At 35.3% G+C, this 216,198-nt stretch overlaps 15 protein-coding genes and 2 long non-coding RNA genes across 25 annotated transcripts; 10 read left to right on the top strand and 7 right to left on the bottom strand.

Moving 5' to 3' along the window:
* Positions 1 to 6,192: 6,192 nt before the first annotated feature.
* LOC110714706 (transcription elongation factor SPT6 homolog) lies at positions 6,193 to 19,396 on the top strand. Its single transcript, XM_021893232.1, has 17 exons — positions 6,193 to 6,407; positions 6,541 to 6,648; positions 7,150 to 7,264; positions 7,348 to 7,420; positions 7,533 to 7,686; positions 7,780 to 7,912; positions 8,007 to 8,274; positions 8,428 to 8,610; positions 8,690 to 8,797; positions 10,177 to 10,557; positions 10,639 to 10,749; positions 10,832 to 11,611; positions 14,555 to 14,696; positions 14,782 to 15,950; positions 16,340 to 16,549; positions 17,136 to 17,604; positions 18,556 to 19,396. The coding sequence occupies exons 1-17, from the start codon at positions 6,374 to 6,376 to the stop codon at positions 19,071 to 19,073; spliced, it is 4,956 nt and encodes a 1,651-aa protein (XP_021748924.1). The 5' UTR covers positions 6,193 to 6,373; the 3' UTR covers positions 19,074 to 19,396.
* Positions 19,397 to 20,737: 1,341 nt separating this feature from the next.
* LOC110714713 (probable aspartic protease At2g35615) lies at positions 20,738 to 22,889 on the top strand. The gene has a single exon (XM_021893245.1). The coding sequence runs from the start codon at positions 20,791 to 20,793 to the stop codon at positions 22,147 to 22,149; it is 1,359 nt and encodes a 452-aa protein (XP_021748937.1). The 5' UTR covers positions 20,738 to 20,790; the 3' UTR covers positions 22,150 to 22,889.
* A 118-nt stretch (positions 22,890 to 23,007) lies between these two features.
* LOC110714712 lies at positions 23,008 to 36,270 on the bottom strand. 3 transcript variants are annotated; one of them, XM_021893241.1, is made up of 14 exons: positions 36,121 to 36,270; positions 34,522 to 35,402; positions 34,392 to 34,426; positions 34,216 to 34,294; positions 33,990 to 34,068; positions 32,066 to 32,134; positions 31,513 to 31,682; positions 30,034 to 30,090; positions 29,328 to 29,493; positions 28,309 to 28,528; positions 27,864 to 27,974; positions 26,766 to 26,891; positions 26,487 to 26,538; positions 23,008 to 23,532 (listed from the first exon to the last, which is right to left on the bottom strand). In XM_021893241.1, the coding sequence occupies exons 2-14, from the start codon at positions 35,281 to 35,283 to the stop codon at positions 23,380 to 23,382; spliced, it is 2,079 nt and encodes a 692-aa protein (XP_021748933.1). In that variant the 5' UTR covers positions 35,284 to 35,402; positions 36,121 to 36,270; the 3' UTR covers positions 23,008 to 23,379. The 3 variants fall into 3 exon arrangements, with proteins under 3 accessions (XP_021748933.1, XP_021748934.1, XP_021748936.1); XM_021893242.1 differs by having other exon boundaries at positions 31,513 to 31,673; XM_021893244.1 differs by having other exon boundaries at positions 31,513 to 31,631.
* Positions 36,271 to 44,296: 8,026 nt separating this feature from the next.
* Positions 44,297 to 50,821, bottom strand: LOC110714780 (putative disease resistance RPP13-like protein 1). Of its 2 annotated transcripts, XR_002510157.1 has the most exons (4): positions 49,980 to 50,821; positions 45,872 to 45,938; positions 45,757 to 45,785; positions 44,297 to 45,107 (listed from the first exon to the last, which is right to left on the bottom strand). XR_002510157.1 is itself a non-coding variant. In XM_021893330.1 (2 exons), exon 2 carries the CDS (start codon positions 48,932 to 48,934, stop codon positions 46,853 to 46,855), a length of 2,082 nt encoding a protein of 693 aa, XP_021749022.1. In that variant the 5' UTR covers positions 48,935 to 49,523; positions 49,980 to 50,821; the 3' UTR covers positions 46,211 to 46,852. The 2 variants fall into 2 exon arrangements, 1 of the variants encoding a protein (XP_021749022.1); XM_021893330.1 differs by lacking the exons at positions 44,297 to 45,107; positions 45,757 to 45,785; positions 45,872 to 45,938 and adding an exon at positions 46,211 to 49,523.
* A 3,084-nt stretch (positions 50,822 to 53,905) lies between these two features.
* On the top strand, positions 53,906 to 54,749 carry LOC110714894. The gene is made up of 2 exons (XM_021893445.1): positions 53,906 to 53,974; positions 54,063 to 54,749. Exons 1-2 carry the CDS (start codon positions 53,962 to 53,964, stop codon positions 54,677 to 54,679), a joined length of 630 nt encoding a protein of 209 aa, XP_021749137.1. The 5' UTR covers positions 53,906 to 53,961; the 3' UTR covers positions 54,680 to 54,749.
* Positions 54,750 to 54,853: 104 nt separating this feature from the next.
* On the bottom strand, positions 54,854 to 55,738 carry LOC110714895. The gene is made up of 3 exons (XM_021893446.1): positions 55,618 to 55,738; positions 55,122 to 55,538; positions 54,854 to 55,037 (listed from the first exon to the last, which is right to left on the bottom strand). The coding sequence occupies exons 1-3, from the start codon at positions 55,630 to 55,632 to the stop codon at positions 54,897 to 54,899; spliced, it is 573 nt and encodes a 190-aa protein (XP_021749138.1). The 5' UTR covers positions 55,633 to 55,738; the 3' UTR covers positions 54,854 to 54,896.
* Positions 55,739 to 63,041: 7,303 nt separating this feature from the next.
* On the top strand, positions 63,042 to 71,388 carry LOC110714917 (putative disease resistance RPP13-like protein 1). Its single transcript, XM_021893472.1, has 2 exons — positions 63,042 to 64,975; positions 70,946 to 71,388. Exons 1-2 carry the CDS (start codon positions 63,335 to 63,337, stop codon positions 70,961 to 70,963), a joined length of 1,659 nt encoding a protein of 552 aa, XP_021749164.1. The 5' UTR covers positions 63,042 to 63,334; the 3' UTR covers positions 70,964 to 71,388.
* A 2,445-nt stretch (positions 71,389 to 73,833) lies between these two features.
* LOC110714840 (putative disease resistance protein RGA3) lies at positions 73,834 to 75,841 on the top strand. Its single transcript, XM_021893392.1, has 3 exons — positions 73,834 to 75,487; positions 75,696 to 75,776; positions 75,819 to 75,841. The coding sequence occupies exons 1-3, from the start codon at positions 73,834 to 73,836 to the stop codon at positions 75,839 to 75,841; spliced, it is 1,758 nt and encodes a 585-aa protein (XP_021749084.1).
* Positions 75,842 to 76,460: 619 nt separating this feature from the next.
* LOC110714980 (pentatricopeptide repeat-containing protein At5g04810, chloroplastic-like) lies at positions 76,461 to 95,399 on the bottom strand. The gene is made up of 10 exons (XM_021893535.1): positions 94,315 to 95,399; positions 93,124 to 93,251; positions 92,694 to 92,834; positions 85,818 to 85,904; positions 85,546 to 85,699; positions 80,888 to 80,947; positions 80,310 to 80,738; positions 78,111 to 78,406; positions 77,781 to 77,910; positions 76,461 to 77,410 (listed from the first exon to the last, which is right to left on the bottom strand). Exons 1-10 carry the CDS (start codon positions 95,188 to 95,190, stop codon positions 76,895 to 76,897), a joined length of 2,817 nt encoding a protein of 938 aa, XP_021749227.1. The 5' UTR covers positions 95,191 to 95,399; the 3' UTR covers positions 76,461 to 76,894.
* Positions 95,400 to 99,514: 4,115 nt separating this feature from the next.
* LOC110714839 (putative disease resistance RPP13-like protein 1) lies at positions 99,515 to 101,200 on the bottom strand. The gene is made up of 3 exons (XM_021893391.1): positions 101,161 to 101,200; positions 99,804 to 101,003; positions 99,515 to 99,582 (listed from the first exon to the last, which is right to left on the bottom strand). Exons 1-3 carry the CDS (start codon positions 101,198 to 101,200, stop codon positions 99,515 to 99,517), a joined length of 1,308 nt encoding a protein of 435 aa, XP_021749083.1.
* Positions 101,201 to 106,767: 5,567 nt separating this feature from the next.
* Positions 106,768 to 113,119, top strand: LOC110714707. 2 transcript variants are annotated; one of them, XR_002510148.1, is made up of 6 exons: positions 106,779 to 107,453; positions 108,034 to 108,284; positions 110,810 to 111,276; positions 111,408 to 111,474; positions 111,569 to 111,597; positions 112,679 to 113,119. It is a non-coding gene; the product is annotated as an uncharacterized LOC110714707 (long non-coding RNA). The 2 variants fall into 2 exon arrangements; XR_002510147.1 differs by having other exon boundaries at positions 106,768 to 107,453; positions 108,034 to 111,276.
* A 1,558-nt stretch (positions 113,120 to 114,677) lies between these two features.
* Positions 114,678 to 131,682, top strand: LOC110714708 (putative disease resistance RPP13-like protein 1). Of its 5 annotated transcripts, XM_021893237.1 has the most exons (11): positions 114,678 to 115,388; positions 116,398 to 116,457; positions 116,615 to 116,713; positions 116,827 to 117,039; positions 118,617 to 118,737; positions 119,918 to 120,604; positions 120,674 to 121,705; positions 123,377 to 123,441; positions 124,678 to 125,650; positions 126,949 to 127,015; positions 128,130 to 128,306. In XM_021893237.1, the coding sequence occupies exons 1-9, from the start codon at positions 115,128 to 115,130 to the stop codon at positions 124,681 to 124,683; spliced, it is 2,544 nt and encodes an 847-aa protein (XP_021748929.1). In that variant the 5' UTR covers positions 114,678 to 115,127; the 3' UTR covers positions 124,684 to 125,650; positions 126,949 to 127,015; positions 128,130 to 128,306. The 5 variants fall into 5 exon arrangements, with proteins under 5 accessions (XP_021748929.1, XP_021748927.1, XP_021748928.1 ...); XM_021893235.1 differs by having other exon boundaries at positions 114,679 to 115,388; positions 119,918 to 121,705; XM_021893236.1 differs by lacking the exons at positions 126,949 to 127,015; positions 128,130 to 128,306 and having other exon boundaries at positions 114,679 to 115,388; positions 119,918 to 121,705; positions 124,678 to 125,691.
* A 29,007-nt stretch (positions 131,683 to 160,689) lies between these two features.
* On the top strand, positions 160,690 to 164,727 carry LOC110714838. The gene is made up of 9 exons (XM_021893390.1): positions 160,690 to 160,938; positions 161,023 to 161,094; positions 161,185 to 161,457; positions 161,547 to 161,890; positions 161,990 to 162,137; positions 162,272 to 162,381; positions 162,474 to 162,531; positions 162,616 to 162,714; positions 164,638 to 164,727. Exons 1-9 carry the CDS (start codon positions 160,690 to 160,692, stop codon positions 164,725 to 164,727), a joined length of 1,443 nt encoding a protein of 480 aa, XP_021749082.1.
* Positions 164,728 to 168,569: 3,842 nt separating this feature from the next.
* On the top strand, positions 168,570 to 173,935 carry LOC110714979. The gene is made up of 3 exons (XM_021893534.1): positions 168,570 to 170,496; positions 170,666 to 170,792; positions 171,312 to 173,935. The coding sequence occupies exons 1-3, from the start codon at positions 168,691 to 168,693 to the stop codon at positions 173,189 to 173,191; spliced, it is 3,813 nt and encodes a 1,270-aa protein (XP_021749226.1). The 5' UTR covers positions 168,570 to 168,690; the 3' UTR covers positions 173,192 to 173,935.
* Positions 173,936 to 177,521: 3,586 nt separating this feature from the next.
* On the top strand, positions 177,522 to 180,690 carry LOC110714837 (putative disease resistance protein At3g14460). The gene is made up of 2 exons (XM_021893389.1): positions 177,522 to 180,239; positions 180,619 to 180,690. The coding sequence occupies exons 1-2, from the start codon at positions 177,522 to 177,524 to the stop codon at positions 180,688 to 180,690; spliced, it is 2,790 nt and encodes a 929-aa protein (XP_021749081.1).
* A 2,586-nt stretch (positions 180,691 to 183,276) lies between these two features.
* On the bottom strand, positions 183,277 to 183,881 carry LOC110714983. Its single transcript, XR_002510182.1, has 2 exons — positions 183,588 to 183,881; positions 183,277 to 183,459 (listed from the first exon to the last, which is right to left on the bottom strand). It is a non-coding gene; the product is annotated as an uncharacterized LOC110714983 (long non-coding RNA).
* Positions 183,882 to 200,417: 16,536 nt separating this feature from the next.
* On the bottom strand, positions 200,418 to 201,589 carry LOC110714836 (40S ribosomal protein S23-2). Its single transcript, XM_021893388.1, has 2 exons — positions 201,479 to 201,589; positions 200,418 to 200,593 (listed from the first exon to the last, which is right to left on the bottom strand). Exons 1-2 carry the CDS (start codon positions 201,587 to 201,589, stop codon positions 200,453 to 200,455), a joined length of 252 nt encoding a protein of 83 aa, XP_021749080.1. The 3' UTR covers positions 200,418 to 200,452.
* Positions 201,590 to 216,198: the final 14,609 nt, after the last annotated feature.

The raw sequence follows: 216,198 nt of genomic DNA, 5'->3' as shown, positions 1-216,198 counted from the left end.
CATTGAAAAAAAAAATTAAATTTGATTTCTTTTGTGTTCTTTTCCATTCCTCTTTTTTTTTTAGAGCATTCTTAGTTTGATTTGTATGCTACTTAATATGGAGTAATTGCTTTACCATATGACAATCATAATCGAGGTTTTGTTTCTTGAAATATTTCACCCAATATAAATCGGTTACACCCACCTTTAAGTTTTTTCGCATAACTGACACTAAAACAATTTTATAGAGCTTATTTGATGCATTTAATAGGTAGGTTATCTAGAGTTATTTTCACTTACATCATTTTACGAAAAAGGTTAAGAAAACAAAGTTGAAGATAAGGAATGCAAACAAAAAAAAAAAAACAAAAAAAAAACCTAGATTTTAGAAAAATGACTAATTAGATCAGTTCTAATTCTCCAATTTACTACAACCCATATTCATTACTCATAAATCATATTAACTACCATATGGCCCATTGTTCATTAATCACCTTTCTCAAATCGAGTCATTTATAGGTCCATTTAATTTTCAATTCTAACAACTTGGCATATAGGTTGACTAATTAGAAAATTACTCACTTTACCCGATTCAACACATATAAGAACAATGATTTACAAGCTATACTGTGTTTATTGGAAAATTTTGTGCACATTACAAAGTTGCTCACTATTCATACCAAAATTAATAAAAATTACATATATTTACTATGTAATCGAGCCATACACGTCTTTTATTTAATTTGTGTTTGACTGATTATTTGGTTTGCAAGGACTATGCCCACCATTGCTAACTTTGTCTATGACAAGGCTACGCCCTCCATTGTTAACTTCGATTTATACAATATCTATACTAAAATATTAAAAGACATCTTTAAAAATGTCTATGTGTCACATATACCTCTTTTCAATTCGTTGCGCCGCGTCACCTACGTACGCAACCTTTCATTATGCATTCCACAATCCACACCACCACTCAATCAACCTTAATCACTATGTCATATCATCCAATCAACTAACATTACTCCATGTTTCCATGTAAAAACATGAGGATCGGATAAGGAGATGTGAACATCTAATCTCTTATATGAAAGGTGGTTATTTAACCATCTAAACCAATTATCAACCATGAAAATAAATGTATATAATTGCAAATCACAAGATCTAATTAAAATAATTAAAAATAAAAAGAAAAAACGACACCATAAATATCAAATACAAATAATTACAAATTTTAATAAAAGTAGCAAACTGGTGCAAAACACGGTTTAAACATTAGTTCACAGATTAAATTTGATCATATTTTTTTACTAAAATATTACATAAGAATTGTGTAATATCAAAGTATTATGTTATCAAATTGATCTCAATGTACTACCTCCGTTTTATATTAAAATATTACATAAGAAATGTGTAATATCAAAGTATATACATCACTGTGAGTAATCAATTACTTGCGCGTTTCAAGTTTTAACTAACTTTACTAATCTCTTCATTTCTTTTCTATGGTTACACTTTGACAACAGTTAATTGTTTCTAATGCACATACAAGTATTTGTTCACGTACCTCTACTCAATATAATACTTTGAGTAAAAATTATATTGTTAAAAAAATTCATCTCAAGACGAATCCATACAACTTCTAATTCATTCCCACATTGACATAAATATGTCTTGAATACGCCATATTAAATATAGAATTCACATAATTGCTAAATTTTGTACTACACATTTTTTTCATTAGCACACTTTGTGTGCGACTGACGTTTGTAAAAAAACAAAGTAATTTCTACAACACTGACCAAGTAAAACATGTAACACTAACTAGGGTTGTTCATCGGTCCAAGACCGGACCGGACCGAAAATCGAAAATTAGAATTTTAAGAACCGAAGATCGGACCGATTAAGTTAGGACCAAACCCAGACCGGACCGAAAGAATCGGTTCAAAACCCAGACCGTACCGCTTTGGACCAATTTAAGAATTTTTGTAAAAAGAATACTAAATTTATATAAAGTTTAGGAAAACACAAAAAATGTATCGGAAAAAACTATGTTGTGACGTCATTTTTACGTCTTTTTTTGTATGTTTAGTGCGAAAACGCTTATAAATTTAAAGTTTTCTAAACTATTAAGGATAGTTTTAACCATTATTTAAGGTTTCACACATATTTTTAATAAAAAAAGGTCCTATCCAAAACCGATTTTTATAGGGTTTTAATTTGGACTGGACCGGACCGAAGACCGGAAAAATGAATTTCAAGACCCGAAGACCGGACCGATTAATTCGGTCCAGTCCGGTCCGGGGTGGTTCGGTCCGGACCGATTTATGAACACCCCTAATACTAACCATGCAAGTAACTCCAATAACATAAACCTCTGTCACATTGACCCTATTTATTTCTCCTTAGCTTATTTTTACTAAAATGAAATTATATTTACTGAACTGAAATTAGTTTTTTAGAACTCAAATTATTTTTACTTATTTTTATTAATTCTCTATTACATTTGTTTTTTTTAAGGTTATTGTTCTTTTTTTTTTTACATAATTTTATTGTTTAATTGAAATCTATATATTATAGTAAAAGACAAGCGCCTCAATGTGAGGATGACAAATGTCATTCTCTCATTGGCTTATCTTAAACATAAAATATATATATATAATTACTGTTTACATGTTCAAGCATAGTTATTTTTGTTAAACTTCAAACAATAAAAGCAAGTTTCTATACATGTATAAGATTTTCATAATTTCCTAACATAAATATTGATTTAATTTTTTTTTATAATAAACATATACTTTTCAATACTACAAATAATCCATAAAGTCTTTCCAATCTTTATTTATAGTCAAGTTAAAGAATAATAACTAATTTGAAGCAATATGATTAAAGTGGCATAATTAAGGAACCAAATATTTCGTATTTTGAAAGATTAATATTGTTTTTTTTTTTATGAAAATTAAATTTATAGTCAAGTTAAAGAATAATAACTAATTTGAAGCAATATGATTAAAGTGGCATAATTCAGGAAACAAATATTTCGTATTTTGAAAGGCTAATATTTTTTTTTTGTGAAAATTAAATAAAATCGATAGAACTTAGTTTGACGTCAATTATGAAATCAATACAAACATTTAAAAAAAATCAGATGTACAATAAAATATTGTGCACCTATTATAAAAGCTACCCTGTAGTGAATGAAAGTTACTTATGCTTTATTGATAAAAGTTACCCAAAATAGTCTACAAGTTATCCTAAATTGAATTCAAGTAATCGGTTGAATACAAAAGTTTTTGATAAAGATACAAAATAGTGTAAAAATTACTTTTATCGTTTGTTGTACACCTTGACAAATACTGAATGCTGAGCCGAAATGTTGTCTTGGAATAAAATACATAATCTTGAACAAAAATTTAATTTTAATCGGTCTTTCATTTTCTATTCAATGTCTTATACAATGTCTTTTACAATGACCTTTTGTTTTTCTTGCATTAAAAAAAAAAAAAAAAACTGAACTATTAACCAATCTAGACAAGAAGAATAAAAGTTAAATTGAATTAGACATTTGACGGAAAAAGGATAGATATAAAATGTATTATAACTATTACTCGTGTTTTAAATTGTAATATTCGTATTAACAATGCTATTACTTATGAATTTTTTATAGAAAAACTAACATTTTGATTTAAAAATAGTGCATTGCTCATGTACTATACCAGATATACAACAATCATGTGCAATAATTTATGTTGTTTTATACGTAATAATACTTTTAACTATAATAGTATGTGTATATAATATAATATTTTTTATAATATAAAAAAGTAATATTTTATAACACGTGTCCTCCATACCAAGTGTTTGTTTGTTGGTATAGTGGTGATTGTGACTACACTTGGTAGAGAGGACTTGTGTTTGCTCCCCTGCAACAACAATCGGAAGGGGATTGGAACCTAATAGCCTAGAACAGATCCTCAAATCTGGATTAGCCCAAAGGGTGAAGCGGATAGAACACCCAAAACTCAATGCATATATGACGAGAATTAACTTATCCAAAATCTATCTTATACAAAACTCCAAAGTCTAAATTTTTTTTTCAAAATATAATAATAACATTTGTAAATTTTTGTTAATATGAAAGATATAAAGCTATCAAAATGTATCTATAGTTAAATTGTTTAATAACTTATATCGAATGCGTAGTTTTATTAAAATTATTTGCATGTAATCATTAAATGTGTTGGATGTTGTATAGCTATGCAATGTCCAAAACTTTAGTTGAGTGACTTTGATTTAGTGATTGTACGGTAAAAAGATATTGACTTCGATCTTGAAACCTAATAGTCTAATAAATTCTAAATAGAAAAATTAAAACAAAAGGAAATGAAAATAGTAAATGGCTATAAATATTGAAATAAACATAACCTTTTAAATCAATTTAGCGAATTCAAGAGACAATTTTAAGGCTTTTAAAATTAAATGGGGGAAATTATATGTAAAAAGAACATTTTTAGATATATAAATGTCCATGCACTATTATAAGAGTTTTGTTAACCATTTTATAATTAAGGTAGGGATAAATCTTAGTAATATATACTCTGTATATTTTATTTATATAAAATTATCAGTATCCATACCTATATACGAAGTATTTGTGTTGTATACTATATTTAATCAGCTGTTGGTTATATATATGACTATTATATAATATATAGTTTTTGGCACAATGCTTAACTTAGGAAAATATATGTTCTGGTAGGTCAAATATAAGGTTATTATTGTGTCTATAGATTGAATGAGTGCGACGGGTAAATAAAACATGTATATATTAGATTGATTGTAGTTACTGATGCGAATGGTATGATAAGAAAATTTTAGTTTTTTCTCAACGGGAGATATAAATAAATTAGTCCATTTCTTATATAGCTATGTGGAATATTATTCAATTATTTTTCAATTAATAAAATAACATTATAAAAAATTAAAAGAAATTCAAATAACATAAAATACTATTCAAATAACGTTCCTTTAACTTTTTTTTTATTGACAATTAGTAACCAAATCCTTTAATAGTAAATGAATTACCTTTGTTTTTATTTTTATTTTTCCTACGGGTTTAATAATTTGATTTATAAATCGTGCATCGCACGGGCACTATGCTAGTTATTTTTACTAAATAATACTACGTATTTTTTTTAAAGGTGAACTAAAACGCGCCTAATGAAATACTCCCTCCATATCTTCTTACTTGCTCTACTTTTCTTTTACGACCGTATTTTATTATTTGCTTAATTTGAAAATATTTCGTAATATTTTACTGATTTTTCTCTTTTAATGACCCTAAATTATTACTAATTAAATACTCCGTATTTTCATATACTCTCTTCTTCCAACTATTATACTTTATTTTTCCACTAACTCCACTTTCTTCTTATTTATTAAACCTAATACTCTATAATAACTAGCCACACGATATGACCAGGTATAAAAGTTAGTGTTTTTTCATACCGAGTAACACACAAATGTTTAAAAACATCTGATGTACATATATAACGCTATTGTAAATCAATGAACCAAACAAAGCCAAAATATTGGAGAAGGCTAAGGAGGCACTAATCACTCAAGGAGGAAGCTGTGCACAAAGATGAGGAAACGCGTTTTAGCCATTCCCATGCATGCTCGCTGCTTTTGCCATTTTTTTCCCCTATCTCCAGGTTTCTTCTTAAACCTTCTAAACCCTAGTCTTTCTCAATTCTAATTACTTTTTTCAATTTGAATTCGAACTACAATTACAATTGAATTCCTTTACTGTTGATTCTTCTTCTCTATAATAGCATGGGGGAGACTTGTCGTTTAGGGAGGCTTGGTTTCATCTGTTGGATGAATACCCCATTAAATACAAAGCAGATCGCCTTCCTCCGCCTATTGTCGCCGATCTCAATGGCGATGGCACCATTAAGGTCCTCGTTGATCTCAATGGCGTTCCCTCCTTTCCCTTCTCTTATTTTCCTTTACTAATAATGAACCAAATAAAGCCAAAATATTGGAGAAGACTATGGATAAAAAAAGGGTCACTTTTATAAGAAAAAAGGGCCACTTTTATAAGAAATAAAATATATACAATGAAATTATTATAAAGCGGGCATGCAAAAAGAGTTTTTGCCAAGTAAATATAATCTTAAAAAAAAAAAAAAACCAACCTTTTTAGTATAAATCATTTCCATCTGCTCACATACACACTCTCTCCTGCCTGCTCACAACTTCTGCTTCATTTCTCTTGAGCAAAGAAAAAAAAAGAAATCCAAAACTCTCAAATTTCTCTGCAAATTTTCCCCAATTCTTCGATTTCCCTCAATTTCTAGGGTTTTTGCCCTAATTCTCTCTCGGTGACACAATGACTGGAAGAGCTGTAATATCAGACGATGAAGGTAAAACCCTTGACATTGCTTAGCAATTTTGTCTTCGTGTTTTCAATACTCGCCATTTTTACTCCCACTCGAAACCCTAATTTTGGGATTGTTCTAATTCTTGAATTGGTTGAAATCGATTTTTGTTTCGCAGAAGAGCTCGAGGTTCAGGATGATGAGAGAGAACAGGAGGAAGAAGGTGAAGAACTCGATGATGGCGAAGGTGGCGGCGGTGTAGAAGATGACGAAGATGAAGATGACGGTTTGTTTCTTTCTATTTTTTGATTTAATTTTTTGTGTGCCGAATGATCTTCAAGTTCGTCGTTTTTGCATCTGATTACGCCTTAATTTGCAATTTCTTGGTTTTTTCTTTCGGTATGAAACTAGGGTTTCCATTTTCCGGGGGTTACTTTCTATTAGTAAGGTTATTAGAGATTGGGTGTCATTTTTTTTTGAGCTTTTCGCTGGAATTTGGAACACCAATTTGTAATATTTATTTTTTAAGTTTCTGCCCTTCTTTGATTTGAGTGAAAGGTAAAGACACTGATGAACATTTTTTGATGTCATGCAAACAACTGAAACAACAATGGGTTTTCTTTGAATAATTGGAATTCCGTAAAATTTATCATTTGAGTGTCATATTTGGTTGCAAAATGAAATTTTAAAGTGTAAACGGTGATCTGTTTTTGTAATGGTTATGATTGGATTGGATGCTTGTTGCTACACATTAATGTAGATGTAAATGAGCTGATTTTTCTTACAGAAGAAGGACAAGATGAGTTTGAGGATGATGGTTTTATTGTCGAGGGTGATGATGAAGAAGAGGAACCTGAAGAAGATGAAGAGGAGAGACATAAAAAGAAGAGAAAAAAGAAGAGGTAGGTCATCTTCCCCAAAAGGAAAAAAAAACATTTAAAGGAAAAATGTAATTTTTCTTTGACATTGTTTTGATTAATTGTAGGGAGTCCTTTGAACTTGATGACGACGACTATGAGCTTCTCTTGGACAACAATGTTAAAGTTGCTCGTAAAGCTGTGAGTGTTATTTGCTGTTAATGGCTTATGGTTTTATAGCTGGTAGATTAATGCATTTGATTTAGGGTTGGTTTCCCTGTTTAAAATTCTGGCATTTGCTTGCTTTTTACAGGATAGCAAAAAGTTTAAGAGGCTGAAGAAGGCTCGGCGTGATACTGATGCTGGGCATTCTGGACTTTCCGATGAGGATGATTTCTATGGATCTGGGAGAGGTGGAAGGATGGCCGAGGACCATGTCAAGCACACTTTATTTGGCGATGATGAAGGTGAATAATCTTTGCTCCTTTACAGGTTCAACATGCATTTTGATTTATTAATATAATTTTTTTTTCTCATTTTGTGTTTTTGTGTTGTCACAGGAGGGCCAGCTGAGGATATTCCAGAAGAGGATGATCAGCTAGAAGCAGATGATGTAGATTTGGCTGATGAGGATGACATGGCTGATTTTATTGTGTCTGAAGATGATATGGATGCTGATGGGGTGCCTGTTAGGTATGGAATATGGATATAATGTCTTCCTTTAGGTTCTGTTCAACACTCATAATATTCCCTTGATGGTTTTTCTATTGGCTTATACTGAATGTAGTCGGGTTAATAAGAACAAAAAAAAGAAGCATAGGCAAACTGGAGGAGTTCCGTCATCCTCCCTGCAGGAAGCCCAAGATATTTTTGGTGACGTTGAAGAACTTCTGGATATGCGTCGAAAAACACTTGAAAGAGATAGATATGATGAAAGTGGTGAATGGAATGAGAGAAGGCTGGAGCATGAATTTGAACCTATCATTCTTGCTGAACGGTATATGACTGACAAGGATGATCGTATCCGGGAGATTGACATACCGGAAAGAATGCAGGTAATTTTCTATACCCAAATGCTCATTTTCTTAACAATAATTTGCTGCATCTCTAGTCAAATTTACTAGAAGTTATGGTCTCGTTTGATTTTATTGTTAACTACTGGTAATAAAGGGTAAACGTGATGTTAATTTTGACTATTTTGCTGACAGATATCTGAGGAGAGCACTGGTCCACCTTCCACTGATGCTGAGTCCATTGTAGAAGAGGCCAAGTGGATAAAAAAGCATCTAGGGTCTGGTCAATTTCCTAGCCTTGTGAACATATCATTTGGAGAAGAAACGGAGTATCATATTCAAAATTTTTTGAACTTCACACATATTCAGAAACTGGATGTGAGTTTTGGCTTTCTCTGCCTGCTGCTGTCAGATCTTGTCTTATTTTGGCTCATCAGTTTTCTTCTGTCATTTCCAGCTCCCTTATATTGCAATGTACCGGAAAGAGGACATTGTCAGTTTGTTGAAAGATCCAGAGACGGGTGAAGATGTTAATCATGATAAGCCAGCTTTAAAATGGCACAAGGTAACCATACTTGAAAATTATAATCATACTTGAAATTTAATTAGCTAGTAGATGCTTAAAGTTATAGTTTACAGAGTGGTCTCAATCATTTATATGGAGTTTTATAAAACTCTACCAATCCCACAGAACAAGTAGGATCTCTGAATAAGATTCAAATTTTTTTAAAAAAAATTTATCTGTGGCAAGTGAGGTTGTTGATTTTCTAAGAAGCTGGAATGAAGTCTTTCGGCAGGGTAATCTTAGAATCAGTATTCAGTACCATAGAATTAAAAAGCGGCCGTTCCGTTATATAACGGCCGCTTTGTAATGGGTTTGAGACTTACCGTTCTGCAAAAAGCCGTTATATAATGGCGCATTGGAAATCACACCCAACTCGCCGCGACGGCCGTTACGTAACGGTTGAACGGCGTTATATAACCGTTCTATAATTGTAGCGGCCATTAAATATAGAAAAGCAATCTTTACACTGTTTACGAAGAACAGAAAGCCATATATGCCCCCAAAATCGATCCATATTCAACCTAATTTCTAGATCTAAGGTTCGAAAATAAAACCCTAGATCTGTTAATTAACAACTAGACTAGCCATAAAAGGAAGAAAGAGAATAGGGCTTTAAGTAGTGGGAATTAGGTGAGCTGAAAGAAGTTTTCACTCCGCCCAGATTTCTTTCCCGATGGTGGCTATTTGCAGGTTCTATTTTCTCTCTCCATTCTGGTGTGGCTGGTCCTTGTTTGTATTCTCTTTTCTACCTTTTTACCTTTGTTATCACGTGGCCTTCTCTCAATTCTTTCTTTCTTTTTATTTAATTTTTTTTTAGCTTTTTCTTTCAATAAAATTAGTTTGGACTTTGGAGTACTATATTATGCTCACTGTTGCTCTTATTCTATTTGAGTGTAGCAAAAAATAAAGCCCAAATAATATTCAAATAATTTATAAATGCCATATTTCATATATTGGGCTGTATTTAAAGTACTTATGGAAAAATAGTGAATTATAAAAAAAAATGAATTTAAAAGCTCAAAAAATGGCTTATGTGAAGTTTTTGAATAAAATCACGCCGCGAAATCCGCGATCCGTTTTATTTGACCGTTACAAGCCGCTTCCGTGACAACGTGTCCGTTACCGCAAACGCGACTGCGATTTTTTTCCATGTTCAGTACTGAAGACATGTGAGGAGGTTAAATTGTTAAAAAACTCCACTTTTTTAAAAAAATTAGGTCAGCAATCAATTATTAACCTTTTTATGAAGTAACATACTTGAATTATATAAATTTATGAGGTCTCAAGTTTTTTTTTTATGGTGACTTCATGGTTTAGACTGCATAAGTTGCTTACCTGCTAGGTTTAGTTTTGAGATTAGATATGATGTGTCTATGCAGGTGCTTTGGGCTGTCCAGGACTTGGATAGAAAATGGTTGCTTCTTCAAAAGCGAAAGAGTGCTCTCCTGGGATACTATAATAAAAGGTTTGAGGAAGAATCACGTAGAATATACGATGAGACCAGATTACGTTTGAACCAACAACTTTTTGAATCAATTATTGGGGCGCTGAGAGTTGCAGAATCCGAAAGGGAAGTTGATGATGTTGATTCAAAATTCAACTTGCATTTTCCTCCTGGTGAGGCTGGGGTGGATGAAGGGCAATATAGAAGGCCCAAGCGGAAGTCACTTTATAGTATATGCAACAAAGCTGGTTTATGGGAGGTTGCTAGCAAATTTGGCCATAGTTCTGAGCAGTTTGGTGCACAGATCTCTTTGGATGTAAGGAAGAATTTTTTTTACTCATCTGACTTTTCAGTGTGTGTTTTTCTAATTTAACCTGCTTTCTTGAACTTGCTGTAGGGAGTGGATGAACCAGAGGATCCGAAGGAGACACCGGAGGAAGTTGCATCTAATTTTACCTGTGCAATGTTTAGTTCACCTCAAGAAGTGCTTAAAGGTGCTAGGCACATGGTATGTGTATGAATCTTTTGGATTATATTATGCCTGGATTATAGTTGTACGTTGTTTTTAAATGCATTGTGGCTATATGCAGGCTGCTATTGAGATAAGTTGTGAGCCTTCTGTGAAAAAGCATTTTCGTAGTAATTATTTCGACAATGCGGTGGTTTCAACAACTCCTACACCTGATGGGAATGTTGTCATAGATGCTTTCCATCAGTTTGCAGGCATTAAGTGGTTACGCAACAAGCCATTGAACAAATTTGAAGATGCGCAGTGGCTCCTTATCCAGAAGGCTGAAGAGGAAAAACTCCTTCAGGTAACAATCAAATGGCCAGAGGAGAAGCTTAAGAAACTGATTGCTGATTTGGAGCTTCTGTATACTAGTTTGGCTGTGAGCAAGCTAGCACAGCTTTGGAATGAGCAGAGAAGACTGATCTTACAAGATGCTATACATAATTTCATCTTACCAGCCTTAGAGAAGGAAGCTAGATTGTTGTTGACTAGCAGGGCTAAGAGTTGGTTGCTTATGGACTATGGAAAGTGTCTTTGGGATAAAGTATCTGTGGCTCCATACCAGCGTAAGGAAAGTGATATTAACTCAGATGAGGAGGCAGCGCCGAGGGTTATGGCTTGCTGTTGGGGTATTGGAAATTCACCAACCACTTTCGTTATGTTGGATTCACTTGGAGAGATTGTTGATGTTCTAAAGGCCGGGTCAATCAGCTTGAGGTCACAAAATGTTAATGACCAGCAGCGTAAAAAGCACGACCAGCAGAGTCTTTTAAGATTCATGACTGAACATCAACCTCAGGTTGTAGTCCTGGGGGCTGTGAGTTTATCTTGTACCCGGCTAAAGGATGATATTTATGAGGTATTTGTTCTGATTTACTGATCATTTTTTGTCTGAGCTGTAGTCCCTAGATATGAATCTTGCAGTTGCTTTAGTTAGTGTAATTGTTTCCACTTTGTGTTATGTTGGTGCAATATTGATCCCACCTTGTAATTGTTCTCTGACTGTAAATTGGGTTGGTACTATGGGGTTGCTGGAGCTTGAAGCTTTTTGAATTGATAGTCTTCAATTCTTCATGCATCTGTTATACTGTTTCCACTTTGTTTTTACTTGTGATTTTAGTAATTTGCATATGGGCTAGGGTAAAGAAGATCATCAATGTAGTAAATGAAGGATAAACTTGGAAATTGTATCCGGAGTTTATTTTGGAACTTAAAAAGAGAGAGAAAGAATACTCTCTTCGTCTTCAAATAAAATTATCATTTCACGCAAAAATCTTGTCCCTAAATTGAAGTTCCATTTCACCTTTATCTATTGTTTAGTCACTTTTAATCAGCCAAAGCCCACTATTTTTTTTACTCTCTTTTATTGAACCAAACTCCACTATCTTCTTTTTTAATTCACATTTATTGGATCAAACCCCACTATCTTCTTTTTCTATTCACTTTTATTGAATCAGAACCCCACCCTCATGTTTATTTATTTACCACCCTAAACATGTGTGCAGAAGGCAAATTTTAGACTTTTATTTGGTACGGAAGGAGTATTTGCTAGAATTTGTTTAAAATAGAGGGAGAGTATATTATGTTCTTCGTACTTTTGTTTTATTCTTGGAGGAGGAACAATGTTAATGCTGGTATACACAGATACATTATAAGCTCTCATTTTACTACCTCAATTATTTTTATTTACTCACTGTTCTTCTTGACACTTATTCCACACACCCCTTCGTCTGTCTTTTGTGATTAGCAAGGAAATATTTAGATACACAATCATGTGAGATCTTGTTAGATTTGTTTTCGATATACTAATAATGGTCAAAGTTCAAATGTGAGTCAAACATTCAGAGGGAGTATTGTGAATGTTAGTTGGTCAGTCTGTCAACCACCTTGGCTTCCTCCCATATGAACAGATAAGTTCAAATCGTTAATCATTGCAACTGATATTTGTATGGAAATCCCCAATTTATATTCCAGAGATTGCAATGTATCACTTGCAGGTCAAATTTTAAGATTTCAAAAGTTGTCAGCTAATAGCAGTATAATGAGCTTATTTTAAAATTCAGAGCAAGTAGTTCCAGTTTATAGAATAGAAAATTTTCACTAAATTACTATCAATCATGGTGGGCCTTCCCATATAATCCTAACAGTATATTACTCCAGAATAAACTAAATTACAAGGGATATTTCCCCTAATGATCCTGTGAACAGAAGCATGTTAATAGGCAAATTTTTTCCTTACCTTCTCTCCTTCCGAACCTGCTCAGCTACCCTCTCTGCCCTGCAGGTCCTGACAGACCACTCCAATCACCACCCAACAGACCACTCCAATCATCACCCCTCATTACTCATTGTCATTATTTTCCAATTTTAGAGTGCTAGAGTTGAGCTATTCCTTCCCCCCCTTCCTTTTACTAATTCACCATTGTAATCCAGCTATTCATTGAATATAATTATCAAATTTGACCTTTGCATTCACTTACTAATTCACCATTGTAATTCAGCTATGCAGTGAACAATATCACCAAATTCAACCTTTGCATCCACTTCCTTACCACCATCGTAATCCAGCTATTCATTGAACATCATCATCAAATTCAATCCATGAATCCACTTTATATTCCATCATTTCATCTACTTCACATTCTTAAATGTTCCCTCTATTACATTTAATCAAGGTTTAAACTTCCATAATTTCTCAGATTTCCATTGAAATTGTGTCAAAATTAAGTCCTTATCTGTTGGAATCCCACCAATGAGGGGTTGTGTATGTCTATAAATAATTTTTTTTTATTAGCTTTGCATGCTCTGAACAAAAACTGGAGAAGGAAAGTTACGAGGGATTAGCTATGAATTTTCTTCACAATTTAATAATATTCCGCTGTACTGATGTTGATACATACGAATGCCAATCTGGGCTAGGAAGACAGGCTCAAAACGGCTGTTCTTTTTTGGCCGCCTTTACTAGCTGGAAGTTAGGGAAGAGAGTTTTGGATGATAATTGGTCTAAAATAGGATATGAAAATGTAGATTTGGAGGAAATTCCATACTTCTATCAAATGCAGATACATCTAAAATAAGAAGTGAGGATTTTGAGGCTAATGTATGATGGGGTGAATTGCTCCTGATGCATGTCCTCGTGGCTCTCTCTTTTGTTTGTGTGGTTGGTGGTGCATGATCTCTCTCCTCCCTTTGCTTTTGACTCTTTTTTGCACTTGACTACAAAGCTATGACTTGTATGTGACAGTCATACGTGCTTTAAATTTGAGCTTTGTGTTTAGCCTAACATAATATGAAGCGGTAAATCTTATTTTGTGGTCGGGAATAGAAGCTGCACATTGCAGCTGATTGATGCACCACATGTTCATAAATGAAAACACAAAAACAAAATACTGTTGCTATCAAAATAATCAATCAATCAAAGCCTTAATCCCATGCACTTATATATTTTTGTAAGTCATTTACCCACATTTGTGTCCATAATCAGTATGGTCTTATCATCTCAAAATTTGAGAAATTGCATATTAAATAATGCTCCAATTCTCATTCATATCCTCCACTCGTGAAGAGACCATTTTTCTTTTGTTATCCTTGTTAGGAAAAAAATAATGAAACTGAGCAACTACACTTGCAAACAAAGAATAAAGTTTTTGTGAATTCTTTTCCATGATTTTTCTCTTGTTATAGCATAAGTAGTTTTTTTTGTTCAAATTGCTGTTGTCAATAAAATGTGGATTGTTTTTAGGCTTTCTATTGTTTGTAGGAAGTTGTATTGTCTTCATATATTATTCTATATTCCTTTCAGATTGTGTTCAAGATGGTTGAAGAAAATCCTAGAGATGTGGGTCATGAAATGGATGGGCTGAGTGTTTTCTATGGGGATGAATCTTTGCCTCGTCTATATGAAAACTCTCGCATATCATCTGATCAGATCCCTGGACATCCAGGTAAATTAGACCAGGTTTCTGCTACCTTATTCTAATTCTTGTTATTCTTAATTAGTTTGATATTTATATGGTTGCTTATTTTCAGGCATTGTGAGACGTGGTGTTGCGCTCGGGCGGTACCTTCAAAATCCATTAGCCATGGTTGCTAATCTTTGTGGGCCAGGCAGGGAAATTTTGTCTTGGAAAATCAGCGCTTTAGAGAGCTTTCTTAATGATGATGAGAAGTATGGAATGGTGGAACAGGTTATGGTTGATGTCACTAATCAGGTGGGGCTTGATCTCAATCTGGCTGCAAATCATGATTGGTTAATTGCTCCGTTGCAGTTTATTTCTGGTCTTGGTCCCAGGAAAGCAGCATCCTTGCAAAGATCACTTGGCAGAGCTGGGGCAATAGTTACAAGGAAAGATTTGTTGACTGCACATGGACTTGGCAAAAAAGTATTTATCAGTGCTTCTGGTTTTCTGCGTATTAGGCGTAGTGGTTTAGCTGTTAGCACCAGCCAGTTTGTAGACGTCCTGGATGATACAAGAATACATCCAGAGTCCTATGCTCTAGCACAGGAAATGGCAAAAGATATTTATAGAGAAATTGTTGGGGATGATAATTTGGATGATGATGATATTGAGATGGCAATTGAAAATCTAAGAGATAGGCCAAGTGCATTAAAATCTTTTAAAGTTGAAGCTTATGCAAAGGATACAGACCGTTTATCTAAGGTAGAGACCTTGCATGCTATAAAATTGGAGTTAATTCAAGGCTTTCAAGATTGGCGTAAACCGTATGAAGAACCTAGTCAAGATGAAGAGTTTAATATGATCTCTGGGGAGACTGATTCTACCTTGGGTGAAGGACGAATTGTTCAAGCTACTGTTCGCAGGGTTCAACCTCAACGAGCAATGTGTGTCTTGGATTCTGGATTATCTGGTATGCTTACAAGGGAAGATTTTTCAGATGATTGGAGAGATTGTGATTTGACTGAGAAGTTGCATGAAGGTGAAATTCTCACATGTAAGATCAAATCTATCCTGAAAAATAGATACCAGGTGGTCCTGACTTGTAAAGATAATGACATGAGGAATACCGGGCCTCAGAATGTTGAGAGCTTGGACCCTTACTATCATGAAGACCGTAGCAGTTTACCGACTGAGAAAGACAAGGCTCGCAGGGATAAGGAACTTGCGAAGAAGCATTTCAAGTCGAGGATGATTGTTCATCCTCGATTTCAGAATATAACAGCTGATGATGCAATGGAGGTATGTGTTCAAATGCTCGCTGTCTAATTTTTCCTAAGAATCTATTGGACGTTGGAGTTTATTTAATTTCTTTTTAAGTAGTGGACAATTTTCAACATTCTCTAAGCCTATAAAGGCTTCTGAAGCTTAATATTTTCAATGTTATTTAAGCCTTTAAAGGCTTCTGAAGCTTAATATTTTCAATGTTATCTAAGCCTTTAAAGGCTCCTGAAGCTTAATATTACACACTAAATATTTTCCCATGGCAGGCCCCCTTAAAAGACTTTTTTGAAGTTGATGTCTGCATCTTATTGTTTCTTATGTTTTGCATCATCTGGTTGTGGAGTTGATTCTATTCCCTATTCTCTATTCCTTTTGCTCATCCACCTTCCCTTATTTGTGTTGTATAGCTTTTAGCAGACAAGGATCCTGGTGAAAGTGTCATTCGTCCAAGTTCTCGTGGTCCATCTTATTTGACCTTGACCTTAAAGGTTTATGATGGTGTTTTTGCCCACAAGGATATAATTGAAGGCGGAAAGGACCACAAAGGTATATCAAGCTTGCTTCGTATTGGTAAAACACTTAAAATTGGAGAGGACACTTTTGAGGACCTGGATGAGGCAAGTATTCCATTCACTTTTCATTCATTTGTTTTCTATGCATTATGATTCTGTGCATATCATGCATGCACTTGCTTTTAGTTGACATTTGGTAGATAGCTAGAGTTTCTGCCAATTTTCACTGGTATTAATTTACAGCAATATTATTGATAGCTTAATGTGGTTCTGAGTCCAGACAATTATTTTATTTTTTTTAAAAAAATAAATTATTCTGGTATATGTTATAATGCCCAATATCCATACATGTCTATTCTCTGGGCTACGCTTATTCACACAATAGGCTTTTTGGTGCTTTAATCAGCTTACATTGCTGGTGATCCTGTGGGTTCTGAATTGTAACTTACCCAAATTGGCTTTTACATTTCTCAAAGGCCTCAAACTAATGTATAAAAAGGTATTAGGCTTACTAAGGTGATAGGGGTCATGTTTGGTGCCTTAATCAAATGAGGTACACCTAATAAATATCAGAAAAAACTTAAAAACAGAAGGATGTGTTTCTCTTTGAAAGCACCTCACCCAGGATTAAAGCACTTGACTTCACCTAATATCAAGCGTGACCATTTCCCGTTTGCTTTCTGTATTGCAGGTCATGGACCGTTATGTTGATCCACTGGTTACTCATCTGAAAGCGATGCTGAACTATCGAAAGTTCCGGAAGGGGACAAAAGCAGAAGTTGACGAGCTCCTTCGAATTGAAAAATCAGAGTTCCCATCAAGAATTGTTTATAGTTTTGGCATTTCACATGAGCATCCTGGCACATTTATTCTCACATACATTCGCAGTTCAAATCCCCATCACGAGTATATTGGTCTATATCCAAAAGGGTTCAAATTCCGCAAAAGGATGTTTGATAATATCGACAGACTCGTAGCTTATTTCCAGAGGCACATTGATGATCCCATTCATGAGTCTCCATCGATTCGATCAGTTGCTGCTATGGTACCAATGCGCAGTCCAGCAAATGGTGGTTCTTCTGGAGGTGGTGGATGGGGTGGTTCAGGTAGCAATGATGGTGGGTGGCGGGGTTCTTCTGACAGAGAACATTCTAGGACAGGTAACTTTGCTCACTATGATCGACTCACTTTGACTTTGTCTTTGACTTGGGTCCTGTCTCTCTTCTCTTGTCTGGGTTAAGGATAGCAAAAGGCCAGTATATATCTCAAGCGTCTAGTGTTATTCATATATTAGTTTGTGTTCTTCAACAATTTTTTCGACCCAAATGGATATGTATATTTTGAACAGTCTTGACTGTATGAATTGTCTATAAAGTTCATGCCATTAAGTAATGACATATTTTTGTTTGTTTAAGCTGTACAACTTCAAGTAGCGGTTTCACCACCCTAAACTGCTATTTCAAGAAGCGGTTTCCCCGTTTCCCCCTATTTTAGAAGGCTGATACACAAAGTTTGTATATCAGCCTTATAAACATGAATTTTCCCTGATCTTCCTTTTTCCTAATGACCCATATCAATAAACATTGGGGTCTTGGGGATCTGCTCTTTGATAATAGAGAGCAATAAAGTAGAGAGGAAATAGTGTGTGGTTACGGGGCCCAATGTTGGAGAAAAAAATAGGAAGGGAAATATTACTAAAAAGAGTGCATTGATTGAGTTCCTTTTTTTTTTTTTCCTTGCAAATTTGGGATATTTAGAAAATGAATTGTATAGATTAATCTGGGATCATGTCATAGATGTTCATATAGGAAGGCTAACTGGCTAGTCTTGTTAGCCAGTCATTTTTTCTCTCACACGTTTCAAGGTTTTATTTTGATTTTTTAAAATTACTATTCCTTACTCTGCTTTTGTACTAGACTTCATACAATGTTCTGCAGTATTCTTGCTGGTTAGCTTCATTGTCTGAGGCCTACATCCTTGCTTTGATGATTATTGAAACATGAAACTATGAAATTGAGATTTTGGAAGTTTAGATTGATCTGTTGTATTTACTTCATGTTGAGAGTGAATGTCTCACCTCATGCTTGATACTTACACATTTTATTTTGTAGGACGGAATGATAGAAATGGAGGCCGTGATGGGCATCCCAGCGGAGCTCCAAGGCCATATGAAGGAGGGGGCCGTGGACGTGGACGAGGGCGTGGTGGTCGAGGCTCATATCATGGCAACAGAGATGGGGGCGGAAGAGATGGCGGCGGCAGAGATGGCGGTGATTCCAGCTATGGCAAGTGGAGTTCAGACAACAAGGACAGTGGGCATGGTTCCAAGTGGGGTTCTGACAATAAAGAAGGGAACAATGGTAGTTGGGGAAGCTTTCCTGGTGCTAAAGTCCAAAATGCTCCGGGTGAGGAAGCATTTCCTGGTGGCTGGGGCTCAAGTGGCGGTGCTGGTAGCAGCGGTGGGGGTTGGGGTGACAATGGCAGTGGAGGTGGAGGTGGTGGTGGTGGTGGTGGTGGAAGTAGTGGCTGGGGCGGAACTGGTGGCGATGCTGGTAACGACTCTGGATGGGGTTCAGGTTCCAAGAGCAACACTAAGGGGCGGTCTGATGGTGGAGCAGGTGGTTGGTAGGTAATTAGTGGCTGTCTCAGTGGCGAAATATTTTAACATTTTGATGAAAACTGTACTGACTAGGACTCCTTTGTAGTGTTTTGGTACAAATACGATCCTTTTCCAGGTAAATGTAGACATTTAGTGCAAGTAAATCTATGTAGTCTCTATAATACAGTCTGAATCTTCTCTCATGCTCCGGTCCTTCTGATCACTGAGGATTTGTGATGTATTTTGTATATAAATTAGGTGGTGGAGGGATACATGAGAGTTGGATCTGAAGAAATTTCTAGTTTTGACTCCATATGTTTGGTTTTTGTCGTATATTGGGGTTGGATTATTAACAGATTGCCATCTGATGAAACTAGTCTTACATATATGGGCTGTTAGGGGTTGCTACGTATTGTGTTTGCTCCAACTTTGAGGATGTTGAATAATTGCAGGAGGAGGTTAGCAATTTGGTAGTTTCATTTTCTTCTTTTAGCTAATCGTGTAAGATTGCTATCCAAGGAGCACTGCTAGTCTGATGTAGGTGGGCACTGTGTTATGTGGTTACTCTGATAAGGTGCAATTTAGGCGTAGAGATGTCTCCTTCATTCCATTCATGATCCCTAATGCTTCCAATTATCAGTTTCTGCTACGTTTTTGCAGTCTTGAAGATCACCTGTCCTCTAGAGGTGTCAATACTTCAATGTTGTTCAATCTTCAATCTCTCTTTAATGGTTTGTATTCTTAATACGGTTTTCCCCTTTGTGTTTCTTGACCAGTCCTCACTAGCCAAAGTCTGCGTCTTGGTCACTTAGAGGCTCTTAGTCATGTAGATTCATGAAAACCGATAACTGATAATTGCTCCACTTTAGTTGAAACTTTGTACAAAAAAATTCACAACTGAATACTGCATTCTTTGACATATATAATGGGAAAATTATATGTTCTGAGAAAATCAAAATTTTCTGTGTTCATCAATCAGAAAAGTAAATTATTCCAATCCGAATGCTACTAAATATTTTCATTAGTACATTCTGGAACACTTTTGCAGAGGAAAAATTTGCAGATGAAATGTAAATTAGTGGTCCTCTGAGCACAACATTTGTAAATTCAAGTTGAGTGAAATGCACTGAACATGATTAAATGACCCAAGTTTTTTACGTTAAATGCTCACACATCGTGACTACATTGTCTACATATACTTGTTCATTCGACCTGTTATGAACATCCAGAACAGGCGATGCAGCTAAGACTCCAAGTCCCAGAACTCCAGAAGAATTTGACAGACAGTAGCACAAAAAACTGGTTCTGTTGCCAACTGTGATGCTGATATAACCCGATACTGCTCTGATTCAGATGGTGTTCCTTTGGCAGATTATATCTTGAATACGTGCTAGAATTATCATTAATTACAGGGTGATTTCTAATATTCCATAATACAGCCTACTGGATGAGTAACATCAATGAAAGTATTTCAATAATCTTTGCTATTATGTCAATTTTCTTACAAATTACAATTCAAACTATAATTTTCCTATTATTCATGTTTAATACCTTTCAAGACAATATTACTCCATAATTTATTTATGAGCAGAATGATGAGGGGGGAAGGGTTGTTGACTTGTTGTATCTACTTTTCTCCTACAGTAGTCCTAACACTAATCATTTTAACCTTAAATCTGTAAAGAACAAAGTAATCCAATTTGTTCATTCTGGTAGACAACGAAATTTTCATGTACTTAGCTTGAATATGCAAGTATATAAGACAGCTGACATCTATGGTTTTCTTAACAATTCACATCAAAATCTTTTGACAACAATGTACAAACAAACTCACCTAACAACAAAGACAATACTTGTCATTGTATCTTCTGTTTTTGCACTGACTTCATCTCAACCATCACAAGGAAGCATTCACTTAAGCCTCATTCACCGTGACTCCTCCCTCTCGCCTCTATACAATCCCCAAGAGAGCCCTTATGATCGCGTTAGATCTTCCTTTGTGAGGTCAAAAGCCCGCCTTTCTTTCTTGATTGATAGAGTTGTTGATGGAGGTGATTTCCAAGGAAAGGTGCAAGCAGATGATGGTGAGTACTTTGTTAAGCTCTCGGTTGGAACCCCTCCGTCTCAGATGTTTGCTTCTATGGACACTGCAAGCGCACTAGTTTTAACTCAGTGCCTGCAGCCTTGCATTAGCTGCGATACCAATCAAATAATCTCCACAACTTATCATAACATCACTTGTACTTCTTCAAATTGTGCTCTTGTACCAAATAATGCTTGTGATTCTTCTAACTCGTGTACATTTAGTTATCGCTCCAATAGTCTTCTTGGAAGTGATGTCTTTGCATTCGAGACTTCAAATGGTGACGCCTTTTCCCTAAATGTCATCTACGGCTGTGAGTATGACCAAGAAAGCACGACGAATCAAAACAATGGAATTCTTGGTCTTGGATATCATAACTTATCCTTAATAAAGCAAATAAGTTCAATAACCGAGCCTAAGTTCACCTATTGCTTAGGTAACAATAGTGATCCTGAAGCATACCGCCTTTTAGTATTAGGAAACGGCTTCTTCCTAGAAGGGCAAACAACCACTTTAAAGGTGATTGATGGGAAGTACAATCTAGTGCTCGAGAGTCTAAGTATAGGCAAAAGGAAGCTATTGATTCCACCAGAGGTTTTTCAGCCAAGTCCTTTAGGTGGTGGAGTGATCATCGACGCTGAGACTACATTGACATTCCTAGCACCATATGCATACTACGAGCTGGTTGGGGAATTAGAGAAAGAACTTGGATTAGTCATGGTAGTGTGGCCTGATCCTCCTTATGAACGATGTTATAATGGAAAAATAAACGACATAAGAAATTTTCGTGGGCTGATTTTTCATTTCGAAAGAGAGGTGAATGTGCTCTTGGACGTTGACAGTTTGTTCTTGCAGGTGGAAGATGGTATGTTTTGCTTGGCAGTGTTACCTAGTCCTGTAGGAGGAACTTCAATTTTAGGGAGCTTATTTCAGCAATATTACAGTGTTGGATATCACCTAGGCGAAATGCTAGTTTCGTTTCAAAAAATCGAGTGTGAGGTACTTGAAAAACATATATCTTAGTGGTTGAGGCGAATTACTCTATAACTGAATTCATGTTCCATTGGTATATGCTTGCTGAGCTACAAACTCTTTACCAAGGATGAATTGAAGTTTTGCCTCGAAACCTCGCTTTTAAGAGTGCAGGCTTTAAATTGCAGTTGGATTTTAGACCTTGCTTCAAAGTGGATCATGCATTATGGTTCTTCATGTTTGTTATTAGCAATTTCACATATATAATCTCACCATTATACCTAAAAATTCAGTTAAGTAACAATATAGACAGGTGAACCAGATTTTAGAAACTTTTTTTTTTAAAAAAAATTGAGGCATTGGCTTGAAGCTTTGCGGATAGGAGGCCTAATTTAATAAGGCAAAGACTGTCCACAATGTTAAAAATTGTGTCATATTTATAAGAGAAACTTCATGAACTTCTTGTGAGTAGATTTCTAGTAATTGTATGTTTTATACTACTTATCATGTCATACGGATTATGTTTGTATTAATATTCACCGGTTCATTCGAAAAAAAAAAAAAAAAAAACCAAATTCGTTATTGTACAATTCTCTATTAAGACCCTCATATTAAGAGTTGCATAGGAAGGAGAATCTCAGCTTTGTGCACAATCGACAAGAACTACATGCAATTCATCTTACATAAGGTAACATATATACCAAAAATACAACTAACTAAACTTCAATAATGAAATTGTGAAATCAAGTTACAAATCAATGTAAATTTGTACTGGTTTGCTTTTTCGAATTGATCCCACCCCCCCCCCCCCTCATTCTGACCAACTTGATTTATAGTTAGTGAAACACACAAACCCTTTTGTACCCCAAAGAACGTAAAGATGACACGCGCGAATTAGAACATGAAAACTGTGATTCCAAAAAATAAGATAGAATTAAAATTGACTCAAGTAATGTTTCCATGAATAAAAATAATCTTACACTATGAAAGAAGTCTACAAGTCAAAAATATTACACTAAGAGGATTGCATATCGCCTTCTCTTGCAAATGAAAAAGTTTTTTTGATCCTTATGTTGAATGAGATTAATTTTAACCTAAGTATCTAGCTATATAGCACAGATATATGACATTGATACTAATGCATTTGAACTCAAAAAGCACAAAATAAAGTTACAAATGCAGTGACTAGGCACTTCAGATTTTGGACACTAATTTTTGGACACAACCCTGCAGGGGAAAAACCATTTACCACCACAGAATTGCCAAGAACACTCTTGAGATTTAGTCAGCATCACCCAGTCCGTCACTTCCATCGCCTCTCTTAGATATCGGTGTGTAATTAGATCCCGGTTTCTTCTTTATTGAAGCAACTTCAGCATTTTTACGCAACACTGCTCCTGGAGAAGGGTATGGACGCTGCTGGAAAAGAGGGCCCTGGAAAAATACAACACCAATGATTTATATAATGGACATGAAATCTTTGGAAAAATGCAATAACAGAAGTTCATTGTCCCAATCCATCCACCTATTTTTCCCCGTCTTTTTGATCTTATACCACTTCAAAACAATCCAGGGAGATGAGAAAAAGGGAGGTGTTGGATACAGAATATTTCGTTGGGTGTATCCTTAGTAATGTAGCCTTTAATGCAATGACTATCCTGGTATACAGAACAGTGAATTTTTTTTTTTTTTTTTTTTTTTTTTTTTTTTTTTTTTTTTTGACAGCGGAGAAAAAGGAGACTAACTCCCAACAGACTCGGGACTACCAACTGCGTACAAATAGGGACTGGGAGAGAGTTTAACTCTCTTTACAGAATTAAAACAGGGAAATAAACGAGGGATGGGGGTACAATTTTCGAAACATGCTAAACAATGCAAATGTGAGGGTTCCAAAACTTCTTCATCGATCATAGTCTTTGGATGCTCAAAGTGTGCTCCTTTGCGTTTCTTGGACCTGTAATGCCAATACCTGAAAAATAAATTACCTTTCCTATTCTTCATTCTTGACTTATGAGACCTTCCATACTTCCTTTTTGTGGCGGAGAACTCGAAAGTAGTGTGTGTGAGTGTGGGGATAACTTGTACTACATTGGGTTCAAGAGCCATGGGGTCATCTTCATTTGAGCCTACGGATTCCACTTCCACAAGGTTAGTGGGGGTTAAATCTTCCGCTGGCACATCACTCCCATCCTCAGATCTCAAGTCCACGTTCCGAGTAGGACTGGTATTTCCTGGCCTAATATCATAGTTGACCACTCTTAAGTCAGGGGGAGGCATGACCTTTTCCTTTTGATATTTTTTGTTGTTTCTCCTCTCACCCAGACGCGCCAAACTAGATGGCATCCACAAAGCATAAGGACCTTGTGAGTCAGTAGGCTTGTGGTTTTCAAGATGCCTCTCTCAAGTAGTCTTCTCCTTCATTTGTACGGTCATCCATGAATCAAAAGATTTGTTCAAGAAATTCAAAGTTTTCCCTTGTTTGAGTTGTGAGTAAGATAGGGTGGATAGTTTAAGGGATTGGTTTCTTTTCCTTCTATTGGAGAAGTAGTGAATGGTCTCACGATCCTTATCATTTAAGTGTCTTGCTCCTTATTCATTGTAGGGTGGGAAAAAATTTCTTCCTTATCTTCCAAGGGGGCATAAGAGTTGTGGTGGAATAATGTTTTCTACTTCCATATTACTAGCCTGATTTGCGGTGGGAAGGCAACTAGTAATACTGCTTTGATCCTCACTATGAGATGACTGTTTGCACACAAAGCTAACACGGGGTTCAATGACCTTTCCCTTTTTCGTGTGAGTACAGTGAGTGAGGACAAAATTCTCAGCACCCCTCTTACCATTGAGTTTCCTAGATTGACCACATAGTCCCGTCAACCTGTCCAACTCGCGGAGGATATCCTTATTATTTGGCTCTATCTTGGTTGCCTTGCCAAGATCTTCATACGGCTCCTCCAATTGGTAAAGTTTGATCTCTGCTAAGGCCCTTCTATAAAGAGCTTTAACATTGCTACCATCAAACTTTAATACTAAGGAGCAAAGCTCCTTAGTTTGATTATAGTCATAGACCTTGAGGGCACAAGCTACAAGATACAATTCCAAGACAATTGCTAAATTCAAGAGCATGACACTATCATCCACATTACTTGGTAAACCAAAGCAAAGGAATTTTAGGCCTCTATCGTACTTTGCACCGGCAGCAACAACCTCACCATTCTTAAAACATACATTACCCTCATCCTTCAATCGTTTAGCTTGAAAATAGATATTACGGGAACAATTATTAAGAGCGAAATTAACAATAGTATCATCATAATCATCATTCAAATGCATGACCATAAGAGCATCCATTAGAGGCTTGCAATCCATAGTTAACTTACTGAGATAAAGAACCTAAGAAGAAAACGATAAAAACAAGGAAATCATAATAAATACGGACCGGTTGCTTTGAAAACTAGAACTCAGGTGGCTACCGCAAGGAACTAGGCACCACGTATTCACCGCTGGCAGTGTTCCCCGCAGACCGCAGCCGGAGCACCACGTATTAACCGGAGCACCACGTATTCCGATGGCTAGGAGCGTTGGCTCAAATTACAGCCTCCGATGATCCTTTGTCGTACTTGGAGGGCTTGAATAAGGGAGGGGGAGGGGTTCACCGGCGATTGAGGGGCAAGCCCAACCTCTCCGATCGCCGGCGATCCGTCGGGGTCTTGTTGAAAGTGACGAGCGGTTTTTGAAAACAGGGGCTCTGTTGGTTTTCTGGAGGAGTTGAAAACTAGGCGCGTGAGGCGCGTTCTATTAAATTCACTCATAAAATATTCATTTTTTTGTTTTTGTTTTTGAAACAACAGAACAGTTAAAACTTAGTAGAATGGTATGTAGTTATGCCCTCCTACATATTTGTCCAGCTCAAGACAGCTTCACCCTTTATTATACGAAGTAGTACACAATACACTAGTTACAAGGGAATAGAATAAAAGATTTTCCACTATCAACTCTTTTAACAAAATCCTCATTCCTCAGTTCTCATCCCAATTTATAAAAGCTTAAACAGATTAATTTCTTTGAGAAATGTGATAGTCCACAATTAAAGGTACAAAAGATTACATGCTTTCTAGTTTAGTAAACAAATCTGAAGTATGAATCAATTAGAGACAACTTGACAAAGGCTAGAAAGTAAGTGAACTCAGCAAAGTAGATAGTGCATTTCAAGTTATAACAAAAGGCCCAAAAGCAATGTTAACTTTCAAGGGTGCTTTCTGACTACTTGAAACTCCATATTTGATAAACAATAGGCACATTATATTTCAGCAGACAACTAAAGGAGAAAGGTAAACATGATTGAGTACAAATTTACACCATTAAAAAAAAAAAAGGTAAAGTGGCCATACCGTCGCTGTAGTATCTGCTGCCCGTGGCTGTACCCCCTTGAGGCCTACAACCCTGTAAACATGCAAAGGACAATTACTCCACTTTTATTTATTTATTTTAATACAAAATGAGAACATGGTACCACATTCCCCTAACTTACGCACAAGCATGCCAAATCATATGCATAGTCCGTTGAAATTAGATTAAAGATGGCCAAATGCCTGTTTCTTCTTCATTGTTATCCTCACAGCCACAGAAAGGAAAAGGGAAAAAATCATCTAAGTAAAAGTAGTAAATACCAGCCACCACGTGGAGCATCAGAATAAGAGCTTGGGTCCATAGGATCCAACTCATCATCCTCAGTGTAGGTCCTTTTTTTACTGTATCTTCCGCCTCCTTTATTGATTGGAGGTCGTGAACCAGATCTGTAACAAAGATGCAAAGATTACTCAAATAATAAAAGTTTCCCTCCCAAATCCTTCCAGGTAAAGTTTGAATCAGACCATCCTTACCTAAACAGAAAAATTAATAAGTGCTAAGGAAAAGACACCACCAACACCCACCCCCCCCCCCCCCCCAAAAAAAAAAAAAAAAAAAAAACACTAAGCAGCAATTCTAGTTCAGCTGCTAAAATTTTCACACCATATGTTCTACAGGTATCATATTTATTTTATATGAAGAGAAGCATGCGAATGAGATTCCAATTAAGGTGGGCCCCTGGAAAATGGCATCAAAACTTTGCAGCCTTAATCCAATTTCTTTGTAGAGGTATCACAAGAATTGACCTAGTAAAATCTTATAGGACACATTGTCACTTGTGAAAAACTGCTTACTGAAAACATTTAAATTCTTCAGAGTGATAGAAGTTTAATGGAGTCAAGGCATTAGCATAAATATTAAGGGTTTGGAAAAAATATAAATCATTGATACTTCTGCTCCTCCATCATTTACATTCCTCAGAATCTTCACAGTAATAGAAGTTAACTGGGAGTCGATGTAGTAGCATAACAATAATGGGAGATGAAAAAAGCAATTTTATTCCTTAATAGTACTTCTACTTCTCGATGTAATGAATTGTCCTAGAAGATAGACTTCACCGTCACTTGAGGCTGATTTTCAAGTACATACTTCAAGAAGCTTGAGTATCTTCTTTGTTGGGAAAATAAAAGTGAACCTTTAACTTTAAATCCAATTGTTCTTGTTTCTCCCTGCCCCTTACTGGTCTTTGAAAGCAAGAACATTCTATTTGCAAGCTCTAAGCAAGTAAACTGCCTTGCTAGTCTAGGTTATATAAATATATAAAAGCAAATCAAACAAAAAACAAAGCATAAGAATAACTGCCACCAATTACACAAATTCATAGAGATCATTTAATATATTGAAAAGACGTTCCAAACCTTTGATTGGAAGCACTTTTGTCTAAATCTTGTCTGCCATCCATGTTGTTCATACTCTGCTGCCTAAATCCACTGTGCCCTAAGTTTTTGCATTGAGGAAGGTTGAGAGTCCTGGGTTCAAGCAATACAAACTATGATGTTAGAATTAAATGTTGTAGGTTCAACAAAAAAGAGGCACAATAACCTCTCATGCACAATGAAGTCAGGTCATATAACCATGGAACATGGTAGTTTATCTGATGCCTTACATCAACGTCACCCTGTGACCTCATTGTTAATAACAAAAGCAAATATCTTAAGGATAACAAATTTGGAAAGGTAGTTTACTTTGTGAACATCATGTCATACTTGTTTACCAGGAAGGCAGGAAAAGGCACCCGCATGCTAAATATACAACACTATCAATCTAAACAAGGAGCATTGCTCATAAGGAAGACCAACATACCTTGTGCAGTGGTTACAGTAACCCCAGGCCTGTACAAGTCCTACCCCCCAACCACCACAATTCAAGCATTTCTCTGGCATGGAAGACTGCTCCATCCAAATACTTTCATTAAGCCTGCTTGAAGTACCACCTGACACGTGCACTGTGGCAGCTTGCTGCACCATTTGAGGATGTTCCCATTGCGAAACTTGGGTTTTCTTATTATAGTAGTACTTTTGACCTGCACATATAGTACAATATATCTAATCACCGACCCCAACAAAAGTCAAAGGTTAACATTGAGCTTCAAAGTTATGCTTCACAAGAGTAGATTCACTATCCTATAATCCAAGGGAATTAGAAGTAGCAGTAGACAACTAGACATGGAATATTTAAATGCTTTCAGCAACCGAAGGGAGGGAGTTAGAAAAAGAATAAGATACCAGTTAAGCCATTATTATGAATTCTAATCTTTGGATCATTTCAGACTTTTTAGAGAGCATTAATATTGCATTGTTATTGAATTACGATTCATGAGTAAATCTTATCATCAACTTAAAAGGGACACGTTCCCAGACATTACACTACAACAAATCAGTCAATCAAACTGTAGTGAATCAACAACTTGTTTGACTAAGAGAAATACAGGCATCTCACATCAATAACATTAGGATAAGCAATGCTGTTCAAACTTGACTAAAGGTGTCAGACAGAGTTATGTGTCCAAGGGTTGAGAAGGCCATCTCATGTATATTTTGGTAAAAAAAGTGTCCAAGTGTCATACTCATGTCTGAATGTTGAGTATCCAACAAGGTTACACAAGGTGAAATGAAGACTCAAAAGTAGGATGGGCACTGTGTAAATTGTTTGGTACACAAAGAGAGTAAGAGACATGGCATTTAGTTGGTAGATTATTCAGTTAGCCACACTTGTTAACTTGTATGAGAAACATGCTAACCCTAAACTAGAAAATAATATCCTAAAATACATATATCTCTTCCATACAGAGCCTGCATTTGGTAAAAAGTTGCATAGTATACCAGATGTTTCGTCAAGTGCTTCTTCCCAGTCTTCTGACAAAGTTGTGGTTGAAGTTGAAGGGCTTTGAGTAGTCGTTTTTGTTTCCACTGGCCTTTCCCATTGACTCTTTCCAGTACTTTGGTTGTAATAAAATGAAGCACCACTTTCAGGGTCCTTGGCTTCAATCTATACATAGATGTTTACTACACCATATAAGTTTTTAAACAGAGCTTATTTTAATACAAAACAGTGATACACATAGCTCCAAATTTAGAAGGCCCATAAACAACACGAAATCAGAAAACATACATAATCCTTCCATTACCAAAAGTTCGACTCACCTTATTGTAGCTTCTTGTTTCTAGGAAATTTCGAAAAAAGTGGGTGTAAGTAAAAGGCAGATCAAGCAAGAGAGATGGAGAAGAAAGTGGGTAGGTAAAAGAAAGAGGTGGATAAAGTAAGAGAGAGAGTGGGCAGAAAGGTTTAAACAGTGTGGGGTAAGAGGAGTAAGGTAGTAAAAAGAGTGCCAAAAATGAAATAAAGTAAGAGTGACTCAAACTTTCCAAAACACCTTAAAACAAAAAATGAACCAAAAATTTTGGGCACAGAGGGAGTATATTAAATGTGGAACAATTATTGCGTAAAATGAAATGTGATGTGAACTACTCATGTTTTCTTCTTTAGAGACTGAAAAGAACTGCAACAGAAGAAGCAATCACAACTCACCCATCCAGGAAGCAGGCTGATATCACCAGACGATTGAGTTGATTGTGCTTCTAGCTTCTGGAATTCAGGGTAAATGGAGAAAGTAACTTTGTTAGTGGCCTGACTGGCTTCAATGGGATGAATGCAAATATAACATTTAAATCACACAATTTTTTTTTCAAAAAAAAAAAAAAAAAAAAAAAACACATATTACTTCCAGACCATATATTGCATCATCTTATCATGCTAAATTAAGGGTTCTTTCAAAATTCTTCTTGCTCTCAAATATTTCTTTAGGTAAAAGTGTAAAGAAGAGAAGTCCATCTACATTTCATTTGTATTAATGCTTTTAAAGAAGAGGAAACCTAATATCCTATTTTAAGGTTGGCATTGACCATATAATTGGCTTGGTAACTATTTACAAGTGTTGATCATACTATTACTAATCATTTGCAGCTAAAATCTTCTTTGGCAGGCTTATCACTCATTTCTTCTTGCTTACAACCTCTGATTGAGGTACACTAAACACATACAGAATATAACAATTTTTAGTATATACTATTCTAGCGGGAAAATCGAATCCTATTATACTACTTCAAGAGTCAGCAATTAACTATTGTGTGACTGTCTGCAAATGTTGAACATACAGAACAATTTCCAGCAACCTAGTATGAGATTCGGTACAGGTTTGCAACTTGCTACTTCCTCCGTTTCTTTTTATATGCATCACTTTCTAAATAGGGAAGTTTCAAATTAGATGCATCACTTTCCTTTAGGCCCCATTTGGTTTGATGTAAAATGTTTTCATGGAAAATGATTTTCCCATTTTCCTTTGTTTGGTTTGTGAAGGGGTGGAAAACAATTTTCCCAATGATGGAAAACATTTTCCTTTACAAAACAAGGGAAGCTACATTTTCCCTCCCTCCTCCTTACTTCATTTTTATTTCCCTCTCATCCATCCTCACATTCCCAATCCTATTTCTGATTTTTCTAGAACTTTTCTTGTATGCAACCAACAACAATGGAAAGCTAATTTGCATTGTGCTTTTCCTTGAAAATGTTTTACATCAAACCAATCGGGGCCTTAGTTAATAAAGTCTCTCTCTCTCTCTCTCTCTCTCTCTCACACACACACACACACACAAACACACACCACATAGGTCCTCCTTTTTCTTCTCTCTATCTCTCTCACTCCAAAAACTTCTTAGGAGTCCGTGTTTTTATAAATGATGCATCTAAAAAAAAGAAGGAAATATTTAATTTGTTGAACTGAGCCAAAAATTACTATATGACAGTATCATTTGCCTTTTTCCCATTCGCAGTTTGCAGGGGGTGGAGGCAAATCAGGTTATGCTACTCTCAACCTCTGCTTGAGGTAAAGGGAACAACACCTTAATATTTACTTTTTACAGGACAAATGAATCCAATTATCCTATCTAGGTCTAAGCTTTAACCAACTTTGAACTCTACTCAGCTAGTAACTACCAGCAAGAAACATACAGAATCATTTGCAGCAAAATCATCTTTAGCACACTCATTTTTCAAAATTCCTCTTGCTCTCAGCTTCTGCTTAAGGTACTCCGGTAACTCTTTTGCCCCATGCCTCTGTTGTGATTCTCCTGCTAAATCAGCATTTTTATTGCTTACTTCACCACCAAAACCTGATGTTTCTAATCATTAAGAGCAGATCATCAATGATATGAATAACTTTACTAGACTAAATACATAGAAATAACAAAAATTCCTTGTATACAGCTCTTTGGGATCTAAAGATTCCTTGTATACATGTTATTGTAAATAATATAAAGTTTGCTATTAGGACTAGATTGTTAAGTCTTAGTTCTAAGTACATAAAAGGTTTTGATAGGGATTTTTAGAGAAGCTTGTATAGGTGGCTTCTCCTAGGGCTGTTTAGGCTTTTGTTAGCCTTTTGTTTGCTCCCTTTTGGGACTTGGGTGTATAAGTGGTGATTTTTCAATCAATAAAATCGCTTAATTGCCAAAAAAAAAAAAAAAAAAAAAAAAAAAAAACAAAAATTTGAGACTAGTCTTACTTGGCAGTAAAGCATTCGAATAAGCACCCCCACCTGGCACACCATAACCATTACCAATCTCCAGATTATCTGGCAACCATAACAGCAGCAAATTAAGAAAGAGTGAAATAAAAAGGTAAATAAAGGATTATTAATGTATAACTAACTCATTATAACATAACAAAATATGTTCAGAGATGCCAAAATCTATGAAAACATCACCATCACCATCACCACCACCACCACCACCCAGTGAGAAGCAATATGTACACAACTGCCAAATTACTAATTTACAAAAGTATATGCCTAAAGTCAACAGAAATTTTGGCCACAAATAAATTCTATCACGTCTTGTGTATAATACAATTGACCATTTCTAACCTTTTCTCATTCTAACCTTAGTTTTAAAAAGCGCAAGGGGCACCAAGGCGCAAATGGTCCTTGCAGCCTAGGCATGAGGCGCAAGGCGAAGGCGCGGCCTTTTGTATGCAAGGCGCGGCCTTTTGTATGCAAGGCGCATGTATTTATATATTTATTTCAAATTATGTTTTACTTTGATAGTACTTAATACCAATCGAAAAGATTCATAATAAATTAAGTAATGATATATTTAAAGCTAAGGTAGTCTGAATTTGAAAAAATGTCCATCATTCTTCAATATATAACTTAAATCTTAGTTATTTTCCTTGAGGCGCAAAGGCACGCCTTATCAAAGGCACTTTGAGGCGCACGAGGCGCACGCCTTCTGTACGTGACTGAGCCTCACCTAGCTAAAGCCCATTTCCCAGAGCCTGGGAGTGAGGCGCGCTTTTTAAAACCAAGATTCTGACTTTGGTTTGTGTTTCAAACTTCTGAAAGTGAGATCACAGAATAGGCGAGTGAAAATATAACATTTAAGAGGTTCCTAACAGCCATAACTCATTTTACTTGAGATGGATACAATATTCAAGCAAGAAAACATGATTTTTTATTTTTAATTTTATTTTATTTTTATGTATCTATTTTTTTTTTCTCATTAAATCAACCAATACAAATTAAGTATAGATTATAAGAAGTGCAAGAACACCTAGTATAAATCTTGTCAAATAATGTCTAGGGAGGTCTAGACGTACGAATCCTACCACATAATAGTAGATCACATTAGAGGGATTGTTTAAAAGAGACATACATAATATCATCTTAAAGTTTAAATCACGGCATTCAAAAATTAATCTAAAAGCAGATTACTTTCAACCAAGTGTCCCTTGCTCTAAAGATGCTATTAAGATACCTAAATTCTCTCTCCATCCTCAATTGGATTGGAAGGTGATCCTCATTTCCCTCTATAAAACCCTAATACAGACTGAATTAGTGTAAGGTTGCTTACATATGAACCTTTGCAGACTTGTAATGGCTGTGATTTATTGTAGCAAAAAGGGCAAAAATATGATCACAGCATGGGTCATGAGTTGAAGTAGTAATTCCCTTCAGCCTTAAGTACAACTATAGGAATAAAGAAAGTGGAATTGAGCTTCAATGACATCATTGGAAACACAGCTACATCAATTTACATATAAAGATCATCTAAGACTGATTAATGTTTACAACCATGTCATAAATAAAGTTTATGTGCATGATGATTTGAAAATGTTGAGTAAAACAAATGAAGTGCAACTATTAAATGAGAGGAATACAGAAAATGGAATTGAACTGTAATGGTATCATTAGAAACACAGCTACATTAACTGCATATAAAATCATCTAACACTGGTGAACGTATACAGCCACGTCATTTATAAAGAAAATGGAATTGAACTGTAATGGTATCATTGGAAACACAGGTAATCTAATACTGATTAGTGTATACAACCACGTCACTTATAAAGCTTGTTGTCTTATTCTTTTACAGTTCAAGGTTGTAAAGTAGATGGGAAGTTTTAACAATAAGTAGAAGTCGTATATAAACCTTTCCCAGAAGCTGAGGGCTTTCCTCGCTTTTCAGCCATTTCAGCTCGATGATCTGCAGTAAACTTCAGTAAATGTTCCTGTATATATCCAACGGATAAACAATTAACATACATATAGAAGGCTCAATAACTAAAAGAATAAAAATTCACAATTGAATATCAACAGGAAGCAGCCCTGGCGAGCCAAGGCTTATGGTGATCCATATAGTAAACATATTTAAATACCTTAATAGCATTTGGATCACACTGTCCAGATAAAAAGTCTTTCTTATCTTCAGGAAGTGTGCTAGTTCCTCTGGCCTGTCTGAAGTAACAAAGCTAAATTATGTGAGAGCCATCTTTTAGCTGTACACTCTTCCATTGTTTATTCTACAGAAGAACTGAAAAGAATATAGGCAAACCTCTGGCTTTCAATGATTCTTTGAGTAGCAATTTCCTGATCAATTAAGGAAAAAGAAAAATCAATCACATTCCTATTAGCACTAAATTAGCTTAAAAGTAGACAAAAAACCAGATCTCCGACAAGCATACTTGCTCACGTAACACAGCAGCCTGAGCAGCAGTCTCAATCTCATCATTGGGTTGTTGAGGATAGTGCAAAGCAGCTTGGTGATACAGTCCTTTGTCTTCTCCAGAAGCAAATCTATCTGTATCTACATGTTTCTGCCCATCATCCACTAAGGGAGTTCCTTGCAAAGCTTCAACTGCAGAATTCGATAAGCCACTTGGATGGACATTAGATGGATCAGACATGACTGCTCCTGATTGAACACAATCGGTTATATCATCCTGCACCTTCTCTTTATGGTCATTGGCGGGAGCTCCCTGTGCGACATTATCTGAACTTCCGACATTTACAGGCAATGTTTCACCACTAGCACCAGCATCAAAACCAGTTCCTGTTCCAGGTTGAGGTGGCTGAATCATGCTGTGTGGTGCTCCATTGAAGTTATTGGGGATTGATTGTTGCGGAGGTTGATAGGCTGGCATCGGATGGGGTAATCCATTACCATACTGATAGTTATTAGGCATTTGGGCAGGAAACTGAGCAAACGGAGCGACACTAAATTGAGGTGGTGGACCAACATGTGGCGGAAAGGCTTGGCCATATGGAGGTTGAGCTGCATATGGAGGTACAGGAAATGAATGGTTCGCATGATGTTGAAAGAATTGGTCATGAGGCCTTGGAAAATTGCCAAAATGCTGTGATGGTGGTACATATGAAGTTGGAGAAATAAAATTTGGTGCGGATTGCACACCAGGTGGGGGAGGATTTCCGCGAAAGTTATCCATTTAGCGTATATTTTCAACTCTTAAACTTACTAACCATGAGAATCAGGTTGGGTGATCGATTAAATGTAATTCCAAATGTCAAAACGATATATTATCACCAAGCTAAAGCTACAAGTCACCTGCATGCACGAACACCACACATTCTGTGTAAGAATCCATATGCAACCTCGTGATATATAACTTTGAGCAAACAACAATATGTTTCTAGGTTCACACCAACTTCTCACAGACCATTACTAAATAGGATAAATGACAACTTTTTCTGGACATCTTAATTTCGACTTTCAAATGGAAGGAGTAAATTCTAGCCTATTATAGCAAAGGAGAGAAGAGAATGAATGTAAGGCGGAACCGATTAATCCTATTTGATAGCAAGATTTATTATCCTCTCCAACTATTATACAAATTATTAACTCCTTGAATTTCCTCAATCCAAGCATAACCGAAATTGCGAAACAACACCATTTTCAGCTATTAAGCACCAACAAATAGTAATAAGGCCCGTCCCTGAGCCAGGGCAGCCGAAGAGGTCTAATTTCATAGTTCAATTCTAACATTAAAGGGTTCTGTAACACATTAGCAACCAAATTTGATTCAAATAATTATCACATAAATAATTTTAGGGAGGAAAGGCATATTTGATTCAATTATCAAATTTCTAGCAACATAATCTCTGGTTATGATCATTCAAATAATGTTAGTAATTAAAACAAATAGTTCAAATTTTGGAACCCTAAACTTACTACACTGACAATTCAAATTAAATTAAATTAGATTAACGATAAACTATAGATTGTGAAATTGACATAATGATTACAAATGGAAACAACAAGTTACCTCAGAAGCTGCTTCAATGGTGGATACAAGTATCAGAAGGCGCTTCAATGGAGAACAATGAGTGCGTTTCAATGGAGAAGCTGTTTTATCAAAGTGCCATTTCACCTTAAAAAAAAAATAAAAATAAATAAATAAATAAATAAAAATAATAATAATAATAAAAAAAAAAATAACTTGTTTGGTAAAGAGCTTTTAGGAAAGCTTTTAGCTTTTTTTGAGAAGATGGAAAGCTTTTAGCTTATTGTGTCCTATTTAGAGATTTTGACCATTTAAAAAAGCTAATTTAAGTGTTTAAGAAATAGGTTACTAACAAAATTAGCTTATTAAACAAGTTTTTTTTTGGCTATTACTCCATAAATACACTAAAACAACTAACAACTATTTACCGAACACTTTTAAACAATCAGCTATTTACAATCAGCTAGTCAAACCATCTAATATAATCATCTAGTTAAATCAGCTATTACAACCATCTATATCAAGCAGCTACCAGCTAATTACCAAACAGGGATACAACCAAAGAAATTGAGGGAAATATAAGAGGGATGACAATTAGTGGGGCTTATCATGACGTCATATATACTTAAGATTTTAGGCAAAGTGGTCGTATTGTTGGTGGTAAGATGTGAAACATATAAGCTCTTTCTAGAAACTTTTTCATTAGCTGTAGTGAAAGAGATGCCAGAGGAGACATATAGTGTGTGGTCAGAATGATGAAGCAAGTGCAACTAGGCGCATAGCTCCTATATGTTTAGGATGCATATAGGAGGGTTAATTGGTAAATTCACTTAATTTTGAGATTTTTTTATTACTACAGTGGTATTTTTAATGTATCATTATACTTACAGTGGAATTTTTAATATACTACTAGAGCATAAGCTATTTTAGTAAAACTATTTATAGCTATTATAGGTGACAGTGGTACAAATATTGTAACACTAAAAGAAAAAAAAAATCACCACTCTTTAGTCGTATAGTTGCTATTTACTTGGCATGTAAGTAGCAGCTATGCGTCAATACTTAACCGAAGACTTGAAGTTCCATGATCTTAGCATAACATGATGGACTACTACAAAAAATGATTAATGGTGGCACTGTACCATGTATACTAAGACCTTATTCATTTCACCTTAAAAATATAATATTCAGTAACAATAATATAAGTTCGGTAAAAATGATTTCAATTCAGTAAAAATAAGTTCAATTCAGTAAGAATAATTTCAATTCACTTAAAATCTGTAAGGCCCTGTTCACTTCACCCTATTTTTGCTGAACTAAAATTAATATTTCTGAACTGAAATTATTTTTGCTGAACTTAAATTATTTTTACTGAACGAAAGTTATTTTTACTGAACTGAAATTAATTTTTCTAAACTGAAATTAATTTTACTGATTATCTATAATATTTCTTCTTTAGAGTTGTTGATTTTTACTGAACTGAAATTAATTTTACTAAATTGAAATTAATTTTACTGAACTGAACTTATTTTTACTGAATTGAAATAATTTTTACTTGAATATTAGTTTTGTAAGGTGAACTGAACATGGCCTAATTTTAAAAAAAATATAATAGAAAATATATAAAAATAATTTTTGTTCAGTAAAATTAATTTCAGTTCAAAAAATAATTTAAGTTCAGCAAAAATAATTTCAGTTTAGCAAAAAAAAAGTGAAGTGAACGGAGCCTAGCAACTTTAACTTGAATACCACTACTCGTACTTGATTCATATTGAGCTTTTAAAAAGAAACTTATAAACATAATGATTAAGCTGCCGTGGAAATTTGGTTGCACTATGTGGGTTGACAACACAGAGCTCTATAATACTTGAATAAAACTAAGGAAAATTTGACTTTTACCACCATGAAAAAACCACTTATTGGCTTTTACCACCTCCATAAAAAAAAAAGCTTTATTTACCACCAACAAATTTCCAAAAAATAGATTTCATCGCCAACTAACAGATTATTCCGTCCATGAATCAGTTAGTAAGGCCCACCTTTTTGACAATTCCTCTTCGTCTCCCCCGATCTTCCATGCCAACCAGTCGAGAATGAAATCAACTCCACCTCGGTTGGTCGAAATTTGGTGTGGGTCTAGGGAGGGGTCGGAATTTTGTGTGGGCTGGGGAGGGGGTCGGAATTAGGTGGTGGTTAGGGAGGAGGTCTAAATTTGGTGGTGGCTAGGGTTTTAGGAGTAGTCAAAATTCGGTAGGAGGGGGCTTTTATGGGTGGTTGGAATTCGATGGCTAGGGTTTTGGGGTCAGAATTCGGTCGCTAGGGTTTTGAGGTTGGAAATTGGTGGAAAGGGGGTCAAATTCGGTGTTGGGGCAAAGGAAAACTGGGGTCGAAATCCGGTGGGGCTAGAGAAGAGACTCGGAAAATGATAAGGGAGGGGTGTCGGGGCTAGGGCTGGGGTTGGCTGGCCTAGGCCTTCGGGCGGGGAGCCGATACCAGTGGCAGGGTTGGGAGCCGATTGGTGGCTGTGTTTTTATTTTATTTTTCATTTTTTTATTTTTTCATTTTTTAATTTATTTTCTTAAAAAAATTACTCAATAATATAGTGACACATGTACATGGTAGGCCTCACTAACGGATTTATGGACCGAATCCGTTAGTTGGGGAATCCGTTAGTTGGGGGTGATTGATGATAAAAGCCAACTTTTTTTTTTTTTTTTTTTTCTGTGGTGGTAAAATAAAACTTTTTTTATAGAGGTGATAAAAACCAATAATTGATTATTAATAGGTGGTAAAAGTCAAAATTTTCTAAAACCAATGCACCAAGCTCTCATCATTATTTCCAAATGGAGGACTTCCTGCTTCACTTGAAACATTAGTGATTAAAAATTTCCCCTTGCTTAGCTTCAATTGTTGAATGGAGGAAAAACAAGATATAGGTTAAGAGTCAGCGTAGTCCCAATTCATGAATACAACACGAAGCATAAAAGGGAAGGATCTTGACCCTCCTTATGGGTTACTACTCCAATAACTGTTGATACATGGTAATTTAGAAAAAATCGGTGTAGATTATTTAGAATAAAATAGAAAAATCTAGAGTGTCTAGTGTAGGGAAAAATCTTGTAAATAATTCATCTTGTTACTATAGGAAAAATCTAGAACTAGTGTAAGGAATAATGGTGAAACAAGTTAAGAACTTACATACTCCACTATAAATACATGTTTTGTGATGTAGTGCGGAGATAATAATATTACTAAAGCTTGGGTAAAATAAGAACTCTCACAAAATTGATGTATTGATGAATAAACCACCCACCAAAATATTGTTGCAGTATATGAAACATTATCATTTAATTTGCTTATTGTTGCATTGTACAAAATATTACCATTTGTAATTTATGAAAATGTAAAATTAGTTGTATTATGTTTGGTCCATTAAACTTCTACATCTGTCCAATTTTTATGAAATATCCTCTCTAATTCGCTAAACCCTATCAACATTATATTAAAAGAAAAAAAAAAAACTTTATACAAATTGGATTTTAGATATATTTACCCAACTTATTATGTTAGCCAAAATATAAGATTCTAAAATTTTCAAAATATTGGCGCTGAATAATATGAGCAATCTGAGAATAATTAAAAGATCAAAATAATTCAATTTTAAACTTTGAAAAATAAATTCTATGAATTCTGACATTTTTTACTAAATCTTTACACCTCGATAGGTCAAATATAGTCATCTTCTAAATATAGTTGTCGCAAGTATATATTTGGGTTGCGTGTGGTAGTTAGAATGTCAAACACACAAGACGGATCTAGGAGTGGAGATTGAAAGTCAAATATTTTATTTTAATTTTATATAGTGATTAAAATTCACATTTTATTTTAGAATTAAAATTATATTTCTTCCGTTTCCATTTACTTGACCTATAACTCTTTAACACGCAATTTAAAGAATAGATTAAAGAAGATAAACATGAGCTAAATAAAATAAAAAATAATGTCATGAAACCCAATTTATCCTTTGTGGTTTAATTTTTTTATATAAAAAATTAAAAGCCACATGTTGCAATTTCATTGGTAAAAAAATTAAATAAACCAAACCCAACCACCTTCAACCCATCGCAGCCCCACCACCTCCATCCTTAGCACCCACCGAAAACCACCATTTCCCTCCCCAACCCCACCCAAAACCACCGAATTTCCCCCGAAACCACTCGCTGCCTCACTCTCCCAGCAACCTAACCCCCTTCTTCAAAACCACTCGCAGCCCTAACCCTCTTCGCCGAAAATGTAACACATCCGATTTACTAACCAATAAAAAACAAGAATTAAAGGAAAAATAAATAACCTTTAAATAAAATTGCGGAAACATACACCTAAATCGGAGGTATCACCGCCACACTCAACAACCTGTCAAGTGTTAAGGCTTACAAAATCCCAATAATTACAACCCAATAAATCCAATAAATCTAAATGAGCTATTTGTACAACTTTACAAACTTGTTATAGCAAACTAATCGAAACACTTGAGCTCCTTTTGCTACAACCACTTGATCAACCTGTTTAGACAAACTTGACTGCTCACCATTAAGGACAAATTCCAAAATAGATCGTCGTAGGGCCACCATAAGAAAAAGACATGGCTGCAAACACAAATAGCACAACAAAACAATACACACGTCAGCAAAAAACTGAGTAATCACCACTAATTAGAATATAGAGTATAATTGAATAATAAACAATACTAACTCAATTAAACAATGTAGTTCGAAACTACATTACACATTGTACTTTTAAAAATAACCTTTATCAACTCAACCTCGAATAATAATTTGAACTTTTACTCAATTAACTCATATAACCAATAAGTGTGCCATGCTCTTTGTTTTATACCTAGCCTTGGACATGGGTAATTTGAATAAAACCAACAAGTATAAAAACTTGAATACTCCCAATAACTAGAAAACACCTTGAATCAGACCACATACGGGCCAATTCCCACTGTAGGGGACCATAGAAAAATAAATAATAAAAATTGTACCTCATTCTTAACTCATAAATAATAATTCTCAACCTTTTGATCTCATTCTTGATCAAGTAATCATTCACAAACTAATAATAATAACTCAACAATGGCACATGTTCCCAAATAATGTAACAAGATCAACTCAATTCATAAAATTAATATCTCAACTCTTATAGGGCCGGGCAATAAAACTAATACCCAAATATAATCAACTCACAACCCAAAAAATAATACTCTACATTAACAACTCTAAAACCTCGATAACACAATACTCCCTATAACAACAACATTAAAACCCTAGAAATAATTGTACAATCAATTATATACAACAAAAGTAATATGATATTCAAATCAAATCAAATCATATAATATCATAATAATTAATCATATATAGAAGGGGTACCATTAATAAATCATATCACACATAATAATAATACGAAATATAATACAAACATCTCTAAAATTTAGTGTGATTACCTTATGATCGATACTTAAACATTGAACACGATCAAAGATCCATGAAACAACGAACTATGCTAACAATAGTTGCGATTAACGATGGAGCAAACCATAAATATGATTATACATGTAGGATAATTACGCATGACATCACCATAGAAAAAATAAAGGTAAACAAAGTTTGGTCAAAAGATTTATGTATTAAATCCAAACTTACGGTTGAACACCTCTTAGGGAATATTATTAGGGTGAGGGGTATATATATCCTCTCATAAAAGAGATTAAATAAAATACTTAATAAAACATATTATTAAAATTCTATCAAAATAATATATTTGTATATATAAAAGCTCTAATTTTATATTTTATCAAATCGTAAAATATACGGGTATTACAGATAACAATCCGCAAGCCATCATTTTCACACCTATCTTCTCTCGAAAGTCTGAAACCACCACAACTCTACTCCCCTTCGCCAAAAACACCAGATCTCCATACCCAGGCCAGTCCCTTGAAACAACCTCACCCGTTCGTTTTCAAGATGGTTTCGGGTGCCAAAACCACCACATCCTTGATTTTTGGGTGGGTTCCAAATTTCAAGCGGCTGAGGTTGGGTTCTTGGTGGTGTTAGGGAGGATTTCGGTTTCTGGAAAGGGTAGGGAGGAGGTGGTTTTAGGTGAGGGGCTAGTGAGGGTGGCGTTGGTGCTGGGGATGGCTGGCTAGTTTAATTTTTTTTTTATTTAATTTTTTTAAATTTTTTTTTTTGGACAAATCACATGTTGACTCGTGTCCAATAATCTGGTATAACGGGTCATTGACTTTCGTTGAACGGTTTTGACCTGATGAAAGAAAATGCCCCCCCCCCCAAAGTTGGGATTATTAAAAAATAGGAAAAATTGCCCGCAATAATCCGACCTTTTGGCCGCCGCTGAAAATAATCCACCTATGGATTATTTTTAAATAATCCCACCTTTATACCCACTCCGCTATAAATGGTCCCAACCGGTCATGTAACCTGTTATATCAAGTTACTTGACACGTGGCGGCCTGTGATTGGTCTAAAAAATAAAAATAAAATAAAAATAAAATAAAATAAAATAAAATAAAATAAAATAAATAAATTTATAACAAAAAATTAATATTTTTTATAGAAAAAATTCAAAAAAAAAAAAAAAAACCCCACCCCAGCACCGCCTGAGTCCCTACCTCCGTGGCTCCGGTCACCAGAACCCACCCCAGCGCCGGCATCGGGGTCCAACCCCAACGCACTCCAGCGCGGCTCCAACCCCCGACTCTAGCCCCAACCCAAACCCAACCCCAGCACGACTCCAATCCCACCGCAGCGCCGACGACCTCCTTCCCCCTCCCCCGAACCACCAACCCACTCCAGCGCGACTCCAAACCCAACACCTTGCAAACTCTCTAAACCCTCGATCTCAGCCCCTTTTCCCTTTTCCGTCCCTTTTCTGGCTACCTCCCTTCCCCACGCCCCAATTTCGACCATCATCCCCTTCCCACGCCTCGATTTATGGTTGTGGTGGATTAGTGGCGATGGAAAGGGGTAGGGAGGGTCGGAGAACGGCGCGCAGGGGTCTTCGGTGTGGCTGGCTTCTCCGGGCCTCGTCTGGTAGGGGCAGCGAGGTGGCTGTGGTGGCTGGTTTAATTTTTTTTTTTTAATTTTTTTTATTTTAAATTGTTAATTAATGTTAATTAACTGTTAATATTAATCGATTCTTAAAATCAAAGTTAAAATTAAAACTTTTTTTTGACCAATCACGTTGTGACACGTGTAAATAAAACTTTTAAAAAAAAATTTACCTCCTCAACCGGTTACAGGTCACTTGGGACCATTGAGAGCGGATTAGCTATAAAGGTCGGATTATTTAAAAATAATCCAAAGGTGGGATTATTTTGGGCAGACGGCCCAAAGGTGGGATTATTCCGGGCAATTTTTCTTAAAAAATATCGATAGTTGAGATTATTAAAAAATAATTGATAGTTGGGATTAATGAAAGTAAATGGCCAAAAGTTGGGATTAATAATAACAAATTATATCCTTTTAAACCGTAAAAAACAACAAACAATAATTTTTTTTGGGATTTTCTACACAGTGCCCCTGTGGTATTATTGACTTTTTCAAGGTGTGCCCACCCAATTTCAAAATTCTACATTGTACCCTCAAGGTACATTTAGTGTCTACACTGTAGCCTTCCGTTAAGTCGCCGTTTGCCAATTCCGTTAGTTTTATTTATCCACACCTAGCAACCACCGCACCCAGCAACCACCGCACCTAGCAACCGCCACACCCAGCAACCGCCACACCTAGCAACCGCCACACACCAACAACCACCATACACCAACAACCCCATCATCGTATATCGCCTCACCTACACCAAAGAAAGTGTTCGCAAGAATGGAGGAATTTTATTTGAAAATTTGCAGAAAATTTTAACAAATTAGTTTAAGGCTTTATTAGTTTCATTGGATTCGGATTGCAAAATTAAGTTGTTAATTGTTGTTTTCGTTTTGAAATCAAAGATTTGGTTCGAAAACAATAGAAAACCCTAATTTTTTTTCCCCAATTTGATTTTCATTGTTAAATTCATCAATTTTGGTTTAATTAGTTTGAGATTAAATGCACAAAACTTATTTTAATTGTTTTTTTCAATTAAAATCTGCACGACTATGCATTTAATTTTGGTCGAAAATTTTTCAAGCTAAGTAACGGCGGTGGTGCGTTGCACATTAGTGGCTAGATGCGGTGGTTTGCTAGGCGCGGTGGTTGCTGGGTGCGATTCGCAGGTTAGGTGCGGTTCGTAGGGTGGGTGCGGTGGCTTGGGTGAAGTCTAGTGGATGGGGTGGGGTTCGCTGGGTTTGGAGGAGAAAGGGGTTGGTGGTGGGTGGGTTTGGAGGAGTAAGGGGTTTATTTTTAATTTTTAACAGATTTTTTAGCAAAAGTTAACAATATTAACTTTAGGATTAGTGGAGGGGTTATATCGTACACACTATAGGTAATTTGGGGTTACAGCGTGGAATTTTGAAAATAGGTGGGCACAGCTTGGAAAAGTGAATATCTCAGGGGTACTGTGTAGAAAAACCCTTTTTTTCCCAATCTTTAGGCTTCTTAAAATTGAACAAGTCCAATACAATGAGAAGATTGAGAACCCATCTTTCCTTGCATAATCCTTGAAACAATCATGCAAATTGTTGCTCTGGAGGAAAGAGACTTGACTTGACTTGGTACAACAATACTTGTTACGAGTACAACAACATAAATAAATACGTGTGAAGTATTCAATTGCCGCAAAGTTTTCCCCAAAGCAAAGATTTGCACATATTTAGCCAATGTCAAATGTATGGCTCTTCTTTCCCATGCCTTAGGAGCTTCACCTATTTTTGAAAAAGAGATGCTCAGCTACAAATAAAGGCATAAGCTATATGCCTTGAGACTCTTCAATCAAGAGAAATAATCGTCATCAGTTCCGAGTTAGGACAATGAAGGATGCCAAGCAAGCTAGCTGCTACAAACCACTGCACATCTCTTGGACACGTACAGAAAATGGGAAATTGATCAGTTAGCACAAATTGTTTTCTTAATATTTGAGAACAAGAAATAAAAAAAAAAAAAACAATATTGAAAGTAATCAAACTAAAGGCAACTTCCAGATTGCTACTCAACTAATCTCAAATTTCATTACATATACAGTAGATCACAAAAACTCTCTAAAGTAAAGCACAATCCACTTTATAAATAGATCAGTGCCACACCTTTTTATATCCTTACAGAGTTACAAGGCAACATATACCTGAACCAAAATCATTCAACTATCTAATCAGGACTTCAGGAGTATTAAAAAGGAATCATCTTGGGAGGGTCAACCCCCCATCGGCCTGAACCAAGATCCATCCCTGAGCCCAACCAACAGACAACTCAGGTGATAATCCAGGGTCGAACTACTTAATTAGGCACACGAACAATGTATTTAGAAATATCTAAGTCTGACCTCGGCAAATATAAAAATGAGCTAGCCATGAATGATGTTTAATCATTAATCAATTTCAATATCAATACAACTAGTCTATGCATGCACGAACGAGAAATGAATTAAATTAGATGCACTCAATGCCTTACTTCTCTCTAAAACATTTCATAGACTATTATGTAGAAAATAAGAAAGGCATCAATATACCTGCTCTTAGTTTATTTACTCTGCTTCTCCTGCAAAATTAGGGAGAAGTAAAAAGTTAAGGACCGACATTATCTAATCGTTTTAACTACTAAGAATCAAATTTGAAAAAAATTACCTGCGTGCTAATTCCTCAAAATGAGTCGGCTAAATGCTCCAATGTTGTCCTTGACAACTTGATATCCCTGAACCAATTTGATTTATTAAGCCTCAACTTAAGTTTGGTAAATTAGTTCAACAAAAGCGTAAGGGTTGAAGGCAGCAACATTTATACAATTATACACGAGTAATAGTGCAGCTAGAATAATACCAACCTGGTAAACAATGTTTTGATGTGGCCGTGTAAGGATTAAAGTGTTCAACTAACTTGCAATCAACCCACAATAGCAATGAACAAACAAGCATAACAATCAAGAACAACTTTGAAGGAATTAAAGCAAGTAAAAGGAAGACAATGTTACCGTGGGAAAACCCGAGAACCAGGAGAAAAAACCCACCCTTGCACTATGGAGTAATATTGATGATGAATGAACTCAAGAATTACAAGCATGAATTGTATAGAAAATTCAAATGCTCCTCACAAACCCTCTCAAAACCTCTCTATGTGTTTAAATGTTTGTGAATACTCAACAAAGAGGCTTAGAAAAGGTATATATAGTCTAGGTAGAAAATACAATCCAACGGCTAAGATTAAAGCAAATCGCACAAGCCGAAAACGAAGCGACGAAATAGGAGCAGGGAGGTTCGGCCGAACCTACCCAGAGTTCGGTCGAACCTAGGGTGGTTCGGTCGAACCTCCTTGGGTTTGGTCACTCCTCCTCTAGAAATGAAAACTGGTGCACCTACTGACTTAAAACCGGGTTCGACCGAACTTTTCACAAGTTTGGTCGAACCTTAACAATAAGGCAGCTTCTATGCAATCTCCTTATGTCTCCATGTATTTATCTATCTCCACACTAATCCTAACAGGCCGAGTAGGCGGTGTTGGGACATTATTGGCACTCGATGTTGGGATCCTTGCGTAATCAATCTCTACATATGGATACAATCTACCTTCTTCCAATCTTCACATTCAATAGCACATCGATCTTTGAGTAAATTACTCTCTTATCTTGAGTGACTCGAGAGAAGGAGGTAGCTCTGGCAATGATCTCATTTTTGGGCAACGTTCAATCTTTAATTCAACTAATGAAGTAAGATTCTTGAGTGAAGGCAAGTTGATGAACACAGGACAATTCTCAATTTTGAGAATTCGAAGGCGAGGCATGTCATTTACTTCCAATCCTGTCCAATTCTGGAGTTTTACCAACTTCTTGAATGTCAGTGATTCCAATGATGGAAAATAGACGTCCGTAGTAACACTGGATGTTCCACAAAAGCGGCGATCCACAGCTGTTACACTGGAAAATTCTTCAATGACAAGAGTCTTAAGAGTTTGAAGCTCACCAAGTGCTGGCAAGATCTCACATGATGGACATTTCATCAAGTGTATCTTTTGAAGGCTTCGCGATGGATCACAAATCCATTCCGGAAACAACTTGCCACTGTAGTTTATTATATGCAACTCTCTCAAACAAACATGAGGTTCTAGGCCTGCGAGTACATCATCGGCAATAGTTGCATCCACCAATCTCATCCATTGCAATACTATCTTTTCTAGCAACAACTTGTTGCAAAGCATTGCCTCCTCTGCCATAGCTCGATTTTGGACAACTTCAAGAGATTGGATGCAAATTGACCCTTTAAGACTATTCATATTCTTCAACTCTGAAATACAATATCCTTTAAGACTATCACCCACAATGAACAGAGGGAGGGTCTGAAGGCTACGAAGGTTTCCAATGTGGGATGGTAGATGAAGCCGATTCATGTCACTTAATTCCCAATCAAGACACAACAGATTAGTCAATTTTTGAAACTGCTGTGGCAAATGGAAAAGTTGATTTGTGTTTGTGAGATTGAGGAATTGCAAGTTGGAAAGTTTACAGAGTGTTTCAGGTAATTTGGTTATAGGAGTAAAGGAAATATCAAGTTTTCGTAGACGCTTTAACCTATGTATGGTGTCTGGAAGCTCTGTAATATCGGTTTTTTTCAGTTTCAGTACACGAAGGCGCACCAGTGCCTTGAAAAGCTGGCGAGGCACAGGACCAATCCTTCTATCATTGAGAGAAAGAAAAGTCCTCAAACGTTTGAATTTCTCACGTTGAGTCCATTTATCAAGTTGAATATCGCCACACAACAAAGACAAGTGACGAACATCTTCAATGTTTGAGGAATCACTTATAGATGACACCCCTTGTTCAAGCCGCAAACATGTCTTTGAAGCATCAAATTGAGAGAATATGTGGCTGAATTTGTGCAACTCATATTTTGGCTTTTCGGTGTGGTTTACATGTTCCGAATGTTGAAGTATTGACATGCCTTGCAAATCATTAAAATATTCTCTGCCTTCACCCTGCTGAAGTATCCCTTCTGCTACCAAAAGGTGAATCAAATCATCCATATTGAAGGGGTATTTATGAGGAAAGACTGAGAGAAAGGCGAGACACACCATCAATCGAGGTTGCATAGTATGATAGCTCAACCTCAAGATAGAAATAATCTCCCTTTTAACATCAGACATATCTTGCAAGTCCTTATTCAATCTGTTTACCGCCCAATCATCCATGTTATCTTGAGCTAACACCATCCCAAGAATTCTAGCAAGCACTGGCAAGCCTTCACACTTTGTTGCTAGGATGCCGGCAATATGTGACAAATGCGAATCAGGCAATTTTTCATTAAGCAAGAGTGCCTTTTTCACAATGACCTGTTTGCAATGTTCGTCTGACAAACACTTCAAGTAGTATGCAGTTGTGCGAGTTATTCTTGAAACTTCCGGATTGAAAGTGGTGATGAGGAACTTAATCTCTTTGTAAGCCAATTGAGTTTTAATGAGAGCCCGAAACTTGGTCCACGCAGAGACTTCTACATTTAGCAAATTGTCAAAAAAGATTAAAAGCCTTTGATTTTGTTGTTGGAGGACCCCGTTGTTGCCAATAATTAACCTTAGTTGGCGAGTTGCTTCTTTGAAATCGAAGCATCCCTCCATCGAAGCAACTCGAATGCAGCAAAATCGCTCCAACATTCTTCTGTCAAGCAAGGTGGCTTCGGCAAGCATTGTCTTTCCAATTCCATCCATACCTAGTATGCACACTCCATGATCAAAATCATCATCTGTAATCAACCTTTGGATGACATCCGCGATTTCTTTTTCCCTTCCAATCAAAGGTAATAACAGCTCTGTATCAATATTATCATGATCACCATAGCTTCGGCAGGACCTGTAAGTTCAATGATGGACTTCACTTCCTCAATTGTTTTTTTAAGTTTTCTTTCTAGCTCCTCAATGTCATTTGCCCAAGTACTAACCATGGATTTAAGCCTTGATGAAAGAGATGATTTCCGAGTGAAATCTGGTACATCTTCAATCAAATCCTCTGCATCTAAGAACAGAATCGCCATGGTGTCAAGGCGATCCTGCAACCTCAGTCGAAGTGTATCATCATCCAACTGGAATGTGTTTACGCTGTTCAACAGGTCCTGTGCCAATATGGCAGTAGTATCTAGCGATTTCACTGCTTCCTCACCCTTTTGGAACTTTTTGTATTCATCTTTAATGATACCAATCAATTTGATTAAGTTCGTAAGTAAACTTGAAGCAAAGGCAGATTGAAATGCAGCTTCCATAGTAGCTGATAATGAAGATATGATGGTTCACAATCCTTTCTCTGTTTCTCATATGGCCATGAACAAACCCACGTGTGAGTGAAAGTATGAACTTAAATTACAATTTGTCAAAAAAAAAATTTAAAAAAAAAACTTAACTTACAAAATACTCCTATTTATGTTAAAATTAAATTAATTTTACTAGATTTAAATTAATTATGCTGATCAATTGAACTTAGGTATGACAGGGTTATGCTTAAATTTGGGAGAATAACTAGCATATCTCTAAAAACAATAAGTAATGCGAGCTGGTAATTAATTAAGCTAATGGTTAAAGCTCAGGATTGATTTATTTATGCTACTGTATCAGATTTTTATTGTTAACTCTATGATACACTGAGTTGTTTATTTTGTTCACTTGTTTTGGGAAGATTAAGCTATTAAAATCAAAGAATATGCGAATTAATTGACACAATAGTAAATTTATATGGAAAATAGTATCGAAAATGTAGATGTACCTGGAATGATCGAACTTTGGTGGGAGGCTAGGAGAGTAGGAGGTGTGAAGATATGAGATAATGGAAAGTCAGATCTGGAGGATAGAGCTTGAACCCAACGATCTTACTTGTAGTCTCGTACCTTGTCGTTTATTTTCAACTCCAAGGGATTTTTTTCATTTCTGTTACTCTCCTCAATCTCTCAAAAGTCTCAACTATTTACTCGTACCTCATTTCTCACTTTTTACTTCCTCCACTTTGAATGTTCTTCTCCATCAATATATTAATATGGATGTAAAATTAATTATTAAATGAGCTAAAGTACTCCAAAAGTCCTAAGAGAATTTAAAGGAAAAGGTTGACTTGTGACTTTGTGAGAATGTGAGGTGTAACATATTTATTTTAGTTAACACGTCCTCCCCCGTCCCTAATTGTTTGTTCCATTTTTTTTAAAAGTGTCTTCAAAAGATTGCTCCATACTATGTTTGACATGTTTTTCCACTTGCACTCTCTCTATCTCTCTTCTCATTGATATTTGTGTCAACCCATGTGCACCATTTTTTAATATTATTTAAGTTAACACGTATTCCTTTTTTAAAAGTTTTTTTTTTAGTTGACATGTTTCCTTTTAGTATAAGTTTTTTACCTTACATTTATTAAGTACCCCACTTGATTTATCATTTTCTCTCACTCTTTCTCCTCTCCTTAATATATGTGCCAAAATTTAACGCGTCAACTAAATAGAAATGGAGGAAATATAAAGTATTTTATATGTTTCATCAAAAACTTTTGCATGCCCCCGATTTACAATAATTTTATTGTACATCAAATATTTTTGTGAAAAGTGACCATTTTTCTTTACAAAAGTGACCTTTTTTTTACAAAAAGTGACCCTTTTTGTTACAAAAGTGACCTATATTTTCACAAAAGTGACTCTTTTTTTTCACATAAGTGACCCTTTTTTTCCACAAAAGTGACCCTTCTTTTTCACAAAAGTAATTTTTTTTTTTTTTTTTTTTTTTTTTTTTTACAAAACAAAACAGAGAAGTAACATAGGAATTTCATCAATAACCACTATCATTCGCTTTAAATTCGAGAAGCAAAAAATCCCAGATTCACCAGAACAATCATCATAAATGTTTGTGGGAAACACCATAATGAAGACTAACACTGTAGCGAAAAGAAACGAAGATTAATTTGCCATACCAAATAGCCATTTTTGTGTCGCTTCGATAATGATTTGAGATGAAGCCAATCATCTATTTTTGTGTCTGGAGGTTCTTAAATGTTGATAGAAACAATTGATTGAATTTCAATTATATAAATCAAAAACTCAATTCAAACAAAATTTTGAGAAAAAAACGTCATTTGAGAAATTGGTTTTACGATCGAAATTTTTTTATCAACAAAAGATTAATTGTAGGTTGAAAATTTCATAATAGAGGAAGTGATTTCTTAGGCACGGAAGATGAAGAGAAAATGAAAGAGTAAAGAAGTAGAGAGAGGAAAGTAAGAGTAGAGAGAGAAACTGAAAGAAGAAAGAAAGATCCTGAAAATGAAAAATAAGGAAGAAGGTGCAAACACGAGACTTGTTATTCATCGCCCGCAAATCTCTACATAAAGCCCACATTTTATAATTTTTTGACAAATTTGCCCTTTTTATAATTTTAACCGAAGATAAATTTTTCGCACTAAAAAAATGTGGAGCAGCACCGGATCGCCGAGGATCACCGGAGAATCGCCGTCGTCATCGGAAAACGAGGTTCGTAACGCATCGTAAGGACGAAATGGTGGCTGGCGCCTAGCCAAAAGGCCATGCCGTGGTTGTGGCGCCTAGCCAGGACGCCGCCACCGTGGTAACGGCGCCTGGTGGAGAAGCCTCGACCATAGTAGTGGCGCGTGGCCAGGACGCCGCAGCCACGGCCAAGACGCCTGGCCAGGCGCCACTAGGGGAATATATTTTTTTTTTATTTTTTTTTTTTATTTTTTAATTTAATCCCCTTTTTTTTTTGTTTGTTTTTGTTAATTTAATCTTAATGTAATTATATTTATACGTTATATGTTATTGTTACAGGATTATGGTGGAGACGGAAATGATTACAGTGGGATTTTTGTACATGATGGCCTGTTCGAAGATGCTCAACAAGCGATTGATTGGGCAAAACAGGTTGCAATTAGATCAGGCTTTTGTTTAGTAGTAGCAACTCATAAATCTCAACGGGATGGTAGAATGGATCGCATTTTGAGATGCGACCGTTATCGCAAAAGAGAAGAACGAGATTTCAGTAAAGCGATTCGGTTTGACTCAAAGCGGAAAGGTTGTGGGTGTCAGTTCCGAGTTAAGGTTCGACAACATCAAAGGCGTGACGGTTGGGAAGTGAAGGGTTACGGCAAATGGGGATATCACAACCATGAGCTGATAGCATACAAAGTGGGGCATCGGCAGTTAAGCGGCCTAAGTCCAGCTGCGAAACTAGTTGTAAAAGAAATGAGTGATGCTCAAGTGAAGCCCGCTAAAATATTAGCGTCTGTGTTAGAGAAATTCCCCGAAGACCAGCCAAACCGAAGACACATCTACAACGTCAGACAGAAATTGAGGTTTGAACGGTCAGAGGGAAGGAACCCTATACAGCAGCTTCTGCACCAGGCACAAGCACGTGGTTACCTTTACTGGTTTGAATCTGACGAAGACACATCGGAGGTAACTCATTTGTTCCTTGTCCATCCTGATTGTGCTGATATGATTTCGTCTTGGCCATCTGTGATTTTGATCGATTCAACGTACAAGACAAACAAGTACAAGTTCCCACTGGTTGAGATGGTTGGGATGGCTCCAACGAACCAAAACTTTCTGATTGGTTATGCAGTCATGAAGGATGAGACGGCTGCGAGTTACCGTTGGGTGTTGGAAAAGTTGAGAAACTACATCGGCCCAAATGTACAGCCATCGGCCATCGTAAGTGATTGTGAGGGAGGTCTTTTTGCCCCTATAGCGGAGCTGTTTCCGGAGTCGAGCCATTTACTGTGCACATGGCACATCAACAACTGTGTGAAAGTCAAAGCCTACAATCTTTTCAACAAGAATTTAGTAACAGCAGAGACATTGGTAAATGGTAAGTGGCGGAAGATCATGCAAGCTACCACAGAGGCAGAGTACGATCGAGCCTTGGAAAACTTCAAGGATGCGTACAAGTGGTGCCCGCCAATCGTAGACTATGTGATGCATCAGTGGGTACCTCAGAGGGAAAAGTTTGTCAAATATTGGACGAACCAAGTTCTTCATTTTGGGAACACTACGACATGCAGAGTCGAGAGCGCTCATAGAGCTTTGAAGGACTGGATTGATTCTTCCACGGCTGCTCTGGATACACTGTTCGAGAGAATAAACAAGGCTATTGATACTCAGAGGAACGGCATCAAGAACTATCTCGAGGACTCCAGACGACGACATGGCATGTTGTATGGCCATTTCATATTTAAGATTCTCCACGGTCGTGTGTCACACCACTGTTTGGGGTTGATTCTGAGCGAGTATACCAGGATGAGGGAGTTGGGCGATGAAGTGGCTATTCGGTGCGGATGTGCTATATCAATGACTCATGGATTACCTTGTGCATGCACCATTCACCGCGTAATTACGCAAGACAGGGCGTCGTTACATGTCGATCAGGTTCATCCATTCTGGCGGACGCTCGTTATCGGAGAGCATGCTGTTCCGCATACGATTCACCGTGAACAGGAGGAGTTGGAGCAGTTTCAGTTGATGTTTGACCAAGTGTCCTCCAGTCACCCTTCGATCATTCGTAGTGCTACACACATACTTCATGACATGTTCAATACATCGTGTTTGGATACCGAGGAACCGGAAGGGGTCGAGCGACCTAGGGGTCGACAACCACGGCGGAACAAGAGTGCGTTTGAGTACATTCGCGGTCGTGGCTGTGGCCGTGGCCGTGGTCGTACATCCTCATCAAGTGGCAGCCAATCATCGTCGTCGGTGAATATGCCCGGCACCGGTAAGACATTCGACTTCAATTTCTTTTGTTGACTGTTTGATTAGTTTACTGTTGACTTGTTTATTGTGTTTATTGATGTGTGTAACAGGGAGAATGGACATTGAACATTTTCCATATAAGGACAGGATCCCTAATATCATGATGCCATTCTTGGACGGGTGGAATGATGTCATTGCAGATGGTAACTGCGGATTTCGGGTTGTGGCGGATGTGTTTCAAATGGGTGAAGACAACTACGGTTTAGTGCGGCAGTTGATGTACAGTGAAATCGCATCAAACCGAGATGTGTATGGCCATGTGTACGGCGAGGACTTGGATAGGTCTCTGCAGCGTATCCGGTGGGGAGGGGGACCTTGCGGTCAAAATCATTGGTTCGATGCGCCACTTGATCTCTTTGCCGTTGCAAACATCTACAAGTGTGCAGTCATGCATTTCGGCCTTGGTTTACATAGTCGAGCCTATTATCCATGTACAACGGTTCTGCCCTGGTGTTCGCGCGAGACCGTCACCAGACCGGTAAGGGACGTTGCTATTGGATTTCTTGGGCCGTCATACAGACATTTTATCCGATTAGACATGTCACCCGATTTTCCGGTCCCACATATCATACCAAAGTGGTATGAAATTCGTAGAGCAAGCGTGGAGGGTTGGGATGCTTTGTACCATGCTCGCGTGCAACAGTGGAACAATTTAATTGCCATGTAGTTTTTGTTGATGTACACCTACCTTTTACTATGAGGCCTTGTATTGTCAATACTATGTCATTTCTATGTGTTCATTTTTAAAAGATAATGTTTCATTTTAAAAACTAACAACAATAATTTCAAATATTACAAACTAAAAAGATAATATTGAATTTTAAAAACTAAGAACAATAATTTCAAATATTACAAACTAAAAAGATAATGTCTAATTTCAAATATCAGTAATCCCTCTGTGACGCCCACTGCCACTGCTCAAGGGTCCGTTCCAGATCGTCAATAACAGCTCTGCCTGATGCACTCGTCATGCAGTCCCTTTCCTCAAAAAGTCGGTGTCCCAACTGCATAATCTTGCCCATCCACTACACAAAACAAAAAACATGAAACGACGTATTATACATATATATATTAAAATAAGAGAACAACAAATAAAAGATGAGACGTACCGCATAAGAGGCAGTGGCAGGTGGCACATCGTCATCATCTGCGTCGTCGATGTCTTTGATCAACCTCGGGTGCGAGTGCCGGATGTACCATTCCATGTAGTGCTGGTCACACATGGCAGTCACCCCACTTGGCGGCCGCTGCAGCTCCGCCGTCCATAGGCGGGCAACCATCGGAAACTGCTCCCACATGGATATCATGTTTGACGGCCATTGGACGACGTACTCCTTCGACGACGCAGATCGTACCGCCTTACTGGGCCATGCCGGTGGAGGTGGGACAACTTGGACAAATCCAAGCTGGCGAAGACAGCGCTGCGGCATGTACGCCTCTACGATCTCGCGATACTGAATCAGTCCAGTGTAGAGGGTCCTGGGTACCCTATTACTAGGGTTCTGGCCGAAAGGCATCCAGTTCACCTGCACATTATTTAAAATCAGTAACAGTCATAAAATAAAGCATCAGATTGTAAAAGTAGAAATAATTTAATCACTGTACCTCTAAGGGGGACATCCTGTCAAGCGATAACCGTATGGAGCGCAGGCGGTCAACGGACTTCTTCTCGACACGCGGACTCCACGCACAGGCACGTGGCTGGCCATCACCAATGGGAACCGGGTCACGGTGTGGTCGAAACGCAGGAAAATACTCGTATATCCAGGTCTGTAACAACGTCAGACATCCAGTGATACCTGCTGCATCAGCCCGGCTCGAGAATCCTAACTGGCGATACAGATACGCCAGCGTAGCCGACCCCCAAGAAAACTGGCCTACTCTGTCGGGCTCACACGCGTCAACTATGTCGCGTGGCCTGAGCTTGTTCCCGCTCTTATCCGGAAACAAGGTACACCCGAGAAGAAGAAAAACATATGCAGCCAGCTGTGTGTCCTGCGTCCTACGTGCCGTAGGGTGCAAACATCGCTGCAAGACGGCTGCGATTTTAACGCCGCCGTGATCCCACACACCAAGTGCCGATGTGTACAGCGCAGCCCTATCCACCGCCAACAGCTCCGCTAGTAAATCTGCCTGATCCGCATCAGTGACGACAGATGTTCGGTTTCCCTCCACGGGAATCCCAAGGATGGCCTCGACATCATGCAACATGATCGTCATCTCACCGAACGGAAGGTGGAACGAGTTCGTATCCGGCTGCCATCGCTCAACGAAAGCCGTGATCAGCGTCCAGTCAATCCTGTCGTGCATGGTGGCAGGAAGGTGACTCACTCTAGTGGCCCTCAATCGCCCGACCATCTCGCTCTCCTCCGGCCAAGCATCAGCCCAGCTACACAAAAACCTACAAGTCTTTTCCCGGGTTTGGCATTTCAAATTGCCTGTATCCAAAGCCCTCTCCTGGTCCTCCCAAATACGGGTAGCGATGTGTCCTAAAAAGCTAGGAATCACACTCCCGTCTATAGGTCCCCCGGCCACCTCACCCCTCACCATCCAAGAATCATTAACGGCCCTCGACCGTTTTCTGCTACCCGCAGACACAGTGGACGCAGATGATGTGCCAGATCTACTAACAAACCTACCATCTCGACCCTTACGCACATCTACCCTATGCGTCTCATACGTATCATCAAGCCTCTGACTGAATGGACCGTAATCATCATATGGTCCACTCTGATCGTCGACATCCTCATCTGCATCATCCTCGTCCTCGACCTCCTCCTCCTCGACCTCCTCCTCCTCCTCCTCATCATCATCATCATCATCTTGATCGTCCGCAGAACAGTGCACCCGTTCTCTGCGGGCCGAGGCCGAAATACCACGGGATCTAACGTGTCTGGGCCCCGAGCTCTCCATTGAGTAGATCGTACTCCTCACGACGTCAATACTCTTCCCCGCACCAGGTCTAAATTGCGATGCCTAACTCCAAGTAAATAACGAAACATAATAACGAAAACAAATTAAAAAAAGTCGAAAATAAACACAAAAGCAAATAAACAAGTCACGGAAATAAAATTATAAACATAAAAAATATAAATATATACAAGACAATATACGTATAAACATAAGAAATATAAACATAAACATATACCAAAAACAAAAAATATAAACTACAAACAAAAAAAAAACAAACATAAACAAAAACAAAAACAAAAAATATTACCAAAAACAAAAAATATAAATACAAAAAAGGACGAAAATAAACACAAAAGCAAATAAACAAGTAACGGAAATAAAATTATAAACATAAAAAATAAAAATATAAACAACACAATATAAATAAAAACATAAAAAATATAAATATAAACATAAAAAAATATAAATATGAACAAAACAATATACCAAAAACAAAATATATAACCAAAAACAAAAAATATAAACAACAAACTAAAAAATGAAAAACATAAACAAAAACAAAAAATCAAAAATGCAAAGAAAAAACCAAAAACAAAAAACTAACAAAACTTAAAAAATTTAAAATTGCAAAAACTTAAAAAAAGAAGAACATCAAAATTTTAAAGAAAATTTATAAAAAAAAAGGGAACTTATAATTTTTTTACATACAAAAATATAATTCAAAAAAAAAAAAAATACATAGGAACATAAAATTAAAAATTAAAACCAGATACAATTTTTTTTTTAAAAAAAAAAAATAGAACATAAAATTAAAACAAATAAAAAAACAAAATTTAAAAAAAAAAAGATAAAAAAAAAAGGGAACATACAATTTAAAAAAAAGAAAAACAAATTTTTTTTTAAAAAAAAAAAAAAATTCGAAAATAAAATTTAAAATTAAAAAAAAACAAAAAAAAAATTTAAAAAAAAAAAAAAAAGAAGGAGGCGCCTAGGCAAGACGCCCGTACGGTGGTGGCGGCGCCTAGCCCAGACGCCAATACCACGGCAGTGGCGCTTAGCCTCTGCGCCGCCGCCGTGGTAGTGGCGTCTGGGCTAGGCGCCGCCACCACCGTAAGGGCGTCTTGCCTAGGCGCTTCCTCCGTGGTGGTGGCGTCTCGCCTTGGCGCCCCACCGTCGCCGGAGGTTTTTTTTTTTAAAAAAAAAATTACAAAAATTAAAAAAATTACCTTCTGGCCGGCAAACCGCCTTCCGCCCACCGCCGGTGCCGCCACTTCCTTGCCGGGCCGCCTCGACATAGCTCTGGAAATAATTTAGAGAGAGAAAGTGGAAGTAGAGAGTAGAGAGAGAAATTGTGTGTTTTTTAGTATGAGGGCAAAAGTGTCATTTCACTCTTATTTTGTGGGCTTTATGTAGGAATTTGCGGGCGATGTTTAACAGTTCACGCAAACACTTAGATGATAACTTACTTTATTTGAACCGATTTACAATAATGCTATTGTACACCGGGTGTTTTTTAATATTTGTACTGTTTCATAATGACCATCAAATTACCTTAACTTTTTATTAGGGGTGAGCAAAACTACCCGAAAAACCGAAAACCCGAAAAACCGATCCGTAACCGTTCAGAAAATTAGGGTACCCGATCCGATAATCATAACGGTTCGGGTACCCGTTCCGATAATTTGTTATCGGGTATGGTTATTGAATATCATTTTAAAATTAACGGTTACCCGATCTGTTCCGATAAGCATTTTTTTGCCTTTTTCCCCTATTTAAATCTATTTTTTTTTAAAAAATCTAAACTCTTACTTTACTATATAATTATTTTATAATATAAATTATTCGTAATATTATTAATAATTTGGTCAAAATTATATGATATTGTTGTTAATTATATTATAATAACTACATAATTAAGTTTAATTATCATTATTTGATATCTTATTGGGTACCCAATAACCGATTCGAAGTCCGGGCACCCGAACTTATCGATTCGGGATATGGATATCACTTTTAGAGATTTTGGGTATCGGGTACCCGAACCGTTAGTACTAACAGTACGGGTACCCGTCCCATGCTCACCCCAACTTTTTATGACATCAAATTTGTTAAAATATTGTGTAAATAAGGTTTGTTGGGAAGCTAATATTGATTGTAGATCAGTAGATATCGTATGACTATATATTAATGATAATATTCTTCTTCCTGTCAAAAATAAATAAATAAAAAGATTTTACAAATCTTTCTACTAAAATTTTGGATAGTTATAAATAAAAAATTGTATTATTAAAATAATTTAATTGGGACCAGTTTTATAATAAGAACAAAGATTGTCCATATACTTTGCCTACTTTTGTTTTAGTTATGTATCGAAAGCTACAATTAAAAAAGACAAATGTCAAATCAACCTATCACATACTTTTATTATTCCTCGACTAATATGTGGTTAATTGATTATAATACTTATCAACCAAAAATTTATAATTATATATAATTATAGATCAAATAATGAACTGATCATTAACTTGAACTAAACTTAACTGAAACAACTTAAAGAGCATCCACATTTATTAGGCTCCCCATAGTTTCTCTCTCCTCACCTCATTAGTCTATATCACTTTCCACTAACTTCTTCACATACCCTTCCCATTTTACATTTTCATGCCTACATTCATTAACCTCTCCATTTACTTTCCATCTCCTATTTTTCCATACCCCACCACCTTTTCTAATTTTTTTTTTATAAAAAAAAGAAAATGACATTGTTACATTGCTTGATGATAGTGGGAGACAAAAACAAAAAAGGACCCCACTCTTTGATATTAGAAAGTAATAGAGTATAAAACATATTCTTGGGCCTTAACTATCAGCTTGAATTTTTAGTTGATTGGTCCTCTAACATGGTATTAGAGCCAGTGTGATACAAATGTCACAGTGTTGACCCTTATGAGGTTTTGATGATGATGTTAAGAATTGAGAAAACTTCCTTTTAATATGGATTTTCTAGTGTTGTGATGTTTGCATGTTCAGTAGGCGTAGAGGGCTGAAGTAGGAACTAGGACAAAGGAACTTTAGAAGATCCATGAGAATAAGTAAAAGACAGAAGAAGAGTTCCAGCAATGGAACTTCTCGAAATTTCTCAACAGGAACTTCCCGAAATTTCTCAACAGGAACTTCAAAACGGGTTGTAAAGACCTGTTTCCGGTGTAATGCTGGGGCAAGCCTCAATAACCAAGGATTAGTGCAAAGATCGAGATATCAACCGAAAAAGATGACTTCGTAACTTATAGTTGTATAAAAGATAAGTTTGTTTTTGTAGGTTGATTAAGCATATTAATGGTTGCTATGCATGGAACTTATTAGAAATCAGATAAAGCTTGACAAGCTGATTAATTCGTAAAAGATAATTTTAGTTTTATGAAAAAGTACTTAATTGATTTTATCTTATAAAATCTGATTTAACTTGGTTTTATCTTTTTCATAAAATTCTATCTTTTAGTTAAAATGAATTTGATAAAATTGGTTTTCAGATAAAGCGAAATTAAATCTGTTTTGATTTCGATTTTAAAGAATATAAGATTAAATTTCTGTTTGATTTATCTTGTTTGTGAAAATCCTATTTTGTGTAACTGAGAAACTCCTATAAATATAGAAGTACTTCAGCTTAGCAAAATGAGAGTTTTTAAGCGTGAAAACCACTTAGTGCTTAAGAGTAAGTTCGCCAAAGGTTTAAGCTTTATCATTTTGATTTCGAGTTTCATGTGTAGCTTTCCATTTATGTGTTAGAGTGTGTCTTTGCGTTGTAATTGGTTTTGGGGTGAGATTGTGAATTCTCTTAAATTCACGTTTGAGTGTATGAGTTTGAATTCTCTAAAATTCGAGTGGTAGTCAGTCACCCCGAGTGTGTCTTGGGTTGCACAGTGGGAAAAAGGAACCTGAGTGTGTCTTACGTCGAGAAAGGAACCTGAGTGTGTCTTAGGTCGAAAAAGGTGCCTAAGTTTGTCTTAGGTATGATAGGATAGGTTCTTATCAGTTAGCAAGTGTCTTAGGAGGAACTTGCGAAGCAAAGGTCTGTGTAATAGGTTGTACTAGGAGAGTTGCCTATTATAGTGGAATTTGTTTATAAGTCCCAATAGGGCCGAGGTTTTACTTCCAGTTAGGCACTGGATAGTTTCCTCGTAAAACTTGTTGTGTGCTTTAAGTTTCTTTATGTTTTTATTGTTTATTTCCGCATAAGTTCCGCGATTGGAACCTACTACCATTCACCCCCCTCTCGTAGTAGTTCATCTAAACTAACACGCAGGATCGAATCTCATTCACCCCTCCTCCAAAGTGGATGTGTTGCATCTACATTTCAAACCCAAATGACCTTTCATGTGAGGGAGAGTGATAGAGTATAAAACATATTCCTAGACTTAACTATCGCTTTAAGCTTTCTACTTTTACTTTTTGTCAAATGAGAAGCTAAATTTTCAACCAATGTAAATGCTCTTAGAGCACTCTCACTCATGGGCATATTTTTGCCCATGAGGAGAATTATGTGAAAAAAAAATGAGTATTTTAGTACCACATTCATGGGCATTAAAAAAATAACCATGAGGAATTGGGCATTTGCCCACAGCAATGGCAAAATGAAATGCTACAGTAATAGTGGGCCATGCATGATAAATTGAAAAAAAAAAAAGAAAAACAAAGCTTGAAAATAGAAACAAAGAACCATGAGTGTGTGGGTAGGAGAGAGAGAGAGTGGTGTGGGGTTTTATTTTAGCCCATGAGTGTGTGAGAAGTTCTAAAAATAAAATGCTTATGAGAAAAAATGGAAAAGAAGAATGAGAAAGTGGGTAGAGACATAATGACATTTTTTATTTTCCCTCGTGAATGAGAGTGGTCTTAAGACAAGCTGTAATAAACTGAAAATATGCAGAAAAGTCTAAAAGAACAATCTCTAAATTTCTGGTGTCGATTTAAATTTTATCAGTGTCACATGAGTACATGACCCATATCCGGCATCCACATCCCTTGACTCCAACTCGCTATTTGATTTTGCCTCTCAACTTATCATAAACCTTATCTTTTTTTTTTTTTTTTTTTTTTTTGAGAAAATCATAAACCTTATCTTAATTGACGACTGGTCGTCATTCTTTTAGAGTGAATATCTGATTGATGAGTTGTTTTTTGAGGTAATAAGATGAAAAGAGTAAGAAACTGTATTAGTTCATTTGGTTTTAATAACATTAACGTACAAGTGCTACAACTTTTGGCATAATTTAAGGAAGTCGAAACATTTTACTCCGTAATGAACAACATGAATCATTTGCAGTTTCAATTTGCCAAATTTAATTATTATTTTTTAAAAAAAATTTAAACCTTAGGGCTTTTTCACATTTATTAAGTTGAACTGAATAGAGATGAAATGAAAATTTTATGATAAAAGAAAAATTAGGAGCTGGACTGAGCTGATTGAAGTTGAACTGAACTGATTGAAGCTAAGCTGAACTGAACTGAAATTAAGCCGAAGTGAACATGCCCTTATTTATTAAGGAATAATGTTTAAATAAAGTGAAACATAGAGTGATATAAAACTAAAACCCTTTTTTTAAAATAAAATAAAATAAATTGTCTTAGTTGGACTTTTAAAATAATTCACATAATTCATATTGATTAATATTAATGTTTATAGAAAGAAATACATACTTCATAGTAATGTAAATATCTATTAGAAGCATTTCAATGTGTAATTGTGCATTTTATAAATATCAACTTTTTATATCCTTCTATCCAGCTTAATTAAAATAGTCAAACTTTGCATACATGCTAATGTAATAGTTTGACCTAATTTTTATATAATTAAATACTAATTAAAATTAATTTTTTTTTAAAAAAATATTATTGTAAACACAAACTTTCATATATATAGGCAATGTAGCTGGCCACATCGTATGACCAGCCACATATTCTTTTTTAAAAAATGAATGAGGTTACTTGGTTAGGGGATACTCACTCGATCATGGATTATTCGGTCAGTCAGGAGCTCAAGGGGTTACCCCGTGTGTTACCTAGCCACACGGTGTAGTCATCACACACCAAAGTGACTTGTAAAACCTTATATTAATATTTGTAAAATCATACTTCGTATATTTACTACGTTTATAAAAGAACTATAGTTAAAGTAGCTATATAAATAGTGAATTATTCTAGTCCAGAGAGAGTAATTTATTAAAAAAAAAAAAGTATGTCATATGGAGAGAGTAATTTATTTGGAGTAATAATCATCGATAAAATCTTAAAATGTAATTACTTATCCAATGATCCAATCCCTATGGACATGGATTTGTATTGAAGAAAGAATATAAGCATATACCTCTGCCAATAAATTTCATTTGTGTTTTTTCATCGTCTTGTTTGTGAGATGATGGACAACCCTCCACTCTCTGATGTTGTTGCATCTCTCCTCCATAAACTGGAACCCTCTAATCTTTCAAAATGCAAATTCCCACCAGATTTGGAAAATGATCTTACAAAACTGAAAGATGCACTGCCCCTTCTGCTTGACCCTAGCCGCACCCCCGATTTATCTTTATCCACTGATGATGATCTCGAGTACTCTGTTCGCAGGGTAGATAATTTACTGGATCTTCATTTTGATGAGAGTTCTTTAATTTTTGAAGACGATGTAGAAGAAGAGAAGAGGTTTGAGGAGCTGAGGTTGGTTATCTCACGCTTGGCGCCACTGTTTAAAAGTTGTTCTGATCCTAGTGAAATTACAGAGTTTGAGTTGCCTGAAAATGTTGAACGACTTCCGCCCCATCTTTTTAGATTAGTTGTGTATTGCTCAATTTATCCTAAAGGTCATAGATTTGTCAGAGAAACTCTGGTCTATATGTGGATGGCTCTGTATCTCAGTCCCGCAGATATCGGAAAGCGGCATTTTGAAGAGCTGCTTTCCAGAGGGATATTTGAAAAGCCCGTGTCTGTTTTTGGTAATGGAAACAGCAGAAGCGTATACAGCTGCGAGATGAGCCCTGTCGTCCATGACGCAGCACGCCGCCTTGCAGCTGAAGAGGTAGCCGTGTTCAATACACGTACTACTGATGGTTCCTCTTCTGCAGTTGTTAGACAACGGACTAAGCATGTAGCATTCCGCAAGAACGGGTTTTCACGGGTTAACCTGGAAAAGGTGATCCAGAATTTTAAAAACACTACTTCATTATTGATGTTCTCTAGTCACTGGGATGCATTTTTTGGCGGATCTGCAGGTCAAATTGTAAGATTGGATAATATAAGACGGCTTTGTGTATTGGACTTATCTGGATGCCAATTTAAGAAGCTTCCACCTATCCATCTATCTTCCTTGTCAGGGAATGTTCTTCTCGAAAGCTTTTCTTTTGAGTTCTTTCCGCTCGTGGAGACATTAGATATTCATGGATGTGTTCGATTGGAAAATGTCGAGGGTTTAAGATTACCAAGGAATTTGAGTAATTTATACTTGACATCCCGGCAATCATCTTTGCCTTCTCGTTCCCCCCAAATAATGTTATTAGAACTCTCTCACTGTGTGCATTTGATCGAAATTGAATATCATGTAGTAGTGAGAAAATTGCGCATATTTGACTGCCCAAGCCTTAAAACACTTCATATCAATTACTTTGAGGAATTGGTTCTGCATAATTGTGCTAGTCTAGTTCTAGACTTTGGAAAGGAACACATAGCAGGACCGGAACCTACAGTAAGATTTATTAAGAGAAACAGGGAAGAATATTTTTCCTTTCTCAAAAGATTGGAACTAGTAGGTCTTCCAATGGTTCGGTTGCCTGACTGGGTTCAATTCGCCAAGGTTCTTGAGTATTTCATGATTGCAGATTGTCCACAGCTACAACAGCTAGAAAGTTTGAAATACCTTAGATCTCTTCAGGAATTATACATCTATAATTGTCCGAATTTGCGATCTATACCTTATAACGCACTCTACTCACTTCCTAACCTCAGCTTACTCGATGTCAGAAATTGCCCAAACTTCAATGGAAGACCCACATGGTTCTCCAATATTCAGGTACAAAAAATTCACAATTTTTTTTTTTTTCATTATTTACATATAATTATTAATTTTTTTAGTTTTTCAAAAGAATTCTGATGCACCAAATAAAAAATAGAAAAGGTATTACTTCGACTAATAACATATTACTCCGTATATTTATACTTTATTTCAGAATTAATAATTATAATTGTCATTAAAATAAATTCACAAATAACGGAGTACCACAAATTATTATATAAAAAAAAGTATAATAAGACGTTTCTTTTAATAAGGATGAAATGTGATTTTTTTTTAAAACTGAATGTGCATTTTTTTTGAACTGCAAAAATGTGCAAATTTGATCAAACTTGGTCTTATCTATCTATAGGGATGTCAATGGGGCGGGACAGGTGTTGGCATTCCCATCCTCATCTCCACCTAACATTTTCATCCTCATCCTCATCCCCGCGGCGGGTCTAAAATTCATCCCCATCCCTGCCCCGGCGAGTACAATTCCAAAACCATCCCCGCCCCACCCCCCACTTGGATATCCATCCCTACCTAAACCCCGCCTAATCCCCACCCAAGACCCACCTAACCTCCACCTTTCAAATACACAATCTTATATAATTAATATAGATTACATTAAAAAAAATCTAAATATTACACATTTTTTGTTTATAATACAAGTGTATTACAAAGTATTATAATTAATATTTTATTTTACACAAATATTTTATAAAATAGTATAAAAGTATAGAATTTTATTTTGAAATATATATAGATGTGTGTATAAGATGGGGATAGAGCGGGTACGAAGTGGGACGGGTACAACCTAAAATCCACCCCCACCCCATCACCCATGACGGGTATGATTTTCATCCCCATCCTCGCCCCACCACCCACCAAACCGAGACCTATCCTGGGGCGGGGATGGGGCGAGTCTCCTACTTGACCAGACTAATTTCCTTCAAAATGCTCTACTTTTTTTTAAAAAAAAAAAACGGTTAAAAAAATTTAAAGGATAGACATTAATAAATTTAAATTTTAAAAAAAAATTGTTACATAAGTCATTTAATTTCAATTGACTATTATTGCATCATATTTTATAAATCCGTGCATTGCACAAGGCCAAAACTAGTATATGTGTTATACTCCCTCCGTCCCCGAATGATAGTCACTTTTGGGTGAAAATCACGGGAATTAAGGAGAAATAAATAAAGTACATGGAAACTAAAATCCAATCATGTGCAAAACAAAAAGAAGAGAGAGAAACTAATTGTCATTCAAAAGGGAGACAACTCATTCAATTAAGGCATAAGTACAAAAGCAAATATGAGGGTATTTTGGAAAGCACAGATAATGCAGCAAAAAAAAATGAGGGTATATAAGTCATTTTGTGTTATTGTATGGGACCTAAAATTGTGAAATGTGACTAACATTTTGGGTGTCCAAAAATGAAAATAGTGACTATCATTCGGAGACGGAGGGAGTATTTGACTGTGAGTCTGTGACAATTATTATTGGACAAAATAAGTATTACCTTATTAGTTTGACAATAAACTAAGTATGCGACTCTTTTTCAAGAGGAGAAGTTTAGTGCTATTCAATCTTTCTTCAAGAAAAGCATTTCTAATGGTCATGCTAAAACAAACAAATCCTCGTCTAAATCTAGTTCAGAATCAAAAGGTAAATAAACATCTTTTACTTCCATTTTTTTAGTGCATCATTTTGGTATTCGTAGATTCTTAGACAACTTTTGAAGTAGAGATATGTAGAGAGAAAATAGGGCCCATGTGATAAGAGAAGGATAGAGATAATTAATTAATTATAAAAGAAAGTGATGCACGTAATAAATTGAAACTTCTTTATTTAAAAAGTGATGTATCTAAATTGAACTTTCCTTATTTAGAAAGTGATGCATCTAAAAAGAATTGTAGAAAATATATGGTTATATGCTTGTGGCATTACATTATTCAAGTTCCATTTTCTTTGTCTAAACTTATTAAATCTATGGTTATAGGCTTGTGGCGTCGTCGCCTCTTCCCCTTCCATCTGAACCACCATCCCCCTTTCCATTCCCCACGCAACCACCAAGAAAACCCCTCCCCCATGTGCTGGGGTCTGGTGGATGTTGGTTGGGGTTAGGCACCAACGTAGGGTAAGGGGAGGTGGTCAACCGGTGAACTCATGGGGTGGGTGTTGGTTTTTATTGATTTTTTTTTTTATCAAACACATATCATTTTAAAAAAAAAAAATCACTTTCAACAGGTCAACGATCATTTGACATGTTAAAAGAAAATGCCTTTCAAAGTTGGGATTAATAAAACTAATGTTTTCTTTTATTTATTCTAGCAGTTGTTTGTTATGATTAGATGATTGTGATATTTGGAGGCTGAGGTGATCAAACTCAACATAGCCCAAGGGCCCAAATCGAATTTGGGTGGGCTTTAAGAATAAGTTTTTAGCTTGAAAATTTTCAATTTTTCTCGCTGGCTTAGGCATACATTTTTTAAGTTTTTTTGTTAATTTTTTTGGACTGGCTCGAAAAAGCCTAATCCGGCTTATTTTACGAGTTTAGACAAGCAATTTTCGGCCTAAAATTTGGCTCGACCTAGCCCGAGCATGCGGGCTAATTTTTCCAATAAGTCTATTGTAGACCTTGTCTGGACCACTGGCTCCTACAAACCTCAAATCTTGCGGTCCAAACACTCTCAAAATTTCTTTATTTTATTTCTTTTTGTTATTTTGCTCCAACAAACATATCTCTCCCCTCTGCAATTACTTTCATTTCATTTTTCAATTGCTCAATACTTATCTCTCTCCTCTGCAATTGACAAATTTCCATGGAAGAAAACAGGAAAAAGGTCCATAAGGTAATTAAATATTTGAACAACTTAAAATTTCTTTATATTTCTGTAAATTCGCTAATTGATTCCTTCGAACTTGTTGTAATTTGTTTAAATTATTTAAATTTTGGTAATTTGTGTATAATTTCTAAAAAATTTTCACATTTTGTTTGACAAATTATTCTACAAGTAGTGATGAAGATGAATTGTTGAAGCTAATCCGATCGATTTCAAAGCGTGCAGTGGTACATTGCGATTGTTCTGATATTTTTACTAAATGTTCAAAATTTGCGATGTTCAGATTTTTTTACTAAAACTTCAAATTAAAATTTGAAATTGTTCAGATTTTTTAACTAAATGTTCAAAAGTAAAGGCGTAATATATTACGATTGTTCATATATTTTTAATAAATGTTCAAAATTTTCGATGTTCAGTTCGGATTTATACTACTAAATATTCAAAATTTGCAATCGTTCAGATTTTTTATCAAATGTACAGAAGTATAGGCGTAGTACATTGCAATTTTTTTTAAATATATTTACTAAATGTTCAAAACTTTCGATGTTCAGTTCGGATTTTTTTTTTTTACCAAATGTTCAAAATTTGCAATCGTTCATATTTTTTACTAAATGTTCAACAGTATAGGTGTGTTACAATGCGATTGTTCAGGTACTTTTACTAAATGTTCAAAAAATTTGATATTCAGTTCAGATTTTTTTACCATATGTTCAAAATTTGCAATCATTCAGATTTTTTTTACTAAATATTCAAAAGTATAGGCGTGGTACATTGTGATTGTTCAGATACTTTTACTAAATGTTCAAAAATTTTAATGTTCAGTTCGGATTTTTTTTACTAAATGTACAAAATTTGTAATCGTTCAAATTTTTTTAATAAATGTTCAAAAGTATAGGCGTAGTACATCGCGATTGTTTAGATATTTTTACTAAATGTTCAAAATTTTCAATGTTCAGTTCAGATTTTTTTTTTTTTACTAAATGTTCATATTAGCAATTGCTCAGTTTTTTTTTTTTTTATTTTTTTTTTACTAAATGTTCAAAAGTATAAACGTGATACATTGCGATTGTTTAGATATTTTTACTAACTGTTCAAAATTTTCGATGTTCAGTTCGGATATTTTTTTACTAAATGTTAAAATTTGCAATGTCCAATTTTTTTTAACTAAATTAATCGTTCAAATTAATGACAACAATAAAAAAAAATCAATAAATCGATCATAATGGATTACGATTGAAATCGATCAGATTAGTTTTAACAAATTCAATTGATATTAAGCAATAATTTCATCCACAAATTCATTGATGATTAAAAAAATTCATAATAACTAACCTAGATTGATCTAGGAATATCGACAATTTCCATCACGTTAAATGTAGAAATTTAATGGAAAAAATTAATGGAAAAAAAATCAAAGAATAGAGGAGAGAGAAAATATGAATTTGAAAAAAACAGGAATGAATTAAAATCGAGAAAGAAATAAAAAGAGATCGGATTTTGTTTTTTTTTTTAAGAAAAGAGAGAGATAGATTTTGTATATAAGGAACAAAAAATTAACAAAAAAAATGAAGAATAAGATGTAAAGATGCAGGAAGAAGAATGATTTGAGTAGAATAGAGTTGTATTTTATTTGTATAGAGGTGTCTTTTAGGAGATGGTCCATCTATTTTTAGATGGACCAGGGTTCACACAAGAATTTGTACTTGCCTTGAATTGACTTTGCCCAAACCTACCTGCCTTACTCTTTGATTTGATTACCTCTAAGATCAACCAAAGGTCGTATATTATTTTTGAAATTTTTTCCTTTTTATTCATCTATTGGAGTTTTTGTTTGTTATAGATGATCATGATTACATGGAAGGACTCTCTCCATCACTTTTCTATAGTTACATTTTGACTAATATAATGTTTAAAATTATAGATCGAGGAAGTGCTAATACATCACTGTTAGACATAAACATATATATTACAATAGCAATTTTGTATATAATGACATTTGAGAGTACTATTAAGAGGCAATATAGTACTACTTGATAGTACGTACTACTGAACATTCTCAGTAGTATTATATATGCTCCCAGACAGTTCCAATAGTATAAAAGATACTCTTAGTAGTACTTAAAAAAAACATCTCAGTAATACTATTAGGACTTCCAGTAGTATAAAAGGCTATTACTACATATGCAATTTAATCGTGTCTAACGGTGATGTATTAAGACTTTCTCAAAATTGTGACTGTAATAAAAATATAATATTATAGGATTTTTTTTTACTTTTACCTAAAAAAAAAAGAAGTTTTTTACCATCAAAACTTATAAACTTTTTTTACCACCAAAAAAAATTCTTAAAACTATTATACTATCAAAACCTATAAACCTTCTATTTTACCACAAAAAATTCTAAAAACTTATAAACCTTTTATTTTAACACCGTCAAAAAATTCAAACAGGTTTTAAAAAAAATTCTTATAGGGGGGCATTTTGGCCCTTTGAATCCTATTTGAGGTTAGAATTGTAAAAAAAAAATGCCTTGTTCTATGTTAGAGGACCATCTCAACTAAAAGCTTAAGCTGATGGTTGAGACCCGGGAATATGTGTTATACTCTATCACGCCCCCTTACACGAGAGCCCGTTTGGGCTAGAAGTGTGGATGCAGCATGGGCCCTCCTCATACCCAGCGCTCCATATTCCACTTGAAAGTGGGGGTAGATGAGATTTGAACCCATAACCTTTATTTCACGCTGATGGTTGAGTCTCAAGAATATGTATTATACTCTATCATTATACGTGTATTATGCAAATTGAGGTATTTTTTAAGTTGAAAAAAACTAGCCATTTATGCTTATTTTGACCTTAAATTGATTTCAAAGGACTAAAACGCCCCCACAAACCCTCTAAAGTGCATGTTTTGGCACGAAAATTGAAAATTTAAAAAAAAAATTGTTAAATTTACCTTTTTTTTATAATAGGTGGTAAAAACATTTTTTTGTGGTAAAATAGAAGTTTAGAACTTTTGACAGTAAAAAAACAATGTTGTTTGTCTTTTTTTATTTTTTATTTATTTATGCTGGTAAGAGTAAAAAAAGCTAAAGAGCACTTTTAAAAAAACAGCAAGGGCCTAATATTCTTGAATTACACAGGGACAAGAGCACTCTTAAAAGTTTATCTTGATGGACAAATCTACAAGTTTTCACCAAGTCAGGCAAGTTCATTTTAGTTTTTTTCTCAATTCAATTGCTCATGCTGACATGGTTATTGAGAGAATGTAGTACAAAGTATTATTTTAATTTTTTTTTGGTGAACTAATTATTATTGATAACAGACCACATATGTTGATTAGGACACAAATTAAGGAAAAATCATAGAAAAATTTTAAAAAACACCATTTTGTGAAAATTGAAGGGATGAGATTCAGGAGAGAGAAGAGTGGTGGGAGGAGTGGACAATGGAGGCGATGATGGAGAAGAAAGATAAATATCAAGTCAATGCCGAAAAACGTGAAAAACTAAGAGCAAACACAATGGTTAACCACAATCTTTTGGTTATTATTTATTTTATGGAAAATGCTATACATAGCCCTTAAGGCTACATATAAGCATTAAATTTACACTTGAAAATCGTAAAAAGTTAAGAAATCATCAAAATATAAACATTATTTACACTGATTTACGAGTGTTTTTGTCATGAATTCCTAATTTTATACAATTTCCAATAGTATATTTAATGCTTATATATAGCCTTTAGGGATACGTATAGCATTACCCTTATTTTATTAATTTCTCCATCTTCCACCTCACCTATAACCACTTTTATACCCATTTAATAACCAATATATCCCAATAGTTAACCATAACTTTTTGATTTTTTATTTTCTCTCTCCTACTTTTACCCAATCTCAACCCCACAATTTCTCTCTTTCTCTCTCCTAATTTAAATCAACCCCACCAAGGACAAATATTAAAAGCAAAAAGTAGATTATTTTAATCTATAACCCAATGTTGATAACCAGTTATTGTTGTAACCTGGTTACTACAATTTTTCCACAAAATTTTCTCTCTTCTCATTTTTTTAATTATTTTTCCACTTTCTCTCTCATGATAACCAAATAATGTGGTTATCCACTGGGTGTGCTCTAAGTTGAAGTTTTAACTTTTAAAAAAAATTCCTGATAAAATATCCTATTTTTTACTCCATATTTGCCAAAAATGGTTAACAATTTTTTTTTTCTGATAAAATTTCCTTTTTTTTTATGAGAAAAATTTCCTATTTTTTATTTACCAAAAATTGTTTAAAAGGTTTTTTTTTTTCAAATGTTCCAAAAATTAACTATTCTACATTTAAAGCTAAGAATTCAACATTTTAAATTGGTTATGTTTTTTTTTTTTTTTTTTTTTTTTTGGACAGGAATTGTTATTTAAGATATAATTGAAATGATAAAAAAATTAGAGTACAAACCACTAAGGATTTTTTTTTTTCGGAACGACAGTCATTCATACTTTGAAATAACTTTTATAGTTTTATCAATATTATTTGGACAATTATATTCTCTAAAATGTTTATTTACTTTTTTGTTATCCTTAATTAAAATGTTATTGTCTATATACTGCTAAAATATTTGTTTACATAATTTTCCCCATCCAGCTACCAACAATTATAGTTGTAACATGCCAAACTAAAAGAGATCTGGTGACATGACTATGTATGGCGTGCACATTAGTCATCTAATAGCCACCCTAGTATCATAAAATGTGTAGATAAGAAAGTGCTTACATTTTTTATATATATGTGCTTGCCTTTGACATATCTGCAATGTCAACCAGGAGCCTAATGCTTCAATAGCCTCGCACTTGCATCAGAGTGATCCATATTTCGTAGCAGTGGTGGTTCTGGGCCGGAGCAAGGTGGTTGACGGAACAGGGCCCCCAAATTTGAGGGGCCCCAAAATTTAGATATATATAATTAAGTTTGGCATAATATCCTGAAATTGCAGTTGATGTAGTGGTTAGATCAATTGCCTTGTGTATACAAGGTTTTGGGTTTGAGACATGCATCAAACAATTTTCTAATTTCTTGGGGAGCTGACAGCTGGCTTCGATTTCCTCAAATTCATTGAATGTAGTCAGTAGTCTTCCAAAAGCTCCACCCAAAAAATCAGATTTCTTTTTTCCCCAAAATTTTTCAATCTACTAATTCAATTCCAAAAAACTCTTTATCTTCTAAACTCTATATTTTTCATTTACTTTCTTTTATTATCTTCTTCATTTTCTTCAATTATTCAATCAGTTTTCAAAATTTTTCATCTCCCAAAATTATTTTTCCCTATATTAGTTCATAATTTCAACGGTTAAATCTTCAATTTGAAGATGAAATTAATTATTAAACCATTGTTAATCTCCCAATTTTTCCTATATATGCATTTTATTTACTCTTTCAATTTTACAAATAAAAAAGAAATCTTTAAGATAATCTTAAATCCAAAGTTCTTTTCAACTATTGTGAGTATAGGCTATAGCTAGTAATCGGAAAAAAATTCATCACAAACCTCTTCGGATTCATCCCGGTACGACTTTTTGTTAAATTTTAATATCTGGGTATGTTGAATTATTTCTTGTTGTTTAATTTAATTGCATTTTTCTGATTTTTATTAACTTTTTTTTGTTGAATTTTGTGGGTGGGATTGGGGGAGCAGAAAAAGGCCCCATTTTAAAAAGTTGAACAGGGCCCCATAAATAATTTGCAATTTTAACCCCGGCACTGTTTCGTAGTGAAATCACGAATGAATAGAACAACATGTACAATTACCCAAGTGTTGACATCTTTTATGTTCATTTCAAGTTTATTCTTGTAGATTAACAAATGTAGTATGTAAGTTGCGGTTTTCCTAACACTTTGTAAACAACCTTGTTCATAATTGGTAATAAACTAGCTAAACTATGTAAACTTGGACAAATAATGACTATCTATTGTTGTAGGACTGCTGATTAATCATAATCATTGGCGCACCCTAGCATTGGTTTTCAAAGCAATAATGAGGATGAAAACTATTGTTAGCCCTGGACGAGAGATGACAAAGCTCCATTGTTGTCTCTTCCCCGATGACTATGAATTTGAGAGAGAGACATTAGTCCAGTTATGGATGGCTGTGGGGTTTTTAAGAGATAAGCACACGGAAGATGCTGGAAACTTAAAATTTGATGCTCTTTTAGAGGGACAATACATCTTACCAGCAAGAGTTGATATTTTGACTGCAAAAAGTAAGTACAAAGTTAATTATGACAAGGTCACCACTCTTCTAAATGGGATGCTAACAATCCAAAATAAGGATTTGCGTGCCATGTTAGAAGATGAAAATGCATATGTTATTGGATCTAAGTTTTGGCATGTCTCAATAGTGTCTAATCACATTGATCAAGGAACGTTTGAGACACTAAAGACTTTCAATGAAGTGAGGACACTTTTATTGGTTCGCGATTATGACTCTTCTCTCAAACAAATACCATCAGATTTGTTTTTAGCTCTAAAGTCCATACAGGCACTTGATTTGAGTGGAAGTCATATAACTGAGCTGCCAAGTTCTATAGGTAATCTAATACAATTAAGTTACCTTGATCTTTCATTTACACTAATTGAGAGTTTACCTGAGTCCATTGATCGACTTCATCAACTGCAAACCTTGAAACTTGAATGGTGTAGGCATTTATACATCCTTCCGGATGGAATGAAAGAGCTTGTTGGCCTTCGCTATTTATATTTTGATGTTTTGGGCCAACTAACAATCATGCCCAAAGGTATAGGAGCTCTTACTGAGCTTCGCACACTATCAGCATTCATTGTAGACTCAGGAGAGGGTTGTAGCATTAGAGAACTCCAGCACATGAATAACCTTAAAGGAAGTTTTTGTATCTCTGGGTTGGAAAATGTGACTCAGCGCGAGGCCCGGGAAACAACTTTATCTGATAAAAAATATCTTACTCAGTTACAACTAAGATGGAATGACTTCAAATCATACAGTGTACAAGATCTACGCTGCATGTATTGGACTACTCATTATCTTAAGCCAAACTTATGTTTGGAAGAGTTGCAGGTGTTATATTATCCCGGCTTAAATTTACCAGCTTGGATGGGCTCTCCAGAGTATGAGAGGCTTGTTAGTATAACCCTCCTCAAGTGTGCAATAAAAGAGCTTCAAATTAGATTAGGGGAGTTACCAAATCTCAAGTATTTGAAGATTACTTTAATGTACAAATTGACAGACATCAATCGTTTGGTTCATGCTAAGGATGGTATTGTCAGCTTTCCTAAATTGGAGACGCTACTAATTGATGGCATGCCTCAATTAGACTCTTGGATAAGAGTAACTTATGATGATTTTCCACTTCTTTCGAAGCTTATTGTAAAGCAATGCCCCAAGCTGAGTGTGCTTCTGTTTCTTCCACATCTCCGCTCCTTGAAGCATCTAGAAATAAGCCACTGCAAAGTGCTAAAATCTCTGTCAGATGGACCAGCATTGTCAAAGTCGCTAGAAACTCTTGAAATAGATGCTTGTCCTTTGTTGAAAAAGAAATGCATGAAGGGAGGTGAAGGCTGGTTTGAGATTGAACATATTCCAGAGATAACAATTGATTTGAAAGACGTTCGTTCTATTCAAGAAGATGGAGCTGATGATGATACTTCGTCTGCAGGTAACTGTAAACTTTATTTGACTACGGATTATATTCTAATTTTTCAGTCAATAATTTCCTGCCTATGGAGTATTTCTTTGGAATTCTTAGTACCCTATACTTCTGTAAAGTTTTATTGTCATCTTTCAATTTTGGGTGAACTATTCACTGCATTGTCAAAACTATTGTATTATAAATTAAACATAAAAATTGCGATATTGTGTTACAGTTTCATATTCAGATAGTGATAATGATTATGAGGGTTTAGAGAATAATGTCCATCCATATGACTCCTGCAGTCCTGCTAGAGGTAAGCTTATACAGTATATGATTTTTTGTTACTTGATTTCAGCTGACATGGTCATATATTTATGAATTCCCCATAACAAATTAAATTTCCCTGTTTATCCCAACCTATGGTGTATTTTACTCAAATTCCTATTCCCACGCACCAAATACCCTGTAAAGGGAATGAGGTTGATGCTTATCACTTGTGTCTTAGATTCAGGTAGGTAATCAACAATTATGAGGAACTATCCCAAGATGCAATGTGTGGTGAACACTTTGTGTGAGACCTTCTCCAAATTGAAGTTGTAAGATGAGTAACGAATCTTGCAAAAACTCACAACAGTTGAAGTAATGGTGCTACAAATATATGGGCCCTATTTGGTAATTACCTGATAGCTGATTGTATTAGCTGATTTGACTAGTTGGTTGTATAAAGGCTATAAACTGGTTTGACTAGCCGATTGTTTTAAAGTATATAGTAATTAGGTGTTACTTGTTAGCTATTTTAATGTATTTAATAGCCAAAAAACTAATTGTTCAATAAACCAAATGTAAAAAGCTCTTAATAATCTAGTTATCAAACACCTAAATTAGCTTTTTTAATTGGTCAAATCTCTAATAGGACCAAATAAGCTAAAAACTCTCTAAAAGGTTCTTCACCAAACAAGGCCTTTACAATTAACCGAAAAAAAAAACAAGTAGAGTATGATAATGGTTTCAATTAACCCTATGTATAATGAATGTGTCCATGGTGTAGCTTAATTGATTCCAGTAGAGTATGATAATGGTTTCAATTAACCCTATGTATAATGAATGTGTCCATGGTGTAGCTTAATTGATTCCCAAGTTCACTTACAATATACATTAACAGCTTTTTAGTACAAACATTATAAAAGAATAATAATAACCTAATTCTGTCCCGAACAGATACAGAACAATACATCATATACATGATACATCAGAGCAACCCTCCCTCTTTCTGTCAAAAAAAAAAAAAAGAGCAACCCTTCCCAAAACCCCGCCAAAACAAAAAGGGTAACAATAATTACAAACGAAGACCTGCCAGGCTGCCAGTTAGAAAGTGTGCCAGCTAGTCAGCTTAAGTAAACTACGCTGTGCTTTCATCAGCAAAGCAACTAACTATAACAATGTTATGTGATCTTCTTCATCATCATCACTATCCGTGAAACCTTCATAACATGTATCAATGTCATCAGCATCAGATTCTGATGCACAAGCATCTGGTTGAGATGTCACTGGGGCATTACTAAATGCATTCCAATCAGGAGAAAATGTCTTCTGTAGGGCTTCTGTAAGCTCACCGCCTGTCCTTTCAATCTTACGCAAGCACCTAGACCAGTGAACTGCAGTACCCATATCAACAGTTATGCCAGATTCTATCATTTCTCTAGATATATTCAGAATTCCGGAACATATGTACTCTTCTGCTACAGTTGCTCGTGACAATAATGATGTCATTAGGCAATGATACACAGCTTTATCTGGCTTTAAGCCAGCAGATTTCATCTCTTCAAAACATTTTAGTGCCTTCTCTGGGAGAGATGCACGAGCCCAACCATGTATCAATGTTGTGTAAGTCTTAACATTAGGCTTCACTCCAACAGCTTTCATTTCTTGAATTGTCCTTGCTGCTCTCTGAGCAAAAAAGAAGAAAGCAACAGAATGTCACAATCAAGTAAAATACAGAAAGAGGTTTTGCTAAGAAATGACACTAGCAAAATATGTGTTTAAGAGGTTTTTACCACAAGGTTTTCCTCAGAGAATAGCACAACAGAAAGGATGACCAAAGAGGCAGAAGTAGTTTCATGAAGGAAGAGCAGGTTTGGACTTTGGACATACATAATATTTAAGACCACACACACACACACACCCCCAAAAAACAAAAAACAAAAAAACGCGGTCGTCTCCAAAGGAGAACACAATAGAAATTGAGAGATATACAGGCAGGACATAAAAACTCTAATGCTAAGAATGACAGAGGTTAGCATAAATTGTATCAACATACAGTCATATCTCCAGCCTTGCAGCATGCATTTATGAAGGATGTGTAAGTATGAATATCAGGTTGCACCCCATCTTCTCTCATTTGTTGCAACAAGTCAGCAGCCTCCCAAACATCGCCTCTTCGAGCCCATCTACACGATTAAATATGAGGTATGAAACAATAGCATTCTATAAGCAAAAGCTGGGGAAGCATCAAAGAGAAATTGGGGACTATCCCTGCCCTTAGGGGTAACAAACACTAGCACATAGCAGACATAGCAAAAGTGAAAGTTGCCCAATTGGTGGTAATGGCTCGTTGATATAATATTAAAAAAAAAAAACTGAGCATTACCCGTCAACTAATATGTTATATACAAATGTATTCCTTGGGATATTCTGAGCACTCATCTCTCTTGTAACTGCCAGAGCACTTTGCATCCTCCCAGCTTTGCAGCATGCCTTGAGCAATGCTTCATATGCAAACACATCAAGCTGAAGTCCCTCCTCTTTCACTTTAGTAAAATATTCAAAAGCTTTTCCAGTGTCACCTTGAGCTGCGTAGCCTTGCATAATTGTCGTGTACGTGTGCTCATTTGGGCCCACCCCTGCCAACGACATCTCATCTAATATTTCAACAGCTTTCTCCATCTGAAATGATGAACACTAGAATAAAAAATCTAACCATATGCATAAAAGAGGGCCAAGAGATGATAATTAGAGCTTAAAAAATCACTCCGCACATGAAAGTTTCAGCAGACGGTAAAAAATAAAATAAAAATAAAAATAAAAAATAAAAAATAAAATAAAAACCAAAACAGCATTCACAGTGGCCTCAAAACTCAAAAGCATTGCTAAAATGCTAAGTGTTTATCATATGCGCCAACATGGATACTAGGCTAGCAACCTATGAGTCCTCAAAGAATATTTGAAATCAGTTTTACACTATTTATACAGAATCCACTTGGACATGTAGGGAATTGCTTACGTAAGAAATGAGTTTGGCTGACACAAGTTGGGGGGTTTCTGAGCACCAAAAATGTCTAATAATGATGCCCCATTCACCTTTTCTCTTTGTTCCACTTCTGGGAAGGGGAAGGATTACCTCAGAACTGACTGACACACAACAAGGTGCCCAGGCTTGGTTGCCTTTATTGGTCTGGGCAAAGCAACTTTATTGAGATGCACTAATGCAGTGGATGCACAGCTGCACATATACAAGAAGCCTAACTAACAAGCTACTATCTCTTTCAAGATTTTCAAGGTCTATCATTAAAGGGGAAAAATTAGTTAATGCTATATTTCTTACATTTATATGATGAGGTACTGCAATGCATTACTATAAAAAAAATTAGTCATTTCGGCTAATTTTAAAATGTGATTATATGCATAAATATTCTATATGATTACAATTTAATTAGTGAAAATATGTATCATGTTTCACCAAGATGCAAGCCTGACTCTCATGTCAACAGTGAACAGCCCACTATTGTGTCATGCACCTCACATCTTTAAATGCTAGATAATAAAGATCCTAAAAGCAAAATATTTCAGATTACAAACTAATAATCTCATTCAACTTGAACAAGGGTGCACTTCTTTGGGGCATAAATTTCAAAGTCACGGGATAAGATCTTCATTATTAAGCACTAAAGAATCTCCATTGCGTATTGCCCAACTTTTGGTTATTTAGAGAGCTTGAAATGAGCATTAAATACCGAGCTAGGTGTCCTCACTACCCACTACCCCTGTGTACCTGAAAATTCGCACAACACTAGTATATGGATACATGCTAGGAGTTACTGAAAAAAAAAAAAAATCCCTCTGTTTTTTTTTCAAGTGCACCATTTCTCATGGGTACACATGCCAATGCAAAACTTAGACCAAGAATATTTTTAATTATCAAGGGGGGTTGCTAAATGTCACAATAAGTAAAAATAATAACAATTGTTAATAAACTATAATTAATAAACTATTCATTGAGAAGATTCCAGCAAATACCCACAAGACTACTAAGTTTCCTGATGTAATCACTATCACTTTTTAAAGTGGATTAGATGAATGGTGCAAAAAGACAAAATGCTGCACTTAAAACAAAACAGGGGGAGTAAAAAGTGAGACACTACAAGAAGTTTAAGCTAACTTATGAGTAAAAATGAACTGTCCTAGAGACCTTGTGATCAAACACATACATGCAGGCCGCTTAAAGATTAGTATAGTATAGCGCAAATGTTACTCAAGGGATATGACTGGTTAAGATGAGACTCTTTCTTAATACAAATACATACCCTCTTACTATTTTAGGGTGTTTCAAATTGATTTATTGTATTGCTATTCATGCAAAACTCAAATAAAATCTGTGACTTAGACATGTTGTGTAATGGAACACTTAGTCAGACTGGACTAAGGGATGTCATAGCATCATCCCAGACAAACCTTCAACTGGTACATACTAGAAGGCTTAGGAGGACCGATGTTAGACAGTAAAGACAGAACCTGGAAGAATGGGAAAACAGCAATCTTCAATCTTCATATTATCAACAACTATGTTTACCTGTCGCTTCTCTACAAGGCCCAGGATTAATGCATTGAACGTGTGAACAGTTGGGATACATCCATTCCTTCGCATCATATTGAAAACCTCAAGGGCTCTTCTCATTTCTCCAGCTCTTGCAAAGCCATGAATTATGGGCATGAATGACCTTGTTGTGGGTTTATGCCGTTCTTTCTTCATTTGCTCAACTAAGCGAATGGCACGGTCCATGTTACCCATTCCAGAAAAAGCTCGAATTATATTATTGTAGAGTACTACATCAGGTTTCAGACCATCTCTCATAACATCTTCAAAAATAGCAAATGCATTGGCCCAATCTTTTAACCTCACGAATCCATTGATCAACATGGAATAAGTCTTCATGTTATGTTTGATCCCAGCAGATTTCATCATTTCACTTACTTCAAGGGCCTTGGAAACTTTTCCAGACTGAAGAAAAAGTGAATAATTCAGTAATGAGTTCTCAAGCTTTGAAACTTGAAAACTTTCCATGACATTTGCACAATTGAAAAGATTTATATTGGAGAGAGAGAAACAGAGGAATGAATCAATGAGGAAGTTAAAAAGATTAGAGGTACCTTTGTGTATATATTCAATAGACATCCATAGGTGACAACTGAGGGCACAAAGCCACATTCCTGGAAAGGCAAGACATCCATAGCAAATCAGAGGGGAAAAAAATAAACACGATGCAGTGAACAATTAGACATGAAACAAAAGAAGATGCAATTTACACAGTTTTAAAAGTTGCAAGAGTATCGGGAAACAGCATATGTATGTTCAAAAGGACCATTATTGTCAAAGGTTACACTTGAATATCTAATAGATGAGATGCACAGATTTGCATGTCCATCAGATTGACAGTTATATTCCATGTTCCACAGAATAGCAAATCCAACTCCAAATCAGAGGAAGCCCTGTTCTTATTGTATCAGTGAGAAGATTGCGTTAGCTAAACAATAAATTCCAAATATCATTAATTTATAATTTCCATTATCATCATTTTCTCCGGTGACAAAGGACACCTCATTAGGCCAGTACAGATATTCGAGTTACGAGGGACATCTCTACACATCTGCAGCCAATACAGCAAAGCATAGCAATCGAATCTAGCAAGCTCACTCTACTCATAGCCTCATACCTATATTCACACTCATGAAAGTAGCAAGAACCACATCTACAATAAAGGCTGATTGCCTGACCGGAAATCGACCATATGCACTATGACACATTGACACCCAACAACTTCCTGGGAAAACATTGAAGATAACAAGTTTTATTTGTTTCCAAATCATTATTTCTTTACCTGAACCAAATTAGTGAAATATTCATCAATTAAAAAAATAAAATAAAATAAAAAAGTGCTAGTTGTTCCTTTAACTTACAGAGGACCCACACTTCGATATGAAATGAAAAGGTAGTGATCAGAACTTATCACTGAAATATACCAGGTGAATATACTTAAAGGGATCAACATCCAAAATCTCCTACTATCATCAAAGGAAATATTGGGAAAACAGAAACCTGAGGGACTATCCCATTAATTAAGACTGAAGCTAGACTAGCAGTCTCGCCCATCCACACCGCTGATTGCTTTAATTTGCTGGTCTAGAACAATATACAAGAAGGGTGTTCCCACTGATCTTAATCATGAGAATTCCACGTTATGCCACAGTTTCTGGAACAAGATCTCTCCATAAATACATAAAGCAGAAATAGGGTCATCCTGTATGGTGGAAAGTCAGAGGCAATAAGAAGCTTGGTAAAATTATGAAACTTCCCCTCCCTCAATCCTCTCAACCTAGAATTCTCCCAAGATCAATCAATCAATCAAAGCCTTAATCTCATAAGTGGGGTCGGCTACATGAACCACAATGATTATTCCGTGTAGTCATCAACAAAAATCTTCCTCCTCCAAGTCTCCAACCCTTATGATCCAATGTCTCATCCTCATGCAAATCCATATACTTCATATCCTTCCTAACTCCTTCCAACCAAGTCATTTTCGATCTCCCTCTCCCTTGTTTAACCCCTCCATGGCCCCACTCTTCCATTCTTCGTACCGGTGCACCCTCGGGTCTCCGTCTTACATGCCCAAACTAACGCAGGCGATTTTTCCTTAATTTGTTTGCAATGCCTGCCACACCTACTTTCTTGCGAATAATCTCATCTTTGATTCTGTTCCCGCACATCCACCTTAACATGCGCATTTCCGTAACCTTCATCTTTTTAATGTGCTTCTTCTTAGAAGCCCAACATTCTCCGAAGATAATTATTAAAATACTCCCTTTTTTTTATCCAAGTGTATACGAACGCTGCAAGACAATCATGACTAGTGATCAAAACAGCATGGAGGTCATGACAATGGTGACTTTAAGCATAACGCACAAGAGGTATTCCAAGAAACCAAGCGATTGAAACCTAAACCTGGAATCTTTTCAAATTACTCATTCTGAGAAGGATGTATAATACCAAAAACATGATATTGTCACCATACTCATCATCATCTTCATAGGTTTATAATTTCAGAACCAAAATATGACTTACAACTCAGCATGATAATTTGGAAAAATTATATGAACTTTATTTGATAGAGTTCCTCATCCATTAAGCAGACATATTGGATTAAATATTCCAAATTTGTCAGAAGATGAGAACCAAAAGTTCATCTAAGTTGGAAAGGTAAGTGTCTCATTTTTATTTTAATCGTCACTAGTTTGATCTTGTTTGCAACATTGAGGCTTCACTACTTTGATCTTGTTTGTAACTTTGAGGCTTCACTAGTTTGATCTTCTTTGCTTGCAACTTTAAGGCTTCGCTAGTTTGACCTTATTTGTAAAATTGAGGCTGTGAACCTCATTATTAAGGACTTAATGAGTTTTTTACTTTTATTTTTGGGCTATGGGGTTGGGGGTATTATAGATGGGAAAGGAATTACATAGGGAATTGAACAGGCATCCTTTAACTGTTCAGCAATGAGGGAGGCATTGGAGTCCATAAATTAATTTTATAATACTAGCAAATTCCCTTTTAGAGATTAAATTCCATAAATTTCATTTTTAAATAAACAATAGGGTATGTGGAGAAATACCTATTACAAAAATAAGAGTGATGCCATTTTCCTAGGATGCAATGCTATGAATAAAGATAGCATAGGACAGACTCAAGTGATAAAATGTAAAGATTAAGGGCCTGTTTTGATTGACTGGACTGAGCTGAACTGAACTTATTGGAGCTGAAATGAAATGAATATTTTATGAGAGAAGGAAATTAAGATAAGAACTGAACTTAACTTATTGGAGCTGAGCTGAATTGAACTAAAAATAAGCTGAAGAGAACAGGCCCTAAGAAAACAATGAAGCTTGATATATATAATTTGGAAAACAACAATAGCAATGGATAGGTACAATCATTTGAGGGGCTTTTTCTCTCCCAATATGTAATCAAACTCTCGGTAATATTCAACATGATAACCTCTCCCTAAACTTTTCTTATTTGTAGCATTACTCTTCTAATTCACTTATCCCTCCTCCTTGAACAAAACAAAATTATGTTATGGCAATAGCAAAGTGTAAGGGAACGCGGAACATCCCCCCCCCCCCCCCACACACACACACACAAACAGCAGCTTACGTAAGTTGATCGTTATTAAATCCAACTAAACTATGCTAAAGTAAAGGGTTCAAAGACTTCAAACTAAGGCAGGATACATGTCTAAAATCGAATGGAAAAACAGAATCATGAAATTCTCTTCACAGCATAACCAAATAATTGAAGGATCTCAACTGAACCAATATTGAAGCCCTCCATCACAATACACTCAGTACTTCTTCAGAGAAAGCAATTCAAATATATCTCTTACCAAGGTAACAACAAAAGGTAGAAACTAGTCCTCTTATTCCAACCTACGGAGAAACAGAACCATTAATTAAAAACAACTGCAAAATGTTTACAACCATGCTCCATGACCTTCATAATCACCAAAATTTTCCTCGGTTCACCTTTATTTCTTAGAGTTCAACACATCTAACAAAAGATTTCTAAAAACCAAAGTTGAAGACCATGACATGAGAGTCTATCTCCAATATCATCCATCACTAAATTGCATCCCAAATTTTCTACAAGTTTCTTCCCTTATTATTAGTAGATAGTGTGATGCAACAGCTCCAATAACGTTCAAAGACAGACCTTCAGTCACCAACTCACCATCTGGTGAATTTTTTCCTTACTTTTCTACTTATAATAAATCTTCTATTTAGTATATCTAGCCTCCTGTATCAATTTTTAAAATCAATAATTTGAGAAGTCTACAAGTCCAAGGATCTGAGAGGTTTTCATACCTATCTCAAAGAGCATAATAAACCCACTAATGATAGGATTTATCCCCCACATCAAATGTTCGTTTCATCTTTTCTCCAAAAAGCTTCTGCACTAGTTTCCTCAGCCATCAATAAAATAGGAGCCAACCAAGCCTTAAAATCATATATCTAACTTTCTCCTCAACAAAAATAAAATAAAAAATAAATAAAGTAGATGTAGCTACCTCCTCGACAAAAAAGACTGAAAGAGGGTATCAAGATAATAATATATAAGATCAAAACCATTACTCTCAAAAATAAACATTGCTCCAACTATGATCTCAATACGACTCTTGATGATTTGATGAGACTTTTTCCATTCATGATCTCAAAGACAAATTTGGAGCCATCACTCTTCTCAGTTACCCATAACGACAACTAAATTATCTCTCTTTCACTAATCCAGCATATAGCCACATTTTTATTGGATTTTGGTACCCAGGATCAGTACAAGGAAACTTTGTAAAATGAGCTATCTTTACATCATTTATTTCTCTATGATCTATTAAAAAAAAAAAAAAGATGAAGAATTTATATGCAGTTAAAATTTGTGGTCTGAAAGTCTACCGCTAATAGCTTAGTAAAAAGTGTCTCCAGTATCTGAGTGCATATAAGGAAAATTTGAAAAATTATGCATCAAATAAAAACAACCCACCTTTCAAACCAAAGACTAAAGTCTATTCCATGTGAGATATCCTTCACTTCATTCCACATCAAAGGGCAAAAATAACAAGAAGCAATAATTACAATTAAAAATATAAAATAAGTATTTAACAGATTATACTCACAATATGAATTTATATTAACAATACATCAGCATATTCCATTAATCATATGGGATATATGAATAATTTAGCACTTAATTAAAATGGCAATACCTTCAGTCTCTCAAAGACAATCAAACATTTTTCTTCATCACCAATCATGGTGTAACCATCCATCATCGTGTGATATATGTCAATTGGGGCATCAATACCCTGTTCTTCCATCTCCCTAACAAGCGCTTCTGCGCGATCCATATTACAAGTTTGACTGCATACATAAAGCAAAATGAAAATAATGTAATGAAAATTTTCTTTTAGGGGCAAATAAATATTTCAATAAAGATAAAATTTAATAAAGAATGGTATAGGGTTATATGAACGCTGACCAATAGGCATAGATTATATTGCCATAGACTATTGCATTAAGTGTTGTATGCTTCTCTTTTGCCTCTTTGAACCATTGATCTGCAGCCCTTCCAAGAGAACATCAGCAAGCATTAGATGGAAACACACACAACAACTACTACTTATATCCAGAGTTTAATACATAAAGGAGAAAGTGAGGCCAAAAGACAACCTTGCTAAGAAAAGGTTATCTATAGAGTATAGACCATTAGACCAGCAGAGCTACAGTTTTTTTATATTTTTTATTTTCATAAATCAAACCTAAACCCCTGTGAGGTAGACTGCATACCTATACATCTGCAATATAATAGATTAGGTAAAGCAGGGAATCCTATTTATTCATTTTCCTACTTCGAAGATATGCACAAGATCTACCCAAAAAAAAGGAATAGAAATGAAATTTGACACCTTCAATATATCAACCAACTAATCAATCAAAGCCTCAATCCCATAAGTGGGGTCGGCTACATGAACCAAAAGTGATTATTCCGTGTAGTCATCGACAAAAATCTTTCTCTTCCATCCCTTACGATCCAATGCCTCATCCTCATGCAAATCCATATACTTCATATCCTTCCTAACCCCTTCCAACCAAGATATTTTCGGTCTCCCCCTCCCTCGTTTAACCCCTGTGTGGTCCCACTCTTCGTACAAGTGCACCCTCGAGTCTCCGTCTTACATGTCCAAACCAATGCAGATGATTTTCCCTTAGTTTGTCTACAACCTTTAATAGAGATGGAAAAAAAGGAATAGAGATGAAATTTGACAGCACTAAATCACCTCCCATCTTCAGCCTACCTTTTCAAATCGTACCCATAACTCACTTACCCTATCCCCCTCCCTAACCACTCAAATCCTAACATATCTCCCCTCTCTTCAATTACAACCTTACCTTCCTAAATCAATAACATGTATACTAACTGACTTCTAAACAACCCCCCCCCCAAAAGATATTACCCCGGCTTGTATACATATACACAAACTTTAATGTGTATGTTGTGATTAGAGCTGTAAATTCGGGTATTCAAGTCGGGTTTGGGTCAGGTCAAAACGGGACAATCTAGCCTCAGATTAGGTTCGGGTTCAGGTCAATTTCAGTTTAAGTTATAACAAGTCGTTCACCTTTTCGGATATAGGTCGGGTTCAATTCGACTTAAAATCAGGTTGGGTTCAATTTCAGGTTCGGGTTGTGTTGAGTTGGATTTGGATGGTTTAACAAGATGGTACATTCGGGTTCGGGTTAGTGTTGAGTCGGGCTTTGATTCAAGTTCAATTCTAATAAATATCGATGTGACCAAGTTGAACTATATAATTACGCCTTCCATAATTTGATCAAGCATCATCAAGATCTTATTAAAACCTATGTACGAGTAATAGAGAACAAAAAGTATATAAGCTAAACAAAAGATTTTATTAAATCAGATTATACCAGTACATAGCTGAATAAAAGGTATATAAAATTTCATTAAACCTTACATGACTAAGGTTCGGGTTTAATTGGGTTGGGTACTAGTTCGGGTTTAGATTGTTTTCGGGTCGAATTAAATCGGCCGACGGTTACTATCAGGTCGGGTGCAGATTCGGATTCAGGTCATAAAGTATTGAATTGGATCAAATCGTTTTTTCGGTTAAGATCAGGTCAGCCGGGTTACAGGTCACTAGTTTCACCCCATTGTTCGAGTACATGCAGGGTTCAGATTATTGTCGGTTAAGGCGAGTTCTCGGGTCGTGTCAGTTTTTGACGGCTCTAGCTATATTCCTCACTTTTTGAGGAAATATTGAGGTTTCGGGGCCCGGTGGCAAAAAGTGTTGAGACCATTGGGGATATATCTCAGGGTCATATAATGACATTTGAAACCATAATCATTATAAGTTGTCATAAACGTACGTGGTAGGCTTGAGTTTATGAACTTCAAGTTGTGAACGGGTAAAATTAACCGTTTAAGGGCATATTTGGATGGTTCCACCGACCCAATTGACTCCCAGAGGGTATTAGGAACCATGGTAAACATCTCGCCAATTTTAATTTGCGGACGGAAAAAGGTCAAAAAATTACAAAATTGAAGGCTATATAAATCCACGCTTTTTGAGGAAATTTTGAGGTTAAGGGGCCCTGTGTCGAAAAGCCTTAACACCTTAGGAGATACATCTTGGGGTCATATAATATTGTTCAAAACCATATATGATCATTATATGTTATCATAAACGTCCGTGGTAGGCTTGAGTTTACGAAAACAGAAGTACGGGTAAAATGACTGTTTAAGGGCATATAGGATAATTCCACCGACTCAATTGGACTCCCGGAGGGTTTTAGGGTCCATGGTTAACATCTCGGCAATTTTTAATTTCGGGCAAAAAAAAGGTCAAAAAATTTACAAAATTTAAGTATATAATCCACGCTTTTAGAGAAAATTTTGAGGTTTCGGGGTCTAGTGGTGAAAAGTGTTAGAGACCCTAGGGGATATATCTCGAGGTCATATAATGTCGTTTGAGACCATATATGATTATTATATGTTGTCATAAACATCCGTGGTAGGCTTGAGTTTACGAAATCAATGCAAGTTGTGATGAACGGGTAAAATGACCATTTAAGAGCATATTGGATGGTTCTATTGACCAATTAGACACCCGGAGGGTATTAGGAACCGTGGTAAACATATTGGCAATTTTTATTTCAAACAAACGCTGTTAAAAAATTACAAAATTGAAGGCTAATCCACGCTTTTTGAGGAAATTTTGAGGTTTAGGGCCTGATGGCGAAAAGTGTTGAGACCCCAGGGGATATATCACGGAGTCATATATTGCCGTTTGAAACCATATATGATCATTATATGTTGTCATAAACGTACGTGGTAGGCTTGAGTTTACAAAATCACTTCAAGTTGTGAACGGATAAAATTAACCGTTTAAGGGCATATTTGGATAGTTCCACCAACCCAATTGGACTCCTAAAATAAATTACGGACCATGGTAAACATCAAAATGGTCACAAAATTACAAAATTGAAGGTTATAATCCACGCTTTTTGAGGAAATTTTGAGGTTAAGGGGCCCGGTGTCGAAAAGCCTTGAGACCTTAGGGGATACATCTCGGGGTCATATAATGTTGTTTAAAACCATATATGATCATTATATGTTGTCATAAACGTACGTGGTAGGCATGGGTTTACGAAATCTTTGCAAGTTATGAATGGGTAAGATGACCGTTCAAGGGCATATTAGATTGTTCCACTGACCCTTGACCCTTGACTCCCAGAGGGTATTAGGAACCGTGGTAAACATATCGGCAATTTTTATTTCCGGGCGAAATAAGGTCAAAAAATTACAAAATTAAATGCTATAATCAACGCCGAAATTTTTAGGTTTCAGGCACGGTGGTGAAAAGCGTTGAGACCCAACGGGATACATCTCGCGGTCATATAATGCCGTTTGAAACCTTATACTATCATTATATGTTGTCATAAACGTCCATGGTAGGATTTAGTTTACGAAACAGTGCAAGTTACGAACGGGTAAAATGACTGTTTAAGGGCATATTGGATGGTTCCACCGTCCCAATTAGACTCCTGGAGGGTCTAGGGACTGTGGTAAAAATTACGGCAATTTTCATTTCCGGGCAAAAAGTGCTCAAAAAATTAAAAAATTGAAGGCATAATAATCCACACTTTTTAAGGAAATTTTGAGGTTTCAGGCCCAGTGGCGAAAAGTGTTAAAACCCTAGGGGATATATCTCGGGGTCATATATTGTCGTTTAAAACCATATATGATCATTATATGTTGTCATAAACGTATGTGTTAGGCTTGAGTTTACGAAATCACTACAAGTTGTGAACGGGTAGAATGATCGTTTAAGGGCATATTGGATGGTACCGCTGACCCAATTGGACTCCCGTAGGGTATTAGGAACCATGGTAAACATCTCGCCAATTTTAATTTCCAGATGAAAAAAGGTCAAAAAAATTACAAAATTGAAGGCTATAATCCACGCTTTTTAAGGAAATTTTGAGTTTTCGGGGACCAGTGGCGAAAAGGCTTGAGACCCTAAGGGATACATCTCGGGGGTCATATAATGCCGTTTGAAACCATATATGATCATTATATGTCATAAATGTACGTGGTAGCTTAAGTTTACGAAATTACCACAAGTTGTGAACGGGTAAGATGACCTTTTAAGAGCATATTGGATGGTTCCAGTGACCCAATTGGACTCCCGGAGGATAATAGGAACCATGGTAAACATCTTGGCAATTTTCATTTCCGGGCGAAAACAGGTCAAAAAATTACAAAATTAACGGCTATAATCCACGCTTTTTGAGGAAATTTTGAGGTTTTGGGGCTTGGTGGTGAATAGAGCCTTCAATTTTGTAATTTTTTTTACCTTTTTCCCCTGGAAATAAAAATTGCCGAGATGTTTACCATGGTCCCTAATACCCTCCGGGTTGGTGGACCTATCCAATTTGCCTTTAAATGGTCATGTTACCCGTTTCCGTACATGCCTCTTGTATTGGCTATAAGCTCTCACGGGGGCTTTACGTTGACCTATAACAAAATAAGGAATGTTATTATGTCTATTAATAGCCCTAACTTGAGATATCAAGAATGGAAAAGTTTTTGTAAGCAACAAAGGATAAAGAGTATCATAATAGCACCGGATTGTGCAACTAGGTGAAACTCCACCTATGAAATGTTGAATCGGGCAACCGAGTACAAGGTTCATTTAACACTTTTTTATAATATGAAATTTTCACAATGTGCTTTACTAGAAAATGATTGGGTTAATTGTGAAAAATATATGAAGTTTTTACAATTACTATATAGTATGCACATTGTTTTTCTTCTGTAGAAAATCCTTGTTCCCATTCTTTTCTTAGCAATGCATGTTTACCCGAACACCGATCACAACATGATTATCGTGGATATCTTCCATCTATGGAGGAAAAATGGCGTAAATATTACACTAATATTCCTATGATTTATATTATTTTAGATCCAAGGCAAAAGTATGATGACACTTTTCTATTAATTGATATTTATTATAGTAACATGGAGTTTAAAGATAATGTTGAAACTTTTAAAACTAAGGTCACTAAAGATTTTTTCTCTTTATATAGCATTTATGAATCCAAATATGGAATCATGTCTCGATTTGCCCCTTCTCAAACATCCAAAAACGTAAGTAATAGGGCCAAAGGTTTATTTGCACAAGCTGCTAACATGATGTCTAAGTTTTCAGGTACGGAATCATCATCATCTAGGAGAACACAAAGCGATGTTTCGGAGTTGCAAATGTAGTTAAGTTACGACTTCATAAAAGGCATGGACGATGAAGAGAAGTTCGGCCTCGACATCCTTGAGTGGTGGAAATCACAAACCACAAAACATCCAATTTTGGCGGCAATGGCTCGTGATATTTTTGCTATCCAAATCTCCTCCGTTGCCTCCGAAAGAGCTTTTAGTGCGTCGGGACGGGTTTTAGACGATAGAAGAACAAGACTAAAACCCGAAACACTTGAAATGTGTGTTTGCTTCAAGGATTGGTTGGATGCCGAAACTCGTTCCAAGATCGTACTTATGTAGAAAACGACGACGATAAAGGAACATCGGGTTCTATTAGTTCTCAATCAACTCAATTGGCCAAGAGAAGACGAAGACGAAGACGAAAACAAAAACGAAAACGAAGGCGAAGACGAAGAATAATAATTCCATATTTACATTAGATACTATTGTACAATTTTTGTATTATCGAACCTCGTATTCCGTATAATAAAATGAAGTTATTCACCAATTATTGTACGATTTTTAATTACCATTAATTTTTGTATTATCGATTTATCGTACCAACTACCGGCATATAATAAAATAAGTTATTCATCAATTTTTTGTGTTTTCGGCTTATCGCACTTGCAATTTTTTTTATTATTATATGCATTGTTGTTTTTCGCTAAATTAATAAATTTTTTTATGTAAACTTAAACATAAATTATTTACATAAACATAAATTAATATCATTAAATATATAAACTTCAGTTGTACAAAAAAAATATATACCGATTTTTTTTTTAATATACATTTAATATTTAAAAAAAAAAATACAAGGCACGTGGGTCGTGCCGTGCCGTGGGCTGGGGTGTGCCAAAAGTTGGCACGGCACGGTACGGCCCGCCGCGAAGCCGGCACGGCACGAGCCCACCTCTGGCCCAGGCATGCCCGCGACGGCACGGCACGATGCCCACCTTTAATTGTTGGAAAGATCAATTACTTACGATTTTAACTCTCCATTTCTCTCCCCTCCAATTCCCTTCCTTCCTCATTTGTTATCCAAACGAAAGATACTCCACCCCTCCATTTCCCTTCCCCTCTTTTCCCTTTATCTCCTTCAATCCATACACGTTGTAAATTAGGGATCTTGAACCGGCTTTCTCAATTTTCTTCAGCAAGCACATCCAGTGCAAGAATTCCCCTTCCTCGAAGTGTAATTGGTGAATCAACAAGAAAATTCATTTCATTGATTCATTCATTTGCAAAATCCTATACTAGACCAAATTTTGTATTCTTAAACTCTAAACAATAGCCCAATACGAGTCCCAAAAAAGGCAATGTTTACTAGTGGTTAATTGACAACAACTTTGGCACTCAAGTTTCGTATCCCAAAAAGAGAAAACACTATCTCAGGGTTGTGAAAAGTTTATAGTTAAAAATGGACACGATAGAACCATTGTTTCTTATCAGAAGAAAAAAAAACATGGTGGTCTATACCAAAAATCCAAAGCTTAGAGGAAAAGAAAACTTAGAAATTGCAAGCAAGCACAGAAGAATACAGAAGGATTATAAATTAATTCTAGAAGAGAAGATACTAACTCGACATATCCAACTCTAGCAAAGCCTCCAACAAGAATGCTATAGGTCACCAAAGTCAATTCAATCCCTTCTTCTTTCATCTTCCTCACACATGACAGTGCTTCTTCCATGTCTCTGCCAACTGCATAGGCATGAATAAGGCTGCACAGAGAAAAATTTTACATTACATATCAAAAGTAGTAGACCCAAAATTTGAAGAATACTAGTTGACAGAATAAGTAACAGAAATTAGGAGGATTCAATTTCAATTTTTATTGAATCCAAAATACCATTCAAGTTAATAATTGTTCACAGTAGACTTATGTATTTAGACTAGATCTGCAGCAAATCATACATTCAAATCATGTGTAACACTTTTTCAATTTATAGGAATCCATAAAATTCAAGACAAAGACATAGTCCAAATAAATGGTTTCCAGGATTATGTTACCTTGTAAATACATGTGAATTTGGCTCAATCCCTCTTGCTCGCATGCTTTCAAAAGTTTCACGTGCACGATGCATGTCCCCACGTCTTGCATAAAATTTTACCATCTGCCCAAACTCTTTCCTAGATGGCTAATTTCATACAAATTAAAAATGAGAAAAAAATATAAACCCATTTGAACATCAGCAGTACAATGAAATAAGCAAGACCTAGATTAGGAAAATTTTGATACTAAAAATCTCATATGATGTGCACGTCTAGGGTAACTCCACTAGAACATTTGATTATATTTACTACTTTTCATTATCAACCATTCCATCTTCCCATCTTAAGATATGGATGTGAATAGTGATAAAAAAAATAATAAAAATAAATAAATTTAAAAAAAAAAAAAAAAGAAAGAAAGAAAGAAAAAGGAAACAAATTGCTTCAAAAAAAAGAAGAAAAAGGAAACAAATGTTAGTTTATATGATGCATTGCCTAGGGCATCCACAAGGGGCATTGCACAAATGCAAGCAATGTTTTTCACCAAATTCCATCAATTAATAGCTAACATCCCGCAAGCCTCTAAGGATACAACTTAACAAGTGAAGGAACATTTGTCTAATTATATTATATGTGTTCAAAGTGCATCTTAGGAAAATACTAGATAACCACCAAACTTCAGAAAGGATTCTTATCTCATTCAGAGCAATGATGCTTCCAAAATGTAAGCAAAAGGTAGAATCTTGTCTATAACAATCTAACCTCTCAAGAATCTAAGCTGAACACAAGCTTTTTTTGCGAATGTAGGATCCATGGAACATAGGGCACACAACTCTAGTCTATGATATAAAGGCTACACAAATTACAGCTCATGTCAAGCTGGTAACGTGGCTAAATTAGAAACTATAAGCACACCTCACACTTCACAGAAAAGGATGATTGAACAATTGAAATAAACTTCAGAGTAGCAAAGACACAGAAATCCTAACACAGGGGGTCAGTGACCCAATTAGTACTGAACAAATTTGTCAATGATCAAATAAACCCTAATTCTGTAATTTTGGAAGAATAGCCTTTTTCACCTAATGCAATTAACATTGCATCATCAAAGTTTCAATAATATAAACCACAATCATTCAATTAATCACATCCTACAAACATTATGTTGCAGCAAACCAGCAAGTATAAAAGCATCAGAATAAGTTATACCTTCTTAATCCTCTCGAATGCACGAACAACGGCCTGCCAATTCTCCGGCTGTGACTCGACAACCTTCCGAAACACCTTCCTGGAATCATCCCTCTCCTCATGCCATTTTGACCGGAACTCCCTCCCCTCCCCTCTCTGAACCCACCTCTCTCTCTCCTGTGCAATCGTCTTCAACCTCCTACCATCATCCAATTTCACAGTCAAAACCCTTCCATGAAACTCCACCCCATCAAACTCCACAGCCCTCAATGCCGATTTCTCCGCCATTTCCCCACCAAATATAACAAACCCAAATCCTATATTCCTCTCCAAATCCTCATGCCCTTTGATCAAAATCACACTCTTAATCGGCCCGAATTGTCGAAAAAACTCGGTAACCTCGGGTTTCTTAATCCACAATGGTAAATTCCCCACAAAAATCTTACCCTCTTGCCGAAATTCCACTTTCCCAGAAACCCCAGAACCCCTCTTATCTCCTTCCTTCTCCTCTTTATCTTCCTCATCAAATACACCCCCAAAAACGACATCGTTCGGGACCGGGGGAGGCGGCGGAGGCGGGGAAATCTTGCTAGTAAGGCGGAGCTTAGCAGTGAGATTATGGGGAGATGGGGAAGGGGTATTTTGGGGAAAACGGAGGGATTTGAGGGGATTTGAAGGGGGTTTAGGAGGAGGAGGAGGTGGGGGTTTGGAAGTGGTGGTTTTGAGGGTTTTGGGGCGGCGAATTTTGGGCTGAAAATGCGGAGAACAGGAAGAAGTGGAAGGAGGTTCGCCGGAGTTGTTGGAGGAGAGAGAAAATCGAGGGTGGGGCTCTCCGGCGAGAAGAGAGAAAGTAGAGTGGTAGTGTGTGGTGGTAGATGAGAGAGAAGGAAAATCCATTTTCGCGGGGATTTCTTCAACTGCTGAATTTAGTTTTAGTTAGGATTGAAGGATACCAATAAATACCATGAATTCCTACGGGGTCAAGGGTGATGACTCTGATGAGAATGGATTTCAAAATTGATTGGAATCGAAAAGAAGGCTCAATCACTTATGTTATTTCCCACTGGCAGGCTCTCAGCAGAACAATGTTGTTTTGTTTTCAAGGTGATTATTTTTTAAATTATTTTAATTTAATTTAATTGATTTGAAAATTAACCTAACTAATTTGAAAATGAACATAATGTATTATATAAATATTTATGATCGATTCATTAAAGTCATTTGTATTATTTCCAATAACAATCTAATATCTAATACTACCTCCGTTTCATAAAATCTGCAACAATTTTCTAAAACGGAAACTACACATTATGTGCGACAAACTAAAAGTTTCCCCTTTTAGTAAATTTTTTTGTGTAAAATTACCACCATACCCTTACTAAAATTTACTTAACTACAATAAATAACATATTAACTCTTTAACCCAAATTAATTTATCCTTAATTAAAACCCTAACCCACATTCTCTCTCCACCCTCACAACCACATCCACCACCAACATCACCATTTTTTCTCTCTCCTCCCTATGAACCACCACCAACAGCACGACACCACCACTAACTGCACGACACCGCCACTCAGATCAATTCCCTCTCATCACTCACAACCACAAAACCACCACCACCACGAAACCGCTGCCTCTATTTCCCCTTTCAAAGTTGTCATCGTTCACCCCGACCTTTCACGTCACTCTGCCAAATCGGGGCGATTTGAGGGTTTGCAATTTTGGGGTCGTGCGATTTGGGGGTCTGCAATATTTGGGGATATGCGATTAGGTTGCGATTTGGAGGTCTGCGATAGGTTGCGATTTGGGGGTATGCGATTAGGTTGCAATTTGGGGGTCTGCAATTTGGTTGGGTGGGTTCGTTGGTGGTGGTAAGTGAGGGTTTTGGTTCTTTGGTGGTGAGTTGGGGTCTTGGTTTGTTGGTGGTTGGGTGGGTTGTTGGTGGAGGTGCGAGTTGGTTGGATGAGTTTTGGGTGGTTGTGCGAGGTGATTGGTGGTGGTGAGGTGGGGCTTCGTGTGTTGGTGGTCTGGTGGTGTTGGTGGTCTGGTGCAATGGTCTGGTGGTGGTGCGCTGGTTGTGTTTTGGGTGGTTGTGGTGGGGTTATTTACTCTCATCCAATTAATCACATGCCCTTTTGTTTACTAATCTTTGCTTAAGAAATTTTGCCTTGGGAATTGTGCAAGGCCCTTTGTTGCAGATTTTATGAAACGGAGGTAGTATATATATAAAGGGGAGTTTTTACCCGAGTTTTTAGAGAGCCACGTAGGATTTAATTTTCTTAGCGTCATTACCAGATAAAAAAGTTAGTTTAAAATTATATTTGGATATAATTTTAAGATAAAATTGTTAGTTTTGAGTTTTATTTTCGATAAAATATCAATATTTCAGATGTTCAAATTATAATTAAAATTTGTATCAATGATAAATTTTAAAATTTGATATATATGTTAAATTTTATGTTACAATTCAATAAACAATCCGGGCATTGCACAGGGCATTCCAAGTTTTCGCAAAGTATCGCACCACCTTGGATAGATTTAAATAGACTTCATTTGATAAAAAAAAAACTGTCAAGTTCGCGCCACCTTAGATAGATTTCATAAGATAAAAAAAATTAGGTAAGAATTCTATTTTCTATCAAATTAGGATAGAATTTTAGAATAAGATTATTAGTTTAGAGATATATTTTCGATAAAATATCAAATAATTAATTTATAATTAGGCCACAAGACAACAACATTTAGTGTTTTAATTTTTCGCCAAATATCGTACCACGTTGGATAAATATAGATTGACTTTGTAGCAAAAAAAGTTAATTTAGAATTCTATTTTCAATCAAATTGAATATAATACTATCTTCGTTAAATGTTAAGTGCAATTTTGGGGTATTATTTGAGAGATATAAAATATGTCAATGTTACACATAACATTTAACGGAGGTAGTATAATTTTATCTTAAAAGTCTATAAACTACCCGGGCATCGCCGGGGCACAAAACTAGTATATATATAAAGGGGAGTTTTTACCCGAGTTTTTAGAGAGCCACGTAGGATTTAATTTTCTTAGCGCCATATAGGATTATAAATTTAAGTTGTAGCCAATTAAATAAGAAATTATTAATTTCTTTTACAATTAAATAATTCAAATGCCATGTAAGCAAAATTGACGAATGAGATTTTAAAGTTTAAATTAATTAAATACAAAATATTATCTTTAGAGATTAGGAATTTTATTTAATATTTTAAAACTAATATAATAACAATTTAATCACATAAATATGAAAATATTTTTTAAAAAAAATACTAACAAACCATCACGGGCTTCATCTAGTTAGCTTATAAATGAAAGGAAAAAACTATTACGCCTTGTAGGCATTCTATTTGTAAAATTGTATTGAACTATGAAGCACAAATGCACAATATATGGATAGAATTAATCATATGGTCTATATTTTTATTTATTTTTTTACAAGAAGTCATATGGTCTATATCTTCAATTATGAATCTTTGTTTTGCTATATACTTTGATGTATATTGTGAACACTTTTTGATGTTAAAGGCTTCAATGTATATTGTTATAGGTTAGATAAATTTGTCCATTTACTCTCTTTGATCTCTTCCTCAATAGCAAGTTAAAAAAGTGTGTTGCAAATATAATTAGATATATGTAGGGGTGAGCGTAGCAGGGTACCCTGTAAAAATTTCAGGACCCGGAACCTGTTGCAACAGGTTCCTAAAAATAGGAACCGGGACCGGAACCTATTGCAACAAGTTCCTAAGAATTGAGAACCGGAACCGGAACCTGCAGGTTCCGGTTCCTAAACAGGGTACCCTGTTTGTCAAAGTAAGTTTAATAGTTACTTGATAAATTGTGACAAATTTTTTTTTTTAAATAGATGATCACAATAAAAGCTTACAACTTTAGTATAGTACTTCAAATATAACAAACCAACACTAATTATCTACAATTTTTAATACCATATAGGTTCCGGTTTCATGTACCCTATAGGGAACCTGTACTAACAGGGTACCCTACAGGTTCTAGATCCAAAATTTTATTACCCGGAACCGAAACCTGTCTAATTTTATTACCCAGAACCAAAACCTGATCAACAGGTTCCGGGTTTGGAACCTGCGGTTACGAACAGGTTCCGGTTCCATATCAGGGTACCCTGAATTTTTGCTCACCCCTAGATATATGTGTTCATTCCAATTAAACATACTCTTTAATAGCATTAAAAACCTTTATACAATTCCTCAAAAAAAGGAGGAAAAAAAAAAACTTTATATAAGTTTACACATCACTAATACTAATTAGAATTAAGAAAATGTCGACTTAGTGGATTAATACATCAACACAATAACTCAACTAATGATGGCAAGTCTTTTCACTCTAATAGACTACCAAACATAACAAGCATGCTTCTTAGAACATGACACTACTTTGATCCAACAAAGTAGTGTCATGTTCTATAGTACAAACTAGCATGCTTCTTAGAACATGACACTACTTTGATCCAACAAAGTAGTGTCATGTTCTATAGTACAAACTATGAAAGACAGAGGATAACCTACATTTCTTGTGAGTTCGTGCAAGTTCTGCCATTGATCTTACAACTTCACGGTTTGGAGAAAGCCTTGCACGCAATCTTCACCAGAACATAATTGCATTTCGGGGTAGAACCTTATAATTGTCAATTACCTAAATGTAAGACACAAGTGATTGAGCATCAACCTCATTGCCTTTACAGTATAAAGGATAAAGATGATTATACAAGTGATTGAGCATCAACCTCATTGCCTTTACAGTATAAAGGATAAAGATGATTATATCATCATTATCATTATTAGTTATTGTTTAGAATATGTAAATCCCTTGATTTACTCCTTAATTTTAATAGTCAAAGTATATCCCTTATAATTAGCTAATGTACCTAGTCACATATTGTATCTAGTCATAGTTTGGTATGTTCAATGTTCTAATCTTGTACTATATATACTCGTCTATATTCATCAATATAATTAAGCTTTCCAACATTCCCTTTCTCATAACTCTATCATACAGGATGTTTGGTGCTTAGGAATAGGAATTTGGAGGGACATACTATGTAGGTTGGAATAAACAGGGAAATTTAATTTGTTGTCGGGAATTCATAAATATATGACCATGTCAGCTGAAATCAAGTAACAAAAAATCATGCTCTATATAAGCTTACCTCTAGCAGGAGTCATAAGGATGTACATCATTGTCTAAACCCTCAGAATAATAACTATCTGAATTTGAACCTGTAAAACAATATCTCATTATTATGTTTAATATACTATAATTAATAGTTTTGACAATGTTTATAATGTATATAGTAATGTTTGAAGAATTAAAGAATTCACCAAAATTGAAAGATGACAATAATATTCTACAGTGTACTAAGAATTCCAAATGAAATACTCCATAGGCAGAAAATTATTGACTGAAAGTTAGAATATAGTCTAAAAAAGTTTACAGTTACCTGCAGACGAAGTATCATCATCAGCACCATCTTCTTGAGTAGAACGAACATCTTTCAAATCAATTGTTATATCTGGAATATATTCAATCTCGAACCAGCCTTCACCTCCCCTCATGTATCTCTTTTTCAACAAAGGACAAGCATCTATTACAAGAGTTTCTAGTGACGTTGACAATGTTGGTCCATGTGACAGAGATTTCAGCACTTTGCAGTGGCTTATTTCTAGATGCCTCAAGGAGGGAAGATGTGGAAGAAACAGAAGCACACTCAGCTTGGGGCATTGCCTTACAACAAGCTCCGTAAGAAGTGGAAAATCACCATAACATACTCCATCCCAAGTTGCTAATTTAGGCATGCCATCAATTCGTAGTGCCTCCAATTTAGGAAAACTGCCGGGATCTTCACCATAATACCTATGAACCCTGTAATCAATATTTGTCAATTCGTACATGAAAGTAATATTCAGATACCTGAGAGTCGGTAACTTTCCTAATTTGGTATGGAGTTCTTTTATTGCACACTTGAGGAGGGTTATACTAACAAGCTCCTTAAACAATGGAGAGCCTATCCAAGGTGGCAATTTTAAGCCAGGATAATATAATATTTGCAACTCTTCCAAACATGAATTTGGCTCAAGATAATTAGTAGTCCAAAATATGTCACTTCGCTTTTGATCATCGTAAGATTTGAAGTCATTCCATCTTAGTTGCAACCGAGTAAGGTACTTTTTATCAGATAAAGTAGTTGTTTGGGCTTCATGATCAGCCACATTTTCCAAACCAGAAATACAAAAACTTCCTTTAAGGTTATTCATGTACTTAAGTTCTCTAATGGTACAACCCTCTCCAGACTCTACAATGAATGCTGATAGTGTGCAAAGCTCGGTAAGAGCTCCTACACCTTTGGGCATACAAGTTAGCTGGCCCAAAACATCAAAATCCAAATAACGAAGGCCAATTAGCACCTTCATTCCATCAGGAAGGTTATATAAATGCGTACACCCTTCAAGTCTCAAGGTTTGCAGTTGATGAAGCTGATCAATGGATTCAGGTAAACTCTCAATTAAAGTAAACGAAAGATCAAGGTAACATAAATGTACCACATTCCCTATAGAACTTGGCAGCTCAATTATATGGCTTCCACTTAAATCAAGTGCTTGTATAGACTTCAAAGCAACAAACAAATTAAATCTGATGGTATCTGTTTGAGAGAAGAACCATAATTGCGAACAAATAAAAGTGTCCTCAATTCGTTGAAAGTCTTTAGTGTCTCAAACGTTGCTTGATCAATGTGATTAGACACGATTGAGACATGCCAAGACTTAGATACAACCACTGATGCAATTTCATCTTCTAACATGGCACATATATCCTTACTTCTGATGGTTTGCATCCCATTTAGAAAAGTTGTAAGCTTGTCAAAATTAACTATGTACTTATTTCTTCCGGTCAAAATATCAACTCTTGCTTGTAAGATGTACTCTCTTTAAAAGAATATCAAATTTTATGTTTCCAACATTTTCCATGTCTTTCTTTCCTAAAAACCCCACAGCCATCCATAAGTGGACTAATGTCTCTCTCTCTCGAACTCATAATCATTGGGGAAGAGATAACAGTTAAGCTTTATCTGCTTCCACCCAAAGCTAACAATAGTTTTCATCCTCATTATTGCTTTAAAAACCAATGCTACAGTGCGCCAATAATTATGATTAATCAGCAGTCCTACATACATAAGTTGACACATTAGATAGTCATTATATGTCCAAGTTTACATAGACTAATTTATTACCTAGGAAAAATTGTCAGAAATCACCTTTTATAAAAAATAAAACTTTTTTTTTGGATAAAAAAACACCTTATAAACATTTTCTTGAAAAAACACACCTAAAACAATTTTATATTATTATTATTCTTTTTTATTACAAAATAGCACCTTGACCCAATTTCAGGTCTTTGAGTTGGTTTTCTGGCGTTGACTTTTACACGTGAGTCACGTGATCTCATAAAATTACCTTCCTTTATTATTATTTTTCCCTTTTCCCTCACCGACACTACCTCACCACCCCCACCAGCTCACTGCCAGCACCACCTCACTACCGCCCCCACCAACACCACCTTCCTACCACCTCACTGCCACCCACTCCAACTCATTAGTCATTACCACCCTCAAAACACTAATTTAAGGAGATCTAAAATTCCATCAAACTTATCAAGCAATTTTAGAAATTGAACCAGCTTATCTTCCTGTGGTTTGCAATTTTAGACATGTTAAACAATGAAGTTTGACAAATGTAAACAATTTTTATTGAATCCATTGATTTGACAAAAGTGTCTAAAAGTGTCTAAGGGCCTGTTCACATTTACTAAACTGAGCTGAACTGAACTGAACTGATTGGAGCTGAACTGAACTGAACTGAATTGATTGGAGCACAACTGAACTGAACTGGACTGAATTGAGCTAAAATGAATATTTTATGAGAGAGGAAAATTAAGAACTGAATTGAAGTGAAATTAAGTAAATATGAACAGGCCCTAAAAGTATCTAAAATTTGGTCAAAAGTGTTTTATAGTGTCTAAAAGTGTTAATTAAACAATGGAGTTTGACATATGTAAGCACTTTCGTCCAATCATTATGGTATTGTTGTTAATTAGTGCTTACATTTGTCTAAAACACTAATTCAGTTTTCATCTTTCTATGGTTTGCAATTTAAGCTAGGAGTTTCCTTCTTCAATGAAAAAGTAATTGAGGATTGGTTGGAAATAAAAGAGAGGAGAGAAAGTTCAATTGGAGAGAGAGGGAGTTCAATTGGAGGGGAAAATTGGCAAAAGTTTAAGAAAGAAAGGTTTTTACCGGACCACGTGCGACTCACGTGAGGGTCAATGCCTGAAAACCAAGTCAAACACCGGAAACCGGTTAAGGTATTACTTTGCAAAAAAAAAAAAAATGATTTTAGATGTATTACTTCACCAAAAAAAAAATTATTAGGTATTTTTTCAAAGAAAATGTTATAAAAAGTGATTTTCGACAATTTTTCCATAATAAACTAAGGTTGTTCACAAACTTTTAGGCAAACCGCAAACTAAATATACGAGTACTACATTTGTTAATCTACAAGAATCTTACTTTCTTGGTAACCATCTACATCAATCTTGAAATAAATGAACAGAAAATATACTTCGTATTAACATTTGGATAATAATACCTGTTGCTCTATTCATTCGTGATTTCACAATGAAATATGGATCGCTCTGATGCAAGTGCGAGGACGTTGAAGCATTAGGCTCCTGGTTGACATTGCAGATGTGTCAAAGGCAAGCATATGCAAAGACAAATATAAGCACTTTTTTATTTATACATTTTATGATATGTGTGATGTTCCGCATCGGGTTGGAAACCATAGGAGTAGGCCCTGCGAACGGCTCAATTGGATGAAATCCGTTAATAGGTATTGCTATTTGCTAAACAAACATTTGTCATTTTAGGGGTATGTAGAAAAAAACATATATTTGTTCACAAAACAACTATTTTTAGGGTAGTTCTTCACAAAATTTCCTTATTCATAAAGATCTTATCGTTTCCACTTTATGATAAAACTACAAACTTAATTTTTTCACAAGATGAAACCTCAACTTACTTTTTCGAAATTAACGATGTTGACTTAATATTTTTGGCAAACAAAAAAAACTAATGATTGACCCACACCAATCCTAATACCACCCCTAAATGAGGGCTTATTTAGTTTACCTTATTTATGCTAATTTGATCAAATATAGTATGATTTGATGTGATATTGTAATACCCGAATATTTTACGATTTTATATAATAAATTTTATTAAAATATAGTTTATTTTCATTTAATATATAACTTTTCTAATCTCATATTTTTTTTATTTAGAGCTTGTAAAGTTTTAAAAACCCTATTTTTTTAGATAGGAGTAAATACTATTAACCCTCAAAAGATATTTTATTAAAAAAAAAAAAAAGAGTTTGTCGAAATCCTTTTGTGCGTGAATTCCATGATCCAATTCCAAAAATTAATTTTTCATTAAAGTTTTTCTTTCATTATTATTCTCCCATCTCCATTCAATTTCATTCTCCAAACTACATTGAATTTGTAAAATCAAAGCCCACAAATTGCAACGTCAGTGCAAATACTTTGTCTTAAATGTTGTGGTCCGATTGTAACTAGTCGGAAGGTAATCACACGAACTTTCTTGGAGTTGATTGTGTTATAATTCGTATTATTATTATGTGTAAGTTTATAAAATTTGTTATTTATATGATCAATTATTGCATATATTGTTAAATATGTCGTGATATATGATTTAATTGTTGTATTATTGATTACATTAATTGTGTTAATTTTAGGGTTTTTAATGTTGTAGTTATAGGGAGTATTGTTTTATCAAGGTTTTAGGGTTATTAATAATGCAGAGTAATATTTTTGGGTTGTGAGTTAATTAATTTTGGGTACTATTATTGCCTTATAAGAATTGAGATATACCATGATTGAAATGAGTTTTAATTGTTATGTTATTTGGGAACATGTGCCATTATTGAGATATTATCTATTATATTGTGAATGGTTATTTGATTGACGTATGAGATCAAAAGGTTGAGCATTATTATTTTGTTTTTGATTTGAGGCTCGACGTTATAGACCTTTGTTGTCCTTGGCATGTTGGTAAGGAGATGATAATCATGAGTTAAGAATGAGGTACAATCTTTATTATTTATTTTTCAATTGTCCCCTACAGTGGGAATTGGCTCGTATGTGGTCTGGTTCAAGGTATTTTCTAGTTATTGAGAGTGTTCAAGTTTTTATACTTGTTGGTTTGTTATTCGAATTACCCATGTCCAAGGCTAGGTATAAAACAAAGAGCGTGGCACATTTATGGGACAAATGAGTAAAATAAAAGTTTGTTTTATTATTCGAGGTTGGGTTTGACAAAGGTTACTTACAAAGTACAATGTAGTTTTAAACTACATTATTTAATTAAGCTAGTAATGTTGATTATCCTATTATACTCTATGTGTGTGTGTTTGTTTGTTGTGCTACTTGTGTTTGCGGCCATGTCTTTGTCTTATGGTGGTCCTGCGACTATCTATTTTGGAATTTATCCTTAATGGTGAGCAGTCATGTTTTTCTAAGCATATTAAGCAAGCGATCGTATATAAAGGAGCTAAAGTGTTTCGATTAATATGCTATAATGAGTTTATAAAGTTGTACAAATAGCTCACCTAGTTTATTGGGTTGTAATTATTGTGATTTTGAAAGCCTTAACACTTGACATGTTGTCGAGTGTGGCAGTAATACCTCCGATTTAGGTGTATGCTTCCGCAATTTTATTTAAAGGTTGTTTATATATCTTTCCTTTAATTCTTGTTTATTATTAGTTAGTAAATCGGGGGTGTAACTAGGGATGTCAGTGGGGCGGGTCAAGTAGGAGACCCGCCTCATCCCCGCCCCAATGGGGCGGGGATAGGTCTCGGTTTGGCGGGTGGTGGGGCGGGGATGGGAATAAAAACCATTCCCGCCATGGGTGATGGGGCGGGGGTGGATTTTAAGTTGTACCCGCCCCATCCCCGCCCCGCCCCACCCGCCCCACTTCGTACCCGCCCCATCCCCACCTCATACCCATATCTATATATCTTTTAAAGCAAAATTACATACTTTTATTCTATTTATAAAATAATTACATGAAATACAATATTAATTATAATATTTTGTACGACACTTATATTATAACACAAAAATGTGTATAGAATGTTTTATTTTATAATTCGTATTAATTATGTAAGATTGTGTATTTGAGATGCAGATACTAGGTGGATCTTGTGTGGGGATTAGGCGGGTCTTTGGTGGGGATTAGGTGGGGATGGATATCCAAGTGGGGGTTGGGGCGGGGATGGTTTTGGAGTTGTACCCGGTGGGGCGGGGATGGGGATGAAAATTGGACCCGCTGCGGGGATGGGGATGGGGATGGGGATGAAAATATTAGGAGGGGATGGGGATGGGAATGCCAACATCCGCCCCGCCCTGCCCCGCCCCATTGACATCCCTAGGTGTAACATATATGGTTTGATATGATTGTATGATTAGACCAAAGACCTTATGTATACGATAATTTATAAAGAAAAATAAAATATATCAAATATTGTCTTATTAGATTCGTATTAATGTGTAGTTTTTATAATTTTTTCATTACGTAATTAAATATATTTAGTGATAAAAAACCACTCATAAATCGATGATTTGATCTGAACATATTAATTTGATTTGATTTGGACTTATTTTTTCTGATCTGATTTAAACTTATTTAGTTTGATTTGATTTGATGTGAAATTATTTAATCTGAAATAAGTAAAAATAAGTTGAACTAAACAAGATCTAAGTTAATAATCATTTCAACATGTGAGCAAAAGAATTAAGAAGTAAAATGTACTTGCCTGACTTGGAGAAAGCTTGTGGATTTGTCCATCAAGATAAATTTTTAAGGCATTGGATCTAGAAGGCGACTCCAACGGGTTGGGCAAAGAGAGCAAAGATTTTCTTCTTGGTCCTGCGTAATTCAAGAAACTTAAGGGGGTTGGAATGGATTAGTAAGGGATCACATATTAGAGAGGTATGTATTCTAAAACTCATGCTATCTCAAAGTTATTTTGTTTATTGTTGGAATGGATTTTATACTTCACTAGGTTAAATCCCGTACAATGTACGGGTGTTGAATAATAATAATAATAATAATAAAATAAATATATTAAAAAATTGGATCAATTAAACCGGTATTAAAACACATTTAAATATATGTTAAAACAATAAAATAAAATGTTAGAAAAATCTTTAAATATCTAATAGTAATAAGGAAAATTTGATTTAAATAATCCAACCTTTGACGTATTTATTTTTAATGATCCAACCTTTTGATTATTCTACAATAATCCAAGCTTTAAGTGGTATTCTATTTTATAAATCCAAATCGGTCACCAACCTACAATAGTAGGTTACCTTGCCACGTGTCACATTTTGATTTGCCTAATTTATTTATTTTTTTCATTTTTTTTAAAAAAACTTTATTTTTTTTTTCAGTTCCCCTTCCCCTTCCCCTTCCTTCATCCACTCAAGCTTAGAGCAGCCAGCCTCCCCAAACTCACTACCAAATCGAAGACTCACCATCGGCACCCACCACCAGATCGAAGTCCCACCACCGGCAGCACCATCACAAACCCAGGAACACGACACCTAGAAACACTATGGGTGAAAGTGAATCGGTGTAAAACCGAACCGAACCGAAAAACCGAACCGTATAAGGAATGTGGTTCGGTTTTTTGGGAGGGTGGTTCGGTTTCGGTGTCAAAAATAAAAAAATTTCGGTTTTCGGTTCGGGAAATTGAAAAACCGAACAAAACCGAATTATAAGCCCAATCCTACAAAACCCCTGCCTGGCCCAAAATTAAATACCCTAGGTATATAATGAAAAATAAAAAAAACCCTAATTCCTCTAATCCTCTCAGCCTTTCTCCACTCTTTCGTCCCCTCTCCTGTCTCCTCTGAGTCTCTGACCACCGTCCAGTACACCAGGGCACCAGGCGACCATCGTCCACGGTCCACCTGCTTCTCTCTCTCCTGTCTTCTCCTACTAATTAAGGTATGCACTATGCAATTTGCGAATTCAATTTGCGATTTTAATTTGCTCTACTACTTGCTCTGCTAATCGTTGCTCTACTTACTTGCTCTCTCCTGTCTTCTCCTACTAATCGTTGCTACTTGCTTAAATCGTTGCTACTGCATGTTCAATTGTGAATTGCGATTTTAACTTGCGATTTTAATTTGCGATTTTAACTTGCGATTTTACTTGCTTAAATCATTGCTATTGCGATTTTAACTTGCGATTTTAATTTGTGAATTGCGATTTTAGTTTGTGCTAATTTGTGGGAATTTTAGTTTGTGCTAATTTGTGGGAATTTTAGTTTGCTTAATTTCTCTGGTACTGCATGTACAATTTGTGGGAATTAACTTTCTGCTGTTCTGCATGTTCAATTGCTCTGCTAGACTGCTACTGCTTTGCTATTACTCTGCTGTTGTGCTACTGCTTTGCTATTACTCTGCTTTGCTATTACTCTGCTAGGCTGCTAGACTGCTACTGCATGTTCATCCTCTTCCTTTATTAACTTTCTGTTATTCTGCATGTTCAATTGCTCTTATACTGCTGTTTTTTTATGTCCTAGGCCAATGGCAACCAATGTGGGTGTCAATGACCACCCTGAACTCGAACCTGAGACTGACCAATCTGACTGTAACAAAAAAGAAGGTGTAAAAAGGAAGAGGATGAAAGAGCGGTCTGAAGTTTGGGAGCATTTTGTGAAAGAAGACTTACCTTCTGGAAGGCAGGCAACTTGCAAGTATTGTGGGATGAGCTAAAAGTGCGGGGCAAAGAAAAACGGCACTAGTGTGTTATGGGCTCATATTAACCGTTGTCGTAAGTATCCCTATAGCACCCCTAAAGATTCAAAACAAAGTTTGCTTTCATTCAAAAGTGCTAAAGTAACAAGTGCTGCTCGTGGTACTAGTGGGTTGACATACCACAAATTTGATGCTGGTAGTATTAGAAAAGCTTTGTCGTATATGGTAATTGTTGATGAACTTCCATTTAAGTTTGTTGAAGGTGTAGGTTTTAGACACTTTTGTGGTGTAATGGAACCTAGATTTAATGTTCCTTCTCGAATTACAGTAGCAAAAGATTGTTTTGAAACTTATTTAACTGAGAAAAGAAAGCTGAAAAATCAATTAAAGAAATGTAATTCAAGAGTTTCTTTAACCACTGATACTTGGACCTCTATACAACAAATCAATTACATGTGCTTGACTGTCCACTTCATTGATAATGACTGGAAATTACACAAAAGAATTCTGAATTTTTGTCCTATTTCTAGTCATAAGGGTGATGATATTGGCAAAGAAATTGAAAAATGTTTGCTTGATTGGGGGCTTGAAAAAGTCATGTGTATAACTGTTGATAATGCTAGCTCAAATGATACTGCAATTGGGTATTTGAGAAGGAAAATGAATGCTAGCTCAAATGCTTGTTGTGTTAGTGAGAATAGTGACTTAGTGTGTTGATTAATGAGGCCTAATTTGCAGATTATTGGCCCAAATAAAGGAGGCCCTAAAAAATCGGTTTGGTTCGATTTTTTATTCTGAAACCGAAATAAATATGGTTTGGTTTGGTTCGGTTTCTAAAGTAAAGTGGTGCGGTGTGATTTCTAAAATCAAGAAACCGAATTAAGGTGGTTCGGTTTTGGTTTGGGCCAAAAACCAAAACGAACACCGAACTTTCACCCCTAAGAAACACCCTCCAACCTTCCTGACCCTCGAACCCAAAAAACCCCACCACCATCACGTAAAACCAGAATAAAAACCCATCCATCCTCCCCCAAAGCCTTGCTCAAAACCATCAAAAACCCCTACCCCACCGCCAATTTTTGTGTTTCGGGGTGTTTGGAGTGGTTTTCGTAGCATATCTTGTGGGTGTCCGGACGAATTTTTCCCAAAACCATCGAAAACCCGACCTTCTTCCCTCTTCTTTCTCTCTCTGTTTCAATTTCCATCAATTTGCAGGAAATCTTTGATCTTCAAAACCCTAGAATTTACCCTCAATTTGATTAGAGTTTTGCAAGATCAAGAATAGAGCTGCCTTAAATATTCAATATTTTTATCAAAAATAATCGATCCTAGGGGACTTGATTTGGAATTTTGGGTTGGTTATTGTGGGAAAGAAGAATTTTGGGTTATATCGGGAATTATTATGGAGGTAATCAATTGAATGGAGGATGATTGATGGTTAGGCGGAGTTGGTGGTTGAGTTGCGCTTCTGCAGTGACTGTGGGAGGTGATGTTGTGAGATGCACCAGGGGCAAGGTGGCCGATTTCTGTAGATGGGTGGCGTCATGGCGATGGTGGAGCTGAGGAGCTACGTTGGTGTGTATTGTTTGAAGTTGTAGTTGATGCAGGTGGGTTTTCCGGCGACTTCCGGCGGCGGTGGAAGGCAGGGGTAGAGGTTATTTCCCAGCGAGTGAGGGAGGGGGTAGGGTGTTTTTCGGGGAAGGGGTGGGGGAAGGGGTGGGGGCTGGTGTTGGGGTGTTTTTTTTTTTTACTTTTTTATTTTTAAAATTTAATTTTTGTTAAAAAATTGTAAAAGAAAATAATGTTTAAAAAATTGCCTAAAGAGAAGGTAATCTGTCATATTGGCATGATAAAAAAGAATAACCCCTAAAGCTTGGATTATTCAGGAATAATCTAAAGGTTGGATTATTAAAAATAAATACGTCAAAAGTTGAATTATTTAAATCAAATTTTCAAGTGACATAAATCGGCTTCATCTACCATCCCACATTGGAAACCTTCGTAGCCTTCAGACCCTCCCTCTGTTCATTGTGGGTGATAGTCTTAAAGGATATTGTATTTCAGAGTTGAAGAATATGAATTGTCTTAAAGGGTCAATTTGCATCCAACATCTTGACTATGTCCAAAATCGAGCCATGGCAAAGGAGGCCATGTTTAGCAACAAGTTGTTGCTAGAAAAAATAGTATTGCAATGGATGAGATTGGTGGATGCAACTATTGCCGATGATGTACTCGATGGCCTAGAACCTCATGTTTGTTTGAGAGAGTTGCATATAATAAAATACATTGGCAAGTTGTTTCCGGAATGGATTTGTGATCCATCGCGAAGCCTTCAAAAGAGGGAAATTCCCTGTTTCTCATGGTGAGATACGAAATTTGTTTCTCATGGGGGCATTTTCGTGAATAAATCAACAACTTTTTCATTATTGTGGGTTCCACAGTTGAATAAAGTTGTTGGTTTATTTACGAAAATGCCATGTGAGAATCACCATGAGAAACTGGGACATCCTCTTCAAAAGATACACTTGATGAAATGTCCATCATGTGAGATCTTGCCAGCACTTGGTGAGCTTCAAACTCTTAAGACTCTTGTCATTGAAGAATTTTCCAGTGTAACAGCTGTGGATCGCTGCTTTTGTGGAACATCCAGTGTTACTACGGACGTCTATTTTCCATCATTGGAATCACTGACATTCAAGAAGTTGGTAAAACTTCAGAATTGGACAGGATTGGAAGTAAATGACATGCCTCGCCTTCGAATTCTCAAAATTGAGAATTGTCCTGAGTTCATCAACTTGCCTTCACTCAAGAATCTTACTTCATTAGTTGAATTAAAGATTGAACGTTGTCCAACAATGATATCATTGCCAGAGCTACCTCCTTCTCTCGAGTCACTCAAGATAAGAGAGAGTAATTTACTCAAAGATCGATGTGCTATTGAATGTGAAGATTGGAAGAAGGTAGATTGTATTCCATATGTAGAGATTGATGACACAAGGATCCCAACATCGGGTGCCAATAATGTCCCAACACTGCCTACTCGGCCACATCAAAACATTGTTTACCAGGTTGGTATTATTCTAGCTGCAATATTACTTGTGTATAAAATATAAATGTTGCTACATACCTTCAAACCTTTACTTTTTTTGTTGTAAATGACCAAACTTCAGCCTAGTCTTACTAAAGCGAATTGATTCAGGGATATCAACTTGTCAAGGACAACATTGGAGCATTTAGCCGACTCATTTTGAGGGATTAGCACACAGGTTATTTTTTTCTTTTCAAAATTTATACTTATTAGTTAACATGTACTTTAGGATTATGTCGGTCTTAACTTCCTGTTTTTCTCTTATTTTGCAGGGGAAGCAGAGTATATACACAAAAAGCAGGTATATTGTTTATTTCTTATTTTCTACGAAGTATATGATAGTCTATGCAACGTTTTACAGAAAAGTAAGACAATGTTTTACAGAGAAGTAAGACATTGAGTGCATCTTATTTTATTTATCGTTCATGTATAGATTGTATTGATGATTGAAATTGATTAATGATTCAATATCAGTCATGGCTACTTATTTTTTTTTGTCTGAGTTCGGTCTTAAATATATTTAAATACATTAATTGCATGCCTAATTAAAGTTGATCGATCCTGGATTATCACCTGAGTTTGTCTGTTGATCTGTTGGCTGGGCTTAGGGGTGGATCTTGGTTTGAGCTGGCGGGGGTCTGACCCTCCCAAGATTGTTTTTGAATACTTCATATTAGAAACTTAGTATAAGGTATATGCTGCCTTATAAGTATATAAAAAGTTGTGGCACGATTGTTAAATGATTTATATTTAAACAAGAAGCTACTAGTCCCCCAATTTTGTATCTGTGTGCCTGATTAAGTAAGAAGATAAAATTTAAAAATCAATTTAGTTTGTTGGTTTGCTTGGCTTGGACTGTTCTATGAATTTGGTTAGGAGCAGCCAGCATTAACGACTTTATCAGTTGCGTGCCTACTGCCAAGTTAAGGTTGCTAAAATGGATTTTAAACTCTAAAAATACTGTGAGGCATATCCTTGTGTTTTGTGTTATTCAGTTATTTCTTGATGTGATTGATGATCATCTTGGCAGTGTAGTATAAATATGTTGAGTTGAATTTAAGCCAACCTTCAGTTTCATACAATTTAAGTATGAGGAGGTTTTATATATACTCAAGCTATCAAAGTGTGAGTAAAGTGCTTTACTTTTGAGAGTTTTTTGTCATCATTGAATATGTAATGAAATTTGAGAATATAATTAGTTGAGTTGCAATCTGAATGTCCATAAATATTCAGTAAACAATTTGTGCTAACTAGTCAATTTCCTGTTTTCTTTGTGTCCCAAGAAATAAATGTGCAATGGTATGTAGTAGCTAGCTTGATTTGCGTCCTTCATTGTACTAGCTCGCAACTGATGAAAATTATTATTTCTGTTGATTGAAAAGTCTCAGGCCATATAGCATGTCTTTGTTCGTTGTCAAAACTTTCCAAGTCAACCGAGCCTCCCTTTTACAAATATAGCTGAAGCTCCTAAGGCATTGGACAGAAGAGCCATACATTGGACATTGGCTAAATATGTGCATTATTTCTTTGATTTGGGGAAACTTTGCAGCAATTGAATAAGTATTCTGGTGGACATACTATATAAATTTATCTTATGTTGGAGTTTCACTGCGTATTTAGTTATGTTGTTGTAACAAATATTGTTAGGGTGCATGATATTGTCCTTCCTAGAAGGTAATCCTCATGACATTCTTTTGCTAGAGTAAGACATACACTCGTATTATTTCCTAAAATTTCTGCTCATTGTTACTAGAGCGCCTAAACAAGTTCACTGGAGTTGTTGCAATTAAATAATACTTTATCTAATTAAGACCAATTATTCACTTGTTTGGGATGAACATCTATCTAGTACATGTTTGGAGGAATTCAGTAATTCACTCAGGAGATGCAGCTAATGTGGATTGATTATGAGGTTGATATGAAATTTATAAATCTGGAAAAGTATCTCCATCGCAAAGCAGAAGATTAAATAAAATAGAAGTGACTTAATTGTTTTATCCAAAAAAAAAAAAAAAAGGAAAAAAAGAAGTGACTTAATTGCTTTTGTATTAGGAAAGTCAATATAAATGTGAAGCCCATAGCCTAAGCTAAATACTAAATACTTGTTCCATTTCTCCATGCGCGCTATTTCTCAATGTGTGGAGTTTTAAGAGAAATTAGAAAAAGTAATAAAATATGAAGATAGTGGGGTAAGTGGAATAATAAAAAGTTGTAAAAAGCAAAAGTAGTGGAGAGAATTTGAAAAGAGAGAACATGAAATTACGGAGTACTCCGTAATAAAATATGATTAATGGTGGGTCCAATAGGTGAGAGAAATAAATTAAATATTGTAAAAGTTTTCCAAATAATGAAATGAAGCAAGTATTTAAAAACGGACAAAAAAGAAAAGTGGAGCAGGTATTTAAAAACGGAGGGAGTATTTTTGTAGATATTTGTTGAAATTGTTTCAATGAATAAATTATTAGTTTTCAATTGTTAGAATTTATAGTTATTGATAATTAAAGATATTAATGATCAAAGATTATGTACTGCATACTTGTCCAAAAAAAAATAAAGTAAATATTTAAAAACATATGGAGTATTTGTTAGACATTTTGTTAAAAAGGATGAGAGACGTCATAATTTCATTCACGTGGAACGAGAGAAAAAATATAGTAAAAACAACATTTTGGTACACTCTAATAGGTACTACTACTTGTAGAGTACTTACATTTATTTTTTACTGCGTAAATATTACAGAAAGTGTATTTGATACTATATTTACTCTTCTTTTAATATAATATTTTTTTTAATTAAAAGTTATACTAATCTATTATATACTAAAATAACAACTGTTTATGTCATCACTATCTACATGACACTTTTTTATTTAATTTTTTCCCTTCAAAATACAATGATGATGTCATATGTTTTTTTCCCCTTTTTAAGCTACTCTATTTAACCTTGCTTTGAAAATTATATTCCATTTGAATTTTTAATTTTAAATTTTATGTTTTCTACACATATTATGCTATTTATTTACGAGTTATTAACAATATTTAATAATAAATTTTAATTGAAATTTCCTAATTAAATATAAAAATTATGCACTTTTGAAATCTGTGTGTTCATATTTAATTAGAAATTAGTTAGGAAAACTGGGTTCGTTTGGCACCACTATGGTTTTCTGTTTTTTAGTTTTTTGTTTTCTAAAAGTATATTATATGTGTCCCATAATGAATCAAAAATTATATAAACTTGTTAAAATTATGATAATTTTGAAAACTGACAACAGAAAAGTGGAAACACCTTTTTCTTGTTTCCTGTTTCCTGTTTTTGGTTTTAAAAAAAACAGAAAACTTAAAACCAAAACTGATGCCAAACAAGTCCTAAAGTAGTTATTTTTTTTCAATATGTGTCAAATGTTTATAATTTAATTCTTATTTTAAACCTTGCACGGGGTTAACCTAGTATTCTATTGAATCTATTTCCTTTTTTTTTTTTTTTTTTTGAAAATAGAGCCGTTTTGTTATCTTAACTCCGTTGCTAAAAGAAGCTTCGTTGTACTAACTAGTAACTACTACGGAGTAAAAGGTAAAGTTTTGACCGGTTGCTTTACATGTATGTATTCTCAGTGGATGCTCTTGCTTGCCTTAGATTTAGCTTTTGGTAGAAAGAAAAAGGCTCAAGCATGGCATTTTCCAATTCCAGCATATTAAGCTCTCAAATTTCAACACAGGCCCGGTGGTCAGCCCGATTGCATGCATAATTCGAGGCCCGGAAAATATGCCGATCCTCTTTGTTTCATCCATCTTCATCTGGGTTTGGGTTCGGGTTTAGTAACAAAGAACAATGGTAGAACCAAAATTGAAGTTTGTATTAGAGGGTGAGGGTCAATTATACCCGGAGAGGCCCGGTGAGCCCGATTGCAACCATTACTTGAGGACCGGCTACTGCAGTTATGGCGGTCGTTGTCGTTTCAGTCATCCGGTGGGTTCAGTTTACCCGGAGAGGCCCGGTGAGCCCGATTGCTTGTACTATTTGAGGAATGGGAGTTGTGGGTTTGGCGATCGTTGTCGTTTCAATCATCCTCATCTTCCTTCTACTTCACTGGTAAATTGTTACTGAATTCAACAATTATTTGTTTATTTTAGTATATAATTGTATTAAGTTTTGGTTTAGATGTTATTTTGAATTTTGCAATGTGTTTTGATTACCTTAATTCATAACAAAGTTTATGTTGTACCCGATGTATGTAGAGGTTGATTGTTTGATTATCTTTACTCATTTGAATTTGAATCTTCCATAGTTCCATATGAGCATGTTATGGGTAAAGATGCTTTCTTTTAATGTAAGTTCAGATAAATTTGCAAAATAAATTATGTAGTGTAAGTTCACACTCTCATAAATAGAGTTGAGCAAAGTTGACCCAGATAGGAGAGTGAGGGATAGCTCTTTTGGATCGATTCTCATCATATGCCCTTGTGGCTGAGAAACACCAAAAAATTGACCCAGATAGGAATTATTAATTTTGAGAATAGCGGGTGAGGGATGAGATTTTTCAACTGATTGTAATATATGGGTTGACACAAGTACACGACTAACACCTTTAGCTTGTTTGCTTATTAATGTCCAAAAAAAAATTATATTAGCAATTGTGAAAATAATTAAAATTTAAGAAATATCGAGGTTATAATGCATTTATGCATACTTTTAAGTGAATTTGTTTGTTTAGTTTGTTAATGAATGGATTTGATAACCAATAGAAGAGAGGAGAAGATGAATAAAATCATTGAATAGCTTACTCAATAAATAGGTTTGTTTCAGGTTGAGGTTTCCAACCTGTTTGATAATTAGGTTAGGTTTGGGTTTCGCAGTTAAGTTAGTTTTTACTAGATGAGTTAAAATGATAAATGACCAGACAAAGTAAGTCAAATTAGGTAAACCTAGCTTTAGGTGTACCTAGGTACATGATGGATGTTCTCCTTAAATTTTTAGTAATGTAATTTCGGTTAAAGATTGGTCAACTACTTTCACTTTATTTTCTATTTTTCATTGTTATAAAATATATGATAATTGAAATTTAGTAGTATCAATGACCCGGAACTTGTTGATTGCTCAGGGAAATAAGCATGTCAATGGAGAAGATTTACCAATCAGATCTGATCAGCCAATATGTGAGGTACTACATTATTCAAGTTTTATAATTAAGTGGCAGTGAATGGTTATATTGTACCTGCAAAGTACTTTGTAATTTTTCCTTGCACTGTTTTCTTTGAAGCGCTTATTACTCTGTGTTTTATATTTATATTCTTCTGTGGGCTGTGAAACATTTGCAGTATTATATGAAGACTGGGATTTGCAAACATGGCACATCCTGTAAATACCATCATCCCAAGCCATTTGCACCCTACAAACAAGGGTACCCCTTACGTCCGGTGTGTGTGCCCTTTTCTTTTTGTAGCGAAAAGCTTAACCTGTATTATTTTTCTGGAAGTTGTTGAGTCAAGCAAAGGTTTTTGTGGAGCCCTCATGTTTGTTAACTTCTCAGGGGGAGCAAGAGTGTAAGTACTACATTGCAACAGGGAAGTGCAAGTTTGGGATGTCCTGCAAATTTCATCATCCGCCTCTTTCCTATGAACCGGTAACTATGGTAAAACCTGTAACACCTCATCGTCATGCCCCTACTCGTTTTCGGCTTTCTGTGGTGCCAAGCTATGTCCAAAGACCTTATGGATCAACGTCCTCGGATACATCTTATCTAGTAAGCTGCCTTCAATTTGTTTTATATATTTTACTTATTTGACACCATATGTGTGACCTTAGAAAGCAGAGACATATAATGGCCCTCTGTGGCAATGAGAGGTTAGGTGTCAGCTATTTGTATGAGCTAATTTGACTAGCTGCTTCTTAAAAAAAAAGTGTTTGGTAAATAACTCGGTTGTTAGCTACTTTATTGTGTAGAATGACTAATTAGGAGGTGTGCATGTTTTATTATTATGCATAAGCTTGAGCTAACTTAATTGCAGTTGATTTGACTAACTTTAGGATTAAAGAGTCATTTCCCAACTACCACAAACTTCTCACTAAAAAACCTTCTATTACTAGCTTTTTCTAAATTAGCTTTTGGATTCAAAACTCTTTCAATCCTCTCTCAAGTCTCAACTAAGCACTCACATTAGAAGTTTGAGATAGTCAAACCTCTTTTTTTGGATCAAATCCAAACACCCCTAATTTTTTTTTTGCCCCAAAATCCTCCTAACCAAACACCCTTAATGACTTTTAAACTAGAGAAGAAATCCAATGTGTTTAAACATTAGAGCAAAATGAAATAAAAAAGGTACTCATTTGTAGATTTTGTTAGCTACTACTCCCTGTTCCTCTTAACATCATATCATTAATTATACCTATTACTGGTTCATATCATTATTGAATAAAGGCAAAGGTTGTTATATTTATCATAGTTAAGGCAAAGGTTCTTTACTTTGCAATCCGTCTTCTTCAGATCTCGCAAAACAAAGTTTTTTGTTTTCTCCTAGATAGTTTCCCCAAGCTCAGAATGTGGCACAAGTGCCAATATGGCTAGTAATTGGGTCGGGATAGGCCAATATCAAGTTTGAGTTGAAGTGTTTTAACGCATGCACTTTGCTGAAATGTGTTTAAAACCTAAACCCTATGTTGATTTGCTCCTATTCCCCTATGTTGATTTGCTCCTATTCCAATCAACCAAACCTCGTTTATTTAACCTGATGTACTTGTGTTTGGAACTCTGGATATTATTATTCACGGGTTCAACCTGGAACATATTTCTCTTCCCTACTTTAGATTGTCCTAAGCCCATATATTCTACCTATCTAGTTTCTTTGATTATTTGTTCTTTGCCCTTCCTTTTTATAGAGGCGTTTTTTGGATTGAGGTTGAATTTTAAGACACTCTTGTTTATTTATTGATTTTTTGTTAATTTGTGTGTGTGCTATGTTACTTGGACTCGGATGAAGTGTCAAATTAGACACGGGTGTCTAAGCATCGGACTCGCCCATTTTCTTGAAAAAAGTTGTGTTTTTAGTTAAAAATGAAGTGTCCAAGTGTCGGTGTCGGTGTCCGTCACGAGTCGTGTCAACACGGACACGTGAGGTAAATGAAAGAGTCCGAGTAACATAGTATGTGTGTGTGTGCGCGCGTGTGTGTGTGCACGTGCGTGTGTGTGCTCGCGCGCGTGTGCGTGTGCGTTTGTATTTACCCTACATATTTTGACCATTGCCATCATCATTCATCATTTTCACCTAACTTGAATTCTCATTTGCTGGCTTTAACATGTTCTTTTCCCCTTGTATTTACCAGATTGATCATTTGTCTACAGAAGATAGTTCAATTTTTGGACCTCAATCATCGTCATCCGGTGTTCAAAAGGAATTTTTCTTGCCAAAGGAAAATGCAAATTTTGTAGCTGAATGTTCTAAAGGTGAGCTTCTAATTTAATCCAAATCTTGATTTCAATGCTTCTTGATTCACAAATCACATATTTTACAATTATTGTAGTATCCTAAAATTATTTTGAAGAATCAAGTTGATTGGCATGTATAACCTATCATTCAGTGAATGTTGTTGAATACGAGCACGAACTTTCACATTTGTTGAACAAGATTACAAGAAATGTGTACTAGATAAGCCCACATGAGGAAACATTAAAAGAGTCAAACACCTAAAACAATTATTGCTCTTGTTTTGCAATTTCACAAACCACAATCTGGGAAATGACTTGTTGCTCTTGACTTTTGCTAGTTTAAGGTGTATCTTTAATAAAATACTATTTTAGGGGTGATTTTTGACGTTGCTCAATCTAGTAGGTTGTTAGATTTTGTCTAGGCTCCAATCACACCAAAATATGCTCTTTTTTCATTGACTTCTATATATAACATATAATTGAATTAATTTTTCTCTTCTTTCTAAAAATCAAATGTGTTGTACTTTGTTTTACTCACTATGTTGTATGTCTTCAATTATTATTGTTTGTATATTGACAAATAATTTTTTGTGATTTCTTATTTTTTATAATTGTTAAATTCATGTAAGTCTTAGTAAAATTGTCAATAGTTAGATTAATTGACATAGGAGTAGAATCAAGTGTTAGATTGTAGAGATAACATTGATTAGAATTTTTAGCTTTGTTAAAATGTGTTTGGAACATCATTCTTCAAATTTGGTGGAATCAATTAAGATAAAATTGCTTTAGTTCATGACGAGATAGCTACAATATTTAGTGTTTGTTTTGTGACAAAAATCATGCTATAAATATACTGTTATTTAAACTTATAATAAATCTGCTTGTTGGACTAAAGTAAGACAAGGATTTTTTTATTTTTTGTTTTTATTTTATTTTCTTAAATAATAATATTATTTGATTAATAAGTGATGATCCAATAGGTTTTACACAAGAAATCTTTGTCCTTTGCTTTAGGGTTTTGAGTAAGGGGACCTTTTTCATAGTTGCGTCGTTAATGAGGTTAATTTTTTTGGTATTTGTTTGCTCATATTGCACTTAACAAAGACAAAAGAAATGGTGGTCAAGACATCTCCATAGCTAAGCAAAATAATTTGGAATTAAAAATTATTATATAAATATATGGGCAACTTTTTTGTAGGCACATTAGACACTGTATTTCAGCCAAAGATGTATAGAAAATTGGACATTCTGGCTTTGGTTCTAATAGCAAAAATCAAGATTCGAGCCAAAGTTAGAGAAGCACGCAGAATTCTTCATGAACCCATGCTTACATGTTGTCTCTTTCCACACAATCACGAAATTGAGAGAGAGACACTTATTCAATTATGGATGGCAGGAGGGTTCTTAGAGGATGCACGGTTGAAAGATGTTGTGTTTCAGCATATGGGAAGGCACAAAGGACAAACAACACAGATGGAAGATGTTGGAAATTGTTGTATTGACCTTTTTGAAAAAAGAAAATTAATATCGGCCTCAAGAACTCACAATTTGACTGGGAAGATGACATACGTTATCAATGTTGGAACTATTAAGAACATGTTAAATAAAGTGTCGACTTCCACTAAGGATCTTTATACTATGATCAAGGACAGCAATTCTTTTGATGGATCTATGCAGTCTTGGCATGTTTCTTTGGCGTATGATGAATTTGATCAAACAACTTTTAAGGCATTGAGGAAATTTCATGACTTAAGGACACTTCTATTCATCCCCAATTATGGCTCTTCTCTCAAACAAATACCATCAACCTTTTTTCTTGTCATCAAATTGCTAAGAGCACTGGATTTAAGCAGAAGTTATATCACCGAGTTGCCAATTTCTATAGGTAATCTGACTAAACTGCGTTACCTTGATTGTTCACTTACACCAATTGAAGGGTTGCCTGAATCTATAGGTCATCTTCGTGAGCTACAAACTTTGAAACTTAAGGAATGCAATCACCTTTTTGAGCTTCCGAAAGGTATGAAAGACCTGGTCAGCCTTCGCCATTTAGATTTCGATGTTCTTGGCCAATTAACCTCTATGCCTCAGGGAATTGGAGCCCTTACTGAGCTTCGCACCCTATCTGCCTTCATCATCGACAATAACCGTGGTCATAACATTAGAGACCTTATGTATTTGAATAATCTCTCTGGAAGTATTTGCATCTCTGGTTTGGAAAATCTATGTCATGAAGATGATGTCAAGGTTGCTGCTTTGCGCAGAAAAAAGCGCATATCTAAACTGCAGCTAAGATGGAATATATTTCAAGATAAGAAGATGGAGATTCAACAGGATTCGTTAACATGTATCGATGAGTTTATCCCAAATGTATGCTTAGAAGAGTTGCAGTTATTATGCTACCCTCTCTCTCGATTACCCCATTGGATTGCTGACGAGGATTTAAAGAACCTTGTTAGTATAACCCTCATTAAATGTGAAAATATTGAACTCAATACATCACTTGGGGAGTTGCCCAACCTGAAGTATCTTGAAATCACCCAAATGAATGGAGTGAGAAAAATTGATTGCTGTTTTCGTGGACAGATAAGTTATCCTGCATTTTGGTCATTAGAGACATTGGTAATTGATGGCATGTCAACTCTGGAAGCGTGGGAAGACGTAAAAACATACGACTTTCCACGTCTTTTGAAGCTCATCATCAAGCATTGTCCAAACTTGGCTGAACTTCCTTTTCTTCCATTAATTGATTCTTTAAAACATTTGGAGATAAGTCGCTGCAAATCACTGCAATATCTGACTAAACAAAAACTACCGGGTTTGATAAAGGATTTAATTATAAACGAATGTCCGTTGTTAAAACTGAAGTGCTCAAAGGATGGTGAAGACTGGGACAAGATAGAACATGTGCCAAATATATGGATTGATTTAAAAGACATCCACTCGCATCAAGATGATTGCTCTGAAGATGATGGCAGGACAACAGGTATATTTTGTACCATTTTACTCATTTATTAAGTACTTGGATTATTGATTTTCTTAACTGTAGTTTTGATCAATTGTCAAATTTCAATTTAATCTTATTGACTTAGGAGAGTTTTAACAAAACGTAAACAATTTTTAATTTGTATACATATATACACTGATACACATATGAGTTGTCCAACATAAATATACCCAATTAAAGGCTATATGTATATGTATCAACTAAGTAGAGATAAATGCATTCTCATCTAAAGGATGGCATGGCACTATAGCAAGGCTGTGTCAACATCCAAATATAAATTGCTTCATACATTTATTTTATGAAAGTAGTTCTCTTAAAGCTATAACATAAAATTTAATGAGAATTTATAGTCAAAGTTTTTAAATTTTGACCATTAAAAGTCAAATTAGGAACATTACTTTGGGACGGATAGTCGGTCGGACGGAGTAGAATAGATAATAAGTGTTAAGGTGAAAGATTGATTTTCTTCTTTAGTTTTCCAACGCTATTTTGGCCAAGGATAAGTAAGCTTCCACATAGAAAACTAGATTTTTAATATCTAGCATGATTTCTTAGTAAGAGATTCCACCTCCAATTTGATTCAATAAATTGTCACTCACTGGATAGTTGGATATAATGTCTTTGTTGTGCATATTTTTGTTGAACCTTCAATAGTTAGGTTACTTAGGCTAGGTATATCTATGCTGAATGCATATTTATTTTGATCCCTTTGAGATTTTTGTTGGACCTGCAATAGTAGGTTTCTTAGGTTTATCTAGGGGTGTTAGTGAACCGAGACCGAGCCTTAGTTCGAGCTCGTTAGCTCAAGCTAGCTAAAAATTAGGGCTCGGCTCGAGCTCGATACTCCTTAAGGGTCGGGACTCCTAAGAGCCCGACTTGGCTTGGCTCAAGACTCAAGGCTTAGAGACTTTAGTATTTAGCCCATTTAAAAAGGGCTTAAATGGTGCTCATAGTCATTGTTTTTTTTTTTTTTTTTTTTGAAAACATAGTCATAGTCATAGTCATAGTCATTGTTTCTCAGACAATTAGAGTTTTTTTTTTATAGCTTTCATATTCTATCTCTTGCTTCTATCTCTCAATGTGGGACTATTTCTTTCCTATATTATTGTTATTGTTATTGTTATTGTTATTGTTATTGTTATTATTATTGTTATTATTATTGTTATTATTATTATTATTATTATTATTATTATAATAATAATAATAATAATAATATTATTATTATTATTATTATTATTATTATTATTATTATTATTATTATGTTCTTCTTTATAAACAATAACAATAAAACTTGGTGAGAGCACTAGAGTTATGAAGTTTAATTTTACTCCTTGAGCCTTAAATATGAAGAAAAGTTGATGCTAATAATTAATTTATTACCAAAAAAAAAGCTTGAGCTTGGTCACAAGCTTCAGAGCCGAGCCAAGGTTGGCTCAGGCGTGGCTCGTTAAGATCTCGATCCGAGCTCGTATCGAGCTCACTCAAATCATTTATACTAACCATGTCAAACCGAGTCTCGAGTAGTTCACGAGCAAGCTTGGCTCGTTAACACCCCTAGGTATATTAATGTTGAATGTATATATATTTCACTAATCATTATTATGAACATTTTTCTTATTGAATATAATTAATGGAGATGTTTTTTCACAGATTCACTTTCAGACGACTTTGATTACTCTGAAGATTCAGATATTGCTGATATCGTATTTAGAGAGGTATAGTTTTATCTAGTTACTTATATCAGAGTTGTATAGCTGTTTTCCAAGTATCCCAACCAATTACAACTTATTTATTTATTTTTTTTTAAAAAAAATGTTTTAACCAACTAATTTATTGAAAGCAAGCGCTATGAATAAACTTAATTGTATGTTTTTATAATATCAATTTTTTTTATTATATGTTGTTTTATTAATAGATATTTTTGGTCAGTTGTGTATTGGCAAGTGTGCTAGTCAAAGTGTTGCAATTTTCTGTGAAACTAAGGTAGGTGGTAATGAATAGCAATAAGAAAATTAATTACCAGTAAAGTTGGTAAAGAAGATGCCAATGCCTGGAGAAACTTTTGTTCCACCCCATATAAGTTTTGGCCTTTTGGGATACAGTTTCATGTCAGTGTTCCTTTCCCTACCATCATTATGTACTGAATTGGCATTAAATTTAATGATATTGTTAGTTTTTTTAGACAAGCATTGCTCCCCATAGTATTTTTATCTTGTGGAAAGGATAATGGTCCTTAACGGGCTCAAACCCGGGTACTGGGCAAGGGAGCTAAACAGTATCTCCATCTTTGCCATCCTTGAAGTAGTTTATATATCTTATTTTCTTTAAGGAAGATAACAAATAACAGATGGGGGTGTGTAAATGTGTAATGTTTTAACTTATCATGAGGGAAATACAAATGAAACAGTTGTTAGTGCAAACTGTATAGTGTATGTAGAAAAGAAAAAAGATTTCTTATATTATTTTGATATGTACATGAGTACTTTATATAGGGGTAAGGGATTCCTTCTACATTATTGTGATGCAATGAAGAGTCATAACTTCTGGCATTTCAACTACTCCTAATAACTCAAGTACATTCAAGTTAATTCACTGATTGCTGGACACTAAAATTCTCAGTTACTAACAACCACACTTATAAATGATCAGCAATATCTTTCTAAGAGGCACCCACAGAGCCAAACTTCAGGCATGTCATGCAGAGTATATTTTAGCTCTTGAGCTCTGGTCTCTTGTTTTACAGGAAAATAGTCCAGTGAAAACTAATACATAGCTATTAATTTTTGTAAATTTTTTGTGTAATGTAGCCTATCATGCACATACCCTCCCAGTTTGCGGGTGAAATTTCTTAAAATTAGGCTTGATCTGTTTGTTGGATTTAATGTACTTCTGTAGTTACTATGTTTCTGCAGTATGAAACTAATGATTCACTATTTCTATGAAATTTTCAGTTTTGACTCTCTTGTCTAGAATCTTTCCAAACTGACTACTCAAAAGCTCCTGGATGTGATCTGCTAGCTGTTAGAGAAGCTATCAAACTCAAGTCTGTCCTTACAGAGAGCCCTAGTCCTTTTTCCTTGCCTTGATTTCCAGCAATGGTGACTCAACAAGTGCATGCAATTTCACATCTAGCGGTCTGCATTCTCATGTCTGTTTCTTGCTGTACTAGGTGTCAGTTGAGTAGTTGACTAAGAATGTTTTCTTTCAATATCTGATGTTTGAGGACTTTTATTGTTTTGATAATATGGTGGTGGCAGTGATTAAATCACCAAAATAAAAATCTCATCTGGGTGTTCTGGATAAGCAAATAGTTGATCTATGTGTTTGTTTCGGTGTGTTGGGGGGGGGGGATGTGATTAAGAATTTGGTTTCAGACCAAGGGGAATTATTCAAGTCTTGGAAGCAGGAAGCCATTTTAGAAAGGCCGAGTCAATGCAAGTCAAGTAGAATCTGAATGTCATGTCTTGGAAGCAGGAAAGGTGTTTTAGAGGTCCAGTCTATGCAAGTCAATGGAGAAATAGATATCACTGTCAAATCTTGGAAGCAGGAAGATGCTTTAGAAAGGTTGAGTCTTGAGTCAATGCTAGTCAAGGGGAATTTACATATTGATGTCAAGTCTCAAAAGCAGGGAGATGTTATAGAAAGGCTAAGTCAATGCAAGTCAAGGATCATGTCAAGTCTTGGGAGCAAGAAGATGTTTTAGAAAAGGTTGAGTCAATGCAAGTCAAGGGGAATATACATGTCAATGTTGCACTCGAATCAGAGAAGAGGGCACCATTAATCAAACAAGAAGCAATTAATTTCTTACTACTCTTGTGCGTTCATAGGGGTTGTTCCTATTGCAATCTAGGCCAAGTATCCGAGATTCAGAATGTACTGATCTTAAGAGTAGTTTCGCCTCTCCAATTGTACTCAACTATAAAGGTATTTCTTCCTTGTTCAATGATATTGTCAGCGGGTTGTTTGGCAATTGGCTTTTTGCCTAGCTTTTGGTTTTAGGCTTTTAAGTTTTGTCAAACAGCCAAAAAATATGTTTGGTAGTTGGCTTTTTTGTTGGCTTTTAAGCTAACTTTTCCGCCAAAAGCCAAAAGCTAATAAGAGTAGCTTTTTTTATTGGCTTTTGGCTTGTTGGCCCACTTTATCACTAATAAACAGCTAACAATCATTAACAATTTTACCAAACACTTTTGAAAATAGTCAGCTTAACACAATAACTTAAAAAACCAACCCATATAGCTAATACTTCCAGCTAGTCAAACAAGCCAAGCAAACAAGCCAACAGCCAACCGCCGATTGCCAAACAACCCCTTCACCTTATTTTTATTAGTAGCTGTGACGGGAAATGTTGTAGGATTTTTTAATAATTGAAATTAAAGTGGGTTAACTTTTGATATTATGAAGAGAGACGTGGTAAAATATTCGAGTATTTGTTGTTTCATATCATGAAAGAAAGAATGACAATTAGATTAAGATGGACGTAAAATATAAATTGTAATAGTTAAATTTTATTTCATTTTTATTTGAAAACATTTTACGCATGATAATTTTCTAAAGTTACTAAATAATTTGGTCATGTAGTGTCGAAACTACCGGTCACTCTTACCTTAGATCTTAGAGAGGTTTAAGGTTCCGAATCCTACAAAGGTACTTAGTGGTAGGGATTCCCTTACCATACCCTTGTACAGTTGTACTTCCAAGTATGTGGCTTGTAGAAGACTGGAGCAAACAAATCGTGAGGATTGAGGTGGTTGGGATCCTCCTTATCTTTTAAAAAATGTACTTAGTATATATGTAGTGTCAATAAATTAAATGTTTCAAATATGGAAGTAACTTTTTTTTTTTTCAAAAGGAAAAAAATGCAAGTAACTTTAAATTCCTTTTAGTTGTCAATATTCTCTTACTTTCAATTGTCTTTTGACTCCTTTCCTTTTACTTTTACTTTTTTGACTCCATTACTTTTCCTTTTACTTAATACAAATATTCTAATTCTAAAAAATCTAACTGACATTCATCTTACATCAATTATCACTCTACGGTATCTACTTCTTCCTGGTAAGTTAATGGATATTGATGGTTTTTCATGCCATTTGAATGCATCAATTCATTGAATTTCTCCTTTTTTTTTCTGTTCTTTGCATAATTTAGCTCCACATTCTAGTATTTTTCAGCTTTCTATGCTATAACATTATATCTTCCTCATGCCGCTTCAATGTCATGTACAGGGGGGTCACTGACATTCCTGCAGTTTTTTCTGGTATTTGACATTATATCTTTCTCATACCTCTTCAAGTAAATATCTCTTTCCTTGCTAGTACATTTTCATTAGTATGAATGTGTGTGTTTTTCATAATATATATATATATATATATATATATATATATATATATATATATATATATATATATATATATATATTGGATTATTTAGATGAGTTCAATCTATGTTATTAAATTGACTTTAAAACATTTAAGGATACTATATGCGTACATAATGGTGTGGTATTTTGTCTGAGAATATTGAGATTAAAATACGTAAATATAAAAAATGAGTCCAACCAAAAACAGGACTTGTGATATTTAGAAATAGGGCTGGTTGAACTGAATATCCGATCCAAATGTTGAAAATCTAATACAGTATTTTTTTTATTAGCCTAAAATTTGATCCAAAAAACTGGTATATGATCTGAAGTATCCAAAAGTAGAAAAAGAAGGCTAGATATCCATTTAGATCCATTTTTTTACAGATTTTTTGGATATCTGAAATTTTAAAAGGCAATTGTTTATGATTAAATGTAGAAAAAGAAAAATGAGTCATGTAATTTGTATCAAATGGAGTAATAAAGCCCCAACTTTATGACTCAATTATTGGTTGCTCACTGTGCACCCCAATAACTTAAAAGGCTAAATTCCAAGAATGAATAATAATCAACTAATATAAGGATTAATATAAAAGTACAGGGAAATAAAGCAAAGAAACTTATTATTTCATTTTAGTAAACAGGTCTATCTTCTATGTAACAAATTAAAACATGGTCCGTATTAGAAAAAATATTAAGCAAAAAGAACATACAATTTAAACTCAAAGAATGTATTAGGTCTTACACTTACCTTATTTGCACGTTAATGATCAATAAAAGAAGTTGTACAAATATATTCTGAAGTTCATGTGTAATAAAAAAGTTTGCAGCTATGTATACCATTGAGATGATTTCATATTTTCATGAAGTGTTGGTATTAATCAATAATGACCTATACCTGAACAGACTGAACTTGAATACAACTCAAACACCCTGTTTGACATGCCTTATTACTTCGCGTGTAACGTATGTCTGTATTTGTGTTGATAAATTTCTGTCTATGGTTTATTATTCACATTTATATTTGTTTTGTTTCATCTTATGAAGGAGCCATCCAAGAAGGGATTTATGCATCATCATCCATCTGCTATGGAAGCTGCATTTCAATCTGGTTTTGCATCAGCTTTGCTTTCTATTGCATTTGAAGGAATGGCGCATATCATTCTTGTTGAGCTCAAGAAGATTGCTAGTGCTGATGAGGCGATGATTAAGCTCGAAGCAACTGTCACTGAAGCACAAGAAATACTTAGTAATTTGGACGCTTCCATGTTGGATATCCATGTTAACACCAAAATTGTCCTACAAAATTTGGTTGACACTTTAGCCAGACTCTGCTACAAGGCAGGGGATCTTACAGAAGACTTGGCGCTCAAGATCATGCACAAGAACATAGGTTCCAACAAGAAACCAGTGCTTAATGTCATCCGAACATCTCCAACAAGCTGGGGAAAGCCATATCGTTTTAGCAACCTTCAGAAAGAGATTGATGATATACTAGAGCAATTGAAGCGCCTTATAAAACTCTTACCTGAAGGCAGGAACAAGGAATCTAATGGTAACTGCAGTCTGAATGAGGTCGTACCAAACTTGATTGGAAGGGAATGTGACAAGAAGGAAATAATTGAGGAGTTAAGTTCATGCTCTTCAAACTATAAGGGACTTTGTATTGTGGGTATGGATGGACTTGGAAAGACTGCACTTGCTCTGACTATTCTTGAGCAGACAGAAATTTCTGAACAGTTTGATCTTATAAGATTATCAATGGACACATGTGGTGACTTCAAATTTAACAGAGTTGTCATTCAACTCGAGAATAACTTGGTTGCTGGCAGCAGTCATGGAAGCTTGTTGATCCTCTTTGACAACTTGTTGGATGTTAAATCAGATGACTGGGATAAGTTTTGGTCATACATTACATCCAAAGAGATTGGTGGCAGGCAATACACATATATCAAAATCCTTGTCACCACTGTCAACGCAGGAGTTCCAGAGGCTACTAAGACAAAGGCACATCACCTCAGTTTCTTATCTGATGAGGAGTGTAAGAAGGTCCTTATAGAAAGAGCGCAATTCCACATCAAACCATTACCTGAGCTTGAGCCATCCTTGATACATGCTGCCGATGGCCTAGCAAAACAATGTGAAGGATTACCTTATGTTGCTAGAATTCTCGGGGTTAAGCTTGCTCATTGCGATTTTGATGAACTCGTGACTATGATCAATCAACCATTGTGGGTTTCAACGGTGTTTAAAGCTGAGATTTTACCAGCTTTGAGGTCAGGATATCTTAGCTTGGGGCCACATTTGAAGCAGTGCTTTGCTTACTTTTCTCTCTTCCCTCAGAATTATTGCTATGATGTTGATGAATTGGTCCAACTCTGGGTGGCAGAAGGCTTTATTGAGCAGGATCGTAGCATATCAATCGCCTTGCAAAATAGCAACATGTACTTGAATGAGCTACGAAACAAGTCTATTCTTCAAATTACACATGAAGCTACTGACAATGGGAAACCAGTGTATAAGCTGCACGAGTTCAACCATAAATTTGCTCATATAGCTGCTTCATGGACGTGCCAACGGATTGATGAAGGTTTGTCTACTTTACGCTCTTTGGATTCTGATACTCGTCATTTGTCCGTGTCATGTGACAACATTGATTCTATGACCATATGGGCAAAACTTAAGAAACTAAAGCACCTAAGGACTTTTTTGTCGTTACGTAATAGAAAATTGATTGGTGCTATCCCACCCGAGCTTTTCAAATCTCTAACTCGTCTTCGAGTATTGGTCTTAAGTAAAACTGATATTGTTGAGCTACCTGATTCCATAAAAAAATTGAAACGCCTTCGGTACTTGGATGTTTCCTATACCTCTCTTAAAAAGCTACCTGAAACACTCGTTGAACTTCCCACCCTACAATACCTTAAGCTCAAAGATACAAAATCTCTCTCCTACTTGCCGAGTGGTTTTCATAAATTGACAAACTTGTTGTCTCTAGATTGGGAGAGACGCGATTTGATGCGTGTAGGTGTACCATCTAACATTGGAAGTCTTTCTGCCCTTCAGACCCTGCCTTTATTTTCTGTACATGACAAAGAAGGTTATACAGTTAAAGAACTGAACAATATGAACAATCTTCGAGGGTCGATCTGCATTCAAAATTTGGAAAACATCAAAGATATGGAGGAATCTAAAACAGCTATGTTATGTAACAAGTCATTCCTCAAGAGCATAGAACTAAAGTGGATGCAATCAAGGAGTGACTCGGCTGCTAAAGATGTTCTTACAGGCCTTAAACCTCATGATTACTTAACTGAGTTGAAAATCACAAAGTATGGATCTAGCAAGTTTCCACAATGGATGTGTCATTCCTCTTTAATGGTTGAGAAGATACATTTGAAAAAATGCAATGTTCAAGTCATGCCATCATTTGGTGAACTCTTGAACCTCAAAACCCTTATCATTCAAGATTTTGCAAATCTAAAATGTCTTGATTACCATTTTTGTGGAATAGGAGTTGGCCACTTTCAATCATTGGTATCTCTAGAGTTAGAGGATTTGGCTCAACTTCAACAATGGACAAGATTGGACGCAAATGACATGCCTCGACTTCGTGTTCTTAAGATTAAGTTGTGTCCAAAGCTTGAGGACTTGCCTTCTCTAAAATATCTTACTTCTTTGACTGATATGCAAATTGAATACTGTCCGATATTAAAATCATTACCAGAGCTCCCAGACACACTCAAATCACTTGTGGTAATCGAATGCAATTTGCTCAAAGAGCGATGTCAAATTGGAGGTTCGGATTGGCACAAGGTAGACTGTATTCCTGAAGTAGAAATTGATAAGGAGGAGATTCGTACATCAGGTGCCTCTCATAAATAAAGTACTTCGTACCTATTGGTCAATATCAAAATACATATCTTTTAACATAGTTATAACTGTTATGATTTGTTGTAGTTATAATACATAATTCCTATATTATATTCAATTTAAACATAGTTATAACTATTATGATTTGTTGTTTATTTTGTAGTTCTTCCAGGTATTCAACTAATAATGTTGACAAAGTATATTCTCGAGCTTAAGCAAGATAATGCTAATGAAGGAAATGAAGATGGCATGGTATGGACATTGCATAATGAGTTTGATTTGTCCATTATTTTTTTTGGGTATAGTAAGAGATTTTTAGAAGTTTATGTCTTGTAGGTTAAATTAGATGGCATGAAATAAATTTGCTTAATGAGTTTGGTGTACAATTTTGGGGAAAATTGTAGGGTTATATATTTATTGGCAAAAGCTTATGAGCGTCCCCGGGGCGTTAGATAAGAGAATTAAAAGTGGGAATATTAGAGTAAAATTAACATTAATTACACCGAACGACGCGTGATTTTGTCATGCATTCCTAACTTAATACCATTTCAACCAATATAATTATTCCTTATCCAACGTCCCGGGGCACTCGTTAGCAAGATTCATATTTATTTAATGTTTATGTAAAATGTTTTGGGAGGTCAAACTAGATTTAATGATTGTGTTGTAAAAGTGATTATTAACTTTTGTTTATCAATATATGCTATATGAACATAACTCTCTCCATTTCCACTATTTGCACTATTTATCTATCTTAGTTTGACTAATGTTAGTGATTTATACATAAGAAAATAGTCTTGTGGGGTTTTTGGTGGAATCGTTTCAATAAGTAGATTATTAATTTTCAATTTTTAGAATTAATACTTATTAATAATTAAAAATATAATTGATCAAAGATTTGCATCGCCATACGTGCATAGGAGAAATAGAGCAATTATTCAAAAACGGATAGAGTATTGACAAAAAGACTCATTGTCTCACGTATGAGGTCATAATTTATTGCAAAGAGACCACTATATACCGATTTTGGCCAATTTTGCAGAGGTGATGAAAACAATGTTTTTTTTTTTAATTTTTTTTTTTACTATTCAATTTTGATTTTTAAAGTCAAATAGATAAAATTACACCAAAATTTTAGATTCTATGTAACTGTTTGAGATAAAATTAAATAAAATAATAACTATTGGTATGGTATAGACAATAGAAAAGTCTACCTTTAATTTTCTCACCTTTTTTTTTTTTTTTTTTTTTTTTTTTTTTTTTTTTTTTTTTTGACAACAAAGCACTAAAAGAAATCCAACCCAACCTAACTATCCCCAAAGGAGAACAGGTTCACTCTGCGGTCATTAGCCACATCATGAGCTCTAGCAACCTGTTCCCGACTAACCTTCCAGACTACACACGTTTCAAAACAAGCTCCTACCGACCTAATATCCTTGACAATCCAGAGGAGAAATATCTGTAATAGTTTGCCGTTGAAGGAGCTGGATAACAGCTGCCGAGGTTATAAACTGTAATCCTCTGTTAGCCTGCACCATTTGCCCACCTTAAACCTCCAAGGCAGCTCATAAGTTCCGCATGTAAGGCTGAAGATGCTTTTCCAAAATATCCTCCACGGTCAATTACAGTGTACCCATTCACAGTCGACGTACCAGCAATCCTAGTGTGTTTTTGCCAGGAACCATTAGCTATAACTATTATTTCCTGGCCATTTCCTAGTGGCTGGAAGATATCTTTCCCATGGGACCCTATATGGACCCTGAGGAAACCCGGCGGCAGCCCAGTCTCCCCTTCCTTGCTGTTGTCCCTACCTCTAGCCTTATCACTTACTATTGTTATCATTGCTATTCATTTCGCTATCTTAAAGAATGTACTTTCACATTAAAAATATATTATTAACCAATATATATTTGTTCAAATTAAAGTAATAAAAGTTCTTGCTTGATAATGTCAAATGGATGGGAGAAAGTAGAGTAAGCTACGCTAGGATTGGGTAGTAAATATTAGGAGAGCTTGTTATGAGATTGAAGATTTTACTAAATGTCTTAATTTAGATATTTAGGAAGAAGGGAATAGATAGTGGATTTATCATGTCTTAGTAGACAAAGTAGGGTATGTCTTCTAAACTCCGTGAACTGCTGAAAAAATGAATTCTTTATCAAGTGCATCAAATCAGTTTATTGCAAGAAGTCATGGAATCAATGATAAGATATACCTCCCTATGGACAAAGAGTCAATGATTGTATCCAATGACTCCTACATCCTATCTAGCACCATTAGTGTAGTTGTGATAGTCGGATGTTTGGGGTGGGCAAAACAATACTAGCAAGAATGACTCAAGAATCCAACATTAACAAATTATGGGTTTTGGTATCAAGGGATTTTAATCTGAAGAAGGTTTTGTGTTCAATGATCCTACATCTGCACCTTGAGCAAATCCGAGAATTCAACTCAATTCTTTTTTTCTTCAAAGTAACAAAAAACACGACTGTTTCGGGATTATGCTAGGAAAGAATGATTTTCATTGTGTTGCGAGGCTTGTGCTATTTTAGGAAGACTCTCAATGATCCAATACTTAAACTTCAACGTCATGTATAATTGCAGAATATTGAAATAAAAATTTAAAAAAGAAACTATAAAAATTTGTTATGCATTTCTACTATTGTGTCTTAAATCTTGATGGGCAATTTTTTTATTTTTTATTTATTTTTAAGGGAATGTACAAAGCATTTTTTTTTTATTTAATGTTGAGAGGTTTTAGCTAATCCAAAAGGATATCTCATTAAAAATTGAATGCACGTAGAAGTTTGATGGGTTCCTTCCCAAATTAACCTTTTCGGTTCCTTTTGCTCCACTCAAAAGTTCAAACACTTTCCTTGTTCTTGGAAACTGTAGCATGCAAACACACGCCTAATATCTCTAGAGCAAATCAGTAGGAAATCCTTTCATCTTTCCATATTTGTGTTCCACCAATTGCTGTAAGGAAGGTTTAACACTCAAATTTCCAACTTTTTGATTCACCCAATCGAAGAACAGGACCTTTTATCTTATTTCAGCTTCAAATCTTTGATTTTCAATTGAGCCAATCAGTGTGAGGAAGTTATTGCACTCTTTCTCCTTGAGCCCATCACCACTGCATCATTTGGAAACTACAAGAAGTTATTATTTTTGGCTGCTCATCTTGCCAACTGTTCGACATGCATTAGTGCCTAGTTTTCTGTCTATCGAGTTCCTTTGCTATAAGAGGGAGTTCATTAATTGAGTTTTTCTCATCCATCACTTTCTATTATTCTTATTCTCCTTCTGTTTTCTTCCTTCCCTATCTATACTTCTGTATTGTAGAAGTATGGCGAATCAAAATCCAAATGATCCTCATAATAATGAAAATGACCCCCCTCAATATAATCGACTTAGATCCCATAGAATGGGAATCCTTGTTACCCCACCACCAAACTACAATGCTTTATCAAACATTAACTTCAACAATTCTGTGATTGGAGTCTTTGTCGGTCCAAATCCTCCATCTGCTACCTATGTACAACACATAATTAATCAGAGGTGGGTGTCTAGGGGACATGTCCGTGTTCATCGAACAGGGGATTATTTCTTGTTTGAGTGCTTAGTTCAAAGTGACTTGGAGGGCTTACTTAGACATTATTCTATTGTCTTTGATGGGCGTATTATTAATCTGAGAAGATATAGTCCACAACAAATTAATTTCTCTACTGCGAGGTTATGGATTACTTCTTCAGTTTCTTACGGAGGCATGGGCAAGACGTATCTTTGTTCATATTGGCTATTTGGATTCCCTAGAGCTAATAACAAATGGAAGGATTTCGGAGAGGGAGGAGTTACGGGCATGCATGATTGTGGATGTCACACAACCACTGATTCCGGGCTGCTTCGTACCAGTGCAAGGTGAACGTGTAATTTGGGTGTATTTCAGGTATGAAGGTGTCTTTCGATTTTGCAAAACGTGTGGTTGTGTTGGTCATAGTACTAGTAATTGTAATTTGAGAAGAGAGGTAGCAACTAGACGCTTGATGCGGCGTTTAGAAGCAGTAGAAAGAGATGGTCTGAGGGTGCTACACGGCCCCTTAGGTTATCCCTATTACACTAATTATGTTCGAGGTTTGCCTGATGTGTTTAGGTATCGGAATTGGGCGGTAAATCTGACTAGACCGCAATAACCTGAGGATATTCCAATTGGAAACAGAGCTCTTTTCAATGTTAATTCTGATTCGGATTTTAATTCCGATGATAGCAACGACACCGTTTATTTCTCGGGCTCAGGAAGCTCTAGTGAGTTGGAGGTGGCTCATGATAATCATATGGCTGCTAGACTTGATATGGGAGTTGTCCGTTTATCTCCGGGGAGGAGCTTGGGTGTAGGGCGAGACCCCTATGCGGAATTCACCCTTGCGAATTTGAATTTCGCAGCAACTCCACCTCGATCATCACCAGTTAGAAGGTTGATTAATCTTCCAAACAATACGCGTCGCAGCTCAGGGCCTGTGAACCAAGTTGACCGGTCGGAAGACCGACCTCTGGGAGTAATTACTCCGACCCCGTACACAGCAAGCCGAATTAACCCTGCTCCGGCTGCGCGTGAAATATCGGCAAACTCATTGAATCCAGCGTTTGGGGAAAGATCTAATTTTGAAATTGGGGAGTCATCAACAACAGCAATTAATAAGGGAAGGGGAAATGAAAACCCAAGAACTCTATTTCAAGCTTTAGGAATAACAGATTGGGCGTTCCCGCCGCCGGAGCCGGTCAGTTTTCAGGCAGATTCAGGGGAAAACGTGATGCTTCCGGGGGATTTCGACCCGAATCTTCATCAGCAGCTAGCTGGGCATTTGGAGCAGAGCAATGGGATGTTTATCGGAGGCTGGTTAGAGCAACAACCAAGCATTCAAGCTCAACATCAACATGAAAGCATCAATGAGGGGGTAAATTCTGAGAACTATGAAATTTTTTTAGAAACTAACCATTTAAATTTTGTAGAAGCAAAGAGGTCTTTTATTCGAGCTATGACGGCTTATAGGGCAACGACAAGGAGGTTTAATCCTTCAGCGAGGTCGCCCTTTTTGCCGTACTCACCAAACACCTTCCCTTCTAATATGCCGAATTTGCCAATGGTCGAATACGACCCACCAAACTCACCAGTGACACAGAGGATCATATGGAGGGGCGCAATGAAGCTGCTGCTGTGTCTCGAAAGAGAGTACGAACAATTGATCGAGTCCCCTCAAAGTCTTGTGATGATGACTCGGTGAGGGAGGCTTCCTATGATTTAGGTTGGGTGGATAAGAAAAGGTTGAAGACCTTGAACCGTTGGGCAGATAAAGGAGGCTTCAACATTTGGCATAAGGATGAGGATGGATTTTTTGAATTTAAATCGAAGGCTATTTCCGACATTGATATGGCAAGGCAGTGGGATGTTCGAATTAGGGAACCACTATTTGGTAACTTGGGTAAGAAAAGGCAGAATTCAGGTTCGTCTTCGCCACATTCGAGTCCGGCAAAGAAGCAACGAAGTGAGGAAGTGGCCTCAAACTTGCATGAGTTCGATAGTGACATGGAGATGGAGTTGGCTAATGAGGATGGTGAATTTGTGGGTGATGTTGGTGGTGAGGTGGCTGCACCGAAACAACCCCCCATGGGTCCATGAAGGTCATCACTTGGAATTGTAAGGGATTAAACGACACACTCTCCCCTACACATCCTTATTTAGTGTGGTTATTAGCTACTAAGTTGCCTAATTTTATGTTTATTTCCGAAACTAAAATGTTGTTTGATGATGTTAGTAAGTTAGTTGCAAAGTTTACTCCAAAATGTTCTTGTGGAGTAGACTCGGATGGTACAAAAGGGGGTTAGCCTTGTTTAGTTGATATTTGGGGGATGTATTTTGTGTAGCTTCTTCCCCAAATTTTATCCTTTGTAATGTTGTTGACATTAATGGAAGTAGTAGGCACATTTTATTTTTGTACGGAGCGTCGAGAGTTGAAGATAGAGCTAGTGTATGGGAGGAAATCTCAATGCTTATTTCTACTACTCCTAATGTGTTAATGATGGGGGATATAAATCAACTTGAATACTATAGTGACAAATTGGGGGGGGGGGTGCTTCTTTAATTAAGGGTTTAGATGTTTTTTTGGATTGGAGATTCCAAACTAACTTATTGGAAGTTCCTTTTACGGGACCCCGCTACACTTGGTCGAACAAGAGATTGGGTGTGGATTTGATTATGGAAAGGCTGGATAGGTGTAGGGAATAATTTCAAGCCTTTAAAAATCCCACTAGTTTGAACCCCACTGTGATCATACACTAAAGTACGGTGGCGTCCAAAAGGGAAGAAGATAGAGCAAAAGAGTCGCCAACAAGTTTTTAAGGAACTAGTAAACCATTCATAGGATGAAGGTTACACCCCTTAACGATCCAAGAAAACTATTGGACCCATATCATAATATATCGTTGGGCTTATAATATATCGTTGGAAAGATCTTTGCAAGCCTCATCCAACTACACTACTATTGGACCCATATCATGGACCAACAAAACTAGATTGGTTGTTTTCTTAAAATAAAGTTTTCAAAAGTATTGAATCAAATCGGTTGTCGATTAACATATGGTCAGGTTCAGGTCGGGTTACAGGTCACTAGTTTCACCCCATTGTCCTGGTACAGGTTGGGTTCAGATCATTGCCAGGTCGAGTTCTCGGGTCGGGTCAGTTTTTGACAACCCTACATTTATCTATAATAATTTGAAAAAATATATAAATCAATGGGTATGGGAGGTGGTTGCGGTGATATTCTCATGTTCATAAGCTTGTAATGCACAAAAAAAAAAAAAAAAAAAAACCACTTTTGGGCCGGGCCGGGTGATCATTATTAATTTTAGAGGTGATCATTGTTCGGGCTTGGCCGGGCCAAAGCTAAAAAAATTAATTCCCACTTTTGGGGCGGGCCGGGTCAGGCCTAGCTTCGGGCCGGAATTTTTGTGCCCAACCTTGTAACACCCTAGAAATTCCTTTCCTTTAAATACCCATTTTACTCTTAAAAATATGATTTAGGAATATCTAAGACATTACTACCACATTGAAAACGGCTAAGACAATTATCAAAGATACACAGCGGAAGACTTAAAATAAAAAACCGTTCAAAAAAGTCAACTTAAGAGTCAACCAAACGTAAGTAAAATTTAAAACCAAAACAACGAAGTCAAATAAAATCAAACTACAACTTGGAACCATTAAAGGCCCTTATTCAAAACCGATCCAAAACCAAACCTATGCGTTAGTCCACACGAAGTATATTATAAATAAATAAAGCATAAAAGACATCGTAAACTAATGGAAACTAGCATGATTCACTCTTCACTCATTCCCCGTCATGAATATGCTTCAATACCTGAAAAGTTTATCTCTACTTGTCCCCACTACTCTTCATTAAAAATGGGTCATCATAGGGCCAAGATAAAGACATGGCCAAACACACAAACACACACACAATCAGCAAGGCTGAGTACATAAGCGTAATTAAACACACTAACATGCTTTCACCTATCAACACACACTTACCTCAGTGCACCTGTTTACGAGCACACGCAACAATCAACAAGACACTTTAAGTAGACACTAAATAATTCATTTAGCGCTGATTACGCATCGAACGGGTTTCCAACTCTACCTCCCCCAAATAAATTGAGGTTGCCAGCGACAAAACCACACATAGGTGGCGGAATTCCAGCGCATAATAATAATAAAAAGGAATGTACATCGTCCTGTACTTCGTTAGAAGTTATGATAAAATATAAAGTCATATAACTCCCCCCATATGTTCATACTCAAGGTATATACGTTCCAAGAGTTTGGGGTGCATAATCTCTTTCACTTTACGTTATTTACATATTATTAGACTTGGTGATGACTCTCAAAGCATAACAATTCAATCAACAATAATTATTCAATCAACAAACATACCATTTAATTCTTGAATATTTAGTGACTACATAATATTTAATGTTGAACCCTTTTTAATTCTACCTCAGTGTCAAAGACACCTTAAACACATAAAGTGTCAAAAATCCTATCACTCGGTGTTAAAAAACACCTTAAATGCACAAGGGCACCAACATACAATTTATTCCTCATGTACATAGACACTTATATAACTCATTTCCCATGCTTAAAGCATCTCAAGACTCTGTAACTCTGCTTATTGAGGAAATGCATTGTATAGAATACATTGACAATCGATTTTCAGGAGGTGGAGTTGCAGCAATTCCATCATTAGAGTCACTGAAATTTCAAGATATGATGTCGCTTAAAAGATGGGAAGGTTTGCAAGCGACTCAAATGCCTTGTCTTCGTGAACTCAACATCACAGATTGTCCAAATCTGACTGTCCTTCCTTCACTACACTTACTTTGTTCCTTAGTGAAGTTGGAAATAAGTTACTGCCCTGTAGTGCAAGCACTACCAGAGGAAGGTTTTCCTTTGTCAATGGAAACATTGATTATCGTACAAAGCGATTTTTTGAAGCAACGTTGCTTACCGGGACAAGGTGACTGGGAAAAGATCAAGGCCATACGAAAGGTATTGGTTGATTTTGTGCAGATACATACATTGACCGGGTGAACTTAAGGCTCTCTTTGTTGAGTTTTTTCTTAAGAATTGTACTTAGAAGTCATTTCTATGTTTTATGTGAGGCTTTTCTTAGCTTTCCTTGTAAATACTTTAATGTCTTTCAGAATAAACTACTGCCTTTAAATTTTTAAATTTATCTCTGCTTTTGTTGGCACAATTTAATACCAACTGACATCATTTTCAGCCTTTTAGCAATTTAATATATCATTGGTAGAGTTATGTAAATAAATCTAAAAATCCAATTGAGTATCCAATATGCAAAATGTATATGCATCTGATCTAAATCATTTAACACCCTAAATTCACATCAATGTATAATTGAAGGATAGTTTGTTTGATGAAAAAATTACAGAATGAATAATTAAATTTAAAACAAGAACTTAAAATAATACTATATAGATATATTTTACAGTTTATTGATCAACTATCACCTCTACAGCTCTACGTTGGTATATGACTGAATTGGGACTATGTTGACTCTTCACCCAATCTTTGTTTTTTTCTATGGAAAATCAGAAGTTAAAATAAAGGACAATTTTCAATTACCACGATCTCAAGTGAAGTAGGTAATTCTCCATCCGGCAGTGAAGTAAGCTTGGTGCATTGGTTTAATTCCAAATGTTCTAAAGCTCTGATGTTTGTCAGCTCACACAGAGCAACCAATTTAGGACAACTCTTGATAGAAAATGTTCTGAGACAAGGAAAGTCGACTTTTTCAATGTCACTCCATTTTTCTAAATTAAGCATAGAATTGATCTTTAATTTCTGCAGTGCAGGAAATGCAACAAATTGGCCGTCTTTATCAGCACCAGCAGTGAGCATGTCTCTCCGAAAGTGAAAACCAATTAATTCAATTAAGCTGAGTGATTCGAGTAAAGGTAGCTGGTTTACGGTTTATGATGAGATGACATTTTTATATTAAATCTTGATCTTTTATTTTACTATTCTAATTATATTCTTCATGAAATACTCCAAAATTTTTATTTCTAAACTCTAAGTTTTAACTATAAATTTTAGTGTACTCATTTCTTTAATTAAAGTGTCATTTGAAAATATAATATTTATATTTTATGTAATTTAAAATGCAAGTCATCTGTTTGTAATTTTTTATTGACCCTTGAATTTATTAAAATAAGAATTTTCCATTTGGTATTATTGTAGTTTTGGTTTTTTCATTTGATACCCATTTTTATTTTTATTTCATATGGTACCATTTTGATTTTGACTTATTCTTTACTATAGCATTCCATTAAATAAAACATAGTTTTGTGCAACTGTGATCCTTTATTTTTTTTCTAATAATAATAATAGTTTTGTGCATAGTTAGCGGTTGTTACTTTAATAATATTTAGGGTTGTCTGGAAGGAATGACAGGGCCCTCGGACCTGCCGATGTGTTACTTTATTCATGGGATCGTGGTCATGATGTATGTGTTGACTTTACAAGGTCTTCTCTTTTGATACATACAGGGCTATCTGACTTTGTTCTTGGACGGGTTGTGGCAGATGCGGCTCATCAAAAGCGGGTTAAGTATGAAGCTCGTTGTCGGGCGATTGGATATGGTTTCATTCCCTTCTCCTTTTCTTCGCTTGGGGAGTTAGAGAAGGAGGATGTTACGATGCTGAAGCGGATTAAGAGGTTCTCGACGACGCAAGACATTGGGGCTCGTGGTGCAAATCATATCTTTACTAGGGTAGGTTTTGCTATAGCTAGAGGAGTAGGGGCCCAGTGTAACACCCCAATAATTCTCCCTTTTCCAAACCACTTACTTTAAATAAAAAGAGAGGAGAACCATTGGCATGTTACCGCCACGTGTTAAAACGTTAAGGCTTTATCAAAGTATTGCAGCGGAAATCCAACTTAAATATTAAAATAATATAATTTAGAAAACCAATAAGTCAAAGCTTACAAATTGGAACCATAAAGGCCCTTATTAAAACCAAACCAATATTCCAAAATCCCAAAACATAATTAAAATAGTAAAATATAAATAAGTTCAACACAAAGAACAAATACTCTCAATCACACAAATCCCTTGACAATGCGTATGTCAAATCCCCGAACTTCACATCATCAAGCTAACCTGTGCAATACTGCTCCCCAATAATACAAGTGTAATAATTGGATCATCACAGGGTCATTGAAAGGCGAAGTCCATGACCAAAAGAAAACACACACAAAAGCACGCAATCAGCAAAGCTGAGTACATACAAGCTACAACGTACCAAGCCTAGCATGCTCAACTAATTAAAGTAAATAAACATACAACACGAATTCATTAATCAAGACTCCACACTTAAACAATTCAATCGACTCAACATACTTGCTAATCAATTCCAAACACTTGACTCTTTATATTTAATTTAATTAATTTAATTTGGAGTAAGCAATAGACGAGGTTGTCCAATCCACCAAATCATTTTGGTCCCAAATGACCATTTAAAATAAAATTTTAGCGCGATGCAAGAATGGGCGCGACTCCATTCTCACAAAGTTAGTCTAGGATCCCATCTAACTTTCATTATAAAATAAAAAATGTAAATACCAAAAGAGAAGAGGACATGTTGATCAAACAAGCCTCGGAAAGCCACGGGCTACCACTGTGTACCCCAACCCATAATTGTCAATACTCTAGAAGTGCACGCTTTCTAGAGTTTTACTGCTCATCCATGTTTCACTTTACGTGATTACAATTTTAATTAATAGCCGACTCAATCAAAAAGACCATACATAACAATCATACATCAATTCACTTTTAATCTTATTTAGGACGATGGTGATCACATCACAATTTGACCTTTAATTCCATTAAACTTCCAAATTATTCAAAATTGTTGAACATAGTCAACCCACCTAGCCATTTCGGCTTAATCCACCTTTACTCAACATACTAACAAGTCATGATTGAGTAATAAATAAATAAATAATAACCTTGTGGAATAATTAATAAATTCATTCCACTTAAACCATTCAATTCCAATCCTTTAATAATCCAAATGTGGTTAACAAACCAATCCAATAAAATATGTTTGTATCAACATTCCATACAAATAATTAATCCAATATAATTCAACATGTTTGCATACATAATTCCATACAAACATAATCAATTCACCAAAACATGTCTCATAAACATAAGCACATGAATTAATTAAATGTATAACCAAACAATTTTCATCCAAGTGTTCTCTAATCATGAAACTAAGTTCTTTTCTTTGGTACCTAAACATGATACTACAACGAAGTAGACATGTACGTACCTCGTATAAACAATCCATTGTGCCACTTTTAATCACTTAAAAGTCTCCTAAGAAATAATCACTTCCTAAAAAACAAGCAACAATAATAAATTAATACTTAACCAAATTTCCAGCAATATAATTTAGATTAAAACTCCTTAAAACTTCATTGAAAACATGTTTTTATGGTTAATTATGCATTAGAAATACAATAGGAACAAAAGCCCCAATTGAATTAGTCATAAGAACCCTAAAATCCCAATTTAAATAAATTAAAACCCTAGGTTTTTAAAATTATAAAATCTGAAAATTATAACAACAATTATAATCTGAAATTATTAGTTTAAAACATAAAAAACATGATTTTGATACTAAAAATATAAACTTTATACTATAAAATCAAAACCCAAAACTAATTATAAACATTAAGCATAAAAAAAAAAAAAAAACTTCGTTAAAAATTAAAAACTGCCCGAAAATCATATTTAGAGGCTGAATTTGGCCACGAGATGGTGGCACTAACTACCAAAGGTAGTGAGTCTTTTTTAAAACATTGTTTACACATGGAAAACACTACTTTTTTGTCAAAATCGGATGAGTTCAGAACCTCATCGGGATTAAAACGAGATTAATATTAACGAACCAAAATCTAAACATTAAAACACGAATTTACGTGTTCAAAATAATCTGGAATTAAGTTAAACTAATTAGTAGTATAATCACCAAAATTTCAAAACATCATTACTATAAAAGCCCTAAATCGATTGTTCATAAAAACCCTAAAATCATGATTTTCAATGATTAAAAACCCTAGGTTATTAAATTTACAAAATCTCAAAATTATAACATTTATAAAATCTGAAATTATAAATTTTAATCATCAAAATACAATTTGATACTAATTAAATTAATTTCAAACAATAAAATCAATAATTATAATTACACAAATTAATAAAACAAAGGAGAAAGAAAATAAGACTAACCTTTTGTGTGGGGAAATTTTTTGGGGATGTATGGGGTATTTATAGGAGAGAGGGTAGTAGGGTAAGTAAATTAAGAAAGTAAACTGGGTTTGGTTTGTTTGTTGGACATAAATTATAGAAGGAAGGTTCATAAAAAGTTCTTTGTAATAAAATCGTTTATCAACCCCAAAAATAATTTGAAACTTTTGAAATTAAATTCCGGAAAAAAAATACAAATAAATATTATAAATAATATATAATTTCATTTATAATATATTTAAAAATATGGGGGATTACATCCAGATTGTATCTCGGCTTTCAACTAATTTATTGTAGATTGTATGACTTTTGTTTTTGATATATAATAATAATAATAATAATAATAAAAGCTGAGATAAAGGGGCATCTATAAATTTGTGGACATCTGTGTTGACGGGCCCGTTAAGCAGTTTAAGTCTCCATAAAATTATTTATGTTTATTTTTATTTATTTTTTTTTAAAAAAAAATAGCTTAAGTCAATTTTAAGTAGGTACTAGTCAATTTCAAAAAAGTTGGAATATTATACTTTGTATACCAATCTAATATATTTAAACTCAATGAGAAGACATTAGCTTGTCATGTGTCATTGTGACTAGGCAGATGATGTGATGCCATGTCATTTCTCGAGTAGTTCTTATAACCCCCAATTAAAGAGGATGTTTAAGGTGATTAATCACCACCATTATTCTCTTGATTAATAACTCTCATAACCCCTAATTGAGCACCTTGGTTGCACCAGAAATTCGTTTTCAAGTCAATAATTTGTATCACGACGCGCCGATAATGTTCCATTGTTTGTGAGATTATCTTTTTGATCTTATTTAAATTTTTTTATATTGTTTGTACTAGACTACTCCTTTATTTACAACAAAAGTAACTAATTTAATCTATATTTGTATTTTATCACATAATTTTAATTATAAAATCTCACTTATAATATATATATATATAATGACCCGGAGCATTGTCCGGGCCAAAAGCTAGTTAATTATTCAAAGTGTATTTTTTCTATCACCTTACTAGGACTTTCAATGAAGTTTCCTCCCTCCCAAAATGTACCCCCAAGTCATTAATGTTTCTTAGCTTTAACGTGACAGCTTTGTTCTTTACTTGCAAGGCTGCAATGAGCTCTTAGAGTGCAAAGTCATGATAGAGCATTAGAGCCCATCTCTGGTAGCTAATTGTATTTTTTAGCTCCAATGGTTAAGTTAATTGTATTTTTTTAGCTCCAATGTAATGGTCAAGCTAGTATATAGATACTTTTAAAAATTGCAAATATGTCCCTAATTACGATAATTGGAATTGCTCTAAGCTATCGAGTGTATTTCTACCTACACATAATCCAATATTCGCTTTGTCAGAAATTTTATTGTATTTACTCATTTTTTTAAAAATGCATTAGTTTTATCAACGCAACTTAATTTTGACAATTTTTTTCTATTAATATAATGATATACGAAGTATTATATAATAATGTTTCAAAATATTAAATTTATAATGGTAAATAAATTAGTTAGTTATGTGAATAGTGCAAAACTCAAAGTGATTTGTTTTAAAAAAATGGACGAATTCATTGATTTTAATTCCCTTATAATATTGATCTCATAATATAATAATTATTTGGAAATTGTTAGCAAATTACTTCTTAAATTAAATAGGCGATAAGTTATTTTCAAATTCAGTATCGGCTCAATACTCCCCCTCACATGTGAGTTGTCCATAATGTTGGCCCATATCACAATACACCTCAAACCTTGCTCTGATACCATGTAAAATTTCGAAACAATATGAAATGAGCTTGGGAAACTCGGACAAGGAGAAGGAGAGTTTGGTCCACAATTTAAGATTCGGAGCTTTCATACTAAAATCAATTGGCAATAGTAGGAGTAACTCAGTGTCCTTAAAACTTAGAGCACACAAGAATGTACAATATAAATCCTCATTGGGAATGAAATTAACATCCAATAGAGGCCCCTTAACCACTGGCTTGACAAATAACCAATTATGAACGGCCCAATGACAATGAACGACCTCTATTGGGAATGAAACTAACATCCAATAGAGGCCACACCCGTCATAAAGTGAACACCTTAGCCTTATAAAGTGAACACAACTAGGTAAAAAAAAAAAAGTGAACACAACTTTTTTATTTCTTTAATGTGAGATACACATTCCAATACAAACTCTCACTTATAAAGTCAACCAATGTGGAATAACAAACCACTCACATGTGAGTTTTCTCATGGACTCAACAATCACATCTTAGAATTTCAGTGACTCTAATGATTGAAATGGTGTAACCCCAGCTCCTGAAAATTCATTGTCGATGTATTCTTGAAGTTGTCCAAGTGCGTCAAGATGGTGCATTGATCACATTTTAACTAGAAATTGCTAGTGCAATAGGGTACATTCCCGGCTACTAATCCAATTTGGAAATTGGGCGCCGCAAATCACTATATCATGTTATTTGCAATTGAAAAAGCAACGGCACGGTCTTGTGAGAAGATGTACCTAAGCTCCCCAATGTATTTACTTCCCAAAAAAAAAAAAAAAAAAAAAAAATTGAAAAAGCAAGGGACATTGATCATTTTTGAGAAATTATAGGATATATAAGTCATTTATTTTTAGGAAACAATACACTAACGGGTTTTGGAGATTGACGTGTCTAAGAATTATATACCTTAAAACTAGGGGTGAATATGGTCTCGTTTGGTGCGGTTTGAGTCTAAACTAAACCAAATCGCAAAATACGGTTTGGTCAATTTTCCAAACCAAACCAAACCATATTAGTATTGAAATCAAACCAAAGCAAACAGTGATAACACAGTTTGGTGCGGTTTGGTTTACGGTTTATGATGAGATGACATTTTTTCCTAAAAATTGTCAAATATTATTAAATTTATAATAAAGTTCAAATAATTAGCCCAATGAGCTTAAATTATATTACAAAGTTTTAATAAAAATAACAACCAACTAATCAAGTGCTAAGTGCTAACATAATAACACATAATAAAAATAATACATAATATATAATAACTATTTGAGAATGAGTATAGAGCATAGTAGTATACTGACTGTATAGTTTTCTAATGATTTTTTTATATATAATATATAATAACTATTTAAATTTATTTAAAAATTCTATAAATATTAAAATGCGGTTTTACTTGTTTACGGTTTAGTTTGGTTTAAGATTTTTGAAAAACCAATCCAAACCGCAAACCATATTTCCCAAAAAATCAAAACCAAACCGTATTTTTCGAAACCGTAAACCAAACCAAACCACTAAAATGCGATTTGGTCTGGTTTGGTTACGGTTTACACCAAACTGTGTACAACCCTACTTAAAACCGTCTAAGTTCTAATGACTAGAACAAATAATGCTTAGTCCCAGACCCTTCAAAATGGAAATCCATAGTTCACATATAGACAAAGTACTTGACAAAGTAACCCCTAATTATTTTAGAAGGGAGGGTGTAATAATAATAATAATGTGGCTTATTGTTTTTTTTTTTTTTCGAAACAATGTGGCTTATTGTTTGAGAACGAGCAATTGAGGTAATTGGTACTGCTACTCCGTTACTTTTTAGTTGCAACAAAGGAATCTTTTCAATTTATGTTGCAACTAAAAATTAAGATACTCCCTCCATTCCAAAATTAAGTGTATGCTTTTCTTATCGGGTATTCCAAAATTAAGTGTTTGCCTTTAAGTGCATGTTTTTATTTTAAGTTTTTGCATGATTACCAACATAGCCAACTTTATACCTATTAATCTAATTATTTTTTGAAGGATCCTGTTAATCTAATTAACTTCTTTAAATATCATTTACATTTGGTTCCCACATGCACTACTCGTATAAACAAATGAAACAACTAAGGTCCCATTCACTTTATCTTATTTTTGCTGAACTGAAATTGTTTTTACTGAAACAAAATTATATTTTTTGAACTTAAATTAATTTTACCAAACTGAAATTATTTCTCAACTGCTATTTGTCGCTCCCAATTTACCAGGTAACGCTCCCTTTTTGACTTGAATGGACCACTATGCCCTTTATGCAATTTGTGTTATAAAAAGCACCTTGTTCCCTATTTGGACACAATACATGAAACGGTCCCCTCACTTCACGACATTGCTGTCCCGAGCCTCCCAAAATTGGTCCCCACGACCTTGCAACCAAATCGGTCCCCACGACCACCTAAATTTTCTATTTTAAAAAATCGTGAAATTTTCCGACGGGTCTTGGGTCATGGACGACGAGTGGAACATACGTACGCCGGAGAATGCATCGGATGTACCATGGAACATCCGGAAATTTCAAGCGGAAGATGGGTTCCGCCTCAAAAATCCGGATGTTCCATGGTACATCCGGAAATTTTAGGCGGATGTCCCTATTCATATATATATATTTTTTAAATGTTAAGTACGTTTATTTAATTTTTTTTTGTTTATTAAGTTTTTTTTTTATGTATTTTTTTTCGTGGTCTTGTGATTATTGTTGTGATTTAGTATTTGATAATTAATGTAATTTTGTTGTATTAATATGATTATTAGTAATATGTTTATTTTTTGTTTCATTATTATTATTATTATTATTATTATTTATATTATTATTATTATTATTGAAAATATTATTATTATTATTATTATTGTTATTATTATTATTATTATTATTATTATTATTATCGTAGTAGTTGTTGTTGTTGTTGATATTATTGTTGTTGTTGTTGTAGTTGATATTATTATTGTTGTTGTTGTTGTAGTTGATATTATTATTGTTGTTGTTGTTGATATTGTTATTATTAATTAGTAGAAATATAATTTTAATATTATTTGTAACACCCTATAAATTTCTTTCCTTTAAATACACACTTTACTCTTTTAAAAATACGTTTTAGGAATATCTAAGACATTACCGCCACCGTGAAAACGGCTAAGGCAACTATCAAAGATACACAGCGGAAGACTTGAAAACCAAAACTATTTAAATAACACAATTTAAAACCAAACCAACGAAAGTAAAGTTGAAAATCAACAAAACCAAAGTCAAATAAAATCCACTACAACTTGGAACCATTTAAGGCCCTTATTCAAAACCGATACAACCAAACTTTTGGGTTAGTCCATAAGGTAATATAATAAAATATTCAATGGATAAAACATATCATATCCTAATAGAAGCTAGCATGATTCTCTCTTCACTCATGCCCCATTAAGAACATGCTTCAGTACCTGAAAAGTGTATCTCTACTTGCCCCCACTACTCTCCATTAAAATGGATCATCGTAGGGCCAAGATAAAGACATAGCCAGACACAAACAACACACACACAATCAGCAAAGCTGAGTACATAAGCGTAATTAAACACACTAACATGCATTCACCTATCATCACACACACTTACCTCATTGCACTTGTTTACAAGCACACACAACAATCAACAAGACACTTTAACTAGACACTAAACAATTCATTTAGCGTTGATTACGCATCGAACGGGTTTCCAACTAATCCTATCCCAATAAATTGGGGTTAACTGACACGGGAGCTAACCGTGCCAGCAACAAACCTGTGCCACACATAGGTGGCGGAATTCCAGCGCATAAAAAATGAATATACAACGTCCTGTACTCCGTTAGAAGTTATGATCAAATATAAAGTCACATAACTCCCCCCATATGTTCATACTCAAGGTATATACGTTCCAAGAGTTTTGGTGCGTAATCTCTTTCACTTTACGTTATTTACATATTATTAGACTTGGTGATGACTCTCAAGGCATAATAAGTCAATCAACAATAATTATTCAATCAAACAAATATACCAATTTAATTCTTGAATCATTAGTGACCACATAATATTTAATGTTGAACCCTTTTTAATTCTACCTCAGTGTCGAAGACACCTTAAACGCATAAAGCGCCAACAATCCTATACCTCGGTGTTAAAACACCTTAAGTGCACAAAGGCACCAACATACAATTTATTCCTTGTGTACATAGACACTTATATAGCTCCTTTCTCATGCTTAAAGCATCAATAAAAATTATATGAACCATAATAAAATTTCTTTTCAATATTCCAAACATAATTAAACAATTAGTTTAATTAAACATGCTCTCTATCATGCCATAAATAAATATGTAGTCCATATAATCATGCCAAAATATAATTTTTCCAATCCATAAACCTTCACAAATAATTCATGCTTCACAATTCAATCACCAACACCAATAATTCACGATTCAATACATAAACCTTAGCATGATACTACTTGTAATTGGTTGAAATTAAACCTAGCATGATTCTACATCATCAAAATATGCTAAGTACGCGAACGTACCTCAAATAAGCTCTTAATATAATCGAGTACTTTACAACAATTCTTGAACCAAGTCTCCTACATAAAGGGACAATAATACTATATTAATTACCCTTGTATACACAATTTCCAGCAACTTAAACTCACTTTAAATAACTTATAATAATCTGAAAATTATTTAAAACCCCCTAATTAAACTCCTTTTTAATGGATAATCACACCCTTTTATTAAAAATCGCAATTATACTACTTTAAATAAAATTCCAACATTTTAAACTAATCAAAAATCCTTTAAAACTTCATCAAAATACATCTTTATACTTAAATTATCCATAGAAACATTAAATTATCTCTTACCCCTTTTAAACTCAAAGATAAAATTTAAAGCATAAAAAAAAACTTCGTTAAAAATCAAAAACTGCTTGAAAAACACTACTATTTTATCAAAATCGGAGGAGTTTAGAACCTGATCGGGATTAAAACGAGATTAATATTAACAAACGGAAATCTAATTATTGAAACATGAATTTTGAGTGTTCAAAATAAATCTGGAATTAAGTTAAACTAATAAGTAGTTATAATCACCAAAATTTCAAAACATCATTATTATAAAAGCCCTAAATCAATTATTCATAAAAACCATAAAATCATGATTTTCAATAATTAAAAACCCTAGGTTATAAAATTTACAAAATCTGAAAATTATAAAGTTCAATCATCAAAATACAATTTAATAAAATCAAAACCCATAAATCAGTAATTATAATTACACAAATTAATAGAACAAAGGAGAGAGAAAATAAGACTAACCTTTTTGTGTGGGAAATTTTTGGGGATTCATGGGGTATTTATAGTGTAAAAAGTGTAGGGTTAAGTTTGGGCTTATAAAAATGTGGGCTTGAGTTATGGAATAGGGCTTAAGTTATGGGTTTTGGAATGGGTTATCCCAATAAGAGTATGTAGGAATAATTTACATTGCCCAATAATTAATAAACGTTTGGCCCAAAACTTATTTTACTTTTTATAAAACTTTATATTTAAAATACTTTCACCCTTTAAAATAATTAATTAAGCCCTTGACAATACATTTTATTAATACTTAAATACTTTATAAAAATACATAAAAATACGGGGTATTACAGTATTATTATTATTATTATTATTATTATTATTATTATTATTATTATTCTTATTATTTATTAATTAATTAATGTTATGGTCTTATAAATTGTTTTGTAGTTGTTATTATAATTTTTTATTATCATTAATATTGTTATTGTTTTGTATTTGTTGTTATTATTATTAGTATTGTTATTAGTATTGTTATTATTATTATTATTATTAGTATTGTTTTTATTATTATTATTATTAGTATTGTTTTTATTATTATTATTTTGACATAAAGCATGTTTTGTTTAATTTGTATAGGATATGGAATCTGAGGAAGGCGGTGACGGTGTGAATTATAGTGGGAATTTTGTCACCGATACGTTTTTTCCTACATTTGACGATGCAGTTACATGGGCTGATGGTGTTTCCATAAAATTGGGATTTATATTGGTGAAATTGTCTTATAACAAAACCAGAGATGGTCGGCCGTATCGGTATTTGCGATGTGATCGGTCACGAAGGAGCAAGCCGAGAGATTTGGAGAACGCGATACGGAAGGACACCAAAACCAAAGCTAATGGTTGTCCATTCTACATCAAGATATATTATGATGTCAGCACCGAAAGTTGGAAGATCATTGCGAAAAATGATCACACCGGGACACATAACCACCCAATGATTGTGTACCCAGAGGGTCACCGTAAAGTGAGCGGATTGAGTCCGGGTGCAAAACAGGTTGTGCGGGACATGACAAAGTCCAAGGTTGCTCCCCGTAACATCATGTCCACTGTTGCCGAGCAATTTCCTGATGATCATCCAAACATCCGACACATTTACAATTGCCGAAATGACTTCAGGATGGAGATGTTTGAAGGAAGAGGAGTTGTTCAACAATTTCTTCATCTGGCGAGAGAGAGTAAATACATTTACTGGGTCACGAACGATGATCACAACGTTTTGCAACATGCATTTATGGTGCACCCGATCATGGTCAACATACTCCGCACATACCCACATGTCATAGGTATGGATTCTACTTATAAGACCAATCAATATAACATGCCTTTCTTTGAGATAGTAGGCGTGACACCGACAAACAAGAATTTTCTAGTTGGATATGTTTTCATGCGCGACGAGTGCACGACTAGCTATCGGTGGGTGTTGCAGAGATTAAGGGAGTTGATTGGGTTTGATAAAGAGCCATCTGTATTTATTTCAGACCGTGATCTTGGGCTATGTGCGGCTTTGAGAGAAGTCTTTCCAGGGACGTCACATTTACTCTGTCTATGGCACATCAACAGAGATGTGGAGGCTAAGGTGACGAAGATGTCTGTCTCCTAACAGACGCATTCAGACGTCGTGATATTGCATGTTGAGCACCAGAACCCTCGATCTACATAAAATAAAAAAATAATCCGATTTTAGTAATAATAATAATAATAACAATAATAATAATAATAATAATAATAATAATCATAATAAAAACAATAACAACAAATAAACTTAACAACAATAACCATAATAACAATATTAACAACAACAACAACAACAAATACAAATTAACAACAACAAATAAACTTAACAACAACAATAACTAACAACAATAACAATAACAACAACAACAACAACAACAACAACAACAACAACAACAACAACAACAACAACAACAACAACAACAAAAACAACAACAACAACAACAACAACAAATACAAATTAACAACAACAACAATAACCATAATAACAATAATAATAACACTAATATCAACAACTATAATACTAATCATAATTAAAAATATTAATAATAGTACTACTAATAACAATAATAATAATATTATTATAACAACAACAACAACAAAAAAAAAAATTAAACAACAACAATAACCATAAAAACCCTAATATCAAATTAGTTTAATAATAATACTAATCATATTTTTAAAAATAATAACACTAATAATAATAATAATAATAATAATTATTATTATAATAATAATAACAATAACAATAATAATAATAATAATAATATCAACAATAATAATAACAATAATAATAATAATACTAACCATAACACTTCAAAATAACAACAAAAATAACAAAATCCGAAAAAAAAAAACAAATTAACAACAACAATAACCTTAACATTAATAATAAAAACCTAATATCAACAAAATAATAAAAATTATCATATTTTTAAAAATAATTACATTACAAAATATACTAACCATAATAACAACAACAACAATAATAATATCAACAATAATAATAACAATAATCACCATAACACTTCAAAATAACAAAAAAAAAATCCGAAAAAAGAAATTAAAATTAACAATTTTATTAAAGGGCAAAAAAAAAAAAAAAAAGTTTGGAACTTCCGCCCAAAAATTCCGGAAGTTCCATGGAGGATCCGCCTGGAATTTCCGGATCCTCCATGGAACATCCGAAATTTCTGGGCGGATGTCACTTCCGCCCAAAAATTTCGGATGTTCCATGGAGGATCCGGAAATTCCAGGCGGATCCTCCATGGAACTTCCGGAATTTTTTGGCGGAAGTTCCTGGGATCCGAAATTAAAAAAAAATGACCTCGTCGCCACCATCGCCGCCGCCGCCTCCGCCGCTGCCACCAGCGCCGCCGAAGCTCCTCCCTCCGAATCTCAGCCTAATCCGCCTCGAATCACCCATTTTTTTTTGTGTTTATGATGATTGTTGTTTTTTTAAAAAATGAAGAAAAATTTTTGAATTTTTTTTTTCTAAAATTTTTAGAGTGTTTTAGAGAGTTAGAGAGTAAGAGAGTTGGAGAGTAACACTAGTAGAATAAATGTGATGAGAAGCGGTTATAGGCAAGCGGTTTACAAAATCCCCTTCCCATTTGCACTGAAAAAAAAAAAGAGGGAAGTGTAATGGCCAGCGGTTTTGGCGTGAACCGATTCCCTTTTAACTAATGGCCAGCGGTTCAAGGCCAAACCGCTGGCCAAAACCGCTGCCATTTAAAAAAAAAGCGGGATATACCCTTTTCTTCTCCTCCCTCCGAAATTTTAGCAGCGCACTTCACTTCTTCGTTCTCACTTCACTCCTCCTCTCTGTCTCCCGCCTTCACTCCTCCTCTTTGTCTCCCTCGTCCTCACCTCTCTTCTCACTTCTTCAGATTCCGGCCACCACCACCACCACTCCATTCATATTCAATTTTTTTTATTGGGCTATTAATTGAAGCTGCGTTTGGGGGTCGTGGGTCGAGGCTGCTGGTGGTGGTGGGTTGAGGCTGCTGGTGGCTTGTGGTGGGTCGAGGCTGCCGCTGGTGGTTGCTCGAGGCTGGTGGTGGCTGGTGGTGGGTTGAGGCTGCTGGTGGCTGGTGGTGGGTCGAGCCTAAGCTAAGCACGCATTCTTCAATCTTTGCCTTTCTCACTCTCAAATTAGGGTGAGTTCTTGCTAAATTTTAGTTTCATATGTATTAATTAGTATTAATTGTTTGGTATTCCAAAATTTCAAGTTAGGGTTTCAAGTAGTTAATCCAAGTTTCATATGTAGCTTTGAATGAAATTGTTTGAATTTGAGTTGCTTTGAATGAAATTTATGAATAGAATATATATTAGTTACATTTTAGTTTGTTAAGTGTGGTTAGTAAATTGCAATGTATGAATATATATATATATATAAGTAAACTTAGTTTGATTTTGTATGTATGTTAATTTAATTATTAGCCCTGTTTAAATTAATGAACTTGTTTATTGTTGAATGTCAAATAAATGCAAATAATAATTGAATGCTTGCATCATCATTTGCCTAGATACCCGTTCGAGTCTTTCTCAATAGGAGAAAGTCTTGAATAGTCCCCAGTTGGGACTGTTCTTGGACGTTTAATCTCACTTAGGTAGTGAATGTATGTCTCTTTTTCGATTTTAAGGAATATCCGGGCTTCTCATTTTCTCACCATGTTCTCTGGGTACATATGTAGGTAAGTTATTACCTACATCGTGTACTTGGAGAACTGGGGGGAAATGCTGCCAAATTTTCCTTAAAATTGAAAAGTTGACATACATTCACTAGTGAGATTAGACGTTCAAGGATGGGTTAGGTTGGAGTGATAAGGACCTTTTGGGAGCATTCATTTTTACGATTTATGGATGATATATATGCTATGTACTTTGATTACATAATATATGTTACATTTATCATTGTTTGAAATGTGTTGGTATGTTTAAAGGCAATTTAAATCGTCAATGGATCGCGGTTGGATGTATGGTAGACGTGATACATTGGAATTTTTTAATGGGGTTCAAGAGTTTTGCAAGAGTGCTTCACAGTATCAGCTTAGAACGGGTGTCAATTACCTTTATTGTCCTTGTGTCAATTGTAATAATGTCATAAGGGTCAATAGTGTGGATACCATCATGGCTCATGTACAATGTCATGGGTTTAGGCCTCAATATCATGTTTGGGTTTGGCATGGTGAGAAGGGATCGTATAGGGAGAATGTTGTTGGCAATGATACGAATGTTGAAAGTGCCGAGATTCATGTTGAAGAAGAAAATGGGAGTGATGATGGTGGTGAAGGGGATGACACCGAGGATGGTGGTGGTGATGATCACTTGGATGAGATGATGCGTGATGTTGAAGGTGAATTTGGTGACCGACCTGATGTATTTGAGTCATTATCAGAGGCTGCCAAAAAGCCTTTGTATCCCGGGTCCAAAAAATACACAAAACTCTCAGCCGTGCTTACACTATTTAACATTAAGTCTAAGCATAACTGGAGTGACACTAGTTTCACTTCTTTGTTGACTGCGTTATGTGATATGTTGCCAGATGGGAATGAACTTCCTAATTCCTATTATTATTCAAAGAAACTAATGTGTCCATTTGGTTTGGAGTATAAAAAGATACATGCATGTCCTAATGACTGTGTTCTGTATCGAAATGAATATGAAGAGTTGGAGAAGTGTCCACGTTGCGGTAAGTCGCGTTACAAGCGATCAAGCTGCAATGCTGGTAGTAAAGGACCTCCTGCCAAGGTGTTGTGGTATCTTCCTATTATTCCAAGGTTAAAGCGTCTATTTTCAATTCCAAAAGACGCCAAGAACTTGAGATGGCATGCTGAGGGAAGAAAGAAAAATGGTTTGTTGAAGCATCCTGCTGACTCTCCACAATGGAAGAACATCGATATGAAGTTTAGGGCATTTGGTGGTGAAGTCAGAAATTTAAGGCTTGGGTTGTGCACAGACGGTATGAATCCATTTGGCACTCTTAGTACTAAACACAGCACATGGCCGGTACTTTTAGTGATTTACAACTTGCCTCCGTGGTTGTGTATGAAACGGAAATATATAATGCTTTCACTTTTGATAACGGGGCCAAGGCAACCTGGAAACGACATTGATGTTTACCTTGAGCCCCTTATTGATGATTTGAGAAAGATGTGGGACGAAGGTGTTACCGTTTATGATGCCTATAAGAACGAGATGTTTCTTTTGCGTGTTGCCCTTATGTGGACCATCAATGATTTTCCTGCATATGGCAATCTGTCCGGGTACAAGAACAAAGGGCATAAAGCATGTCCCATTTGTATTGATGACACACCGAACGTGTACCTTTACCACTATGGCAAAGATGTGTACGTGAGGACCCGAAGATTTCTTAGGCGCGATCATCCGTATCGTAAGCAGAAAAAGGCCTTCGATGGGAAAGTTGAGGAGGGGGTTGCGCCTAGGCCATTGAGTGGAAAGGAGGTTTATGAGAGAGTGAAGGGTATTCCATGTGTTTTTGGTAAAACAACGAAACCAATTGACCCACACGCTCTCTTTAAAAATGAATCAATCTTTTGGAAGCTTGAGTATTGGAAAGAACATGATGTTAGACATTGTCTCGATGTGATGCATATAGAGAAGAATGTTTGTGATGCAATTCTGGGGACAATTATGAACATTCCTGGAAAAACGAAGGATGGCAAGAATGCGCGGTTAGATTTGCAAGAGTGGGGTGTTCGTCCGGAGTTGTGGGTTCAAGCTAAGGTAAGGATGGCGAAGGTTAAGGAAAAGGGAAACGAAGATGGTGGTCAAAACCGTAAGGGGAAGCGCAAGGACAAGGCCACGAGTATCGCAAAGAAGAAAGGTGATGGAAAAGGAAAAAACCAAAAGGTGTATTTACCTCCAGCTTGCTACACATTATCAAAGGAAGAAAAACGAAGGTTTTGTGCTTGTTTGTATGACATTAAGCTTCCTTCTGGGTTCTCGTCAAACATGAAAAGATTTGTTTCCTTAAATGGAGAATTGAAGTTGACAAGTATGAAATCCCATGATTGTCACATGATGATGCAAGTTTTCCTACCGATTGCACTTCGTGAAATTTTACCAAAGCACGTGAGAGAAGTTATAACAAGCCTCTGTGGGTTTTTCAATACTATCTGCAGCAAAGTTCTTGATCCCTTTACACTTGATGCTCTCCAGGCGACTGTTGTGGTAACTTTGTGCGAATTTGAGATGTTTTTACCACCTTCACTTTTTGACATAATGGTGCATTTGATTCTGCATTTGGTTCGTGAGATTAAGTTGTGCGGTCTAGTATTTATGAGGTGGTGCTACCCTTTTGAACGACACATGGGTACACTGCAAGATAAAGTAAGAAATCCAGCCCATCCAAAAGGCAGTATGATACAAGGAATTGTGTCCGAGGAGATTGGGAATTTCGTGGCAGAGTATGTTGCCGTTGCCGAACCTATTGGGCTTCCTACATCCCGACATGAAAGGAGACTTGATGGTCATGGCACAATCGGGTCAAAAAGGATCTGGGCTGCTCGAGATCAAATCATGCAAGCTCACTTATTTGTGCTTCATCATATTGCGGAGGTTAACCCATATTTAGAAGAGCACATGGATAGTTTGCGTGCTGAATATCCATCAAAAGGGGAAAGAGCACTAATGCAGTTGCATAATAAGATGTTTGTGAACTGGTTCCATGATCGTGTGATGCGTCAATTGGATGAGACTGTGTCTGATACAATAAAGTGGCTAGCTTATGGTCCGAAGGAAGATGTTCATTCATTTGAGGGATATGATATAAATGGGTACACATTTGGACTGAAAGTCGGGATCCGAAATCCTCATCGACTCAAAATAGTGGTGTCACTCTTGTGGCTTTATCAAGAGAATTTGCCAGTGCGAAGGATACATCACCAGTTGACGTACTATTATCATACTATGGACGAATTCAGGAAATATGGGAACTAGATTACCGTGACTTCAAGGTTGGTATATTCAAGTGTAAATGGGTCGATAATAATAGGCGCAACGTGAGAAATGATGACTTCACTCTTGTAGATCTTGGCCACTTGCGGGATAGTCTTGAACCATTCATCCTTGCATCTCAAGCTAAGCAAGTGTTCTATGTAACTGACCCGTCCGATCCAAGATGGTCCATCGTCCTATCTGGCAAAAGGAGAATTTTAGGGGTTGGAGAGGTTGAGGACGAGGAAGAATATGATGCATTTGATGATTCTCCCCCTTTCACTGCTCCTACACTTGATGTAGCAACTGATGTAGATGATAATGCTACTTATATTCGATCTGACCACAATGAGGGAATACACGAATGAGGTACTTTTATTAATGCATGTTTCATTTACTAAATATCTTATGCTCCAACAAGTTTGTTTTTATTTCGGGAAGTGTTTTATTTTTTTTGTATTTTCAATGTATAAGCATGTAATATTCACTAAATATATGAATTGTTTAGAGGATTATATGTGAATTTGTTATGAAACCAAAGAAGTTGGGTAAGTGTTTGTCTTTCATCGTGCCTCAGAATTGATTGCCATTACTGATGACTAACAACATGCTTTGCTTGTTTACTATAGGTGTGCACATATCATGGATCCTGATGAGAACCTTCATTCTGATGAGGATATAGATGATGATTCTGGGGACGAGTTGTATGATGTTAATAAGGAGACGGATATGGGGGAACCGGAAGACCAAGCTTATGACCAGTTCCAACATAAGCTTGATGAATTTGAGCGTATAGCTGAAACTGCCCCACCTATTAATGATAATGTGGTTACCGAAGTTGTAGGTGATTCACATTGTGAAACTCAAATGCAAAGGCAAGTGAAAAAAACCGGTGGTGGAGGAGGGGTAAAGCCACCGGTGAACAGAAAGAGTAGGGGTGCAACTAAAGCTTTCAAGAAACCCGGCGTTCCTATGGTGCTTGAGTTTGATGAGTTAGGTCAACCTACTGGCCAATGACGCGACAAATTTTCTAGTCAAGTTGGCATTGTAACTCGTAAAATACCAATCACACTTGAGTTTGCCGAGATACCTCACGAGTTGCTTCAAACATTTTGGGACGATACTATGGTAAGTATTTATTTAATGCAATCAAACTTTTTTTTTAAATTCATATATATAAAAAAAAAATTTGCAAAAACAACCCCCGGGCCTAACCCAAGGGCTGCAGCCCGGGGCTGCTGCCTGGGCTAGCTGCTGCAGCTGCCTCGGCAGGTGCCTTGCCCGATTCTCGGGTTTTTTTTTCTTTTTTTTCATTTTTTTTTCTCTTTCCTAACGTGGATGTTTGGCGCGAATTACAGAGTATGTTCCATATTCCTGATGAGCCGGCCAAGAGAAAAGTGTTTGAATATTTTGTACAAGAGAGATTCAAAAACTTCAAGAGTTACTTGAGGACGAGATGGATCCATAAGAGAAGAAAGAGAAGACCAAAGAAAAATGTGCCTGCAGATAGAGAAGAAGAGAAACCTGATAAGAAACCGTGGGATTTATATCCACAAATAACGGTGGATTATTGGGAGAAGTTTGTGGAAAAATCTTCCACTAGGACCGCACTTGTATGTTTTTATTTAACAATAGAGTCGGCTACTCATATTTAGTTTCGTACAATGACTGATGCTAACATATATATCTGAATGTGTAGGAAAAAACCGAACAAGCTAGAATCAATGCCGGAAAGAAATTGTATAATCATCATATGGGTTGTAAGACCTTTGCGGAGTTAAGACCAAAGTGGGTCAAAGCGGGTCTATACCCCAAATCCATAATGTCATCAACCGATAAACCACTTTCTTCCTCGGTGACAACTTTGGTTACTCGTGCAATTGACTGGTGGTGTGCTATGCATGGGTTGGACAAGGAAACCGGCAAGTATGTCATGCAACCGGATAAGAAAGTAGTAGCAGATGCACTTGTAAGCAAATTTTTCTACTTATTAATTGTATTTCCTTGTCAAGTACATTGTACTTAGATCTGATAAATTTTTATGTGTTGTTAAAGCTCGAGCATACTTCGGAAGTGATTGAAGGCAAGCTGACTCCAAGCATCACACATGATCCTTTCACCTTAGCTTTGGGAAAACCATACCACCCTGGGCGAGTAATTGGTTTTGGCGGGAAACAACTAGGGTGGGAGAAGGTGATGGGTTCAGAATACACCAAATCAGCAAAAAGCATATCAAGTGTTAATTCGCCAAATCGGATTGATGAGAAGGAAAAGGAATCAATTAAGGCGGAGATACGCGCGGAGCTGCAAGAACAGATGCAAAGTCAATTCAATGCCATTCTGAAGCACATGAACTTGCCGCCTTTGCCATTTCCCTCGAGTACCCCAGTAGACTCATGTAGTCACCCAGGAGGCCTCGAGGACGATCCAGTAGTTGAGAGAGAGGTCATTTTAGTACTAGCATGAATTACGTCATATGAAGTTCGTCTATTGAGGTCGTTTGCATGTTTAATTATTTTACTTTTGCAGGATCCAAGTCCTACGGATGCAGAGTCACTGAAGAGAGCAAATCCGATACCTGAACCTTTCCCAGATGTTAAGGTGAACTTCACTACCTAATCAGCTTTTCTTATGTTAGGCTTTCGTTTATTATTTCTTAATTTATGTCCTAACTCCTAACCAAATATGTAGGAAGAGACGCCTTGTGAGCTTCTTCACCCCGGGGAAACAACCGGTGGACAGTTACGGTTGGTGGGGTATGGTAGTGCACAACCTTTTGACAAGGTGCATTTTAAGTCTAATACTAGCACCCATTACATCTCGGTCGGGATCGATTCTATAGTTGCTGGGTTTGAGGACTTACCACTACCGGTGCCTAGAGAGGAATATGATTTTTTTAAGCTGCGTGACGCAACCGGGAGCTTTGTGCAATGGCCACGTGATCGGTTGAGGTTGGTAGGAGGGGTAAGTAAATAATACTTGTATGTAACTACTTGTATGTAACTAGATTAACATGTGCTTTGTGCAATGACCATGTTTTTTTATGCTACTAGATTACTATGGAAATTCAGTCCGCTAAAAGAAAAAAGGTGGAGAAGCAAAAATCCAAGGAAGAAGGTCCTCCGAAGATGGAACAAGGACAAGTGTCGAAGAAGAGTTCGAGAGCTTCATGTACTCCACTAGTAGAAGCCAAAGTCCTTAGGTCGCTTTCGAAAGCATGTACTTTTCTTCACAACCGTGTTAGTGAGTTGCCTACAAGTACACATATTCAAGTGAACTTGCCTAAGACATTGTTCCACTATGATGAGGATGCGATCGCATACATTTCTAGAGAGGATGTGACGGAATTTCTAACCAGTTCCATGCTTAACATATCCATCATTCAAACATTCATGAGGTAAATTAATGAGACTATTTCTAAAAATATTGTATTTTTGATATTTTCATACCAAAACAATGCAACTAGTAATTACTTGCACACATTACTTTCTTGAAGGTCACTACAGGAGCTCCTTACTAGTAAACCCGATGGTGAAGCAGCAGTTGGGTGGTTATGCCCCGAGCAGACCTCCGTAACCAAATGCTTGAATAACCCTCGTGATGTGATAGATTACCTTGAGCGGGCTATTAGAGAATCAATGCGTGTGGGAAACAAGTTCTTATTAGCCCCTTGTTTTGAGGAGTAAGTGTAAATATATCACTCTTAGTTTGTTTGTTAAGTATAGATGTTGACGCATAACAATTGATTGATATGATATTTGCTTTTATATACATGTAGTCTACATTGGAGCCTTTAGTGATTTGTGTTTCCAATAACACAATCTACTACTTTGACTCGGCTCGTATATGGCCACCAAGGAAGTTGCTAGTGAATAACCTATTGAATAGGTACATACCGCTTCCTATATATTGTTTTGTATCACCACTTAAGTGATTGAGTGGCTATGTTCCTAAATCGTTTGTTTTTTATTTTTTTGAAGTGTTATGAAGAAGTTGAATTGTCGTTCGGTTGCAGGTTCCACGTGGAAATATGCGAAGGTAAAGCCTCGATATATTGATTTTTAAAAAAAATTGCCTTGAGTTTTGGCTATGCATGACTATTTTAACATTGTGTCATTTTAGTGTGCGCAACAAAACAACGGCGTTGACTGTGTCCTCTACGTGATGAGGTTTATGAATGACATAGTCAATAGGTGCACTGAAGCCCAACACATTGAGGAGGTACTTGTTTTTACTTTTTTCCGGTTCGATTTCGGGTAAAAGCCGTCCTAAAACTAAGTATAATGCTAGTTTGCTATGATTTCAAACATTAGACACCTAAGACTAGTTATAATTGACATGTTATGATAAAGAAATTGCTCATTAGATAAGAAATGTAGAAATCGGGCAACGTAGTAGTGAAACAGACGATTTCAGGTAAATGCCGTCCTAAAACTAAGTATAATGCTAATTTGCTATGATTTCAAACATTAGACACCTAAAACTAGTTATAATTGACATGTTATGATAAAAAAATTGCTCATTAGATAAGAAATGTAGAAATCGGGCAACGTAGTAGTGAAATAGGCGATTTCGGGTAAATGTCGTCCTAAAACTAAGTATAATGCTAATTTGCTATGATTTCAAACATTAGACACCTAAAACTAGTTATAATTGACATGTTATGATAAAAAAATTGCTCATTAGATAAGGAATGTAGAAATCGGGCAACGTAGTAGTGAAATAGGCGATTTCGGGTAAAAGCCGTCCTAAAACTAAGTATAATGCTAATTTGCTATGATTTCAAACATTAGACACCTAAAACTAGTTATAATTGACATGTTATGATGAAGAAATTTCTCATTAGATAAGAAATGTAGAAATCGGGCAACGTAGTAGTGAAATAGGCGATTTCGGGTAAAAGATGTCCTAAAACTAAGTATAATGCTAATTTGCTATGATTTCAAACATTAGACACCTAAGACTAGTTATAATTGACATGTTATGATTAAGAAATTTCTCATTAGATAATAAAAGTAGAAATCGGGCAACGTAGTAGTGAAATAGGCGATTTCGGGTAAAAGCCGTCCTAAAACTAAGTATAATGCTAATTTGCAATGATTTCAAAAATTAGACACCTAAGAATAGTTATAATTGACATGTTATAATAAAGAAACTGCTCATTAGGTAAGAAATGAAGATATTGGGAAAGTGAGCACCCGAGGCAACTACAGCACCCGAGGCAACAACCTCGGGTTATGCTAGGCAGCTGCAAGCAGCCAGCCACCAAACTGCAACAGCTGTCAGGCAGTCGCAGCAGCAGCCTGTGCAGCTGCCAGGCACCAGCAGCAGCAGCCTAGGCAACTGCACATGCACCCGCAGCAGCCACCTAGCAGCTGCAGCAGCAGCCATGCCGCTGCACAGGCAGCTGCTGCAGCTACAGCAGCTGCAGCAGCCACCAGGCACCTGCCAAGGCAGCTGCAGCAGCCACCAGGCACCTGCCAAGGCAGCTGCTGCAGCAGCCCAGGCAACATCCGTTCGTGAAACCGAGCCGTTCATGCTACTTTGTGTATTTTTGCGTACTTGCATTGTTAGTGTATTATGGACAATGTTTGTGAAAAATAAGTACTTCACGGAATAAAATATAAAAAAGGGTAAGTAGAAGTGGAAAAGGCGATTTTGGGTAAATGTCGTCCTAAAACTGAGTAAAATGATCTTTTGCTATGATTTCAAACATTAGACACCAAAGACTAGTTGTAATTGACATGTTATGATAGAGAAATAGCTCATTAGATAAGAGATGTAGAAAACGGGCAAAGTAGTAGTGAAATAGGCGATTTCGGGTAAAAGCCGTCCTAAAACTTAGTTGAATTCTAATTTGCTATGATTTCAAACATTGGACACCAAAGACTAGTTGTAATTGACATGTTATGATAGAGAAATAGCTCATTAGATAAGAAATGTAGAAAACGGGCAAAGTAATAGTGAAATAGGCGATTTCGGGTAAAAGCCGTCCTAAAACTTAGTTGAATGCTAAATCGGGCAAGTTAGAATGATGTTTGAAATATTTAACATATATACATTATTATTTTTAATTATTAGTTTGAATTTTATGTAATATATATGAATGATGTTTAATGTTTGGTATTTTTTTTGTTTTCAAAGGTTTGTAAAAGGGAAGGCCCTTTGACAAAGGAAGAGGTTTATGAAATTCGCTACATGTGGGCTTTTTTTGTGACATTTGATGGCATCTAGGTAGAATATATAATATATATGTGTTTATTAGATAATGACTTGGATTGAGTTTTATTATTTTTTTTTATGAACAATAAATATTTATATTTAGTTGTTACCATATCTTTTTTATTTTTATATATAGTACGTAAATCCATATGTACATTATATTACTTATTTGTAATTAGTACTATACATTATTTATGAGTTTTATATATGTTATTATTATTATGCATTTTATTGTTATTGAATTATTATTATTCCAAAATTTGTAATATTTTTAATTAATTATTATTTATTAATATTAATTAATATAATATTATTAATTAATAATAATATTAATAATAATAATAATTTTTAAAAAACTGGAATAATGTGCTTCTCAAACAGGTCACTAATATTATTATTATTAATTATTATATATATTAAAATAAAAAAATAAAAAAATAAAAAAACTACAAATGGGAAGCGGTTTGGCGCCAAAACTGCTTCACAGCGCCAAACCGCTTCCCATTTGCACTGCACATAATGTTATGTGAAGTGCAAATGGCAAGCGGTTTTGGCGCCAAACCGCTTGCCATTTACCCCAAATGGGAAGCGGTTCTGAACCGCTTGCCATTTGCTTGGCAATTGGCAAGCCCCCTAAACCCATGCGGTTCAGACCCGCTTCCCATTTGGGGGTTTAAACCGTTTCCCATAATGTTTTTTCTACTAGTGTAAGAGAGTTAGAGAGAGAAGTAAGAAAGTGAGAAATGTTGGTCGGGAAGGAAAAAACCGTATTTATATATTAGGGGTAAAATTGGAATTTCAAGACAAAAAGGGAGCGTTACCCGGTAAAATGGGAGCGACAAATAACAACACCCAATTTTTTTTGCTGAACTGAAATTATTTTTTAGTAATTTTTTATTATAATTCTTCTTTAAGATAACTGAATTTTATTGAAGTGAACTTATTTTTACTGCACTGAAATTATTTTTACTGAACTGAAACTATTTTTACTTAATATTATTTTATTAAGGTGAAGTGAATGTGGCTTAAATTAGATGTACCTTCGCTATTGGATTCACTAAAAAACAAAATATATGATCGAGTAATACTCTTTGTAACTACTCTCAATATGATTTTATACTTTCTTCACTTTTCTTATATTTCGTAAAAAATATGAATTAGACATTTAATTATACTATAATTAGTTATATACACCAGGGTGTACTGTTCACCCAACTAACTTAAGGTTTTTTTTGCTTTTCATTTGATGATAAAATGAAAAATAATCATCAGATGAGAAAAAATAGTCATAGGTGTACGGTACACCCGGGTGTGTATAACATTTTCTCATTTATGGGACGGAGGGAGTAATATTTTTTTATAGCTAGGTAATAAAATTGTTAATTATTGTGACTTGAAATCTAGTACGATAATGGCAAAGGATCGACTTCAAACACACATATCTCTCAATCAAAAAGTGATATCAAGGTGATTAAGTTAAAGATGATAGCTAGTTTCTAGAGCTCTCTAACAGTAGGTCATATGCCCAATTCCGATAAGAAATGAGTAAATTATGGTGGTTCTACGAAGGACTATCGAAGTTAGGGAAGAGACACGAATGTGCCCTTTATAGCACGTCTGTGCCTGGTCGAGTGAAGGGAGATTTTGCTTCTTTATGGGTAAGCTTATGATGGATACTAATGGTGATCCTTAGAGAATAATTTAGGGTTTCTTTATGGTTTCCTTATGCTATATAAGGAACTATTGACTAGACAATTATTAAGTGCTTATATTGATTAGCCTAGCCAATTCAAGTCATTATGTAACCCCAAACCAACTATATATTCTTTATTGAACAACTGAACAACTATATGTTTATTCTGCCTTTTTTTTATAAAGAAAATCTTATGCACGGAGCATATTGCATCCGTCTTCCGGGAAAGGATTACATACGGCAAAGGGTACCTAGATTGAGATGTTGAAGGAACGTAAGTGGTAAGGCTCTTGTAGTTTTTAGTAATATTTGGTAAAGAAACAAGGCGAGGATAGTTTTGCAAATTTTGAAGGAGCTAAATGTTGGATTTACTGTGGTTCAAATTCTATAAGCCTAATCAACTACTTCTAGCACTACAAGAATTTCTATTTGGATACTCATTAGTTAAGGAAAATTAAAACGTTCCTATGCACTACAAGAAATGACTTCCTGGTATAATTGTCAAAAGTAATACAAACTTTGAGCGATCTTTTAAAACTATGTCAAAGTTTTAATTATTTTTAAAAAAATACAAACTTTAAGGGATATCTACTTTAAACAAGTTATTTTACCTACAACTTATTTAACTGATTATTTTTTTTTTATTTATCTTATAAAGTTGTTTAATAGTTTTAAAAAATAATACAATGTCACGTGTTCTATATAAGCTATTCATGAGGTAACTAATCGGTTTTAACTTGTTTAAAGCGGATAACCCTCAAAGTTTGTATTATTAAAAAATAATTAAAAATTTGACTTGTTTTTTGCAGATTGCTCAAAGTTTGTATTATTTTTGACAATTTCTCCTTCTAAAAAAAGGAATGCTGAAATTAAACTCATTGATAATGTCAATGAACATGATTTTCGGAAGAGAGACAACATAACTACCCTAGTAACGTAATTGAAGTAAAATCCGTAAAAACAAAAAAGAAAAAATGGGCTTGGTAAATTTTTGGGCCCTCTTATTGTTTGGGGCCATGTGCTAGCGCACACTTTGCACACCCCTACCTAATATTTGTCCAATTTTGTTCAAAGTGTCCATACATATATACATATTCTGAGACCTTAAAAACCATCTAAGTTCTAATGACGAGACCAAATAACGCCTAGTGCCTTAGTTCCTTAACTCCTACAAGCTAAATAGCTAATGCATTCATAGTTCACACATAGACGAAATACATGACAAAGTTACCACCAATTTACAAGGGAGGGTGCCATAATAGTAATGTGGCTTATTGTTTGAGACCGAGCAGCCGAGGTAATACGTACTACGTAGTTTTTATTAACTTTGCTTTATATTTAGCTTGAGATCCTTGGCAGAATGGTATGCAACTCATTTCTCTTTATGCCAATCTCTTTTATACTTGACAGTATTAGTGCTAATTTATCAAATATGACCAAGCCATAAGTAGTATTTCATTTATATTACTACCTCCGTTACTGGTTATGTGCAACAATTAGACATTTTCCCTCTCTGCTTTATGTCAAATTGTTGCACATAACTTATAACGGAGGTAGTATTAAATTCTGTCCAACCCAGCCAGTTAACAGCAGCAATTGATCGTAATTCGTAAGCTCAAGACTCAAGTTTTGTTAGAAAGCCATTGCTTTTCACTACGTGATCCCTCATAAGCTCTATCTGGTATACCCGGCGAAAAAACAAATGATGATTTTGTCAAAGAACATACAACCAATAATCTTGTTCAATAACTTTGACATTAGTTTGATGTGGACTTTATTAGTTTGATTTGTCAACTTGTTACTTATTACGTGGTTCGTGCTTGCTTATCAGTCTATTATCAGATAATGAAATGCGTTATACACAAATCTGTCTAAATTTATTTGATTATGATTGATTCTGTTTGAATGGAAGTAGATTAGACTTATTAAACCCTTGTTGAAACTTCAAAGCTGAATTAGTTAAACAAGACTAGTAAGTAGTAATAATAATAATAATTATTAGACAAGACTAGTAATTATAATCACAATACATTTGGCTTTTCGAAGCATCTATAGGTAGAAAAGGCTTATTAAACCTTTATGGTCCGTTTGTCGTCGAAATCATGGTGATTCTAATAAGTAGACTACTAGTAAATGATAGATACAAAATGGAACAGTCAAAACCAAAAATTAAATATTTTGTGTAGATTTAAAAGAGCTTGATCCAACATAATATTGTTGCTGCACAAACAATAATATCAGATTTCTTCTATTTCATCTATTTTTCAATCTTGTAAGAAATCATGAAAACAGAACCATATCTTGCTAGTTCTGCTTCAGCCCTCTTGAAGAAACTCGAGCCTTATAACCCTGACAAGCCAAATATCCAAAGAAGCTCTATCAAAAAACAGATTCCAACTTCTGTTAAAAAATTAATTACTTCACTTGCCCTCATCCGTTGCATTGATAAGATACAAGATAAGAACCCGGAGTATTATGATCAAGCTGAGCTGCCAGAGGACCTCCTCAACGATGTCAAGGACATTGTTTATGATTACAACAATTTGTCAGATGAGATTGGGATAGAATGTTTTGTGAAGAAGTTGCAGCAGTGGGAGTATTTCTCCAACTTTACTTATGATGTGCTCGATGAATTTGAATGGAGGGCTCAAGATGTCAAGAAGGGGCGAGGAACCTGCATTGTAACAGAAACAATGAGCTTATTTCCGGGACTAAAACTCCATTATCTTGATCTCCCATATCGTATTAGGCCTTGTTTAGTCTATTGCTCTATGTATCCGAAGGGTCACAAGATAGTGCGTGAAAATCTTATAAATCTGTGGATGGCTGAGGGGTTATTATGGCCCCCTTCATCATCTAAGGAAGATCCTGAAGATGTTGGAAACCGCTATTTTGATGAGTTGCGGTGGAGGGGGTTCTTTGAAGAGCCGGTTTTTGCATTTGGTAGTACGCGTGAGGAGGAAGAGGAGGAACGAGTTATTTATAGTTGTGAGGTGCCTGACAATACACATTACTTTGTGAAGAAAATCGCGGGAACAGAGGTTTTTAATGTGTTTGGCAAGCAGAGATATAGCTCCTTGGAAGGTCTAAAATCGACCAGGAGGCTCGTGTTGGACAAAGATGGTTTGTCTGAAGAAGACTTTCTTAAGGGCCATTGGAATGATCATAGGGTGAAAGCATGTGTATTATTTGGGGCAAAGCCTCAAATAAAGGACAATTTCCTTGAGGAGATCACTTGGAGGTTTGAGAGGTTACTCGTATTAGATTTATCTGGAACCGAGTTCAAGGAGCTCCCACGATCAACTAGAAGACTCAAGCACTTGCGGTATCTAAGCTTATCGAGGAATGGAATCATTGAAGCTCTTCCTTACAGATTGTATGAGTTAAAGTATCTTCAAACATTGGCTCTTGACAGCTGCCATCAGCTGCAAGAGTTGCCTTCATATGCAAGTGACTTGACACGGCTAAGAAACTTGTATTTGACCTCAAAAGATGCCATTCTTTCGGAGACCATCCTATCAAGGTGGAGCTCTCTTAGAATCCTCGAGCTTATTCATTGCAAGCGGTTAGCCTCCTTATCATCGGAGGGTTTCAAGAGCCTTATCACATTGAGGAAGTTGCGCATCTTTGATTGTCCAAGGTTAGTTTCTCTTCCTGACACTATGAAGTACTTGACTCACTTAAAGGAGTTAATTCTTCATAATTGTCCTGAGTTAGATCTAACTGAGGGCGAAGCCATGGAGGAATTACTAAACCTTCGGTCTTTAGAGATCATAGGCCTTCCAAAGTTGGTTCGGCTGCCTGTGGGGCTTAAGTCTGCCAGTACACTTCACTACTTCTTCATCGCAAGATGCAGAAATTTATCAGATTATTCGAGAGTGCTTACATATCTAACGTCACTTCGAAGATTCTACATTTATGATTGTACAAATTTGACTGAGTTACCTGAAGGCATAGCAGTTGACTTGCAAATGCTGGATATCAGGGGATGCCCTGAATTGAGTAAAAAGTTAATGTTCGAGGGTGTGGAGGAATGGAATGTGATATCTCACGCGCGTGAAGTTATCATTGATGGACAACGACTCCATGTAAGTTCTATAATTATAATGTCTTGCATCATTAGTATACTTGGAGACAATTTAATTATATCAAATTATCAATACCTTGATTATATACATACTAGTAAGAGATATAGCATGGATTTTACCCATCATATAATTCTAAATTGTTCTTCCATTTGTTTATTATGTATTGCAGAAGAAGTCAAAACATGCTTCATCATCTTCAACAAACAACACTACAAAAGCATTGAATTTACCTAAGTGTATCCCCTTCTTCAGCTTGAAATTACAAACTCTTGGAATTGTAGAAGACTACTGTGAAGGTTCAAATCTTTTTCTTTCTTTTTTTTCTTACTTGAAAGGCATGTTTGGTATGTAATTATCTAAGATATACTAATAAAAATTGGAGAAACTTGAAAAGTAACTTTTGTTGGTAGGTAACTAGTTTGAGAAAATACAAGTTTATCAATATGATAAACAAAATTATCATGTATTACGGCTTCTATGTAACTTGAAATCCGTATTTTTGTTTTAAGGAATGAAATCCATAACTGGCACAAATATTTTGTTTTAAGGAATGCAATTTGTATGTACTTTATGCTAAGAAAATTTGTCATGTATTACGGCTTCTATGTAACTTGAAATCTGTATTTTTGTTTAGTGAATTGTAGTCTTTTTAATCATGAAATGAAAAGAACTTCAATTGTTCAATATCCAATTTTCATTCTTTTTTGTGTGTGTGTGTGTGTGTGTGTGTGTGTGTGTGTGTGTGTGTGGGAATTTTCAATTTTACTTGGTAGTTTGCTAATGTACTAACTTTCTAGCAATTTTTCGTTGTACAGACAACAACATTCAAGAGGAAACGACATTGCTAGATCAACAACAAGAGCCTCGGTTGGAAAAATGCAGTGAATCATCCATCAAAACACGAGCTCAAGATCTATTTGCAAGACTGAGAGATTCAATATTCACACAAAATTACAAGAAAAGAATGTTAAAATTATCTGAGATAGAGAGTCCTACAAATGTACCTCCAGCATCTCATTCCAGTAGCCTAGATCAAGTAGAAGCAAAGCTCTTTTGCTCTCTTTTTCCTAAGGATCACGAATTCGAGAAAGACACAATGGTTCAGTTATGGATGGCAGAAGGTTTTTTAAAGAATGAACCTTTGGAATTTCAAGGTGATCAATTCTTTAACACTCTCTTATCAGAAGGATGCATCCTAGAATCAAGAGTTGACAATCTAACGGGAAAGACAAAGTACAAGTCCAATGTTGGTGATGAATCTACAACAAAGATCGTCGACAAAATGACTATGTTAGATCATATACCTAAGGAATCCATGCATATGGCTTTGGTATGTGACGACATTAGTGAAAAAGCTTTCGAAAAGCTTAAGGAATTTAACAACTTGAAGACACTCTTATTCCTTCAAGACTATGGCTCTCGTATCAAGCAAATTCCTTTTGAGTTATTCTTAGCTTTAAAAAGTCTACAAGCTTTAGACTTGAGTGGAAGTTATATCACTGAGTTGCCAAGTTCAATTGGGAATGCAACAAAATTACAATTTCTCGATCTGTCAAAAACCCTCATTAGATCATTGCCTGATACCATTGATCGCCTTGAAAACTTACAAACTTTGAAGCTCATAGAGTGTGTGCATCTTTTTGAACTACCTAGAGGTATAACAAAGTTAACCAACCTTCGACACTTGGAATTTGATGTCCTTGGTCAGTTAACTGTAATGCCTAAAGGAGTCGGGGCTCTTTCTGCTTTGAGAACTTTATCAGGCTTCATTATTGATGGCAAAGAAGGTTGTTCTAATATTGGAGAGCTCAAACTTATGAATAACCTTAGTGGAAGCCTTTGCATATCGGGGTTAGAACATGTAGAAGATCCAGAGGATGCCAAGAAATCTTCTTTGGGTGATAAAATTAACCTTAAGAAATTAGAGTTGAGGTGGAGTGACATTGACCAAGATTGGACACATAAAGAAACAGAGGTATTAGCACATCTTGAGCCAAGTACAAGCTTAGAAGAGCTACAAATACTTTGTTTTCCCGGTGTTTCATTTCCATCTTGGGTAGGCCATCCGTCGTTTCACAAACTTGTTAGCATAACCCTCCTAAAATGTAAGAACCTCTCCCTTCCTCCTCTAGGAAAGCTACCACAACTCAAGCATCTCGAAATTATTGAAGTAGATAACGTGGCAAAGATTGATCGACAATTTTGTAGAGGTAGTAGTACTAAGGATGATGTCGCGTTTCCTAGGTTGGAGAAGCTAGTTGTTGATGGCATGTTTATACTAGAGACATGGGAGGGAGTTAATGATGGAGATTTTCCTAACCTTTCCGAGCTTAGCATTAAGTTTTGTCCTAACTTGAGTACGCTCCCAATGCTTCCTCATCTTCCTCCTCTCAAATATTTAGAATTAAGCAATTGTACTTCACTTGAATCAGTGCCTGATGGGAGATGTCTTATTTCTTTGGAGACATTGTTGATCGAGGATTGCCCTTTGATCGAAAAAAAGTGTACAAAGGGAGATGAGTTTCGAAACAAGATACAACATGTGTTAGATGTGTGGATTGATGGTTTGGAAGAGGACATGGGATTAACCTCTAAAGAGGTTGAGATGAGACCAGCAGCTATAGAAGTTGTTCATGATAAGAAGTTGGAAAGGGTATTATATCAAAATACTTCTACTCCTAACCTTGTTTTTTGACTTGATCATCGTCAAATATAAACTTCCTCTGTTACACAAATATTGCAACATTTCCCTATTCACGTGCCTTTTCTCTTTCTCACTTCTCATTACATGAGTCCCTATCTTTATTTCTCTCTATCCCTCTCCTCTTCTTAAAATCCGTATCCACTCCCCATGTTGTAATATTAGGGGAACGAAGGAAGTATATGTTTGGCCCTCATTATCGACCATAAATTTTGAAAGTGAGCATTATATATGTTGTTGGAGTGAGCTTGGAGAATGTTAAGTACAGTCAAATGTATAATAGACATATTATTGAGGGAATCACGGATAAGTATTTTTTGCTCAATTTCTCCATTTCTCAAAAAAGAGATTTGAAGACTTTTTACACCCTTAATTTGTCAAGCTCATTAATACTTGATTGAGGTTAAGGGTGCACTACATTATCTTTTGATCTGCAAATCAGCTTGTTTTTGAATGAGTATATGGGCGCTGGCAGCGGCCAATGGTGCTATCTTCGTGACTTAGCCGCGGGGCTTGGCTTGCTATTAACCTTTAACAAAGCCAATGCTTCACTTTTTTTCCTGGCTCGCCATTCATATGCATCACCGTACCAAGCTTTGGAGTTCAACACTGCTTTGAGTTAGTGAAATGTTTTGTTGGTTGCCTTGTATTTTCTTTGGTGAGAGTTTGTATCTAAGGTTAAACCCTTTGTAAAAATTTGTATATAACTGCTCATATATATTATGGTCCAAAATTGATGGTAAAGCATCTGTTATCCTTGATTAAAGACAAATAACTTTTTTTCCATACAATTTAAATATGATACAAATTTCAAATGAAGGTGAGGGATTTCAGCCTATGATATGTCAATGATGTCATACATATGCTCTTGTTTAGGGAACCCAACTACTCATATGTTGATAAATCAGAGACAAATTATGTAAATCGGATCTCAACTAAGCTCTGATACCATGATAAATCATAGACAAATTATGTAAATATATTCTTTGTATTCTCCTCCCTTCATGATCACAATATACACAAATATATATAGCTAGGTTAACAACCTAAAATTTCCATAATATTCTACCGTATCTTTTCATAAGATATGCTACCTAAATATATCACAATAATATCCTAGAGTATCTAGAATATCTCCAATATATGTATTCAAATTGGATTTCATCAAACTGTAATGTGTACAAGTGTCTCTTGTTTCTAAAATTTCTAATGCTATGAAATTAGTCTTCCGATCCCAAATATAATTTTAATCACAAAATACCATCGACAATATTTAAAAATCAACCAAAAAAAGGATTGTAGTATTTCAAAGGAACTACAAGTTCTACAAAGAACTATCCTTTGATCTATTCAGCTGTTCAAAATTTCTCATTCCTAGCAATATTAGTTTACTACTTAAATATTGTCCTTGCTCTTTAAATACAATATAGCAAATTAGAGTTTGAAAAGTAATATATTGACTTTGTACTTGCACAATACTTTATTAGCCAACTATTTCAAAGGGACTTGCACAATAATTTGTACAATTCACAGTACACCATTTTTCCTTGTAAGAAATACATGTACGCGGTATGGATCGGAGTAGTTTTTTCAATTCTAGACTAATTGACTAGGATTATCCAGGCGCATATTCGATCCTCTCCTATTCTAAAATTTTCAAGTTTGATTGTGGTTTCCATCGAGGGATATCTATCTATAACTTAATTATAACTAAAATAAAAACTGCTTTCATTACCACTGTACACATGTCAATTTCTCATGAAAAATTTTCCAAATTACACTGTGAACATCATTTAACCAAAAGCGTATTATTGATATTTCTCTTTCCAAAAACCCATATTTTGTGAATTAATTATTTTATATTGTATTGAATTTTTTATTCTAATTCGTGAGGAGTGCTAATCTAGTACTTATACAAATTGATTCCTTCAAAGCTTGCCATTTCTTTGTTGTGCCATTTCTTCGTTAATTTAGTACATGTACGCACTAACTTATACTCCAAAAAAAAAAAAAAAAAGGCCAAGATCATTAAAATAGACTTCAAAGTCTACGCTACTTTTCTCAAACAAATGTTGTGGGACTATTATTTTTAACTTTCTTCGTTTAAGGCGTTTCTTAGATCCCCCATTACGCCACTGTCACATACTCAAGAGTTAGTATTATATATTATTGGATCACGATACTCCATACCCAATATGCTTGAGTTATTTTGCCTACACTTTATGTTATTTTGCTTGAATCTTGTGTTAAATAGAAATTGCGCTTATATTCTAATCTTGCACACAAATAAATTAATAGGACATTTTGTGAGAAACTACCTTTTAAAGTATTTTTTTGCAAGAAACTACCTTATAAAAAAAATGTTGTAAAAAACTACCTTATAAAAGCTAAATGTTGTAAGATACTACCCTTGATCGAAAAGTGAGAGTTGACTTCCGGCGTTAACCTAGTCATGTGCCGGTCACGTGACGTTGAATTCATCTTTCCCAATTTTCCCCTAAGTTTCCCCGAGTCTATCCATATAATACCCAATATGAATTAAATGTCATGTGACCGGCACATGACTTGGTCAACGCTAGAAAAATTTAGTCAACTCTCACTTTCCGACCAAGGGGTAGTATCTTACAACATTTAGCTTTTATAAGGTAGTTTATTACAACATTTTTTTTATAAGGTAGTTTCTCGCAAAAAAAATTGCTTTAAAAGGTAGTTTCTCACAAAATGTCCAAATTAATACTATACTACAAAAGTATTGAAAACACATTTAAATTAAACACCTTTTAAAAAAATTTGCACTTGCAATTTAGAGTAACGTCCAGATTATTTACTAATTTATTAACTAAAAAGGAAAGTGATTGCATTTAAATTGAAAAATCTATAATGGAGAAAGTAAATGGAATAATCAGATTAGTAGGACTTTTTCTTGAATGACAATTAAAAAAATAAAAATTTGAAAAAAGTGTACATAATAGACATGCTTAAACGTATGTTCTCAATTTAGCTCCTGGGTCGTCTCATCCATATATTCAAGGTAGTCACACAAGAATTCGGAAACTTTGCAAGCCTCTGAGTCGTCAATTTGCTGTCTTATAATCTCCAGGTAATCAATCACTGCCTAATATTACCTCCAATAATGCTTTGAATTGTATGTAATTTCTTTCACTTTCAAGTATTTTCTGTCATTGATCTATTCACTAATAATCAGTTGATTGAGCTACATTACATACTATGAAAAATTATTTGGGATATCATCTATAAATTGGGTTTGATTTCAATCACAATGCCTTTAAAAAAAAATATATATAGAAATGGATTTTTGACGAGTGGTTTAAAATTACTCTATGATCTATTGATTGCTTGGTTAAGAGAAATTTGATCATACCATGATATTGTGACGATTGTATTGATACATTGGGAATTATTGCAGTCTTACTTTGGTATTGACTTTAACATTACATAAATTTAAATGTAGTGAATTCAATTTAGAAACTTTTCTTCTTTATTAGATTTTGAACTTAGGTTCACTGGCATATAAATTCATATCCTTACAAAAAATAATACTCCCTCCATCCCCAAAACTTTGACCCTTTTGGTCTAATTTTAGTCCCAAAATAGTCGACTCATTTGTATTAAAATACCCACCAATTTACAACAATATTTGTGCAAAATTAGCTTCTCCATATAAAATTTTGTTTTTTCCATGTATTTTTAATACTTTCTCTTTATTTTTTTTATACAAACCTCATGTAAATTTATCTTTCCAATATGTTTTTATTTCTTTTTATTTAAATTTCTTAATAACCGGAAATCAACCAAAAAGGTCGAAGTTTTGGGACGGAAGGAGTAATAATAATAATAATAAATGTTATACAAGGTATACAAAAGCATAAATAAAATTTGTACACCTAAAGATAAAGTTGTTTAGTTGTTGATGGATGCACGCTCAACCTTCACCTTTCCTTAGTAGGCATCACATACACAAACCCCTTTCAATATTGTTTTTTTTCCCCTCGCAATAAGATTTAATCTAATTATTGGCTCTGTTACATGTTTTGATGTTCATAAACGTGTTTTAACAAATATGTTAATGATTAAAATTGTGTTATGACAATTGTAAAAGTCAAAATGTTGCATATGAATTCCGCATTTACCAATCATATATGTTCATAGTTTGAGTACAGTCTAAAAATATACGTAGTATATAGATATTGCTAATTGTTGATTGTTAGCATCCTATGTAGTCATATGTAGAATGAAATGGATACCCATTTACTATTCCCTGATTTTTGCAACCTCCGTGTTCATATGCAGAAATCGTCTCATTATGGAGTATGCTGCAATTATATCTCCCTTGTTGAAGGCACTGATTGACATAACTCGAAAACGGCTTAGTAATCTGAGTAAAAACTTGGATTACGTTAAACATTCTGCTGAGGAAGTGCCCGTGCTAAGAGCCCTTGTCAGTAAAGCAGTTGCCCTGCTTTATAACAGGGATCACATCTTGCAGTTACAAGTTGACAACTTTGATGTGCAAGAGCAGGTGTATATCATCACCAGCATCTGCTATGATGCAGAAGATGCAGTCCATGAGATGGAATTCGAGAGCATGATGAGCGCATTGGAACCCGTTACTTGCAGAAGTGGTGCGGGGATATCTGTAAGACGCAATCATAATAGGATCAGGGATCTTACAAAGAAACTAGAAGATGCAGTGCAGAACTTGCAGAGCCACCTTCAGTCAGTCCAACCTCAATTACCGGGGCATGAGAATAATATTCCTATCGATTGGTTTCTGCCTCCTAGTCCTGATTTGCTTGTTGGAAGGAACGAGGAAATTGAGGGCCTTGTTACGGAATTGACATCCCCTGAGAGGCAATCTCTTGGTGTTACAATAACCGGAATGAATGGGATTGGAAAGACGGCACTTGCACATAAGATTCAGAATCATGCTATAATCATGGCTAGATATCCTCTTAGACTTTGGGTTTCTCTTTCAGGCCCTTTTAACCCACAAGAAGTGCTCGAGGAATTGGTAAAAGATTACATAATAAAATATAAACGTCAGCTAGATCATGACCTTGTGCGTCACAAAATCACTAAAATCCTCCAGAATAACAAGTGGTTGATAGTTTTGGATAACTTGTTAAATGTGACGTCTAAGGAAGTTTGGTCTCATTTCTGGTCTATGATTCATAATTTTCCTCAACATGGAAAACTTATCATTACCACTGTCAATCGTGATGTTGCTCTTGCTACTAAGACTACTAGTCATCGGATGAAGTCTGTGCCAAACCTCGTTTGTGAACTACTGATCACAAGGATGCTCAATAAATCACGTGATGTTGAGTATGTTAGCACACTCGCTCAAATGTGCCATGGCTTCCCAAGGGTTGCCATCATCCTCGCCAATCACTTCAATAATGATATAATAGACAACCAAGAAGATCAAGGGGGTACGTTGTTGAATAGGGACCTGTGGGAAATCCAAGATTTCAAGAGATTTTTTGTAATAGCTCTTGCGACAAGTTACTCTATGTTGGAACCACACTATGTAAAGATGTGCTTCTCCTATTTCTCCCTCTTCCCTCCCGGCTATCATTTCAAAAGGGAGGACTTAATCCACTTATGGATTGGAGAAAGGCTCCTACGATGTCAAAGCAGATCAAGCTTGGAGAACATTGGGATGGACTATTTTCACACCCTTTGGAAATGGTCTGTCATTCAAGTGTCAGAAGACTCCAATGAGCAGAAAACATATGAAATTCACAAATTTACTCACATGTTTTCTGAACTTATTGCTTCAAAAACATGCCTCCGCTTGGATGAAGATGTGGAAACACGTCCTTGGGACATTAGTATTCGTCATTTATCCTTGGTGTGTCGAAAGCTACAACGTAGCACTTGGAACAACATTCTAACTCTCAAGGGGCTGAGAACATTTCTCCCACTATGTCCTATAAACATCGGTAAAAGCAATCTACAGCATATATTGAAGAATTTAGTTTACATTCGAGTTCTTTCCCTCAGTGAAAGTGATGTTGCTATTCTTCCAGAGTGCATAAAGATGTTAAAGCTCCTTCGATACCTTGACATATCAAAAACTCAAATAGTAAGTTTGCCAAATTCAGCAAGCCAACTTTACAACCTACAAATTCTGAAGTTGAAAGGCTGTCCAAAGTTGAAATCATTACCCAAGGATTTCAACAAATTGCTTAGCTTACGACACATAGATTGGGAGATAGCTGATTTGAGACGTTTGACATCAATGCCATCAGGCATTGGCAAGCTCACTTGTCTTCAAACACTTCCTTTATTTACAATTGGTAAGACAGAAGGACATACAATCAGAGAGCTCAAGGATATGAATCGTCTAAAAGGCTCGATTTACATCAAAAATCTTGAAAATATCAAGGATGAGAAAGAGGCGGCAGCAGCAGAGTTATCTTGTAAGACTTCTATTGAAAGGTTGGAGCTCGAGGTAAGTAAGGACAGGATTGTTGGTCGAGATGTTTTCAGGTCCCTCGAACCTCCCAACTCTGTCAAAAAGTTGCACATAACAAATTATAGTGACCCTATGTTTCCAGAATGGCTAAGCCATTTACATAAGCTGGAAGATCTTTACATACAAGGGTGGCATTGCAGCCGACTGTCATCTAGTAGCATTCGATTCCCTCAGTCGCTACAAACACTGACATTGAAAGACACAACATTACCAAGGTTTCTTTGTTGCCGGGCACTGGATGGAGTTGATGCCACTGATACACCCCACCTTCACCGTCTTGTCATCAAGGAATGTCCGAATCAGACCAGCTTGCCTTCTCTTGAGCATCTGACATCATTGACAGATTTGCAAATCAGTGAATGTGACACACTTGGAGTGTTACCAGAGCTACCACCATCACTCAACAAACTTACCATCACTAATTGTGCTTTTCTGAAGGAACGTTGTCAGCGAGGCGCTAGTGAGTGGCCAAAGATAAGGCGCATTCCAACTTTGGTGATTGATGGTAACTGCATCATAACATCTTATGACACTTTCATGGTATGCATTATTTCACCCATCTTTTATACTTCCTCCGTTCTTTTTTTATTGCACCATGAGGGATTTCACGCTTGTCAATGCATTACTTAAACTATTAATATTTTCAATTATAATAAAAATTATAAAAAGTTGATATTTAAAAAGTAAATTTTTGATACGAATCTAACTAGATCAGTAGATCCCACACGATTATGTTTTTCCTAATGGATAAATAACAAATAATGGTCAACGAATATTAAGTGAATAGTGTAAAAGCCTTATGGTGCAATAAAAGAAAAACATAGGAAGTATACAATATACTTTTAAAGTGGATTAAATATAACTCTGTTAAAAACAATGATTTTGTTATAAAAAGATATTTGTATGTTTTTTTCAAAAGGGAATTACTGAAGAGAGTCCAGGATACAAATCACTTTGGACAAGGGTCAACCAACTTTTCAGGGCAGCTTAATCATGTTTATCAGGTTCATTTTGCAAGCTCACAATGATCAAGTACTCAAGTAAAACATGCTAGCTAGTATGTTATGGTGCCACTATTAATCTCGTTTAATTTGGTTGTAGTTTGTCATGCTATGCCAAGATCACGGAACTTCAACCATTATGACCACGCGACACGTGCTACATACCTCCTCCGGTATCTCTTCAATTCATAATTTTATGCACAAGTTGGAGCAAGTAGATCTCCAATCACTAGTCCCATATTCCCAGATCATTGTATGGCTTCACCTATTACCAATTGGTAGACAATGTGACCAATTTCAAATTATGTCTAGCTTGTTTTCATTCAATTTGTAAGTAATTTTGGTGTCCAATACACTTCATAAGCGTGCTACATGTTCTATTATAATTATTTTCCAAAACTTTAAAATAAGAGTGAAATATGGCTTGCTGTTATTTAATTTTCAATCATAAAAAGCCTAGTTAATTCTTTGGCCACTAATTAACAAATGATAATTTATAAGAATATCTTTTTTTTTACAAAAGCTTAAACAACAAGAAAAAACTAACTATATGACAAAATTAAAGGAGGATAGACTACAGTTTGTCGTCGTTGCAAGAACGTGCGCTCTGTCCACCAGTGTCTGATCTACCTTTAGGATGCTACACCCATCAAAACTGTTGCTATTTTCCCGAATGCGAGCGACTGTTTATCGAACTGAAACATCAGAATCCTGTGCATCCCGAAGACACCTAACAACTTCAGTAGAATCCATATAAATAGTAATTTCAGAAATCGACCTTACGATAGCCCATTGTAACCCTGCCAAACAGGCATTCATTTCTGCATGCAGAGCTAATTGAGGAAGGCCGCATGAAGCCCACTCTAGACACCCTTTTTCCCCGTACTGCCGAACCTCCGGACACCAAACCATACCTGATCTATTAGTGTGACTGTTCCACGAGCCATCAACCAGAATAACTGTTGGCCCCAGCAAGTTACCACTTCCCGAATCCTGCAACACAATGCAATAAAAACTCGGCGGGTAGTCGTTCACCCATTCAGGTGGGTGCAAGGAGCGAAGGTTCCAATCTTTCTTCACAGTAAAGAGACTGTGTTGGCGAAGACCTTCTGAAATAATTGTCGGTGTCGATAAAGCAACAACATCATGCGTGCTGAAGACCCTGTGATTACGCGCTATCCATAACCCCCAAAGAGTCACAATAATAAAGATCGCCCTGTGACCCTCAAAACCATCCTGGCTTAGAAACAGCCGGATATAGTACAAAATCTAATCGCCGAAGGATTGGTCTGCGTTAGCTTGTGAGAAGATATGTAATATTCCCCCCTCCATGCGTCCTGCGCAGTCATGCAAAACCTGAACAAGTGTTGTAAATCTTTTACCTGTGTCCCGCAGAGGTCACAACATATGCCTACCGCCAGACCGCATCTTCCCAAATTAGACTTTGTAGCAGTTCCATTCTGTAGCAGTTTCCACATAAACAATTTCCACTTGGGCATGATGTTCAGTGACCAGAGGATTTTATAGAGACCTGAGACGGGGTCAGTGAAACATGTTGAATCCGAATGTTTAAGGAATGCATACCCCGTTTTGACCGTGTAATGACCCGATTTATGGAATTGCCAGTACAAGTAATCCTCCGAGTCACTACCATTACCCGGTAACTCCATACTCGCCATTAAGGAAGCGTCTGTGTGGACAAACGCCGAATTTAGGCGAGCGAGGTTCCACTCACTTCCTGTAACACCCCCAAATTACTCTCCAATAATAATGATTACAAAACCTCATTAAGAGACTAACTTAAGAGCATTACCGCCACGTGATTACGTAAGGCTTTTCAAAACAGAGACTTGCAGTGGAGAAAATACATACTTAACTTTTATATTTTGATAATAGTAGTAATAATAGCTTTCAAAATTGAACCATATTAGAACTGTCCATACATAACGTCAACCATGAAACCTAGACTACATAATTATCGCCCTTCATCCCCATTTGCCACATTTAGATCACGTCAAGTCATCATCACCTATCTACTTATAATAATGATAAGTAGGGCCAAGCCAAAACAAAAGATAAATACGTATTAGCAAAACGCTAAGTACATACCAATGTTAGATACGTAAAATCAAGTTATTTAATTAAACATGCTTTCGTAAGATTTAGCATTTATTCAAACCTTCCATAAATAGAAACTTCACATTAAGAAACGTTTAGAAACATTCCAAAAACTATCACATTTCAAAACCAACGACTTTCCCAAAATAGATTCCAATAGAAATGGAAGATCAATATTTTCGTAAACCATTTTTCCACCTAAGTGTGAACACCCCCCAAGCTAGTAACTCCTTACATAGTGCTATCAAGGGGAAAGACTAGGTCATACATAGTCCATAGTCTTCAATTTTATCTCCACATAATGGAAGTCATAAAATCCAATATATATCTTTGATAAATCAACCTTCCAATTTCCGTGTATGGATTTCAACAACATTTGCTCTTTAAAATGAATTTGAATTCAAGTATGTGTATAAACAACTTTTAGAACATTGAAATTATTTCCAAAGATCAAACAGTAAAACATTTCACAATATTCATTTCATAAACATTCATAAATCCTTGTTCAAGATTCAAACATATTTCATCATTCAAAACACAATACACATTTGTATAAAATCACATATTTAAAGATCTAGCCACGAGTACGTACCTTGATCTTTACAACTATTCCACCTAGATTTACAACCACGAACTATCTCCTAAATAAACATTATATGGAGTATTTTAAATAAGAATCAAATACGAAACCTTAAAAAAATCATAAATTGAAAATAGATATTAGTTTTGAAAGACTAAAAGCAAAATAATATAAAGTAGCAAAGCTCACGGGAAGGTTCACGTTGAAAAGGAAGAGTCAGATATTGCAGAGGCCATATCTCATAGTATATAATTCCGAATTGGGTGATTCTTGAGCCTAACCTCAAGGATGTTTTGAGAAGAACAACTTTGTCTCAAATAGAAAAAGGCTAAAAATGAACAAAAGTGGATGAAAAATGGCCTGGAGCATATACGGGATGAAGAAGTACGAAAATGGGAGGAAGAGAGAAGACAAAAGGATGGAACTTTAAGGGCAAGAGACTTTTGGCTTAAAATGGCTGAACTTTGGGTCCTATTTATAGAGTTTGAGAGTCCTATTGACATCATGTATGATGTCAACAACTTGGGGGTCAAGGAACTTTATGAGGTCATGTTATTGACATCATGTATGATGTCAACAACTTGGGGGCCAAGTATTCAAGTTTGTAAGAGAAGTTTGTGACTTTGGTCATGCTTTAGGAGTAAGAAATGGACTTAGGCCTTTGGCAAAGAAATACTCAAGGTAGAAAAAAAAAATCTTATTTTCGGCTACTAAATTCCCGACTTGCATATTAAAATCTTTTTGTAAAACATAATTTTAACCAAATGATTTTCGTAAATAAAACTAAATAAAATTCATTTGTGTCACTTTAAAACATAATAATATGTATTATTAATAAACTATGACGTATTCAAGTCCAAACATAATTAATATTTCACAAAACGGGTTTAAAAATACGGGGTATTACACTTCCCGACGGGCAAATGAAGTGACTCGCTTTCCAATCCTTAGCCTGGCGTAAAGTGACCGAAGATTTAAATTCTGGTACTCTTCCATTCAACCACCTATCCTTCCCTGCCACTATAGACCTACCATTTCCCACCTTCTAACCACAACCCTCGAGCAGCGTATTCCCTGCTCTTATCAAACCCCTCAATCCCCAAGAGAAATTCTTATTCCGATACTGAACCTGATGACCTTTAGCTAGTGGACTCTGAAACCGGACGGCAGTCAAACTTGCGTGAGTAAGAGCTGAGGGTTGTAAAATTGTAGACACCTAAAAATGTCTCCCCAAAACCAAATTCCCGATGATGAACAACCTTTCACCGCCACTATTGGTCGGGTTAAGTATTTAATCCCGAGAGTGCTTAAAAATAACGTATTTAATTAAATTCAATTTTTCAATAGTCCATGGATCAGTCTTGATGTTTGGTCAAAGTATAGATTTTTTTAGTTTCAGCCCAAACCTTTTTTATTTTATTGTTTTATTATTTATTTTGGCCCAAACCTTTTATTTATTTTATTTACTTATTTTTTTATTTTAGCCCAAATAATAATAAAATCAGAAAATGGCCTGAAATTATCAATCGGCACTTAAAATGCTGAATGAAATTAGGGTTAAAAATGAATTTAGACGGAAAAGCGGACTGAAAATTCCCGCGTCACGGCAACAGTCCACCGTGTCACGGGAAACTTTCCCGTTTGACGGTGAGGTTCCCCGTGACACGGGAATTTCTGTGTCCTTTCCGCGTAAACCCTTAATGCGTTTTCTCCCCCATTCACTAAATATTTCCCGCGTCACACAAAATGTGCACCGTGTCACGGGAATGTTTCCCGTCTGACGGTGGGATTTCTTGTGTCACGATACACTTTGCCGTGTCGCGGGATACATTTTTTAGGGTTTTTATCATTTTAGGGTTCCGTGTGTTCCCTCGGCACATTTTTCCTATAAAAACCCCCTCATTTCTGATGTACGGGACATCAATTAATTCTCTATTTTTCTCTCTTCTATGCTCTAGCCTAAACACTAGCCTACCCTTCTTTTTTCAAAATTCCTTCTTCAAGTACTCCAAGGAGTCCATACTTTACTCGTGGTTCTGTCCTTAAGCCAAGGCGTGAAAAGTAGAACTGTTAGAAGGTTTGGCCCCAATTCAATTCTATTTAATTTAATTTAATTATTGTGTTATTATTATTTCCTTGAAGTTACTAACTGGTTTATTATTTTGTAGTTGCAAGCAAACAGAATCAAAGTAAGAATTATGAATTTGGACAACCGGTTTAGGTTCCTTTTTAATCTTGTTGTTTAATCAAGTGATCACTAATATTTTAGAATTATGTGTTGCATTAATATTCAACCAATTTAGCTTAATAATAGATTGGAGCAAATTGAATATTTTGTTTGTATGCCTTTGAGATCGCAGGAATCACTTTTCACTATAAGAATCGAGTATAGGCCAATACGGGCGAATGTGACTCCATGACTCACTTCGTACCATCATCCCCGATCCTCCTTTCGTGATTCCGAACCATATGGAGGCTCCCTACTTTCCTTGTCCTTAATTGTATACGTCAATTCCCACTTCCTAAAACTGCCAAGCATATTCACACATGCTTAACGTAGGCGCACTTCGAACGACGCCTACAATTTGGCGACTCCATTGGGGAGGATTCTTGGTTATTTATCGATTTGAGTGATCGGTATTTAATTAAGATGAGTGGATGAGACTTGAAAGAATCTTGAAAAATATTCCTGTGATTAATTTGGCATTTTTTCATAAGCATAGACATTTTAACGTCGCGTTTAGGTCTGTCGCGTAGGAAAAATTGAATAACTTGATTGCGTACGAAGAAAAACAGGGCACCAGACAGATTTTCTAATTGACGTGCCACGGCAGAATATGCCATGTCACGGTGCAGTACACCGTCTGACGGTGTGCAGTACCGTGGCACGGGAATCTCTGTCGTGGCACGGGAATCTCTTCCGTGTCACGCCAGTCCTAAAATCAGTCCGGTGGCTTGTTTTATCTACTCACAGTCAACTTCCTTCGATTTTTCTAAAAAAACGTGTGTGTTCTACATGCGTCTTAGCCCCGGGGGATTTAAGCTCTATCAACCCAAAAACGCTCATGGCAATAAGGGTTCATCCGAGTTATTAAATCCACCCAAACCATGGAGTTGAGTTTGATTTCATCACGAACTCGCGGAGCCGCCCGTTGGCATACACCCTCAAGGGAGGCTGCCTTGCTAACGCGTCCAAACTCTTAACCATGGTACCTTATTGACACCAAATAAACCTGACCATAGTCGAACATAGAACTTGACCATAGGTTGCGAACTATTCTTTGCATCATTGTGCCTACATGTTTTATATTTAGTCGTTCTGATCCTAACTTTAACGATCTTTCTTTGTCTATAGTGAATTATTTTATGACTAACGATTGCCAATGGGCCGTACTCACTTAGTAATTAGCAAAACAAAAAGGGAAGGGTTGTCGCGACACGGGACTGTCCACCGTGGCACGGTGGAATTGCCAAAAAAAACTCGTGCCACGTCAGCATCCACCATGGCACGGGAAAGTTTTTCGCGCCACGGGAAACTCTACCATGTCACGACAAATTTCCACCGTGGGGCGGTGGACCTGCAGCAAAAAAAAAAAAGTGCCACGTCAGCATCCACCGTGGCACAGGAAATTTTATCGTGGCACGGGAAAGTTCACTGTGTCACGGAAATTTCCACCGTGGCACGGTGGATTTCCCAAAAAATAAAAAAAAATTTCGTGCCACATAAGCATGCACTGTGTCACGAGAGAGTTCACCGTGGCACGGGAAAGTTCACCGTGTCACGACAATTTCCACCGTGGCACGATGGATTTCCAAAAAAAAAAAAAACCACCGCGTCACGGCAACTTGTACCGTGACACGGTACAGTTTTCCGTGTCACGGTGCCCTTGAAATAAGTCCAGTCAGCTTTTTTTAAGTCTTCCGTGTTAATTTGGTCCTCGTGTCAGTCATTTTTGTTATTGTTCACATGTCTAGCCATACGATCATACCACGAGTCTTATAACATCACTTAGTCACTCACGAGTCAAGTATAGTCCACACACTTTCTTTATGTTCCGACTCGAGCCGTGCACCAGGTCATTTATGATCGTATATTAGGTTCATGGTCCCTTTTTCGTCATAATAAAAAAATGAGTGGAGTTTTCTCACCTGTTTTCAAATGTCTATTTTTTCCTTCCTTTCCTATCTTGAGAAATGAGTCAAACAATTAAGTGAATTATTTTATTTCACAGTACTTGGTCAAGGAACAGGGATAGATTAATACGGTTCGAGTCATTACCGCAACAATCTCTCAGATCTAATAGGCATTCAAAGAGAACTTTGTTATCTCCATTACTCATCACCTTTCAATGGCCACTAAATAAGATATTGAGAACATCAACAAATCCATCGAGGCACTGTCTTCCATGATGCAAACCCTTACCACTAGGGTCACTACAATGGAACAAAACAAGGTCACTGTTTCCACCCTTGACAAACTGAAGGAACAAATGAGTAAGATTTCTGAGGATTTCACATATGTGGAACGGCCTCCCACTCCTTTGGATGTGAAGGACAGACTCCCTAAAAAGTTCTCCACTGCTGATATTCCAAAGTTCAAGCCTACTGACAGTCCAATATTCCATTTGAAGGCATTCTCTGCAACCATGGCTCTTAAGGGATTGGACGTAATACTCTTCCCTACGGTGTTCCCTCTCTCCTTAGAACATGCTTGCCAACAATGGTTTTATTCCTTAGATGCCAAGCATACTGCGACTTGGCAAGATGTCACCGACAGTTTCATGAATCGTTACTAGTGTAACATTCAAACAAAAACTTCTAAACGTGAACTCTCCATTCTCAAACAGAAAGAGAATGAAGGCTTCACCGCTTACCTGAACAGGTTGAGGGAAACAGCTTCACTCTTGGTAGATCCTCCCAAAGAAAGAGAGATGGTTCGCCTTTTTATTCAAAATCTGACTCATAAATATAGGGAACATCTCAAATTTCTACCACTGAACAATTTCGAAGCTGTATACGACATCGGTATCAATATCGAGTGTTGAGTAATTAGGTTTTGATGATTGTAAACTAATGATGATTATATATCTAATGTGTTTGATAAGTTGTTCATAGAAAGAACAAGTTATACTTGGAACATGATACAAGGAACCTGAGCAGTCACATATATATATATATATATATATATAAGGAACTTAAGCAATATATGATAAGCAATAGAAGAACAAGAACAATAATGAGTGTTATGGTTGATAAGCATGAAGATGGCTATGGAACTATGAAGGTAACTATGTAAATAGGTGTTTGCATATGTTAGCTTCATAAGGTAAGTACACTATGCATACATGAGTTGTATATGTGTAGGAGTATTTACATAAGGTTTGAGTTTAATTAGTTCTCTCACTTGAAGTTTGTTATGACAAACAAACTTCAATCTAATGTTTCTCTTAAGTGTTTATGTGAAGACAGGAATTGACTTAGGTGAAGTCAATGGGTTGGAACATAGAACACTTCAAGAGGAACAAGAAGGAATGAATGAACCTAAAGGAGGTTCTCCCACAAGAACCAAACCACGAAGGAACCAGAAGATATTCTCTAACGAGATGCAGAAGGAACTTTCGGCAGGCTTTCCCACAAAATCCGGAGCATGTTCCCTAACAGGTACATGAAGAGTTCCATGTTCCCTAACAGGTACATGAAGAGTTCCCTAACAAGAACTTATTTCTCTAACAAGAACTATCTAAGTTCCCTAACAGGAACTTGCCCCGAGAACTAGAATACATCAATACTACAAGATTCCAGAACAAAAGTTTCAAAGAAACAACATGAAGACGGAGAAATTGAAGTATATCGCTCTAGGATTCATGTAAGTATGTTGGACATAAAATTCAGTCTGGAACAAGTTTAAAGAACCAAGGTGAACTCATGATAGTCAATGAAATTAGAGTTACTGACTTGTTAGGAACTCAGAGACTGTCAGAGTTCCGAAACCTAATCGGAACTTACGTCTGCACGTCGTTAAAGGTCGCAGGTCAAATTTAATGATATATATTTATCTACCACGTGCATATCTTTTAAGGATTTGGTTTTACAGAATAAAGATATTTATTTTCTAATAAATCCTTTTGGAAAAAGATAAGTTATTTTTGGAAAATATTTTCAGTAAAATAAGTTTTAAATAAAATCTAATTTTATGGCAAGTATATCTTTTGTAAAAAGATATGGTAAGTATATCTTTTATTAAAAGATATATTAGTATATTTGGAAAATATAATATTTAGATAAAATATGATTTTATGGTAAATATATCTTATTATTATTGATAGAATATATTCTTGACAAAAGATATATTTTTGGAAAACTTATTTTTGGAAAATATCTTTTATTTCTATCTTTTAATAAAACTTATCTTTTACGAAAAGAATAATTTGGGTGTACTATAAATATGCTCATATGTATTCATTCAATGTTGAGGTTGACGAATTGCAGTGGTCGTACTTAATGGTTTCAACCTTCACCACGAAGCTAATTCAAACCTCCAGGTCGAAGTCCCAGTCAGGTTCCGGTTACAGTTTGTCTAGTAAGTTCCAGACAGATCTCGAGTGTCCAGCATATTAGTTTTATCTCTTTATTCATTGGTATGTATTTAGAGTTATTCTTTGAGATCTTGTAATTGGGAAAAAGGGTTTTGAGTGTTTTATGTATTGGGGTGTGAGAGTTCGTGAGGATTCTCGTTATAATTATATTTTAAGAGTGCAATGTGTGAGCTTCTAGGTGAGGCCGATTGAGCTTCTAGTGTGAGGCCGAGTGTGTAGTACTTTGGTGGTACGAGTGAATCTAAGTGTGGTACTTAGATTGGGTAGGATAGGGTCCTATCAAGTAGCAAGTCCAGTGAGGAACTTGTGAAATAAAGGTCCGTGTCTAATAGGTTGTAACTTGGTGTTTGCCCTATTATAGTGAAGTGTGTTTGAAATCCCTAAGGTAGGGTCGAGGTTTTACTTCCAGTTGGGCCCTGGATGGTTTCCTCGTAAAATCCGCTTTGCATTGTCTAAGTTCTTAATAGCAATCAATTTTATATTCCGCGAAAAGTAAGCACTAGGAACATACTACAATTCACCCCCCCTCTTGTAGTATATCATCCGAATTAACAATTGGTATCAGAGCCAATGCTCTTGATAAACCGGGAAACCCCGAGGAGCAAGTTCCAGGCTAGGATGGATATCTACGAGGAATGCAGCAATTGGAACTCAGACTCGGAATGTTCCCAACACAACATGAAGACCAAAATTTACATGTAAAGCAAAATTAATTTAAAGATTAACATATTGGAGGTAAGTGTCCCGTCTTTGAATTCTTTGTTATATTCATGTTATTATGTGTGCGAGTTCCTTGTAGTATTTCTAGTTAATTTGTTGATTTTATTGTTAATGTTTTAAAATCAATTTTTTGTAACCTCAAATCTGATTTCTAGTGTGAAAAGATTTTTTTTCAAATTTACAAATTGATTAATTTTCAGTTTACTAGAAATAGTTCAAGGAACTTATTGTATAGAATTATGCATATTTGGTCTTTCAGAACCTGGACTAACCCTGTATGGAAACTTAATTCTTTGGGCAAGGTAATGAACGTATATTTTGAATATTTTCCAAAGAATGACCTTATCATGTGTATGTGTTGTTCTGAATATTTATTATGTAGACACATGATGTTTATTGTTAGTAAAGATAGTTTGTTTAACCGTAGTTGTTTTAATTATGGATTATTGATGTCTATTACTAACATGAAGGTACCCAATATAAATTGGGTAACCAAAGCCAAAAGATGACTGATTTTGCAGGCTAAGTGAGTGGAGACAACTTATTAATAATGATGATCTTTGGTTGTTTGTATATAAGCAATTATGTGCAAATTCCTCTCACTAGAAAGCCTTTATAAGAGGTTTGTAGTAGGTGAAGCGACAACATGGATAAGTGTGTAAGTCGCCTATACATCTCTCTGTAAATATTGGTCATGTGCTTTTGGTATGTATTGATCCTTCACAAATTCCTATTAAAATTCAATTTCCCATTTCTTTGAAGGTTATTCGTGAATGGATGTAAAAGAGAAGTTGTTTTGAAGCTTATAACATATATCATGATAAACTAACTTCTTCTAGTTTGGTGCTGGTTCTTAATGATTGTTTTGTAGGTTTGTCTATTGAGATAAATCGGTGCATAAAAGTTTGTTCCGTTAGGAACTTGGTGCTTAACTAGTTGGAACTTGATGAACTTGAATTGATAAAATAGATTTAGGATATAGGAATAACAAAGCTTCTATATCAAGGTGCTATAGGAGTTATTGTACAAGTTCCTGTTCAACTTCTTATTCAAGTTCGAGTCAAGTTCCTATTGTTCAAAGTTCTTTGGAACCAAGCATAAATTCCTGTAGCAGACTCTTATGAAGGATGATGAGTTAAGATGATTATCTTTGTCTACGTGTTGGAGATCCATAATTTCGTTTATGGAACGACATCCAAAAGGGAGTATTTTTACTGAAACTTTATGTTTTAATACTTTTATGCTTTAGGTTTTATCTTTCTCTCTTGACTAACCTACTAACCTTTTGAAAGCACAAAAGAATTCTCTTGGGTTTTGATTTTTCAGGTTATATCTTCAGAATGAATATTTGAGGAACTTTGACAAGGTGTTGAAGAACTTGAGATTAAACCAACACGTTCCTCTACCCAAGATACAATGGTCAAAAGGACCAGAAGGGCATGTTCCAACCTGATATCAATAGGAACATGAACAGTTGAAGGTGCATAGTAGGAAGGAACTCGTAGTATCTCGACAGCGAGGTTCCAAAGGGATGATGATTGTCAAATCAAGATATTTCCTGCTATAAACCTACAATGGAATAACTTTGACTTATAAGACTAACACATAAGGTAAAATTGTTGCATAACAGGTGGTTAGCAAGTCAAGTTCCTATACCATTGTGAACATTTTTCTTGTCAAGTTTTTTATGCACATTTTTGTGTTTTAAATGCTTGGAACTCTAGATGTTTTACGAAATAATTCTATGCTTCAAACTGTAAACATGTTAATCTTTTTATGCTTGATAAACCTAGTAGGAACTCGATAATAGGTATATGTATACGTAAGTTCCAAACAGGTAAAGATTGAGAAGCATGAGGATTAAAACATGTTATATTCTCTTTCAACATCGGGTAGATGGTAAGCAACACTAATCCGTTGGATCTTAGTGATATTGATTTGTTTATCATGTGATATTTAGAGACTAATTGAAAGATATGTCTTGTTTATAAGTAATAAACGCAAATGGACACTTGGTTACTTTTCTCTATAGAAGAGATGATGAACTATTTGTTGAAAGTCTTTTCTATCACAGGGTTTGTTGATAAATGCTCATTATTTATGAAGTTATGGATCTAACAATGGAACCTAGTTCCAGTCATGTTTGATGTTTGTAGTAGGAACACAGGATTGACAACAAGTTTCCAACTTTGAATCATGAAAGACATGAAGAGAACAAAGTTACATGCTAATGGTCTTTGCAGGTTCTTTGGAATAGTTTTCAATGTCTCTTACTACATCATCAATACTGAAGCAATAGATCTTTGATTAACAAGACACCCTATGTTCCACTTAGGGATGTTTGATGATAGAAGTGCCAAGGAGATTTACCCATAAACACCTAGATCAGTAAAACAAAAAGAGTTTACACTATCATGTTTGATGTGCAAAAAGTGAACATATTTTGAGACTAACATGTTTGTTCTCATCAAGCATGTTATAAAAGATGAACTCGCAAATTCTTGTAGAACTAACTGAGTTCCTAGTAAAGAAATATGTCACTAAGGATAACAGCAAGGGCTAGCTACACATGTTGAGGAAATTTTAGATGTTAAGTTCCAACTTATGCAGCAAAGTTCAATGAACTCAATACAAGAAAGCAAGTTCCGACGAAGTTCCAGAGCTGAGATAATATTTGTTCCGACCAGCAAAATCTCAACAAACTATGGAGCTACAGTGTCTTATATGCATATGTAACTAAGGTCGAGCCTCATGACATTGAAGCATTTGAGGATGGAGCTTGAAGGTTAGATGTGTAACCAGAACTCAATGAGCTTAAAAGGAAGAAAGTGTTTGTTACGTCCTGAACCTATTCTAGAACACCTAAAAAAGGTCGGAGATTAAAAAGAGTATTCTGGAAAAAGCTTATTGAGTAAGGCACGTGATTGGAACAAGGCCATGTTGGTTCTTATAGGAAACAACTAATACAGAGGTATGTATTGTTTTTCAGGAACTTGTTGCTCGTATAGCTAGACTTGAAGGTAATTGAATATGATTTTATCTTGCTGTTTATATGGGATTAGAGTTGTACCACATGGATGTCTTTTGTATAACTTTTTGTTATAGATGTCTATGTGGAACATACTCTAGGATAGATTGCTATCCAAGTTCCTTCTTGAAAATTGAGCTTTAAAATTGTCAATTTTGTTTTCAAGATGGACTAAGGTATTAGTTGTACTTATTTACATTGATTATATTTTTGGTACAACTAACGAGCCATTGTGCATTGGTTTTTGATGATTCTATGATGAGAAAATATATTTGTAAGCATTAACCACTGACAATAGAACTTGAGTTAGAAGTGGAAGTTCATATTAAATTTGAGATCATCAAGGAACAAAACAACCACTTCAAGAACTCCAAGGTAAGCCATCATGTCAACCAATGTTTTAAAAGTTATATTTTTACTGGTTATAGATTACATAAGATATAAGTTCCTTTTCACATGTCGGCATTAGATGAATTAAATTGATATATTTTTGGTATGAATGCAATATGTGAATTTGTGAATTGATTCTCTTATGGTTATGTCTTGACTTGTCATATTCTTGTTTATTGCTTAATGGAACAAGACTTGATGAAACATAACATGAGTATAAAGTATTTTTTCCCATAAGTTATGTCAAGCCGGGGTTCCTATGTTATACTTAAAGTAAAGAATATGCGCTTATTGTTTATGTGTCACACTTAGTTCTTGTGTTGTAAAAGACATACTCACTTGCCTAAGAGTATTAGAGATCTCATAATAGAACTATGGGTGCCGTCAAACACAGAGTTCCTAAGTTGCCAAAGGAACAATGGAAGAAACTTTAATGGAACAAGATAGGTAAGTTCCCAGACCGTTTGTAACTCACTTGTTTAAATTTCAGAGGGAACTAGCCTATCTTTTAGCCAACTTTCAAGCATCTACGCCATATATCTTTGATCGCAACATTATTCTACAACTCTAAGTTGTGTGTCCGTGTTGCATATAATTTAATTGTCCCATATTTAGAAAATCGAAAATTCTTATTAACCCAATTCAATTTCCTCTTTCCGTTCACACACTTTTACTTCTTATTCTTAATTCCCATGAGCTCTAAGTTTGTTCACCATCTTTTTATGGTTCAATGAAACGTGAAAAAGGGTGATTACATGTTGAGGGGGAAGTTGAAGAAAAAGAAATAAGTAAGTACTTGAAAAGGAAGAAGAATGGTAAGGGACTTAGGGGGAATAAGGTAGGAACCAAGAATTCAAAATGGTTCAGATCTGGTTGTGGAACTCAAGTGTATGAGTAAATATTCTCTTCATTAATTTAAAATGTGTTATATTAGGAAATCATGCAAAATTTGTGTAATGACACCCTTTTTTAAAAAAAAAGGAGAAAGAAAAGGAAAAAGGGCGATCAAGTATTTAATTTCCTAGATATCTATATATGAAGAATGTTGACTATGTTGATGTCGTGTACTCGTATACTTGGTGAGCTAGTGAAGGAACAATAATAAACAATGAAGGAACTTAACTATGATGAAACTGAAATCTATTTAAGTTCCAGTATGGAGAATGTTCCTCAAAGAAGTTGGTGGTTAAGGTAAGGGAACTTGGTTATCAATTGTCAAGATGAATAATGTGTTGTGTTTAGCAGGAGGTTCAAGAATATGAAATGAAGAACAAATGCAATGAACCTCATCTTAAAAGGTCTAAACGAAGAGCACAAATTCCACTTCATGTTCCCTCTACTTATTTTGTTCCATATGCTTCTTTATATATCCTTTGAGCTTGCGCTTTCATTTGCCTATTCATGCAATCCATTTCTAACTTTTTAGCTTTGATCTTTACTTGATTTTTAACTTCTTATTTGTCAAGTTCAATTAAGGGTTTTGAAGTTGGGTCTTTGGATTGTGAGTTGGAAATTAGTGTGGAAATAGTTTCCAGTTTGAAAAGTGAGTACCTTGAGGCTTTTAGGAACAACAAGTGTTTAACCATTATATATTTACTTATTATATGTTGGTAGGTGTGACATATGACTTTATGTGTGTGTAATTTATGGAAAACAAACTTGTGGAACAATACCCTTTTTGATAAAGACAAAAGGGGAAGAATATGTATGATGCTTATGGTATGTAGTAGTTAAGCCTAAAGTATATATATATATTGATAAGTGTATTGCTAAGTTTCTAACTATGTGAAGTTCCTGTGTATGTTCCTAACTTGTTCTAAATGTTATTTCCTTGAAGAACTAAGGGGGAATAAATGTACAACGATTTATCCTTTAATGTGTGATAAGCATCATTAGTTTGTCATCATCAAAAAGGGGGAAATTGTTGAGTAATTAGGTTTTGATGATTGTAAACTAATGATGATTATATATCTAATGTGTTTGATAAGTTGTGCATAGAAAGAACAAGTTATACTTGGAACGGGATACAAGGAACCTGAGCAGTCACATATATATATATATATATATATATATATATATATATATATATATATATATATATAAGGAACTTAAGCAATATATGATAAGCAATAGAAGAACAAGAACAATGATGAGTGTTATGGTTGATAAGCATGAAGATGGCTAAGGAACTATGAAGGTAACTATGTAAATAGGTGTTTGCATATGTTAGCTTCATAAGGTAAGTACACTATGCATACATGAGTTGTATATGTGTAGGAGTATTTACATAAGGTTTGAGTTTAATTAGTTCTCTCACTTGAAGTTTGTTATGACAAACAAACTTCAATCTAATGTTTCTCTTAAGTGTTTATGTGAAGACAGGAACTGACTTAGGTGAAGTCAATGGGTTGGAACATAGAAGACTTCAAGAGGAACAAGAGGGAATGAATGAACCTAAAGCAGGTTCTCCCACAAGAACCAAACCATGAAGGAACTAGAAGATATTCTCTAACGAGATGCAGAAGGAACTTTCGGTAGGCTTTCCCACGAAAGTCGGAGCATGTTCCCTAACAGGTACATGAAGAGTTCCATGTTTCCTAACAGGTACATGAAGAGTTCCCTAACAGGAACTTAGTTCTCTAACAAGAACTATCTAAGTTCCCTAACAGGAACTTGCCCCGAGAACTAGAATACATCAATACTACAAGATTCCAGAACAAGAGTTTCAAAGAAACAACATGAAGACGGAGAAATCGAAGTATATCGCTCTAGGATTCATGTAAGTATGTTGGACATAAAATTCAGTCTGGAACAAGTTTAAAGAACCAAGGTGAACTCATGATAGTCAATGAAATTAGGGTTACTGACTTGTCAGGAACTCAGAGACTGTCAGAGTTCCGAAACCTAATCGGAACTTACGTCTACACGTCGTTAAAGGTCGCAGGTCGAATTTAATGATATATATTTATCTACCACGTGCATATCTTTTAAGGATTTGGTTTTACAGAATAAAGATATTTATTTTCTAATAAATCCTTTTGGAAAAAAATAAGTTATTTTTGGAAAATATTTTCAGTAAAATAAGTTTTAAATAAAATCTAATTTTATGGCAAGTATATCTTTTGTAAAAAGGTAAGGTAAGTATATCTTTTATTAAAAGATATATTAGTATATTTGGAAAATATAAGATTTAGATAAAAGCTGATTTTATGGTAAATATATCTTATTATTATTGATAGAATATATTCTTGACAAAAGATATATTTTTGGAAAACTTATTTTTGGAAAATATCTTTTATTTCTATCTTTTAATAAAACTTATCTTTTACGAAAAGAATAATTTGGGTGTACTATAAATATGCTCATATGTATTCATTCAATGTTGAGGTTGATGAAGTGAAGTGGTCGTGCTTAATGGTTTCATCCTTCACCACGAAGCTAAGTCAAACCTCCAGGTCGAAGTCCCAGTCAGGTTCCGGTTACAGTTCGTCCAGTAAGTTCCAGACAGATCTCGAGTGTCCAACATATTAGTTTTATCTCTTTATTCATTGGTATGTATTTAGAGTTATTCTTTGAGATCTTGTAATTGGGAAAAAGGGTTTTGAGTGTTTTATGTATTGGGGTGTGAGAGTTCGTGAGGATTCTCGTTATAATTATATTGTAAGAGTGCAATGTGTGAGCTTCTAGGTGAGGCCGATTGAGCTTCTAGTGTGAGGCCGAGTGTGTAGTACTTTGGTGGTGCGAGTGAATCTAAGTGTGGTACTTAGATTGGGTAGGATAGGGTCCTATCAAGTAGCAAGTCCAGTGAGGAACTTGTGAAATAAAGGTTCGTGTCTAATAGGTTGTAACTTGGTGTTTGCCCTATTATAGTGAAGTGTGTTTGAAATCCCTAAGGTAGGGTCGAGGTTTTACTTCCAGTTGGGCCCTGGATGGTTTCCTCGTAAAATCCGCTTTGCATTGTCTAAGTTCCTAACATCAATCAGTTTTATATTCCGCGAAAAGTAGGCACTAGGAACATACTACAATTCACCCCCCCCTCTTGTAGTATATCATCTGAATTAACATCGAGGATGAGCTAATAAAGACTGCTGGTAGTAACAATAATAACACTTGGAAAAACAAGAAGAACGAACATCCTTCTTCTTTGTCTTCTAAGCACGAAAATACTATCAACAATATAAGCCAAGTTGATCTCAATGAAGTGTTAGCTCTTGATACTCCATTGCCCAAGAAGAAAAGAACTTACACTTCTTTAGGAATGACTTATGATGCGACCTTTGATCGCCTTTACAGTCAAGGCTTGATCACACCTATTGGGCCATTTCCAAAGCCAAAACCTGAAGAAAGGAGCGCCAAATGGAATCCCAATGCCCATTGCAAGTACCATCAAGGAAGGGGCCACTCTACGGAGCAATGTTGAAATTTGAAGGACGTTATTCAAGACTTGGTGGATGCAAACAAACTTCCTGTCCCTCCAGGCGGCAAGAAATAATGAACACAAGGCACACAGCAGATCCTTCGTGCAAGATTTCATGATTTCTTTCTTTATCAATCATCTCCATTCCCCCATTCATGTCTAGCATAGGTTTTCCATTTTGAATTTTTATACGTTTCATGTGTTGCGTTCACCTTTTCCATTAATAAAATGAGCAAATTTCCTTTACATCTCGATCATAGAATTTTTCATTCATTCATTAATTCTAAAAAAAAAATCAATTACTGAACTACACCCAAGGTACACCAATGACTTGAGGCACTTTTGCAACCCTGTCATTCCATGTTAACCGTTCAATCACATTCCATTTCTTCATCAACCATTTTGAGCCTCGTCTTACGTTTGACCTTCATTTCTTCAACCCACATTTACTTAACCCTGGGATCGGAAGATGTGTAATTTTATAACATTCAAAAAGCAAGTAAAAAAAAAACAGCAAAGCAACAATAAAACAATGTCTAAAGGCAAGTGTTCCAATCACTAGGTGAAAATATGAATTGGCCACCGGTTCAAAACCCCCCAAGGCCACCGGTTTTGAACCGGTGGTCATTTAAGGGGTGACAATAAACCAAAGCAAGGCCACCGGTTCAAAACCAGTGGCAAAAAGGCTTAAAGCCACCAGTTAACCGGTGGCAATAATACTTCCCGCTAGGGGTGTACACCGGTCCAAAACCGGACCGGACCTGGACCGGACCTGTTTGGACCGGGGACCTGAATTGGGTAATTATGAGGACCGGGGACCGGACCTGAATTAACAGGTCCGGTTCCGGGCTAGACCTGAAAAATCAGGTCCGGTCCAGGTTTGGACTTGAATGGACCTGTTTTGTGATTTTTTCGTTTTTTTTTATTTTTTTTAATAAAAAACTTGTTGGACCTGCGTATGGACCTGCGTATGGACCTGTTTTGTGATTTTTAGACCTGTTGCATAATTAAATAATTACATACAAACCAAAATTATTAATCACAAAAGTACAAAACTACATAAAGTCTATAAAAGTATAAAGTCCCAATTCTCAAACACCAAAAATACCAAAAAAAAAAACATAAATTCGATATGAAGTACTTTTGGCTATCTGAAACACTGGAAACACTCTCTTATTATCCTTCATGCTGCGCCTATAACACTCTGCCATCTTGGAAGCCCTTTTCTTTTCTCCAGGTTTAAGATCCCGCCTATTCGATATGAAGTACTTTTGTTTCCACTCCATTGTCACGAACAAACTGTTTCCATCCATCTGTAAACACCAATGGCCTTTCATCATATGTACTCGAGAGTCTGATTTTCCATTTGTGTTTACTTGGCGCTATAAGTGTACACCACGGGGAGTGTTTCTCCTTGAAACACTCCATGAACTTCTGAGGAATATTCTGCAAGAAATGTTCACCAAAAAATTCAATCAAGTGAGCTAATATATATTAATAATATAAGTGCAGTTGCTTTCATAACACTCCATGAAGCATACCTGAATACAAATGCCTAGTTAAGCATCATCTTTGAGAATGAATGAATGGTTAATTGTTGTGTTTTAAAGCAGTTTTTAGGAGATCCAAAGACCTTTTTTTTTTAAATGCAAGATCATTAAAAAGCTGATCTTGTTAACATAAATTCCGGAAATTTTCATGACATCGTTAAGAGAAGTAAATAAACCAATTGGAAATATAAGCAAATAACTAAGAGTATAGAAAATCATCTTGAATAGACACGGATAGAGCACAAAACAAAGTAGGGAGGGTGTCTCTTTTTAAGGATGCTCAGTATTCATTTCAAGACGGTACAAGTTTCATTTGAGTAGGAAAAATTTAAGACAAAACCAACAACCTTAACCTAGGACCTGGGTTTTTCCTTCTTTTCCTTGAACAGAGCTAGAAGAGAGACACCAGCAACCTTGACAACCTTAAATCGGACTCCAGGAATATCTCCCACAGCATGTCCTTTACGACCAAATCCAGCAATCAACACCTCATCCTGCACAAACCACATTTTCTTAGTATGGAAGGAAAAACAGAGCTAGATAATATCAATTTCAAAGTCAAATACAATATAATCAGGTAACAAATATTAGACAAAATTCCACAAACTTCTGCATGATCCACATTTTCAGCATGAATCTACACCCAAACACAACATTAAACTACATACATATAACAGAAGACCTTGACTTCTTTTACCAATCAGGTAACTTCTTTAGTAAAAGGGAACAGTTTATCGTTCTTTGATAAGAAGTATGAATTAGCATTATCTTAGAACAGCTTTTTCCAGATGATTTGCTCATGAAAGGATAAAAAACCAACAGTGTATGACTGATCTTAATTGCTCAAGCTATATACTCTCCACCGCAATACTGTTATGATAGTCTTAAACCACAAAAATAAAGCTGCACATGTACTGAACAGGAGTGGGTGCAGGAGTACTGACAGAAGAATCAGATAAACCAGCACAGAAAGAGTGCGCACTATCATGTTTTATATGTTTCTGGATAAACTGTTATCAAGAGTTTATGATATGAGTATAAGAAAAGCATTGTTACTAATGTTAAACCTTCAGTAATCAGATGCCAGTATTTCTCCAAAAAATCCACAACAGAATTGACATTATTTCTACAATGGTTAACAAATAACTGGAGTTGTTTAGACTTTAAGAGTTTCTACAAAGGTTAACAAATAATTGGAGTTGTTTAAACTTTAACAAACAACATTATTTCTAACACGGTTAACAAATGACAGTTAACAAACTGCTAGTGTATCACTAAGTTTGTGTCGAAAGGCACAAAATACCAGCAAATTCACAACCAAGCAATTTATGAAACAGTAAGTGCATATATGCTTGCAGACATTAATAGAACGGACTTACATTTTCCTCAATGAAGTTCAAACAACCATCATTGGGCACGAAAGCAGCAATCTTTTTTCCATTCTTAATCAACTGCACACGAGCACACTTTCTGATAGCAGAGTTGGGCATTTTTCTGCAATGATAAGTTTATGCAACAACGCTTATATAATGACTAATAACATAGAATTTATGCATCCGAATGCATAAAATCAACTATTCAATTTGAAGCCATGCCAAAGGTCAATGCAAAGTACTAGATAAACACTAGACTACTAGATGTTTACAATCTAATCACTACTTTCTCTACTCTTCTGATTTTATTAAACCCTAAAACCCTAAACTTTAAACTAAAAAAAACCAAAAAAAAAACATAAATTCGAAGATAAACCGTACTTGTTATCAATTCTAAACATTAAACCCTAAAACCCTAAACTTTAAACTAAAAAAAACCAAAAAAAAAACATAAATTCGAAAGAAATTCGAAAATAAACCAAAAAAGAAAAAACATAAATTCGAAAACATTGAAGTAAAAAAAAGAAATTCAACATGCAAACATCAAATAATCATTATAAGCAATTGAAACATGAATAAACATATAAATTCTAACACTTAATTCATTATTTCGAATACAAAATACCCAAACATAATTAGATAATTTAGATTTACATTAAAAAAAAAATAACTTACCGGAGAAATGGAAAATCGCGCAGTAGCTGTCGCATGCGGTGGTCGGTGGGCGCCTGGGCTTCGCCTGAGAGAGTGAGGAAGGCAGGAGGTGTCGGCGGTGGGCGTTGCCGCGTTGGGCTGAGACTGGAGACAGTGAGCGTGACTGCGTGAGGGAGAGGGGGAGACAGCCTGTTTGTTAGGGTTAGAATGAAATGAAAGAGAATTCAAGCGTCACTCAAGCAGCAGCGTTAATTTGATTTTTGAATTTTTTTTTTTTTTTTTTTTTTTTAAAAAAAAAAAATACAATTTTTCCGGGTTTCAGGTCCGGACCTGAAAACCCCGGGTTTAGACCGGGTCCGGACCGGAACCGGGAACCTTGATTTTTAAGGACCGGGACCGGACCTGAATCAACAGGTCCGGGTCAGGTCCGGTCCGGATCAGGTCGGTTCAGGTCCGGTTTCAGGTCCGGTCCAGTTTTTGTACACCCCTACTTCCCGCATTTTTTTTTGGTATTAGTAAGTATTGCCACCGGTTTTTAGGTGGAACTGGTGGCAATAATGCCCAAAAAAAACAAAAAAAAAATTTCATTTTTTTCACTTAAAAATCAAGAGAAACTTAATTACATATAATCATAATATACATCTTTTTTTTTTCCCTAGAAATTGAGAAATAATTATAATATACATAAATTACATGCATTGTATATTCATCAATGAATAAATAGCTAATTTACAATTTTTTTTAAAAAAAATAGCTCTTTGAATTAACCTTGAATCTGCAATAATAGATCTGCAAAAAAAAAACACAAAAAATTAAAACTTTAGATATGAAAAAAAAAATTAAAAAAAAAACACCAAAATCCACAATCCACCCATAACGCATGACCCACGACCCATAACCAACGACCCACCACCCAACAACTCAGAACCAACCACCCACCACCCAGAACCAACCACCCACCACCCAGAACCCTCGACCCACCACCCAGCTTCAACGACCCACGACCCACCCCACCACCTACTTAAATTCACCCCACCACCCACCTAAAACCGCCACACCACCCACCTAAAACCACCGCCTTCGAAAATAACAACCTAAAATTAACAAAAACAGAAAAAATCGACCAATCAACCACCACCAAAAATTAGAAAAAATAAAAAAAAAATTGAAAAAAACACACAAATCTTCATTCGACGACTCTCCATACTTTGAATTAGGTTTACGAGGCCAAATTCGACCATAAAAACTCTAGATCTAGAGTTTTGGTGGTCGAATTTGACCTGAAAACCTATGGTTTCATCACGAGGAGAGAGAAAATGCAACGATGTTGGTGGCTGCGGTGGTCAGTGGTGACGGTGTGGGAAAATGAAAACCGTGTAAAACTTGTTGTTGATGTCGGTCTTGGTGGTTGTAGTGGTCAGTGGCGGTGGTGACGTTGGGAGATTTAGAGAGGGAGAGCGACGAGAGATTTAGAGAGGGAGATTTAGAGAAAGAGAACAGAGAGGGAGAGAAGGAGAGAGAGGGGGAGTAAGAACGAAGGAGAGAAGGAGATAGAGAGAAGGAGGAGAGCAGGAGGAGAGGAAGAGAGGCGATAGAGGAGAGAGAAGATTAGGGTTAGGGTATATAAAGGAAGGGGAAAGAGAATGGTGGGCTTTTTTTTATTATTTGATTATTGCCACCGGTTCAAAACTGATGGCCTTTATCATTTATGCCACCAGTTCGGTTTGAACCGGTGGAAATGTACATATGCCTAATCCCGCCCATTTTTTAAGCCACCGGTTTACAAAAATCGGTGGCCATTGAGCGGTGCCTTTTTCAATTTTTCTACTAGTGAATGTCTTTGATATGAACACGTCTCAAATTGCGTTTCTCATCGAGTGCTCGGCACCGTTCCTGAGAAACATAAATGCTAAGTGAGTGATGGACCGTATTATTTGAGATTGCCTACATTGATTCAAAAGAATGAAAAAAAAAAAATCAAAGCAAAAAAAAATGTGTTGAAAATGAACTTGCAAAATTCAAAATTTTCATATTCACAATTACACATCTTGGGGGCTTCTCTTGGGTCTTGAGCCTTTTACCTCTTTCTTCCTTAAACCATCAACTTAACCACATTACAACCCTTGAAAGACCTCTTTGAGGTGTACATACCCTTGTGCAAAGTTCGGTTAGAGCTACGTTCGGCCTGATTCCTAACGGATACGTAGGCAACCTCACATTGAGGTGCGGCCACATTTATATTCATATCTATGCATGATCGATTCAAAGAATATCCAATGATTATCTCTATATCCCTACCCATTTAGAGCTAGACTTGGGGGCTTGAACCCACATCACATTAGCTTACCCAGCCTAAAGAGTCATCATCTTTGATTCTTCTGACATATATTTCCATCACCATAACCTTTGCAGCCAGCCTTAGTATCACATTCACACACTTCACTCACACATCCATATCCATATGAATCATCCTTCCTTTAAGATCCCTTTATCATGAAATCTTGTTTCAACATTGTGCATGTTTCAAGACAACATTCATTAGAAGAAACATTGTATACTTGCTTAACTTTCTGACCTAAGCAATATTCATTGTTTCATGCATCGCATAATGTGCTGAGAAAAATTTATATATCAATAATTTTTAATCATACAAAGCATATCGTGCTTAGCTCCTTGACCTAAGCAACGTTCATTATGCAATAATCACTTCATCTGTATACGTGCTTAGCTTCCAGACCTAAGTAACGTTCAAGATAGTTTCTTTACACCATATATGATGCTTAGCTCCATGAATAAGTTCATTCATCTACCGTGTCACATGATGTAATTGTCCTTAGCCTCCTGGCCTAAGAACATGCATCATGCATACATTATTTTCAGGACAAGCAATTCAATCCATACGATTCATTTCATCTTGCTCAAGGAGGAAGTTCAAAACTTCTTTCCTTTTTCATTATTTTATTTTGGGGAAGTTCAAAAACTTTTTTCAAAATTTTTATCGAGGGAAGTTCGAAAATAAAATTTCATTTATCACGTCTTTCTTTTTCGGGAGAAAGTCGGTACCCTCCACTCGTCTCATGAAAAAAATGATGGAAAATTTTTGCTTTTGCTTTTGCATTTTCGGTTGCTTGTGTCTATACACGCACACTCAAAGTATACACACACAATCACAAGTCATACTCATCTCATGTCGTGTCGTGTCAAGTTAAACTTGGTCAAGCCAGTTGGTCAAGTCAATCATAGTCTATACGAGTCCCTTCGCAAATTTTATTTTGCAGGTCTCAATTACAGCCCACGTTCGGGGACAAGCGGACCATTTACAGCCCACGTCCGGGGACAAGCGGACCATCTACAGCCCACGTCCGGGGACAAGCGGACCATTTACAACCAGCCCATGTCCGGGGACAAGCGGACCATCTACAGCCCACGTCCGGGGACAAGCGGACCATTTACAGCCCACGTCCGGGGACAAGCGGACCATTTACAACAAGCCCAAGTCCGGGGACAAGCGAACCATCTACATCCCACGTCCGGGGACAAGCGGACCATCTACAACCCACGTCCGGGGACAAGCGGACCATTTACAGCCCACGTCCGGGGACAAGCGGACCATCTACATCCCACGTTCGGGGACAAGCGAACAAACTACAACCCACATTCGGGGACAATCGAACCACCATCATTTCACGGCGCAAGGTTCTCGATACACGGAGACTTGCAATCTCATCATCTGTCGATTTTCCTCAAGCATGGAAAGTATTATCCGGTGGATTTCTTCAAGCATAGAAAACCACTAAATTCATATGTCGGCTTTCCTCAAGCATGGAAAGTATCATCTGGTAGATTTCTTCAGGCTTAGAAAGTTACCAAATTCATTAGTCGGCTTTCCTCAGGCATGGAAAGCGTTTCAACAAACGTAATCCAATGGATTCCTTCAAGCATAGGAAGTTGCCAAACTCATTTGTCACTGATACATTGGTGCCAGATACGTATTCTATCCTTTTACTCTTTTATCAGTGGAATTAACATTTTCTGCATGTATCGGCGTATACAGAGTGATTTAGGATCGCAGAACGTCTTAAATCATTCTCCGTCCCTATCGACTACTTTGACTATCGTTTTCGAAACTAACGTTTCTACAAGCTCAGTCAAAGTGGGGGCTTTTGTAGACACCTAAAAATGTCTCCCCAAAACCAAACCCGATAAATGAACAACCTTTCACCGCCACTATTGGTCGAGTTCAGTATTTAATCCCGAGAGTGCTTAAAAAATATCGTATTTAATTAAATTCAATTTTTGAATAGTCCATGGATCAGTCTTGATGTTTGGTCAAAGCATAGATTTTTTTAGTTTCAGCCCAAACCTTTTTTATTTTATTGTATTATTATTTCTTTTTGCCCAAACCTTTTATTTGTTTTATTTACTTATTTTTTTATTTTAGACCAAATAATAATAAAATCAGAAAATGGCCCAAAATTATCAATCGGCACTTAAAATGCTGAACGAAATTAGGGTTAAAAATGAATTTAGACGGAAAAGCGGACTGAAAATTCACGCGTCACGGCAACAGTCCACCGTGTCACGGGAAACTTTCCCGTCTGACGGTGGGGTTCCCCGTGACACGGGAAACCTGCCGTGACACGGGAATTTCCGTGTCCTTTCCGCATAAACCCTTAATGCGTTTTCTCCCCCGTTCACTAAATATTTCCCGCGTCACACAAAATGTGCACCGTGTCACGGGAATGTTTCCCGTCTGACGGTGGGATTTCTCGTGTCACGGTACACTTTGCCGTGTTGCGGGATACTTTTTTAGGGTTTTTATCATTTTAGGGTTCCGTGTGTTCCCTTAGCACATTTTTTCTATAAATACCCCCTCATTTCTGATGTACGGGGCATCAATTAATTCTCTATTTTTCTCTATTCTATGCTCTAGCCTAAACACTAGCCTACCCTTCTTTTTTCAAAATTCCTTCTTCAAGTACTCCAAGGAGTCCATACTTTACTCGTGGTTCTGTCCTTAAGCCAAGGCGTGAAAGGTAGAACTGTTTGAGGGTTTGGCCCCAAATCAATTCTATTTAATTTAATTTAATTATTGTGTTATTATTATTTCCTTGAAGTTACTAACTCTTTTATTATTTTGTAGTTGCAAGCAAACAGAATCAAAGTAAGAATTATGAATTTGGACAACCGGTTTAGGTTCCTTTTTAATCTTGTTGTTTAATCAAGTGATCACTAATATTTTAGAATTATGTGTTGCATTAATATTCAACCAATTTAGCTTAATAATAGATTGAAGCAAATTGAATATTTTGTTTGTATGCCTTTGAGATCGCAGGAATCACTTTTCACTATAAGAATCGAGTAGAGGCCAATACGGGCGAATGTGACTCCATGACTCACTTCGTACCATCATCCCCGATCCTCCTTTCGTGGTTTCGAACCATATGGAGTTAGTAATCTCATGGATTATGAATGGGGTGTAACCTTCACGGGTCAATCGTTGTTGCCTATCGTTGTCCCTTTATTCGTGGTTGCCTTTTTATGATTCATGAACGGTTTACAAGTTCCTTAAAAAAACTTGTTGGCGGCTCCCTACTTTCCTTGTCCCTAATCGTATACGTCAATTCCCACTTCCTAAGAGTGCCAAGCATATTCACACATGCTTAACGTAGGCGCACTTCAAATGACGCCTACAGAAATAAACGTCAAGCCTGCTTCATAAGCAAGGCCGAGTTAAAAGATCCTAGACTCCGGATGCCAAAGCCTCCCATATATCATAATAGTAGCAAAATCATTAGAAATCAAAATGCAAATATTTTCTTTTGTATTCGAACTCTTGCCTTACTATTTTTATTGCATGGCAACATTTGTAGAAATTTTATTAACTTGCTAAAAGGCTAGAAAAATGTTACTATTAAGACATAGTAGTCCCTCTGTTTCATAATATGGTACCTATGATTCTAGTCCTCATAATAGATATTCTCTTCTAAAAGATCTCAATTATCGATTAATTTATCATGGTCCTATTTTAGGGGGTCGGGTTCCCTAACTTATAATCCCTCCATTTTTTTTTCTTCTTATTTGCACCACTTGGTGATGCGCAGAGTTTTAGAAAAGTAATATAATATTGTGAGTGGATGAATAATTTATACAATAAAAGTTAGACGGGGACCATGAAAAAGAAAGAATGTGAGGGAGAGTAAATATTTTTATTATATAACAGAGGGTGGGGTAGATGAGGAGAGTGAAAATGTGGAAAATACTATTTTATTAGTGGTCTCATTCCATTTTAATAACGTGTCAATTATTATGGGATGGACAAAAATGGGAACTGTGTCAAGTATTATGGGACGCTAGAAGTAATATAGTACGGAGTAATAGAAACTTAGAAGCTATAACGTTTAATATAAGAAAATGAAAATATTAGCTTTGGTTAGTAGTTGGTACCTGTTAGGGTTGTACACAGTTTGGTTTAAACCATGACCAAACCAGACCAAGCCGTATTTTATCGGTTTGGTTTGGTTTAAGGTTTGGTTTCGAATTTTTTTATAAATACGGTTTACGGTTTTGTTTGGTTTTTCAAAAATTATAAACCAAACCAAATCGTAAACCAATAAACCGTATTTTAATATTTATATAATTTTTAAATAAAAAAATTAATTATTATATATTATAAAAAAAGAAAAAAATAAAATATGTATTAACAGTCAGTGTTCAATACTTCAATAGGTCATATTTTGCTGCCAATTTGTTGTTGCATGTATTATGAATTTATTATTGTTATGTACTCCCTCCGTCCCCGATTGATAGTCACTTTTGCCATTTTTGGTGACTTGAAATGTTAGTCACATTTGCTTTTTTTTCAAGTACTATTAATATTATTTTTTTTTACAAAAATTCTTTAACTTTTGCAAATATATTTGTGCAAATTTAACTTTCCCATGTAAATTTTATTTTTCCATGTACTATGATTACTTTCTCTCTCTATTTTTTTGCATATCCAATGTAAATTTACTTTTTCAATGTACTATCTTTATTTCTCCTTAATTCCCGTGATTTTTTTAGCAAAAGTGACTATCAAACGGGGACGGAGGAAGTATTATTTTTATTATGTGTTAGCACTTGATTAGTTGATTGTTATATTTATTGTAACTTTGTAGTACAATTTAATACCTTTGGGCTAATTATTTAAATTGTATTAATATATGAAGTATTATTTGACAATTTTTAGAAAAATATGTCATCTCATCATAAACCGCAAACCAAACCTCACCAAACCGTATTATTACGATTTGGTTGGTTTGGTAATGCTAATATAATTTGGTTTGGTTTGAAAAAAATTTCAAATTGTATTTTGCGGTTTGGTTTGGTTTGGACTCAAACCGCACCAAACCAGACCATGTTAACCCCTAGTACATGTATACGAACTGATATACATTCGTCCTTATATTTTGTTGACACACTTTAACTGGCGTAATATGAAATTTAGTTGATTTTATATTACTTTAGAATAATTAGTATTCTGTAATCAACTTTTTTTAAATATTTTTTTAGTTGGTAGTAGGTTTTTTATTTTAATTTTAATAATCACATAGCATAATTGCGTAGAGTAGATAGAATTTTTCAATGTATATTATGTACTCTCTCTTTCTTTTTTTTTTATAATTTATGCAAAAGTTGGAATTTTACACTATTCACATGTCATCATTGATTTATTTTTTTACCAATACATATATATATATATATATATATATACAAGGAATCACATTGGATATTCTAAAAAATGCACAAATCTTAGATAATTTAATACTACCTCCGATTCATATTATATGCAACTTTGGTGTATTATTTGTGAGATATAAAAAATTCCAAAGTTGCATATAATACGAACCGGAGGTAGTATTCATTATTGGTCAATATAAGCTGAGTACAAGCAACATATTTTTCAAACAAAATATATTCTTAATTACTCATATAATTTACAATGACCTATATTTCTTTTGTCTTCTTTTTTACTCTGCTTCTCTTACTCTTCTCTTATGGTAATTTTTTTATTTTTTTATTTTTCAGAGGAGTGCTTGGTTCACACACATAAGGTTTAGGTTGAATAAAATGTATAACAATGTTGTTAGTTTAAGAGTATTTTTAACATATAAGAATGTGTAAATCAAATGTCCCTCCTATTCATTTCTTACTAAAATAAATAATGTACTTACATATGAAGTACTTCATAATGTGTATATATTTACATAAGTTTGGCTTAAGATAATGAGTAGTCCAATACATGCAGCGTAGGTCTTGTACAGTATGTACACTGTATGATTTGAAGTCATTCCATCTTAGTAGCAACTGATTAAAATATTTTTTATCAAATAAAGTAGCTTTCCGGGCCTCGCGCTGAGTCACATTTTCCAACCTAGAGATAAAAAAATTTCCTTTAAGGTTATTTATGTACTGGAGTTCTCTAATGCTACAACCCTCTCTTGAGTTTACAAAAAATGTTGATAGTGTGCGAAACTCAGTAAGAGCTCTTGTACCTTTGGGCATGATTGTTAGTTGGCCCAAAACATCAAAATATAAATAGCGAAGGTCAACAAGCTCTTTCATTCCATCAGGAAGGATGTATAAATGCCTACACCCTTCAAGTTTCAAGGTTTGCAGTTGATGAAGTCGGTCAATGGAATCAGGTAAACTCTCAATTAGTGTAAAGGAAAGATCAAGGTAACTTAATTGTATTAGATTACCTATAGAACTTGACAGCTCAGTTATATGGCTTTCACTCAAATTAAGTGTCTGCATAGACTTTAGAGCCAAAAACAAATCTGATGGTATTCGTTTGAGAGAAGAGCCATAATCGCGAACCAATAAAAGTGTCCTAAATTCATTGAAAGTTTTTAGTGTCTCGAACGTTCCTTAATCAATGTGTTTAGACACTATTGAGACATGTCAAAACTTAGATACAACAACATATGCATTTTCATCTTCTAACATGGTACGAAGATCCTTATTTTGGATTGTTAGCATCTCATTTAGAAGAGTGGTGACCTTGTCATAATTAATTTTGTACTTACTTTTTCCAGTCAAAATATCAACTCTTGATTGTAAGATGTACTGTCCCTCTAAAAGAGCATCAAATCTTAAGTTTCCAACATTTTCCATGTGTTTATCTCCTAAAAACCCCACAACCATCCATAACTGAATTAATGTATATCTTTCGAATTTATAGTCAAATAATGTATCTCTCTCGAATTCATAGTCATCAGAGAAGAGACAACAATGAAGTTTTGTCCGCACCAATGATTATACCCCTGTATACATTAATAAGTAATCCCATTAAAATCCTTCATAAAGCTAATAAAGTAACCTCTTATTTAATAAATAATCCTTATATATTTTAATAATCATTTATAAAACTAATAAATTAAAGTAACCCCACATTATTTAATAAATAATAACCTTTTATATATATATATATATATAGTTTCACTTAATTTGTTAATATATAAATAATTTTAATATATTTTATCTCTTTTATATTTGCTTTTGGAAATTGCTACAATCTACATCTTTTATGTGTTGTCAGACCATTTGAACTTATCTTTCTTGACCTATATTCAGATTGCTCTGAGTATTCTGCCTTAAAAAAACTTTACTCGATATAGAAATTATCGACATCTATAATTCAATTATTCACATGCAAATACGGAGGGATATAGAAAGATATTTAGAGGGTCTCAGGACAATTTATTCTCTAGATGAGCACATAAGTATTGACCAACTAAGTTACACCCTTTTCCTCAAAATACGTTCTTTACGTGTATTCAACTTTAGTGATATTGATATTAGTGAGCTCCCAGAGGCAATGGGAAAATTGAAACATCTACGACTTCTTGATGTCTCTATGACAAATATCAAAGAGTTTCCAGCATGTACAACTAACTTATATATAATGCAATTCATCAAAGTTGATCAATGTATTTGCTTCATCATTAATGTTACCATTGAATTAGTAAAGATAATTAGGGTTTACCAATAATAATAAGTTTTTTTTTTTACAATTTACCACTGAAAAAATTAAAAAGTACGAGTTTACCAAAGAGAATTTCCCCTTTAAGGACACATCAGGACATGTCGCGTGTCATTACTGGGTTATTTTAAAGATGGAAAAATATATACCGACTAATTATTTTAAACATATATTTAACTCAAAATGTTAGTTGAGACGAACACTATAAGAGGGGATGAATTGTAATGAGTTCCTAGTGACTACTTTTGCGAAATATATAAAACAGAATATAAAAGGAACTTGCACAGTGCATAGAAATAGGTGTAACAACGACACAATATGATTAATAGCTTTTCAGAAAGTGAACATTAGCTTTCATCTTCTCCTCTATTTTTCTCCTTCGTTTTTTATTTTCTCTCTCCACTGTTTTTTTTTAATTTTCCCCTTTATTACACTTTTTTGATTGATTTTGTTTCTTACAATATGAAAGTAGTTATTAAGTATGAATTTTTGTGTGAATTTCCATTTTATGCTTTAATTTCGATTGATTAAGGTTTATATGAATCTTTGAATTCACAAATTATACTCTGTTTTTTCTCCTTCCTTCTTTAATTCCTTTTTCATTTTTTATATTTCTATTTTTCTCATTTTTTTCGATTTAACAATTGAATTTGTTCCTTACAATATGGAATTGGTTGTTTATCTGATTTTTTGAATTCACATGAATTGAATTTTTTAGCTTCGGTCAATTTCATTTGTGTATGAATTTCATTTGATTTTCTGCATTTTTTTTATCAATGAACATAATCATGCAAAATATGAACATATGCATAGGTTCCCTTAAATGTGAACATTAGCTTTTCAGAAAGTGAACATAGGCATAAAACATATGAGCATATGCAGTTCAGAAAGTAAACATAACAATTCAAAATATGAATGTAAGCATTGGTTTCCTTAAAGTGAATATAACCATTTAAAAGATGAACATATGCGTAAAAAATATGAACATATGCATTTAAGAAAGAGAATATATGCATAAACAGACGTAATGAGAATATTTATGAACAACAAATATTTACTATGAATATTTACATTATGAACATATAAAATATTATTATGAATATAAGGCATGTAATTATGAACATAAAAAATTGAAGAAATAAAAAATAATACGATTATGAAACATATGCATCATAAGTATTAAAAATATGAACATATGCATTCAATATATGAACATATGCAGTCAAAATATGAACATATGCATTGGTTCATTTTTGAATGCGTATGAACATAATTAAGCATTTCAGAAGGTGAACATATACATAAAAAAATATGAACATTTGGATTTAGAAAGTGAATATAAACATTTCAGAAAGTTTACAAAAAGATTCAAAATATGAACATAAGAATTCAAAATATGAACATATGAATTTCGAAGTGTGAACATAAGGTATCCTTTTGATTTCACTAATTTTTTTTGACATTTCAAATAAAAAATTTCAAACAATAGAGTATCGAACAATATTCAAACAAATTAAGTGATAATCATATAAATTCAAACAAAATTAAGTGAAATTTACATAAAATTGCCTTTTTTTAGGGAGGATCCTTTTGATTTTGCATCTTTTTTCTAATGTCCATTGATGCTTTTGCAATTTTTTAGTGAGAGAAAATGAAATAGAGGAGAGAGAAAGTGAAATAGAGGGGAGACAAAATCATAAGAAGAAGAAGAGCAATTTCTGAGTTTGGAAGTGACGTTACGCTGGGTGTGGGTGGGTGTATTGTAGTTACCGTGATTTTTAGTTTATTTTAGGGGCTTTTTGGCTTCTAGGTCGTTGTTACACCTATCTAAGGTGCACAAGGGTGCACCTTAGACTAATTGCTTGCACATCACATAGTATTTTACGAGGAAACCTTCCAGGACCCAACTCAAAGTAAAACCTCGACCCTTCTAAGGGATTTCAAAACACCAAAACACTTCACTGTAATAGGGAAAATACTCCTGTTACAACCTATTATAATTAGGCCTAAAATCACAAGTTCCAGAATGAACTTGCTACACAGTAGAACCCTAATTCCTTAACTTAGATTCACTCCATACTCCCTGAGTACTTTCTCACTCAACCTCAACCTAGAAGCCTACAAAACTGTATGCAATAAACAAATCACTCACCCAAACCAAAACAATACAAACACTTGACGTCTAATATGTGATAAGGAAGCTACACATGGAAAATATGACAAAGCTAGACTTGGCAAACTTAAACAATTGAGCTCTCTTCTGATTCTTCACGCATAAACTCACTAGTTGTATAAAATGTGAATACTATTTTATATACAAGATGCACTTGTAAGTCGTAAGTAAAGTAGGGTTTTCAAAAGATAGCAATTCTAAAATTGCCGATTTTCACAAAACATATTTTATGAATAAAATCTTTTTAGAAAATCTTTTTAGAAAACTTATCAAAGATAAACTTATGAAAAGAATATTATATATTTAAAACCGGATTTCATTCTATGAAATCTCTTAGAAAATCTTTTCATAAATCAAAACTTATCTTTTATAAACTTTACTTTTATAAGCTTGTCAAGTTTTGCCACGCTTTTAATACATTCCATGCATAAACTAACCTAAAAATGTTTAAAACAATCCTTAAAAATATAAACTTAACATAACTTAGATTGTTTCGTCAATTGTTGTAGGTTAAGGATACTTGGGCTTCACGCATTCCAGGATTAAGATCCTGCTGTCTTCATTTCTCCAGCTCCTTACTGGAACTTCGCATGCCAAGTTCTTGTGGAACTTGCTGACTTCAATGCAGACCAAGTTAAGCTTCTCAATTTGTTGTCTTCATGATTCTGTTAGGGAACGAACTCAGTTAGTTCCACTGAGGAACTCTTCTTCTACTTTTTTTTTTTTAACTTTCCCTGGAGTCTTTATAGGCAGGTTACTCTTCCACTTCCAAAGTCTACTTCACCTGTTCAATTTACAACACTTAGAGAAATCTCATTAGTTGAAGTTTGTCTTTTGTGTTCATCATCATTTGAACTCTTAAGCTTCAACAAAATACATGGAACATTATATTATTAAATACACACATAGAAACTTAAAAAAAAAACTTATTTTATAGGCAAATTAATTAAGATTCATATATCCCAACTAAGTTGAATTAAAGCTTGTTCAAGCTCAAACACAAACTTGAAATGCAAAGTAAACAAGCACGATTGTTGACAAATCAAAAACAAGACAAACTCTGATCTTAATAACAAGCCAAGTGTGAGCAAAATTATAAAGGCTCGTTCAATCTTGACTTCTTGAGATACCTCAAACAAAAATATTGTAATTTTTAACAAGCTAAGCTTAGTTCGAATAGACCAAAATTCAGATCGGATTGGATAGTTTGTAAGCCTCGGCGGGAATGGAAAAATGGTTTTTTTTTTCTTTTGCTTAATGAATCACATAAGATTACATAAATCTATTTATTAGATAATACATCTTAGATATGTATATTTATTTTGTTGAATGGATCAAAGTAAATGAATCACATTGGATTACATAAATCTCATTATATATATATATATATATATATATATATATATATATATTAGATGATTTAATATTCATTATTGGTCAATATAAGCTGAGTACAAGCAATATATTTTTCAAACAAGCCTTTAATAAAATTAAAAAAAAAAAAAAATTCAAACAAAATTTATTCTTAATTTCTCATATAATTTACAATGACCAAGATTTCTTTTGCCTTCTTTTTTACTCAGCTACTCTTACTCTTCTATGGTAATTTTTTTTTTTTAATTTTTATTTTGCAGAGTGGTGCTTGGTTCACACACATAAGATTTAGGTTGAATAAAACCTATAACTATTGTTTGTTTAGGAGTATTGTTTACATAACTCTTAAACAAAGTCCTTTATTAAGAACCAATCCCTTTATTAAGATTCAATTCTTTGTCTCCTAAAATAGGGAAACTAACAAATCTTTGCACTCTTCCCACATTCATTGTGGGAAGAAAGAATAAATATAAAGTTACAGAGTTGAAGGATATGAAA

Source organism: Chenopodium quinoa, unplaced genomic scaffold, assembly GCF_001683475.1.
Source record: "Chenopodium quinoa cultivar QQ74 unplaced genomic scaffold, ASM168347v1, whole genome shotgun sequence".
NCBI classification, from domain to species: domain Eukaryota; kingdom Viridiplantae; phylum Streptophyta; class Magnoliopsida; order Caryophyllales; family Amaranthaceae; genus Chenopodium; species Chenopodium quinoa.
Note: the sequence above shows the minus strand (reverse complement) of the source record. Positions and strands in the feature narration are given on the sequence as shown.

Bases quoted from the DNA above. Each gene is read 5' to 3' on its own strand.
- LOC110714706 (XM_021893232.1), top strand. From the start codon at position 6,374: ATGACTGGAAGAGCTGTAATATCAGACGATGAAG. The intron at 8,611-8,689 runs GTGAGTTTTGGC...TGTCATTTCCAG, and splicing joins CACATATTCAGAAACTGGAT to CTCCCTTATATTGCAATGTA. The intron at 10,750-10,831 runs GTATGTGTATGA...GGCTATATGCAG, and splicing joins TTAAAGGTGCTAGGCACATG to GCTGCTATTGAGATAAGTTG.
- LOC110714713 (XM_021893245.1), top strand. From the start codon at position 20,791: ATGCAAGTATATAAGACAGCTGACATCTATGGTTTTCTTAACAATTCA.
- LOC110714917 (XM_021893472.1), top strand. From the start codon at position 63,335: ATGATGGACAACCCTCCACTCTCTGATGTTGTTGCATCTCTCCTCCAT.
- LOC110714708 (XM_021893233.1), top strand. From the start codon at position 128,151: ATGCATCATCATCCATCTGCTATGGAAGCTGCATTTCAATCTGGTTTT. The intron at 130,951-131,118 runs GTGCCTCTCATA...TTTATTTTGTAG, and splicing joins GGAGGAGATTCGTACATCAG to TTCTTCCAGGTATTCAACTA.
- LOC110714839 (XM_021893391.1), bottom strand. From the start codon at position 101,200: ATGGGATGCAAACCATCAGAAGTAAGGATATATGTGCCAT. The intron at 101,004-101,160 runs GTTAGAAGATGA...TCTCTCAAACAG, and splicing joins AGTAAGGATATATGTGCCAT to ATACCATCAGATTTAATTTG. The intron at 99,583-99,803 runs GTAACTGTAAAC...ATTGTTTTACAG, and splicing joins TGATGATACTTCGTCTGCAG to GTTCAAATTCAGATAGTTAT.
- LOC110714980 (XM_021893535.1), bottom strand. From the start codon at position 95,190: ATGGATTTTCCTTCTCTCTCATCTACCACCACACACTACCACTCTACT. The intron at 92,835-93,123 runs GTAACATAATCC...TTCTCTGTGCAG, and splicing joins AATTCACATGTATTTACAAG to CCTTATTCATGCCTATGCAG. The intron at 85,905-92,693 runs GTTAGTATCTTC...TTCTCTTGGAAG, and splicing joins GCTAGAGTTGGATATGTCGA to GGCTGCAGATCAATGGTTCA.
- LOC110714836 (XM_021893388.1), bottom strand. From the start codon at position 201,589: ATGCCCAACTCTGCTATCAGAAAGTGTGCTCGTGTGCAGTTGATTAAG. The intron at 200,594-201,478 runs GTAAGTCCGTTC...TGGTTTGTGCAG, and splicing joins TGAACTTCATTGAGGAAAAT to GATGAGGTGTTGATTGCTGG.
- LOC110714712 (XM_021893241.1), bottom strand. From the start codon at position 35,283: ATGGATAACTTTCGCGGAAATCCTCCCCCACCTGGTGTGCAATCCGCA. The intron at 28,529-29,327 runs GTATACTATGCA...CTATATGTGCAG, and splicing joins AGCACTTGACGAAACATCTG to GTCAAAAGTACTACTATAAT. The intron at 26,539-26,765 runs GTATTTACTACT...GCATGTTTACAG, and splicing joins GATGCTCCACGTGGTGGCTG to GGTTGTAGGCCTCAAGGGGG.
- LOC110714837 (XM_021893389.1), top strand. From the start codon at position 177,522: ATGGAGTATGCTGCAATTATATCTCCCTTGTTGAAGGCACTGATTGAC. The intron at 180,240-180,618 runs GTATGCATTATT...TTTTTTCAAAAG, and splicing joins CATCTTATGACACTTTCATG to GGAATTACTGAAGAGAGTCC.
- LOC110714780 (XM_021893330.1), bottom strand. From the start codon at position 48,934: ATGGATGGAATTGGAAAGACAATGCTTGCCGAAGCCACCTTGCTTGAC.
- LOC110714838 (XM_021893390.1), top strand. From the start codon at position 160,690: ATGGGTTCAGAATACACCAAATCAGCAAAAAGCATATCAAGTGTTAAT. The intron at 162,138-162,271 runs GTGGGAAACAAG...ATATACATGTAG, and splicing joins CTATTAGAGAATCAATGCGT to TCTACATTGGAGCCTTTAGT. The intron at 162,532-162,615 runs GTAAAGCCTCGA...GTGTCATTTTAG, and splicing joins CCACGTGGAAATATGCGAAG to TGTGCGCAACAAAACAACGG.
- LOC110714979 (XM_021893534.1), top strand. From the start codon at position 168,691: ATGAAAACAGAACCATATCTTGCTAGTTCTGCTTCAGCCCTCTTGAAG. The intron at 170,497-170,665 runs GTAAGTTCTATA...TATGTATTGCAG, and splicing joins TTGATGGACAACGACTCCAT to AAGAAGTCAAAACATGCTTC. The intron at 170,793-171,311 runs GTTCAAATCTTT...TTCGTTGTACAG, and splicing joins TGTAGAAGACTACTGTGAAG to ACAACAACATTCAAGAGGAA.
- LOC110714840 (XM_021893392.1), top strand. From the start codon at position 73,834: ATGAGGATGAAAACTATTGTTAGCCCTGGACGAGAGATGACAAAGCTC. The intron at 75,488-75,695 runs GTAACTGTAAAC...ATTGTGTTACAG, and splicing joins TGATGATACTTCGTCTGCAG to TTTCATATTCAGATAGTGAT. The intron at 75,777-75,818 runs GTAAGCTTATAC...ACTTGATTTCAG, and splicing joins CTCCTGCAGTCCTGCTAGAG to CTGACATGGTCATATATTTA.
- LOC110714895 (XM_021893446.1), bottom strand. The intron at 55,038-55,121 runs GTACGTCTCATC...TGTTTTGTGTAG, and splicing joins CTGCCACTGCCTCTTATGCG to TGGATGGGCAAGATTATGCA.